We start from the raw sequence: 242,287 nt of genomic DNA, 5'->3' as shown, positions 1-242,287 counted from the left end.
TTTCCCCACTGATCCCCCTTTTTCCAATGCTCCCCCTTTCTGGACGGAACCCCCTTTCCCCAATGCTCCCCCTTTCCCCAATGCTCCCCCTTTTTCTGCAGTGATCCCCCTTTCTCCAATGCTCCCCCTTTTTCCAATGCTCCCCCTTTCTGGACGGAACCCCCTTTCCCCAATGCTCCCCCTTTCCCCAATGCTCCCCCTTTCCCCAATGATCCCCCTTTTTCCAATGCTCCCCCTTTCTGGACGGAACCCCCTTTGATCAATGCTCCCCCTTTCCCCAATGCTCCCCCTTTCCCCACTGATCCCCCTTTCCCCAATGCTCCCCCTTTCTGGATGGAACCCCCTTTCCCCAATGCTCCCCCTTTTTCCAATGCTCCCCCTTTCTGGACGGAACCCCCTTTCCCCAATGCTCCCCCTTTCCCCAATGCTCCCCCTTTTTCTGCAGTGATCCCCCTTTCTCCAATGCTCCCCCTTTTTCTGCAGTGATCCCCCTTTCTCCAATGCTCCCCCTTTCCCCACTGATCCCCCTTTCCCCAATGATCCCCCTTTCCCCAATGATCCCCCTTTCCCCAATGATCCCCCTTTCCCCACTGATCCCCCTTTCCCCACTGATCCCCCTTTCCCCAATGATCCCCCTTTCCCCAATGATCCCCCTTTCCCCACTGATCCCCCTTTCCCCAATGCTCCCCCTTTCCCCAATGCTCCCCCTTTCTGGACGGAACCCCCTTTCCCCAATGCTCCCCCTTTCCCCACTGATCCCCCTTTTTCTGCAGTGATCCCACTTTCTCCAATGCCCCCCCTTTCTAAAGGATCCCCCCGTTTCTGCAAGGACCCCCCCTCCGTTCCCCCTCCTCCAATTTGGAGAATCTGCAGGCAAAGCCCCCCCCCCACCTGCCCAGCTGCCTCCCTTTGTAGGAGCCCGGAAGGCGCCCGCGGGGCAACGTCGCGAAGGGCGGCGGGCGCCCGCTTGCAAAAGGGGCACTTATACTGTGGTCTCCGGCCGCCCTCTTGGAGGTCCCGCGCTCCAGTTTGACCGCTGGTGGAGAGATGGGGGGGGGAGGGGAAGCGTCCGTTCCTGGGGGGGGGGTGTCTTCCTTCAAGGGTGGAGAGAAACCGAGGCCGGTTTCATTCTGGCTGGCGAAAGAAACCCCCCCCCGCCCCCGTTCACACCACAGCTCGAGCAGCAAACTGTACACGTGAAAGCTACTGCTTTCCCTTTCCAAGCGGTTCCATTCCGGCTTCGGGTTCAACCCGGCCCTGTTCTGAACTCGGCCGACCTCGGGATCTGCGGTTTGCGTACTTGGGTGGTCTTTATTAATAAGGATTTTATTTATTTAACAAACCCGGATTGGGCAGCAGGAAGCCGAGATGTAGATGCGCCCGGTTTACCAGGTGGGGATACGAAGCAGCCAACCAATCGAAAACTGGGTTTCAGGAGCCACAAATGGTTTTTGCAATGCCAGAAATGTGTATCTCCCCCCCCCCCCATCTCTCTTACCCCTCGAATCTGCAAAGATCCCTGGGAAATGGATGTTGCAAATGGGGAAAACCCAAGATGTGAGTTACCTGTATGTAGAATCACGCAGACAATAAGGGGACCTGCGTATTAGTAGATGTTTGCTTAATTAGAAGAAAGCTGAGTTTGCTTCCTGTTTAGTTGGAAGCTGACTGCAGGGAGGGAGGAATTGCTTCAATACCCAGAGAGGTGACATCTTTGTTGTGACCAACACAAACACAACACACACACAAAAGGAGAAGAGCAATCTTGTGATTTTTTTTCCAGAATTCATTCCCATACTGGCTGTTCAGCAAAAGAGGGAGCAAAGGGGGGAGGGGAGGGGCTGCAAAACCACCATTGGGAGGGGACTCCGCTGAAGATTTCCAGGGGGCTGGGGGCAAGGAAAGACCCCCAGCCTGGCCGCCAGACACGTTGGTGTGAAACAGATTACAAATTATCCCTTTGCTGTTCAGAGATGAAACATTTTTTGCGACCGACTAAAATGAAGCTTCAGGGTCTTGAGAACAGGGCCACGAAGGAGGAGGGGCGAATCAATTATTGATTTGATAGGACAGGGGGGGCTGCGAGGGGGCACTTGCCCATAAGTCGCCCAATAGAGCAAAGACGACAACTGGTTCACTGGGCAGGGGGCACCGCAGAGGGTGGGCGTGGCCCACCTGTAGAGCCACAAGGCCCTCTGAAGACTAAAAGGACTACTTGGCAACCTTGAGAATGGCTTTTGGAGACGTCTGGACTTCAACTCCCAGGATTCCCCAGTGTGGCTGGGGAATTCTGGGAGCTGAAGTCCACAAGTCTTCAAAAGTTGCCGAGGTTGAAGACCCCTCTTGTTGTAATATAGTTCCTTGTGTAGGCGTAGTGGTCACCCATGGCCCAGTGGATAACAGGGCATGCAGGGCCACGCTGAACCACACAGGAGAAAACAAACTCCTAAAACTCCATAACATCCTGATAGTGCATAACATAACATCCTGAGATGTGCCCCACCAATGACGCCCAGGATTTGACCATATATAGACAGAACTTCCCTGAGCAGAAGATTAGAAATTGTACTTTTACAGGTTGTTTTTAAGCACATGCTATTGCTCCTCCTGCCTTTGTCCTATCTCAATAAAAGGGGCTCTCAGACCCCCAATCTGGGCCGCTCCATCCCGAGAAAGATCGTGTCCTGTCTTTTCTCCACATTGGCTTCATGGACGAACCACGGGAACGTTACACCCTCTGCTAAAGCCCTGGTGCCCTCTAATAGGTCCCACTGAACCCGGCAAGCGGCCTCCCTCGGGGAGTAAAGCTTGAAAACCGGCATTCTCCGCCTGGCCCAACTCATCCAAGGAAGACCAGCAACCAGGGATGAACAAGGCTCTCCTAGATCCTTCAGCAGCCGAATGGGGTCGAAGGATCCAGCAGAAGCGGCTGTGGGCCGTTTCGCCCTGTGAAACCTACGTGACCAACTGGGGGTGGCCCAATGGGAAAATCTGGCGTCCTCTCCACCACCACCACAAAGGATGGGCCCATGGTTGGAACAGCTGCTGGCTTTCAATGTGTCCTTTGTCCGGTGGCCTCTTTGGCACCCATTGTTTCCGTGCAAGGCCCCCGTCCTCACAAAAGTCACTTTATCGGGAGGGTTAGCGAAGAAACGGGGCAGCAAAAAAAACAGGCGATCTTAACAGGAGGAACTAAACGGATCCCTGCAAACAGATCTCCAATGATTCAGTGACACACACAAACACCCTACAAATGAGGAGGGATCCGAAAAGGTAGCAACACAACCCCGATAATTTTTTGGACTCTTCTTTCCTGGGGTTCATAATTAAGCTAGGAGAGCTTTTTCTCACCGGAAAATACATTTTCTCGTTTTCATTTCTTAAAAAAGGTCATTTTCTTCAGCAGGGAAACTCAGAAAGGAATTGCCTTAGGGAGAGACGGTTAAGTAAGGCTTGTGGGCCTCAATACCGTATATCAGTGGTTCCCAAACTTGGCAACTTTAAGACTTGTGGACTTTAACTCCAAGTTTGGGAACCACTGGTTTAGGAGGATGTGTCACTCAACTAGAGAAGGTCTCAACTTCTGGCCAACTCTCTTTCTTCTTGCTAGTTGGGGGATTCTGGGAGTTGAAGTCCACAAGTCTTAAAGTTGCCAAGTTTGGGAACCACTGCCGTATATCAACTACAAAGTAGTATCAACTACAAAGTAGTATCAATTACAAAGACCTGGATTCTGCCCATCAACTGCAATGAGGCAGACTTTCAGCTGGGCGCAAGAGAGAACTTGGCGACGGCTGCATCCTTACAACCAAATCATGCACAAGTATCACAGGTTGGATTTTTTAAAATTCCGTTTTAATATACTCTCGCTGCCGATGTTACAATCCAGATTTTTAAAACCAAGGGCTGTTTTGAGCGCCAGTCAAGCTACATGCTACCCCTGGATAAGACCGGCTCTTCTCAAAATGAGATCCGTTGGGAGGATTTTTTTATTTTTTCCCCATTGCTCTGCCTCAGTTGCCTTAAGTTTGGGGTTTCCCAGTTGCAGACCAGAACCGAAAACGCCTCTAAAAAACTGCCTGCGTCTTGATCCGTTGGGGAGAGGAGGCTCTCAGCTGAAGCAGGAACTATACGGGTTCACACACACACACACACACACCCTTCCAATGGTTGACTAATGAGAAACCTGTTAGTAAAGACACAGTTATGCTTTTTCTTCTGTCCCTTCTGGACTCATCCCGTCTTCCTTTCTCGTCCTCTGTCAGAAATCCGTTTCCCCCGCCCCACGCCGGATGGTGTGGCTATGCACTCACTTCCTCCTCTCGTTTCAAGGGAAATCGATGAGGAAGCCAAAAAACAGAAAGAGCACAGCAATGCAAAAGAAGAGAAATAAATGAATCCCAGGATCCTTCAAAAATAATAATAACAACAACAACAACCTCGGTGGGTGCTGTGTGGCGGAAATCATGGCTCTTGCATTCTCCGAGATAGCCCTTCCTGTGCAATTTTAAAATGCATTTGTCCCTTGCTTGTATCTTAGGAAAAAAAACAAGACCTCGAGAGGCTCAGAAATCAGGGAGTGGGAAGATCGGGGAGCTGCGTGCTAATGTCGCACGCACAAGTTCCTCCTCATCGCATAGCCTTCTCCCCCCCCCCACCCCCACCCCACCCAGACTTCTGCTGAGGCCACATTAGCTCAGAATGAGGGGTTTGATGACCCTGGAGGGTTTGCCAAGGTGTTGGGTTGGCTTACTATGCCCAAAAACTCAGAATCCTGGCTTGTTACTGAAAAAGAAGGCAAGGTTCGTAAGCCAAGAACAAGCCCTGGATTTTTTTGGCTCTGGCTTATAAAAGGAAAACAAGAAGCCAGGATCTTTGGCCAGATGCTAAGCAAACCATGATCCCTGCATGCCATTGCCGGGATGAAGGCATTTCATAGACCGAAGCCTCTTGGAGCTGGCTTGACCCCTGGCCGAGACCGGCAGCCCCGGGGGCCTGGGTGGGAGGCCCCCCGCGACAGAGACTCAGCAAGGCCCTCCTTCTCTTGGGGGGCTCTGGACTGGCCAATAACTTACTACTTCTCTCACACGCTGAAGGAGCAAAAACACCACGGGCACCAGCTGGCACTAGAGGACCAGGGTGCCACGCGAGCTCCTGTGCAAACGAAGCTTTCTTAAAAAACTGAGCTGGTTCTGCATCTGATGCTTGCTCTTAAGTCTGAGGCTGCTACGAAGGAAATCCAAAGTCTGGTCCAGCTGGGAATCGGGTGTTTTTGACAAATAAAATCCCAAACCCCCAGCCTGGGCGAGGACTTTGCCAGCCACCAGGCCCATGCCCAGGGCCCTGCGCCCTTCCTTCCTGCACCAAAGTGGGCAGAATGGACCTCTGAGGTGCCCATTTCCTCCTCCTCCTCTTCAGAAAAGGGGGCTTGGAGCAGAGGCTGGGGGATGGGGGAGTTTTACACCTTGCCTCGGGAGTTTCCCAGCGGCCTCGGTAGTGCAGAGTGCCAGGCCTGGAATTCTGCCACGGGCATGCAGGGGACCGAGCGGAAGCGACCCAACGGGCACCGAGGCAAACGTGTACAAAGACACCTCGCTGTAAATCCCCCCCTAAAGGGCAAAGGTGGGAATCGAGACGGGAGAAGACCCCCACACACAAAAGGCACGGCCAGGGATCAACCAGGGCAGGAGAAAAGGTTTAGCTGCAAAGAAAGGAGAGGGGAAGAGGAAGGGGAGGGGAAAGGAAAAGAAAGAGAAGGGAGGGAAGGAGAGGGAGGGAGGGAGGGAAGGAAGAAAAGAAGGGAGGGAGGGAGGGGAAGAAGGGAAGGAAGAAAGGGAGGGAAGAAGAGGGAAGAAAAGGGAAGGAAAGAAGGGAGGGAAGGAAAGAAGGAAGGAAGAAAAGAGAAGGGAGGGAGGGAAGGAAAGAAGGGAGGGAGGGAAGGAAAGAAGGGAGGGAGGGAAGAAAGGGAGGAAGGGAAGGAAGAAAGGGAGGGAAGAAAAGGGAAGGAAAGAAGGGAAGGAAGGAAGAAAAGAGAAGGGAGGGAGGGAAGAAAAGAGAAGGGAGGGAGGGAAGGAAAGAAGGGAGGGAGGAAAGAAAGGGAGGGAAGGAAGAAGAGAAGGGAGGGAGGGAAGGAAAGAAGAAAAGGAAGGGAGGGAAGGAAGGAAGAAGAGAAGAGAGGGAAGGAAGAAAAGAAGGGAAGGAAGAAAAGAGGGAAGGAAGGAAGGAAAAGGGACCACATAAGGACAAAAAAGAGAGAGGCACCATTCCCTGGCAGACACCCCAATCAAAGGACTTCAGCCCCCATATTCTCCAGCCCCTTTTCCGCTTTCCAGCTGAGCCGAGCCCCCATCCTCCCAAGGCCACTAACTCCCCCCCCCCCTCCCACTCCTCCTGGGGAGGGAAGCCTACATTCAGGCAGGACTTCCAGCCTCGGCCGGACGTCAAGCGAACTGCAGTTCCTGCTTGCTGCTTCCGAAATTAAAACCTGGCTCAGCCGGACTTTCGGTCCCTGAGCTTCTTTTCAAGGTGAGAAAAAGTCTCGGACAAAACCCCTGGAGCCGAAAGACGGCGGGGAGGGGAGGGAGGGAGGGAGGGGAGGCCGCTTGGGGTGTCACTACAGAGAGCCTAAGGCAAGCTAGCTAGCAGGGGGAAAGGCCCCCGCAGGGCCGTCGGTGGCCCCGAGGGTTTAGTGCAAAGGATCCAGAAACCGGACAGGCGTCCCTGGCTAGTTTTCCCAGCCTATTTTGGCCCAAACAGACAACGCCCTTCCTGCGCCCGATGACGGCCACCACCTCCGCCGCCCTCCGCGCCCGCTCGTCACTTGCCCCTCTTGCTCCTCCCCTTGCGGGAGGGCGGCTTCCCGCTGCCCCCCGCGGAGGAACCCGCCGAGGCGGCCACGGGGATGTTGATCTGCCCGTCCTGGATCTCCTGGCGGGCCTCGGCGGGCAGGTGGTTGATCTTCTGCTGGGCCTCCAGGTAGAACATGACGTCGCGCAGCTGCTCCTGGGCCTCGGCGATCTGGAGGTCCTTCCGCTCGCAGGTCTCCCTCAGCAGCTTCTCCTCGTCCTTCAGCTGGCTCTGGAGGAGGAGCTGGTTTGCCCGCAGGCACCTGTTCATCTCCTGCTCTTCCTTCAGCTCGTTGGTCAGCTTGGAGACCTTGGTGCTCAGCTGGCTGCACCTGGAAGGGGAGGGGAAGGGGGCAGTGAGACAGGAGGACCCCTCCTCCTGGGATGAAAAAAAAAGGGGGAGGCAGCCTGACAAGCACACTGCCCCGGAGGTTACTGCACCCCTCTAGGGCTTCCTGCTGGCAGTCCTCAACTTGAGACTGTTTGAAGTTGCGACAAATAAAGGAGAATTAGGTTTGAAACTTGCTGCCCCTCCCCAATCTCTGAATTCCTACGAGTGGAACTGAAGCCCCGAGGCATCTGAGGGCCTTTGAGGGTGGGCCTGAAGGAGGGCCTTCTCTGTAGCTGCTCCGACCCTGTGGAACGACCTACCCGTAGAGATCCGGACCCTCCCCACTCTCTCGGCCTTCCGAAAAGGCACTAAAACCTGGCTGTTCCGGCAGGCCTGGGGCTGTTGACTTCATGAATGAGGTCCAGCCCCTCTCAGATTGAGTGTATGGTGCATCGTTTTTTAAATTGTTTCTTTTTAAATTGTTTCTTTATTTTAACTCCTTATTTTAATCTTGTTTCTGTAAGCCGCCCGGAAGTCCTACAGGATTGGGCGGCATATAAATTTATTAAAAAGAGGAATGGGAAGAAGAGGGGAAGGGTAAAGGGGAGGAAGGGGAAGGAGAGAAGGGAAAGGAGAGGAGGAAAGGAGAGGAGGAAGGAAGGAAGGAGAGAAGAAAGAGAAGAAAGGGGGGTAGGAAGGAGGGAGGGAAGGAGGGAGGGAAGCAAGGAGGGAAGGAAGGAGAGAAGGAGAGAAGAAAGGAGGGAAGGAAGGAGGGAAGAAAGGAGAGAAGAAAGAGAAGAAAGGGGGGTAGGAAGGAGGGAGGGAAGGAGGGAGGGAAGCAAGGAGGGAAGGAAGGAGGGAAGGAAGGAGAGAAGGAGAGAAGAAAGGAGGGAAGGAAGGAGGGAAGGAAGGAAGGAGGGAATGTAGGAGAGAAGGAAGGGGGGAAGGAAGGAGGAAAGGAAGGGGGAAAGGAAGGAGAGGAGAAAAGAAAGGAGGGAAGGAGGGAGGGAAGGAGGGAGGGAAGGAAGGGGAGTAGGAGAGAAGAAACGAGGGAAGGAAAGAGGGAGGGAGGGAAGAAGAAGTAGGACCGTTGTAAGATAAGATGGATCTTCAAGTATATTGTCAGCAGTAGGGAAAAATTGTTATAAATACATATTATTAATAACAGTTATGAGATCATATAATTGTGAATGTATATATGAAATTGATAAAATAAAATAAATTATTAAATTTTTTTTTATTAAAAGTTAAAGTTGAGGCTGTAATGCCAGAAAATGTCACTTTAATGCATGCCGATTCAAATCAACCACGAAGTTATTCTAAGCCTGAGCATGGCTTCCTTTACAGCTGTTTTGCAGCACTTCGCGACGGCATTTTACGACGTTTTCGCCAAAAGTTGCCCTTCCACTTGTCAGCAAAACCTTGATTGGTTTTTTAAAATTATGGCATTTGCTTAATGACTGTTGCCAATATATATAACAAAAACCACCCCACCAACTTCAGGTCACGCCGTTGTTTTATGGCCGTAATGGATGGTCTCCCATCATAGTTGTGTTGTATTTCACTCCTAAGAGGAAGTTACAGGGGTGCTCGGGTGGAGGATTGCAGCCCAACATCACAAATGAGGTGTCAGGCCTGCAGCCCTCTTTTCTTATGGATCTTTGGCCTGCCACACTTTCTATTATTCCACTACGCATTTTCTATGGTGGGAAAACGGGATTGTATGGAGTTAGATGCTATGTAGCCATAACAACATTCTTTCTAAAAACCCAAGGTCATCCTTTGTCTCTGCGTCTCTGCACCTGACCGGAATTGGATGGGTGGAAGCTGCCAGCATGGCATTGGGAGATCAGACCATGTGATGGGCTTGTGGGTGTGGGGGGCAAGATCTTGAACTTTCAACTTGGGGGGGGGGAACGACCGGGAAGTTTTCAGATTCGGGCTTTCCCAGATGTGTCAACATGGCTCTCTTCATAAATTGGAACTTTTGAGGAATCCTTTGCCTCGGACTCCGATTTAGTTTTGGATGCTGTTTGGAACTCTGACATGAGATGCCTTTGGCCCCCAGACCACTAATTTTAGGAATGTCCAGTTCTAAATTCCAAAAGTTACCCACTTCCTTTCCACCGACTGCCTCTCCTTCAGTAGGTCGTTCAGCCTGTGCTCCAGCGAGTCGCACTTCTCAATAGTCTCTTTAAATTTGGCCTTCATGTTGTTGATCTGTAAATGATAATTTTTTTAAAGAAAAAAAAAGTTGTTTTAAGGTCCAGGTGCATGGCTCAAAATCTGATTCAGGATCAATCTTCCTCAGGAATTTTTCACTTTGTTACACTTTGGGTTGGGAAAGGATCGTCTTGTTTACCAATTCCTTGGAAGAATATTCCTGAGCTCCCTTTGATAAGGTTGCCTTGGCTTTGGCAGAGGAAACACAGACGGAGCAAAGAAAGCAGCCTATGAAATGGCTTCCTTAGTCCAAGTGGAGTGGCTTCCCAACCTCCAGGCTCTGAGACCCCAAGACCTTCTTCAAGGGGTCCCTTGGATGGACTTAGGCCCCAAGAGCAAAGCATTCAGGAATGGAAGGAGCTCAATCTGGCCCTGAGATCTGGTCCCTGCTGTCCACAGGGGCGAAGGAGCTTTCAGGAGGAACTTACTTCTTCGGCCGTATCTTTTTCTATTCGGACGATCTTGTTCTCCCAGTAGATGCGCTGGGACTCCAACTGGCTGGTTAGCAAGTAGGAATACTGCATTCAGAGAGAGAGAGAGAGATAAAGTGGACAAGTCATCCTTACGTTCTCTACAGCATGTGTCTTCAACCGTGGCAACTGTAAGCGTTGTGGACTTCAACTCCCAGAGTTCCTCTGAGGAGGAACTCTGGGAGTTGAAGTCCACAACTCTTAAAGTTGCCAAGGTTGGAGACCCCTGTTCTAGAGGACAGCTGGAATCCCATCCCAGGAGTCTCCTCAACGCCAAATTACATTCAAGAAAGACGACCCCAAGCTATGGAATCCCACATCCGTTGAGTTAGCCGTGGAAAAACTCCCCCAACGAACCATCTGGGAAGGGCAGTGATGCGCCACTTACTTCTAATTGTAAGGCATCGATTTTCTCTTCCTGACAGACGTCCCCTTCGCATTCGTACTGAACCAGTTTGCCGTCTGTCTTGCTGGCCACTAGGCGGTGGACGTAATTGTCTATGGAAAAGACAAGGGCCAACCGGTCATCCTGAATCAAGATCCGAATCAAAGCAGCTCAGGTGGCCCCCTCCAACTGCGTGGCCCGCCTTCAGGTGTGCGTTCAGGGAGAAGGTTCACCTGGATGAGGACTTGGAAAGGTGAGCCCCTTGGCTACCGTTGAGGTACAGAAGTGACCTTGATGGCCCTCAACTTCTCCCCACCTGAGGACTCCCAAGACTTGCTCTCAAGAAGAGATTGCTCTCTGAGTAGAGCAAAATGGGGTAGGTCCACTCAGGGGTGGGGTGGCCCGGTGGTGGGCGGAACAGGGCTTACCCCCGGCGTAGTCCCAGACCCTGTGATTGGTCAGCTGCATGGCGTAGGTATGTTGGGTCTCCTCAAAGTGCTTGTAGGCGTGCCGACTGACGTAACGGCCGCACCCGATGTGCCCGCAGATGAGGCATATCCAAAGGTTCTGCAGGAGCCACACAGGTGACGTTGGGGGGGGGGGGAAGGAAATCAACCACCCAAATTCTACTCCCCAAGAAGCAGCACTGCTGACTTCTGAACAGAGGTGGGTCCCGACTCACTCACCTCTTGGACTCCGCATTCAAAGCATTTGTTTTCTTCCACAGGTTCCGGAGTCTGGCAGTACCTGCAGACGGGGCACCTGGAGGAGGGAGAAAAGAGGAGGCCTGGAGGACTCCAAACCAGGTCGCCCCTCTTGGATCTCCACCGCTGCCCTGATCCACCTGTCCGCCCTCGGGAAGGTCTTACGTGGTGTCCTCCCACCGCTGCAAACACTGACTGTGGAAGCTGTGGTTGCAGACTGTGGTCAGGATCCCGTTGACCGATTCGTCCATCCTCTCCAAGCAGACGGTGCATTTGGGGAGCTCGGTCAGGTCCATGACGGGAAGGCTGGCCCCCTGCAGGAGGAGGAGGAGACACCTGAGCTCAGTCTTTCCCACCCCTGGCCACTCGAAAGCGTATGGACTCCAACTCCCAGGATTCCCCAGCCAGCAGGTTGGAAAACCCTGCCTTAGCCAGTCCCAACTTCCACTTTCAATGAACAGCAACCGGAAATCTCTACAAACAGATCTGTAAGGTATCATAGGACATCAGCGAATTTCCTCTGGGCTGTCAGAAAAGGCTGGGGGGGGGGGCTTATCACTGTATTATCCCCCCCTGTGCCGCTCCCCCATCTGGCCCCATAGAGCCGCGGTGGCACTTTGGTTAAATGCAGCACTGCAGGCTACTTCAGCTGACTGCTAGTTCGGCTGTTCAAATCTCACCGGCTCAGGGTTGACTCAGCCTTCCATCCTTCCGAGGTGGGTAAAATGAGGACCCGGATTGTTGTTGGGGACAATATGCTGACTCTGTAAACCGCTTAGAGAGGGCTGAAAGCCCTATGAAGCGGTATATGTCTAACTGCTATTGCTATCTATCTATCTATCTATCTATCTATCTATCTATTTATCTATCTATCTATCTATCTATCTATCTATCTATATCTATATCTATCTCTCCCTCCCTCCCTCCCTCCCTCCATATCTATCTCTCCCTCTCTCTATATATATCTATCATCTATCTATCTATCTATCTATCTATCTATATCTATCTCTCCCTCCCTCCCTCCCTCTATATCTATCTATCTATCTATCTATCTATCTATCTATCTATCTATCTATCTATCTATCATCTATCTATCTATCTATCTATTCTATCTATATCTATCTCTCCCTCCCTCCCTCTCTCTATATCTATCTCTCCCTCTCTCTATATCTATCTATCTATCTATCTATCAATCAATCAATCAATCAATCAATCAATCATCTATCTATCTATCTATCTGGGTGAAATGAGGACCCAGACTGTGGGGGCGATATGCTGACTCTGTAAACCGCTTAGAGAGGGCTGAAAGCCCTATGAAGCGGTATATAACTGCTATTGCTATTGCTATCTATCATCTATCTATCTATCTATCTATCTATCTATCTATCTATCTATCTATCTATCTATCTATCTATCTATCTATGGATTGTTGGGGGCCATATGCTCACTCTGTAAACTGCTTAGAGAGGGCTGAAAGTCCCATGAAGCGGTATATAAGTCTAGCTGCTATTGCTATTGGCCTCACTTCAGCTGCACCTTACGCCAGAAGATGGCTAACTGGGGAGAGATCTCCCCCTCCCCAGAAGGGAAACGGAGAGTAAGAGACGCCTTACATCTTCCGACTTGAAGACCTCTGCTCTTTCCACGTAAACAAGCTGGCAAACGTCCTCTTCTATGGAGTTAAACTGCCGACCGTTGCAAGCCATGTAGAAGCTGTCCGCATCTCCCTGCACAGGAGCCAGTGGAGAAGTGTGGAGGGACACAAATCGTTGCAAATGATCAGAGGCCTCTTTCCCTTCTCACCCCACCTCCTCCAAACATAAATAATAGAAGAAGAACAAGCCAGCGGCACTTGCTCACACAGCCCCTTCCTCTCTCCGATTCAGGACTTTCTAATGCAGCAACTAATAACATCCCATTTCCTCCGAGTTCCAAGAGCACCGTACACGTTTCTGGATCTCAACCAGACAGGAAGAGGCATGGAAGGAGCCCTCAGCCCACAGCTGAAGTCTCTCTTTCTTCTTACCTGGGTGCGGAATTTGATGAGGACCATGTACTGGTTTGGGGTGGAATCTCGGATGATTTTCATGTGTTCGATGGCATCATAAAAAGACGCCACAAACCTCATGAGGTCGTGGCTGGTCATTGTGGCCGGGACGGTGAGAATACACAGCATGGCGCTACGCCGCACCTCTTCTTTTAAGGAGGTCATTTTGCTGCACAAGGGGAGAATTAAGACCAGTCGGCAAGCCCATTCTTTTTGCTTCAACTCTATAATGCAGCATTCACCAATCTTCATAAAGACTGTTTTATTTCATTTTCATTTTATACAATCACTTATATACTGTGCAATTAAGAAAACAATAAACACAACTCATCTTATATTCCATAGAAAACCAACATAACACTTCAACCCTCCATACACCCTTTCTTCTCCCCCTCCAATTTCCATTTCTCCCCTCCAGCATTCCCCTCTTCTACTCCCCCTCCCCCTCAAACGTTCCTTTCTCCCCTTCCCTCCATCTCACCCTCCTTACATTCCCCTCTCACTCCCTCTCTACTCCTCCCTCTTCTTTCCCTCTACTCCTCACTTCGGTGTATTTCTACTATTAATCTATTCGATTTGTATTTTATACTAAGATTAGCATTCACCAATCTTAACTACTTCTAAGACACCTGGGCTTCACCTCCAAGAATTCTCCTTCGGCCGCAGCCCTTCCTTCTCAGAGGAAGAGGAATTTCATCGCAATGGCAGCTTTCCAGATCCTTTAAAGAAGAAAGGTCTCCAAACTTGACAACTTTGAAGACTTGTGAACTTCCAACTCCCAGAGGTGGGGAATCTTAGGAATTGAAGTCCCCAAGTCTTAAAGTTGCCAAGTTTGGAGAGCCCTGCCTTAAAGCATTTAAGGTGAGTCCTGCTTTCTTACTTTGTCTTGTAGAGGTGCATAATGCCGTGAGCTATTTCAACCGAAGGATTCCCACTGAAGAAGGAAATCTGGTCAGGGAGCTGCTTTGATGGAGAATCCGGTGTGGTCCCACTGCTTCCACTTTGGCCATCCCGATTATGGTGATCCTCAGTGGAGGACGCCTCGGCCGCGCCAACTTTGTCCATCATCTCTTTCACCTCATCTTTTTCGGAAATCCAAAAACAGATTTTAAGTTAGAAAACCTGAACACTTCCAAACTGCGATCCGTACTTCCTTAAGACCTTTTCTCATAAAAAGATACAGCACTGCTTAGAGACAATGGGCAAAAGAAGGGCAGAGGCTTTCTTAGAAATGCTTTATCAGTATAAAAATAGGCCATTAAAGATCTTGAATCCAGAAAGGCTGCTCAGCTCGTATTTCTGAGCAATGCTGTACCAGAAGGCTAATCATTGCCAGTAACAATCCAGAGCGAAGTACTAATTTCTGGTCATTGGTCTTATTGAGTCATAAGCTCATAAAAAATTAATAAGCAGACTTCGAGAATCCCTTGAAATGGTGCCTTGCGAACAAGCTCCCCAAAAGTTGCTTGCAAGTGAATCTGATTAACAGCCTGCCTGCCCAGCTGCAATTCTCTGCATTTTTGTGGGGGGGGGAAAGGAGCCTTAAATTTCTTGTTTAAGCAGCTAGATGCCAAGCTGAGAAGGTAGGTTTTGTCTGGCTTTCGCTGCTTATTAACCAGGGAAGTTGGCTGGATGGACACAGACAGACATATACACAGACATATGTACAAATACGGTATATACCATGAAATAGACATAATTCCAATCAAATAGTTCTCCATTTGTACCAATCATTCTCTCTACACCCTAGAGAAATGCATTGCTCATCCTTCTGCTCGGGGCACAAAACGATGCGTCAACGGGTACCTGGATCGGGTTTTATCGTCTCAATGATCACATCTGTCATCTCCCGCCGGCCGAGGTGTTGGTGGATGATGGTCGCCCTCTCCACGGGCACCTTGCCCTCCAAGGTCACCGCAGAGGCGGCCAGCGACGTCTCCGGCCTCACCTCATCAGACATCTCAGTAGCTGAAAAGCATGAGTCACACAGCTTCCGCATAACACGACCGCGGCAGCCACACCGGACCAGCTAAACCTGAACCAGCCCCGTGCACGGAGGGCAGTTAGGCTGTTTGGACGCCTCCCTTCCTCCCCTGGGCCAGCGTCCGTCCTCTGCCCTACAAAGAGGCCGGGAGCCTCGTTCCTCCCCTCTGGTTGCCAAAGAGATAAACAGAGCCACAAAGAGAGAGAGAGAGAGAGAGAGAAATAAAGGAGGCCTGGCGAACGTAGCTCTAAATCAGGTTGTTTTTCAACCTTGGGGGGCGTTATAAAGACGGGAGGACTTCGACTCCCAGAATTCCCCAGGCAGCTTCAGAGCGTTAAGGCGGGTGGACTCCAAGTCCCAGAATCCTGCTGGGCGGGGGATTATGGGACTTGGAGTCCACCCGTTTTAAGCCTAGAAAACACCGATTTAGATAGCAGGACCTAAATATTTCGTCTTTCCCGGCCTTTTTGCTTCCTCTGACGGCTCCCCTGCTCCCTTTAGCCGCCCCCTCATCCCCCTGCCCCATTCCCCGCAGCCTCTCTAAAGCCAGCCGCCACCACCACCAACCACCCGGTCCTCACCGGCAGCGCTGTAAGAGAAGCCGCCCGGCACGGGCGAAGACTCGGCCAGCTCCAAGCGAAGGACCACCAGGGACACACTCATAAGGGCCGCTCCGCGGAGGGTCCCGGGCCTGCGGGGTCCGGGAGGGAAACGGGAAAGGAACCGGAGGCCTCCGCCGCCTCGGAATGCCCAGCGCTTCCGCTTCTCCGCCCCCCTGACCTTTGACACGGGGGGCAGGAGGGGCGGCGCGCAGGCGCAGGGCGCGCGGCCGTGAGGTCACGCGGGGGCAGTGGGCGGTGCTGGAGTGGGCGTGGCCAGAGACTCCTCCCCTGCTTCCGAACCCGGAAGGGCTCCGCTGCAGCCTCGCTTCGGTCCAAGGTCTCCCAGGAGGGGGGGAGACGGGGGTGGGTGGGAGTGGAGCATGGGACCTCTTGGCTGTGGAGGATGGGCGGTGTAGCCGCCCCAGGGCTTTTCTTTTGCTTTAAAGAACCCCTGGTTGATTCTGGAGGGGGAGGAACCTTCCAGGGGTTGGCTGGTTGGGGACAATGGGAGTTGGGGACTAGTGCATCTGTCGGGGGGGATAGGAAGGCTGAGGCCGGGCGGGGAACCCCTTCCTGGAGGTCGACGGGCAGGAGAAGCCAAGTGGGATCTGCCTCCAGGCTCCTCCTGTGTTTTGGGGTGAGGGGCTTGCCTGCCCCCTCCCTCCCTCCATGGGGGGGGGGAGATCTCTGATCCCTGCTCTTCTGCAGTTCGCTGGAAGGCCACCAACATGATTTACTGGACAATTACTTAAGTGAAATGTTTTTAATGTAAAAAAAATATATATGATTTTGATGGTGTAAGTTGCCTATAGCAAAACAGACCCAACAGATGAAATGTGAAATCTGGTCTAATTTTGAAGACCATTTAAATCAAGAGATAAATGAGACGTTAAAAAAGTGGGACGGGGAATTTGAGAAACATATTTAGTGATGGAGCTGGCGTTATTGCAAGAGATTAGGGCGACTGGAGAGATGGTTTATGTACTAAGAAGGAAATAAGTTTAAGATTAAAAAAAAAATAGGGAAAGAGAATAAACATGGCTGAAATTAGAAACAGAGATATGATGTAAAATGGATTATGTATATGAGAGAAACATAAAAGAAAAGATCCGGACAACACTTTGTTCATAATAATAATGTTAAAATTTGCAATAATTTTTTAAAAAAAATAGAAATGATGCTGCTATAACAGGGTCTCTCAGCCTTGGCCACTTAAAAGATGGGTCGGCGTCAACTCCCGGAATTCCAGGCTGGGGACTTCTGGGGGTTGATGTCTAAGTCAGTGTTTCTCAACCTTGGCAACTTGAAGATGTCTGGACTTCAACTCCCAGAATTCCCCAGCCAGCGAATGCTGGCTGGGGAATTCTGGGAGTTGAAGTTCGGACATCTTCAGGTTGCCAAGGTTGAGAAACACTGGTCTAAGTGACAGGGTTTTAAAAGAAATCTACACTATCATTTGCACTGTTTCAAAAAATATATCCCCGGTATTACTAAGAGAGTACATTCCATGTAAATATGCTCCGATATTCTCTCTTGCACTGAAAAGCCCTTCCTTCTCCTTTGACATGCACAGTCCCAGAGCATGGGCTTCGGGAGAGTTTTCCGAGCCTTTTGCGGCTGCCCTGCAAGAAGGAGGGCACCGATCCTTCGGCCTTCCTGGCACAAAGCCTCAGATGTGGCCCGGTGGAGGAATTACGCATCCTGTCCCTACAGAGCAGTCATCTTTGACATGGGTGGCGTTCTCCTTCCTTCTCCATACAAACTGGCCACGGGTAGGTGACTTTCCCAGAGTTTATACCATCACCTCCTCTTCCCTCGGCTGGCTCTGTCTGCTTTCAGCTGCTGAATTTCTCCCACCAGTGGATCTGGGTACTTGAGAGACCGCCTACTGCCAATCACCTCCACGCGACCAATTAGATCCCATAGATTAGGCCTCCTCCGAGTTCCATCTGCCGGTCAATGCCGACTGGCAACTACGCGGAGGAGAGCCTTCTCGGTGGCAGCTCCGACCCTATGGAACGATCTCCCCGTGGAGATTCGTACCCTCACCACCCTCCAGACTTTCCGCACAGCCCTTAAATCTGGCTATCCCGTCAGGCCTGGGGCTAAAGACTGTAACCCACCCGAATGGTATGAATGTTGTGCTTTTAATTATGTACTGTTTTACGTGTTAAATGTTTGTTTCCCCCCCCCCCCCTTTGAGTTGTAAGCCGCCCTGAGTCCCCCCAGGGAAAAGGGCGGCATATAAATAAACTCTCAAATCTCTCAAAAAATCAAATCACCTTCTGGAGCAGCAGGAGTGAAGCATCGTTTTGAAACCGAAAACTGTTTCAGTGGCTGAGCACCAGCTCAGACTAATTCCTGAAGCTTCCCCGGTGATGGTTTTCACTCCTGTGCTGCTGAATTGCACCACACGCTACATTATTCTTAAGATATTTTTGTGTCCCAAGAGTGGAAACCAGACTTCCTCAACCGGACTGCCTGCCTTTCTTTAGATTGGGAGATTCGGAATCGCGTCCCCACCGGCACCATCAAAGAAGCCTTACGATCCGGGGGTGAGGACAGGCCCTGGATGCGATTCATGAGAGGCGAGCTGAAGTGGGCCAAATTTCTGCACGAGTTCAGACAACAGTGCTCCAGCATTGTAAGCCAGTTTTTCCCCCTTTGATTCCTGTGGGGCGAGTAAGGGAGAAGGGGAGCCTTAAGCTGAATCTACGGGGAAGCACTTTGAGAGAGTCCCATGGAAAAAAACCAATCACTGTGTTGGGAGAATAAAACTCTTCACAGCTACCAGGCCACCTCAGAAATTAGGCTAGTTTTCTTCTGAATTTATAAACTATGTAAGATAATCGATGTTTACTTTTTTGCTGGAAAAGACCCCACCCTGTTCTACGGTTCTTTTTCCCTCCCCAGGCAAATGCTGATGTTCCAGTGGACTCTTTCCTTTTTGAATTAACCAGAATAGAAATGTCAGACCAGCTCCATGCTATGACCGAGGCCGTAAAGTGCATCAGAGGCAGCGGTCTCAAGACGGCTGTTTTGACCAACAACTTTTATTTGGAAAATGGAGAGAGTTTTCTCCCTCTAGACAGAAAGCAATTTGATGTGGTAAGTTCGGAAACAGAAACTCCCATTCCTTGGGGCTGTTACTTCATTACGATGGCTGTAGTTTAATAATTATGCTTGCCTAAACTTGCATAAGAGTACGCAGGGCTGGTGAAGGGAAACGAATTATATTTTTCTCTACCTAGCTCCCGTAATGGAATAACTTGGAAGAAGGACTCCGTATTTTGGCTGTTTGAACCCCTCAGAGCTCCTTGTTCAAGTGATGAGGATCTAACTGCCTTTACTAAAAAATAATCTTTTAAAAAAAGATGAATGGGGAGCATCTGGCTAGCCACATTCCTTACTTGATGGAATCAGCTGCATTAAAAAGTACATTCTGTTCTTGCTTGGTTAATATCTTTAAGGCCATAAATCAAACCTGGAAGGAAGAACATATAAACCCTAAACCCTCACGTGAAACATAAGACGCCATTGGCTTTTTCTGTTTTATATTTATTTTATTTCCAAATCCTCTTCCCCACCCCCTCCCTCCCTGATTGTCTCTCAGATTGTGGAATCGTGTCGGGAAGGGGTGTGCAAACCCAACCCTCAGATCTACCAGCTGTGCTTGGAGCGCCTGGGTGTCCTGGCCAAGGAGTCCATCTTTCTAGACGACGTCGGGCAGAACCTCAAAGCTGCCAGCCAACTTGGCATTAAGACCCTGAAGGTGAAAAAGTGGCGCAGGAAGGAAGACACTTTTCAAACGTGTCTTCCCAGAGCTGAGCCAACCTCATTCCGTTAGACTTTTTTCGAAGCTATTCTCTAGATCAGTGTTTCTCAACCTTGGCAACTTTAAGTCCTGTGGACTTCAACTCCCAGAATCCCCCAGCCAGCACAGCTGGCTGGGGAATTCTGGAAGTTGAAGTCCACAGGACTTAAAAGTCGTCAAGGTTGAGAAACACTGCTCTAGATATAAATATCCAGCCCCACTTTTTTGCCATTTCTTCCCAGCTGAGATATTTGCAGATACGCTTCCTTCGTGCATGGAAACTCTTGTTTTAAACACGGGGTTCTTCTAAGCCTCTTTGCTGCTTCAGCTCCTCCATTCCTTCCTCTGCTCAGGTCGATGAGGCGGACTCAGCAGTTGAAGAGTTAGAGACCTACCTCGGTTTCCCCTTGCGCTGCGTGGTTCCTTATGCCTCTTCTGTGAGGCCGGCCATGGAAATCCCCACAGCGCCTCTTCAAGAGTATCTTGGAAACCTCTTGGGGGCCCAAGCGAAAGGTACAGGAGTTGACGTTCCCATTTTGCATGGAAAGGGGTGGGTGGGCAGTTGTTGTCTTTATCTGGAGTATTCAGGGGTGCTCCTCTTAGCAGGTCAGGCGACCAGGGAACCTTAATGGAAGGAGGGTGCTGATTAGAGCCGAACGTCTTCTGCAGACTCTCTCCACCCGGCAGGGTTGCAGAGATAGAATGGAGGGAGCCCCGAATTCTGTGCAGGGTCTCCTGGGGCCTCCCGGTTGACCTGTGCTCTTCCTGACCGTCCTTCTTTTGCCGCGACTTTGCAGGTTCTCTGGAGCTGCGCCAGTTCAGTCACGGGCAGTCCAACCCGACTTACTACGTCAGATTTGGGGACCATCGTTTGGTTCTAAGGAAGAAGCCGCCAGGGAAGCTCTTGCCCTCCGCTCACGCGGTAGAGAGAGAATACAGGTAAAAAAATGTAGTGATCAATAGACACCCCGTTTGCCCATTATTTATTTATTAGACTTATATACCGCTTCATACCGCTTTCAGCCCTCTCTAAGCGGTTTACAGATTTTTTTAGCAAATTGAGTCAGCAACTTGCCCCCACAGTCTGGGTCCTCATTTCACCCACCTCGTAAGGATGGAAGGCTGAGTCGACCTTGAGCCGGTGAGATTAGAACCGCTGAACTGCAAATAGCAGTCAGCTGAAGTGGCCTGCAGTACTGCACCCTAACCACTGCGCCACCTCGGCTAACAAGCAAAGCTCCCAGCCTTCTTTGTTGCGGATGTTAGTTGGCAGCAAGAGACATCAAAAGATCTGAAGGGCACCACATCTATTATTATGATTATTTCTTCTTCTTTTTCTCCTCCTCCTACAGCACTTCTTTCCCCTCTTAATTCTCTTCTCTTTGTTGGGTAGGGTTCTGAAGGCCCTCAGGGATACTGGCATCCCTGTTCCAAAAGTCCTGGCCTTATGCGAAGATTCAAGGTGAGTTGTGGGCCCAATTATGCCTGGGATGGTATTTTGGGGGGGGGGGGGCAAAAACATCCTGATCCCCTACTAACATCCCGACGTGGCTCTAGTGTCATCGGGACCCCCTTCTACCTGATGGAGTACAGCCCCGGCCGGATCTTCAAGGACCCTTCTCTTCCAGAGCTGGAGCCCCACCAGCGGAAGGAGGTTTACAGGGCCATGAATGGCGTCCTCTGTCAAATCCACAGCGTGGGCATCAAAGCTGTTGGCCTGGAGGATTATGGGAAACACGGTAGGTCAAGCGCCTCTCCGCTGCTCCCTGGCAGGAACTCTCGTCTTTGGGGTTCCGCTAAAATGAACGGCGGAAAGGAAGCTTCAGCTTGGCGCAGGGACATTTCTGGAAGAAAGAGCCCTTCGGGTGATGAGAGAGGAAAATTAAACTCGGAAACGTTTTTTTTGTTCTTCTGAGATTGTAAACCTGCACCCGTTTAAAACTGATTTTTCCAGGATTTTTTTTTTAAAAAAGAAAGAACGGGATAAAGGTTACTTAACGGAGATCTTAATGCTGTAGGCAATTACGTCCAGCGGCAGATCCAGACCTGGAGCAAGCAGTACCGAGCCACGGAGACTCACACAATCCCAGCCATGGAGAGGCTCTTCAAATGGTTCCCCTCCCACCTTCCAGCCAGCGAGCAGCTGTCGGTTGTTCATGGAGATTTCAGGTACTGGCTCACCTGTCCTGTTTCTACCGGTATTACAGAAGCCTTCTTAGAAGAAGGAAAGTGTGTGTGTGTGGGGAGAAATATATATATATGTGTATACTGTATTTTTCAGAGTATAAGATGCACCTTTTCCCCCCCAAACAAAGGGAGAAAATCTGGCTGTGTCTTATACACGGAATACAGCATTTCTGGCCTCCCGAAACCCTGCTCCCTTCACAAAAATGGACATGCAGAGGGTTTGGGAGGCCTAAGGGCTGGGGTGGGCAAAAATGAGTGAAAAAACTGCCATTTTTGCCCCCCTCCCCAGCTCCCAGGAGCGCTCTACAAGCCTTCCAAAGCTCTGCATGCCCCCCCCCCTCTTTTTTTCTTTTTTTTTTTGCAAATAATGTGGCATGCAGAGGGTTTGGGAGGCCTGCAAAGTGCAAAAACTTCTTTTACCTGTTCAAAATCATTGTGTGACTTATACTCTGGTGTGTCTTATAGTCCAAAAAATACTATATATATATCTTGTGACGAGCCGATTGACAGAGAATGGAAGCAGTTAGCTTCCTCCCATAATTGGGGCATACCAGAGGTTGTGACTTTAAATATATACCTTTCTCCCTGGCTCAGCTGATAACGGATCAGAGCCTGTGGCTTAATGGCTAAGACGTCTGCCTAATATGTAATATAGCCCAGGTTCGAATCCCAGTAAGGGTATGGCTAGCTGATGAGAGCTAAATAGCTTGAAATAGATCTATACTAGTCTCCCTTTATTTATTTATCAGCACAAATAAAAAAACAAACACACACACACACACACATATATAGTATGTTGCATTTGTGCTGATAAATAAATAAAGGGAGACTAGTATAGATCTATTTCAAGCTATTTAGCTCTCATCAGCTAGCCATACCCTTACTGGGAATATATATAGTACTGTAGTATATATATATATATATACACACACACACACACATACATACATACATACATACATACATACACGTATACGTATACATATACATATACATATATACATACATACATACATATATATGCAAACCCCCTTCCAGCCTGGGAAACCAACCTGCCTTTGGTTCTCAGCTGATGCAGGAGCTTTAATTTTCTCTGCTGAATGGGCACCAATTGGAAAATGGGGAGGAGGGAGCAGTGTCCTCGTCCTCCCTCCCCCCCCCCCAAGACAATTGGCTCTGCAGTTCATTAAGATTAGGGAGACCCTGGAGCTCAGCCCCCAGCAGCCCCCAGAAACCTCCAAACCAGAAAAAAAAGACTTCATTTAGTTTTCTTAAGAAGAAGAAGAAAGAAACTTCCTGCCAAGCCAGACATGTTTCGGGACCCCTCCCCAACTCAGAGGACCCTTCCGTTTGCAGCCTCCGCCTGCTGGGTTGGTGTTGCAGTTCCAATGTGTGACCGACGGGGCTTCTGTGGGGTGGCGGCTCTTCCCTTTGTAGGCTGGACAATCTTATCTTCCACCCTGAGAAACTGGAAGTGGTGGCTGTCCTTGACTGGGAGCTCTCCACCTTGGGGGACCCGCTCTGCGACGTGGCCTATAATTGCCTGCCGTATTTCCTGCCTTCGGATTGCAGTATCGTAAAAGGTGCCAAGCGTCGGGTGTGTGTGTGTGTGTGTAAACAGAGGTGTCGCAATCAAACAGCACAAATGCCAGAGTGGGAAAGGACCTTAGAGGTCTTCTAGTCCAACCCCTGCTCAGGCAGGAGACTCCGTGCCATTCCAGGCGAGCGGTCAGCCAGTCTCTGGAGCTGACAGGGAAGAAGGGCCTCTTTGGGGGGACCACAAGGGCCTTTACCCCATGAGTTGGTGGGATGCTGGAGACTCTCCTGCACCAGCTGGCTTAGAAGACCCGGATTGGCAGCTCAGTCAGGTGGGAAGAGGTGGATTTCCTGCCGCGGGTATTCATAGAGCAGTGTTTCTCAACCTTGGCCACTTGAAGATGTCCGGACTTCAACTCCCAGAATTCCCCAGCCAGCGGATGCTGGCTGGGGAATTCTGGGAGTTGAAGTCCGGACATCTTCAAGTGGCCAAGGTTGAGAAACACTGTCATAGAGGCTCCATGGGGAAGGAAGAGGGTAGCGAGACCGCGATCCCTTGGGCCAGGCCTAACCCAGCGTGCCTCTCCCCAGGGTTGAGCGACTCTGACCTCAACCAGCTGGCCATCCCCACGGCACAGGACTACCTGCAGATGTACTGCCGTCACCGAGGCCTCCCTCCGGTCGACAACTGGAACTTCTACATGGCCTTTTCCTTTTTCAGAGTGGCGGCCATCCTCCAGGGGGTTTACAAGCGCTTCCTGGCAGGTGAGGCTGTTCTGGGGGTTTGCAGGGGGGGGGGCAGAAAAAGTGCTGGGAGCAGCCCAAGGGGAAACCCCCCCAAAGGCACGGAGCCCCGAGCCACTGAGCTCCTTTTCCCACCCAGGCCAGGCCAGTTCAGCAACCGCGGAAAGCGCCGGGAAGCTGGCGGAGTCCATGGCGGGCCTGGCCTGGGATTTTGCCACGAAGGAAGGCTTCCGGATCTTCAAGGGACTCCCGAGCTCTGGACCAGCCATCAGGAAGTTCGGGACTTGGGCCGGCCCAAGGTTGCTCCCAAAGAGAGACTACGCCACGCGGAGCCCTGCGTCCCACCTGGTCCTCTCCGCTGAGGGCCTGCCCAGCCGCGTCCAGGAGCTGCACCGCAAGCTGAAGCGGTTCATGGAGACCCACATTTACCCGTCAGAGCAGCTCCTGCGAGATCACCAGTCTTCCCCGAGTAGGTGGACCCCACATTCTCTGGTAGAAGAGCTGAAGGCAAGTCCTCGTCCTTGAGAAACCTGGACTTCTTCGTGGTTGGTGGCCACAGGGACACGGCTTTATCAAGGGATGTGGCGCTTGGCAAAAGGGTGAAATGGGGGGAGAGGGGTTTACCCTCCTGCCCCAAGAAGCTTGCAAGCTCACGTTTCATCAGTCATGGGAGGAGGAATAAGAGGGGGCAAGAGAAAAGGGCAGCGGATCTCAAGACGATCCGATTTCAGTTGGAGGGCTGAAGGCAAGGAGTTAAGGCCTTACGATGCGTGGGCTTCAACTCCCAGAATTCCCCCCGTGCTCCTCACTTCTCTCTCGCCTCTCTTCCTTCTCGTCCTGCAGGAGAAGGCGAAATCCGAGGGGCTCTGGAACCTTTTCTTGCCCTTGGAGAGCGATCCAGAGGCGAAATACGGAGCAGGCTTGACCAACGTGGAATTTGCCCACTTAAGTGAACTGATGGGGACTTCGGTCTACGCCCCTGAGGTACCCAGGAGAAAAATCCCCCACGGGGACAAGCTTCGGCGGAAGGAGACTGAGGCCACGTCCTCCGTGCGCCGCCTCTGTCCTGGAAGGGCCGTCCATCCCTCCAGACCCAGAGAGCCACAGATCAGACCCCAAAGCCCTGCTAGCTTCACTGGTGCAGCCGTGCTTGGTCTACTGCTCCTCTTGGCCTTCTTCCCTTCTGCAAAGGGTTAAGGGCCGTCTCTGCTCCCACCCAAGAATGACCTAGCCTAGGGGCCAGCAATCTGCGGCTCTGGAGCCGCATGTGGCTCTTTTATCCCTCTGCTGCAGCTCCCTGTTGTTCAAAATACGTGTTACACCCGCCAATGGGCGACACCCGCTGGAATGTGGTTTCTTAAGCTTTTCAACCCCCAGTAGGGCAGCCATGGTGAAATCCAAGACAAGTTTCAGAGGAAAAAAGAACGTTTAATTCAACCACATAGGCTAGTTTTGTGGCTGCTCAGGAAATAGTCGGGCACGGGAAGGGTTTCTGTGGCTCCCGGTGTTTTCTGTGGGAAACGGGTCGCAATGGCTCTTTGGGTGTTTTAAGGTTGCCGATCTCTGCTCTAGCCTATCATTTCCAGATGCAGGGACTGCTTCCCCCTCTCTTTGACTAACCCCCCCCCCCAGCTAATCGTGGTTTGCCTTCTCCAGGTCTTCAATTGCTCTGCTCCAGACACTGGCAACATGGAAGTGTTGGTCCGCTACGGCACAGATGCCCAGAAGGAACGCTGGCTGCGGTCTTTGCTGGAAGGCAAGATCCGCTCCTGCTTTGCTATGACCGAACCCCAGGTCGGTGCCCCCAAATCCTCCCTTTTTTCCCTTCCTCCTTGGATCCACGGAGCTCCAGCCCGGCCCAGAAGAGGCACGGAGGGGCTGGCGTACTGTCCTCTGCAAGGAAGTGTGTCTTTCCTTAAGGTCGCTTCCTCGGACGCCACCAACATTGAGGCTTCTGTGACCAAAGAGCAAGGCACTTACGTTCTGAATGGGCACAAGTGGTGGATTTCAGGTATGTTCTGAGGTGCCCCTGGGTTTCCATGCTACAAAGGGCAGACTTCTTCCTGCCTTTGATGGACACTCACAGAGGTTCTCCTGGAGCCTGCAGAAAGCCAAAGCGGGCATCTTCCCTGGAGATCAAAGTTTTGGGCACATTGGCCCAAATCAACAGCCTGGTTCCACCACCAGTCAGCTTTCCCTGCTCGACAGTGGAGAAGGAAGGAGAGGCGGATTCAGGGAGTGTTTTATCTCAACGTAGAAGGCCTCTCATCCATTCCGGCAGGCTCCCTGGACCCTCGTTGCCAGCTCTGCATTTTCATGGGCAAGACCAACCCTGAAGCCCCGAGACACCAGCAGCAATCCATGCTGCTGGTCCCCATGGACACCCCTGGCATCACCGTCACCCGGCCGCTCAGCGTCTTCGGCTTGGAAGACGCCCCAGGTAAAGGCGAGGGTTTAGCTGGGGAGGTTTCTCTCGGAGCCTCTTAGCTGTTAAGGGATTTTGTGGGGAGAGGTGTTGGCCTTTAGCCCATTTGCGGTCACTTCAGACAAAGCCCCTTTGGGGTGGGGGGGCTCCAAGTGGTGGACAGCCTGGGCGTAAAACGGACCCTTCTCACATCCCTCCCTTTCCAGCTGGCCACGGAGAGATGACCTTTGAAAACGTCCGCGTCCCCCAAGAGAACCTCCTGCTTGGTCCTGGCCGCGGGTTCGAAATTGCCCAGGGGCGGCTGGGCCCCGGAAGGATCCACCACTGCATGAGACTGATCGGCCTGGCGGAAAGAGCGCTAGCCCTCATGAAGGAGCGGGTGAGTGGCGCTACAAAGGCAGCTTGGCGTCCCTTGGACCAGCTGCTTCCTCTGGCTCTTTGCCAGCTCTTACTCCGGGGGTCTTGGGAAGGGGACACAGAGGCTTAGTGGGATCACCCCTTCCGCCTGCTGCCTTGGTTGCCAGGTGACCACTCGCGTGGCCTTTGGAAAGCCGCTGGCGGAGCAGGGCACCATTCGGGCGGATCTGGCCGAGTCTCGCCTGGAGATCGAGCAGGCCCGGCTCCTTGTCCTCAAGGCGGCCCATCTCATGGACACTGTGGGAAACAAGGTAAGCGGGGGGAACCCTAAGATGGGAACGCTGTCAACCCCAAGCTCTCCTTTCGGCTGGAGGCAGGCCACAGCAGCAGAAGGCACCGCCTACTGCCTCTCGTGCCCTGGGAAGCGGAGGGGGGGGGGCTTCTTGCGAAGGGCAGGGGGGGTCCGGTGGGATGCTTTCTCTTGGCCTGGAAGGCCTCCCAAAGGGGGTTCTTGCCCCACTGGGCTCCTCTCTCCATCCGTCTAGGGAGCCGCTCTGGAGATTGCCTTGATCAAAGTCGTGGCTCCGAGGGTGGCTCTCCGGGTGATTGACCGGGCGATCCAGGTGAGAGCCAGGGCAGCTATCGGACACTTGCCTAACTCCTCTCCTTCCATTTAGGGCAGGGGTGGCCCAACCTTGGCAGCTCTTAAGACTTGTGGACTTCAACTCCCAGAATTCTTCAGCCAGCCATAGGCAATTCTGGGAGTTGAAGTCCACAAATCATTATATATATATATAAACATATATATATATATACATATATATATACACACACACACACATATATATATATATATTTAGTGTCACAACCCCTGAGTCGTGATGGACTCTTGTGACGAGCCGATTGACAGATAATGGAAGCAGTTAGCTTCCTCCCATAATTGGGGCATACCAGGGGTTGTGGCACTAAATATATACCTTCCTCCCTGGCTTCTGCTGATAAGGAGGAGAACCTGTGGCTTAATGGCTAAGACGTTTGCCTAAGATGTAATATAGCACAGGTTCGAATCCCAGTAAGGGTATGGCTAGCTGATGAGAGCTAAATAGCTTGAAATAGATCTATACTAGTCTCCCTTTATTTATTTATCAGCACAAATATAACATACATACATACATACATACATACATATATATATATATATCTTTTTATTTATTTTTCAATTTTAAAAATATAAACATTCCATCTTTCCATAAGCAGTGTGTCATCTGGGTACAAGTATTTCTGTGCAACATCCTTCCATAAATTAGAATACATTGAACAGTTAAACATTGTAAAGCTTTTCATTTCCTTCTTAACGTATCTTCTAATAAAAATGCAATATACATTAATAACACTAAACCTAGTTATTCTCATAATAGTAGTACTAACAATTGCCATTCTATTCTTATCTCTATCTTCATATAAGTCCTCAAGTCTTAAAGTCGCAGAGGTTGGACCACCCCAGATCTAGGGATTCCCTGGGGGGGGGGGGGGGGTTGTTCCTCCACCCTGCAAATTCTTGCAAACCTTTAAAACTTCCCCTTGGCTTCCTACTTCCCCCCCCCAGGCCTTTGGCGCAGCCGGCCTCGGCAGTGATCTGCCCCTGGCCCAGGCCTTCGTTTGGGCACGAGTCCTGCGCTTGGCCGACGGCCCTGATGAAGTCCACCAGGCGGCCATCGCGAAAATGGAACTGAAACGCCAACGGAGCCTTGGGGGAGTCTGAGCGGACAGGCAGGCCACGTTTTTAAGGCCACGTTTCCCAGCAAGGCTCAACGGCTTCTGGAGCAGAAATATTCTACAGGAGCAACGAGGCAGAATCGCTCAGCCGGACTCCTCTGGATTTTGAGCACCAGGACGTACTTTCTTGATCTCAGGGAACTTGGTTCATCTTTGCTTTTCTTTAGGAAGCAGGGAGGAGAGAGAAAGCGGGGACGACCTTCCAGTGGTCTCTTGCAAAGAGTCCATTAATGCAAGGACTGTGATTTGGGGGGGGGGGGATTTAATATTTTTAAATAATGCAGGGGGTGAAATCATGATGGGGTGAATAAAACACTGTGGAAGGTTTCTACGGAATGCAGCCTTAGAAAAACCAGCAATAAATGTACTATTTGCTTTTCTCGGATGACAAATTCTCCAGCTTGGTTTGTTTTATCCAGAAACTGATAAAAGGGGCAGAGGGAGGGACACTTGTTCTGAAAGCCAGTTCAAGGTCCCTCTGACGTGGACAGCGGGCTTTCTGGAGGAGAAGGCTCCAGACTGGCGAAGCCCTCTAATAATCCAAGCCCTGGGTTCAAAAGCCAACCCCTCCCAATGATCTGAAATGAACAGAAGTCAACCTGTTACACCTGGGTTTATTCAGCTTTCATCAAAGGGAGCTTGAGTGGAGGAAAAGTCTCCATTGGGGACTCGGTGTCGAGCCAAGAGGCCCAGAGAAAGCAATGCAAGCAAGGGGAACCGGAGGGGATGGGGCTCAAGCCCCCCACCCTCCCTTCTCACTGCCTGGTGTGGGTGGGAATCCCAGAAGACAGCAGCTCTCCCGGGGAGTTCACGGGCGAGCGCCCCTTCCCAGCGTAAGGCGAACTAGGCAGAAGGGCAATGCGGGGGCCGGGCTGGGCGAGAGGCTCTGCGCCCGCCTGGCTCGGCTGCCACTGGCTGTCGGGAGGCGGAGGGTCGGGCCCGGGCCCCTCCCCGGCCAAGAACGGGGATGAAAAGGCAGCGGAGGAGGGCCTCCTTCCCTCCCTCTCTCCGCCCGAGAAAATGCTGCGCCTGGCCCTGCGGAGCTCTGCCCGGCTGCGCCCCGGGCCGCTGCGCCACCTGGGCTGCCAGCCCCTCTCCAGCGCCGCCGTGCCCGCGCCCAACCCACAGCCCGACATCGCCTACAACAAGGTGAGGGGGCTCCGGGGGGCCCCCGGCCCGACCTTCCCGCAGCGGGACCTGCGCGCGATCAGCAGGGCAAGAGGAGCCGCGAGCATGTGCAGAGCGCTCCGATTCGCCTTCTCCCCCGCCCCACTGGCCGACTGGAGGGGGCGTGGGGGGGGTCAGGACAGCGCGGGCATCCTCGCACGCCTCCGCCTGCACCTCCTGGCTGGTGGGCGGGGGTCCTCCTCCGTCGCGGGGACCCCCTGCGGGCGCTTGCTTTGAGCCGCGGCTTCCTCATCGCAGGCATCCGCTGCCAACTTACCTGCCGCCCAGGTGGGCACAGTCGGGGATGCCGCAAAACCATCCCACACTAAGTGGGGCGAGCGGAATCGGTGCAGACCTGGCCAAGGCTTCTCGACCCAACTCCCCGCGCGTTATCCTATTGCAAAATAGGCGCTGGACAAGCCGCAGTCATCTCTTAACCTGCGCAACAAAATCCTAGTGAGCTTTCACTCGTTCCGGCTCCTCTCCTTTGGCCTCCTTCGGTTCATTATTGCCCTTGGTCCTAACAGAAGCCCCTGACTGGTATTATTAGATCTCTCCATTGCCAGATTAATTTCCCCTAAATTTGCCTTGTGGGAAGAAGGCTTGGTAGGGAGTCAGAGTAGAGCTGTGTTTCTCAACCGTGGCAACTTGAAGATGTCCGGACTTCAACTCCCAGAATCCCCCAGCCAGCGTTCGCTGGCTGGGGGATTCTGGGAGTTGAAGTCCGGACATCTTCAAGTTGCCAAGGTTGAGAAACACTGGAGTAGAGTATCTCCCCTCTGACAAATATTTCTCACGTTTTTTCAATGATTGCAAGCAATGGGCAATTGCTGTGGACAACTGCTGGAGATGGTGACTTCACAGGTGTGCTGCCACTGGATGTGGAGGTTCTGCAAAATGGCCCTGCATTCATTGGCTGCGAAAGCAAAGCAGTTCCCGTGTATGGTTTACTGCCCATTGTTCCAAAACAGTCACTGAAGATTCCTCTCTTAACCCTGACGGGTTCTTTGTTCTTCTGAATTGGCAGATTTTCATTAACAACGAATGGCAGGATGCGGTCAGCAAGAAAACCTTCCCCACCATCAACCCCTCCACGGGGGAGGTCATCTGCCAGGTGGCAGAGGGCGACAAGGTACGATGTATCGCACACAAGAACCCTGTTCATCCGCAAGAGAACTCAGTGCCATCTGCAGGTTTTGTTTCTGAGAGCTTAAGCAGTTGAATTGCCCTTCCGAATTGGTTGCAATCCTGACAGGCATCACTTGTCGAAAGCTGCCGTGAGACCCTCAAGGCAATACATTTCTCCGTGGCTTTGAGTTCTCTGGAAGGAGACTACCTAGTCCAGGTTGTGTCCGAGGGTGTGTTGCGACATAGAACCTGCCCGCTTTGCTCTTGCCAAAGGACTGTAAAGCAATCCATCCTCCCGTTGCTTTAAGGCAACTTGCCCAAAGCAGGGTAAACTTTCCTCAATCCGGCCAGGCAGCAGGCTGTACATGGCCACAGGCCTGTTTTCACTCTTTCGTAAGCGACGATAGGGGAAGCTGAGGCAGCAATAACTCCACTCGCCAGCGGGGATGACACAGCAGAAATTGCGCGGAATCTCAGAAGCAATTGTGTGCAGGAGGCTTGGAAGGGGTGGGTGGGTGAGGAACAACTCCTTCGTGGAGATTAGAAATACGGAACAGTGGAGAAGTGCAGCCGTTGCTGTGTAGAAAATAATTAACCAGGTTGATATTTAAGTGCCCGGACTCCACCGTTGGTCTGGGTATTCAGTACTGGCAACGTATAGTAACTTTGCAAATGCAGACAAAGCAATTGGCAAAAGGCGGCCCAGATTGAAACCTCTCTTCCGTTTGAGGCTCACAGGGTTTGGGGCAGGGTTGCTCTGATTAGGCCAGGCGTTGCTGGCTGGGGAATTCTGGGAATTGAAGTCCACAAGTCTTAAAAGTTGTCAAGGATTAGAGAGTTCTGGGTTTGTTCTGCAGCTCGAACCTCTGACCTGCTAACAATGCAGCTGCCATTTTCCTCGCAACCTCACAAAGGGTGGTCTGCTCATGCTAGCCTCCCCCCCCGGTTCCTTTGCAGGCCGATGTGGACAAGGCTGTGAAGGCAGCCAGAGATGCCTTCAAGTTTGGGTCACCTTGGAGAAGGATGGATGCTTCCCACAGGGGCAAATTACTGAACCGACTGGCTGACCTGATTGAAAGAGACCGGACCTATCTGGCCGTATGTATGGGGCGGCTGGGGAGAGGAGTCGCTCTCCTGCAGGGCTCTGCCCTCTTCTCAGAATCCTCCTGCAGAACCTGGCTGATCAATGCTGGTTTCCCATTTCTTCCCAGGCTCTGGAAACGTTGGACAACGGCAAGCCATACGCCATCTCCTACTTGGTAGACTTAGATATGGTTGTCAAGCAAATCCGGTAAGAATGGATATAAATAGATTCTCAACTTGCCAAGCCCAATTTAGGATGGCTTTTTTTTTGCAGAGTTCTTGATTTGCAGGGAAAGTCATTTTAGTGAAGTACAAACATCCTGCTGTTATTTTCTGGCAGTTAATAATACAAGATTCCCCCCCCCCCCCCCCACTCAAGTAAACCTGAAATGTAAACTGGAAGGAAGGAATCTTTCTTTCTAGAACTGGAACCAAGGTAACAAATCACATGATTGGTTCAGCTGCAGAGATCACTCAGCCTATTTGAAAATGAGTGTCTGAAAGGATTAAAATAAAAGTTGAAAGATTTCCTGAACTTTTGGTAGAGGACAAATGGTTCTCTTCCCATTTCAAAAGCTGAGCATAAACAAGCATTAAGCAGGAATTGGATAAACTAAATTGTATCTACTACATATCGAATAATATTTATGGGACCTTGGAATATTGCAACACTTTTAGATATTTGCTTGCATAATAATCACTTTGCAATGACCCTTCTTCCCCACTAGTTTTTTTTCATATTTGCCGTATTTTTTGGAGTATAAGACGCACGTTTTTCCTCAAAAAAGAGGCTGAAAATCTATGTGCATCTTATACATCGAATACAGCATTTTTTTGCCTCCCAAAGCTCCGCCCCTTCACCAAAATGGCCGTGCATAGCTTGTAGGAGGCTTTCAGAGAGCTCCTGGGGGTTGGGGAGGGCAGAAATCAACCCCCCCCCCCCGCCCTCAGGAGCACTCTATAAACCTCCATAAGGCTATTCATGCAATTTTCTTGACAAAAAACAGGCCTATTTTCGCAAAAAACGCCCCCCCCCCCCCCCCCCCCAAGCACTCTGCAAATCCCCCAAAGGCTATTCATGCCTTTAAAAAAAAATACACCCGTTTCCCAAAAAACGAGCCATTTTTGGGAGGTTTGTAGAGTGCAAAAACTCCCCCCCTTTCTGGAAAGCTCTTTAGTTAGAGTGATTGATGAGAATTAGATTGATCAAGTGCTGTGCCAGCAGAAACAAAGTCTTAGGTGATGCAGATTGTCAGTGATTTCCCTCTCCAGCACATGGATAAATACACCTGGAAACATCTACCTACCTACTTTCTCTCTCTCTCTCTCTCTACCTATCTACTGTATTTCTCTCTCTTTCTCCCCCACCTACCTACTGTATTTCTCTATCTCTACACACTGTATTTCTCTCTCTCTCTCTCTCCCCCCCTCTCTCTCTATCCCTCTATCTAGGTATCTAGTTTTTTTTTTAAATCCTCTTCAAAACCTTGGTGCATCTTATACTCCGAAAAATATGTTCTCCTGGGAATTGGAACCGAAAAAGGTTGGATGATGAGTATTGAATTTATAAACTTCAATTGCAAATCAAACAAAATCACAACTGGCTTGTATCTTCACTTCCAATCCTGTTTCAGGAGTGAATTTTCACCAATAATTTCTGTATATTTGTGTTGGAACTTCTGTGGTTCCACGAACACCTGTAATACTTGATGGCTTTGCTCCAGGTACTATGCAGGTTGGGCTGACAAATTGCACGGGAAAACCATCCCCCTGGACGGAGACTTTTTCACTTACACAAGACATGAGCCCGTGGGCGTTTGTGGACAGATCATTCCGGTAAGTCAAGCTACCCGCAGCAGATCACAGGGCCTCTCTCTGCTATGAGGGTAGAAATGGGGAGGTTTTAATGTGATCATTGGACGGAATAGAAATAAAGGTAACGTGTGGTTAGTATTGTCCTCTTCTCTGACCTATACAAGTCTTGTTTAAGTAACCCAGATTTTTAAAAGGATCCCGAGCTAATACCTCTCCCAAATAGGTTGGCTTCCATTTCCGTTGCTCAGTGCCATTATCTGATCTCCCATCGACCGCTGCGTTCCTTTTGGGATTGTGGTCTGACAGATTTCCTGGTTGTTGGGAAGAGAAGGGAAGGCCAGATCTGTTGAGAAACGAATAGTGCAACCTAACGCAATGTTCTCAAGAAGGTAGCTGACTACCTTCCTTGATAACATTCTTATGTTGAGTATCTACACCTTTCTTTGCCTTGTAGTGGAACTTCCCATTGCTGATGCAGGCGTGGAAGCTTGGTCCCGCTCTGGCCACGGGGAACGTGGTGGTGATGAAACTGGCTGAACAAACCCCCTTGACCGGCTTGTACGTGGCCAGCCTGATCAAAGAGGTGAGAGAGGGGCTCCTGCACTTGGTCAGGTGACCTACCCATAAATCTTGATCCGTCCACTTAGGAAATGATCATCTTCTCTCCTGTCTTAACAGGCTGGATTCCCACCAGGCGTGGTGAACATTATTCCTGGTTATGGAGCTACAGCTGGGGCTGCTATTTCTTCCCACATGGAAGTGGATAAAGTTGCATTCACTGGTTCCACCTCGGTGAGGAACTAAATACTTATAGCCTCTCGTTCTCTTTTCAGCATTTGGGGGCTGAAATTAACAGGATAAATCAGAATAATAAGCCTTTGCAGGGAGTCTCAAAGTGGGTTTTTGGTTGCCCAGATCGTGGAATCATCCATGGCCTTGAACAGGTACAGGAATGCTTGGTCTACCTTGGTCCAATAGAGTGACCTTCACCTTACATCCTTTGCTACTTCTCAGGGTTTGGGGAATTGCCCCGGGAACAAAATCACACACACTGCAGGTTTCAAGAATCACCTTGATCCCCTTAACCAGCCATTAGATGCCAGTCTTAAAAAAGGATGGAGTGATGTCTTGTTGCTTTGGGAAACAAGCCAATTCCCTTGCTGGTCTTACCCTTAAATATAGCTTGTTCTGCAGAATTATAGGGGAGGAGATGAATTAAAGGGCAATTGAAATGTAAAGGTAAGATACAAATAGATTAAAAATGATGGAACTGTTAAATACGATGACACAAAGATTGTACCCAGATGACACACTGTAAGATTAATATACTGACCCACAGAAACATCTTAATTGTACAGGTTGGGCACCTGATCCAGAAGGCTGCAGCAGACAGCAATATGAAGAGAGTGACCCTTGAGCTTGGTGGGAAGAGCCCAAACATCATCATGTCCGATGCTGAAAGTAAGACCTTCTTCTTCCTGGGGGCAGATAGGAGATGGAGTTGCATCTGGAGGGGGATTAGCAGCTGCACACTCAGCCCAGCAATTTGGATAAGCTCGTCACTGAAATGCATGTCGTGTACCCCGTCGGTGAAGATGACAATGTCCCGGTCCGTTTACCCAGTTTAGAAAAGGGCAAAGGCATTTTGGGTCAGCCTTCTTCAGTCTTGATCAGCTTTCTTCAGTCCTGGCTGTGTTGGACTGATGAGGAAAATGGGAGTTGTGACATGCTGAGATCTGAAACCAGTCCAGATAAAGGCTGGTCTGCTGAGGCAAGAAGTTAAACAGCATCTAATTTTCAGAAGGAAGAGAAATTAAATCCACTGATTACGGTTGCTACTCTCACTGCAGTAATTAAAGGGATCATTTGGAGGACTTTCCATCTTGTTCCAAATGGCCTCATCTGGATGCTTTCTATTCCCCCCCCCCTTGCTTTTTTTTTCTAGTGGACTGGGCTGTAGAGCAATCTCATTCCGCGTTGTTCTTCAATCAAGGCCAGTGCTGTTGTGCTGGATCTCGGACCTTTGTCCAAGAAGATATCTATCATGAGTTTGTGGAGAGGAGCGTGGAGAGAGCCAAGTCCAGGATAGTTGGGAACCCATTTGACTTCCAAACTGAACAGGGGCCTCAGGTAGGAACAAAACCATTCCAGTCCGCCGCCATCCGCTCTTTCGGGAGCGCCTTTAAAATAATATCTTGGATTATAGAAAAATGGAGCCATTGTTCTAGAGAGGGGAAAAAAAATCCTCTCGAACACTGTACATTACACAAAACAATCTCTTCATTAACTTAAAATGTTAAGCTTTCCGTCCTCCTGGGTTAAAAAACAAAGTTAAAACTCACAGATAGAAATTATAATTATTTCCCCAGGGCTACTGGCTTTAATAACTGTCATTGTTGCAAACTTCAGCATATTAAATGCTTGGTGAATTTTTGTTCATACAAGCGGATTTGCTCCTTTATGGTAACAGCATTTAGATGAAACTGATGTGCTGACTTTTTGTTGTTCCTTAAGGTGGATGAAGCACAGTATAAGAAGATCCTTGGATACATTGACAGTGGGAAAAAGGAAGGAGCCAAATTACTTTGTGGTGGGAGTCCAGCAGCAGATAAGGGCTACTTTATCCAGCCAACCATCTTTGGAGATGTGCAGGACAACATGAAAATAGCCAGAGAGGAAGTAAGAATCATGCCATAGTACATTTCTAATTTATGCCATTGTGTTTATATTGAGTCACATTACGTAACCAGGTTGCTGAATTCCATGCCTCTTTCTTAAATATGTGCCCTTATATGTGAGGCTAGGCAGCACTATGAATATGGGAGAGATTCCTGTTATATAAACACGTATTAATCTTGCAGATGTTTTTCTTTTACAGATTTTTGGGCCTGTTATGCAGATCTTGAAATTCAAAACCATTGAGGAAGTCATCCAGAGAGCAAATGAAACCAAATATGGGCTGGCAGCTGCTGTTTTCACAAAGGATATTGATAAAGCAAACTATATTTCCCAGGGCTTGCGAGCTGGAACTGTTTGGTAAGCCCTAAACATCAGAATGGAACTCAGAAGTAAAAAGCAGAGGCTCAATGGTCCATGCTGCAGTCCCCAACATCTTGGAAGTATTAAAAAAATATATTCTTTTGGTCACCCTTCCCACCCCCACCCCCTTTTAAATGAATACAAACTGGAAGCTTGTATTCAAGAGTTCCCACATCACCAAGGAGTACTTGCCCTCCATTGTATTGTATTTGTATTTGGTTTATTTGTATGCCGCCCTTCTCCAGGAGGGACTCAGGGCGGCGAACAACTCAAAGGGGAAAGGGAACATAAACAACAGTACACATAATTAAAATTGTCAATGTATGCATTCAGTGCAGCTTTTAAGTTTGCGGTTCTAATGTTAAATTTGTTAAATCCTTGTATAGCAAAGGAAATGCAATCAATAACATTTCTAATGCAAAGTGTCTTTTGCAGGATCAATTGCTACAATGTCTTTGGGGCACAGACCCCATTCGGAGGGTTCAAAGAATCTGGCCAAGGGCGTGAGGGCGGAGAATATGGCCTGAACCCATACATGGAAGTAAAAACAGTTAAGTATTGTCACTCCTCCTTCCTTTGAACTAACATCTTCAGATCCTGTTGGGTCAAATACCAGGAAGCATTTATTTTAACCTTGATCCTAATCAGTGACCATTGGTGCTTTGCAGAGTTCCGACAGAATGAGGACCCAGCGCGTCCTCCTACCTTGCAACCTGAGTAACAGAACATCTTGTTACTTAAATAATAATAATGTGTTTATTTCCTTTTCCCTCCCGAGGATGGCAACTTTCAGTTAGCTCCCATATAGTTTACCAGATAGATGTTCAACAATTCTAACCCAATTTAATGGATAGTTATTTTTTGAACCGTAAGAACATTAAACCAAGCTTGTACAGCTTATTTGCCCTTACAATACAAGGCTGGTTGATTGTTATGACTACAATTGAGCCCAAAATTTATGTTGCGAACAAGATAGTTAAAGTGAATTTTGCCCCATTTTACGACCTTTCTTGCCACAGTTAAGTGAATCATTATCCTTAATAATACAGTTGTTAAGTGACTCTTGCTTGTCAAGTTGCAAAAGGGGATCACATAACCCTGGGACGCTGCTGCAACCGTCATAAATGAGAGCCAGCTACCAAGTGTTGGGATTTTGATCACATGACCATAGGGATGCCGCAAGCTCCCCACAGTTGTTAAGTGTGAAAAAAACGGTCATAAGTCACATTTTTCAATGCTGCTGTTACTTTTGAGTAGTCGCAAAATGAACTGTTGTAAGTCGGTAACTACCTGTAGGTTAGATTTCATGTTTTCCACTCTCTCTTCTTGCTAGGTCACCATCAAAGTCCCACAAAAGAATTCTTGAAGAGGAAATACCTGAAACCGTCCATCTATTTCACCCCATGCTTGGTAGCAAAACTTAATGGGGAATTGAAGAATTCTACGTTAGGAAAGAAAATCTGGTTCCTTATAAGCGTCTCACAGAATGTACATGTAACCAATGATTAAGAAGTCTTTATGTCTCTGCTTAAACCATCCTTGGCTCTTTTTCCCAAGGCCAAACGCTGTAATAAGAGCAAAAAAAAAAATTCCAATGTTCTTCTCTCCAATGTAACCTGAAGAGAAAAATCTACAGAAGCAGGCTACTTTTGAGTAACGAATGTTGTAAGACACCTCTTCTACAATCCTTTTTTTTTTTTTAACTTTTTCTAATACATACAAGATTTTATGCTTAACCTGTCTTTGTATTGCATCGGTCGGGAGCCATTTGGGATAGTGAGATGGGAGGCATATAAATTTAAGGAATAAATATGTTTGCTTCACGAGGCGAGGGCTCCAGATGGCCAAGGACCAGGATTTGGGGAAGAACAGGGAGGGGATGTGGATCCCTAAGTGTCAAATTTGTTTGGCTGGTAGTGTAGCCACAAAAGCTCAAATGAAATTCACAGGGAGACTCCTTTAGAAAACGTTTCCCAACCTTTTTAAGATGTCTGGATTTCGGCTCCCACAATCCCCCAGCCTGCTATGAATTCTGGGAAGGGGAAGGCCAAACATCTTGAACTCCACAAGGTTTGGAGAAGCTGCCCCCTGCCCTGATTTACCCAAATCGAGTTTTAATCGTTTTGCTTCCTCGGATGGTGCTTGTTAAAACAAAAAATAATAACCGGTTGCACAAGAGCAGGGATACAACACAAAGTATATAACGTAACTATAGTATATATTTACGTTTTAATATTGATACACTGTATTAAATAACATAACCCAGCATCAAAGTCTTAAGGGCCGAAGAGTGAAATTCTCACCCGCTCCCTTCAGAAACTGGCAGGTTTAAAAAAAAAAAAGAATTATATATATATAGTATTTGTGCTGATAAATGAATAAAGGGAGACTAGTATAGATCTATTTCAAGCTATTTAGCTCTCATCAGCTAGCTATACCCTTACTGGGATTCGAACCTGGGCTGTATTGCATCTTAGGCAGATGTTTTAACCACTAAGCCACAGGCTCTGATCCGTTATCAGCTGAGCCAGGGAGAAAGGTATATATTTAAAGTCACAACCCCTGGTATGCCCCAATGATGGGAGGAAGCTAACTGCTTCCATTCTCTGTCCATCGGCTCGTCACAAGAGACCATCCAGACAGAAACCCAATATTTTTACTGTTGACTTTCTTACATTTGTGTAGTATTTTGTGTACTGTCTTGTGTGTTTAATCTGTTTGTCCTCCCTTCCTTCTGAACTGTGAGCCGCCCTGAGTCCCCCCAGGGAAAAGGGCAGCATATAAATAAACTACCTATACCTATTTGTGCTGATAAATAAAGGGAGACTAGCATAGATCTATTTCAAGCTATTTAGCTCTCATCAGCTAGCCATACCCTTACTGGGATTCGAACTGGGCTGTATTGCATATGCCACAGGCTTAGTGGTTAAAACATCTGCCTAACATGTAAAAACAGCCCAGATTCGAATCCCAGTAAGGGTATGGCTAGCTGATGAGAGCTAAATAGCTTGAAATAGATCTATACTAGTCTCCCTTTATTTATTTATCAGCACAAATGCAAAACAAATGTAACAAAGGCAACAGTAAAAATATTGGGTTTCTGTCTGGATGGTCTCTTGTGACGAGCCGAATGACAGAGAATGGAAGTAGTGATCTTCCTCCCATATTTGGGCATACCGGGGGTTGTAAAATCTAAATAGATACCTTTCACCCTGGCTTGGCTGATAACGGATAAGAGCCTGTGGCCTAATGGCTAAGATGTCTACCTAGTATGTAATATAGCCCAGGGTTCAAATCCCAGTAAGGGTGTGGCTAGCTGATGAGAGCTAAATAGCTTGAAATAGATCTATACTAGTCTCCCTTCATTTATTTATCAGCACAAATGCAACACAAATGTAACAAAGGCAACAGTAAAAATATTGGGTTTCTGTCTGGATGGTCTCTTGTGACGAGCCGAATGACAGAGAATGGAAGTAGTGATCTTCCTCCCATATTTGGGCATACCGGGGGTTGTAAAATCTAAATAGATACCTTTCACCCTGGCTTGGCTGATAACGGATAAGAGCCTGTGGCCTAATGGCTAAGATGTCTACCTAGTATGTAATATAGCCCAGGGTTCAAATCCCAGTAAGGGTGTGGCTAGCTGATGAGAGCTAAATAGCTTGAAATAGATCTATACTAGTCTCCCTTCATTTATTTATCAGCACAAATGCAACACAAATGTAACAAAAAGGCAACAGTAAAAATATTGGGTTTCTGTCTGGATGGCCTCTTGTGACGAGCCGATAGAGAAAGGAAGCAGTCTGCTTCCTCCCATATTTGGGGCATACCAGGGGTTGTGACTTTATATATATATGATAGATCGATATAGATAATAGATAAATAGATTAGATTATAGATAGATGCATGCATACATACATACATACATACAGATACACACACACATATATATATATGCAAACAAATGCAAATTATAAACTTTCCAGATGTTCCTAATAGGGACAACCACTCTGAGGGGAAATTAGGGCGGTGCTTTTGATACACTTCTCGGGGTTATTATTTGGCGGGCGTTCGCCTCTGTTGGTTGTTGGCGAGGAAGGCTATTATTAATTAATTAATTCATCCTACCTGGAAAAAAAACATTCTACCTGAAATCAAGGCCTCGCCTGTCAGTCGCGCCTCTCCCCAAAATGGCGGCCAGCCTCCCAGCGGCTCCCCCTTCGTCCTGCCTGCCACGCTCGAGATCTCGCGAGACGCCCCGCGCGACACCTCGCGGGCGGTGGACAAAACGCAGGCGCGGGGGGGGGGGAAAGGAGACCCGCCGCTCCCCTAACCACGACAGCGAAGGGGCGTGTCCTCTGGTTTTCCCCGCCCTCCCCTCGGACGAGGCAAGGGCTGTCTCCTTCCCTCAGATAACCCCGTCCGTGACGTCATCCCGAGGCGCCGCCCCGGAGAAGAAAGACCCGGCGGCCCCGGGGGAGCCTTAACTGGAGAAAGAGAAGAAAAGAGGGAGGGGCCTCCGAGGCAGGGCGTCGCGCGTAGGCACGGGGCTGCCCCGGCCACCCGCCTGACTGCTTCCTTCCCCGAGAGCCTCGGCAGCGGCCAAGCTCCACTCGGTGTTCGACCCCGCGCGGCTTGCCCGTCAAGGCGGCGCGGAAGCTAAGGGATCCGGGCAGGCGGCGGCTGCGGGGAGCGCGGCGGACGCCCCTCCTGAGTCAGGCGGGGGTGCCCGTGGAGGAGGAGGAGGGGGGGTGCGAAGCGGTGGCCATGGCCGGCGGCTGCCCCGCGTCAGTCGAGCCCCGGCGGCCGGGCTGAGTCGGCTGCGGCGCTTCCCTCCCGCCGCCCGCGGCCTCGCTCTTCCCCGCCGCCAGGAGAGGGCTCCCCCCGGGCCTCCGCTTCCCCGACGTCCCGCTCCCTTCCCTCGGCTGCTGGGCGGGGATGAGGCGGCAGCCCGGCGGAGGCGGTGGTGGTGGCGGCGGCGGTGGCGGCAGCAGCAGCAGCAGCGGCGGAGGAGGCGGCGAAGGGGGAGGCGGCAGCGGCGACGGTAGTGGAGGCAGCGGGGACAACGACGCCGACGACTCCGACTTGGAGGGGCGGCCCCCCGCCTAGCCCCCCCGGCGCGCCCCCCGAGCCCCCCGAGCCCCCGGGCCTGAGGCGGCGGCGGAGGAGGAGGAGGAGGATGTCGGAGGAGCCCGACGCGGAGAGGATGATCAAGGTAAGCGAGGGGCCCTCTGAGCATGTGCAGAATTCACACAGGAGGTAGATTACCCCCCCACCCCACGCACCCCGTCCCATCATCCCGTCTTGCCTCTCTTGAGTTGGACTACTGCTCCCATCATCCGCTGCTGGAGGAATGGCTGGCCTCTCGGTTAAGTTGAAGTACAGCTCCCATCATCCCCAGCCCCGGTCGTGGACTACGCTTCCCCTCATCCTCGGCTGGCAGCTGGACCCCAATTCCTGTAAGCAATAGCAATAGCAGTTAGACTTATATACCGCTTCATAGGGCTTTCAGCCCTCTCTAAGCAGTTTACAGAGTCAGCATATCGCCCCCAACAATCTGATAGATGATAGATAGATAGATAGATAGATAGATAGATAGATAGACAGACAGACAGACAGACAGACAGACAGACAGACAGACAGACATATAGAGATAGATAGATAGATAGATAGATAGATGATAGATAGATAGATAGATAGATAGATAGAAATAGCAATAGCAGTTAGACTTATATACCGCTTCATAGGGCTTTCAGCCCTCTCTAAGTGGTTTACAGAGTCAGCATATCGCCCCCAACAATCTGATAGATGATAGATAGATAGATAGATAGATAGATAGATGATAGATAGATAGATAGATAGATAGATAGATAGATAGATAGATAGATAGATAGATAGATAGATAGATAGATAGATAGACAGACAGACAGACAGACAGACAGACAGACAGACATATAGAGATAGATAGATAGATAGATAGATAGATGATAGATAGATAGATAGATAGATAGATAGATAGATAGATTGCAATAGCAATAGCAGTTAGACTTATATACCACTTCATAGGGCTTTCAGCCCTCTCTAAGCGGTTTACAGAGTCAGCATATCGCCCCCAACAATCCATAGATAGATAGATAGATAGATAGATAGAGTAGATAGATAGACAGATAGACAGACAGACAGACACAGACTTATAGAGATAGATAGATAGATAGAGATAGATAGATAGATAGATAGATAGATAGATAGATAGATAGCCATAGCAGTTAGACTTATATACCGCTTCATAGGGCTTTCAGCCCTCTCTAAGCCGTTTACAGAGTCAGCATATTGCCCCCAACAACAATCCGGGTCCTCATTTCACCCACCTCGGAAGGATGGAAGGCTGAGTCAACCCTGAGCCGGTGAGATTTGAACAGCCGAACTGCAGAACTAGCAGTCAGCTGAAGTAGCCTGCAGTGCTGCATTTAACCACTGCACCACCTCGGTAAGACCGGTGGAGGGACCGGACTGGCCCCCCAAAAAATGACTTGTGGGGGGGTTTGCTGTTTTAATTTAACGTGTGACCCCCCCCCCCTTGGAGCTGTGGATGATGAGGGTTGCGATCCAGCAGCCCAGACCCGCGGTGCGCAGAACTCCACCTTGCTGTCAGCCTCTCGGTTTTATCTTCAACTACTGCAGGTGGGACCGTCGGCCTTTCACCTTTCTCCTCTCCTTTGCAAAACCAACAGGAAACCTCTATTTTGGAAGACTACCACATCAACTGGACTCAGAAGCTGGGAGCTGGAATCAGTGGCCCAGTAAGGTAAAAAAAAGATCTTTATGTATTGCTCGGGGATTTGCACTTGGGGGAGAGCTGTGAAATCGGGGATTCTTCAATTCAATTCAATTTATTAAATTTATATGCCGCCCTTTTCCCCTGAAGGGGACTCAGGGCGGCGCACAACTCGAACCGGGGAGGGGAATACAGACAAAAAGATTTAAAAGCAACAAGATAACAATATATAATTTAAAAACACACAACAGTCATACCAATTCGAGACGGGGGCAACAGCTCTTTAGCCCCAGGCCTGTCGGAACAACCAGGTTTTGAGGGCTTTGCGGAAGGCCTGGAGGGTGGTGAGGGTTCGAATCCACGGGGAGTTCGTTCCAGAGGGTCGGAGCAGCCACAGAGAAGGCTCTCCTCCGGGTAGTCGCCAGTCGACACTGGCCGGCCGATGGGATTCGGAGGAGGCCTAATCTGTGGGATCTAATCGGTCTAGTGGAGGTAATTGGCAGCAGGCGGTCTCTCTTGAATTAAACTGCGAATGGAAATCAAAGGTCAGATTGGGACACACTTTCCTTCGTGTTCATTAGCAGACAATAAATGCAGCTGTCAAAGTCTTCCACAGACTCCCGTTAACCAAATGCTTTTTTACTGCACAGAGTCTGCATCAAAAAATCGTCTCAAGAACGGTTTGCACTGAAAATCCTTCTGGATCGCCCCAAAGCGAGAAATGAGGTACAGTACTTCTTCTGTAGGGAAACGTTTTGGAACTTTGGCTGCCTGGGGAATTCTGGGAGTTGAAGTCCACAAGGTTGGACACTCCTGAGCCTAGAAAAAGCGACTGACCGTTTTAAACCAATGAAACCTAATATTCCAAATACTAAAATGTTGTTGCAAAGCATAAAGTGATTGTCTGACAATATCCTCATAGCACAATGCCTTCTAATGAATCCTGGCATTGCCCTTGAGTTATTAAATTGGATCTGAATAGATAAAAAGATACAGGAGGATACCTGGAAGAATTTGCTTAGAAAAGCCTCACTGTAAAATTGAGCCCAGAAAGATGCTGGTAGCTTGGCTTTTATTTATTTATTGAAGATGTTGATACAGCGCCAAGCGGATTGTGACTCTGCTTGGACAAAAGTATTAATTTCCTGTCAAGAATTTGCTTCCTTGAGCCTGGTCCTGGTCCAGTTCCAAAGCAGGCTCTTTCAGTCAATGCCAGAAGCCTCCCGGGATTCCCCTTAAGGCCAGCCCGATTCCACACAGGATGGGACAGAGTGATCCTAAGAACCAACTTTGAGATCTGCTCCTGTTGCATTTGTCATCCGTTGCTGGCCTATGAATGAGTTTGTGGGTTTTGATGATGCCATCCAGAGTAGCTCCTCCTCCTCCTTTCTTCTTCTCCTTCTCTTTCTCCTTTCTCCTCCTTCTCCTCCTCCTCCTCCCTCCTCCTTTCTTCTTCTCCTCTTTCTCTTTCTTTTTCCTCTCTCTTCTTCTCCTCCTCCTCCTTTCTTCTCCTTCTCCTTCTTTCTCCTTCTTTCTCCTTCTCCTCTCTCTTCTTCTTCTTCTCCTCCTCTTCCTCCTCCCTCCTCCTCCTTTCTTCTTCTCCTTCTCTTTCTCCTTCTTTCTCTTTCTCCTTTCTCTTCCTCTCTTCTTCTTCTTCTTCTTTCTTCTTCTTCTCCTTCTCTTTCTCCTTCTCCTCCTCTCTTCTTCTTCTCCTCTTCCTCCTCCTTTCTTCTTCTCCTTTTCTTTTTCCTTCTTTCTCCTTCTTTCTCCTTTCTCCTCCTCTCTTCTACTACTACTACTACTACTTCCCTCCTCCTCCTTCTTCTTCTTCTTCTTCGCATTATTAGAAAGGCCATTTTGCCCCGTTGGCCTTCAGTGTAGTGGAGCTGGAAAGATCTGGCCTTCTCCAGTTCTGCTGAATTTGGTTTGTGAAAAGGGTAAAGGAGAGGCTCCTCCTGGCAAACCGGTTAGTTTCCTGCCGTGGATCCGTGGGGTTTCAGTGGGTTTTCTCCCGTTTTGCACCAGGTCCGGCTTCACATGATGTGCGCGGCACACCCCAACATCGTCCAGATAATTGAAGTCTACGCGAACAGTGTACAGTTCCCCCATGAGTCCAGTCCCAGGTAAGGTGGCACAGCAGGATCGCAAAAGAGAACTTCCGTTTTGGGTGTAAGGCACATCTCTTCCTCCCCGCCCCAACCTCAAAAGGGTTACTGCCTGGAAGGAAAAGTGAGGGAGGAAGACACAGAAATAAATATGGGGGGGGGGGGGAGGACTATGGTTTGCATGCTTGACCACAAAGAGTATGACAAGCCAATGTTGGGTGGGGGTGGAGGGTTGTGGGAGAGGGAGAATGGTGGCTTTTTTCTTTTCTTTTTGGAGATGGTATTGTTTCAGTGGCATATTTGTGGCCCTTCCTTTTAAAATTGCAAATCCACTGCGTTGCTCTTCCTTTAAGCTGCCCTGAGCAGTAGAATTTCTGCAGAATATCTTCCTGGGTCTGGTTCCATTACCAGAAAGGGGGGCTAGGGGGGAAGAGGTTTTTTTTCTGAATGCCTTGATTTTCTTTTTTTTTTTAACCCATGTAACAAAACGGGATCCTTTGAAACCCAGGTCTCGGCTGCTCATTGTTATGGAGATGATGGAAGGGGGTGAACTGTTCCACAGAATCAGCCAACACCGCCACTTCACTGAGAAGCAAGCAAGCGAAGTAACAAAGCAGGCAAGTTTTAACCCTCCCGAAAAAACCCTCCCTATTCCACCCTGGCATAAGCAAACAATATGGAAGAAAAGAACTGTAAAAAAGAAAAAAAGATTTCCAGCAGACGGATTGGAAAGAGGCAAGCTTTAAAACAAAATTAAAAAAAAAGCAATGTTTGGCCCCCTCGAAAGATTACCTGCTTTGCTATAATCTCAACATCTGTTTCCCAGGTTTTGATGGCTGGGGTGGGTGGGTGGGGGGCTCTTTTCCTTTCTCAATGTGTGGGTGGGCGGGGGTGGGATGGTTGAGGGTGCTGGCATGCCTCCTCAGGAGGGAATTGATTGAATTGCCCAGGAAAAAAACCCCATTTTGTTCAGCTGTGCAAGCTCTTTGCCCTGCAGAATGAAAAAGGAAAGATTGATTGATTTGATTTGATTGATTTAATAAATTTATAGGCCGCCCAATCCCGAAGGACTCCGGGTGGCTTACAGAAAATAAATTTTAAAAAAGCGAAGAGTTGAAAAACGGAGGAAAACAGATTTAAAAAACCACATCATGCACCCAGGAAGCCGCCTTGAGTTGAGATTGTGGGATTGTGTCTTATTGTTTCGTGTTCGGTTCTGTACACGCCCGTCTTCCCTTCCCTCGAGCTGCGTTCTGGAACATTCCACAGTTGCAGGTGTCATCGCTCGGCTCCTGTGAGGATCGTGTGGCTTAGCCCAAGGCGGGGAGCCGTCAAGCACAACCCCGTTTCCCTCCTTGTTGAAGAGGCCAACTTTTCTTCCATGGGTTTCCTCCCTACTCCAGGATTGCTAAAACTCCGCCGGCTTAAAATCCCAGCTGAGCCTCCTTGGCAAGAGAATCCCCTTCCCCTCAAAGGGAGCTTTTCCCCCAGTTTACGCTCACTTCCTGCCTTCTCTGCCGCAATGAAATCAAGCTAGCAGGAGCCCGTGGCAGAGCCAGGAAGGGACAGAATATCCCTTCTGGAGGCTAATCACGGGTTGGATTTGGAATGAGCCTGGAGACCCCCGTAGAAGCAGCTGGCCTTGAGTGTGGGGGGGGGGGGGACTATCCACGTCTCAGGAGGGGATCTGTGACCACCTTCTGATCCCTTGTGGCTTTTTTCTCCCCCTTTTCAGATCGCTTTGGCTTTGCAACACTGTCATTCGTTAAACATTGCCCATCGAGACCTTAAACCTGAAAATCTTCTTTTCAAAGATAATTCTTTGGTAAGGTGGACGTTGATCGGCCTGGATGTTGTGTTGTTGTTGTTTTACTATTCGATCAGTGTGAGCCATGCAGCTTCCTTTCCTCTGGTTTTTCTCCCAGCCGTTGGCCTGCAGGAGAGGCGGGTCTCCTCCCTCCAGCGGTTCCTTCTGGCTCCTCCTCCTCCTCTTTCCTTGCCGCTTCATGTCAGGATCCCCATCCTTCGGCCCCGTGCCATTCATTCATCCCCCCCGTCCCCACCCTGACCTCCCTCTGTCTTGATTCTCTCGGCTCTGGTATCTCTTTCCCTTCCTTCAGCAGCCCCAGAAACATTTCTGAGAGAGCGTGTGCTCCGTGTCCTGAGGCTGACACGTTTCACCTAAGCGGCTTGCTTGCTTGCTTTAGGATGCTCCCGTGAAGCTCTGCGACTTCGGGTTCGCCAAGATCGACCAAGGTGACTTGATGACACCACAGTTCACTCCTTATTACGTAGCACCTCAGGTAAGGGCCTCCTCCCTGGGGCTCATCAGGGTCTTTCCGCGGATCAGGAACACACACACACCCTCCCGCGGGCCATGAGATCTGGATAGCAATAGCAGTTAGATTAAGATTAAGATTTAGTTTATTTGTATGCCGCCCTTCTCCGGGAGGGACTCAGGGCGGCGAACAACTCAAAGGGGGAAAAAGGGAACATAAAAACACAATAGACGTAATTAAAATAAACAAGAATCATACAACCATACAGGTCGAGAGGGGAGGGGAACTCATCAACCCCAGGCCTGCCGGCACAGCCAGGTTTTGACAGCTTTCCGGAAGGCCTGGAGAGAGGTGAGGGTCCGAATCTCCGCGGGGAGTTCGTTCCAAAAGGCTGGAGCTGCCAGTGGACTTATGGACTTATATACCGCTTCATAGGGCTTTCAGCCCTCTCTAAGTGGTTTACAGAGTCAGCATATCGCCCCCAATAACAACCTGGGTCCTCATTTCACCTACCTCGGAAGGATGGAAGGCTGAGTCAACCCTGAGCCGGTGAGATTAGAACCGCTGAACTGCAGATAGCAGTCAGCTGAAGTGGCCTGCAGTACTGCACCCTAACCACTGCGCCACCTCGGCTCGGATGATTGCAGGTTATCTCCTCTTTACCAAACAGGTTCTGGAGGCACAGAGGCGACATCAGAAAGAGAAGTGTGGTATTATCCCTACCTCACCAACCCCATACACTTACAACAAGGTAAGGCGTTTGCCCCCCCCCCCCCCCCCCCCAGTGCCTTTGGCTGACTCTGTCTCAGTTATGCGGGGAGGACTTTTCTCCCGGGGGAAGGTGAGGGGGAGAGACAACGTCCATCAGATATCAACGTTTGTATTTTTTTCTCCCCCTCTTCCTATCAGAGCTGTGACTTGTGGTCCCTGGGCGTCATCATTTACGTGATGCTGTGTGGCTACCCACCCTTCTACTCGAAGCATCACAGCCGGACGATTCCGAAGGACATGAGGAAAAAAATCATGACGGGAAGCTTTGAGTTCCCGGAGGAAGAGTGGAGCCAGATCTCAGAAATGGCGAAAGACATTGTGCGCAAGTAAGCGCGGCCTCTTCTTGCCCGCTCTGCCTCCTTCCTGCCAGCCGAGGTTGGGCCGATGGCCAGCAGGGCTTTCGCCCTCCGTTTTGCTGGTTTTAGGAGCGTCCACCAAACGATTTCAGTCCATTGAAAAACCGCCTGGGAAGCTTCAAGTAGGAGTCGTCAACCTTGGCAGCTTTTAAGAGCTGTGGATTTCAAGTTCCAGCACGACTGACGGGGGAATTCTGGGAGTTGAAGTCCACAGGTCTTAAAAGTGGCCGGGGGTTGGACACCCCTGCCTTCAAGGGTCAACTGAGTGATGGGCCCGTTTCCTTAAAAAACCCACAGGCTGCTGAAGGTTAAGCCGGAAGAGAGACTGACCACGGAAGGCGTTCTGGATCACCCTTGGCTCAACTCGACCGAGGCTCTCGACAACATACTGCCTTCTGCCCAGCTGATGATGGACAAGGTTCTTGACGGCTTATTTGTAAAGGAATTGTCTGTTTAGCACGCAGGGCAGTCGATGGCCCAGTCTTTCCTCCCTGGGGGGGGGGGGGGGTCTAGAGGGTCCAGCAAGGCAGCCCCTCCCTCCTCAAACCTCAGGTGATGCTTTTTTAAGTCGAGGCCTCAGGAGTGGGAACCTTTGGAGGGAGGGAGTTGCTGTCGGAGATGGTTACTCCGGGATTGGGTGGCCTATAAATAAAATTAAACTCAAACTCAATCCTCTGCCTTTCCTGTTGATGCTCTTTCCTTTGGGGTTCTACTCTTCCCAAGATGTCCTTGGCCCCCGTGGAGCTCCCTGTCTTGTGCTCCAGCCCATCTTCCCACCTGCTGCTGTAAGGTATTGTGGACCGGAAGACTGAAAGGGTTAACGGATTCTCTCCAATCCTTAACAGGCCATGGTTGCCGGGATCCAGCAGGCCCACGCAGAGCAACTGGCTAACATGAGGATACAGGATCTCAAAGTGAGCCTCAAGCCGCTGCACTCGGTCAACAACCCGATTCTGCGCAAAAGGAAACTTCTGGGGTGAGTGTTTTGAGAAGCTTCTCCTGACGCTAGGAGGGAAGAATGAAAAATAAAGGCGGGTGGAGGAAATATTTAGCCAGGCCAGGACATGCCCCAACCCTTCCCTGCTGCTTCTTTTTTTAGCCCAGGCTAATGTTGTTCAGACTAATTGGGAGGAGGAGGGTGTCCCTTGTTACTTGCTCTAGCACAACTCACGTTTCTCTCGATCCTTGCAGAACGAAACCAAAGGAAAGCGTGTACATCCACGACCCTGAGAACAGCGGCAAGGACTCCAACGTTGCCCTGGAGAAGCTACGGGATGTGATTGCTCAGTGCATCCTGCCACAGGCTGGTAAAGGTGGCAGATCCTAAGACGAAATGCTTTTTTTTGGGGGGGGGGGCATGGCGGGTGGGGAGATGCTGCGCTGCTTTCCCAGCCTTTTCTCCAGCAAAAGAGCTTGGAAGTGATCTGGAAATCAAAGCTCCCACTCTTGATCTTAACAGATCAAGATTACTCTGGGTTTTTTTTTTAACTTAAAATAATGTACTGCTGCTTTTTGCTCCTGCTAGAGCTTGAGTCAGGGGAAAGGATGAAATTATATCTCGCAAGCAACCTGAGTAACAGCCAAGACTTTTTTTTTTTAATGTCCAGTTTGAAGTTTTGTGCCCAGTTCCTTGGTTCAAAGAAGAATTTTAAGATGCCTGGGAGGAAAAAAACATTTCTAGATATGGAAGCAGAAACATTACAGGGTCCAGGCAGAGAGACCTCAGAGAGAGGGTGGTAGCCCCCATTGGAAACAACCATTGGCTGGGACTTTGAAGTCACGGGTTCTTCGTTTTCCAGCGTCCTTTCTCTCCGATCCCTCATCCGGTCCTCCCTCTTTCTGACCACTTCTGGTTGTTCACTTCCACAGCCTCTCAAGAGTGTTGGAAAGAGCAGCAGGAAAATAATTGCATCCATCCAAACACCTTGTCTTTCTTTTCTTCAACTTTCCTTCAACGTTGATTATTTTTCCCCTTGTAAATATGTTTTATTTTCATTTCATTTCGTACAGTCACATATATACTGTGCATAACCGGGGCATATAACATTGAACAATAAACACAGCCCTCCCTCTTGTCAACAATACCCCCCAAAATACAAACCCAATATACCACTTCGACCCTCCATACACCCTTTCTTTCGCCCCCCCCTCCAACTTTCGTTCTTCCCTCCAACATTCCCCTCTACTTCCTACTTCCCCTCCCCCTCTATCACTCCTCTCTCCCAGTACACTCCCTCCCTTCCTTCTCACCCTCCCTCCATTCCTCTCTCCCACCCTCTCTACCCCTCTTTCTTCTTTCCCTCTACTCCTCCCTTCGGTGTATTTCTACTATCTATCAATATATTCAGCTTGTCCTATTTTTACACTAGAATTAAAGAGCAACAGTATACAAGTGCAATCGTGTTACCCTTCAACGTTGATTTTTGACAGCTGCTTCTGTTGGATCCCACAGATTAAAAGTTTCAACTTTTAATTATGTCGAAATTACTCCCCAAGTTGTCAATAAAAAAGTCTTAGAATGCTCAGGAGAGTTTTCTTTCTTTTTTCTTTTCCCCCTGTTCCTGGACCAGGAGAAAATGAAGATGAGAAACTGAACGAAGTTATGCAGGAAGCCTGGAAGTATAACCGGGAATGTAAATTACTCAGAGACACTCTGCAGACCTTTAGCTGGAATGGTGAGTCTCCCAAATCTGTTGAAGGGTCAAGTGCTTAGGTCACAAGGGGATATGAAGACTGACAGCAGTCAAGAGGGTTTTTTTTTTTTTTTTTTTAAAAGGAAATCTAATTTAGTTGTAATTGTTACAGTATTCTAGAATTGCCCAGGTATTGGAGGAAGGGGTTTCAGAGCAACTTTAGATTTGTAACCTGGAGCAAGCACCTCTTGTTAAGTCTTGTCTCTTTCTAAAGCTCTGCCAGCTTTGATTGTAGATTCTGAAAGGTCCCCGTTCAGACCCAGCTCCCCAAACACGACAAACCCTCTCAAGAGATTCCTTGATTAGGACCGCCGGAAGCCCCAGCAAAAACTCTCTCACCACAGGCTGACAATTCTGTCCGGCCGGGAGATGAGAAGTCATCTGCCACATCTATTCATCTCCACCCTCTGCCTTTTACCCCCAGGGCTCGGGTGGGGCTTTGCTAGCAGCGGTGACTCTTCCATCCCAAGGACCGGCCCATAGATTTCCACTGCTCTCCTCTCCTCTGCCACATCTATTTATCTCCACTTCCTGCCTTTTATCCCCAGAACTAGAGTGGGACTTTGCTAGCAGCGGTGGCTCTTACATCCCAAGGACCGGCCCATAGATTTCCACTGCTCTCCTCTCCTCTGCCTTCTGTGCATCTGTGCATCAGGCACTGGGCCCAGCTGTTCCTCTATTCTATTTATTAAATTTATAGGCGGCCCAATCCTGAAGGACTCCGGGCGGCTTCTCCTCCTCCTCTTCCTCATCAGCCACTCCAGACCGGGGGGGGGGGGGGGCTGTTGACTCTCTGATGGAGAGAGGTCTGGTGAGGGCTGACGGATTCTGTGCCTCTCTCTCTCTGTCAGCTCTATTCCCTCTTCCCCTCAGAGCTCTCAGGATGCTGCCCCTAACTCCCACGCCTCCTCCTCCGATTCGGCTGCTGGAGGGGCCCGTCAGCCAACAGGCCACAGCAGTCCCTCGCCCTCCAGAGCTCCACTTGGGATCACCATGCCTCTCTTCCCTGCCTCCTTGTCCTGATCAAGAAATGTGTTCGACAGGCTCATGCCCTCGTCACCTCTAGTCTCGATTACTGTAATGCGCTTTACCTGGGGCTGCCCCTGAAAAGTGTTCGGAGACTACAGATGGTCCAGAACGCAGCCGCGCGAGCGATATCGGGTGTACCTAGATACACCCATGTTACACCTATCCTCCGCGAGCTGCGCTGGCTTCCGATCGGTCTCCGAATGCGCTTCAAGGTGCTGGTCATCACCTTTAAAGCCCTACATGGCTTAGGACCTGGATATCTGAGAGACCACCTCCTGCCACATACCTCCCAACGGCCGATAAGAACTCACAGGCTGGGCCTTCTCCGGGTGCCGTCGACCGGACAATGCCGGCTGGCGGCCCCTCGGAGGAGGGCCTTCTCTGTAGCTGCTCCGGCCCTGTGGAACGATCTACCCGCAGAGATCCGGACCCTCCCCACTCTCTCGGCCTTCCGAAAAGCCACTAAAACCTGGCTATTCCGGCAGGCCTGGGGCTGTTGACCCATGAATGAGGTCCAGCCCCTCTCAGATTGAGTGTATGGTGCGTTCTTCTTTTAAAATTCTTTTTCTTTTTCTATTTTTAACTTCTTATTTTAATCTTGTTCCTGTAAGCCGCCCGGAGTCCTACGGGATTGGGCGGCATATAAATTGTTAAAGTTAATTTAAAGGCTCTTTTCTCCTGGCCGTGTGTCTATTTTCCACTTGCTTGCCGGGCGTTAACCCAAGTTCACCTCTTCCACTTTTTAGGTAGAGGATTTACCGACAAAGTGGACCGGCTAAAACTGGCAGAAATAGTGAAGCAAGTGATTGAAGAGCAGACCGCCGCTCACGAGTCGCAGTAGTTGGAGCTGCTTGTTCTTATCAAAACACACATATTCTCACCCGTTTTTATTTTAGTTTTTTTAAAGACCATTTTGTGAATTATCTGTTCAAGCAGCCTTGCCCAGCCGGGCGCCTTCCCAGATGTTCCGGTTTGGGATGATAAGGGCGGAAAGCACCCAGCTGTGCAAGGCCGCTGCAAACTGTAAAAAGTATTTTTTATGTAAATTAATAAGTCATAATTATTTCATTAAATTTCCACGCAGCTTGAGAAACGCTGTATAGATGTAGATAATGAGAATCATTGGTACTGTAATATTTTTTTAAGAAACTCGGTTCCTCAAAAAATTATATATATACATATATATATATATATATTATATATTACATGATTTTTACCTAGCCCTTCATTCATGATTTTAAATGGGGCAAATGATTGTATTCTCCCGAGTATCCAGACGAGGCAATATCTCTCCAGCTGCCTGGCACCACCAGTGGTGCGCCAGCTCAGTCCTGGGGGGTCTCCCTTGGCCTTCAGCTCCATCCATTACTTGAAGAAACCGGCCAGAGATGTATGGGCTACTCAGCTGCCTGGCGATCCAAGACAGCCCTGTAAAAAGCGGTGACTGATTAAAAAAAAAACACAGCGCTGTGTTTCCCGGTCTGGAGGCCCATTTTCTTGAGCCGAGAATTACATTTTTCCTCTGTTTTGAGACGCGAAGCATTGGGGGACAGAAACGGGAGCTGGTGGGTTTGTACCAGTTCAGAGGGAACTGTGATCTCTCGGACAAGAGATTTGCTTTTGATCTCTCGGACAAGAGATTTGCTTTTGAAGCCTGGTGGGGACAGCCCCACCATACCACTCTGGCACCATTGCCCCGCGGCCGCTGAAATGCCGATCCCAGGTTATATGCGGGCTCTGGGGTTTGCTATTTCTGGGGTAATGGTGTTTTGTTGTTTTTAAAATCCTTCCTGAGTCCTATCATCCTTGCCCGGCTTCTTTTTTTCTGCTTTCTGGGCTCATCCTTCAAATGTTTTCCTTGTGGGCTTTTTGTCTGTGACAGCTGCTGGTTGCAGTCTTGCAATTTTTATCCAGAGCCATTTGATGGGAAGGAAGGCCCGCGAGCGCCTGGCTTTAGTCTTGGTTTTTTAGAATAGAATTTTATTAATTTGTATGTAGTCTTGGTTTTTAGTTCTTTAGTTTTTAACGGGAAGGTTTTGCTGCTAGCAGGGGCAAAATGTTAGGGCTAAACATCTGGAAAGCTGGAGTCTCTTTTTGTCTATAGCGCCAGTTCAGTTGATAATCTCAGGACTTTTCGCCCGCTCTGCAAACATAACGAAGAGAATGCGCTGAGAAACAGGACGGGGAAACGTCCTTTGGAGATGCCCACGAGGATAAATGATGCCATGCCAGAGAAGGAGCCTTTGAAACAGGGGGAAACTGAGTCCTCGGCCAGGAAAAAAAACCCTCAAACCCTGCAGAAATAGGATAATGTTTCCCACGCTCTGCAGAAGCCCAAACGTGAGTTGAAGTTCAGCGCCAGCTTGTCAATCATTTTCTGCTGCAATTAATTTCTTCAGCCGCTCGGAAACAAGAGAGTCTGATCCTTGGGTGTTTTCTCGCCAAGGATGCCCGCAAGGTGGCATTCCGTTTTTCTGTGGCAAACGGCGTTCACGGCTTGGAAAATATTTAACAAGCCTTTCCTTTGAGACTTCCCTTTCTCCCGTTTCCTCTGGCTCGTGAGACTTTTTCAAGAGTTGGACGGTGGCTGATGGGCGTGGCTGACCACAGCCGAGGGGTTCCCCTTTTTGTAGACGTACGTAAGACATACTTGTCCTTGCCTCAGCCTCACCCAGCCTGTCGTCCTCCGGCTGAGGAAGGGTCAGAAATCCCAAGAATTCCCTGGTGGTCTCTGCTCTCCATGGGAAGGGGCTGGATCCTCAAATAGCTGCTCCCAGAAGACACCCCCCCCCTCCTCCAAGATCCGTTTCATCTTTTGGAAGTCGAGACTGCTGCCAGAAAATGAGGCGGGAGATTAAATACTTACTTAGTTTTGTTTAATTTTTTGTTCGACTATTCTGGGGAATTTTTGGAGATTATTTTTTACTTTTTACTCTTTGCCTGCCACTATTACTCATTTGAATGTGGCTCAGGGTCTGGGTTCTTCGGATCAATTATCCTTTGCATCTGTTGTTATGTACTACTAACTCTCCAATGAAAGTAGGAGAATCTTTCTCTCGCCCAGCAACTCCACGATCGGCTTCCGGGAAAGGCCCGTCTCAGTTCTTGCCGTCTCTGCCGAGTGGCGTAAAGAGAAACCTTTACGCAGGACAGGAATTTATCTGCCATGGTGGCTCCTTGGTGAGATACGGCAGGAAGCGAATGGATGGAAGTCTTGTTCCCTCCCCGAACGATGCATCGATCCCGACGTTCCACCCTTCTGACTTGGGTGCCTCTGGATGGGTTGGGGCTACAGCTCTCACCATTGGGGTTTGGGCCCCGTAGTCCAGCATGTCTACTTTGGGAAGGCTGCTGTAGGAATATCTGTGGTCATCGGAAACCACTTTTCCTTGCAAGTGGGGGGAGGGAGGGAAGGCATCTTTCGTAAAAGCACGACGGAATGCCTTGATGCTCCTGGGTTTAATTGGGCTTCCCTGGCAAAGCTTTTGGTGTCCCTCTCCATCTCAAATTTCTTTCTTGCACCTGTGGAAGGTGCTTTTGATGGGCGGAGCCCCTGGTGGCGATTGTTGATTCCCGAGAGACCGAATCCGTGAGAAAAAGGTTTTGAGAGCGGGAATGGCGTTGCGCATGTACGTTCTCGGCCGCAGCGTATCCGACCTCAGCCGTAAGGATCCGTCATGCCTTCATCATCCTCCTTTCACTTCCCTCCCCGCTTTTAGGCATTTTGCTGTATCACGGTTTTTGTTTTTCGAATCAGTATTATACGAATGTAAATATTATGCATTGGTGTACATAAAATAATTTTAGTAAAATTTATCAAAGTTTCTGTCTCAATTTTTTTTTTTTAAAAAAAAGTCTTTTTCAACTAGCCTGGGGTTGTTGGTTTTTTAAAGGTAACATCAATTGACAGGGAACCCGGTTCTGTCTTTGCCGCCTTACACCATCGATTTTTCCGGAGAGAAAGCGCAAGCTGAAATCGATTTTGCATTGCTTGAGGCCCGTGGCCTGCCTGCATAAACATTTCTGCCCTTGAGCTACCGTGCATCTAAGCCAAAAAAGACTGGTGGACATACGTAGTAGCTGTTCCTTCCTGGGCAAGCTCAGCTGATCCTTGTGGGTCTTTTGGGGTCAATTCTATACCTATTATGGGGGGGCATGAAACAGATTTCCTGTGCCAGGCGAATAACAAAGGCTGTGAAATAGCTGTAAGGGGTTGACTAGATCCTCAAAGAAAGAACTGGAAATCCGAAAAATAGCCAGGATACCAAAAGAGGAAATCCAGGTATAGCTTGTTCTACACACTCAGTCCTGAAATTTGCTGTTCAGTCACTCTGGGAAGCCCCTGGTGGGAGGGAGGGAGGGAGGGAGGTTAAGTGGAATATTCATATTTAAAGAGGCTGGATAAACAGTTGCCTTCTGGAATCTTCCACTGGAGAAGACCCGTAAGAGAGAAGCAGTGGTTGGATCAGTGGCAAATTCATTCTTGGCCACCGTGATCTTTACAAGATTCATCCAGAACAAGTGGGAAGAGGAAGGGTCCGGAGGTCTTGAGATGTCCCCCCATTCCCTAGTGCCCTCTCCGTTTTGGCTCTCTTGTTAAACAAAGACGACCACCAAGCCAGACAGTTGGACGTGCCTGAAGAATCTTGATGACTCAAGCGAAGTGATGGCGACGGCCATTGCTTTTTGAGACGTCGATGATCTGAAGTAGGTTCTCACAAGATTAACTGACTCGCCCAAACCAAACCAACCTTTGACTCCCCCCCTCCCCTTTGGACACCCACATCAATCTCTCCTCCAGGAAAAGCACGTGTGAAACTCAACACAGTTGAGTCATGACACGCGCGGGTAGACCTCTTGGGAGCTGGTTTTTCCTCCCGCTAGTGGTCTTCACCCTTTCCACCATTCACTGCAGCTGGTTGCTTCCTCCGGCCTATTCCTCTTACGAGGTGATCATCCCAAGGCAGTTAGCAGCCCGAGGAGGGAAGGCAAAAAAGGATGAGTTATCTTACCTCATCAAGGCAGCAGGAAGGGATTACATCATCCGGCTCAACCCCGCAAAGCACTTGCTAGCTAAAAACCTCCCCGTCTTCACATATGATTCGAAGGGAGAGCGCATGGAGAGCCATCCCTACATGCCGATTGAGTGCTACCGTCAAGGCCACGTGGAAGGCGTGGTTGATTCGCTGGCAGTTCTCAGGACCTGCCTCGGTCTCACTGGTTTGTTGAAAATTGGAGCAAGGATTTACGGTATTGAGCCTCTGCTGAATTCCTCTGCCTTTCAACACCTCCTCTATCTCTCCGGAGAATCCCAGCCTATTTTTTCACCATACATGGCAGGGGTAGTAGGGAGAACAAAGCGGCAAGCAAATGATCCGCGGCCCAGACAAGCCAGAAGATTGTACAATTATCTCCAGTCCGAAGTCGTCCCCAAATATATTGAACTGTATATTGTGGTCGACAAAAATGTGTTTGACGAAGAAGGCGCTAGTATCAGCCGAGTGCAAACGACAGTGCTGGACGTGGCGAACATCGCGGACGCTACCTTTCAGATCCTGAACACCCACGTCGTCCTGGTTGGACTCGAGATCTGGACTGAAAAGAACCTAATAGACATGCCTGCAGACCTCACGGAAATTCTTCATAATTTCAACAAGTGGAGACAAACCGGCATGCAAAACGGCACCGCGTACGACACGGCCTTCTTGTTCCTTCAACAGCCTTACAAGAATGCCTTCGGACACTCCTACCAGTCGGGTATTTGCGAGCCAGATTTTGCGGCAGGGCTCCAGGTCTACCGGAAGGAGCTGGCCCTCTTCGCAAGGGGGTTTTCTCACGAGTTGGCCTCTCATATTGGGATGGAGCATGACGACACCTACTGCGTCTGTGGCAAACACACCAGCTGCCTTATGCGCACGTACTACGCCTCGGTTAACCTGTTCAGTAACTGCAGCATTCTGAATTTCCTAGACCTTTCCGAACAGGGCCTCTTGAGATGCTTGCAAAACGTTCCCGAGATACCTTCCAGATTCGAGCATTGTGGGAACGGGGTTTTGGATGTGGGCGAACAATGTGATTGTGGGGAACCACACGCATGCCTGCACGATCCTTGCTGCACTTCTGAGTGTCTTTTGAGGGAAAATGCCATTTGCGGGTCAGGGAAGTGTTGCCGAAAATGTGAGTACATCCCCAAAGGAGAAATCTGCCGGGCTAAAGCCAACGAATGTGATCTCCCCGAATACTGTGATGGAAAATCGGCCGAGTGCCCCAAGGACTATTACTTGCAAGACGGGACACCCTGCAGCAAATATTCTTCTTACTGTTACAAAAAGAGGTGCTGGAATCACGATTCCTTGTGCCGCAGAATCTTTAGGGGAGAGTCCAGATCAGCTGGCGAGAGTTGCTACCTGGGTCTGAACATCCTCGGGACTCCCTATGGCAACTGCGGCATTGACCACGGCGGGAAGAAATATGTGAAATGCCATCCTGCGCACAGCATGTGTGGAAAAGTTCAGTGTGTCAATGTGAAAAAGGTGCCCGACCTGCAAGACATATTGGTCCACGTGAACGTTGTGCGAGGGACGAAGTGCTGGACTGTTTCTCACCCTGCCGAAACCCATCACCCACACATCGGGTCTGTCCCCAACGGCATCGTGTGTGACCCGTACAAAGTGTGCATCGATCGCCAATGCCTCCCCAAAACCACACTGAATTTGACCTGCGAGCCGCGGAAAACCTGCCGAGGAAGGGGTGTCTGCAACAACCTTCACAAGTGCCACTGCAACAGCGGATGGGCCCCTCCGAACTGCAAGTATTGGGGTGCAGGAGGGAGCATTGATGGAGGTTGCCCCGTGATTGCCTGGGGTAACTCCTTGGCGAAATACATCCTGGGAACCATGATCCCTTTCTGCATGCTGATCATCGCCGCTGTTCTCGTGATCTTTCCAAAACTGGGGGAACTCCTGGGACCGTTTCTGAGGTGGTGGAAAAACCAGACACCCAGATAAGGATGCCGGTTGAGGCTCCCTATTAGGCCCACAGAAATTCACTCAGAAAATTATCTTCTCTTGCAACAAGCGCGTCTAATGATCATAAAAGTTAGCAGCCTAATGTTCAAGATTATTCAGACAAAACACGTGGAAAAGAGCGTTGAGAGCAAAATCCAAACGGCTGTGCTAAAATACCAAATCCAATGCAATACTTTTCCTCTATTGGAAAAGGGGGAAGGAAAAGGGGTGGGGCGGGGCGGGGTGGGGGTGAGGAGCAGGTAATAAAACCACTTACAAATCAAACTTGTGAAGGTGCCTGCTCAACAACGCCTCTTTCTTAAACTTCTCAGAGTGTCCGGAAGTGCACAACAGTGGGAATTTATTCTGTATGACTCCAGGGATCCACAAAAGATCATTTGCTTCTTGGCTAGGAAAGCTACAAGATCAGAACGCTACGAGATCTTGAACCAGCCTCTCCCGGGCGCTGAGATAACTTTAGGAGCAATCCCACATAGGGCCCCATAGAGCAGTGTTTCTCAACCTTGGCAACTTGAAGATGTCCGGACTTCAACTCCCAGAATTCCCCAGCCAGCATTCGCTGGCTGGGGAATTCTGGGAGTTGAAGTCCAGACATCTTCAAATTGACAAGGTTGAGAAACACTGTCCTAACCACTGCTGGGGAATTCTGGGAGTCAACTCCCAGCATTCCCCAGTTGAAGTCCGCAAGCCTTAAAAAGTTCCAAAGTTTGGACACCCCCTGCTTTAAAGTGTGCAAGCGACACTTGTGAACCCCACAACCTTTCTAATGCTGCATTTAGGCCAGTGTTTCTCAACCTTGTCAACTTGAAGATGTCCGGACTTCAACTTCCAGAATTCCCCAGCCAGCATTCGCTGGCTGGGGAATTCTGGGAGTTGAAGTCCGGACATCTTCAAGTTGACAAGGTTGAGAAACACTGCCATAGAGTACTAAGACAAATTAATCAGGCAGTATCTATTCGCCAGCACTCAGATTTATCTTTTAAGTACCCCGCGGCCCTTAAGTCAAGACACATTGCTTGCAACGCAACAACGTTTGTGTAAATGAAATTAGAAGGAACTTTAAAATGTTACGGTGAAAGAGAGGAGGAGGAGGAGGTATAAACCCAGTTCCTTTCCCCTCTCGTACCTTGCCAGTGTCCACAGCCAGAGGAACCCCAACTTTAGGAATACCAACCCCAAAGGCCTGGAGTGAAGAGGAGATTGGTTAGAGGAGCTCCAGATCCAGAAGGAAAGAGAGCGACCGATCCTCTTTCCCCTGGCATCTCATATCTGGCTTCAATCTTAACCGCCCTACATCTTCGCCCTCATTTTTTAGACCACTGAAAACTCTGCCCTGACTTTTTTACAAGAGCAGACATGGGTTGAGAGAGGCCAGTCACGAGAAAGACGGGGGGGGGGGGGAGAAAGAGAGGAAAACAACTGATTTGTAAACAACAACAGAAAAAGGAATGAGACGGCCTCCGGCAAGATGTTGAGACTCCCCAAGATTCCCTGAAATAAGATCTCGTCTAAGAATGCTGGTTAAGATCATCCGCTCAGCGTAGCCATCTCTGCAAGGAGGGTGAAGGGATCTTAGGGCGGATTGAAAAGGATTCCTGGGAGATAAAACTGTTTTTTCAGTTTTGACGGGAGTTTTGGAGGGTGGGGGAGCCATGACATTGGGATCCGCTGGGATCCCATTAGAATTTTTTTGGGAGGTGTTAAAACAGTAGTAAGATAAGGAAGGTGTGCTTTCTGGCCATCCTGGAATCAAAAGGAACAGAAATCCATCCACACCCTTGTACGTTTTACTGTTTGGCAGGAAGTTGTAAAATATTCCACCAGCAGGACTGAAATGAAAGGGTAATTCCCAAGGTGGTGGCACCACACATTCCAAGTTCTCAGTGATGCTGTATCCCTGGGGAAACTGTCTCTCATGGGGGGGGGGGGAATGCGATGCAGTCTAAAAATGCAGTCCTCTCCACCCTCCCCAATGTTTGATTTCCCTCAAATAAATAGTGACTATTTAAATCTAAGGAGTCCTTCGGTTTCTTCCCGTCCAATGGCACTTGAATTCTCTTGTAGCCCTTCTAAGGCAGCTCTTTAATGTCACACATCTGCCTTCGATCTGTTTTGATGGGCGCACTTCTCAATGTGAGCAAGAAGAGAGTTTCACACGCTCCGTGTCTCCCGTTCATAACACGGTGGTTGTGGCGGGAGAGGAGGGCTTAGCCACCGCCTGAGAACGGGCCGGGAGGGTGCTGGCGTAGAACCTCTTCTGGGAACGCAGGAGAGGCGTCTGGGTGTTGACATCACGGCAAGCCTTGCGTTTCACACAGTGGAACATGTGCTGGGTCCAGCCGTAAACCACGCAGTTCAGGAACCCCTGGGAAGACGCGGTCAGGGCCTGAGTGGAGAAGGGAAGTTGCCCACAGTGAGGGGGCTGGAATCAGGAGTTGCCTGGGGCAGCCAGGAAGAAGCCAAAATTCCCAGCCCCCTAACCAGCACTGACCTCTGCGCATGGAGAGAAGGTGCCCCGTGGGCTCTTCTGGGTGCGCATGGCTAAAGAGATGCTTACCTCTAGAACATAAAGGGCCATGTAAACACTGGCATTGTCCATACGTGCCAGCTTGACGATGCCGAGGATAAAGGCTGCGGATGGAAGAAACGGGAGGAGATCAGTAACAACACATATAATAAGGACGGTAGGACTAGCAGCTACATCTCTGCATATATTAATTTTTTAAGATTAACTTTTGATGGATCCTGCCCTCAAACAGGCTGAGAACTGGAAGGGCCCACTTCCAAACACAGGGGCAGAGGGCTGTCTCTGTTCTGACCCAGGATTCCCAAGAGCAGGAAGCAAACTCCTGGTCCCTTTTATCAATTTGCTGTGAATTCCACTCATTCACATCTAGCAAAGTCTTTCAAAGGAGGATTTACAGACACAGACCTTATCTGGCTTGGAGAGCTGCCAAGCCGATCTCTGCAGAACTTGGCAAGGGGCCTCGGAGAGTCACGAGCCAATGAAACGAACTAATGGTCTCCTGCAAACTCCACTCCCCTGTCGCTCCTCTTTTATTTCCTCTGGGAGGGGCCATTCACCGTCCACCTGTGGCCTTACTCCCAAGTCGACCCCTGTTCTTTAGCTGTTCCCTTCGTCTGGCAACACACTGGGAACAGGCTCCAGCTGTTCTTCTGCCTCACTGATATCTGACTCCGAAGGCAGCTGATAACTGTCGGACGGCCCTGGCCCCCTCTCTGCCTCCGACACAGAGCCCTCCTCAGAGCCTTCCCCAGACTCCAGGACTGGCCCAGGTTCCTCCCCAACCCTCCTCACTCTCCGAATCTGCTGCCACAACAGTCTCTTTCACCGTCCACCACATCCCTGGGTCTTTCCATACCTGGCCCCCAGCAGCAGAAAAACACCACGGGGTACAGGACCACAGCCTGCTCGACCACCTTCAACATCTCCCACTGTTGATCGCCGACGTAACCCATAGAGTTCACAAACCGCTTGTACAGCATCCTGGCTCGGATGAGCAGGGTCTAAAGAAGGAGCAAGATCTAAGTAAGGACTCGGTTGATGCTGGAAGGAAGAGAGGGTGGAAAGGAGGCGGCTGGATCCAGATTCCTGCTTCACTTTGAAGCCTTGGGAGGAATTGAATCTAGGCACATGCCTGGTCTGGGTTCACTGGTTCCTCCAGGCCATGGTTTACTTAACCATGGTTTGTTGGTTAGACGGCACCTGACTGAGCCTGCGCCAGACAATAAGGCCTTAAACCATGGCTTCTAAGCCACAAGAGGCAGTTTCCACATTGCTTTAAGCCAAAACGAAGTCACATATTACAACAGCTTAAAGGGTTGGTGGGAATCAGGCCACCGACAGCCTCTCTCGGTCTAATTTATCTCAGAGTCCTCGCGTAAATAAAATCGGCAGCCAGACCATCTAAGATGTGCCCAGTTAGCAGTTCAAGGGTTCCTATTGTTTGAATTTCCCCACCCTAAGAACCTCTGCTTACTCTGAAGTCCATCTGCTTACCATTAGGGAGACCAAAACAAGCTCAGATTTATTCAGGAAGCTGGGCTCCGGGACGGGGAAACTTAGTTCCATGTGCGATGCATTAAATCAGCGTTAGGAAATGCTTTTGCTCTAACTGAGGAGGAACGCAGCAGCGGTTGGAAGACATCGAAGGTGGAGAAAGGAGCATGACTTGTGGGCTTCACAACTCAAAGCACTGCACGCCCCTCCTGAATCCCCCCCCTCCCATTAAGTGCCGAAAGGTTTTCAACCACAGGAGGAAGCACAGCCCTTTGCGCGCCTCTCACCAGAATTGCCAGGAAGCTGAGCATAAACGAGACCAGGAACACTCCGGTGCTGTACAAACACAAAACGGCACAGGTGACGTGCTGGGATGATCCGGTGCTGAGCATGTTTCCCGTGTGCAACAGGAGGCATCTATGGACCAGACAGAAGCGCAGGGGTTTGCCTGGGAGGCAAGGGGGTGGGAGTTACCGGGGGGGGGGTGTCCAGACCTCCTCTGGGAAAGTCCGAAAAGCAAGGGTGAGGACCCCTTAAGAGACCTTTGGGAGTTGGGGGCCGTTGGGGGACAAAGTCTCAGTTCCACCCCCTGACCCTCTGGGATGGGCACAACGAGCTGTGTTCAGATTGTCCTACCCATGTTCTGTGGTGACGTTCTGAGGACACTGGAAGTGGTTGCCCAGCCCCAAAACAGGAGCCATCAGGAAGATGGGGATGAGGCTGGAAGATAAAAGGTATATCCATCTCTTCTTCAAGATCTTTAGGTGACCTCTAGGCTGGAATACTGCAATGTGCTCTACATGGGGCTGCCCTTGAAGAGCATTCGGTGACTTCAGCTAGTCCAGAATGCGGCTGCGCGAGCGATTGTGGGTGCACCTCGCTTCACCCACGTTACACCTATCCTCTGCGAGCTGCACTGGCTACCTGTTGATCTCCGGGTGCGCTTCAAGGTGCTACTTATCACCTATAAAGCCCTTCATGGTAGTGGGCCTGGTATTTGAGAGACCGCCTACTGCCAATTACCTCCACTAGACCGATACGATCGCATCGATTAGGCCTCCTCCGAATTCCATCAGCCAGCCAGTGTAGACTGGCAACTACCCGGAGGAGAGCCTTCTCGGTGGCTGCTCCGACCCTCTGGAACGAACTCCCCGTGGAGATTCGGACCCTCACCACCCTCCAATCCTTCCACGCCGCTTTGAAGATCTGGCTGTCCCGGCTGGCCTGGGGTTAAGATTCCAACCCCACCCGAATTGTGTGACTGTTGTGCTCTCTTTTAATATGTTGTATTGTTTCCATATTGGAATACTGTTTGTCTTTCCCCCCCTCCCTTTTTGAATTGTGAGCCGCCCTGAGTCCCCCCAGGGAAAAGGGCAGCATACAAATAAAGGAAATGATAAAATGATAAATGATCTTGACACACACACGAGAAAAAAACCAGCTCTCCTTCCAGAGAGCTGCTTTTACTGACCTAAATAGCCAGATCAAGCTGGGCGGGCAGCTCACCCAGATTTCCCCAAGTAAGGGTGGTAAGTTCCACTGCCTCCCTGCTCCCCCCCCCATCCCTCTGAATCCAGCGGCATTTGAGAGATCCGTCTTACCTAGAGAAGAGAATCACTATTCGGCCAAGGCGATTTGAATAGCCCGTCATCTACGAAAGGGGGAAAGAGGAGACACCAGCGATTTAGCTCCAGAAATTGAGAAGCTTTCTGGCAAAGATTCAGAAGTCGGAATGAATTTTTTTTTTTAAAGTGGAGAAATAAAATGTGTACAGAAACGCCTTCCCTGAAATTGTTTTGGGGGAGGGAAACTCTTCAAAATTCAGCATTTAAGCATGGGGTGGGGTGGGGGTGGGGGGGTCTGTTGATGTGTTAGTTTCAGGTGAGACTTTTCTCACAACAATGAAGCAATGATAAAGCCACTTTATCATCAGGAAAGTTATTGTTTTAAAAACCTGAAGGTGAATCAAAGTTTGGAGCAATCAAGGTTTCGTTCTATACCTGGTATCTCCTGCACAATGCATGATTTATTTCAGTAGCATGTATGGATGCTTGCTTGTGCATTTACACAGAGGGGGGGGAGGGAGGGCGGGAAAGAGAGAGAGAGAGAGAGAGAGAGAGAGAGAGAGAGAGAGATCATTTCCCCCCCCCCCCCCCGCAAAGTGACCCAGCCATTGTCCTACCCCTATGACGCATTTCTTCCAGCCCTCAAAGCATGGAGTTTTCAAAGAATGCTGGAATTGACCAAATTGTTGAAGTGATCTCACAATGTTTGCCTGGGGACAGGATGTCCCCTTCCTCAGGTCGAGTTCCATCCTTCTGGTGAAGTGGACGCCCATAGAGACTAGACTAACATAGTTACCGTGTTTTCTCTTCAAATTCATAAGGGCTTCCTGGAACACGCATGATTACAAGGAAATATTAGCCATTAGCCAGGGATTTCAAAGGGCGTGACCAGATTTGAAAACGTTCTCGAAAGAATAATAATATTTTTAAAAGCCCAATGGAGAGGCCATCCTGTCTGGGACACCTGCATTTCTCTCTGGTTCTGTTGTCCCCTTTATCAAGCAAGCGTTAACAAAGGTCTCACAGAACCTGTTCTTCCTGTCCAGGTAGGAGCCAAAGTTGAAGCAGAAAGGGTGTGGCCTTCTCTGGAGGAAGTCCAAGGCCCTCCAGTTCTCAGTGGCCTCCGCACAGGAGTCATCGCTGCAACTGGATTCGATTCCTTTGACTCCCATGCCGTTCAGCCAACATGGCTTTGGTGCTGCCCTTGTTGGCTTCTGCCTGGTCCAGTCTCATTGGAGTCTGGCCTCCAGCAGCAAGGTGGGAAGATCTCAAGCACTTCCTTCCCACCATCTCAAACATGCTTTTGTGGTCCTCTTATGCCTTTGAACGATGGTGCTGGAGAAGAAGACTCCTGCATTGAGTCCCTTTGGACTGCAAGGCCATCCAACTGGTCAGTCCTAGAGGAGATCAACCCTGGCTGCTCTTTAGAAGGCCAGATCCTGGAGAGGAAACTCAAAAGACTTTGGCCACCTAATGAGAAGGAGGAAGGACTCCCTGGAGAGGAGCCTCATGCTGGGAACAATGGAGGGCAGAAGAAGAAGAAGGGGACAGCAGAGAAGGAGGTGACTGGATGGAGTCATCGAGCTTCAATGGACTCCAGAGGATGGTAGAGGACAGGAAGGCCTGGGGGAACATTGTCCATGGGGTCGCAATGGGTAGGACACAACTTCGCAACTAACAACAACAAGAAGTTATTTTCTTAAGAGGCATCTTCCCTCCTTAAACCTTATCAGGATCTTCTTCCCTCTTCTGGAATGAGCTGCGTTCTTCTACCCTAGAGCCTCCAGACCTGCGTTGAGTAGAAGGAACTCTTCCAAACTCAACAGTAAAGGCCCTGCTGGAAAGGTGGTCAGTTGTTACCTCTTCAGCTGGCGAAGTAGAGTTGAGAAACGCCTGGTGCCCACCCAATTCCCTGTCCCTGTGACCCATGGGATTTTAAGTGTAACAACAGAGCTTGAACCAAGGGTGTTCAACTATGTCCCCCGGTCTTTATTTTCCAGATTCAACCACCAACATCTGGCTGTGATGCTCACATGTGGAAAACCCCAAGTTCTACCCTGCTTGACGGTCCGTGGCCTTCAGATCTCACTCAGAGGCCAACACAATGTTTCTCTCTCGAGAGAATTATAGCATGGGGCTACCTGCCCCTGAATTATATTTCCAAGTATGCAACCACAAGAACCAGTTTTTTTAATTCAACCCATCTGGGAATCTTGCTCTTCTCTAGATAGCAAATAATAACTGCTATTTTGCTTCGTTTGTAATGCAACCGGGGTCCAAATCATGCCTGGGTTTTTAAGCAGAGACAGGACTCAAAGATATTCAAGTCATCACCACGAAAACACCGTTTTACCTGCGGCATCTGGCTATGTAAGTGCTGGTTGAATTTCCCTCTCAAATCCGTGTAGAGCTGCCAGGTATAATTAACGGTGTACAGAAAAGAGGCGACGTAGAAGATCTAGAGAGGCAAAACGAAGAAGGCAGAGCAAAGGCTATTAGTCCTCCGGATCCGCCTTTGGAAATCTGGAATCGTTTGAGAACTGAACAGGGCCGTGGGTTGAAGGGGAGGGGGGGAAGTAGTGGATGGCAAGGGGAAGCTCCCGTGTGCCTGTAAACCCACCCCCCAATAACTTCCTCTCTAACCTCCTCTCTATTTCCACTGTTGAAAGTAACCTTTTGCAAAAACCTTTGATTTTTGTCACGGAGTTGAGAACCAGAAAGAAGAACCATCACTGCACTCAGAGAGCACGGAATGTGCTGTGCGTGCCATTCTGTCCTTTTTATATAATTTGTATGTAGGGCTGCAGTTTTCTGTCACCAAGCATAAACAGCTCCAGAAGGAGCCGATTCCCCCCACAAAAGAGGTTTGGTTTTTCCATTTCACATGGGAAGACTCACAGAAACAGGAAGACGAAATTTCCTGGCATGGCAGATGACACATCGAATACAGCCGTCCAAAATTAACAAAGCAAAATCACGACTTTTGCACCTTCATTCTCCCACTGTCCTACTTCTTCTTCCCTCCCTCCCTCTTTCCTTCCCTCATTTCTTCTCTCCTACTCCCCTTCCTTTCCTCCCTCCTTCCCCTTCCCTCCTTCTCTCCTTCCCTCCTTCCTTCCTTCCCTCCTTTCTTTTCTCCTTCTCTCCTTCGCCCCTCCCGAATGTTGAATGAATGTTGTGTTTTTACCGCTAATTATTTTTACTCACATTTTCTTTTTGTGTTTTGTCCTGCACTCCCCTCCCCTATTATTGTAAGCCGCCCTGAGTCCCCTCAGGGAAAAGGGCGGCCTATAAATGTTTAATAAAAACATAAAACAGAAAACATAAAACACTGTAAAGATAGTTTCTGGATTGGCTTGTTTTTGTAAAGGACTCCTAATTCAGGAAAGCCATCCCAACGCCTAGGTGGTCTTTTCTGAAAAGGACCCCACAACGAACAAAGTCCGAAGATCTCACTGCAGTTTACCCTTCAGTTTCCACTCTGTTTCAAGGTGGAAAATGTTGGATTTACTTGTCCGATCAAAGTTAGCTAGATAAATCATATTCTATAAGGTTGATGAAGGAGGAAAGGAAGGGGGAAAGGAAGGAGAGAAGGAGAAAAGAAAGGGAAGGAAGGAAGGAGGGAAGGAAGGAGGGAAGGAGAGAAGGAGGGAAGGGGAAGGAGGGAAGGAAGGGGAGTAGGAGAGAAGAAACGAGGGAAGGAAAGAGGGAGGGAGGGAAGAAGAAGTAGGACCGTTGTAAGATAAGATGGATCTATGGGATGGTAAGAAAGCAATCTTCAAGTATATTGTCAACAGTAGGGAAAAATTGTTATAAATACATATTATTAATAACAGTTATGAGATCATATAATTGTGAATGTATATATGAAATTGATAAAATTAAAATAAATAATAATAATAATAATAATAATAATAATAATAATAATTAAAAAAAAAAAAAAAGGTTGATGAAACAAAATCTAATCCAGAAAAGCAAACATCATCTGCTGGAATATCATATAAATAAATATCCTTAAAAATACATCGTAAGGTAAAAGTAAAGGTTCCCCTCGCACATATGTGCTAGTTGTTCCCGACTCTAGGGGGCAGTGCTCATCTCCGTTTCAAAGCCGAAGAGCCAGCGCTGTCCGAAGACGTCTCCGTGGTCATGTGGCCGGCATGACTAAACACCGAAGGCGCACGGAACGCTGTTCCCTTCCCACCAAAAGTGGTCCCTATTTTTCTACTTGCATTTTTCACCTGCTTTCGAACTGCTAGATTGGCAGAAGCTGGGACAAGTCACAGGGGCTCACTCCGTTATGTGGGGCTGGGGATTTGAACCGCTGAACTGCCAAACTTTCTGATCAACAAGCTCACCATTTTTGAGCCACTGCGTCCCTTTATCTTATAAATAAATATTCTTTAGAATACAGAATAATTAAATTGAATTGAATTGAATTTATTATATTTCTATGCTGCCCTTTTCCCCGAAGGGGACTCAGGGCGGCTCACAACGCAAGTCAAAAGGGGTGGGGTAACAAATAAGGGGAAAAAAAAAAAGAACACGAACAAAACAATACCACAATTTAAAACACACAACAACCATACCATTCGAGGGGGGACAAAATAAAAACATCATAATATTGTCCCTCCGTTATGTGGTGCTAGGGATTTGAACCGCTGAACTGCCAAACCTTCTGGTCAACAAGCTCAGCATCTTAGCCACTGAGCCACCGTGTCCCTTTATCAAATATTCTTTAAAATACAGAATAAAAACATCATAATATTGTCCTTTATCTTCCACGACCTTGTTTTGTGTTTTTGTGTCTCCAAATAGCTGGAAAAACATATTGGAAGAGAGTGAAGTGGGATGAAACTGAATTAAGTCTTTTTGCTGATCTGCCCAGTAGGTTTAGGGGTTTAAGCAGGTCTCTGCGAACTCAGGTGACGGTGTCATTGCCTCCTTGACTGATGATTTATATTTGCAAACGGATTTTGTGCCTCGAGAGCCGGCTGGGCCTTTTCAAGTTCCCAGACGCACCTGCCAAGCCTTGTGAAACAGGCAAACACCACCTGCTCTCAAGAGGGAGCGAAGGTAAACATTCAAAGGGGTCAATAATACGGAGGGTTTTTGCTGTTTGTCACTCTGCTGATTGTGGCCATAACCAATACTCTAAGTAGATTAACGGGGCAGATTATAAAGCCGTTTTGAAAACAGGATCGAAGGGGAAAAGCACTAAATAAAGAAGATTTGTGGGGGTTTGGGATGGCCTTTCCAGGAACAGGAACAAAAATGGCAGCCTGGCCTCAAGAGAACAATCCTGGACCCAAAGCTGCCCCCCACCCAAGCGAAGGAAAATACACAAAAGCGAGGAGAGGGATGCAGAACAGAAGTTGGTAGCTCTGTAAGAAGCATTCCAAGGCTGGGATTCTCACAAGGGAGCCAAGAAAAAAATCTTACTAACAATACAATAGCAATAGCAGTTAGACTTATATACCGCTTCATAGGGCTTTCAGCCCTCTCTAAGTGATTTACAGAGTCAGCCTCTTGCCCCCAACAATTTGGGTCCTCATTTTACCCACCTCGGAAGGATGGAAGGCTGAGTCAACCTGGAGCCTGATGAGGTTCAAACTGCTAACAGTGGGCAGAGTTAGTCTACAATACTGCATTCTAACTACTAGGAAGGAAGGAAGGAAGGAAGGCAGGAAGGAGGGAGGGAGGGAGGGAGGGAGGGCGGGCGGGGGGGGGGGAGGGAGGGAGGGAAGGAAGGAAGGAAGGAAGGAAGGAAGGAAGGAAGAACTGGCAATAGCACTTAGACATATATCACTTCACAGTGCTTTACAGCCCTCTCTAAGCGGTTTACAGAGTCAGCATATCGCCCCCACAGTCTGGGTCCTCATTTCACCCACCTGGGAAGGATGGAAGGCTGAGTCAACCTTGAGCCAGTGAGATTTGAACTGCCGAACTGCAGATAGCAGTCAGCTGAAGTGGCCTGCAGTACTGCACCCTAACCACTGCGCACCTCGGCTCTTATTACAGGGTTATTACTCTTAATACAGGGTTTTTATACATCCAGTACTCAAGTTAAAAGGGAAACACACACGCTCTTATCAAAACAACAGCTTTCTCTAACTGTCCCCAGTTGTGTTTAGACTGCCAATCCCAGAATTTCCCAGGACGTAGCTATATGTTGGCTGAGAATTCTGGAGTCTTAGTCCAACTGGGAAAAGTCATCGAGAATCTTCCAAAGAAATGTTGTCTCTCCGCTCTGTATATACTTGATGCCTCTGATCCCGGATACTTCCCTAAAGCTTTTAGCCACTCAGCGTGGCAGGTTAGGCCCAACACAAAACCCATCAATGAGTACCTTATGACTCTTGACGAATATATCTTGTCTTTTTATGTACACCGAGAGCATCTCCACCAAAGACAAACTCCTTGTGTGTCCAATCACACTTGGCCAATACTTGGGAATTCTATTCTATTCAAGATCAAAGACGCAGTAAAAAGCTATACCATGTACGGGCTCTGGGAAGTCGGGGGGGGGGGAAGGGAGGTGGGGTCTTAGGGGGGAGGGGGGAAATATAGTATGTGTTAGATTTTAAAGTAACACGATTGCACTTGTATACTGTTGCTCTTTAATTCTAGTGTAAAAATAGGACAAGCTGAATATATTGATAGATAGTAGAAATACACCGAAGGGAGGAGTAGAGGGACAGAAGAAAGAGGGGTAGAGAGGGTGGGAGAGAGGATTGGAGGGAGGGTGAGAAGGAAGGGAGGGAATGTATTGGGAGAGAGGAGTGATAGAGGGGGAGGGGAAGTAGGAAGTAGAGGGGAACGTTGGAGGGAAGAAAGAAAGTTGGAGGGGGGCGAAAGAAAGGGTGTATGGTGGGTCGAAGTGGTATATTGGGTTTGTATTTTGGGGGGTATTGTTGACAAGAGGAATGGCTGTGTTTATTGTTCAATGTTTTATGGCCCTGGTTATGCACAGTATATATGTGACTGTACGAAATGAAATGAAAATAAAACGTATTTACACAAGATCAAAGACGCAGCAAGTGGCAGAAGATGGGAGCAGCTGGATTGCCTCTCCCATAGGCGGCTATCCCACCGGTCGCACAGAGACTCTCCTGGAAGCCCACCCCCAAAATAACACACTTTCCATCCCACCAAGGAGCTGAGATCAACAAGAGGTTTCACCTGTCCGGTGACTTGCAAGTTGTAGCAGGTGTTGCCTTCCCCAGTTGGGTGGGAAGCTTCTCGGCTGTACAGGAGGGCCCCCGTGAGCCAGCACAACCCCAGGAAGAGATCGGAGAGGCTCAGGTAGACCAGGGGGCGCACCTGCGGGAAGATCAAAGCAGCCATCACTCTGGTGATCCCCAGCCTTGTGTTAGGACAAAAATCGGGGACCTAAGGATGGGTGGAAACCCTGATCTGACCATCTGAGTTTCTGTTTCACCCTTCAGAGAGAATTGACCACGCATTGTCATCTCTAGAATGGCAAAGCTATTTCTTCCTCAACTGTCTCATATCCAGATATAAGTCATCTCGGTGCAAAGTGTATATTAGTAAAAGAGAGTGATAGGGAAGAAATAAAACTGCTACTCAGGTATCCTAAAGTTGTCAAGGTTCAAAAATATTATAAGAGAGAGAGAGAGAGAGAGAGAGAGAGGGAGGGAGGGAGGGAGGGAGGGAGGGAGGGAGGGAGAGGGAGAGAGAGAGACAGAGAGACACAAAGAGAGAGAGAGACAGAGAGACAGACAGACAGACAGAGACAGAGAGAGACAAAGAGACAGAGAGAGAGAGGTGGATATAGATTAGATTGATAGAAGATGGATATAGATTAGATATAGATAGAAAAAGAAAGATGGATATAAATTAGATAAAGAAAGATGGATATAAATTAGATAGATAGATAGATAGACAGATAGATACAGTAGGTAGATAAAGAAAGAAAGAAAGAAGATGGATATAAATTAGATAGATAGATAGATAGACAGATAGACAGATAGATACAGTAGGTAGATAAAGAAAGAAAGAAAGAAGATGGATATAAGATAGATAGATAGATAGATAGATAGATAGATAGATAGATAGATAGATAGATAGATAGATAGATAGATAGATAGAGGTGGATATAGATTGGATTGATAGAAGATGGATATATATTAGATAGATAGATAGATAGATAGATAGATAGAGAAAGAAAGAAAGAAGGAAAGAAGGAAAGAAGGAAAGGAAAGGAGATGGATATAGATTAGATAGATAAGACAGATGAGAGAGAAGGAGAGATTGATTTGGTTCTGCAAATTTGTTGTTACACTAATTGGGCTGCAGGGCAAGCATAGATGTTTGGTGAAATAAAAAGTAAATTATGGTTCAACCAGCAGTTCCTAAACTTAATATTTGCTTAGCAGCCAAGTGGAGAAGGTACTTGAACATTGCAAACGTTCCTGCTGAAGATCCCTGCTCCTCCCCACTCACTTCAGGAGGCCCCGCCTGGCTTCTTGCCTTCCTCTTCTTCCCCATCAGCAAAGGAATTCCTCTTACCTCGGGGGATCTGGCTGTGTTCTGGAATACGGTGTAGCCGATAATTGAGCTCGACCCCATGATGCTGTGGAAACAAGGGGCGGATTGGCGGAGCTTGACCTGGCTAGCTTTCATAGGTTATGAGAGCTTGTATGACCCTTCCCTTAGCCCTGCAAATTCCCGCCTTCATCAACGCAACACACACATTTTATTCTAACAAATGCAAAGTCAGTTTAGTCCAAGAACGTCTGGCAATTAAAAACAACAAAAGCAAATGCGAGATATACAGCCGCGGCATTTAGGACCCCAGGAAAGGAAGACATGCTTGGTAACCCTTCCTAAAAAATCCCCAGCCAGGTAATTTCCCGGCTGGCCTGCTCCTGGGAGATGCTCTATTAGTCTCAGGGTGTCTTAAGAGAAAAGGCTGCGTGAAATACCTCAAAGTAGCCGTGACAGCTTGGATCCAGTGGATGACAGCGAAAAGCTAGGTGGGGAGGAAAAGAGAGAGATTAGAGAAGGAAAATCCTTGCAAAGCAGGCAGTTTGCGCAAGTTGTTTACCTGAGATATGAGAAGGAAAAGCCCACCTTTAGTTAGACGGGGCCGGTCTCTCCATCCCCTCTGTGCATCTTCCTCTCCCTTTGCTCATCTCTTTTTATTCATTTATTCAGCCTACGCCTGTACCGCCCATCTTCTTTCACCCAAGTGACTATATTTTAACCTGTGATCCTAGCACTCTTCGCAGCCCCCCAGACCTACCACTGACCCAGCTCTTCCCAGGAACGGCTCAAGCCAACCATGAGCAAGGTGGGATACTGTGCAAAAGTCAAGTTAATGAGCCTCAGGGTTGTGTGTGAAGTCTCTACTCCAGAGCTCCTCAAGCTCTCCGACGGTCTCCGATGTGTGTGCACTTCAACTCCCAGAAGGAAAGAAAACTGCCAGGGAAGGAAGGAAGGAAGGAAAGAAGGGAAACCCAGAGCATCTCTGCAGGTTCTTCCTTGACTCACCTGAGCCCTCTCCAAATCTTGGGGGGGCAGAAGCAGCTCCTGAGGGGCAGCCCCGGGGGCAAAGGAGGCCATGCTGGCAAGCTAAGCGAGGAGCTGCAAGCAGCCGCAACGGGGCACCAGCTGTGGAACAGGCAGCTATTCGACTGGCCAGCTGCCTGCCTGCCTGCCAACCTCCCTCTTCGCTCCACCTCATTGGCCCCGCCCGGCTTGCCAGCAGCGGATGGAGGGGGGGGGGAGGCACAGTAGGCAGGACCCGGTGGTCCAGCTGCCTTCCTGTTCCCAAGGGGGAAAGAGGAGAGGAAGGACAGACAAAGATAAAAGTGGAGATGAGGGAGGGAGAGAGAGCCAAGATCAGGATGCAGAAGGAAATAAAAACAGAAGGCATCGTCCCAGTTGCTCCAATTTGCTCTTTGCTCCAATTATTTCGACAGAATTCGTTGGAAACGCAGCCAGGGAAGAGGTTTCCCGACAATCACGTTTCTTTCCTTTAGAGTAAGATCCAAAGGAGAGGGGGGAGGGAGGGCTTCCCCACCCCAATTTTAATCCTAGCTTACTTTAACACCCCTCCAGGGACTGCAGCTCTCTCACGAAGCAGACGCCTTTGAATAAAACCTGCGAGTCCCAAGAGCTGCTACCAAATTTTCGATTTGGGGGGCTACTCAGCGGCCCTGCGGGTTTCCACCGGGAGAGCAAAACAGGAGCTCCATCTACTGATGGACAGAGGAAGCTCCCCACCAGTTTGAGTGCCCTGCAAAGAAGTGTGTGTGTGGGTGTATATGTGTAAGTGCGTGCGAATTGAAAAGCTGGGTCTCTTCTCCTCTACTGATCCGAATCCACAGGAGGAGGAAAGACCACCGGAAACAACACACACAACTTCCAAATTGGGTGCATGGGATGAAGTCTCTTGGGTCTTGCTGGCTGGGGGGGATTCTGGGGGAGTTGAAAGTTCCACAAGCCTTAAAAGTTGGACAGGCCCCTGGTCTAAACCATGGAGAAGCCACCCAGGTTAAGACGAGCCGTGTTTCCCTGAGCCTTGGACCGCCTAGCTTGCTTGAGCCTAGAGTGGAAGGGTTACCCTTAATGACCTCCTGTGCCAGCTTTACCGAGGAGGCGCTGAGCTGGATAACCAGACCAATCATCCCCAGCCAGCATGGGAGTTACCGTCCAAGGCATCTGGAAGGCACAAGGTGAGGAAATGCTTGGTTAAGACCGGCCGCTCTGCAGGGCAGGGGGCAAGAGAGAGAAGGGCAGCCGCTAAACTGGCTTCTCCCAGGATTGCCCCGTGGTCATCTGGGTTGGTTCCTGGGGAGCAAACCATTGAAACGCCTCCTCTGAAATGATCCGAGGCTTCCCTTGGGAGGAATTTAGGCTGTCAGTCCAAGAAGCGGCTGCTTTGAAGAGCGGCCTTTGGCTGCTTTGAAGTGGGGGAGAGAGAGAGAGAGATGCACAGAAAGGGCCCTTTGTCCCATTCTAGAACACCGCACACCAGGGGTATCATTATCCGAGATCTCTGCTGGTTTGCGTCTTAACTGTGGGGTTCTCCTCCCAATTCACTGGAGCATTTGTTTGAAAACCTACAATAAAGGGTCCTATAGACCAGTTTCCCCCCCTAACTCAGCATGCCCTGAATTCTAAAGGGGAGAGCAGAAAGGTGTTTTTTTTTTTTTAAAATTAATTTTAATTAAAAACGGGCCAAAATTGTTTGGCGGGTAAAATGTTTCGGACATTATTGGACAATAGAACACCCATTTATTAAAAAAAAATACCGCAAGAGGGTTTAATACAAAGCCAACATTCATCTAAACCAGTGTTTCTCAACCTTGGCAACTTGAAGATGTCCGGACTTCAACTCCCAGAATTCCCCAGCCAGCATTCGCTGGCTGGGGAATTCTGGGAGTTGAAGTCCAGACATCTTCAAGTTGCCAAGGTTGAGAAACACTGATCTAAACAATGTACAAGCGGGCTCATCTAATATTTCCCAGGCCAATGCCGGGGGAAATAGCTTGCTCTTTGGAACGTCTGAAACTGAGGGAGGAATGGTGCTTCCTAGACAGCCCCACTGTATTGTTTAATAATGCAGAAAAATGAAATAGCCGTGCGTAAAACATTTCCCTGCTCCCAATTCCAGCTGGTAGCGACAATTCTTTCCTTTCCAGTTTTAAGACCCCCAAGAAGCTTGAATTGTAGATGGAAATGCCCCGGAAGTTCTTAGTTCTTAATTCCAGATAGCCTATGCTTAAGATTAGGAATAATTTAAACTGCTTAAAATTTGTGCAACAGCAAGAAGCTGAGTTCAACGCAGAGATCTTATTGACTTTCTTTTTTTTAAAATCTCCTTTGTTTTAATATATTTTAGACTGTGTTTGTTAAAAAGCTATACCGTGTACGGGCTCTGGGAAGTCAAGGGGGGGGAGGGAGGTGGGGTCTTAGGGGGGAAATATAGTATGTGTTAGATTTTAAAGTAACGCGACGGCACTTGTATACTGTTGCTCTTTAATTCTAGTGTAAAAATAGGACAAGCTGAATATATTGATAGATAGTAGAAATACACCGAAGGGAGGAGTAGAGGGATAGAAGAAAGAGGGGTAGAGAGGGTGGGAGAGAGGACTGGAGGGAGGGGGAGAAGGAAGTGAGGGAGTGTACTGGGAGAGAGGAGTGGTAGAGGCGGAGGGGAAGTAGGATAGAGGGGAACGTTGGAGGGAAGAACGAAAGTTGGAGGGGGGCGAAAGAAAGGGTGTATGGAGGGTCGAAGAGGTACATTGGGTTTCTGTTTTGGGGGGTATTATTGACAAGAGGGAGGGCTGTGTTTATTGTTTAATGTTATATGGCCCCGGTTATGCACAGTATATATGTGACTGTACGAAATGAAAATGGAAAATAATACACATTTACATGGCAAGGAAATGCCCCGGAAGACTTCAAGTCATTGGAGAGAGCGAAGAATGGAACTGGGCACAGAAATAAGGTGGTTTTTTTTTTTTAGAACCTGAGCTGTGATAGAAGCTCCTAAATTTTGTGATGATGAAGCAAAGACTGTCAAGTGTCTAGTTGGTAGAACTAGATGTCCTTGGAAGAATGAAGTCTGAGAGTTTGAGGTGCCCAGGTTTGGCTCAGCACGTTCTGTGAATTCAGGCTCTTGCAAAGTACTCAATAAACCAAGGCAAATCGTATTATGATTTGTCTCGGCTGTCAGAAGGAGGGCAAGCTGATCTTCCTGATCAAAAACACCTTGTGGTTTTTCCTCATAGATGTTGTGCGTTTCCAAGTAAATGAGATGAGGAGTGTGAAGTAGAGGAGAGAGGTAAGGGAAGAAGAGAGGGATAGGAGAGGGGTGGGGAAGAGGAGGAGAGAAAGGAGGAGTGGAAAGTGGAGAGGAGAAGGAGAGAGGAAGGGGAAGTAGAGAAGAGAAAGGTGACAGAAGGAAGAAAGGAGGTAAGGAAGGAGAGGAGAAAGAGAGAAGAAAGTGATGGATAAGGTACAAATATGGTGTATGGAGAGCAGAAGAGCCAATAATTGTTTTTTGGGAGTTGACGGTAAGGTGAATTGATGTAAACATTTAATAATACAATATGATGTTGGCTATGTAATAGTTTACATGTGATTTATATGTTATGAAAATGGAAAAAGCCGAGGTGGCGCAGTGGTTAAATGCAGCACTGCAGGCTACTTCAGCTGACTGCAGTTCAGCAGTTCGGCTGTTCAAATCTCACCAGGCTCAGGGTTGACTCAGCCTTCCATCCTTCCGAGGTGGGTGAAATGAGGACCCAGATTGTTGTTGGGGGCAATATGCTGACTCTGTAAACCGCTTAGAGAGGGCTGAAAGCCCTATGAAGCGGTATATAAGTCTAACTGCTATTGCTATTGCTAAAAATAAAATAAAAACTTTAAAAAAAGGTATGTGTTTGTGTGAGTGCAGGCTTGTGTATGAACAAAGACTGAATGAAGGGTCGAAAGATATAAACCCCCACATTGACAATCTCAAGTGCAACTTTTAAACGTCAAACGAAATCTCAGTTCTTCGAAGCTCAACCAGGAAGATTCATTTTATTCAGGAAGTTGTGATAAAAGAGAAAAATGATGCCTTTGTGTCTTCGTTTCCCCAGTAACCTTTATAATTATTATCAAATTAAGTACCCTTCCCATAAAACTGATTTCGGTGAATACTGGTCAGTAAGAGACAGGCGTAGCTTGGGCTAACACATTTCCCCTGGACCAAATGGTGCTCCATCACACACAGACACACCTAGAGGACTAGCCCCATTCTTAGGATGTTCAAATTCCAATCAACAAGGAGGGAGGAGGAGGGGAACCAACCCAGCTTGCTAAGGCTCCGAGTTAAGTCAAGTTCTAAATCTCACGATCTTGAAAAACGCCTTGTTTATTAGGTTTTATGGTGTAATGTCTGAATGTCCCCTTAGTGAAGCTGGGTGTTCTCTGCCCCCCAGGAGCGGGATGGGTAGGGGGGGGGGCTATTAAAAGGGCTTTGCGACCTCTTTGAAACAGCAAGGGGAGGTTTTTTTGCCTGCTTCAAGGAGCGCCAGTTGGGACCTCACCCCGAGCCGTGTACCCTCTTCACCTGCCCTGTTAGAGTTCTTCCTTCTCGTTGCTCGACTTCTTTTGGAAGGAAGACAGGATGTTCAAGCGTTTGGAGAGCTCCTCTTTCTTCCCGTCGCTCATCTTGGTCTCCTCGATCAGCTTGGTGATCCGGGAGATCTCGCTGGGGATGAATGGGTCCCCCTGGGCAAGGATTTTGCCCATGATTTTGATGTATTGCTCGGCGAATTTGCGCTCGCTCTCTTTGGCCTCGGACAAACGCTCTCGGCCCTTTTCCAAGAGGGCCTGGCGGAGCTCGGGTTCTTGGGCGGCACTTACGAATTGGCTGGCCAAGGCGTCAAATATTTTCAGGCAACCTGGCATTCCCATGTAGATCCCTCGGAGTTTCAGCCAGCGCTGGAGAGCGCTGGCCTTCACCTGCCCGTCGTAAGGCAAAGGGTTCTCCAGGTCTCCATCTTGGAACAAGTAGAAAACTGGATAAGAGTCTTTATCCAGTTTATATTTTTCTCCCAACTCCATGTTCTGCTTGTCCCCGTAATCTGTGAAGAAAAGCAAAAGGAACTCAGGTGGGAGACTTGCCCCCGTTTCGAATGGTATGACTGTTGTGAGTTTTAAATTCTACATTGTTATGCTTGTTTTTTAAAAAATTTTTGTCTGTATCCCCCTTCCCCGGTTCGAGTTGTGAGCCGCCCTGAGTCCCCTTCAGGGGAAAAGGGCGGCATATAAATATAATAAACTGAACTGAACTGAACTGAGACTTGGGGAACAATGAGTTAGTGGGTTGGCAGGACACCGATCACCTAACGTGGGATCAACCAAGACACACTTTTCCAGAGAGAGAATGGGCAGCGTATACATTTAATAAATCAATAAAAAATAAGTGTGTATGTGGCTTTCACAAAGTTTCTAAACAGAAATTTTAAAGTTACATTTGAATGGCTGGATTAAACTATTACAATAACGCTCTCAAGGGACACGCTGGCTCAGTGGCTAAGATGCTGAGCTTGTCAATCAGGTCGGCAGTTTGACGGTTCGAATCCCTAGAGCTGCATAACAGGATGAGTTCCTTTCCCGTTACTTCTCCCAGCTTCTGCCAACCTAGCAGTTTGAAAGCACGTAAAAATGCAAGTAGAAAAATAGGGACCACCTTTGGTGGGAAAGTAACAGCGTTCCGTGCGCCTTTAGCGTTTAGTCATGACCACATGACCACGGAGATGTCTTTGGACAGCGCTGGCTCACGGAGATGAGCACCGCCCCCTAGAGTTGGGAACGACTAGCACACATGTCCGAGGGGAACCTTTACCTACAATTTTCTCAATACAAAGGGACAGTCAATTAATTTGAAGGACGAGAATATGCAGCTGATAGAACCCCAACATTTGGAAGCCTTGAGGTCTAGCAGCTTGCAAAGCTCACCCCGGCTGAAGCGCAAGGCCAAAAATGGTGTAAACCTTGGGAGTGAATTCAAACCCTCCGCGCAATTCAGCCTATTGTTTTGATCCTCCCCCGGGTGGAAAGAAAGAGCAGGTGTCATTTTAAAACTGGGACGGGAGGGGAATTTCCACTTCTAAAACGGTAGCAGAGAGAGAGAGAGGACTGTTTTAGAAATGAAGATCGAAAGCTGAACATTCGGAAACTCTTGGGTTTCCACTGAGAATGAGACCCAGGTCACAGATGGGCCAGGAGGAAATAGGGCAGTGGATCTGTGAGGGCATCTGAAACCCTGCACCCAAAACCTTATAACGCCCGAAAGCTCAGTGGTTAGAGCTGGTGCAGGGGCTACATCTGGAAAGTACCAGACTGAGCACGTGACAATTAAGTAAAACCAGATAGTTTTGTTTACATGAGAGCCAGTTAGATCCAGTGGTTAAGGCACAAGGCTAAAATATGGGGGGCTCTGAATTTTAGTGCTGCCTTATCCATGAAAGGCAGCTGGGTAACCCTTACGCATCACCGGCATTGCTGTTATGTGGAATATAGGAGGAAGATATGTTGGACGTGTTCACCCCCTTGAGTTATTTGTCAAGATAAATATCAAGGTATGATACAAATAAAATAAATAATTTTTTAAAAAAAATCCTGCCTTTATTATTTTGATAAATAAGTCAAGGCAACTGACATACCCAATACGGCACCAAAATATAGCATGGACAAGACCGAGTGGCTATTGATGCTCCCTCCCAAAAATGGCCTAGCTATTCCATCCCTTAGCCTGGGGGGTGAAACCATACGCCCCTCAGAGAGGGTTCGCAATTTGGGATCCACAGCTGACGTTAGAACATCATTTGTCGGCTGTGACCAGGGCGACCTTTGCCCCGGTCCGCCTGGTGCACCAATTGCGACCCTACCTGGACCGGGAGGCCCTTCGGATAGTCACTCACGCCCTCGTGACCTCAAGACTGGATTACTGTAACGCGCTCTACATGGGGCTGCCCTTGAAGTGTGTCCGAAGACTTCAGTTAGTCCAGAACGCAGCCGCGCGAGCGATTGTGGGAGCACCTTGGTACACCCACGTTACACCTATCCTCCGCGAGCTGCACTGGCTGCACATTGGTCTCCGGACACGCTTCAAGGGGCTAGTCGTTACTTATAAAGCCCTGCATGGCATTAGACCTGGTTACCTGAGAGACCGCCTCCTGCCAATTACCTCCCAAAGACCGATTCGATCGCACAGACTAGGCCTTCTCCGGATTCCATCTGCCGGCCAATGCTGGCTGGCGACCCCCCGGGGCAGAGCCTTCTCTGTTGCAGCTCCGGCCCTCTGGAACGAGCTCCCCGTGGAGATCCATACCCTTACGACCCTCCAGGCCTTCCGTAAAGCCACTAAGTCCTGGCTGCTCCAGCAGGCCGGGGGGGTTGTGAAATATCCAGCCCCACAGTAACTATGAATGTTGTTGTATTTTAAACTGTTGTTTGTCTTATTTATTCCCTTCCCCTTTGTATTGGAGTCCTCCGGGAGTGGGCGGTATACAAGACTAATAAACTATAACTATAAATATTTTATTTCTTAGAACTGCACAACAATTTTAAGAAATAAAGAGACCTTCATCTTCTTCATCAACATCCCAAATCCAACTTTCTGGACCTCAGGTGTGCCCAGGTGGGGATCACCCACTTGGGCAGAGCCCCATCTCACCTGAGATGCCCACTTCGGCCACCAGCAAGTCGCTGCTGGATTCTGAACTCTCGGCCACCTTTTTGAACTCATCCTGCTTCTCCCCGTAAGGGTACTGGGTGTCGAATTTCACCAGGACGTATCTGTGCTTTGGGATTACCTGTGGGAAGAGCAACACACACAAGGCTTTACAATAGAATAGCAGAGTTGGAAGGGGCCTTGGAGGTCTTCTAGTCCAACCCCCTGTTCAGGCAGGAAACCCTACACCACTTCAGACATGAGCCGAGGTGGCGCAGTGGTTAAATGCAGCACTGCAGGCTACTTCAGCTGACTGCAGTTCTGCAGTTCGGCTGTTCAAATCTCACTGGCTCAGGGTTGACTCAGCCTTCCATCCTTCCGAGGTGGGTAAAATGAGGACCCAGATTGTTGTTGGGGGCGATATGCTGACTCTGTAAACCGCTTAGAGAGGGCTGAAAGCCCTATGAAGCGGTAGATAAGTCTAACTGCTATTGCTATAAATGGATATCCAACATCTTCTTTAAAACTTCCAGTGTTGAGGCATTCACAACTTCTGGAGAAAAGCTCTTCCACTGGTTAATTGTTCTAACTGTCAGGGAATTTCTCCTCCGTTCTAAGTTGCTTCTCTCCTTGTTTAGTTTCCACCCACTGCTTGGGAAGGACTGTGAAAACCCACAAGGATTGTCCCGTAACGTATTTTCTCCACCGATTTTTCTAGCAATGGGTTGAAAACCTGCCATGTTCCCTAGTATTTCAAGCCATTTTTCTTGGGTCCTCCTGAACCCACATATTGCAGCAAATTATGGAGTGTCCTCCCCCCCCCCCCCCACACACACCAGGGTTCACTGAATAAAGCACACACAGTTGTGAGGGAACACACCACACATTAAGCCAGGGCATTTTGCCCCTTCAGAAAAAGTCTTCAACCTGGCCCTTGTCCTATCACCAGGGAGACCCCTGTGTCCTGCTCAAGGTTTCCGAATCCAGACCCACCCAAACAATGGCTAATTTTAACGTCTTTTTTGGCCCTCATGTTTCTGTCACAGTGGAGAATTTTTCCCCTCAGATTTCAAGGGAGGAGAATATCTCCATTTCCAAAATGCTGAGGTGTTGGGTCCATCTCTACTGTTGCTGAGGTAAAAAAACAACAGCCAATGGGAACCTAGGAAACGGAGGCCGTGTGGGCATTGGTCACTCATTGGCTTGGATGGGCGAAGGGCCAATGAAACAGCGGAGACCCAAAGCCGGGCTACCAATCAGATGCTTTGGAGGGGGGGGGGGGAACGGCTATAAAAGGAGCAGCACAAGAGCATCAGTCAGAGAGCTGAAGAGAAGCGGGTGGAAGAGCAGTGAAGGAGCTGGAGTCACTTGCTGCCTCAGAGTTGGCTGGTTTGGAGTCCTGGAAAAGCCAGAAGAGGCTAAAACGGCAGCCTTGAAGCCACACTGAGCCTCTGGGGCAGCCAAGCCCCACTAGGCTGAAGTCCTAGAAGGGCCCTGAAGAACCGAAGAGGCCAGAGCGGCCGTCTGATGGGCCATAGAGCTGAAGCCTCCTCAGAGAAGCTGGAGACTGAAGAGGCCAGAGCAGCAGCCTAAAGGGGTGGAAGTTACTCCCCACTAAGCCCACTGACATCATCCAGACTGAAGGACGGGGGGGGTGGGGGTGGCGGCTTCTCTGAATGGCCAGAGAGCTGGAAGGCCAGAAGGGCCAAACAAGCAGCCCCCCCCCCCGCCTTAAGGAGGCGCCTCCCGAGCCACCTGGGCTTGAGGAGGAGGAGGGGGATCTGAGGAGCAAAGGAGCTGGACACACCCCCCCCTCTGCAGAAGGGCCAGCTGGAAGTCTGCCACTATCTCCATCATCCTTCCAAAGTGGGAGAGCCGGTTCTTCGGGAGAGCCTCCCGGAAGGAGTCACTTCCGATGCTTCACTAGCTCACTGGAGGCTTGGGGAAACAGGCCAAGCAGCTTCCAGGCGGGGCTGCCTGGGGCCCTCCTGGCTCTGGTTCCCACGCCTCCCTGGCGACGGTGGCCCCAGATCCAGAGCTGAGATGGGCAGCGTTCACTTTGCTATCTTCAGGTTGTCTGAATGATTCTTGGGCATCCCCGTGCTCTACATGGGGCAGCCCTTGAAGAGCATTCGGAGACTTCAGCTTGTCCAGAATGCAGCCGCGCGAGCGATCGTGGGTGCACCTCGGTACACCCACGTTACACCTATCCTCCGCGAGCTGCACTGGCTGCCTATCGGTCTCTGGATACGCTTCAAGGCGCTAGTCATCACTTATAAAGCCCTTCATGGTATTGGACCTGGGTACTTGAGAGATCGCCTGCTGCCAATTACCTCCAATAGACCGATTAGATCCCACAGATTAGGCCTCCTCCGAGTCCCATCCACTGGCCAATGCCGATTGATGACCACCCAGAGGAGGGCCTTCTCTGTGGCTGCTCCGACCCTCTGGAACGAACTCCCCGTGGAGATTCGAACCCTCACCACCCTCCAGACCTTCCGCATAGCCCTTAAAACCTGGCTGTTCCGACAGGCCTGGGGCTGATGAGTTCTTGTCCCCGCTGGAATGGTGTGTCTGTTGAGTTGTTTTTAAAATTGTGGTATTGTTTTGTCTATGTCCTTTTTTTCCTTTTTGTAACCCCCCCCCCCACTTGGTTTGTGAGCCGCCCTGAGTCCCTCCTGGGAATAGGGCGGCATAGAAATATAATCAATTCAATTCCTCCCACCCTCCTCCCAAAGGCCTGGCTGGGCTTCCTCCTTAGAAGCGGCTGGGGGGGAAATGCACTCTGCGCCTGGTCAGAGGCACCGCTGCCCTCTTTTTTCCCAGGGGAGGAGGGGAGGTCCGTAGAGCCCCCCCCCCCCGCTGTCCACTTGGACTCCCCGGATTGGCGAGTGGTGGGAAGCGGCCCGCTTTCTGCCCGCCCCTTCGGCTTATCCAAGGGAGGAGCGCTGGGGAAGGAAGGGGGAAAAAGGGAAGGGGCGAGCCGGGCGCCCTCCGCGGGGTTGCCCGTGCCTTGGAAGCCGCCCTGCAGAGGGAAGGCGGCAGCCCCAGGTGGGCGGGTGGGCTGGGCTCCGTGCAACGTCCCGGTTGGCGTCCCTTCCCCGCTTAGTCCCCGAGATGCCTCCCTCTCCGGAGGGTCCCTTGCAAGGCAGGAGGGTGCCAGGCCCGGGTTGCGCCCCGCCAGCTGCCTCTTCCCTGGGCAGCAGCGCCGGGCCGGCTCGGGCACCGGGCTGGGGGGCGCGCGGGCTTACCTTGTAGAAGGTGACGGTGTCCAGCGGGAGCGCGCCCTTGGTGTGCAGCGCGCCGCTCCTCTCCGGCCCCGCGCAAAGCAGAAGCAGCAGCGCCGGGAGCAGCAGCAGGAGGCGAGAGGCGCGGCGCCCGGGACTCGCCATGGCGACCAAGGCGGCTGCTGGGCGAGCGGGCGGAAGCTTCCTCGGCGAGGGAGGGAGGCGCTTGCGGGGGCGGTCCCGCCGTGCCTCGCCCGCGCCCCCCGCAGGCCAAGCCGGGCAGAGGCTGCCGGGCTCCTTCCCAGCCTTTTCCCTCCTGCAGCGGGGAGACCCCCCGAATACGCGGGGAAGCCCTCCAAGATCTCTGGGCTCCCGGCAGGCCAAGGAGAGGATGCTGGGAGTTGGAGTCCAGGCGCTTCGGGATAGGATGGGGGGGGGGGGAGGCCGAGCCTTCTGCTGCAGAGATAGCAATAGCAGTTAGACTTATATACCGCTTCATAGGGCTTCCAGCCCTCTCTAAGCGGTTTACAGAGTCAGCATATCGCCCCCAACAACAATCCGATAGATAGATGATAGATAGATAGATGATAGACAGACAGACAGACATATAGAGATAGATAGATGATTGATAGATAGATAGATAGATAGATAGCAATAGCAGTTAGACTTATATACCGCTTCATAGGGCTTTCAGCCCTCTCTAAGCGGTTTACAGAGTCAGCATATCGCCCCCAACAACAATCCGATAGATAGATAGATGATAGATAGATAGATGATAGACAGACAGACAGACATATAGAGATAGATAGATGATTGATAGATAGATAGATAGATAGCAATAGCAGTTAGACTTATATACCGCTTCATAGGGCTTTCAGCCCTCTCTAAGCGGTTTACAGAGTCAGCATATCGCCCCCACAGTCTGGGTCCTCATTTCACCCACCTCGGAAGGATGGAAGGCTGAGTCAACCCTGAGCCGGTGAGATTTGAACCGCCGAACTGCAGATAGCAGTCAGCTGAAGTGGCCTGCAGTACTGCACCCCTAACCACTGCGCCAGACACTCCAGCCCTGCTAGAAGAGGAATGGCGGGGGGGGGGAGACTGGGGGTGTCTTGAGCGCCCCAGCCGAACCTCCACCTGCCCTCTCCACCGCGCCGCCTCGTTAAATGCCCCCACCCCAAGGGAGGCCAAACACCTGGAACAAGCCGAGCCGGGCGCATCCCTTGTAGGGGTCCCAGCGAAGCCTCCTTGGGGGGTCAGCGAGGAGCCCCGGCGCTCCCCGGACCGTCTGCACCCAGGGGGCGCCTCGGGGGACTGTTTGCAGGACTTCAGAGGTCTAGGAATAACCAATCTCCGCAAAGCCCCATTTCCCCCCTTTAAATCAGGGCTATCCCACCACGGCTGCTTTAAGACCCCCAGATATACTGGCTGGGGAATTCTGGGAGTTGAAGTCCAGCACAGCTGGGATACCCCTGCTCTAACCTCCAGCTGCTATTTTGGAAACGCTGGCCTGGCCTACCAGGATCTCCGTATGGTCCTTCTTTCTCCTCTCCCTCCCCCCCTTCTGCTCTTGAGATTTCAGGGGTCACCAAACGTTTGGACCTCAGGGAACCACTGAGTTCATAATTTTAAATCCCACAGATCACCAATATTTTTTTTTTTTTAAAAAGATAGTATTTAGTGCAATATAAAAAAATGCAAATAATTTTTTCTGCGCGCCGCCAAAAGTTTCTCACAGACCACCGGTTGGTGACAAAATGCACTAGACAACTTTTTAAAAGTCCAAGCTTTGCGAATGTCCGTTTAAAGCAGTGGGGTGTCCAAACTTGGGAACTTTTTTAAGACTTGTGGACTTCAACTCCCAGCATTCCCCAGTTGAAGTCCACAAGCCTTAAAAAGTTCCAAAGTTTGGACACGCCCCTGCTTTAAAGTGTGCAAGCGCTGAACTGCACCACCCTTCTAATGCTGCATTTAGGACAGTGTTTCTCAACCTTGTCAACTTGAAGACGTCTGGACTTCAACTCCCAGAATTCCCCAGCCAGCAAATGCTGCCTGGGGAATTCTGGGAGTTGAAGTCCGGACATCTTCAAGTTGCCAAGGTTGAGAAACACTGTCCTAGACACTTCCCCATCTTCAAGTTGACAAGGTTGAGAAACACTGATTTAGGCTGCAGAGAACAGGACTTCAATTGCACCAAGCCAGCCTCGACTTCAGGCAGCTGTCCCAGATTGAGACCTCCAACATCTGTCCGTCCCCCCCCCGACCCCCAACGCTTAAAAGACCCTTTAAACGTTGCATTTTGTATCACGGCTAACCTCTTAGCATTAAAAGCAAAAAACCCTGAAGACCATGAAACCTTCAGAGAGAGGCGAACGCTTCCCGGTCCGAAAGAAACAAAAAAAGGCACAGAAAAAGTTGGTTATAAAGAAACTTGAGGTTTTTTGTTTTTTTTTTATAAATTATAAACCCATTCAGTTTATACAGCAGATTGTTAATAAGCAGTTTTTATCCTTTTAGGTTTCTGTTGGTGGGTTGAGGTGTTATACATTAAGTCACAAATTAAAAAATACAGCAAATCAAAATAAGCGCGATTAGAATCGGCAGCCGGATACCTCTCTCCTTTTATAGCTCAAAAAAAGAGGCAAAACAAACCCCCGTGATTCAATTATCAGAATTTCAAATATAAATTCAATTTCTAAATAGTAAGAAAATGATTTTAAAAAAAATAAAATGATAAACCCTAAACTTCCAAAGCTGGAAGGGTGATGAACACAGTTTGCACGGATGTCCTTCTTCCTCGAAAGGAGCTTACAGAAAATACAACCCAAAGGTTTTCACTCCTAGAAGTTGCCACAGAAGGAGCCCTGAGTCAAGCATTATTCTCAAGCTTTTAGCTCTTTTTAAATATCTCCCCCCCCCCCCCCCCGCCAAGTGCGTTGACCCACTTCCACAAGCCTTGGACAAAATCATCATGTCACAAATTTGGAATTCCACACAATTTTGTGCAAAAGGGAAAAACACCAGCACTTTTGTTTCTCTGCAACAAAAGGAAATCCTAAGAAAACAAAGCTCTGGTTAAAAGGTTTTAACAATTGAAACACACACACAAGTAATTTGCGTAACTCTTTTTGAGATTACGGCATCCCCTACTACTTGATCAAATGAGAAACGTCGTTTAAAAAGGCGATCTCAAGAGTGAAGGATTTCTTAGAGGATGGCATGAACAGTCAATATTCTTTGGAATACTTTTCGGGTGGAAAAAAAAATGGTTTGGGGAGGGGAAAAAAACCTTAAAACCCCAAGAATCGTGAGCTGCTCTGAAGGCTTTCGCAAGGCTATTTTAGCCACCATTACGTTTTCAAAACGGGCATTTTGAACCAAGCTGCCTACCAGAAAAAACTTATATGCAGAACTGACGGTGGAGATTCCCATCCTTCCTTAAACCATCCTTTAAAAATCTTTTTAAGTTGCTTCTCAACAGAAGCTCCGAAATATCTTTCTAGAAATTATTGCATTGGAAAAAATAGTGCTTCTACATATTTCTTCCGCCCTTCTTTTTCCCAAGACGATATAACAAGCCTGCAGGAGTCATGTTTTTGTACAGAAATCACCTTTGCTGCGTGGTATCTCTTGGCAGGATACGTCCACAGCAGGTTCAGGTAAAGCTCCATATTTCTCACGGGGCAGGTAGGGCTGCCTCTAGAACAGGTGAGACCCTCTCCGGGGGCAAGTGAGGGTGGGCATGGAGAAGACACCAACAAGCTGGATGTGCTGGCAGACAGCAATAAACCAGGCTGAACACCCACCAAAGCCGCTCCTTCGAAATCTGGATCCTGGCTAATGAGAAAGTAATCCATACGGTTGGGTTACTTTGCTTACCTGACTGATGCTACCTGCTTATCTTCCTGGGCATAAAGTCTACATTCAAGAGGCTTCCTTCCTTTCAATCTGGCAATTGATCATTGTTTAGGAAGAAACAGGAGCACATCCCCTGGTTTTTTAGTCCCCACTGATTTTTTAAAAAAAATACAATGGTAACCAACCAATCCTCTGAAGTAACTCAGAAAACGGCGTCTTAATGATCTCACAGAACAGTGAAACCTGCTAATATGTGCACAGCCACAGGCCAATTTCTTGTCAGTAACCAAGACTGGCCGTGCAGGAGTGCAAGTCCTTTTTATTTTTTCATCCAACAGCTCTGAATGTCAAAATGCTGAAAAAAAACCCGTGGCTCAACAGGTATTTTGGAAGTCGCTCCCAAATTCTGTTCCCAATGCGAGGAGGGTGGGAGGATTTGAAAGCGGTTAAGAGTTTCTTATCCTCCATTCTTGGGTCCCATCCAAAATCCACTTCGTACGCATCAGAAGGGATTCGGCAGCGCTTTGAAATGAAGAGAAATACGAAAAAAACTGGGGTTCAGCTCAACTAAGCCAGCCTGTTTTGACATGCAACTTTGAAAGTGGAAGAAACATCAAGGCACCACCGCACACAGCTCCAGACTTTAAAATAACAACAACTGAGTCCCCTTCGGGGAAAAGGGCGGCATAGAAATATAATAAATTCAATTCAATTAAGGTGGTGGTGTTGTTTTTTTGCTACCACTTACATCGATAATCTTCTACCTGATTCCTATGGAATTCTAGCTCCAGTTGCATTTCTAAACCCATTTTCTTGTAAACAACTGGAGGAGGAGGAGGAGGCTTTAACTGAGAGCACTGTTCTCCGACACCTACGAGAAAAGGAGGTTTGATGCTGGAACCGACGCTGGTCCTCTTTCCAACCAATTCGAACGGCTGAAAGGGAAGTTGCATACATAAAAGGAGAATAAAAGATCCTATTGCAGCCTAAATCGTTCAACAGTCAGATTTACTTGCCTGTGGCAGGAGGAGGAAGAGCCTAAGCAATGCTTAGGACAGTGTTTCTCAACCTTGGCCACTTGAAGATGTCCGGACTTCAACTCCCAGAATTCCCCAGCCAGCATTCGCTGTATAAAAAGTGGTCTAACCCTGTCCGTGGAGGGTCCCTGTTTCCATTCTTTTAATGTACAATAATTTAATCGGCTTGAATATATCTTTTTTTTAATACATAAAAAAAAGTTTGTGATCAAAGTCCTTCATGCATTTATGAGGAAGTTCCAGATTTTAACACAGAAGGGATGTCAGATGTTGCTCACTGGAGGCCAACGCCTTCCCTCTGGCTTTCCGCCCCAAGGAGGCAGGTCATCAAACCTTTAGGCTTTTTATTGAATCGAGTCTCTTTTTCAGCAGCTCCCCAATTTCTTGAACCGCGTGCTGGTAACTACTCTGGACTTTCCCTAGCGCAGTCTTTGTAAACTTCTTTTCTTCCTGGGTGAAAGAAAAAGGCAGGTAAGACAATCAGAACCGGGGAGTTCTGGTATTCATGGTATTGGACCTGGAGAGACCGCCTGCTGCCAATTACCTCCAACAGACCGATTAGATCCCACAGATTAGGCCTCCTCCGAATTCCATCCGCCGGCCAATACCAACTGGCGACTACCCGGAGGAGAGCCTTCTCTGTGGCTGCTCCGACCCTCTGGAACGAGCTCCCCGTGGAGATTCGAACCCTCACCACCCTCCAGGCCTTCCGCAAAGCCCTTAAAACCTGGCTGTTCCGACAGGCCTGGGGCTAAAAAGCTTTTGTCCCCCCTTGAATGGTATGGTTGTTGTGTGCTTTTAATTGTGGTATTGTTCTGTTCGTCTTTTTTATTCCTTATTTGTACCCCCCACCCCTTGACTTGGGTTGTGAGCTGCCCTGAGTCCCCTTTGGGGAAAAGGGCGGCATAGAAATATAATAAATTCAATTCAATTCAATTCAACCCGATCGGACGGACTCGTGACTTATTCTAAGTAATGATAAATTTACATTACAGCGCCTTTTGAGTTTCTAAGAAGAGAAACGAAGAAAACAGCTTAAGGGTGTACGGAGTTGGACCAGCCGAAGTATTTGAGCTAGTCGTCTTCTAGGGACTTCAGACCTGGAATGCCAGCTGCGAGTTTCTCCACGTACAAGAAACATTTTGAGCAAAAAGGCAGGGTTGAGAAATGAACAGAAAGAACAAGACAAATTCCGGCTACAAGAGAGCGGAGAGCACTCATTTAAAAGCTGCGTACTATTTCTTACCTGCAAGAGTGAATTATTGTCTATGTACAGCTCTTCAAGTTTAAGTGCAGTTAAATTAATTTCAAGCCCTCTGAGGTGATCTATCACGTTGGAAGTGAGGGTCTGGAGTCCAGAGACGTAATCTTGGAAGCTGGTGAAGACTGGAGGCTACAGAGATGGGCGAGAGGGGGAAATGTAAAAGGCCATCCTTGGCCTGTCCTCCGTTGTTTAATGAACCATATAAAGGAGTTGCTCTCAATAATCAGGAATCAGGAGTCAAGCTGTGGCTTTGGGGGGGAGAGGGAGGAAGAGGAAGGGGCATCATAGCCTGGCCTACCATGGCTACACTGCTCTCTTTTTTCTTCTTTTTCTTCTTCTGCAGGCTTGACTTCCAGGGCCGGAGGACGGCATCTGAGTAACTGCAGACCCACAAGACGATAGAGATGGTCTGCGGGGAGAAGCAGGGTGGGGGAGGTGCTTTAGGGGCATGGCTGCCTTTTGCAGTCAAGGCAGGCTGGGTGGCTCCGACCGCCCACACTCACCTCCACAAAGAAGACCAGGTTTTCTAAAATATGTGGATGGGTTTTGAAGCTGCCCTCCCGGATTTCCAACAAATCACCTTTGCATTTATTGACCTGATCTTAAGGAAAGAAGGAGGGAGAGAAATAGGGGAGAAAAACGGCTTGTGAATATTTAAGTCTTTTGCAAAGCCACACCCATCCCTTCTCTTCGCACCCCAAAGCAAGCCCACAAGTAAGGAAGCAGGTTTGTCAGGTCTGAAGCAAGTCAGAATTCTTGGGGACTTATTGGCAAAGCGGGCATACCTGTTAGTTGCTCCAGTAATGATTTGAAACAGTTTCCTATCCGCTCTTGAATCGCCGTGGAATCTTCTGCAAATAAATAAGGGATCCAATCGTTTATCCAATCGGAAGAGGCTTATCGTTAAATACACAGATGAAGGCGGGGGGGGGGGAAGCAAAAGGAAAATGCAACTGTGGCACAACTCCGTTGTAAAAGTTGTGGGACTTCAACTCCCAGAATTCCCCAGCCAGCCAGGTTAAAGTTGCCAAAGGTTGGCTACTATGGGGACTAATCCTTATTTCCCACTCTCTCCCTTCAGCCCCAAATTGAAGGAAGTTGGAGGGCTTACCTAAGCCATTGGTATCTAATTCATAAATTTCACTAACTAGATAAAACAAGCTGATTTGGGACTGGCAGCTCCCACTGTCAAAGAAGCTGGCCATCCGTGAAGGAGGGGGGCCGAGGACCGGATACTGTGGAAAGGAAGACACGGCATGTCACGTACTTTCCACACAAACAAAAAAGACAATCTTATTTGTGATCTAACCCAATTCGTGTTATTGCAATCGGTCTATTTAAAAAAAATAAAAAATCAGCATTCTTTCCCTGACTTGTACCTGAATATTTTTCTGTAGGAACCACTTCCCCGATCTCACTGTATCGTCCAGCTGCCGCAGGAGAGTCCGGACCGTGTCGATCTTGGAGGAAACGCCATTCTCGGTGGTTTTTTCTGAGTTCTTTGGCTGGCTGCTGTGGCCAAGAGCTGGCAGCCCGCTTATTAACCGTAATGTCAGGGACCGAATCCGCAACCAGGTGGTCTCTTCCTCCAAGGAGTATTTTCTGTGCTCTTCTGAAATATTCCTGAGAGAGAGGGAGAATTTAGATCCAGAAACCTATAGGCACAAAGCTGCCTATTTTTATTTTTTTTACCCCTATCTCCAGAAACTTGGAAATCTAACTCAGCAACATTTGTGAAGGGAGGGGTCGTCCCTTCCATCCACAAACTACAGTAGAATCTTATTTTAACAGATCCTTTGTTAAAATCTGGGGGAGGAAAATTAAATTGAATCCAATCGGATGTAATGTATACCATTTGCATTCTTGCGTTTGTCAATTCTTTTGGCTCATTATGCAAATGATCCAGAGCAGACTTTGTCTGGACTGTTCTGGAAATAGCAATAGCAGTTAGACTTATATACTGCTTCATAGGGCTTTCAGCCCTCTCTAAGCGGTTTACAGAGTCAGCATATCGCCTCCAACAACAATCCGGGTCCTCATTTTACCCACCTCGGAAGGATGGAAGGCTGAGTCAACCCTGAGCCGGTGAGATTTGAACCGCCAAACTGCAGCTAGCAGTCAGCTGAAGTGGCCTGCAGTACTGCACTCTACCCACTGCCCCACCTCGGCTCTTACACCCTAATAGGTTCCTGGGTGAAATCTGAAGTAAAGAACTGCCTTCTGAATGAGGCTCTGGATCTTATACTTAACTGGATCTATTATAATCCAGGGTGATCTATTTATTCCAGGTGGCAGAATAAAAACCAACATACTGCCCCTGGATATATTCCCGTCTCCCTTCAGATCATATAAAACTTCTACCGTCCTACGTAAACTTTTCTGCTTACTTCTCTTTCGGGTCCCAGTTGAATAGGACGGTGAGGTCTCTGTTATCCCGCAGGTCTTTCCAGGGAATGTCGTCCTCTTCCAGACTTAGGCCCATGGATTTAATACTTTCTTCCAAACTTGTTGATCTGGTTCATGAGGAACCGAACAGAAATATGCTGGGTTAGGCACTTACAAGGGTTGGCTCAGCTTTGTTCAGGGTTTTGGGGTTTTGTTTTCAATGGGGCCACTGAAAGTCCCCCAACTGCAAGGAAAAACACGTCAGGTGACGGGTTTTGTTTTCATCAAAAGCTTTGCTCTCTCTGCCAATACGCCACACGCCCCCAGTGAGGCATGCAGAACTGGTCAGAGGACCATTTTCAGGGTGCTGTCGGCTCCCTAGATAGAGAAAGGGAACCCTGCTTGGCCTTGACTCAAGGTTATTAAAAGCGCTGCTAGGAATCCTCCTCCCGTTTTTACGCAGCGTCTATCGCTGCTACTCACACCCGACACCAGTTTCCCAGGAAAAGCCCCGGCAGAGTTTCAGATGTTTCTCTGGACTCACATATTGGCTTCCAGGAGGAGATCTAGCAACATCCGTTCTGTGCGGACTTGTGCAAAATGAAGGGAGGCGTTCAGCCTGTTCCGGAAAGCAATGAACTCTGGGATCTTCTCAAACGCACCGTATTTATAGGCCTGAATGATGTATTCTGAGGTCTGCAAAGACAACGCAGGAGGGCCTCAAGGCTTGACGACAGCCCAAGGGGGGTTGATTTCTGTATAATGTCTGACTAGTGGGGGGGTGTTCAAAAGGCTCGTCCCAATCCTCGCGGGAGGGGAAGCAACACTTGTGCAGCCTTCACTCTTGAGATTTGCACAAACTTTCACGAGTTTGGGTTTAGGTTCAGCCTTGGAAGCTGCTTTCACGAGCAATTGTGGGGAGGGGGGGAGGAGGAAGGAAGCACTGCTACCATCCCTGAACTGAACCTCGTGGGGCTGACAGAAGAGCAGCTGAGGAAGTCTGGCCAAGGGCTTGGAGGTTCAGAAATCATTGGTTAACTCATGCCGATATCGACCCAACCCAAGTCCATTCCTCCTCCCCCTCCTTTCTGCTTCTCCTACGGGGCTCTGAGTATCTACGGGAGGCCGGGCAAAGGGAGAGGGACGGTGGGAAGAGCTGGCTCTGCTTCGAAGGGCTTTGCACACGGTCTCTGAAGAGGAGGAGAAGTGGAGACTTCCTCTCCTGTTCCCACACTTACATCTTTCTGGTTGGAGTGGAAAAACCTGAGGGCAAAGTTGCAGGATTGAGAGGCAGCAGCATAGTGGCCAAAAGCTGTGGCATAGCGGGTCAGCAGGTATCTGCAATGCAGAAGCAAAGCAAACCAACAAATCAACAAACGATACTCACAAAGCATGAAAAAACCAGCTCAGCTTTCCCAGCTGAGTGAGTTTAGCTTTGGGTACTTCCCATTATTACCCCAAGCGAAACCCAGGCCACTGCTGTTGTTGGTTTCTGGGGGGTGGGTGGGTGGGTGGGGGGAATGCCCTGCAATCGGTATGCCAAGAGAGCTAGTACATTTCAACGGCTCTCTGACTCCGTTTTATGCCTGACCAAGATTTTCCTTTTGACTGAAGAAGTTACGAATCGTCTCGGTTTAATAAACTTTGGTCCAGTTGCCAAAATGGACCCTTTTTTAAAGATACTTTTTGCCTGGATGATGAAGTCTTTATTTATATCTAGAAACACTCAAGGAAGGAGCTAAAATCGGAGGTTGCTCCAGGAACTTCATAAAAGTCCATCCTGCAAATGGGCACAGCGACCCCTCTCCTTGCCCCGAGACACCCCCACCCCCAGGACCCTTTCCCAACCTCTGGCGAATGGAGGAGGGGCCAGGCAGACGGCCCCCTTCTCTGCCCAAGACAGCAGCTCCACAAAGGCCCCCCCCACCCCCAGGAAGGGAGGCCAGTTACCCACCCAATGGTATCGTGTTGAATGTGCTTGGCATCCAGGCTAGAGTAGAGCTCCACCACCGGCTCAAAGGCCCCCAGCATGCAGTAGATTCGGATGAGCAGCAGTTTGAACTGGGCGTTGGAAGGGCTGGCGGTCAGGCCTTCCTCGAGCAGAGTCAAGCACTGCCAGACGGCCGATTCCTCACCTGGAGGGGGAGGGGGGGAAAGAAAGAGGGCAAAAACATAGGTGTGAAGCCGCACGCGAGGCGAGAAGGCAAGGAAGGGGCTCTGGAGGTACGTGAAGCGAACTCGTCTGTCGGACAAATTTGCCTCGTCCCCCTTCAAAGCTGCATTGCGTTCATAATGGGGGAAGAAATGCCAAGATCCAGCGTGTAAAGGAGACCCCAAACTCCGATCCTTCTGCTGCTTTAGCAGGTAACAGGTTCGATCTAGTCTCACGTGAAGAACAGAACGTTTTTCTAACTTTTCCATGCCACGCATCACCGTAGCAACTTCTTGACCCACCAAATTTTATTGCTGTTAATAAACGAAGCAAGCCATGCCCCCCCCCTTCCAAGGTCATTTCTGATCACAGACAGGTGTCGCAATGACATACCTGCTTCCAGCCAGAGGTCAAGCAGCAAATGGACAGCAAGCAAGCAGTAGTAATCTGAAAACTGTAGCTCCGTTTTCAAACAGGATTTTCCTGGGGGGGAGAGGGGGGGAGGATAAAGCCAGAAAACAGAACATTTTTCTCTACATGGGGCAGCCCTTGAAGAGCATTCGGAGACTTCAACTCGTCCAGAACGCGGCCGCGCGAGCGATTGTGGGTACACCTCGGTTCACCCACGTAACACCTATCCTCCGCGAGCTGCACTGGTTACCAATCGGTCTCCGGATACGCTTCAAGGTGCTAGTCGTAACTTATAAAGCCCTTCATGGTATTGGATCTGGGTACTTGAGAGACCGCCTGCTGCCAATTACCTCCCACAGACCCATTAGATCTCACAGGGTCGGCCTTCTCCGGGTTCCGGCGACCAGCCAATGCCATCTGGCTACTACCCGGGGGAGGGCCTTCTCTGTGGCAGCTCCGGCCCTCTGGAATGAACTCCCCGCAGGGATTCGGACCCTCACCTCTCTCCAGGCCTTCCGAAAAGCCGTCAAAACCTGGCTTTGCCGGCAGGCCTGGGGGTGATGAGTTCCCTCCCCTCTCGACATGCATGGTTGTGCGACTGTTGCTTATTTTTATTATTTGTATTTCGTTTTTATGTTCCCCTTTTCCTCCGTTTGAATTGTTCGCCGCCCTGAGTCCTCCCGGAGAAGGGTGGCATACAAATAATAAAATTCTATTCTATTCTATTTTACGCTTTCAAACATGAGCTAGTTTGATGAAATGCTATTTAACATTTCTTGCAGGTTTTACTTAAAATGCTAACTTTCTAATTCTCCAAAGTCGAAACGTTAACAGTGACCAGATTTAACCAGCAGGGCTAAAGAACTCGCCAAGGGGCTCAGTGATGCTCCAGGCCTCCTCAGACGAAGGTTTAAACCCGACCGGCCAAGGCAGGTGGGCGAGGACAGACTCCGCGAATGGCCAAGAGGCCCCGACGGTCTCCTCACCAAAATCCAATCCATGCCGATAACGCAGCATCAAGTCCTGGACGGCTGCCAGTTTCTGAGCCGTCTCGTCCATGGTGTGGAAGAGTCCAAGCAACCGTGTCAGCTGCATCACGCACAGGTGTTGTTGCAAAGCTTTGATATTAGCTGGGAGCGCAAGCCTGCCTTCCGACGGGACAGAAAGCGGGATGACCCCCAATAACTGGTTGATGAACTGCCAAGGAAAGGAGAGGGACCCGTCAAACACGGCCGGTCAGGAGTTCCAGGCTGCAGGAGGCGGGAGTTGCCAGCGAGGGCTACCTTTGTGTATTGCGTTGGCGGGAGGAGGTCGACGAACACCTTGAGATCTGTAAAGCAGCAAGGTTTGTCCCCAAACATCTTGAAATACTGGAACATGAGTTCTTCCGGGTTGCCTGAGAAAGGAAGAATCGGCTACTGAAAAGTGGCAGAGTCGGGTTTTGGATTGTAAAAGTGTCCTAAAATTCATGAGCGTGGCACGACAAAACCGCGCCCGACTAAAGCGCGCCCGATTACACCGCGTCGCTGACGTCATCAGCAGGGCGACAACAGCCAGCGCGGAGAAAGAAGGGCGCTTTAAATAGCGCTTTGAAAGCAAGCCAATTCAACTTAAGGTAAGGGTTAGGGTTAGGTTAAGGGTTAGGGCTAGGTTAAGGATTAGGTTTACGTTTAGGATTAGGTTTAGGGTTAGGTTAAGGGTTAGGATTAGGTTTAGGGTTAGGTTAAGGGTTAGGTTTAGGGGGGTTAGGTTTAGGGGTTAATTTTAGGTTTAGCGTTTACAGCGTGCTTCTGTCTCCGCGCTGTTGTCGCCCTGTGATGACGTCAGCTACGCGGTTTCGTCGAGCGCGCTTTAGTCGAACGCGGTTTTGTGGTGGAACCATTCATGAGGTCTCTTGATATGGGAAATAGCCAGTAAAGGCCGAGAAAATCGCTCAGAAGTCGAGTTATTCACCAAACTGGCTGGGGGATTCTGGGACTTGAAGTCCACCCATCTTAAAGTTGCCAAGTTTGAAGAAGGCCAGTTTAGGATCTACCTACTGAAGGAACCCTTCCCTTGCAAAACCAACCAACCACCTGAAAGAAGAAAAATGGGCGGCGAGGAAGAACAACGCAAGCACCTTCACATACGTGGCATTAAAGGTACAGCCCAGGAACTCCCTCACCCTGGCTCAATCATTCCTCTCCTTAAAACAAACAGTCAAGCTACAGAAGCAAGCCGTGATTCATTCAGGTTTTATTCTCCTTTTGAGCACCGAGGAGCTGCACAGGGAATGCGATAGCACGCCTTGCCCCCCCCCCCCCCCCGCAACTCAGCCTTTACATGTTTATCCACCTCTAGGAAAACTCCCAAGGTTTACAACAGTCTCCCCAGTGACCAGTGGATGCCTGCAATTCTTGTGCAGGGTTTACATCAGCTGCTGCAATCCCCTGACCCCCGTCTCCCCCCCTTGCGCCCCCCCCCCCACCCCCAAGAGGCTCATTCCGGCATCCCTGCAGCCGCCCTTACCCAGTTTCTGTTCTTCAGGGCAGCCTCTGTGCCGCAGACGGCTGATCAGCTCCAGCTGGGCCAGGTATGGTCCCCGAAGCGGGCGGGCGCTGTTGGACTCGTGGATCAGCCTCTGTTCTATGAAGGCGACTGCCTGCTCTGTGCTGTGATGGACGTCTCCTTCCAGAGAGCTGAGCACAAGGAGGGCCGTGAGATTCAGCACCTCCGCTCCATTTCTCACGCCCCCCCTCCCCAATCTCCTGCCATGCGTTAGTTCCAGGGATGAATTTGTTTCCTCCTTTCCCTTTATATTGAAGATTCTCAAAGCCCCCCCAAGAGGAGAGTACTCACTGCTCTCCTTCAGCTGGGGGCGTCCAAGCCATGCCGATCAGTTGAAAGAGGGAATCGAAGTAGATCATGTAGAACTGCCAGTCATCTGGGCTGAAACAGGAAAAAGCCAAGGAAAGAAAGAAAAAAAAAGCTGAAGGGCAGTGGAGGACCCCTCCTCTCTAGCTGTCTCTTTTGGGAGCAATCAGGGAAGGAAATCGAAACCGTTCCCTGGAAGGGAGACCAAAGTGTCTCCCCCACCTTCAATTGGCCGCGGAGAACGCAGCGTTACGGCTCGTCTGAATGTCACAAAAATAAAAATGTGCGGATTAATGATGCGTGCAGGTGAGGGAGCCTTTGAAATGGCGAAGGTAAGTTAGGGAAAAGGTTGGTTGTGAACAAGGCCCTGGATTGGGTGGCGGTTCAAAGAACAAGAAAGGTGAAGCTAAGCAGTTCTGGATAATAAAAACAGACGCCTCCACGTGGAATTGAAAAGGGGGGGGGGGATGGAAATGTCCCAAGTGAAGAGCAAAAAGGAAAGATTCCTCTTGGGGGGCCATCTAATGTTTTTACTAGCCTGGCAAACACCACGGCAGCCCAAAGGATGCCAAGGGGCTGCCCAAGGTAGGGCCCAGAGGCCAAGCCTACATTTCCTTCTTACTTTTTCAGCAGAAGTTTTCTGGAGAGCGCGTTGCACTCTGGCCACTTGCCCAGCTTCCTGTACATCTCCATGCACTTGTTTTCTCTGCTCTGGAGCGCGCTGGTTAACTTGTCTAAATATAATACACACACAGACACACACACCCCAAAATGAAAATTCACATTAAGGAACATGTCGATTTCGGAAACAAAGTCCCCCTTTCATCCCGCAACAATTGGACCGTAGGGAGCCAGGGAAAAGTTTCCTGGGGTTTAATTTCAAAACCGCCTTGTATTATATAACCAGAGATGCAAAATATCTGGCACAGAGAGGAGACACGTTTGTAGATGAGGCCATGATAAAAGCACATCGCTTTGCAAATCGAGGCAACACTGAACTGCAGGCAACCCTTTGTGCGTGTCAGATTACATCTCTTTCACAAAGGCACCGGAAAATCTTACCTCCCAATTTTCCTCTCACAACATCCAGAGCTTCTTGGTATTTTTCCAAGCGTTCTAGGATCATGTAGTAAAGTTCCACCTAGTGAAGTGGACAGCAAGAGGAAGAGATACGTCAAGAGGAGAGAGAGAGAATAACTTGCCACCATTAACTCCACTAATTTATCTTTAAGAAGCGGAGAGATATTTCTTGGACTAATAAATTGTGCCATAAACCGAAATCATTTTATGGCCACGGATGTTGAGCTTAAATAGATAGATAGATAGATAGATAGATAGATAGATAGATAGATAGATAGATAGATAGATAGATAGATAGATAGATAATTTTATTTGTATGCCGCCCTTTTCCCTGGGGGGACTCAGGGCGGCTCACAGTTCAGGGGGAGGGAGGACAAACCATGTTAAACACATAAAACAATACATCGTTAAAAGCACAACATTCATACAATTCGGGTGGGGTCAATATCTTTAACCCCAGGCCTGTCGGGACAGCCAGGTTCTAAGGGCTGTGCGGAAGGTCTGGAGGGTGGTGAGGGTACGAATCTCCATGGGGAGATCGTTCCATAGGGTCGGGGCTACCACCGAGAAGGCCCTCCTCCTAGAATTGGGGGGAAAAAAGTCTTACTTCTGCTTCAGCTTCGATTTTATCTTCTTTCACCATTTTTTCTACCATCCTTTCAGCTAGGGGTAAAAACATGGTTTTTGAGAGCTTTTCATCCTGCGCAGATATTGACTGCAAGAAAAAAACACATAGAACTGCCATATAGAGAACCAGCCCGCCGTCTGGCTAACATAAACACCGCTGGTCCCTAAGTTTTCTCTAGAGGAGCCAAAGCAAGCAAGGCGAATCGCACCCCTCTTTCCAATTCACCACAGGCCCAATGCAAAACATTAGTTTTGGGTGAAACCCTCCGACCCAATGAGAAGAATGATCAGACAACCGGCTGCGGTTTTATGCTCATTATTCCAGAAGAGCAGTGACAGGCACCAGATAGATCCACTGAGGCTGAGCAGCAACTTGGTAAGAAGAAATGGGCCACCCTGTGTATGGCAGTGCGCATGGCCATTCGGCTGTCCTGACTGCTTCACGCAACAGCCAATTGTCAGATTTCACCCCTTTCTCAAAGGATTCCTTGTAAATCCTCAACTAACATATGAATCCCAAACACCAGTTCCAGAATTCAGATGTTCAAAGGGAGGGAGGGAAGGAGGGAGAGGAAAGCATAATGAAGTTTTTTTTCCCTTTTCTTTACCCCAGAACGGGCTGCAGGTAGCACTCACCATCTCTGCTTCTGTATGACTCAAATGAGAATTTAGGAGTCTGCAGGAGACCCTTGCATTTCCCAGTAGAGAAATGTTATCATTTCACAGCATGTTCTCATCTAATTTGTTGATCAAATTGCACTATGAAGACAGGATTTAACGTAGCCCACTCTTAACCTACAACCCTAACCACATGCTCCCTGTATATCTGGAAGACACCAAGTTAAGAAAGGCTGTGCCGCTGTATTACAGCCTGTGCTTGCGACATATAGAATCTATGTCTAGCGTCTCCCTAGCATTTCCCCATATTTCAATTGGAAAGCGAACCAATTCCAAAGACAATTTACTCTCCCCCTGAAAGGTGGACACCTACCTGCATTATTAAACTCATCACGGACCAAAAATAGTATGGGTTTTTAGGGACAATCTTGTAAAGGGCCATTCCAGCCTGGAAAAGAAGAAAACACAAATCCAGATGACAAGAGACTGTCACAAAAGCTAGAATGGCCTCTAAGGAGAGCCTTTGCACAGTTCCAAAGTGTTTGCTGACAGGAAGGGAAGGAATGACAAGAGGCTCCCTTCTGTTAATGTTCTGGACTGGAGGATCACAACCTAGATGGGCAGGAGCTGCCACCACCACTCTCTTCTGTCTTTCTCCGGCCTGGCCCTAACTGCCACTTTAGGCACTTGCTTTGAGAGGGAACAGGAAACAGCAACCAAAACTCTCCCGTAACCTGACACTCCCTGATGTCAAATAAATTCCCTTCCAAAGGTCTGCTCAGCAATTCCCTCCGGCTGAAAGAGGTGAAATTTGGCATTTCATGAGGGACGTGTGAAGAAGTCGCCTGGGTCTCCTTGGAGGAGGGAAGCCTCTTCCTTCCCTGAGGAAGAAACCTGCCTATGATGTGGGCAAGTACCTGCTGCATCTTCTTATATTCTCCGACTCTCGCGTAAGCCATGAAGAGATGGGAATGATATTCCTCACTGCTGGGAACTTTCTTCACAGCCGCCTCGTAGAGTTTCGTGACCAGCTCGGCTGAAAGCAGATATTCTAAGCATTAAAAGTAGGCGGGTGAAGACTTAAGAGCCCCCCCTTCCTTATTGGAACAGGGCTGAAAGATCTGGCACCTTGAGACAAGTCTCTTCTTGGGGAGGGGGGCACCGGGGCTTGGCATCCGTGACCCCCAACCACCCCCCGGAGGACTGCAATACCTACTCTCAGCTGGCAGTTTGAGGGATCATGTTTAACCACACTTTAATTCCCCAGAATATTTTGGAGCCATAAAATGGTTCCCTGGCTTTTAGACGTTTGGCATTATGATAAATATTAGGAAATCCTGCCACAAGCGAGCAAAACAACAACTTAATTCAGAAATTAGTTCTGCTTGCAAATATTCAAATATTTCTTTTCAAATATTTCTTTGAATGAAGAGTTATTACTAAAATCTTGGCAAAACAGGATCTGGGGTGATTTCTGAGACGACCCTTTCTTCAATATATTGAAGAAGGGCTGATGAGATGCAAGTGGATCAGAACCCAGAGACAGAGTGGTTTGAAATGGAAATAAAAACCCCCACAGGGCTCAGGGTAGCTGGGAAACGTACGCCGGTGCATTTCTCGATACAGGATTGTCAACGCCTGCAAGGAATTGTCGTCCGTGGGTTCAAGGGCTGTTACTTCTTGGGCCAAAGTAAACGCTTCCTCTTGCCTCCCAGTTCTTTGCAGGCCAATTGCTTTCAGAACCTGCGTCCAGATGAAAGAACATTTTAAGAGGTAACTGTCAGTGAGGAGGATGCTCATGGAAAATCCCATCTCGAGAATAATCAGCAAAGAAGGTTCGAGGTTCATTTTATTTATATTCTTATTTATTTATAAGAAATGGTCCTGGTGGGTCAAACGTTAAATCTCAGAAGATGGACACCAACTCCGATTTGCCTTAGGATGCTAAGCCATGCGGAGGAGGAGGACAAATACGTTGAAGAAGAATTACTTTGACAAACCAGAGCTTATGACCAACATCACTGGAGAGGGGGAAAAACAGGAGCGACAAAGGCAATGTTGCAGAGGGGGGAAAAACTGCCCCACAAAGGAGGACTTCAAAGCTTAGCTTTAAAGTCTGCAGCTCTGGCTGCCCCACCCAGCCCAACCCTTTCTAGGGAGGCGGCAGACAGAAAGCAGACTCTGGCCCTTGCTTATTCAAGATTTAAGACAAAGACAACTCAACAAAATAAACTCACGGTGAGCTCACCTTAGCACAGTGGAGATCTCTGTGTTTTTTTAGCAGTTTGTCTGCCTGCTGGATTGCCATTTTATTATTGCCGTTATCAAGATAATCTAAAGAAAAGAAGGGAGAGGGGAATTACCACAGGCTGTAAAGTTGAGAATCAGCTCTCCCCCCCACATGGCAAGGGTTTCCAGGTTAGCTGGACTACAATTCCCATCCCTGTTGTAATGGGCAAAGTAACCGCAATGGGCTCCCTCTAATACATCAGTAGGGCATCCTTCTGAGAACAGCTTATTCTCCGTGGAGAAGTTTTCTTGTTTGGATTAGAAGAGAGTGGCAGCTCTTGGTTTCTGGTGAAAAATGAGTGACTTCCTCTAATATTTGGCGACTCTTCGGTGGTTGCTTAACATGAGGGTCAACATCTTTAAACCTAACTCATTCTTTCACAAGCCACAGATGGAAGGTGTTTAATGTCCAGCTTCCAATCTGACTTGCTGGAAGAGAACTCCTAGTTATGAGGGGTCCTTGATGCTCTGTTGAGCGTGGCTGATTTCTCCTTTATTGATAACTTCTCATCAATCTATCATACTGAACAAACCCACGGGAGAAGCTCCTATGGACTAACCAAGAGGAACCAAGGCGGCCTTTTTTCATGACCTAGCATGAAGCATAAACAATATGAATCCCATCTATGACAGATGCAAAAAGAGATTCTTAATAAGGGAACTTTGTGGATATTTTGTCACCATATCAAAGGAGCAGAGAATTAAAAAGATGTGAGTCAGCCGCAACAAATTACTTCAAAACTGTGAATTCAAGTCCTTGATTATTAAGTATGATTCCCAGACTGGATTTGAGAAAGTTAACAAAGTTTAATTAAGCTTCTATACCACAAATTAAAACAAAAAGCAAACTAACGCCAAGGGAAAATCTCTTAGCTCTCATTAAAGAAGGTATTAAATGAGATGAAATCAGAACTTGCCGGGACATTACATTACATTAAATGTAAATGTAGTTATATAAAAAAAAACATGTGTTTTCATGACACGTACCAATTAACACTAACATTGTTTTGAAATATTATTCAAAATACTACTAAATTGCTTCCAATCTCTTTCAGCATTGCCTTTCAATAGAAGAATTTGTCCAACACTGTGGTGTTCATATCTCCAATTTAGAAACGTATCTGATATGTACATATGATGTTACGCATTTTAAAAAATGGCTGAGAAACCTACTTTCCCGTTAGAGAGACTGAGTGCTCAAATATTATTTTTAGGAAGCACAGGCAGTTTTTTCAAATGTAACATTAAGCAGTTCTGACCTAATTCTTGTGGAAAAGAACCGAGTAGAGACAAAACTCTGAAAATACAGACTTTCAGGAGAAAGGCAGAAACAGCCAGGATAGCTGGGCCTGTAAATATGTACCTTGAAAGTTTGCATTATCAGAAAAAAAAATCCCAGATCTGCCCCAAAGCAATGCTTCTCGCCCCTCCCAACTAGCCTTTTTCTGTAACTGACAAGTTAGGCAACACTGATTTTAGGCTAGGCTCTCTCTTTGTTGAGCCTCTCCTGCCAATACTACCTTTTTTTATCTCATTCATCGATCGATGCAAAACTGTAAATCACCCTGTCCATTTTTAGTCAATACAAAGCTAGAAAAGTGGCATTGTGCAATACTGTACAAAGCCATTTTCTTAAGCAAGGAAAGTCATGTACTGGGGAGAGACAAATTAACCCGGCTGCTGCCTCTGAATGAAAGAAACCACTCCTCATGAGCTTTCGGCTTATTGGGAGAAGCAGCGACAGAGGCTCGCGCAACAGAAGTGAAATATGAAGCAATCAAGTCGAACAGCGTGAGGGATATACATAACCTAAAGCAAAATAATAATTAATACTTGGACTGGATTGGAAGATCACACGTGTAAGAAAAGAGGCCTTCAGGAGGCATGGTGAAAACAGCTCCAGCATCTCACCAAACTATCCCCAATCAAGAGATATATCAGAAATCTTGTATTTATAGGTCAGTCTTTAAAATCAGTTCTTTGGGAAAGGCACTTAGGAGAACCAGGCACCAAATTACGTGTCCTCTAGAGCAGTGGTCTCCAACCTTGGCAACTTTAAGACCTGTGGACTTCAACTCCCAGAGTTCCTCAGCCAGCAAAGCTGGCTGAGGAACTCTGGGAGTTGAAGTCCACAAGTCTTAAAGTTGCAAAGGTTGAAGACCACTGCTCTAGAGAGCCTGAATTGTTTTCACTCTTCCGTTTCTTGTGGAGCAAAATAAACACATATTTAAAAAATACTTTTCACCTTGTATTTACTTCTTTGTCACCATCTAACTTATAAAGTTATGTTTTAAAGCTATCTAACCCCCAGGGTGCTCAATGCAGGTTCTCACAAGAGGAAGTCCTGCAAGAAGCTAAACTTCAGACCAATTCCTGTTTCTGCAAATTTAATATAAGTTCCCGGAGGTCCCTATTTCAATTTCTGTAGGACTCCTTCATCAGCCCCCCCGGGTGATTTTCTGCCTTTTTCCCTCCCCACTCCAACTCCAACAACTCTGTACTTGGCCAGCAACCCCTGAAAAAGGTGGGAAGGATGTGTGTTTGTGTGTGTGTGTGTGTACAAATACATAAACATGCCTATAAAAAAAAGAGAAGGCAAACATTTTACGGTGGTATCAGACTCCTTCTTTCTAAATCATAGCTGGCTGAAAAGGTACAATAAACCACATTCTTTGGAGAGCGGCTACAAAACTGTGGAAAAGCAAAAAAAAAAAAAAAAAAAAAAAAACACCTTTAAGCACGCTGCATATTAATAGGACTAAAATCAGCACTTTTGGTAGCCTGGGCTCAGAAGGAGCCTTTGCACCCCCTACTTCATGAGGACATGAGGTCCATCACAAAAAAAAGGGGTGGGGGGGTCTGCTCCCCAAAGGCTTGGAATAGATAGATAGATAGATAGATAGATAGATAGATAGATAGATAGATAGATAGATAGATATAGATAGATATAGATAGATAAGTAGGTAGATAGAATGGATAGATAGATAGATGATATATAGATAGATTATATAATGTGTGTATGTGTGTTGCATTTGACACTAAATACATACATACATACATACACACACACACACACACACAATTATAGATAGATAAATAGATAAGTAGGTAGATAGAATGGATATATAGATAGATAGATGATATATAGGTAGATAGATTATATATATGTGTGTGTGTGTGTGTGTGTGTGTGTGTGTGTGTGTGTTGCATTTGACACTAAATACATACATACATACATACCTACATACATACCCACATACATACCCAGACACACACACACAATGATAGATAGATAGATAGATGATAGATAGATAAGAAGGTAGACAGAATGGATGGATAGATAGATAGATGATATATATGTATATAGGTATATATGTTGCATTTGACACTAAATACATACACACACACACATACACAATGATAGATAGATAGGTAGGTAGGTAGGTAGGTAGATAGAATGGATAGATAGATAGATGATAGATGATATGTTGCATTTGACACTAAATACATACATACATACATACATACATACACACACACACAATTATAGATAGATAAATAGATAAGTAGGTAGATAGAATGGATATATAGATAGATAGATGATATATAGGTAGATAGATTATATATATGTGTGTGTGTGTGTGTGTGTGTGTGTGTTGCATTTGACACTAAATACATACATACATACATACCTACATACATACCCACATACATACCCAGACACACACACACAATGATAGATAGATAGATAGATGATAGATAGATAAGAAGGTAGACAGAATGGATGGATAGATAGATAGATGATATATATGTATATAGGTATATATGTTGCATTTGACACTAAATACATACACACACACACATACACAATGATAGATAGATAGGTAGGTAGGTAGGTAGGTAGGTAGATAGAATGGATAGATAGATAGATGATAGATGATATGTTGCATTTGACACTAAATACATACATACATACATACATACATACACACACAATTATAGATAGATAAATAGATAAGTAGGTAGATAGAATGGATATATAGATAGATAGATGATATATAGGTAGATAGATTATATATATATATATATGTGTGTGTGTGTGTGTGTGTGTGTGTGTGTGTTGCATTTGACACTAAATACATACATACCCACATACATACCCAGACACACACACACAATGATAGATAGATAGATAGATGATAGATAGATAAGAAGGTAGACAGAATGGATGGATAGATAGATAGATGATAGATAGATGATAGATAGATGATATATATGTATATAGGTATATATGTTGCATTTGACACTAAATACATACACACACACACACATACACAATGATAGATAGATAGGTAGGTAGGTAGGTAGATAGAATGGATAGATAGATAGATGATAGATGATATGTTGCATTTGACACTAAATACATACATACATACATACATACATACATACATACATACATACACACACACAATTATATTTATATTACAATTATTTATAGAATTGTGTTGCTGGACCTTCAACCCTCTTCCCTTCTTTTTGGGGGGGGGGGAGTTTCTCCATGATTGTCCCAGGTAAAACTTTACCGAGCTTTCCAGGTTCTCCCCTCCACCCAAAATCTTTCCCAATAAAGACACTGGGGATTTTTTGGGGGAAGGGGTTTTTCCTCTCTCCTTCCCCTCCAGAATCAAGGCTTTTTTGCTCACCCCCGCCGATTTAAGGCCACTGAGGGTGGGGAGGGGAGGATGAGGCCTCCCCAAAGCCCTTTAAAGGCGCCTCCATCCCCCGCACTCGTGCAAAACAAAGCCCTAAAAGGGGGGCCCCCATCCCGCGGGGGTCGCAGGGGAGGAGGCCCCTCTAGATGGCACCCCGATGCCCCCTCAACCCCCCCTCAGGAAAAGCCCCCCCTCCCACCACGAGAGAGGCCTGCTCTTCCCCCCACCCCCCCACCCCCCCAGAGGAGACCGGGGAGGGGAACGTCCCGGGAAAGGTCCCGGCTCCAGGCGCGGCCCTCGGAGCGGCGTCCACGGGGCCTTCCCCTCCTCCCCCCCACCCCCGAGCAGGCCCGGCGTGAGGGGAAAGGCGGGAAGCGCGCGCGCGGAGGGGCCTACCGTAGATGGGCCGCAGGCGCCGGTCGTTCGGGTCCTGCACATGGCCCCGCGCACCCGCTGCCGCCGCCGCCGCCATGATGAGAGCGCAGAACCGCAGCGCGCAGCCGCCGCCGCCGCCGCCGCCACCGCCGGGCCTGCTCTCCCCTCTCGCTCTCTCTCCCGCACGGACGCCTGGCGGGGTGGGCCGAGGGCGGGCGGGAGGCGGCGCGCCGCCCGGCGAAAGAGAGAGAAAAAGAGAGAGGCAAAGCGGCCCGGCACAACGGCCCCGCGAGGTGGGCCTGCTCTGGCCCGCCAGCCTCGCGTAGTAGTCGCCCCCCCTCAGGCTTTTGCGGCCTTCGAGGCCTCCGTTGGAGTCTTTGGGGAGGAGGAGAAGGAATCCCCTCAGCTGTGGGGTCGTTGAAGGCCCCAGACTCCGGGGAGGGGGGGTGGATCTCTTTTGGGGGGGGGGAATCGCCTCAGCTTTGATTTCCGTGATATGATTAATATTATTTATTAAAGTAACAGCCGTGTCTATGACAACCATCAATTCCCAAATTTGGATGGGGTGTGTGTGGGGGGGGGTGGGGGGGTTTGTCCCCTCAACTCTGATTAAAATTATAACTAACAGTCACCAATAAAGCCCACCGGCTCTTAGATTTGATTGTGAGGCGTTCAACTTATTATTATTATTAAAATAATAATATTTATGAAAGCCATCAATTCCCAAATTTGGATGGTAAAATTTGTGTGTGGGGGGGGGGATTTGTCCCCTCAACTCTGATTATTATAACTAACAATCATCAATAAAGCCCACCGACTCTAAAATTTGATTGTGAGGCGTTCAACTTATTATTATTATTATTAAAGTAATAATATTTATGAAAGCCATCAATTCCCAAATTTGGATGGTGTGTGTGTGTGGGGGGGGGGGGAATTTGTCCCCTCAACTTTGATTAAAATTATAACTAACAGTCACCAATAAAACCCACCGGCTCTTAAATTAGATTGTGGGGCATTCAACTTATTATTATTAAAGTAATAATATTTATAAAAGCCATTATTCCCCCAATGTGGCTGTGGGGTAGGGGGGGTTGTCCCCTCAAAACTCTTTTGAGTATTATAATATTATAAGTGTTCAACCAACAGGGATCAGTGAAGGTCACCGACTCTTAAATTTGGGTCTGTGAGGAGTGATCCCTTCAACTTTGGAATATTATTATTATTATTAATATTCAACTAATAGCAATATTTACCAAATATTTACGGAGTCCTTCGGGATTGGGGGGGGCATATAAATTTTGATAATAAATAAAGCCACTAACTCCTAATTTGGAAATGTGAAGTGTTATCCGTTCAGCTTTGACAATAATTACTATTATTTATGAAAGTTATTGATTTGAGGATGCATCTCCTCAGCTCTGGTTCTCCTTCCAATACTTAAAACCCAAAGGTTCTTAATTGAAGATCTGTGATACCCTCAACTCTATTATTTATATCCAAACAATAGCAATATTTATGAAAACCACCCACTCCTAAATTTTCAACTCTTAATTTGGATCTGCAATGGATTATCCCAAATTGTCAGGTTGGGCCAATAGTGGGCTCAATGGACAGAATATAGAACAGCCTGATGAGAAATGGGCCCTGATCAATACTTCCAAAGTGATAACTAAAAGATGGCTAAAATATCTGCATATCTTAAGCACCACTCAAACGAGAGATATAAACGAGACTGGGGAAAAAATGGATTGATTATATACAAAATAAATACAGGACTAAGAAATTCCAGATAGCTTACGATTAAGATAAAGAATATGATGAGGGGTGTTAGATTTTAATGTATTATGATTGCACATGTATACTGTTTTCTCTTATTTTTTCTTTAAAACTAGGATATGTTAAGTATATTGATATGGAAGCATAAATACCATCAACATAGAATGGAGTTTGCTCAGAAGCTGAAATACACCAATAAAAGGAAGAGTGGGAAACAGAAGGGAGAAGAAAGATGGGAAGAGAGGGACAGGAGAGAGGATAAGGGGGGGAGATGAGGATAAGGAGGAGTGGAATGAAGAGAGAGGAGAAGGAGAAAGGAAGGGGAAGTAGAGTAGGAAAGGATGATGGAGGGAAGAAAGGAGGTAGGAGAGAGGTAGAAGAAAGAGGTGTATGGAGAGCAGAAGAGCCAATAATGGGTTTCTATCTTTCTGGGTGTTGATGACAAGAGGAACTGATGTAATTACTACTTAATACAATAGGATACTGGCTATGTAATAGTATACATGTGATTGTATGTTATGAAAATGGAAAATAAAAAAGTATTTGACAAAGTGATAACTTTTGACAACTGAATTCAGCAGGAGATTCAGAGATGCCGCGTGGTCATTCAGATTTCTGTAGGGTGGATGCAGATGCTACTCTAGTGTTTCATGTTGCATGTTGAAAACTGTTCCCGTAAGAGGAGATCCAGCTGTTGGGGGTATGTGAGCCCCACCTTTCATATTCACACCTGGATCCCAGGTCACGACAGTGAAAGAAAAATCCTTTATTAGGATAAATCTGCCAAGCAAAATGACTTTCTTTAGCTCTCTTTTGACATTTGCACAGTTTCTTTTTATTTCTTACATATTACATATACAAATTACATATAATCAGCTGATTCTTTTTTTTTTTTTTTGCTTTAGTTTTCTTTCAAGTTAAAGAACTATGTTGTTTGAGTGGAAAACAAATTACAGAAATACTGAATTAAACTTGCTACCTGGTTAGGAACTGGAAGGTAACACTAATTTGAGTTTGCTTTTTCATTTTTTTCAGAATCTGTTTCAGTTGCATCTCGGTAAGGTCCAAGCTAAGATTTCTCCTGTGCAGCAAGACAGGTAAGATGATCTGCCAGCCCAGATAAAACGGCCATGTGAATTTAATAATTTGCATGTTTCTCAGCCTTAAACTCTGGGAATTAAAGTCCGTGCAGTTTAAAGTGCCCAAGGTTGAGAAACAGGGCTGAGATCTTATCTGGTCTCCAAAGGTTAATTCCAAGTAGTATAATTCTGAGTAAGGTGGCATCATATAGACTGGAGCTTCTGATACAGCAGGAAAATTTTCACCAAAGTATAATATACAGCCTTTAAATGTGCAGGCAGGTCATCTTTTGTACCCAAACCTTTAAAAAATGCGTTCAGAAGGTTAAAAAGTAAAGGATACGAGTCTCTGTTCCTGCTGCCTAGCAACTCAGACAGCAGACAAAGCAAGGCTAAATGGGCAGGTATATATGCAGATGAGCTGCAACATAGCATTGTGGTAGCAAACCTGGGAGGAGTGAGAGGATGGGGGCAGAAGACAAATTTCCTTCTTGGATCCCAAACAGCAAGTCTGCCCTATGATTACATTATGATTATGTCTGTTCTGGAGGACTGGAAGGTGCTGAGCTATAGTCACCGTGGGCTTGAGGGCAGAGGCGAGGAGGGGCAGCGAGGCAGCCGTGCAACCCCAACTCATACTTACCTGGCAGGGGAGATGCCATGATTATGGTGCCTGTGTTGCTAGAGGCAGTAGCCAGGTTGGTGGTCGAGTTCCCCAGGTTATTGGTATTGGGGGACTTTAATTTGCCGTCTCCTGGTGAACACTCAGATGGGGCACAGGAGTTCATGGCCTGCATGACAACCATGGACTTGACCCAAGTAGTTCAGGGTCTAACTCACATGCTCGGCCTTGTATTTCTCTCGCGGCAGTGGAGATGTGATCTTGAGTTAAGGGGAATAGAGACCTTGCCCTTGTCATGGTCAGATCACTCCTTGCTAAGGCTTGACTTCAGGATGTTACTCCCCCATTGCAGGGAGGTGCAGCCGATTAAGTGGTTGCGCCTGATGGACCCGGTGGGATTTCAGAGGGAGCTTGTCCACAATCTTTGGTCGCTGCCTGGAATGTTGCGGCGGCTAAGGCACTGGATCGGATTGCGCCTTTGAGGCCTCTCCGCGGCACTGGATCCAGGAGGGCACCTTGGTTTACTGAGGAACTCCGGGAGATGAAGCACCAAAAGAGACGCCTAGAGCGACGCTGGAATCTGATCGAGCACTATTAAGAGCCTTTTATCAGGACTTACCTAGTTGCGATACGGGCGGCAAAATGTACACATTTTTCCGCTCTTATTGCATCCACGGAATTCGTTCAGTTTCTGTCGGATAAAATCACTCAGATTCGGACAGACCTGGACTCCGCTTGGGCAGTAGCAGCCGAGATGCCGAGGGTTAGTCTTAGTCGGATTTTCTGGGATGAGTTCGAATTTGTCACCCCTGAGGAAGTGGACAAGGCCATGGGAGCGATGAGTGCCTCCATCTGTTTACTGGACCCATGCCCCTTCTGGCTGGTTTCGACCAGCAGAGAGGTGACACGAGGCTGGCTCCAGACGATTACTAACGCATCTTTGCAGGAGGGGTCTTTCCCGCAACCATTAAAGGAAGCAGTGGTAAGACCCCTCCTCAAGAAGCCTTCCCTGGACCCAGGTATTTTGAAAAACTATTGTCCTGTCTCCAACCTTCCTTTTCTGGGGAAGGTTGTTGAGAAGGTGGTGGCGCTTCAACTCCGACGGACCTTGAATGAAGCAGATTATCTAGATTCCTTTCAGTCCGGTTTCAGGCCTGGGTACAGCACGGAAACCGGTTTGGTCGCCCTGACCGATGATCTCTGGCGGGCCAGGGATAGAGGACATTCCTCTATCCTGGTGCTTCTTGACCTCTCAGCGGCCTTCGATACCATCGACCACGGTATCCTTCTGCGACGCCTGGAGGAGGTAGGAGTGAGAGGCACCGTTTTGAGGTGGTTCTCCTCCTACCTCTCGGACAGGTCGCAGTCGGTGTTGGTCGGGGGGCAAAGGTCGACCTCTGGGCCCCTCAAATGTGGTGTGCCACAGGGTTCGGTCTTGTCCCCCCTCCTATTTAACACCTACATGAAGCCGCTGGGTGAGATCTTGCGACAGCATGGGATAAAGTACCACCAATACGCAGATGATATACAACTGTATCTGCCCTGTGCCAGCTCAGTGTAGCAGCGGACGTGATGTGCCGATGCCTGGAAGCTGTTAGGATCTGGATGGGGGTGAACAAACTTGTGCTCAATCCCAATAAGACTGAGTGGCTTTGGATGTTGCCCCCGAAGGGCAGCCTAGACAGTCCATCCTTAAACCTGAGGGGTGAAAATTTACACCCCTCAGAGGGGGTCCGCAATTTGGGGGTCCTCCTGGATTCGCAGCTGACACTAGAAAATCATCTGTCTGCTGTGACCAGGGGGGCCTTTGCCCAGGTTCGTCTGGTGCACCAATTGCGGCCCTATTTGGATCGGGAGGCACTTCAAACGGTCACTCACGCCCTCGTTACCTCAAGTCTGGATTATTGCAACGCGCTCTACATGGGGCTACCCTTGAAAAGCGTTCGGAGACTGCAGCTAGTCCAGAATGCGGCCGCACGAATAATATTAGGTGTACTGAGGTACACCCATGTTACACCTGTCCTACGCGAGCTGCACTGGCTGCCAATTGGTCTCCGAACGCAATTCAAGGTGTTGGTTATTACCTTCAAAGCCCTACATGGCTCAGGGCCAATGTACCTTCGAGACCGCCTACTGCCACATACCTCCCAGCGGCCAATAAGATCCCACAGATTGGGCCTCCTTCAGATGCCATCAGCCAGACAATGTCGGCTGGCGGGCCCCCGAAGGAGAGCCTTCTCTGTGGCTGCTCCGACTCTATGGAATCAGCTACCCCCGGAGATCCGGACCTAACCCACTCTCATGGCCTTCAGGAAAGCTGTAAAAACCTGGCTGTTCCGGCAGGCCTGGGGGCTGTTGACCTCACTGTTGAGGTCCAGCCCCGATTAGAATGAATGCAACTGGTTTTGTGATTTTAAACTGTCTTTTTTTTCTTATTTATTTTTCCTTCTCTTTTTTTTTTTCCTTCTTTTTTGTAAGCTGCCCGGAGTCCTTCGGGATTGGGCAGCATATAAATTTTAATAATAAATAAATAAATAAATAAATAATGAAGGTGGTTTTCCCAGGGTGAGGCTCATCCATTGCACTCCGGGTGTGCTGACCCCTGCGATTTCCCCAAATGCGGGAAACTCGACTGCATAATTTGTGGTAGTGGGGGACTGCGTTCACGCTTTCCCCTGATTCTCCTGGTTCAAAAGACAGAAAAGTTCTTTTTATAATTTCTTCTTTGTTGGGGCTTTTGTGATAGCGATATCCTTCTCTGATACGGAGCTACATGGGAAAGTGACACGGAGCTTAAGATGGCGATAGTGTTTCTTCATTTCTTTTCTTTTTTTTTTGAGAATATTTTATTTCCATTTTCATTTTCATAACACACACTCACATGTATACTATACATAGCCAACACCATACAGCATTAAACAATAATTACATCAGTTCCTCTTGTCAACAATGCCCCAGAAAATAGAAACCCATTATAGCTCTTCCGCTCTCCATACACCTCTTTCTTCCACCACCCTCCAACTTTCTACCTTCCCTCCATCATCCCCCCTCTACCCTACTTCCCCTCCCCCTCTACCACTCCTCTCTCCACCTCCACTCCCCTCCTTCCTTCTCACCTTTCCCTCCCACCCTCTCTCCCATCCCTCTCTGCCCATCTTTCTTCTTTCCCACTCCTCCTCTCCTTGGTGTATTTCCGCTACATGTCAATATACTTGGCCTATCCTATTTTTAAAGAAAGAGTAAAAAAAAAACAGTATACATGTGGAGTCAAATTACATTGAAATCTAACACATCTTACCTAACCTGATATATATACCTCCCTCCCCCCGACCCCCCACAACCTCCCCCCCCCCCCGACTTCCCAGAACCCGTACACGGTATAGATTTTTAACAAACACAGTCTAAGATATATTGAGAAAAAAAGAATAAAAGATTAATAACATCTTTACATTGAACTTAGCTCCTCCTTGCTAAACTAACTTTAAACAATTTAAATCATTCCTGATCTTAAGCATAGGCTATCTGGAATTTCTTAGTCCCGTATTTATTTTGTATATAATCGATCCATTTTTTCCAGTCTCGTTTATATCTCTCATTTGAGTGGTCTTTAAGATATGCAGATATTTTAGCCATCTCAGCTAAATTTGTGACTTTCAATGTCCATTCTTGAATTGTAGGCAAGTCTTCCTTCTTCATTTCTTATCAACAGTATCTGCCTGGCTTTCAATTGATGTCTTTTTCCTAAAGATTTGCGAAGGAGCCCCTCTTGAATTTCACGTCTCAAGAATCTTTGTATTGCATAAATGGTCAGCAGATGGGAAATTAGGAGAAAATAAACAGAATAAAAAGGTGTGGATATATTTTCATCACTTTTTGGTACATTCAGTGTGAAGTTAAAAAAAAAAGAATAGAAAATCAAGCAAAGGGAACAATCCAACAATGGAAATCACCAATAATAGCAGTTTCTTTTTAAAGAAGAACGCAAGGAAGAAAATTATTGTGCACAATATTATTGTGTGGATGCAAAGATGAATAATAAAACACATGAAAAGTGACATTTGTTGAAGTAAACTCTTGTTCAATAATAAAGAGGAGGGGGAGCTCGGCTCCATCTCAGCTCAACGGAGCCACATGAAGGGATTTTGGTGGTCCCTCCCTCCCCTCCTGTGGCACCAATAGAAAGTCTACTTACCCGCCAGAGGCGTGGCGATTGCAAAAGGACGCAGAGAGGCATGCAAATGATTGCATGCGAAGGCATTGTGGGATCAAAACCGGGGTGCAACTCCGAGCTGGCAAAGCACCCCAACACTCTGTGCGAGCAAACTGGGCAGAGTCAGGATCTCGGCTGAGCCTTCTCAAGCCGGCTGGGAATCCTTGGGCAAAGTCGCCGTGGGCTGGAGGGCAGAGGCGAGGAGGGGCAGGGGGGCAGCCGTGCGGCCCCAACTCATACTTACCTGGCAGGGGAGACACCATGATCAGGAAGGTGGTTTTCCCAGGGTGAGGCTCATCCATTGCACTCCGGGTGTGCTGACCCCTGCGATTTCCCCAAATGCGGGAAACTCGACTGCATAATTTGTGGTAGTGGGGGACTGCGTTCGCGCTTTCCCCTGATTCTCCTGGTTCAAAAGACAGAAAAGAGAATTTGATTTTTTTGTGCTTGTTGTTTCATTTGTTATTCCAGCACAGAATATTTTTTTTTACTAGTGTTTGTTTATTGATTTTATAAGCTGTCCTTATCAACTAGGATTTCCACTGGGAGTTGAAAGTGGAAGATACATTTATGCTCAGTTGGGAAGTGAAATAATAAATGCAGGCAGACTTCTTAGCATCTTTATCATCCAAGGGGAAGAAATGCGTCTTGATTAGATTATCTATTGTTCTTTTTCAGTTCTTTAGTTTATCCTGATGCTTTATTCCTTCTTTGCATGGCTGTAGGAGAATTCTATTTAACCTATATGCAGAGCACATCCTGAGAGAGGTGGGGCTAGATGAATCAAAAGTTGGAATTAAGATTGCCGGGAGAGAAATATCAACAACCTCAGATATGCAGATGATACCACTCTAAGGGCAGAAAGTGAAGAGGAACTAAAGAGCCTCTTGATGCGGGTGAAGGAGGAGTGCGCAAAACTCAGCCTTAAGAAAACTAAGATCCTGGCATCCGGCCCTCTCAATCCCTGGCAAATAAATGGGGGAGAAATGGAAGTAGTGACATACTTTATTTTCCTGGGCTCCAAGATCACCGCAGATGGGGACTGCAGCCAAGAAATAAAAAGACGCTTGCTCCTGGGGAGGAAAGCGATGGCAAATATAGACAGCATACTAAAAAGCAGAGACATCCCCCTGCCATAGCCCGGCCCCAACAGTCTGAGGGACCATTATCCCTCCTTAATTCATCATTGGAGGGTGTCCGTCTGTTTCCAAAAAATTTGAGGATCCCTGGCCTGGAGGAACATTGTCCATGGGGTTGTGATGGGGTTGTGACTTCGCGACTAACAATAGGAGAATTCTACAGGAGAGGTGGCATAAATATTAAAAGATAAATTGCACTAGGCCTCTTAATATTTTTAGCTAGAGATAAAAGAAATCCAAAAGCCTGTAAAAAGGGAGAGCAGACGTGTGTGTGTGTGTGTGTCTGTGTGTTCTGTTTCTGAACATTTTGGAGAGCAGAAATTCTCCTCGCCTGATAAATGGAGCTGCATTTTTGGGGGGGATCTCCTGGGCCTCTGTTGGATCCTCTGAAAAAGAACGCATATTGATAAGGGTGAAGGTTGACTCTCTGAAGTGAAAGTTCTTTGAAGATGAAAGAGAAATGCTAGTTTTGTTTCCATTCGCTTTCCTCCTCCGGTGAGCAATCCTGGGCTGAGATCTAGGGACAGAGCTGCCTCTGGGAGAAAGCATGACAGCCCAAAGGAACTGAGTTGTTTAAGAGTGAGCAGGTTACCCACTAATGGGATCAAAAAGTAGCAGGCGCCCAGTTGCTAAGGTTGATGCTGCCAGTCAGAATGCGGAGCAGATTCCCTGCAGGCTACAAAGGGAAAGAATCCTAATGACTCCCCTCCCCGCTGCTTTATTGTGCCTTAGCGGATACAGTCCCCTGCGTAACTGAGTGATGCAAGCACACATGCAAATATATATATTGCAAGGCATTGTGGGATCAAAAACGGGGTGCAAATCCGAGCTGGCAAAGCACCCCAACACTCTGTGCGAGCAAACTGGGCAGAGGCAGGATCTCGGCTGAGCCTTCTCAAGCCGGCTGGGAATCTTTGGGCAAAGTCGCCGTGGGCTGGAGGGCAGAGGCGAGGAGGGGCAGGGGGGCAGCCGTGCAGCCCCAACTCATACTTACCTGGCAGGGGAGACACCATGATCACGAAGGTGGTTTTCCCAGGGTGAGGCTCATCCATTGCACTCCGGGTGTGCTGACCCCTGCGATTTCCCCAAATGCGGGAAACTCGACTGCATAATTTGTGGTAGTGGGGGACTGCGTTCGCGCTTTCCCCTGATTCTCCTGGTTCAAAAGACAGAAAAGGGGTTTTTATACTTTCTTCTTTGTTGGGGCTTTTGTGATAGCAATGTCCTTCTCTGATACTGAGCTACATGGGAAAGTGACATGGAGCTTAAGATGGTGATAGTGTTTCTTCATTTCTTATCAACAATATCTGCCTGGCTTTCAATTGATGCCTTTGCCGTCTCTTTAATTTCAAATCTCAAGAACCTTTGTAGAAAGGGAAAATAAGGTGGTGTTACAATAGGCGGAAGGGAAATAAAGCAACCCAAACTGTATATTGTAACCTATTAAATGAAATAAGAAATGCATAAGAATGACAAACGTAAATAAGAATAACAATTATGGGAATGTATACTTAAAATGGTCTCTAAGAGAATAAAAAGTTAAAACTTTTGGAGAAAAAAAGGATCTTTGTATTGCATAAATGGTCAGCAGATAGGAAAATAGGAGAAAATAAACAAAATAAAAAGGTGTGGATATATTTTCATCACTTTTTGGTACATTCAGTGTGAAGTTAAAAAAAAAAGAATAGAAAATCAAGCAAAGGGAACAATCCAACAATGGAATTCACCAATAGTAGCAGTTTCTTCTTAAAGAAGAACGCAAGGAAGAAAATTATTATGCACAATATTATTGTGTGGATGCAAAGGTGAATAATAAAACACATGAAAAGTGACATTTGTTGAAGTAAACTCTTGTTCAATAATAAAGAGGAGGGGGAGCTCGGCTCCATCTCAGCTCAACTGAGCCACATGAAGGGATTTCGGTGGTCCCTCCCTCCCCTCCTGTGGCACCAATAGAAAGTCTACTTACACGCCAGAGGCGTGGCGATTGCAAAAGGACGCAGAGAGGCATGCAAATGATTGCATGCGAAGGCATTGTGGGATCAGAAACGGGGTGCAACTCCGAGCTGGCAAAGCACCCCAACGCTCTGTGCGAGCAAACTGGGCAGAGTCAGGATCTCGGCTGAGCCTTTCTCAAGCCGGCTGGGAATCTTTGGGCAAAGTCGCCGTGGGCTGGAGGGGAGAGGCGAGGAGGGGCAGGGAGGCAGCCGTGCAGCCCCAACTCATACTTACCTGGCAGGGGAGACACCATGATCATGAAGGTGGTTTTCCCAGGGTGAGGCTCATCCATTGCACTCCGGGTGTGCTGACCCCTGCGATTTCCCCAAATGCGGGAAACTCGACTGCATAATTTGTGGTAGTGGGGGACTGCGTTCGCGCTTTCCCCTGATTCTCCTGGTTCAAAAGACAGAAAAGTTGTTTTTATACTTTCTTCTTTGTTGGGGCTTTTGTGATAGCAATGTCCTTCTCTGATACTGAGCTACATGGGAAAGTGACACGGAGCTTAAGATGGTGATATTGTTTCTTCATTTCTTCTCCAGTGCGCTGCTTGGGGTTAACACAGCCTATCTGCCCTTGGATTGAGTATTGTTTTTCTTGACCACGCCTCCCTTTGCCTCTCCATGTTCAGTTTAAAAACTCAGTCCGCCCGTAGGGAGTGTTTTGGGTGTGATCCAGTCCAGGGGTAGATAGACTGGGTTTCCCAACTTAAATTTGACCACTTCAAGCTAATTTCCATCCGTCGACATCTTACCAAGTCTAAAGGGCTGCGTCTGAAGGCTTAATTTATGCTGAGAGGAGCCGGGCCGTCCTTTCCGCTCCCGCTGATTGCAAGCGGAGTGGTGCATGTGTGTTGCCCGTCCAGCATCAGGTGGCAGGCGGAGGGACAGGAGCGGGCAGATTCCCTGCCACGTATTGCTTCATATCGCTGGTTTCTCTGCTTACGAGACGTTCCTAGCTGTCTGAGGAAATCTCGTTTTTTCTGCCCAGCAACAGCGGCGGCCATATTGACTGGTTTCGCGCGCTTTATCCTCATTGGCCAGCAAATTGGCACGTGGCAGCTGCGCGTGCAGAGGGCGCCATTTTGTGCGATACTTCTCGCTGCATGGGCTCATTTTGGCTTGCGAGCTATCGAGTGTAGCAGCAGTTGGAATTCGGTGCGAACGGAGCCAGGAGAAGAGCAAATTACCCAGTGTTGCCTCTCAGCCGCAGAATATCGCCAGGCAGGGTGGACCTAGTCCGGGGCGCCAGCTAGGCCTGCCTTTTTACCCTCTTCAAGGCCAGTGCATTCGGAGTGCGGTGGGGAGGAGGATTCCGACCTCTCGGCGTCCCTTTCCTCCCTCGAAGTTCTGCGGACGTGCTTGAGCCATCAGGCCAGCGTCAGGTGCCCTAGTACTGCGCACAGCGTGGCAGCTATTACCTTCAGTCAGAAAGCAATTGAGGCTGTAACATTGCACCCTCTTGCTCCTGTGTTTGAGGGCAGCATGGCTGACGACAGTGTGGGGCCACGGGAGGAGCAGGCAGGGCCCTCCAGCAAGCGCAGTAGGGCTGACCCTGTCTCTATTGGGGGAAAAGGGGGTAAGGGTGCCCATAGAAAACCCTCCCCGGGACCCTCTGAACCCAGTGACAAGGCCAGACAGGGCCCCCGCCACCACAAACAGGCGGAGGGTTCCGGCCTTCAGCCCCAAGGGGTTCGGCCTCCCTCAGAACAGGGCAGGAATTCTCCGGAAGCACCATCTGTCAGGAGCTGGGTTGGAGACTCCCCTTCGATCAGGGACAGTGGGTCCCCATCTCTGGGCCAAGGATCTTCCAGGGATCCATCCCCTGATGCATCCTGGGGATACCCAGATTCCCCCAGTTCATCTCTTAGGGAGGAATTGGGACCTTTTCAGGGCATGTTGCCTGCAGATGGGGAGAGTATCACTGGCAAACACAAGCGCCCTACCCTTTCCAGTAGGCATTGCCCCAGGGAGGATGGGCTCAGCTCTGTCAGCAGAGATGACGGAGGTAATCTCCATCGCCATCTCCCAGGGCATAAAGCTTAAGGGTTCTAGTAAGTCAAAGCCTTCCAAGTCCAAGCAGTCTAGTTCATCCTCCACCTCTAAGGACCTGGCCTCCCTGGCCACCTCTGCTTCCTCGGAGGAGTCCGGCTCGGAGGAGGAGGAGGAGGCCGAGGGCTTCGTCCTCTCGGAAGATGAAGACCTCCCCCCCCCCGACAAGCCGGCCTTCACTGGCCTTTTCAAACCAACATTATTCAAATCTATTCTTCACAAGGCCAAGGTGGCCACTGAATTGGGCTCTAATCCCAAACCAGACTCCCCCCAGGCCTCCTCTTCTAAGGATCACAAACAGGGTCTGTTTAAGGAACCTCCTTCCACCCAGGAGTTCATTCCAGTCCCTGATCTCTTTCTGGACGTAGTCCAACGACAATGGGTCCAGCCTGGTACCCTGACCAATCCCAGGCCCACATAAACAGGCAGGGTGGCACACACTCCAAGACACTTATGAGGGAGGCGGAAGACCTGGGCAGGTGGGCGGAACGACGTCTGGCTTCTCTCAGAGCAGATCACATCTTCAGGACCAGCAATCGAGAGGCAGGCTGGCTAAGCCGGCAGCGCATCGATCACTCAGAGTGGCGTCTACATCCGGATCTGTTCCAGCAGAGGAGATTCGGCAAGCCGCAAGTAGACCTATTTGCCACACACTCCAACGTACAACTGCCATGATTCTTCACCCGCTACCATTCACCGTTGGCGGAGGGGACAAACGCACTGAGGTGTGGGTGGCCCCCGAGAACTCTTATATGCATTCCCTCCTCTTCCCCTCATCCCTCAGGTAGTAGCAAAGATCCTGCGGGAGCGGGCAGAAGTCATTCTGGTGGCACCGTTCTGGCCCAGGAGGTCCTGGTACGCAGACCTTGTCAGTCTATCCGTTCAGAGACCGTGGAGAATTCCTCAGGATCAAATCTCCCTCAGCCAAGGGGACATCAATCATCCGGAACCCCAGTGGCTGCAACTAGCCGTTTGGCACTTGAGGGGGACCTCCTGAGGAAACAAAACATCTCTGACAAGGTCATCCGAACTATTCAGGCGTCCGGGAGACCTTCTACGACCAGGATCTACGGTGCGACCTGGGCCGCCTTCTCCTCTTGGTGTAAGGATAGAGGCACTGTAATTTATAATTGTAATTTTGTAATTTTAATAGATTTGTATGCCGCCCAATCCCGAAGGACTCCAGGCGGCTTACATAAAAGCAATTTAAAAAATATTTAAAAAGATTAAAACACAAGACAGTACAACTTAAAAACAGAAAACACAACATGCACTCAGTTATAATGGGGCTGAAGGTTGTAGATTTCTCCGCCTCAGTCCCTCAGACTTTGGACTTCCTACAGGAGGGACTGGACAATGGACTGGCACCTGGCACGCTTAGACGTCAGGTAGCTGCTTTATCCACCATCCTGGCCAGGAGTTCTTCTCGCTCTCTGAGCCAACACCCACAAATCAAAAGTTTTCTGAAGGGTGCAGCGAACATCAGTCCGACTACAATTCATCGTTACCCGTCCTGGGACCTTCCCTTTGTCTTGAGGGCTCTAACGGGCCCACCGTTCGAGCCCCTTCGTACGACGAGCTTACGCCATCTATTAAGACTGCGTTTCTGGTGGCTATTACATCCGCACGCAGGGTCTCCGAACTGGCGGCTCTCTCTGTCAGGGAGGGTCTGTGTGGGGTCCATCCCGACAGGGTTATATTAAGGCTTGACCGTTTATCCCTAAAATCAATTCTACCTTCCAGAGGTCTCAAGAAATTATATTGCCTAATTTTTGTCCCAGACCTTCTCATCCTAGGGAGCGCGAATGGCATAAGTTGGAGTCGTGAGGCATGCCATCCACATTTATGTGAAGAGAACCAGAGACTTCCGTCGTTCGGAGGCATTCTTCGTCTCGTTCCTTCCTGGGTCGCTCGGCCACAAGGCATCATCTCACACTGTTGGTCGTTGGCTGCGTGCTTGCATCAAGCTGGCGTATGCGCATCAGGGCAAGCCGGTTCCGGGCAAGATTACCGCGCATTCTACCAGGAGCGCAGCCACTTCTGCGGCACGGGCGACCCAGGCATCGATTTTGGACATTTGCAGGGCAGCCACGTGGGCTTCTCCCACCGTCTTCATAAAAAACTATAAGAGAGACTCCTTTGCCAAAGCTGAAGCCTCCTTCGGAAGAAGAATTTTGCAAAGACTCCGGAGGCTCCGGTCCCTTCCCACCCTGGGACTCAATAGGTTGGGCATGTCCCACGCTTGGACTCTCCAAGCAGTGCACTGGAGAAAGACCGTTGGCTTACCTGAACGGTCGTTCTCAGGGCACCGCGAGGAGAGTCCAAACCCACCCAGGGGGTCCTTTTCTAACGAACTGTGACTGTATTATTGACTGTGAACTCTGGCCTTACTTTTGTCCTTTCGTTTTTAAACTGAACATGGAGAGGCAAAGGGAGGCGTGGTCAAGAAAATCATTACTCAATAAGCTGAATCAATAAATAACTTCTGGGGAAATCCTGCAGGTAATTAAACAATTAAGATTAGGAACAATGTAAACTGCTTAAAGTTTGTGTAATGGTAAGAAGCTGAGTTCAATGCAGAGATTTCACTGACTTTTCCTTTTTTTTTTCTTTATTAACTTTTTTTCCCCCCTAACTTTCTTGGTTTTAATACATCTTAGACTGTGTTTGATAAAAAGTTATACCGGGTACGGGCTCTGGGAAGTCGGGAGGGGGGAAGGGAGGTGGGTTCACAGGGGGGAGAGGGGGAGGGGGGAAATATAGTATGTGCCAGATTTTAAAGTAACATGATTGCACTTGTATACTGTTGCTTTTTTTAAATTTTAGTATAAAAATAAGAAGCTGAATATATCGATAGATAGTAGAAATACACCGAAGTGAGGAGCAGAGGGAAAGAAGAGGGAGGGGTAGAGAGGGTGGGAGAGAGGATCGGAAGGAGGGTGAGATGGAGGGGAGGGGGAGAAAGGAGTGATAGAGGGGGAGGGGAAGTAGGAGAGGGGAGTGTTGGAGGGGAGAAAGGAAAGTTGGAGGGGGGAGAAAGAAAGAGTGTATGGAGGGCTGAAGTGGTATATTGGTTTTGTATTTTGGGGAGTACAAGGATGGCTGTGTTTATTGCCCAACGTTATATGGCCCCAATCATGCACAGTATATATGTGACTGTATGAAATGAAAATGAAAAATGAAATAAAACAAGAGTGTAGAAAAAAAAACCAAAAAACTTTAACTGTCACAAGAAAATCATTACTCAGTCCCAGGGCAGATAGGCTGTGTTAACCCCACTCGGACTCTCCTCGCAGCGCCCTGAGAACAACCGTTCAGGTACGCCAAACGGTCTTTATCAACAATATCTGCCTGGCTTTCAATTGATGCCTTTGCCGTCTCTTTAATTTCAAATCTCAAGAATCTTTGTAGAAAGAGAAAAGAAGGTGGTGTTACAATAGGCAGAAGGGATGGGAAATAAAGCAACCCAAACTGTATATTGTAACCTATTAAATGAAATAACAAATGTATAAGAATGACAAAGGTAAAGAAGAATAACAATTATGGGAATGTATACTTAAAATGGTCTCTAAGAGAATAAAGAGTTGAAACTTTTGGAGAAAAAAAGAATTTTGTATTGCATAAATGGTCAGCAGATGGGAAATTAGGAGAAAATAAACAGAATGAAAAGGTGTGGATACATTTTCATCACTTTTTGGTGCATTCAGTGTGAAGTTAAAAAAAAAAGAATAGAAAATCAAGCAAAGGGAACAATCCAACAATGGAAATCACCAATAGTAGCAGTTTCTTCTTAAAGAAGAACGCAAGGAAGAAAATTATTATGCACAATATTATTGTGTGGATGCAAAGATGAATAATAAAACACATGAAAAGTGACATTTGTGGAAGTAAACTCTTGTTCAATAATAAAGAGGAGGGGGAGCTCGGATCAATCTCTGCTCAACGGAGCCACATGAAGGGGTTTCGGTGGTCCCTCCCTCCCCTCCTGTGGCACCAATAGAAAGTCTACTTACCCGCCAGAGGCGTGGCGATTGCAAAAGGACGCAGAGAGGCATGCAAATGATTGCATGCGAAGGCATTGTGGGATCAGAAACGGGGTGCAAATGCGAGCTGGCAAAGCACCCCAACGCTCTGTGCGAGCAAACTGGGCAGAGTCAGGATCTCGGCTGAGCCTTTCTCAAGCCAGCTGGGAATCTTTGGGCAAAGTCGCCGTGGGCTGGAGGGCAGAGGCGAGGAGGGGCAGGGGGGCAGCCGTGCAGCCCCAACTCATACTTACCTGGCAGGGGAGACACCATGATCAGGAAGGTGGTTTTCCCAGGGTGAGGCTCATCCATTGCACTCCGGGTGTGCTGACCCCTGCGATTTCCCCAAATGCGGGAAACTCGACTGCATAATTTGTGGTAGTGGGGGACTGCGTTCGCGCTTTCCCCTGATTCTCCTGGTTCAAAAGACAGAAAAAGCTATTTGTTTGTTTTCATTGTTGATTGTTAGGTAACTGATCCTTTTTTTGGAATAGTTGCATTTCTGCTGTGGGTTATCCATTACGTCGTCCTCACCCTGGAGAGGGAGTGGGGTTTCATTCCTTTCTGTGCTGTCACAGAGACAGTTGAAGTGTCAGAACTGCTAATAGGTTGATGTCAGAAGACAATTTCTGCATGCTTATATATAGTCTCAGAGACAGGTAATGAGGCGTATTTTCAGCACATGAGTTGTGGGGGCATTTTGTTTGCTGTCCTGAAATGGCCGGATTGAGCATGACGGGAGAGGCTGTTTCAGTAAGATGGGGGGGGGGATAATAGAAGGGGAGAGTAGCCTCAGCCATACCTGTGCCAGCTGCAACAGCCCTCGCTCGCCATAAGCACAATAAAGCCAGGTTGCCCCGTGGGCCAGAGAGGCCCCCGCCCGTAGCCCAGTTTTACCCCACCCCTGAGCTCTTCCCTGCCAGCGGGATGACTCATCTGGGAGCTATTTTAGCAGCCTGACGCTGCCCACATCTGCCCCTTCTAGGGAGCCAAGGGCGGACCCGTTCTCACCCTTGGCCTCCTGCCCCTTGCCCCCCCCCCGAGGGAATGGGGCATTGGATGCGTCATGGATTTATGAATGGAGGGTCTTGACTCCGGTGGGCTCAGCAGCTGCTACGTAGGGGCATTGCTTGAAGGGCTGAAAGGAGACCCTCCTTCCGGGGGCCTGGCGTTCGGGGCCTTTGCAGAGGGAGAGGAGGGGGCTGGGCGTCTGGGGGGTGTCGGTGGGCTGTGGGAAGGCAGAGAAGGGGCTCCGTGGCCCAACTGGGGAGGGACCCCAAAGCCCCCGAGATACTGAGAAGGAAGAAGCAACAAGGGATGATGGGAGCTGCAATCCGACTAGGGCTGGCTGGGGATTCAGGGACTTGGAGTCCAGCCCTCTTTCAATCGCCCCCCGGTGGGGGGGGGGACACACACAAATACAGGCGGTCCTCGACTTACGACCACCATCGAGACCAACCTTTCCCTTGTTGAGCTCTACCTCGTTTTACGACCTTTAAGCAAATCCCTGCAGCTGATGAGTTAGGAACACAGTTGCGGGCGGGGTCTGTCAGCGGGGGGGGGGGTGTGTGTCCCTGGAGGCCCCTTGGACTGGCTGGGGGAAGGTGGGGGGGCGAGGGGGGGTCCCTGGAGGCCCCTTGGACTGGCTGGGGGAAGGTGGGGGGCGAGGGGGGGTCCCTGGAGGCCCCTTGGACTGGCTGGGGGAAGGTGGGGGGCGAGGGGGGGGTCCCGGGAGGCCCCTTGGACTGGCTGGGGGAAGGTGGGGGGGCGGGGGGGGGGTCCCTGGAGGCCCCTTGGACTGGCTGGGGGAAGGTGGGGGGCGAGGGGGGGGTCCCTGGAGGCCCCTTGGACTGGCTGGGGGAAGGTGGGGGGCGAGGGGGGGGTCCCTGGAAGCCCCTTGGACTGGCTGGGGGAAGGTGGGGGGCGAGGGGGGGGTCCCTGGAGGCCCCTTGGACTGGCGGGGGGAAGGTGGGGGGGCGAGGGGGGGGTCCCTGGAGGCCCCTTGGACTGGCTGGGGGAAGGTGGGGGGCGAGGGGGGGGTCCCTGGAGGCCCCTTGGACTGGCTGGGGGAAGGTGGGGGGCGAGGGGGGGGTCCCTGGAAGCCCCTTGGACTGGCTGGGGGAAGGTGGGGGGCGAGGGGGGGGGTCCCTGGAAGCCCCTTGGACTGGCTGGGGGAAGGTGGGGGGGCGAGGGGGGGTCCCTGGAGGCCCCTTGGACTGGCTGGGGGAAGGTGGGGGGGCGAGGGGGGGGTCCCTGGAGGCCCCTTGGACTGGCTGGGGGAAGGTGGGGGGGCGAGGGGGGGGTCCCTGGAGGCCCCTTGGACTGGCTGGGGGAAGGTGGGGGGGCGAGGGGGGGTCCCTGGAGGCCCCTTGGACTGGCTGGGGGAAGGTGGGGGGCGAGGGGGGGTCCCTGGAGGCCCCTTGGACTGGCTGGGGGAAGGTGGGGGGCGAGGGGGGGGTCCCTGGAGGCCCCTTGGACTGGCTGGGGGAAGGTGGGGGGGCGAGGGGGGGGTCCCTGGAGGCCCCTTGGACTGGCTGGGGGAAGGTGGGGGGCGAGGGGGGGGGTCCCTGGAGGCCCCTTGGACTGGCTGGGGGAAGGTGGGGGGGGCGAGGGGGGGGTCCCTGGAAGCCCCTTGGACTGGCTGGGGGAAGGTGGGGGGGCGAGGGGGGGTCCCTGGAGGCCCCTTGGACTGGCTGGGGGAAGGTGGGGGGGCGAGGGGGGGGGTCCCTGGAAGCCCCTTGGACTGGCTGGGGGAAGGTGGGGGGCGAGGGGGGGGTCCCTGGAAGCCCCTTGGACTGGCTGGGGGAAGGTGGGGGGCGAGGGGGGGGGTCCCTGGAGGCCCCTTGGACTGGCTGGGGGAAGGTGGGGGGGCGAGGGGGGGGTCCCTGGAAGCCCCTTGGACTGGCTGGGGGAAGGTGGGGGGGCGAGGGGGGGGTCCCTGGAAGCCCCTTGGACTGGCTGGGGGAAGGTGGGGGGGCGAGGGGGGGGTCCCTGGAAGCCCCTTGGACTGGCTGGGGGAAGGTGGGGGGGCGAGGGGGGGGCCTGGAGGAGGAGGAGGCGGAGGGAATGGCTGGGGCGGTGGGCGTGGCCTGCGCGCGTGACGTCGCGCGCGGAGGCCGGTGACCCGAAGGGGAAGGGGGCGTGGTGAAGGGAAGGGGAAGGGGGGCGGGCGGGCAGGCCATCCGGCCAGTCGGAGCCGGGGCGGCCTCAACGGCGGACCAATCGCCGGGCGCGGGGCGGGGCTGGGGAGGGCCGGGTGGCGTCGCGGCTGCCAGAGGCGGAGGAGGAGGAGAGCGAGGCGAGGCCGGCGGGTGAGCGGCGGGAGGGAGCTTTGGGGGGGGGGGGCGATTGGGGGGGGGGAGAAGCCGAGGCCCTTCGCGGGGTGGGGGCGCTCAAGGCGGGGGGCACAACAGCCCTGCGGGGAAGGCCCCCCTCCAGCCCCCGCCGACGGTTTCCCCAGGGAGGGGGGAGGGGGCTGCGCTGGGGGGGGGGCAGCCGGGGGGGGGGCTCCCTGGGGCCGTTGGTTCCCATCAACGGGGCCTCCGACGGCTTCTTCCTTAGGGAAGGCGGCCCAGGAAGAGCCTCCCGGGTGCCTGGAGCGGAGAGACTTCCCTTCCCACGCCTTTGGGCCTTTTGGGGAAGGGGCCTCCGTCTTCCTGGGCGGAGGAAGGGACCCGCGGACGCCGGGGAGCAAGGAGGGAGCGGGCGAGGGGCGTCCGCACAAGCCCCCTCCAGGGCCAGAAGGACTGCCTGGATTCTAGAACCGCCGGACAATGGGCAGCGGCCGTGCAGAGGGGCGGCTCCGGGGGGGGGGATCCCCCGACTTCTGGCCCCCGGTGGGAGCACAGATTGGCAGCGCTCCAGGCCTGCCCCGGGGGTGCAAACTGGCTGCCTCCTTCCACCCCACCCACCCCCAAAAAAGCCCCTGCCCGGCTCTCTTGATATTCAGTAGGGCAGTGTTGGCTGGGGAACTCTGGGAGTTGAAGTCCGGACATCTTCAAGTTGACAAGGTTGAGAAACACTGTCCTAACCACTGCTGGGGAATTCTGGGAGTTGAAGTCCGGGCATCTTCAAGTTGACAAGGTTGAGAAACACTGTCCTAACCACTGCTGGGGAATTCTGGGAGTTGAAGTCCGGGCATCTTCAAGTTGACAAGGTTGAGAAACACTGTCCTAACCACTGCTGGGGAATTCTGGGAGTTGAAGTCCAGACATCTTCAAGTTGACAAGGTTGAGAAACACTGCAGTAGGGTGCCCTGCTGTCAGAAGGGGCCGGGGGGGGGGGCTCTCAAGAGGCAGGAAGGGGGCTGGGGAAGGGGAGAAACTCCTGGGAGCAGCAGGAGGAGTAAAGTCTGCCAGGGGGAAAACCCATCTCTCTCCTTTTCTTCATAGGTTCCTGGAACGGCAGAGAAATGGCTGCAGTGGCAGGGCAGGAAAGCGAAACTCAACTCTGCAACAATTGGTGAGGGTTTTTGTTCTCTGCTATCAGAGAGTGTGTTTGTGTGTGTGTGTGTGTTTGTGTGTGTGTTGAGCCACCCAAGCCCTTAAAACCTGGCTGTTCCGACAGGCCTGGGGCTGATGAGTTTTTGCCCCCCTTCTCAAATGGTATGGTTGTTGTGTGTTTTTAAATTTTACTTTACTTTACTTTACTTTCACTTTATTTGTATGCCGCCCTTTTCCCTGGGGGGACTCAGGGCGGCTCACAGTTCAAAAGGGGGGGGGGGGAAGGACAAACAATTTACAACATAAAGACACAACATCATTTAAGAACTCAACAGTCATACAATTTGAGTAGGGGTTAGAGTCTTTAACCCCAGGCCTGCCGGGATAGCCAGATTTTAAGGGCGGTGCGGAAGGTCTGGAGGGTGGTGACAATACAAATTTTGTATTGTTATGTCTCGTCTTTTTATCCCCCCTGTTTGTATCTCCTTCCCTGATTGAATTGTGAGCCGCCCTGAGTCCCCTTCGGGGGGGGGGGGAAGGGTGGCATATAAATGTAATCAATCAATCAATCAATCAAGCTCTGGGCTCTTCCGGATAGCAGAAGGGAGTTGGGTTTAAAAAAAGGGATGACTAGATTTTGTAAGAGTTTTCCGATTGTCCCTTTAAAAACAAAAAAAAAGAGAGAGTTTGGCATTGCAACGTGCCCTGGGCCTCTTTTAACAGCCGAAAAGATATTCCTCTGGCAAACTTCACCATCCACGAGATCCACTGCAGCCGGAACATCGGCGTCTGCCCCCTCTGCAAGGAGTCCTTCCCGAAAGCAGAGCTGAGGGCTCACCAGGAGCAAGAGCACGCGCAGGTGATCCAGCCTCCCCCTCCTCCAACCGCGCCCTCGTCTCCCCCCTAGAGGAGACAGGCCTCACTCTGCAACCTTGACTCTGATCCGCCTTTCTTTCGGACCCTAGATTGTCTGTAAATGCAGCATGAGAATGGACAGGGGGCTCTTACAGGACCATGTAGTGAGTAAGCTAATTGTTGCCTGATTTTGGGGGACGGAAGATTTGCTGTAGGACGATGGGATGTACCTCCTGGAACAGGTGCATAGAATATGACCTTCCCAGCCTACTTTTGGCGGGTGACGGGCCGTTTCTGCCTTCCTCCCTCGCAGGCTTTCGAGTGTCCCTTGCGGCCTGTCGCGTGCCAGCACTGTGACATTGAGCTGGCTTTCTGCAAGCTCCAGGACCACGAGGATTATTGCGGGGCCCGGACCGAGCGATGCGGCCGCTGCAACCGCAACATCATGCTGCGCGAACTGAAGACGCATCCCATCGACTGCGGGAAGAAGGCTGGGGCGGGGGAGCCGGGCGGCCAGGCGAAGCCGCCTTTCAACCCTGAGGCCCCCTGGCGCAACGTCCAGACCATCAGGAACGTCCTGCGGCCGGATTCTGCCGGAGAGTCGCCACTGAGGGGCAGCAGGTTCCTGGAGAGCCAGCTGCACAGTTGGGTCTCGGGGGATCAGCTGCCCGGGGAACCCGGCTGGAGGAACCGAGGCGCATCCCAGCCAGATCACAATCGAGGTAAAGGCCCGGAGAGGAAACGGCCCCCAGGGCAGAACGATCCCCCTTTTGCTCCGTGATGCCCCTCCCATCCCTGGGCTCTCTTCGAAACACGCTCTCAGGGTCCCCGATAGCATCCAAAATAAAATAAGAATCCGAGGCAAGAGATCCCTCAAAAGTTCCCATTTATTAAAATTAGATTGAAGTCCCAAAAGAAAAGACGGCTTGCAGGCACAACATTCGCCTCCTGAATTAAGGAGGTGGGCCGCTTCTAAGAGCCGAGGTGGCGCAGTGGTTAGGGTGCAGTACTGCAGGCCACTTCAGCTGACTGTATCTGCAGTTCAGCGGTTCTAATCTCACCGGCTCAAGGTTGACTCAGCCTTCCATCCTTCCGAGGTGGGTAAAATGAGGACCCGGATTGTTGTTGGGGGCAATCTGCTGACTCTGTAAACCGCTTAGAGAGGGCTGAAAGCCCTATGAAGCGGTAGATAAGTCTAACTGCTATTGCTATATTGCTATTGCTATTCTCTCTCCGGAGGCTTCGAAAGCCGCTCTCGGCCTCCTTGTGTTGTGTTGGGTTGCCTGGGATGAAGGGGGGCAGGTTTACTTCTCACGCTCTTTGGTGTTTCTTCCCTGAAGCCTGTCCGGAAAAGGCCGCCCCACCGCTCTCGCCTGGGGACGGAGAGTCCGACTACAACTTGGATTACCTTCTGGCGCTCAGCTTGCAGCAGGAAAACAGCTTCGGCCAACGCAGCGTGGCGGAGCTCCAGAGAGAACTCTGGAAGAACATCTGCCCCCCGCAGGCCGGGCCAGCTGATCACTGTGGCAAAGCGAAGAACTCCAGGGACCCCTCCCAAGATTTGCTGCGAGCTGCCAACAACCTGAACAGGCCCAAAAGTACGCCGGTGTTCCTGGTTGCTTACCCAGATATTGCGGGGAGAGGAAGGGGCATGCTGTGTAGAAAGAAGCCCAAGGGCCCTACTCCTAAGTTCCTCCGGGCTTGGTTTCTTCCTTTGGCGCTCTGAAGAGCAGAGCAAACTGCTCTTGGGTGGTTCCTCGTCCTTGGCGGAGGAGGAGGAGTCGTCGCCTGTGGGAGGGAGGAGAATTTTGGAGGAGGAGGAGGCAGCAGCTGGATGGTTGTAACCCAGTTTGGAGTTGTGCGACTGTCTCTCTCATCCTTCAGCGGAGACCCTGCTGCCTTGCGAATTCTGCGAGGAGCTGTACCCCGAGGGAGACCTCATCCTTCACCAGGTGGGCCTGAGGGAGAGGAGGAGGGGGAAGCTGACCAAGGCAGAGGAGAGGCTCTGGGAAGATATTTCCCCCCCCTTCCTCGTTGCCTCCTTAATTTTCCCGCTGCCGTCCGGGGCAGTTTGAGCCGAACGCTTTGCTTTCTTTCTCTGCTGACGACAGACGGGCTGCAACCCCGCGAGTGCCTTGGCTTCCTTCAGCAAGAGGAGCAGCCTGGTGCCACCAGCGGAATCCCGGAGCAGCCTGTGGGGGGAGCTGCCCGGCAGCCGCTCTGCGGGCACCGGGGAGACCCTTCCCCCCCAGCACGGCATGCAGGACAGCCTCCTGCTCCCTTGCGAGTTCTGTGGGCTCCAGCTGGAGGAGGAGATCCTCTTCCACCACCAGGTACGGAGAGCCGTGAAGCCCCCTGGGCTGAGTGATGGGAGGGCTGGCAAGGGGGGGGGAGCGGGGCAGCGACCGCAGCGCTTTCTCTCAACCCAGGACCAGTGTGACTTGCGCCCAGCCACCGCCCCCTCGAGCGGAGGAACGCCTGCGCTGTCAGGGTCTCCGGTCCCGGAAAGCTCTCTGAGGACCGAGTCTCCGGATCTCCTCAGAAGACCCATCCGGCACCAAGGTACGCTGTTTGGAGCCCAAACTGCAGGCCCTACAGAGCAGACGCGGCTCCTCCGGGCACCCACCAAGGAGGAGAGTCCTGGGCAAAGGGTTGCCTGCCTCATCAGAACTGGGCTGGGGGGGGGTGACAATTGGGGTCTTCCGGCCCTCCTGGTGGAGTCCAGGCCTGGCGCGTCCTCCCTTTCCCCCGTGGTCCCCGCGAAGTCTTCCCTCTCTCCCTTCTGCCCCAGGTGAGCTCCCTCCTCACTACCTGGAGCAGCTTCAGCAGAAGCCGCCTTTCCAGCCTGCTCCAAGGAGCTACTCGCAGGTGGCAGCCAGGCGCATCCAGCTGGCCACTCCCAACAACCTCCGGGAGGATCCGGTCGCTCTTTCCAGGGCCAGGAAGCCCCAGAACCTGGGAGACGGCGAAGGGAGGAGCCCAGGCCGAAGCCCGAGTGACCCTGTGGCCGCTCCTCTGCCTGCCCGATATCCCTCCTCGGACTTTGCTCCCAGCACCTATATCCCAAGCTTCCCTCTGGCACTCCCGACTCGCCCAAGGTAGGGCTTCCAGTATGGGTTCCAATCTCCTGGATGGGGAGGACGGCTGCGAATCTGGGCTGCTCCTCGTTAAGGTGGGTGGGTGGGACCTTCTACTCTTCGCGCACCTGCAACAGGCGGCTGTTGAAGGGGGGTAGAGTTTTAAAACAACCTATTTTTAAACCCACCCTCCGTTTCTCTCCCCCAGCATAAGACAGGAAGGAGGACCGCGTGCTGCGTCTCCGCCCCGTTTCAATAACGCCGCCAAGGTAAGAGGCTTCCTTTGGCCAATGGCCTCTTGGGCGAGGAAGGTGTTAAAAAAGCCAATTCCGCCACAGGAGCATTGCAGAATCTGGATCCCTTCGTGAAACGTCCTGCATTTCATAGCTAAATCTGCCTTTAGAGGTTGTGCTGTAGGTCTCGGCTGCTGCCCCCTTCATGCCTTGGAGGCCGAGGGTTCTTGCTGCCCATGGTTTTACTCCACGGTGTAGGTGCCTTTCTCCATCGGCCTCCTTGAGCTCTTCCGCTCTCAAGTCACGAGGTGGAGGAGAAACGCAGCGTCTTCTCTCTGAAAAACCTTCTGCCCTCTTCAGGGTCCGGAAGCTCCCCTCTCCGGCGTCCGAGTCTCTCCGGGCAGGAGACCAATACTTTCATTTTCCAAAGTGCCCCATTCACAGCTGCTCAGATTGGGGTCTGGCCCCTCTCCCCCCCCCTTGCCCCCTTCCTGAGCAGAGCCTCCGGCGTTTTCTCCCCTCCAGGCCAAACCCTGGCAGGTGAAGTCGGCCGATCCCGACAGAGAATGAGGAGGAAATCTCCGGGGCCGCCTTTTCCTGCCTTCCCGGCACCAAGACTCGGTTTCGTGACGCGATTTCCGCAGGAGTTGCGCGACCGGCACTCTGCAGCTCACAGGCGCGGTGGCGGCCAGTTCCCCCGATTGTCAGTTGTGCCATGTTTTGTTGCTGTTCGGGTGGGGGGGGGGGGAGACGGGGCTGGGTGTGTGTGTGTGTGTGTGTGTCTCGGCCCTGTTGCTTTCCGCTTGAGGGCCGAGTCCTTCCGGGGCTCAAAACCTTTTGCTTGAGCAGATGTTTCCTCTTTGCAAGCGCAGAGAAACGACTCCCCACCCCCAACTCAACCTCTCCCCCCCCCTTTCCAAAGGCCTAAGGAGTAGAAAGGCTGGTTAGTAGTGGCTGAGTTTGAACTCGGTGCTTTTGCTGCTAGGAGTGTCCCTCCCCGCCCGCGGCCGCCTCTTCCTTCTCCTCAGCCCAGTTTTCCAGTCAGTGGGAAGAGAGGGGACTCCCTCCCCCCCAGGGGAGGGGGCTCCTTGTTCAGTCGCACGGCCTTAAAAGCTGGAACTGGGCCTCCGGGTGCGAGTAGCCGGAGGGCGCGCGCGTTTTGTGTGTTTGAGACTTTTAAATTTCTTACAATAAAGTTTGTATCTCTTGGTCCCCCTTGTCTTGATCTTTCGGCCACCGTGTGCATTAAAACCGGGCTACTCAAATGAGGGCTTTGGGTGCGGATCCACCCACCCTGAAGCAGAAACCAAGAGGGTGACTGCTGCGATTGGTGGCTCTAACCTCCTTCCCGGTTAGCTCCCTGGGCTGGTTTCTTTCCCTCCGGGTCCCACCGCCCTGACACCACCGCCCCCCGCCCCCAAAGACCAGGCCAAGAACAGAGCTGCTTCACGGAGGCTTCCACCAAATGTAAGCATTTATTAAATACCAGAAAAGCCAAAAGAATTCTTAAAAACAAGTGGAACCAACCCCGCCGTCGTCTTCCCAAGGGCAGAGGGGCCGTGGGCCGTTTTTACAAGCTGTGGTGGTGGTGGTTTTTTTCCTTAAATATTCTTGAGAAGGGGGGGGGAAGAGTTCTTGGGACCACCGGGGGTTTGGGGGGGGGGAGAATCGAGGTGTGTGTGTGGAAAGCGGAGAATAAATTAACGAAAGAAAATGGCAAACGAGCCTCGTCAGCTGGGCAGCTGGACTTCCCTGGGCCGGAGGAAGCGCCGAGTCCTCCTGGCCCGAGAAAGGGGCAGCCCTCGGCTCACGTTTCCTCTTTTATACAAAATATTTACACGTTTGCTTTAAGTCAATATAAATTAAAAATAAAGGAAAACGAAACAGTGCAGTAAACCCATCCCGAAGTGAGCTCCGGAGCAGGGCGGCCGGTGGGTCTTGGCCCGAAGGAGCGTCTCCCAGCCGGACGCTTGGAAGCCCCTCCAGAAGGCAAGAGTTCCACTCCGGCCCAGAGACTGCGGGCCTGACCGCCCCCCACCTGCCCCCCAAGCCCTTCCACGGGTGGATGGTGGGCAATAAATAGGGAAAACGGATAGTGAAACGTAAAAGCTTCAACTGAAATGCCTCCGGGGGTCTCCGCTGCCTTTTTTTACATTCAGAACAACCATTCAAGTCAAAAGGAAGGAAAGTCCCATGTTGTGGAGCAAGGGACAGATTCGTACTTTGGACCGTTGGAGCAGCCGCCGCAGAGCGAGGCACAATGGGCCTAGGCAGAGTCCGGAAGCCCCCAGCCCTCCCCCCCCCAGGCCCATTGCCTTGATTCACAGTTTGCTCCCTCCCACTGAGCAGCTTCCTTCAGCTTGGCCCCCTGATCTGCTCTTGCCAAGGGACCCACCGGGCAGAGGGAGGGAGGGGTAAGACCTGGGCACACAAGTCCTTCGACCCCCTTTCCCCCCTCCGAAGCTCCACTGACAGTAAGTGGGGTGTAAACACTGTAGAAGACCATTTCTCTCCCCCCCCCCTTTAAATGCAACCATAAATAATTGGAATAAATATACATCAAGTCACTGGTACAGCACACACACTTGGGGCCCAGAATGAGCGTCACTCCGGACTCCCTGCCGGCCTCGGGGAGGGGGAGGGAGCATCCGCCGAGGGGGCCACTGGAAGGTATCTGTGAGGTATTTGAACAAGAAGCCCCCTGAGGAGAAAAGGGGGGGGGTTCCGATCCATAAGCCCCCTCCCCCAAATCTCTGGAAAACAGGCTGATCTTTTGTGGATTAGAACCTGTGTTCTAACTGGGATTCTCTAGGAGGAGCTAATAGGTGCCCCCCCACCTCTCCTTCGGGGGGGGAGGCTCAAAGGGGTGACTGCGCAAGGGGGGGGGCTTTCCACCTCGACTCCCCACCCTAGCAACCGCCACCCCGCATCTTCCCCATCGTCGCCAACCTCCATCCGCACGTCACTCAGGCCAAAGAAGGAAGAGTATTCACAGAAATATACACTAGATACAGCTCCCCCCGTGCCCACCGACAAGCGGGACGAGGGAGGGGCTCCGGGGTTGCCTTTGGAGAGGACAGCGTGCAACATCCTGGCTTCGGGGGGGGGGCAGAGGGGGGCAGAAGGAAGCCAGCTGTTGAGTGCCGCGTCTCCCAGATAGCACAGGGGCCCTCGGAGTCTCGAGCTCGAAAGCGACCCCAAAACGGCTCGTTCCGGCACTCTTTCCGCTAGAGGTTTGACGGCGGTGCCTTGGCGGGTCCTTCAAAATCAAGACGCGCCTGGCGAGGGCACCGGAGCTCCCTGGGCACCCGTCCGGGGAGTTCCCTCGTAAACTCCCGGCTGAACTAAGAGCCAGAAAGCCAAGTGGATTTTTTCTGTCTTTGTTTGCCAAGGAAGAACCGGGGATCCTCCTCTCTAAAGGCAACAGGCAAATGGGGAGCTTGGAAGGGCCATTTCTGAGCGCAAGGCGGAACCAAGTGGATCGGAGCCAATTAAGCGGGTGATCCCTTCCCCCCCTTCTCCCTCCCCTTTCTTTAGACCCTCACAATTTAGGCTTCAGGCAGACAGGGAGGGATCGTCCTTTATCGCCCTACAGTGGAATGTGTGAAGTTGCCACCTCTGCTTCCAACCAACCCTGGCCAAAAAAAGTGTGTGTGGGGGGGGGGGAATGCGACTTCTGCTCTACTGAGTTACGTTAAGCCCCAATTCCCCCCCGCCAAAAACAAAACGAAGTGTGGTTGCTTCACCGATGCACTCAGAAACGGTGGTGGAAGGTCTCCCCCTTACACGGCCGATCCCCGAGTCTCCCTTCCGATGAGGACAAAATGGGGGGGGGGGGATCCCCCAGGATTGCAAACCTTGTTCCCCAGACTAAGTTTCCTATAAGGCAGCAGCAGCAGCAGCAACAGCGTCAGACGGTTCCATCCACCCCAGAGGTCTACAGGGAGGAGGTCTTCCACGCAGGCCGTCGCAAGAGGACCAGATTCACCTGCCGCTCTTGCCTGGCCATCGCTTGGCTTCTCCGGCGCGTCCTCCGAAGGGCCGACCCCCGGAGGGGAGGGGGAGCAGGTCAACCGCTGAGAGGGTCCTCGCGATAGTGGATGGCGTACCGGAGCTTCTCCAGCATGGTCTCCAACGAGGAATACTGAGGGAGTTTGATCATAAACATGCAGGTCTCCACGCGGATGTGGCGGGAATCCGGGGAGCCTGTGGGGGTCACAGGAAGGGGAGAGGCTCAGCGCCTGCTATTGTAGGAGGGGGCTTTCTCCCTCGGTTCCACCACAAATGCGCGCACAACAAAAGCGCGCCTGACTAAACCGCGGTGTCTAAAGCGCGGTGACAAAACCGCGCGACAAATGAGCAACTAATTAGCCCTAAAGCACGCCGACAAAAGCGCGCCGACAGAAGCGCGCTGTAACGTAACCCTAAACCTAAACCTAACCCTAAACCTAACCCTGAACCTAACCCTAAACCTAAATGTAAATCTTACCTTAAAGTAAATTGCGCTTCTGTCGGCGCGCTGTTGACATCGCGGTTTTAGCGCCGCGGTGTTGTCGGCGCGCTTATGACGTTCGCGCTTTTCTCGGGTCACGTTCTCCCTCGCACACAGATCTCTTCCTCCTCCTTCTCCTCCTCCTCTCCCAGCTATCTGATTTCAGGCACCGTATTTTCCGGAGTATAAGACGCACCAAGATTTTGAAGAGGCAAATTTTTGATAAAAAGGTTTTGCACTATGCAGAACTCCCAAAAATGGACCCTTTTTCATCAAAAAAGGGAATCCATAGCCTTTAGGAGGCTTCCAGAGTGCTCCTGGGGGCTGGGGGGGGGGGAATGGCCTGTTTTTCATTTATTTCTGCCCTCCCCAGCCCCCAGGAGCACTCTGGCAGCCTCCTAAAGGCTCTGCACGGCCATTTTGGTGAAGGGGGTGGGGTTTCGGGAGGCATAAAATGCTGTATTCAGTGTATAAGACGCCCCCAGATTTTCAGCCTCTTTTTTGAGGGAGAAAGGTGCGTCTTATACTCCAAAAAATACGGTAACAGCTGGCCCATGTTGTTGCGTTTCAAATGACAAGGAAGGACAAAAGTCACGCTGGCGTTCTACTCCAAGCAGGCGTTAAGCCCCGCTTAATTGTTACAAGGGCCAAACCGACATCCGGGCCCTCCGTCTTCTCGAGATAACCCCGTGGTTGGGCTCAGCCTCCTCCAATTTCCCTTTCTGCTGAGAGACCCCTGTGCGCCAGGGAAACAAGGGTACCTGAAGTGCCATCCGGGGGCGCGATTTTCATGGGGTAGGGCGGCACGTGGGCTGTGTCCGGACCCCCGTCCTTGCAGGGACAGGTGAAGGGGATGCGCTCCTGGTTGCAGGCGAACTTGATGAATTTGCACAGCTCCTCCTGGGTGAACATCTCCAAGGCCCCCCAGAAAAATTCGATATGCTGGTCGGTCTCCATCAGCCCAACTTGGTACATGGTGTGTGCCTGCGGGCGGCCAAGGGGGAAAGACGGGAGGAGGGAAGGAAGGGAAGCTGGTTAAGGGACCGGGAAACACTCTGAACCCGGCCCTGTCTCCTCTCTTGGCCACTTGGAGACTCCCAGAGTTGAAGCCCACAAGTCTCAAAGGCGCCAAGGTTGGAGACCCTCCTCAAGACCACCCTGGAGCTCCTAAGCCTCACTTTTCTGTTTCTGTTTCAACCTCAGTGTGAGTTTTCTCCGCTGTGGCCTACATCTAAGCCGGCTCTTGTTTCGGTCTCGGCTCTCCTGCGAAAATCTTTCCGTGAGGGAAGACGGATGGCAGGAAAGGAGGATGAGCAGCTGCTGTCTTCTTGGGGCCCTTAAAGGTCTTCTTGGACCCTCCCTGCTCCCCTCAAATTACCTTGAGGAATTCCAGGTTGATGTAGGGGAGCCCACAAGTCCTCAGCTCCAACTCCAGGGGGGTCAGCAAGGTCAAAATCTGCAGCGGGATGATGGTGGCCAAGCCGGCCCGCACGGCCATCACGCACTCAGCAGTCTGCAGCTCGTGAAGCCTCAGGTTGCGAATGGCCGCGGCGTAGACGTCCTTGTTCTCCCACCTGGGAAGGAAGGAAGGATGGGTTCAGGGGTGGGAAGCCCCGTGCGGCTTGTCTCCCGCGTAACGCTTGGCCTTCTCCCTCCCCTTCGGGTTCCTTCAAAGGGAGGGGGCTCCTCCTGAGCCTTGCAAGGCTTAGCCGCGAAGGAGAGGCTAAGGGTGTCAAGACTCTTAAGGCTGGGCCACGTCAGCACTCGGCTGCCTTCAGAGGGGCTTCAAAGGGACCTCGGCTGACAGGACGAGAACCTTTAGAGTCGGTTTAATGTCTGGTTCCAAGTAATGCACCCATAGCCAGCAAAACTCCTAGGCAGGTAGATTCCTCAAAGAATAACGGGGTTTTCCCCCCCTCTTTTATAAAGAGTTTTATTATTTTTCAATTGCAGAAATAAACACTCCATCTTTCCTTACGCAGGGTGTCGTCTGGGTGCAAACATCTCTGTGCGACATTGTTCCTCTTTTGCCACGTCTTTCACATCCATATTAACATTATTTCCCTAAGCTTAGTATTATAATGCATTGAGCATTTAAACGTTATAAAACTCTCCGTTTTTCTTCTTACTATCTTCCAGTAATAATATATCAACACCGATAAACATCATTATTCTCATCATACCCATACTAACAGTTTCCATCTTATTTATATCTCTAAGTGTATTGTCTACTTATTTTTAAACTGTCTTCATTTCCAAACTCCTTTTTTATTCTCCAACCATTGGTAAAAATACTTCCCAAATCATATTTAATTTAATTTATTTTTTTATTTTTTGTTTGTTTTTCTTTTCTTGTTCTGTGTAAGCCGCCCAGAGTCTTTCGGGATTGGGCGGCCTATAAATCTAATAAATTAAATCAAATCAAATCATATAAGTGTATTATTCATTATTATTATGTATAATATTCAGTTTGCTCTTTCTCCTTAATGGCTAACGTTAGTCTGTTCATTTCCGCACATTCTAATATTTTCCTATTCACCTTCTCATCCATAGGGATCTCTACAGAATGGTTTTATTGGGTATATCCTATTGGCATGGTTCTGGTGAAACCCGACTCTGAAGGTCCCCTCCATTTTCACCTAATTGAAAGTAAAGGTTTTCCCTCCTTCCCCAAACCATCAGTCACATGGTCCAATCACGGTGCCATCTGGTTGCCTGGTAACTTCGCTCCTCCTCTTCCCGGCCACCTGTGAGAATGTCCTTGGTTCCCAGGGGAAACGATTTTGTTTTGGCTACGAACCCCCGGCTATCCCTATCCCTCGACTCAAGTGTGGCAAGACTGAAGCCTCAAAACGGCCTTGGTCAGGCCAGCTTCAGGGTCGACACCGGCTGCGGCTACTCACACCACAGGGATGTGTCTGCCTCGGGCGCACAGCTCCACTTCTTCCCCGGTCATAGTTACATAGGTGAACTTGCAGCTGGGCTTGTTGGGGCTGTCCGGGCTCTCCATGGGCAGGTGCTGGGAGGCGATCTCCGCACACAGGGCCTCCAGCTCGGTTTCATCGTTCAGCTAAGCCAAAATGAAACGAAAAGGGCCCTTTAATTTACTTATCTGCTTTGCTCCTGAAGATGGACAGGCCTTTCAGTTTATGACTGTGGATTGGCTAAATGGGTCGTTAACACAAGAAGACTCCTACATGGATTTAAATTTTATTTACAACCCCCCCTATCAAGGCTGGGAAAGAGGACACGGCAGCACGAGAGACTCACGTTTTCAAATTTTTTGACGTAATTGTAGGTTAGAACGTCAGCCTCCTGGAGGTCCACATCTGGCTCCAGTGGTTCTCCCACCAAGATCTTCCAGAAGGAGGGCAGGAGATCCAGAGGCAGGGGGACATCAGCCCGAATGGCAATGCCCAGGAGCTGCCCGAAGAAGTGCAGCAGCTGCTCCTCCCCATAGCTGATGGGGCTGGGGGTCAAGATGTATTTGCCCTGGGGATGGGAAAAAACAGCAGGGGTTTGGAAGCCCAGCTCTTCCGGGGAACGGTGCTTTGCTCGGTTAGTTGGCAAGACCACTCAACGCTCCTCTGCTACAAGGAGCCTCCCCACTGATGCCAATGGGCCGCAGCTTCACAATCAACCACAGGGCTCCTCTGGATGCCCTGGGCACCCGCTGGCATACCTTGTTCTTGTTGACCGATGAGCTTGGACAGAGCAAAAGGAGGGACAGCAGCGTACTCTGGAGCTCCTTACAGACCTGCCAAAGAAAGTGACGGAAAGATCCACCTGGAAGACACATGGATGACACTGGTCACAAAACGTGTTTTTTTAGCCAGATTTTTTTTATCCAATGGCCAAGATGAATCAAGAAGTAAGAGGTGAGTACAATAATTCCTTCCCCAATGGTCAAACAAGCAAATAAACAAACAAACATCCAATCGACCATCCATCCATCCATCCATCCATCCCTCCATCCATCCATCCATCCATCTGACCGACCGACCATCCATCCATCCATCCCTCCATCCATCTAACCATCCATCCATCCGACCGACCATCCATCCATCCCATCCATCCATCCATCCATCCATCCATCCATCCATCCATAGCCTCAGCCTTCTGAAGAACTCTACTCAACTTATCCACCTGCCATTTTTTTACAACCCGGTTGAAACGTTCCAGCAGTTACTCCCAACATTTTGAGCAGCCAGCCACCTCCCAGCCGGCGGCTTACTTGTGCCGTGGACCTCCTCGCCAGTGAAGCGAATGTTGAAGGCGTAAGTGGGGTCTCCTCCACTGGCCAACTTCACACAGAGCTGCGAGGACGGGATGCAAGCCAGTTGCCGGGCGGCCTGGCAGAAGTAGGAATTTTCTGAAGAGCGAATCTCTCCTGCGGGAGAAGAGCGGAAAGAGAAGGCTGGTTGAGAACGGCCGTCGGCGGCTGGGAAGTTCTGACGACCCCCACCCGGCCCAGGAGAAAGAGAGCAGAAGGGGGGGGCTTCCCCTGAAGTACCCACCTCCCACTATTTCGAGGGGGTCCAGGGTGATCTCTGGGGCTGCATGGTCAGCCGTCCTCTGCACTGTGGCATTGAGCACGCGGTTCAAGACCGTCACTTTCGTGTCGTAAAAAATCAGCCCTGAAGGAAGAGAGCAAAGATCGGAGTCCTTCCGGGAGGGACCCCCCTCCCCACCCGGAAGACACAAGCCGTTTGCCCCCAGACAACCCTTCCCCCTCCGCACGGCTGAGACTATTTCGACCCCTCGGATTCTGTGTTGGGGGGCCTGTAGATTAGCCAACCCGGAGAGAACGGAAAGCAAAGGAAGTTTGTTATTTTTCATTTGCTTCCCTTGACCCCTCCATAAAATTATTCTGCCGTTTTGCAACGTTGGCTTCCTTCATAAAAGGGAATATTCCCATCCTCTGCTTCTTTTCCAGAATCCACATCGTAGCAGGTGGGTAAAAACTAAACCCAAACTTCATCTCTGTCTAAAGGCAACTAAAATGAAATTAAACTAATCTAATTCTCCTGTCCAGCGTTATAAATTTGGCCTTGAGGCACAGCCTGATAAGAAAGCCACCAAGTGGGTTCTCCACCGGCTTTATCCCCACCCACCCCCTCATCCGGCCAAGCCCTGACCTTTGGCCTCTTGCAGAAGGGCGGCGATGCTGTTGGGGTACACCTTGGTCTGCCGGAGCTCCACCAGCGGAAGGAAGAAGGTCTCCAGGGTGGTGTTAAGGGACTGGAGCAAGGCGAAGCGCAGGCGGAGGCTTTCGATGGGGGTGTCTGCAACAGAGCAGAGCGGTCAGGAGTTGCCGAAAAACGGGGGGGGGAGGGAAGAGAGTGATCCCCCCCATGGATGAGGATGAGGAGGAATGGGGGGGTCCTGGACGTACTCAAGAGGCAGGAGACCTGGGGATCGGCAGCATCGGCGGAGTCCAGGTACACTTCGTGGGGGTGCAGCCGTGCAGGGGTTATGGCCAGGTGGCGGCACAGCCGGTTGATGTACCGGACGAGGGCCACGTCCATCTCCAAGGACCACTTGCGGCAGGCTTTCTGGGCGTTCCTGGCGTCGAGGCAGGAGCACCTGGGGGAAAGAGGAGGAGGAGGAGGAGGAGAGGGCTCGGAGGAAGAAGACCACCCTCTACGCGGCTGCAAGTGACCCCGACAGCTGCGCGTCCCCCCTACCTTTCAAAATGGAGGTCGTAGCCGCAGGAGAGAATGGCTCGCCAGACGCTCCGGATGTCCTGCTTTGCTCGGTCAATGACGAATCTGTGAAACCCCTCCAGGGTCAAATACTTCTCTTCGGGAGCTGAAAGCGTCGGCCGAAGGGAAGAGAAGGAAACGGTCAGCAGGGATATTTGCAGGGAAGGAGATAACCCCCCCCCCCCGGAAGGCCGAGTTTGCCTTCTCCGTTACAGGCGCTTCCTCAGATGCCGAAGACATGCAACTCAAGGACGACTTCTACTCATTTTGGATGGAAGACCCTCAGGACGGGGGCCTCACAGCTGCCGCCAACTGGCCAACCTGACTGCAGTTGCGGAAGGCGGCCGTCCCCGGACCCCCCTAGGCCAACCCAGAGCCCCCTCCCCAGCGTCAAGCTCTACCCTCTTGCTTCTTGGTGGGGGACTTGTCGGGGTCCTTCTCCTCAGGCTTCCCCTTCTCCGGAGACCTGGCCTTCACCGTGGGCTTCTTCTCGCTCAGTGCGGTCCTGCTAAAGGAGGAGGAGAAGGAGGAAGAAGCAGCGTCTGGGTCAACGGCCCTTCGGGGGGGGGGAACTCAACACACCGCCACGTTTTGTGCTTTGGGTCACAGCGCCCAGGCGGTTCCCCGGAGGACAGGAGGCATTTATTAGGAGCATCATAGGCAAGATCTTTCCACAGTCAGGTCTAAACTTTGTTTGATTTATGGCTGAACTTTACCCGTTCCTTCCCTCCCCTCAGTCTGTGTCATAAATCACATTTCCCTATGAGATGCACGCCTCCCAAGCCTGCTGCAGTAATCTGAGCTCCGACTTCAGACAACAGTATGCATGGAATGCACTCCACCCACCACCACCCTTCTCTTACTATGACAATGCTGGGAGTTGACAAGAGGCATATTAAATTCAGGAAGGGGAACCATGTTTGCAAATGTCCAGAATTTAAGATTGAGCCTTCGTGGGGTTGCCCCGTTTCCTCCTGGGGAGGTGGGGGGTGTTCCAGGAAGCCAACGCGTCTCACCTGACGCTGTTCAGCACAGCCTTCTCCTTGGCCGGAGGTTTGGTGGCCGGCCGCTTGGTGCTGACCACCTTCACTGGGTGCTGCTCTTTGCCCCCCTTGCTGTATTTGCTCTTGTCGAACTTCGGCTTGGGGACCCCGTATTTTCTGAGAATCTTGGGAGGGAGGAAGGGGAGAAGGGCAGCGTTTTAGGCCGGGAGGAGCCCGGGAAGGGCAGCTCTTCCGGGTGGACGGAGGCCAGAGCCAAGGCCGCCTCCGAAGGGCCGGGCGGAAGGCCCACCTGAGTCAGCTGGTCCTCCAGGGCCTTCTTTGGGGGGCGGACGTGGGTGAAGAAGGTGTGCAGGAGGTTGCCGGGCGCCTGGGTGTTGATCTGCTCTTTGCTCAGGTAAATCTCCATCACTTTGGTGGGCTTCGCCGGCAGCAGGCTGAGCATTTGCTCGGAATGGAGGCAGCTTTTGAATATGTCCGTCAGGACTTCGCGAGCTCCTGGCACCAGCTTGTCCCCTGGAGAGGGAGGGAGGAACACCCCCGTCACAACCAGGAAGCATGTCCCGCTCTCTGACGTCGGAAGCCACCTGGGTTTCAACTCTCACCGGAAGAAAGTTGGGTCTTGGCTTTGCTTGCACCAGAGTTCCCCTTTGCGGAAGCGTCCGGCCGGAGCAGATCCAGCTTTTGGGGCTGGAGAACTCCAGGAACCCACCAGATCTTCGACTCGCTGGTCCTCCCCCCTCCTGCATGCCCCGTGGGCACAAGGCAGCCGTGAAGGTGGAGGAAACCCACCGAGGACAGGACAGCACAGGCCCACCTTTGAGGGTCTTGTCGCTGAAGTAGTCCTCCAGGGCGGGGCTCCCTTGCGTGTCGAACAGGCTCTGATTGACGGTCGAGACGGTCAGAATCTCCTCCGAGGACATTTCCATCAGCTCCTCTTCTCCATCCAGGGCCGACAAGCCAATCAGATCGCTGCTGTTAAACAAGCTGGCCCGGATCTTCTCGATCTTGGCCCGGGATCTGATCTGCGTGGAAGGAAAACCAAGGCGGGAGGCGATTTGGGAGACCGGCTGGGCAAGTCAAGCAGGGACGTTGGCTCTTCGGTCTGAAATAGCCGCCATGTTTGATTTGGACCCCCCACCCAAAGTCCTCAGATGTTCCCCTTCCTTCTTTCCATTCCTCCCTACGTTCCTTCTTTCCTTTTCTTCCTTCCTTCTTTCATTTCCTTCCTTCCTCCCTTCCCTTCCTTCCTTTCCTCCCCTCCTTCCTCCCTTCCTTTTCTTCCATTCCTCCCTACGTTCCTTTCTTCCTTTCCTTCTTTCCTTTTCTTCCTTCCCTTTCCTTCCTCCCTTCCTTTCCTTCTTCCATTCCTCCCTTCCTCCCTTCTTTCCTTCCATTCCTCCCTACGTTCCTTTCCTTTTCTTCCTTCCCTTCCTTCTTTCTTTTCCTTCCTCCATCCCTTCCCTTCATTCCTTCCCTTCCTCCCTTCCTTCTTTCCTTCCATTCCTCCCTACGTTCCTTTCTTCCTTTCCTTCCTCCCTTCCTTTCCTTCTTCCCTTCCCTTCCTCCCTTCCCCCTGCAATGCAGAGAGAGGAAAGTGGCCCCAGAGCCGCAGAAAAGGCACCCTCCGCTCCTCGCTGCCCGTTCTTCCCACTTCAGAAGGGCTGCTTTCTGTCTGGGCTGCCCTTCCCCCGCTCCCCCCCCCCCACGGCCCTTACCTCCACCACCGCAAAGCCCTTGATGGGCCTGGACAGGACGGTCTGGCTGTCCAGGGACGTGACGGTGTAGAGAGAGCCCACGTCGGAGGCCGAGGCCGTCTCCCCGTTGTCCAGCTGCTCCCCGAGGCTCCCCAGGCTGCCCAGACTCCCGGTGCTGCACAGCGACAAGTCCAAGCTCTCCTGGCTGGAGACCCCGTGTGGCTCCAGCAAGCCGGGCGGGACGGCCACCTCCAGGCCGCCTTGGAACTGGTCCACGGAGATGTCGCTGACCGTCCGGGAGATGCCCTGCGAGCTGCAGAGCGAGGCCTGGCTGGTGGAGGCGGAAGCGCTGACGCTCATGGCCGGCGTGACGCTGCTGGAGCTGCTGATGTCCAGGCTGTCCACGCTGCTGGAGACCGCCGGCTTCTCCAGCTCGGTCCGGCACTCCCCGCCCTCCGCTTTGTCCTTGGCCTTCTTGGGCTGCTCCTCCTGCACCGGGATGTAGATCTCGTCTCTGAAGACGCCGCCGTGAGCGTTGCAGGCCTTGCGGATGGCGCTCCGCACCACCCCTTCCTCCAGGTGGGTGGGGATGCCCGAAATCACCAGCAGGCGGCTGTGGGCCGTCGCCCCCACCAGGGCCTGGCAGGCATCCGCCACCGCGTCGTTGGTCACCCCCAGCCCCTGGGGGTCCTTCCTGGTGAGGTGCCGAAGGATGATGAGCAAGGTGAGGGCCCGGTGGAACCACAGCATGTCCTCCGGCTTGCTGCCCCCCATGCTGAGCAGGGCCGGGTCCGTGTCGGCCGCGCGGGAGGAAGACCGCTTCCCCGAGGGCGTGGCCTTCTCCCGTTTCATCTTCACCTTCTTCCTCTTGGAGAGAAGGCTGGGGCTCTGCGGGGTCTGCCCGGGGGAGGAGGAGGAGGAGGAGGAGGAGTCGCTCAGGTTGGGGCCGCTGGTGGAAGACATGACGTTGGCGGTGATGCCCATGTTGACCGGCAGCGTCACTTCGGCCACCGCCAGGCAGGCCTCCATCAGGGCGTGGAAGTAGGTGGAGAACCTGCCTTGGTCGGCTCCGCCCACCCCAGCCCCGCCACAGGCGTTCCCCCCGGAGACCCAGCTCTGGGTCTCCTCGTCGTAGAGCTTGTGCAGCTCCGACTGCAGCGCCATCAGCATGGCCAGGCAGGGGTTGAGCTGCAGGGCGATGGAGGAGGAGAGGCCGGCCGGGCTCTTGCGCTGCTCCAGGCGGTGGACTTTGCGCAGCAGCTCAGCCAGGAGGTGGAAGAGCAGCTCCTTCACGCAGGGGGCCATGCTGGTGGTCCACAGGAAGTTCCCTGCAAGGGTTGGAAGGGGAGCCGGGGGGGTGGGGAGAAGAGACTTTCAGCTGGAGGGAGACGTCCTTCAGCAGCTCTTCCAGCCATCCATGTCTACATCCAGCTTTTTGTTTGCAAAAATATTTTTAATTTTGGTCTCACCCGTCCATTCACAAGTAGACATTCTCCTAGGTATTGTTAATATTATATATTATCCTTTAACATTTATAATTCCATTCTTCCTCTACAGGTTTAATAGCTTAATGGAGATTTGGTTTCCTGCCATCCACCTTATATTACAAGAACCTTACTTCTTCCCTCTCCTTTTCTCCTACCTTCCCTTCTTCTCTTTTTTCTTTCCTCCTCTCCTTCCTTCTTCCCCTTCCTCTCCCCCACTCTTCCTCCCCTTCCTGCCTTCTCTCCCACTCTTACTTCCCCTCCATGTCTTCCTCCCTTTTATCCTTTCTTCTCTTCCCTCTCCTTTCTTCTCTTCCCCTCTCCTCCTCTTTCCCTTCCCTCCTTCTGTTATGGTATGTACATATTTTCCTCTTCCATCTGATGTATATATGTCCAGCTTTTCCCCAGCATCAGCCTGATCCCTGAAATGGGCGTTATGCGAGACTCCGGACTGGGAAGCTTCCATTCCGCTCTTACCTGGAACCCAACTATGCTAAGCTCCAGCACCTGAGAGGTGGCCGAGTCCTTGAACTTCACGGGAGCCCCAAGGGGGTTGCGGAAGAGGCCACGGCCACCCCTGGGCCTTCTGGGACTCTTTTATCACGCAGATTCCTTGGACAGCAGCTGGTGGATCCCTCTGCCAACACTGGCCAGGTGCCAATCCCTTTTCCCCCCCAGGACCTGCACCTTCCATGCTGCAAATGCCTCGTGCACGAGGCATTTGCTTAGAGCAATGGACTCGTTCCATCACTGCCATTTTTCTCTTTTTAATTTTTTTAAAAAGTGATTGAATTTTCCAGCATTTAAAAGACAAAACACAAATTTACACTTATAACAGCTTTTCCATATCGGTATCCATATCTTTCGTAACAATCCTATTTACAAAAAATTCTATCTCTATATCACTATCCTAATTTATATCCTTATTTAAATACACTCTCTATATTATACTTTTACCATTTATACTTTAAGTTTTACATTTGCTCTCAAGCCAGGAATCCCATCTATTCCAGATTTGATAATACTTGGTTCTTCTTCCCTCTCCTTCATTTCCATAGAGTCTCTATCCATTTCTGCACATTCATTTTTCAAGGGACGCAATATCTCCCCAAACCCCGTTCCCCGACCTCTCCTGGCTGTCCGATGCATCACCAGCCACTTCTCTCTCACCTAGAATTTCCACCACTTGCAGGAAGACGGAGGCAGGGATGGCGTCCGGCTCATCGTCGGATCTCCCCTCGCCCTCCTCCTGCTTCCAGGTAAGCAGCTGCTCTGCAAAGGCCACGGCCAGAGGGAACTCGAGCGGGAGGGAGTGCAGGACCAGCACAGCACCCGGAGGAGGGGACACGCCTGGAATGGAGACCCACAAAAGCAGAAGAGCCGATGGGCAGAATTTAGACTCGGGACGGGGCTTCTGCGCGTGTCATTTCCATAAAAGATGGCTTACCCAGAGCCAAAATATCTGACACACACCAAAAGTAAAACACTGGCTCCTGGCATCTTTCCTCCCGCCCAAGAACAGGGCATCTCTTCCTCCACAACGCGACTGAAAAATCTCAGCCCAGGGAACTGCTGTATTTTTCGGACTATAAGACGCACCAGAGTATAGGACGCACAAAAATTTCGAAGAGGTAAATAAGGGGGGAAGAAAAGGGTTTTGACCTCCCCGGCCCCCAGGAGCACTCTGCAGACTTCAGCAGGGCTGGGGCCAGGCAAAAACGCCCCCATTTTTGCGAAAAATGGGATGCGGGGGCGGGGCTTCGGCAGGCCAAAAATGGCTGTATTCGGTGTATAAGATGCACCAACATTTTCACGCTCTTTTGGGGTGTGTGTGCATCTTATACTCCAAAAATACGGTACTTGGCATCTGAGCTCCAGCTGCGTCCAGGAGCCTCTCCAGGCACCAGGCTCAACTCTAAGGGGTCAGAACCAGAATTCCTGGCCAGCTTTGCAACTGTGATTCTAAGCATCTGCTTCCCAATCGTACCCAGTTTGATGTGGACCTTGTCGGTGGAGATGATGACCGAAGGATACTGGTTGGTGGTTGGTGGTGGCGTCAGGCCCGTGTTGGTCGGGGAAGCGTCCCGAGGGTAGCACACGGCCTCGATGAGGTTCAGCTGCCCGTTCTTCTTGACCTTGTGGCCCAGGCCGTAGAGCAGGATCCGGGCCCAGGGGGCCTTGTAGAGGGACGAGCTGCAAAAGACAAGGACGGGTTAGCCAGCCAGCGCCCAGCTCCCCTTCCTGGAATCCCTACACAGTTGAAGGGGATCAGCTGGGGAAAGAGGAGGAGTCGGTCTATTCCGGGAGGCTCAGCCGCAATTCCTTGCTCTCCGCCAGGGTCTCTTACTCTTTACGGAATCCGGACTGGCTTTCCTTGCAGGAGACGATGACGAAGGCAGCCCCGGGAAAATGGACGTCCATGTTGACTTTGGATTCCGAGATGGGGAACTCTTCGGAGGGGAACTGGTCCGGAGCGTTCTGAAACCAGAAAGCAGAGATTTCCAAAACCACGATACCAGGCAGGCCGAGAGGAAGCCAGGCGAGGCTTCTGCTGGGGGCAGGCGGCTTCCCTTCCGACTTGCCTGCAGGAAGTAGCAGGCCTGCCTGGTCAGTTCGAGCAGGCTCTCCTCCCCCTGGTGCAGGGTGCGGGCGATGGCGATGGTGAGCCACTCCTGCACCGTCTGGGCGTTGCCCTGGTAGAAGAGCTCGGTGGCCGAGCAGCTCTGGGAGTGGATGGAGTGCTGGAGGGACTGGGCCAGGAGGATGGACGTGGAGCTGATGGTGCCATCTGGGGGGGAAGAAGAGAAAAATGGCCCCTTCCACTCGCTTCTCGCTCAGTCACCAACTTCCCCCTTACGGAAACAAACTGGGTGGGCGCCCGCAGCGCAGACAGGACAGAGGACAGCCTCTTCCCATATTTTTCGGACTATAAGACGCACTTTTGTGTCTCCCAAAAGGGGCTGGAAATGTCTGTGCGTCTTATAGATGGAATATTGCCAAAGCCCTGCCCACCTGCGGGACATTTTTGGCCTCCACACAACCCCTTTTCAGGCCTTCTTTCGACCCATTTTTGAGGCTTTTTTCACCTGATTTGGGGGTTTTTTCAGCCCCATTTTCGAGGCTTTTTTGGCCCAAACTGAAAAAACCCTAAAAAATGTGGCAAAAAAGCCCCCCCTCCCCCCGTAAAGGGCCAAAAATGAGGCTCAGAGAGGCCAAAAATCTTTTATTTGTTTCTTTTCCTCTTCTAAATTTAGGTGCGTTTTATAGTCGGGTGTGTCTTACAATCCGAGACACGCGGTAATTATGGGGAAAATCCGCAGAGCCCCCTTCGCTGACTCGGAAGAGTCCCTTCCCCCCTCCGAGGGCTGGGTGGGGGGCTACCTGGGAGGGGCGGTGCCAAGAGCTGGTTGGAGAGCAGCTGCAGGTGCTCCAGAGTGATGTCCCGCACGCTGAAGAGCTGAGTGAACAGGTGGGGCGTTTTGGGGGCGAAGATGTTGAGCAGGGCCATCCGGCAGTACAGGCAGGCCAGCATGGCTTCGCAGCGCAGGAGTTCCCTGCAAGAGACCAAGGACACATGGAAGGGGGTTCAAGGCCTTTCTTAAGTGACGTTCCACCCGTTTTACGGCCTAACTTGCCACGGTTGTTAAGTTAGTAACATGAAAAGGTCTCAAAAAGGGATTTTATTTTGTCTTTTTTTAAAAAAAAAATAGGGGGGGGGGATCTCGTGACCCTGGGATGTCGCGACCGTCATAAATATGAAGCAGCGGTCTATAACAAAGACTTAAAATATCTGATTGTAAAAGTGTTAACAGCAGCCAGAATTGTATTTGTAAAAAACTGGAAAAATGAAACAATACCAAAACAGGAAGAAGTTATTCGGAAAATAATGGACTGGGCTGAAATGAGTAAATTGACACTTGAAATTAAGAGAACAAGAGGACGAGCAATTTTATAAGATATGGGACTCTTTTTATCAGTGGCTGGGGGGAAAAACTTGGAAATGAAAAATGTTTTACTCGTGTTTTAACTGAAGGAGTTAAATGATAACACAATCATGCTGTGAAATAGATTAACGATGATACAATGAAAAGCTGATCTATCTATGAATTGAATACTTTAGAATTTCTTGCTTTAAAAAGGATAAAGATAACAGCGATTTTATGTATACTTGATAGAGGATTGGTGATGTATAACCTTAAGAACATATTACAATGATATCTTGTGGTTGATAAATAATTTTAATAAGGGAATAATTGAAAATTGGTATATATATGTAGCGACTATTTAGAATATTTTGTTGAAAAATGAAGGAATAAGATTTCTGTTTGAATGCATGATGTACAAGGATAATAATGAACATAAGCATACCTGATAGTTGATTGGTGGAATTATGCATAATGGAAAATAGTGATATATAAATATAAATGGTTGGTTAAAAAAAAATCTTTTCTTTCACATGGGGATTATATAAAGGTATACTGTTACCAAATAGATAATCAAGAATGTAAGGGAACTATGATTTATTGGGGGAAAAAAATAATACTAATCGTAATTGAACATATACTGTACAATGAAAGTGAGGCATTTAGTTATACTAGATGAAAAATCTGAGATGGTAAATGTTATTCGAGAATATGGATGTTAAAACACCTGTAACCAAACGACAGGCTGTATGCGATGATGTGTTGTTGTTTTTTATTGTTGTGTGCATGTGTTGTCTGTGTAATAAAAATAAAAATTTATAAAAAATAAATAAATAAACATGAAGCAGCAGCCGAGAGTCTGAATTTTGCTCCTGAGACCATGACGATGCTGCCAAGGTTGTAACTCTGAGAAATGGTCGTAAGTCCCATTTTTAGTGCCGTCATGACTGTGAAAGGTCACTAAGCGAAGTGTCGTTAAGTCGGGGACTCCCTGCAATTCAGTCAGCCTTGGTTAGGAGCGGCTGGGCCTGGAAGCAAAGGCTCCTCCTGCCGGCCGTCACCTCCGCTCACCTGTGAATCTGGATGTTGGAGTTGTCCAGGGAAACCAGCCCGTTGGTGGCCGTCCTCCTGTAGCCCGAAGGTGGCCGCTCCAGCATGTCGATCGGGTACCAGTACCTGACCAGGACCCCCTCGCTCCGCAGGTACGTCTCCACCTGCACCAGCTCGTTCACCTGGGGGGGAGGACAAAGTCCGCCGTTGCCCAAGGCGTTTGGCCCGGGAGTGTCATCCCAGCTGCCCCGACCTTCCCTCCCGGCTTCCATGGTGACGCTCTACTTGCCGAATCGACATCCAGGACCACGCCGTGCAGCCCGAAGGTCTTCAGCATCCCGCGGATGGCAAACTTGGGCAGGGCGGTGGCCACAGCGTTGGTGGCCACATTGTTGCTCTCTGGGCAGCGAGTCACGACCGTCAGACCTGAAAGGAGGAGGAGGAGGAGGAGGAGGAGAGGTTTAGCGCCAGGGCCTCGGAACTCTCCCTGCTGGGTCCTTGGTATGCAGGCGGGCACGAGTACTAGTGACCCCCGGTCTATGGGCATATCAAGCCTTCAAGGCTGGCAGACCCAAGAGATAAAAAAGCCCTTCGACCTCTGGCACAATCTTTGTTTCTGACGGCGGGGGTCCGGCATCCAAGTCTTGGGAGAGTGTCAAGGAATTCTACAATCAACTTACACTTACAACTTACAGCGGAGTTACTCAGAAGTCACACATTCCGCTCATCCCCCGACTAGGAAATTTTTTCTCTCCGATTCCTGCTCCTCCTCCTTCTCCCCACCTGTTAAGCTTTCCGTCTACCAGGTGTACCTGGTCCCACCCCCCCACTGGGCTCTGGCTGTTCCTTCATTCGTCCTTTGTGGCGGGGGAGGAGAGGGAGGAGCCAGGAACGGTTGCAGGACATAAAGAGAGCTGGGGTTTTCCTTGCGTGGGGCAGGCTAATGGCATCACAACTTGCCACCTCAAAGGTCCACTCCTCCCTCTCCGTGAGTCCCCAGGTGGCCAGAGAGGGCTGGATCCTTCCCTTCCCAATCAGTAAGCAGGCAGCCGTACCTTTCCGGACTTTATCGATGGTGAACTTGTTGGCCTCGTCTTTGATGTCCTCGATGGTGGGGAGATACAGGTCGCGAGGGATGCCCCCATTTTCCTCGTAGAGGAACTCCACGGTCTGCCGCGCTATGTCGACCATCCCTGAAAGGCAAACCAGCCTCTGGATTGGCCTCCGGTCAAGGATGGGTAAGGGATGGAGGGGGGGGGGGGGCGAGGGGAGGGTCTCCCTGCCCAGAATTGCCAGCAGACGCACCGAAACCTCTCGTGAAACTCCGTGAACCGCCACGAGAAAGGAGGAAGGGGCAGCAGGGGAGCCGAGGAAGGGACTGGGGTCGAAGTTCAAAGGGAAAATGTTCTACATTTACCTAACTGCAAAGCTCCCTTAATTTGATCCAGGCCGGATTTCCTCTCAGCTTCGTTGCGGAAACGCCTCCTAATGGTGGGGAAGACTTTGGTCTCCCAGGCCTTCACCAGCAGGGCGTAGTGGTCCTCCTGCAGGGGAAGGCGGGGGTTGCTGAGGGGGCAGGAGGAGGAGGAGGAGGGGGAAAGGCACCTGCCCCGCCTCGGAAGTGCTGCCCAGCCACGGGGACGGGACGGGGGGTCCTTCTTCTCCTTCACCCCCAAAGCCACCGCATGGCTGCTCCAGCACGGGGCGGCTCCCTCTGCTCACCCGGGGGACATCGTCGTCGTCGTCATCGTCGCTCTCGTCGTCCGCGATGGGCGGAGGGTGAAGATCTGGGCCAGAGATGATGAAGTTCTCGTAGCTGCGCTCCGTCTTGTAATGGCAGGAGGAGTCGCTGTCGTACTCTGGAAAGAGAGAGAGAGAGAGTGGCGGGCAGAGCATCAAGAGAGGGAGGGCGGACAGGCTCAGCAAGGGGCGCTTCTCTTCCCCCCCGTTACCCATCCCTTGAGCCTCTTAAGACGGCCGCCTTGGTCTTTGTAACTTGCGATCTGATGATGATGAGCGCGATTTATCACTTCTTGCTTGTATTTACACTGAGACCTTCTGCACCCGAGACAAATTCCTTGTGCGCCCAATCACATTTAGCAGTAGCAATAGGAGTTAAGACTTATATACCGCTTCATAGGGCTTTCAGCCCTCTCTAAGCAGTTTACAGAGTCAGCCTCTTGCCCCCAACAACAATCCGGGTCCTCATTTTACCCACCTCGGAAGGATGGAAGGCTGAGTCAACCTGGAGCCTGATGAGGTTCAAACTGCTAACAGTGGGCAGAGTTAGTCTATAATACTGCATTCTAACTACTAGGAAGGAAGGAAGGAAGGAAGGAAGGAGGGAGGGAGGGAGGGAGGGAGGGAGGGAGGGAGGGAAGGAAGGAGGGAGGGAGGGAGGGAGGGAAGGAAGGAAGGAAGGAAGGAAGGAAGGAACTGGCAATAGCACTTAGACATATATCACTTCACAGTGCTTTACAGCCCTCTCTAAGCGGTTTACAGAGTCAGCATATCGCCCCCAACAACAATCCGGGTCCTCATTTCAGCCACCTCGGAAGGATGGAAGGCTGAGTCAACCCTGAGCTGGTGAGATTTGAACCGCCGAGCTGCAGAACTAGCAGTCAGCTGAAGTGGCCTGCAGTACTGCACCCTAACCACTGCGCCACCTCAGCTCCTTTGGCCAATAAAGGATTCTGTTCTATTCCTATTTCGTGTTCTGTTCTAATCCTAATCCTATTATTCCCATTTCTATCCTATCCTTATCCCTAATTCCAGTCTCTGTTTCCGTTTCTATTCCGATTCCATCCTGTCCTGTCCTACTTTTTGGTCAGGCTGCTTAGCAGGTATTAGATATAATGTTGATGACTCATTGATAAAGTGGGATACCTTGTCTTCAAATTTTGCGTGGAAGCAGAAGGAAACAACGCCGCGTCCTTTCATAAAAGCCCAGGTATGTCTGTTGGGACAACCCTTCTACTCTTTCCAGACTTTCCCCAGAATGCTACCAACTAAGCAAGTCCTCCTTGCGCTGTTCTGACTTTCCCAGGGAGGGGAGGGAGCGGCGGGAGACACAGCGGGCCCAGGGGAGCCTCACGTTGCTGAGCGGTGGCCACAGCTGCGATCCTACAGGGAGGCCCGTGAGGCCCAGGATCGGAGGCGCTGCTGGTGCCGGCGTCATTGTCGCTGTCGGAGGCCATGGCGAAAGGCAGCACTTCGAAGTTGGCACTGATCTCCTCCGCCAGGTCGATACAGAGGTCCGCGGCGTTCCGGTGCGCTTGCCCTTCGACGTAGGCAAACTGATGGGAGCCAAAGTTGGCCCGGACTTTGGTGTTCTAGAAGGAAACCACGACAAGAAAGAGCTCAGCCCTTGTAGACCCTTTGGAGTGTCCTTGCTCTCTACGAGGAAACATTTCAGGATGATCTTGTTTTACAAAGGAATGGTATTTGTTGTATTAGAGAAAGGGGAAAAGGCTTGTTATGTATGTATGTATGTATGTATGTATGTATGTATGTATGTATGTATGTATAGATAGATAGACAGACAGACACATAGACAGATAGATAGCAATAGCAGTTGGACTTATATACCGCTTCATAGGGCTTTCAGCCCTCTCTAAGCGGTTTACAGAGTCAGCATATTGCCCCCAACAACAATCCAGGTCCTCATTTCACCCACTTCGGAAGGATGGAAGGCTGAGTCAACCCTGAGCCGGTGAGATTAGAACCGCCGAACTGCAGATAACAGTCAGCTGAAGTGGCCTGCAGTACTGCACCCTAACCACTGCGCCACCTCGGCTCTTTTAAGATAGATAGATAGATAGATAGATAGATAGATAGATAGATAGATAGATAGATAGATAGATAGATAGATAGATAGATAGATAGATAGATATAGATGATAGATAGATAGATAGATAGATAGATAGATAGATAGATAGATAGATAGATAGATAGATATAGATGATAGATAGATAGATAGATAGATAGATAGATAGATAGATAGATGCTGTAGATAGATAGATAGATAAATAGATGGCTCTGCGTATGTGTGTGTTGCAGCATAACTCTGGAATACCTCGAGCAATTTCAACCAAACTTGGCCCATAGATGACTTACTCTCTGGAAAGAATTATTGTGGGGGTAAGACACCCCTAAAACCCCTCGGGAGTGTGTGTTCTGTTAAGATACAGCCTGTTGTGCCTAAAGCGGCTTCTACTGCCGTAAAACGGCTTCTACTGTGCAGCTCAGTGGACTTCCCATGGTAACGGCTTCACCACAAGGGGGCTCCCTCTGGTAAGGGGGGGAAATGCAACATTAGAAATTATGTTTGGTCCAGACATTTTTCCCCTTTAAATAAATATCCGGGCAATGCAGGGTTATTGGCCAGTCGCAAATAAACGCTGGATGACGTCACTCTCAGACCTGCGTCCCCCTTTTGTCAAGATTTTCAGAGCAAGACCAAAGAGTCTTCCATCCGTTCAGGGTTCTTGTGACTGCACAGCAGGGAGAGAGGGCGGCACACCACCCGAGTTTCACATGCAGGAGGTGGAAACCAAGGGCCAGGACTCGGCCCTGGTGCAGCTGGACAGGAAGAGAGGGTTGAGGCTTAACCTGCCTTCTTCTGGATATGGACCACCGGCCACATTCCTCCCGACACGTCTTCCAGATACGGCCCCAGCCGCTGTCCGCAGTAGGTGAAGTAGACCCTGCCTTTGGCCGGCTGCCCCGGAGGAGGAGGGGTCCCTTCCGTCCGCTCCCAGCCAATGCCTGCCACGTCACCTGGGGAGACGGCCGAGGGACCAGAGAGGGACTGAGTGGGGTCTTCCACCGCTCCCCCCCCCCCAGCCCCCGAAGGACGCTTTCTGCCTAACAACAGGCCGGAGTGGGCTTACCAGGCGAGAGGGTCACATCCAGGCGCACGCTCTTCCACTGCAGCAAACTGGAACCGTTATAATGGACCGCTCGTCCGTTGCTGGAAAGGCAGGAAGAAAGGGAGAAATTCACAGCGGGAGAAGCCCAGGCTCTCTCCTAGACTGTCCCAGGCTTAGCAGCTACACTTGGCCATGGCAGGTGAGCAAATGTGTGCGTTGGTTATCGGGACAAGGATAAAGCAGCGTCCGAATGAACCGATTCTAGGCACAGCCTCTGAAAGTTGGTTTATCTTGTTTAGGGAATCCCTGCTGTCAACCCAGAGCTGCCCTGTTCCCCTTTTATTCAATGCAAGAGACACCCCCCCCCCGCTCCCTCCCCCGTTTTTGCTCTCACATCTCCAATACCTACTTGTGGAAGAGGCAGGTGCCCACGGGGTTGGTCCACGCCCCGTCGCGTTTCTCAGCTTCCGTGGCAAAGCCGAAGGAGACGATCGGCCCCGTGTCGTCATCTGCATCTCCGTAGGAGACGATTTCGATCTCCCAGTAGAAAGAGGGGGCCTGGGAAAGGAGCGTCCGCGGGTGAGCCAAGCGCTTCGCGGTGGCCTTCCGGAACGGTCGCGGTGCCCTCTGTGAATGCTCACCTGCACAGGAACTGCCGAGGTGGCGTAAATGAAGGTGCCCCGAGGAAGCCCTCCCCCTGCGCTGGGGTCCGCCAGGAAGGTCACCGCAGTGAGGTGGGAGGAGAACATGCAGGCCCGCACAGGTGGGAAGACCCTCGAAGGGCTCCAGGTGATTTCTTTAGGCTGAACCAAGAAGACACGGAGCTGCGTTTAATCATAACGGTCAAGATTATACGATCTGCTGACCGCAACACCCGGGGAACCGTATCCTTGACCAGGGGGCAGTCTTGAATCCAGTGCATGTGATGGTTTATGGCTGGGGGGGGCGAGTGGGCGTGACTTTGCCGTGGTCCAGAGAAGGCATTAACCCAACCTCCTTGCTCTGCATTTACCTGTCTTCGGTCTGCCTGGAGGGGGGGTGGAGGGGGGCGAGCGCTATCACGGTAGAGCATCCGTAACCTTTCGCACTGCGCTTCGACCACAAGGAGCCGCTCGCCTGGAAGGTTGCAAAGAAAGCCAGAAGGAGCCTCTTCAGACTCTCTCCTGCCAGGAGGTCTCTAAAGCCACATTTCTAGTATCACCTGCTATCAATACACCAACTGCTTCTTCTGAGGGGCCAATGCTGGTCAACCCACAGAGGCAAGTGATTCCTAGCTGCTTTTTTTTCCTGCGTGTCCTTGAAGTAACTATGGAGAGGACCAAGGTTTTGTCTCAGCCTCCTTGCTACTCTTTATAATCACCAAGGAAACTAGGTAAGGTTGAGGATGACAAATCGGTAGTCTTCAAATCCAGGAGGGATTTGAATTGGGATCACGACAGTCTGGTCCTGTCCTTTTAATCCACAATATTTTCCAAGTGGCCTCTCCTTTACTCCCATCAGAATAATATTTGTTTCTGTCACAATAATCCAGCCTAAACGCCTGAGAAGACTTGGCTCTTTGAAAATATACTTTTTTTATTTTCCATTTTCGTAAAATATAATCCACATGTATACTATTCCATAGCCAATATCCTATTGTATTAAGTAGTAATTATATCAGTTCCTCTTGTCATCAACGCCCAGAAAGATAAAACCCCATTATTAGCTCTTCTGCTCTCCATACACCTCTTTCTTCTGCCTCTCCCCTACCTCCTTCCTTCCCTCCATCATCTTTTCCTACTCTACTTCCCCTTCCTTTCTCCTTCTCCTCTCTCTACATTCCACTCCTCCTTATCCTCTTCATCTTCCCCCTTTACCCACTCTCCTATCCCTCTCTTCCCATCTTTCTTCTCTCCTCTGCTTCCCACTCTTCCTCTCATTGGTGTATTTCCGCTTCTGAGCAAACTCCATTCTATGTTGATGGTATTTATGCTCTTACCAGGGCTGCATTCTTGGGCTACAAGGTTGAGAACCTCCACAGCAGCTGGGCACTGTTGGATGAATTCTTCACAGAAGGAGGTGTCCTCCAAGAGTTGGGCCATCACCAGACATGACCTTGGGGGTGGGTATCAGAGAGAGAGAGAGGGAGAGGGAGAGGGAGAGAGAGAGAGAGAGAGAGAAAGAGAGAAAGCGAGAGAGAGAGAGAAAGGAAAAGAGTGTCTTTAGGAGTTCTTGGGGAAGGTCAATGATTCCTAGAGACCCCCATGCTGATAAAACAAGCAATTAGGAAACAGAACAGAGCCGAGGTGGCGCAGTGGTTAGGGTGCAGCACTGCAGGCCACTTCAGCTGACTGCTAACTGCAGTTCGGCTGTTCAAATCCCACCAGGCTCAAGGTTGACTCGGCCTTCCATCCTTCCGAGGTGGGTAAAATGAGGACCCGGATTGTTGTTGGGGGCAAATATGCTGACTCTGTAAACCGCTTAGAGAGGGCTGAAAGCCCTATGAAGCGGTATATAAGTCTAACTGCTATTGCTATTGCTAACTCTGGCTCCAATGTTCCTCATTTCTGTTGCCTTGAAGGAAAACATTGGGTCATTTTGCTTGCTTAAAGATCACCCAGAAGAAGGGACTTTTCTCAACTCCCCAGGCAAACAGGCACAGGGAACAACGGCCTTCTGGGAAGAAAACCAGAATGGCTGGCCCACAACTCCACTTTGATCTGGGTTGATCCAAGACATGGGATCCGTCTCTACTCACCTGGTTCGGATTTCAGCCAGGAGCCGGACCACTGCCATGACCGGCGTCGAGCCGTCTCCCGTGGCAGGAAGCGAGGTGTGGATGGACAGGCTGCCCTCCTGAGGAAGCAACATGGACTGGACGGCTTGCACGACCTTCTCGGTGATGGACAGCTTCTGCAGAGGCAGGGCCTGAGGAGCACGGGAAAAGGCGGAAGGGGTCAGTTTCTGGAAAAACAAGGGAAGGACCTGCTCTCATTACAACACAGGCGTCTTCCGATCCGGAAGCGAATGGCTGCCAACCAACAAGAAGGATCAAGCTGGGCTCTTTCGGGGGTTTTGATTTTTTTTTTTTATAATTTTTATTTTATTTTATCAATTTCATATATACATTCACAATTATATGATCTCATAACTGTTATTAATAATATGTATTTATAACAATTTTTTCCCTACAGTTGACAATATACTTGAAGATTGCTTTCATAACATCCCATAGATCCATCTTATCTTACAATGGTCCTACTTCTTCTTCCCTCCCTCCCTCTTTCCTTCCCTCGTTTCTTCTCTCCTACTCCCCTTCCTTCCCTCCTTCCTTCCCTCCCTCCTTCCCCTTCCCTCCTTCTCTCCTTCCTTCCTTCCTTCCTTCCCTCCTTTCTTTTCTCTCCTTCCTTTCCCCCTTCCTTTCCTCCTTCCTTCCCCCCTTCCTTCTCTCCTACATTCCCTCCTTCCTTCCCTCCTTTCTTCCCTCCCTCCCTCCTTCCTTCCCTCCCTCCTTCCCTCCCTCCTTCCTACCCCCCTTTCTTCTCTTTCTTCTCTCCTTCCTTCCTTCCTCTCCTTTCCCTTCTCTCCTTCCCCTTTCTTTCGGGGTTTTTACTGCGGTTGACTTTCTAAATGGCTTCTTGGATATAGAAAATTTACACTTCTCCCCTCCACATTATTTTTGGAATTGGCCTTTTTAAGGATCTAAACTCCGGAGCTAACGGTTTAGCCTGAAGATAGAATTCTTTATTGGCCAAATGTGATTAGACACATAAGGAATCCGTTTCCGGTGCGTAATCCCTCCGTGTTCTGTCTTTCCCCCGAAAAGAACACAGGGCCTTATTTTCAGGGAGGGCTTATTATTTAGACACATGTACACCTGCTCTGTTCTGGGTGTTAGAACGGACTCACCTCCGACCGTGGAATGCAGAGTCGCGATAACGGAATGGTCAAAATGTCTGAGGCCTGGGAGGTCTTCCTAGAGTCTATATTCACAGGGGGAAATCTGACGGTGGCGATCCCTTCCTGTTCGTTAATGGAGGCCACCACACCAACACTCCTGGCAATTCCTCGACCCAACACCTATTTAAGAGGAGAAAGGGGACGTTGAGGAATGCATTTAAGATCCACCCAGTTGCAGGGACAACGCAAGGGCCAGAAGACACGGTGTCCAAAAATGTAAGCCTCTTCCGGATTTGATGGGTTACAAGAGGTCCTGCGCCCACCTGAACCTCTGAGCCGATTTTGATGGTCTCCTTGAAGCCCCCCAGGGCACACAGGGCAGCCACTGCTTGGCGAGCGATCCTCTGGAGCTTGGCAAGCTTCCTTCCGTTGCTGCTGCCGTTCTCCAAGATGCTCTCGGCGTATTTTCCCAGCTGGGGAATGTACATCAGAGCCCGAGACAAGACCTAGGAACAGAGAGAGGCTCAAGCGGGCGGGGAGGTTGGAGCCCACATATGGGGGTTTATGAAGCAAATCAGGATCAGGCGAAAAACCGTGGCCTCATGTAATGCATTAGGCATCGCCTCTTCATTCATTCATCCCGAGGGGGCTTTTTGTGGCAATGCTGCTATTTCAGGCTCCAAACATTTAAAACTTTCTCACCAACATGAGGTGCTAAGAGGCTTTATGCCAGTTGCCTGCAGAGAATGAAGAAGCTCTGCCCCCCCCCCCCCCAATCCCATCCTGAGTCACGCAGCCCTGGGGAGGCAAAGGAAGGAGCTTCTGTTGCCCACCAAATGCTGGGCACCCCTCTCAGCCCAAACCAGCAGAGGCAGGAAGCGTTCTTACAACCAGGGAGAGCCAGATGCCCTTGTTCGTTTGCAGAAACCCCAGAACGACAAGCTTGGGGAAAATTTATTTAAAAAAAAAAACCCAGGACAGGGCGAAAGGGAGGAGCGAGATTGTGAGTCCTCCCCCCGCTTACTTTCTCAGCGGTGGTCGTCCATATCTGAGCTGCGTTCGACTCGGGCGCCATGAGCAAGCTGTGAAGCAGAGCGATCACCTCTGCCGCCATGCTGTTGGCCACGTGCCCGCTGATGAAGGGCCGCACGGGGTCAGTCCTGATTTGAGGGGAGGGGAGTCAGGCGATATACCCAAGTCAGCCCTGCCCGGGGGACTCCACCGGCCCCCTGCCCACCACCTTCGGGGCTTCGAAGTGGAGCCGAGAGCGAGGGGTCATTCTGCACAGCCGCTTCCCAGATCCAGCAGCCCCCCCACCCCACCCCCCAAGGCTAGCTTTTCGGAAGGTCAGAGGTCAGCCTACCTGGCCAGCTCCGAATTCCGCTCCCTGCAGATGGAGGTCTGGGCCGTCTTCTTCTTGTCCCCAGTGGAGAGGCCGCTGGTGCTTTCGGGACTGACCGTTTCCACCGGGGGCCCCACGCTCACAATCAGCCCGGACTGGGCCCACTTGGTGGCCTTCCGCAAAGCTGCAGCCGCCTCCTCCGTGATCACCTCACAGCAGCCGCTCTGGGGAAGAAACTCCTGTGTTGCCATGGGCCCGTCCCACGTCCTCCGCGCGGATCACCCTGGGAGGTTCCTGGCTTGGAAGGCAGCATGTGACATCCCTGGGGGGGCCCTCAAGGTTTGGGGAGCGCGATGGAGCCGTTTACAAAACCCTCCCAGAGGTTCCTCTTACCTTGGTCATGTCTCGGTCCATCTTCACCACCTTCTCCATGTTGGCGCCTGTGCCGAGGCGAAAGGGCCGACCTTCTGAGCTACTGCGAGGAGAAGGACCACAGAGGGTGGGAACATGGCAGGGCAACAGGTGGCTCTTCAAGGCGCCTCCCTCCTCCGGCCCCCAGTTACCTTAAGAGCGGCTGGAGGACCTCGTGAGACGACTGATCTTCCCGCTTGTGGATAAATATGGAAAGCTTGCCGTCCACGGCCTCGCTCTCTTCTCCTGGGTCTTTGTCCCCCTTGAGGGAACTTTTGGGGTTCGCTTTCGTGAGGGACGTATCTGGCTCCGAAGCGGTTGGAGAGAGAACCGTCTGGCATCCTGTTGGGGTGGGGGAGAATGGAGTTCAACGAGGAAATGTGCCCTACCAGCTTAACTTAACCTGCAGCTACTACTGCAATGCGCTCTACATGGGGCAGCCCTTGAAGAGTATTCGGAGACTTCAACTCGTCCAGAACACAGCCGCGCGAGCGATTGTGGGTGCACCTCGGTACACCCACGTTACACCTATCCTCCGCGAGCTGCACTGGTTACCAATCAGTCTCCAGATACGCTTCAAAGTGCTAGTCATAACTTATAAAGCCCTTCATGGTATTGGATCTGGGTACTTGAGACACCGCCTGCTGCCAATTACCTCCCAAAGACCCATTAGATCTCACAGGGTTGGCCTCCTCCGGGTGCCATCTACCAGCCAATGCCACCTGGCTATTACCCGGGGGAGGGCCTTCTCTGTGGCAGCTCCGGCCCTCTGGAATGAACTCCCCGCAGCGATTCGGACCCTCACCTCTCTCCAGGCCTTCCGAAAAGCCCTCAAAACCTGGCTTTGCCGGCAGGCCTGGGGGTGATGAGTTCCCTCCCCTCTCGACATGCATGGCTGTGCGACTGTTGCCTACTTTTATTATTCGTATTTCGTCTTTTATGTTCCCCCTTTTTTTCCCCCTTGAATTGTTCGCCGCCCTGAGTCCTCCCGGAGAAGGGCGGCATACAAATAATAAAATACAAATACAAATACAGCTCATTCGCCCGTAGATTATGGGGCAGAGTCATCAAACACAGAACTTGAAATAACTCCGCGAGCCCGAGATGCTGGCCGGGGAATTCTGGGAGTTGGGAGTCCACGCATCTCGCAGCTGCCAAGGTGAACAAGGGACTATTTCGCGGATGCCTTAGAAAGGGAACGCCGCTTTCTGAATCCTCCATATTGATCCAGAGGAATCTCGGCCAATGGCTACCTGGAACGACGTAATCCGCCAGCTTGGCCAAGAGCAGGGAGGCGATCTTGGAGGCCGGGTCGCTGGGATCGTCCTGCTCACTGTTCAGGGAAGGCACGGAGTAGCTCCAGGGGGGCAGCTCCACGTTCCCGCAGTCCTCCACGCTCATGAGGGGAAGGGCGGCGCGGCAGAGCTGAAGGATGATGAGGACCAGCTTGGGGGAGGGGCGCTGGTCCAGGAGCAGAGAGAGGAGTTTGGACACGCAGGCCGGCTGGCTGAGGATGGCTTTGCCAATGTGGCTCCTGGAGGGGAAGGAAGGAAGGAAGGAAGGAAGGGAGGGAGGGAGGGAGGGAGGGAATGGATGGATGGATGGATGGAAGGAAGGATCCCATATCATGATATGCTCAGTAACACGCCGGTCACAGCAGGATTTGACCCGGCTGTAAATCAGGCCCTCAAACCAGAGACTGGCTAGCAAACCATCGTTTCTCAACCTTGGTAACTTGAAGATGCCTGGACCTCAACTGTCAGAATTCCCCAGGAGAATTCTGGGAGTCCAGGCATCTTTCCACTTGCCACGGGTGGGGGAGACACCGGTCTGCTAGTAGCTCAGCTGGGGGTTGAAGTCCAGGCGCCACGGCTGAGGAATGCCCTACCTGGAAAGATCGTTCAGAAGGCTGAGGACGTCTTGCAGGGCGTCGTTGCCGGCCGCCTGGTTGCCGCAGCACTCGGTGGCCCGGGCCAGGTGATTGGTTAAGAGGCTGGAGACCTGGCGAGCGAGGCCCGAATGCACCGCCTCCGTGGATCCCCCTGCGAAAGGGTCGGCTCCGATGAGAGCGGCAAAAGGTGGCCGTGGGCCCTCCTGCATCTGGGTGACCCTCTCCCCCCCCCCCCCAGCCTCTGACAAGCACCAGCATCTCACCAAGGAGGAAGGAAGACCCCAGGTGAGAAGCTGGGAAGCCATGCAGTTTCTGGCCTTCTAGTACATGGATTAATTTTTGCACAAAGGACTGGACAGAAGGGGGCTCTACACACACACACCCTCAAACCCCCCCCTGCTCCCATTGGACTCGCCATCCAGCCTGGCTCTTCCTGCAGGGACAGCAAACCTCCTACTGTTGTGGCCGGCCAGCAGAGCTGGCAGCCGATTCGGAGAGTGAGGAGGGTTGGGGAGGAACCTGGGCCAGTCCTGGAGTCTGGGGAAGGCTCGGACGAGGGCTCTGTGTCGGAGGCAGAGAGGGGGCCAGGGCCGTCCGACAGTTATCAGCTGCCTTCAGAGTCAGACATCAGTGAGGCACAGCTGGAGCCTGTTCCCAGTGTGCGCATGCGCAGAGTTGCCAGACGAAGGGAAGAGCTAAAGAACAGGGGTCGACTTGGGAGTAAGGCCACAGGTGGACGATGAATGGCCCCTCCCAGAAGGAATAAAAGAGGAGCGAAAGGGGAGTGGAGTTTGCAGGAGACCATTAGTTCACTTAATTGGTTTGTGACTCGCTGAGACTCTTTCTCAAGTTCTGCAAATCTCAGCCTGGCAGCTCTCCAAGCCAGATAAGTTCTGTGATTTTAAATCCTCCCTCGAAAGACTTGGCTGGAGGTGAAGGAGCAGAATTCACCGCCAACTAATAAAAGGGGATTTTTGTTGGGAAAAGGAGTTGGCTTCCTGCTCTCGGGAAGCCTCAGCCAGAGCCCCTACCTTCCTCCTTCTCCCACTCGACACAACGGTTGGCCAGCACTTGGAAAGCGGCCCAAGCCATGATGGCCACCTTCTGCTTCTTGGTCTGCTTCTCGCTGGAGCTGGATTCGGTCTGGCTGCTCAAGCTGCAGAGGCGGTCCATCAGCTGCACCAGGCCGCTCCTCACCAGGCACTTCTCTTCGCTCCTGGGGAGGGGGGGGGAAGCAGCAGCAGCCGGTCACATTTGGGTCTGGGGGGGAGACTGGAGGGGGCAAAGGCTAAGGGAAGACCCTGAGGCCGGGCAAGGCAAGGGCAGCTCCGGCCCTCTCCGACTCACCTGGTGTATGGGATGGTGCACAGGAGGCCGATGCTGTTGGCGCAAGCAATGGGGTAGCGCGCGCACAGGGCCACCACCGAAGTCATGGTCTCCCCAAAGGCCTCCTGCACTTGCTCCACCATCCCTCCGCAGGTGAGCTCTTCGATTCTGTGGAGAGAGGAAAAACTCAGAGGCTCCCAAGCACCAGACGCCCATTGGAGGCTGTGAGATTGTTAAGTGTGGACTCAAATCATCCCAGAAAGTGGGAAATCCTCCCGCTAGGATTTTTCAAAGAAGCTTTTCTCAACGCTGGCTGGGGAATTCTGGGAGTTGAAGTCCACCATTCTTCAAGCTTCCAAAGTTACGAAGAACCAATTTAGAGACTCGCTTCAGGAACTTTGCTAACAAAAACAGCGCGATGGCCTGGGAACCTTATCCTGCAGGAATTCCCAGCCACAGCCTCCCTTCTAAACCACCCCCGCCCCCCCCCCCCAGTCCTCTCTGCGGGAACTGACCGTGGGCCTCCCTGGAGCACCATCGTGACGGGGCCCACCAGGTGCGTCACTCCGCCCACACGAACCGCCGCCGTCAGCAGCTCCCTCATGTGCACCAGAGCCTGCTTCCGGGTGTTTCCACGCCGCCATCGCGTCTGAGCGGCCAACAGGAAGTTGCTGCTGGACACCTAGGAGAAAAGGGGGGGAGGGGGGAAGGAGATGAGTGGACTGCGGAGTCCACTGACCCATTTGCTGGAGCAAGATTACATTAATTTTAATGTAAATCAAAATCAAATTATATATGTATATGTATTGATCTTGTGGTTTTTTAAAATTTCCACCTTCAAAATCCCAAAAATATTTCATTTCTGTAAGCCGCCCGGAGTCCTTCGGGATTGGGCGGCCTAGAAATTCAACAAATGAATGTATGAATGAATGAATCGGGGTGTAATTTTTCCCCTGCCGGGAGCCCGTCAAACTAAAGAATAAAAGAGAGGGACTCCCATTGTGGCCAGAACAAAAACAAATTTTAGAACATTTTTAGATGTTCCAACCTCCTGAATGACAAGTTATTTAAATAATTAAAAATTATACCAAAGCTGTTAGATTTATATACCTCTTCACAGTGCTTTTACAGCCCTCTCTCAGTGGTTTACAGAGTCAGCCTCTTGTCCCCCCAACAATCTGGCTCCTCATTTTACCCACCTCAGAAGGAGGGAAGGCTGAGTCAACCTGGATCCTGGTGAGATTCGAACTGCCAAACTGCAGGGAGCCAGCAGAAGTAGCCTGCAGTACTGCACTCCAACCACTGCGCCACCATAGCTCTTATTATTTATTTGAATTAGTTATGTACATCACTGAAATAACTCAAATGAGCTTTTAACAGCCTGGTGGATTTTAAATATTCATAGGTAACTGGGGTGGGCAATTTTTCCCGCTGGTTCCTGGAGAATTCAGCAGCGTGTGGACAGGTGAAGCGGTTGCCTTGGATTGGGCAAGCCCAAGAGGCGGGACTTACTGCTTGCTCAGGATTGGTTCCGATGAAGGCAAAGAGCTGTCCCAGGAGGACACTGTAGGTGGGCTTGTCCCGGCTGTCTTCGATGGCCAGCGACTGCAGGAGGGTGAAGGAGCTGCTCCTGTGGCTCGGAACATGGCGCCGCCTGCATGGAGATGGGGGGGGGGGGGGGGGGCTGTGGGGTTATCCCGAAAGGCTAAGACAGCCCGAACTTTAATTCCAGGGAGGTGGATGCTGACCTCTGGCTCGACCTGGTGAACTCCAGGTCTTCGTTTGCGATCATTTCCAGATCAGAGGGAGCCGACATGCTGCGCAGGAAAACTGGCTGGCGAACAGCGTGGGAGATGACCTTGGTTTCCGAGGCAGATTTGCACGCTGAGCGTTAAGGAGCAGAAAGAGGGAGGATGACCCTTCGTGGCCCCTCTTCAGAAAACCCACAAAGGACCAGGGGACGGGGGGGAGCTTCTCGATCTCGGTTGCCCAGAAAGACGCTCAAAGGAGACCGCATCTGAGAAGGGCAGACCGGCCCCTCCCCTCCCTCCTTACCTGGCGTCTCTGCCGGGGTGCCGGAGATGCTCCGGGTGAGTCCCGACTGGGCAGCGATGGTGACGTGCAGGAGCAACTCTGCTCGGTTCATCAGGCTCTTGACCAGGATTTTGGTCTTGGCCATGGGGTGCGAAGGCTTCTGGATCACCGAGTTGACCTCCTGGAAGAATTTCTCCCTAGAGAGCCAGGAAGCGGGAAGCCCAGGTTGGTAGCTCCAGAAAGAGGCAAAGGGTCAGACAGACTCAGCTTCCGAAGCTGGGGATCACACACACACACACACACACACACACACACACACAGGAAGGAGCGGAGGTGGCCAAACAGGCTTCCCATCCCAAAGCTCGCCACCGTGGCACCAACCTCAGTGAAAGGACCAAGTTCTCGAGATCTCCTCCATCGAAAGAAATCTCCTTCATTGAGCATAGCAGTTCCAACTCTTTCATTTTGCTCTGAAAGGAAGGGAAGCAACTATGTGGGAAAAAGGGGGGGGGGGCAGAGAAGTTCGTTTCTCCATCTGAAAGAACGACCCGTGCAAGAGCGGATTCTCCATGGGGTGAAACCTGGGTGTCTGCATTCAGAAGCGGTCTATCCCCAAGGATCATGTGTCCAAAGACAACCTTTGAAGCAGGTGAGCTTCTCAGAGGCTTCCTGGGAAACACCTGGATCCAAGACACCCATCTCTCTCTCTCTCCCTCTCTATCATCTATCTATCTATCTATCTATCTATCTATCTATCTATCTATCTATCTATCATCTATCTATCTATCTATCTATCTATCATCTATCTATCTATCTATCTATCTATCTATCCATCTATCTATCTATCCATCTATCTATCATCTCTATATATCTACATCTCTCTCTCTCTCTCTCTCTCTCTCTCTCTCTATGTATCTATCTATCTATCTATCTATCTATCTATCTATCTATCTATCTATGTATCTATCATCTATCTATCTATCTATCTATCTATCTATCTATCTATCTATCTATCTATCATCTATCTATCTTATATTTGTGCTGATAAATAAATAAAGGGAGACTAGTATAGATCTATTTCAAGCTATTTAGCTCTCATCAGCTAGCCATACCCTTGTTGGGAATTGAACCTGTGCTCTATTGCCTCTTAGGCAGATGTGTTAACCATTGAGCTACAGGGCTCGACTCCTTATCAGCCAGGCCAGGATGAAACGTATATATTTAAAGTGGCTGACAAGGAGTCGAGCCCTGTAGCTCAATGGTTAACACATCTGCCTGAGAGGCAATAGAGCACAGGTTCGATTCCCAACAAGGGTATGGCTAGCTGATGAGAGCTAAATAGCTTGAAATAGATCTATACTAGTCTCCCTTTATTTATTTATCAGCACAAATATAACAAATGTAACAAAAAGGCAACAGTAAACAATATTGGGTTTCTGTCTGGATGGTCTCTTGTGACGAGCCGAAGGACAGAGAATGGAAGTGTGATCTTCCTCCCATATTTGGGCATACCAGGGGTTGTGACTTTAAATATATATATATATATGCTTGATTTCATTTAGATGCTTCTATGGACTCTTCTTTGCAAGAACTCCTAAGGTTTCTGCCAAAGGAAGGATTCTATTTCCGCACAAGACCCTTCCCCAGATATCTGGAAGAGCCGAAACACCGAGAGACGCTATTTGCGACATTCTGCTTTATAACCCCCAAGACCCCTTTCCTGGCAAACACGCCTGGAGAAACCAGCCGTTCCCAGGGCCACCGGCAGAGATCTCATTTCCAGCAGAGAACCAGGCCGTCAGTTTCAAAGCTGCATGTGGCTCGTCCAGGCCAAAGACAGCTCAGCATCTTATGGGGATGGGGAGAAAGGGAAGACGAATTCGGGAAGCAGCCGACACAAAGCCAGCCCAGCGTAACGGGAGATTCTTGGCCTTTTACCTCATTGAAGTGATAATCGTAAAAGAAGGGCACATTATTCTCCAGTTTTCCATGCAGGGCGTCTTCCACCTCGCTCTGCCATTTCTGCTCCAGTTCAGCCACACACTGCCCAAAAAGGGGGGAAAGCAGCGTGAGAAAGCTGGACCCCTCCCTCCCTCCCTCCCTCCCTCAGCAGGCGGCGTTCAGGAGAAATGTATTTGTATTTGTATTGTATTATTTGTATGCCGCCCTTCTCCGGGAGGACTCAGGGCGGCGAACAATTCAAAAGGGGGAAAAGGGGAACATAAAAACGAAATACAAATAGTAAAAATAAGCAAGAGTCGCACAACCATACATGTCGAGAGGGGAGGGAACTCATCAACTCCAGGCCTGCCGGCAAAGCCAGGTTTTGACGGCTTTTCGGAAGGCCTGGAGAGAGGTGAGGGTCCGAATCGCTGCGGGGAGTTCGTTCCAGAGGGCCGGAGCTGCCACCGAGAAGGCCCTCCCCCGGGTAGTAGCCAGGTGGCATTGGCTGGTAGATGGCACCCGGAGGGGGCCGACCCTGTGTGATCTAATGGGTCTTTGGGAGGTAATTGGCAGCAGGCGGTCTCTCAAGTAATTCACGTTCAGCCCACCGTGAGCTTCCCGGGACAGACATCCGAAAGCAGATGCCAGGTTCTCCTTTACCTGCAGTTGCCTTTCCATGGCGTTCAGTTTCTTGAAGGTCTCCCCCATAATTTTGCAGAGCAGGTCGTACTCCTCCGCGTGCTCCTCCTGGTACTGGAAGTTGATGAGAGACTGGAGCGCATCGACCAGGTTCAAGTGCTTGATCACGCACGAAACCACCATTTCTTCCATCACATCTGGCTGGATCACCTCTCTGTTGAGGGCGGGACCCCCCCCCCAAAAAAAAACTCAGAGGGGATCAACGTTGGACAAACGGACCCCCTGACAAATATCTGAGCAACGTTCTTTTTTTTTTTTTTTTGAACATTTTTGAAGAAGAAAAAAACACAAACTTTTACAAATGTTTAGTTCCCACCCCCCAACCTCCCCCCGCCAACCTTCCCCCTCCCCCCGACTTCCCAGAACCAATACAGGGTATAAGTCTTTAACAAAGAGAATCTAAGGTACAGTTAAAAGAAAAAAAAACCTAAAAAGATAGTTATTTCCATTGAACTCTAGCTCCTCCTTGCTGGACTAACTCTAGATAATTTATAATTCCTGATCTCTAATCATAAGCTATCTGGAGTTTCCTAGTCCCATATTTCTTTTGAGTATAATCAATCCATCTTTTCCACTCTGAGCAATGTTGTGACTGAGGCTTCCCGAGAGCATGAAGCCAACTCCTGGTCCCAACAAAAGACCCTTTTATTAATTGACTGTGAATTCTGCTCATTCCCATCCACCAAAGTCTTTCAAGGGAGGATTTATGGTCACAGACCTTATCTGGCTTGGAGAGCTGCCAGGCCGATCTCTGCAGAACTTGGCAAGGAGCCTCGGAGAGTCATGAATCAATGAAGCGAACTCCTGCAAACTCCACTCCCCTTTCGCTCCTCTTTTATTCCCTCTGGGAGGGGCCATTCACCATCCACCTGTGGCCTCACTCCCAAGTCGACCCCTGTTCTTTAGCTGTTCCCTTTGTCTGGCAACTCTGCGCATGCGCACACTGGGAACAGGCTCCAGCTGTTCTTCTGCCTCACTGATGTCTGACTCCGAAGGCAGCTGATAACTGTCGGACGTCCCTGGCCCCCTCTCTGCCTCCGACACAGAGCCCTCCTCAGAGCCTTCCCCAGACTCCAGGACTGGCCCATCTTCCTCTCCAACCTCCTAACTGTCCAGATTTGCTGCCAGCTCCGCTGGTGGGCCACAACAAGCGAGGAAAGAGTTTTCTCCAGCTGCAGATCTGGAGAAAGCAAAGGTGACCAAAAGAAGTTCACACACAGACACACACCCCTACCTTATGCTGGGTCGAAACTGAGGCCGAGCCCGGCCAGATATTTCCCTGAGCTTGATCATGATTCCGGGTGGGAGTCGGATGCGGGGCAGGTCAAAATAGTGACCCACAGGTGGGACGAGGACGTCTGATGGGTAAGTGAACTCCTGGTCCTCCTCAATGGTGAGAGGCAGTGGGGAAGGGCTGGGCGTGAGGGCTGGGGAGATCACACCGTTGGCTTCCACTTGCCACTGGCATCTGAAACAACAAAGCCACACAAAGGGCCGCTTGGCGTTTTGCCTCAGGAAGGGTTGTAGGCTCTCCTTCACACTGCAGCGAACAGGAGGCTTCGCTTCTGGCGGGGGGGGGGGGGAGTCTGTGGGGCTGGCCTCCCCCTTCCCACCCCCTCCCGCTTTGGGCTGCCCACCTCTGCAAAAGTTTGGACCGCAGGAGCTCTTGGCACGTTTCCTCGTCCTTGGTGATCTCCGGCCCGTTGTACAGGATCCTCAGCATCGAGCAGGCCAAGACGGACAAGCCCAAGGCCAGGTCGACCAGGAAGGGCAATCCGCCCGAGACGTCTTCCGAGGATTCCTGAGTCCACCGAGGGGAAGCAGAGAGAACGCAGAGAGAGTTACGGCCTCGGCGTCTGGTCTGTACCCAGGTGACTGTCCAACGCGAGTGAAAATAAAAACCACAAGCACCAAGAGAGCCAACGCAGCAGAATACAAACCCGTAAAAAGCCGGCTCTAATGCAAGGAAGTTGGAAGGAGTTGTGCCTACATTCACTAGGCGAATACTTCAAACTTCTTTCCGTTCGGGAGCCGTGGATTAAGGGTGACCTGTCTCCTTAAGCACACCCTGTGCTCAGCCTCCCCACCATCCCCCTGCCACCCCCTTGTAACTGGAAGGAGGATGAAGCCGTGTTGGGACGCTGCCGGGATGGACTTGAGTTACTCCCCTACCTGCGCCCGGACCGTGCAGGCGAAGCCCCACATGGCTTTATCTGGGGTGTTGTGTTCTCGGCCACTCCGCATTTCGAAAGAGAAGGTGACGGTGTCTCCCTCCACCTGACGGTTTGGGTGAGAAGAGAGCCCATGAAACAGGCGAGCGAAAGGCAAGGCTCCGCGGGTCATTATCCCAAGATACAGAAGGAAATCCGGAGACGGCCTTCTGCTCCTCTGCGGATTCTGCCCGTCATCTAGGAAATCTTTTTTTTTTTTTCCTCTACAGTTTGAGAGTTAAGTGGCTGAGTTGAAATTCCATCAGCAGGGACGGGAAAGGGCTATTCGGTACCTTGACCAAATCTTTAGGCCACCCTGTCCCCAAGACGCTGCGGCTGCCGTATCCCAAGGTGTTGCCTCCGTATTCAGCAACCTTCCGACTGTTTGTGTTGGGCCCGGCGTAGATGACCAGCTGCAGCGGAAACACAACAGGCACAGGGGGTTGGCACGGGGGCAGATCAAATCCGCAGGAGCGTTTCTTAAGAGCTCCTCAGAAGGGAGCAAGCAAATGAATGGCACCATATGGGATCTTCCGACCACGCAGACATCCTAAGTGGTAAGAGAGCACCAAGGGAAGCTTCTCCCAAGCCACCGCTTCAAATTTTTATTTTTATTCTCTTATATATAGTTACAGCTACACCGTCACGTACTTATTATTCTTGGTTCCACCACAAAACCGCGTTCGACTAAAGCGCGCTCGACGAAACCGCATAGCTGACGTCATCACAGGGCGACAACAGGGCGGAGACAGAAGCACGCTGTAAACGCTAAACCTAAAATTAACCCCTAAACCTAAACCTAACCCCCCTAAACCTAATCCTAAACCTAACCCTAAAGCTAAACCTAACCCTAAACCTAACCCTTAACCTAAACCTAACCCTAAAGCTAACCCTAAACCTAACCCTTACCTTAAGTTGAATCGGCTTGCTTTCAAAGCGCTATTTAAAGCGCCCTTCTTTCTCCGCGCTCGCTGTTGTCGCCCTGCTGATGACGTCAGCGACGCGGTTTAGTCGGGCGCGCTTTAGTCGAGTGCGGTTTTGTCGTGCCACGATTATTCTTATTTATCTTTTACATATTTGTTTTTCCATATAAAAGGTTAAAATATACATTCTGGGTTGCTTTGCTTACCATTCCGTACATTTATTTTGTCTTATCACCATCCTATTTTTTTTCTTTTCACCCTCCCTCCCTTCTCTCCTTTCCCTTTCCTTACCTCTTCCCTCCTCCTCCTCTCTTCCTCTTCCTTCTCCTGCCCGCCCTCCTTCTCTTTCTACCCCTTCCCCCCTTCCTCTTCTTTCCTCTTTCTTCCTTCTCTCCCCTTCCTTCTCCTCTCCTCTCCTCCTTTCCTTTTCTGTTATTGTGGTTATCTCTTTTCAACTCTGGTGTATTTCCAGGATGGTATTCCCGCAAACCCTGTTATAATTTTATGCTTATCCTTTCCTAGTCCCTTTTCTTCACTATCGTGTCCTATTTTTTCCCCTCTATACGTCATTCTTGAACATATACTTATATATTAATACTTTCTTTTCTCTTCCCCCCCCCCTTCGCCCCCTTTTCCATTTAATCGTGCCTTGTATGGGTTCCATCTCTCTCTCTTGCTTTCTTTTCTGGATTCCTTTCTCTAACCCATCATCAAAACCGAAGCCACCACTTCGGAAGGGGCTTCGAGGCGGCTCCATCTTTTCTCCCAGGCCCCCCCAGGCTGGAGTTGAACTGGCCCCGACTGACCTTGTCATAATCGTACTGGGAAGAGCACCGGCTGTCGAACCTCAGGTACAAGCAGCGGGCGCCAGGAATGTGCACCGTCTCCTTAAATTTGTAGTTATCCCTGACGGGATGAACGGTCTCCACCGTCTTGCCGGCGGCCCAAGGAGCTGGGATTTTCAAGCCAGTGAGGAACCCCGGCTCTTCTCTCTCTTCCAGCATCCTGGCATGAAATGGTAGAAAAGGAAAAAAGGAAAAAAAAAAGGTTACCGAAGGAGTAATTTTTGTAGGACAGATTAAGCTTCACCCAAAAGAATTGTGGAAGCCAAATACTGGCATTGCTACCCCGTGCGACAATAGCAATAGCAGTTAGATTTATATACCGCTTCATAGGGCTTTCAGCCCTCTCGTGGTTTACAGAGTCAGCATACCGTCCCCAACAATCCGATAGATAGATAGATAGACAGATAGACAGATAGATGATAGATAGATAGATAGATAGATAGCAATAGCAATAGCAGTTAGACTTATATACCGCTTCCTAGGGCTTTCAGCCCTCTCTAAGCGGTTTACAGAGTCAGCATATCGCCCCCAACAACAATCCGGGTCCTCATTTCACCCACCTCGGAAGGATGGAAGGCTGAGTCAACCCTGAGCCGGTGAGATTTGAACAGCCGAACTGCAGCCAGCTGAAGTAGTCTGCAGTGCTGCATTTAACCACTGCGGCTCAATGGGCGCAAACTATCCCCATGCCCACATGTGGGTTTAAAGATGTCACTTTTGGGATTTATTCATTCATTCATTTGCCGATATGGGCCTTAAGGTTGCTAAATTCATGGAGACAAGGAAAACTTTGGTTCCTTCACTAAGGGCCGTCCCTCCTTGGCGGCTTTAAGACGTGTGGACTTCAAGTCCACAGGTTTTAAAGTTGTTAAGGTTGGATACTCCTGGCTTAGAGTTGAGGTGGCGCAGTGGTTAGAGCAGAGTACTGCAGGCTACTTCAGCTGACTGCAGTTTGACAGTTCGAATCTCACCAGGATCAAGGTTGACTCAGCCTTCCATCCTTCTGAGGTGGGGAAAATGAGGACCCAGATTGTTGGGAGGGGGGGGTAAAGGCTGACTCTGTAAAACCGCTTAGAGAGGGCTGTGAAGCACTAAGAAGCGGTATATAAGTCTAAGTGCTAACGCCCTTCCTTCCTCCCTGTTAGAGGCTAATTCTGCCGACTGTCAGCAGTTCGATCCTGACTGTCTCAAGGTTGACTCAGCCTTCCGTCCTTCCGAGGTCTGTAAATGAGGGCCCGGATTGTTGGGGGCAAAAGGTTGACTCTGTAAACTGCTTAGAGAGGGCTGTGAAAGCACTGTAAAGCAGTATATATAAGTCCAAGTGCTATTGCTAGGGCTGTTACACTTCCAGCTCTTCACAAGTTGACAAATTGCTTTTCCATATAAGCCTGTCTTTCGATGATCCCCTAAAAGCAATCACTCCAGGCACAAAATCTCCAGGGAGTGAATGAGAGAGAGAGAGAGAGAGAGAGAGAGAGGGAGGGAGGGAGGGAGGGAGGGAGGGAGAGAGAGAGAGAGAGAGGGAAAGAAAGAAAGAACTCAGGGAAGATAAACAGAGGGGACGCTCTGCTGCTTAGGCCACTCACCTCTCATCAGGGAAGAGCTTGCTCCTCGCTTCAGAGGCCCCTGCAGGAGAACCGTTGACGTCCGAGAAAATCGGAGACTGGGTTTTCAGCAACAAGGCCGTCTGCAACACAACACCAGACCAATGGGTCACAAGGCATGGGGGGGGGGTGTCTAGGGGAGGATTGGGGGGGGGGGGAATTGAGAAGCCCAAAGGGGGAGGGAGGGGAGGCAGGAAGTACCTGGCTGGTGTAGAGGACCAGCTGCACCAGCTGAGGCATGAGTGGATCGGCCACCATCAACGTCTGGAGGTTCGGATGCATCAGGGAGGTCAGCAACACGGGAAGCAGATGGCCCAGGATAGTTGCTTTGGTCACCTGCTCCAGGCCTTTCAACCTGCATGGAGAGTTCCCCACCATTTGGCTTCAGGAGGGAGAGACCTTCTCCAGAAAAGCCCCCTCAGCTCCCTTCTTGAGTTGGACCCCTTGGACCGGGGTCTTCTGAAATGGCCTGCCCAATGATTGCTCACTTGGGAACGTCCAAGCTTGGCCGCTTGAAGCCCTGTGGACTTCAACTCCCAGAAGACCACAGGTCTTCGAGCGGCCGAGCTTGGCCACCTCTGTGCCAGCTGCTGTTTGATGCGTCCCCGGAAATACTGCAACACAGCAGTAGCCATGAAGCTCACTGCCTCCTGCACCTCAAAATAAGAAGGCCAATTTAGTGTAACAGGAAGAAGTTGAGTTCAATGCAGAGAAGTTATTAACTTCCTTTTTTTAAAATTTCCTTTGTCTTAATATATTTTAGACTGTGTTTGTTAAAAATCTATACCATGTACGGGCTCTGGGAAGTCTGGGGGGGGGGGGGAAGGGAGGTGGGGTGTTAGGGGGGAGGGGGGATATATAGTATGTGTTAGATTTTAAAGTAACGTGACTGCACTTGTATACTGTTACTCTTTAATTCCACTGTAAAAATAGGATAAGCTGAATAGGCAGTTGTGGCTTGCCTATCCCAAAGTTACAATGGCACTGAAAAACACGATTTATGATGGTTTTTCACACTTAAAAAAAATTAAAATAAATAAAAATAAGAAGGCCAAGTGCTTATTTCGGGGCTCAAAAGAAAATAAGTCCCTGTCTTATTTTGGGGGGAAAGACGACGTTGACCCTTTGCTCCAGCCTTCTGTTATACTACCTAATAGAAATAATTCTGGCTTGAATTCTATACGTTGCCCAAGCATTTTTTTCCTAGCCACATTTGAATCTGTAACCAAAATTTCCTAGTTGGAGGCATTTTCACCTTCTGGAAGCAGCTTTGACAGAGGGGGCCTTACCTCTGCTCTCTGTCTGGGACGTCGCTGTTGATCAGGGCAGTGGTGACCTGCTGCAGCTTCTCCAGGACTTCGTCGCACCCCGTGAGGATCTGCATGGCCAGAGCCAAGATGCTGGTCTTGAGCTCCTGCAAGGTGACAAACCGAGTTCCAGAGCTGCGTTTTCGACGGGCCCCCACAGAACAATTCGCTTCTAAACCCAACACAGAGGCTCATGCAAAAGAAAAGACGGGCTTCCAAAGTCAATGGGATGAGCGTGATAACAAGCCAGGCGAGGTTTGAGGAGCAGCAGGACCTGTGGGGGAGCTACCAGCCCATCCCCTCCCCACTCAGGGCTCTCGTGCCATGGGTCAACAACCCAGGAGTGGCAGGACAGGTTTAACAAAAGAAACACCCCTATGTGCCTATCACTCCACCTCTGTCTGTAAAATCAATAGCAATCGCACTTAAGACTTATATACCGTTTCACAGTGCTAAGTGGTTTACAGAGTCAGCCTCTTGCCCCCAACCATCTGGGTCCTCGTTTTACCGACCTTGGAAGGACGGAAGGCTGAGTCGACCTGCAGCCTGTCAGGATCGAACCGCAGTCGGCAGAATCAGCCTGCAGTGCCGCATTCTGACCACTGCACCACTGAGGCCTTTTGTATGTAATGAAAGCTCCTTGTTAAACTACTCCAGCACTGCACTGATTCCGGAGGCCACTTAATTCAAAGGCCACGTTTCTCACCAGGCCACAGATGAACCTTCCTAAATCCGTCCAATTGAGGCGGAGAGGCTGGGGGGAAAGCGCTCAGCCACATTTGGCCCAGGGGGGTCAACGTGGGTTTCCCGACCATGCCTGGAAGGCACTAGGCTTGGGGAAGCCGAATTAAACGCACTTTTCGCGGGAGACTCACTTAGTGGTTCTCTAAACCACAAGATCCCAACACGAAGGTTCTTCGGACCGACCTTTCCCTGAAAAGCCTGCTCTAGAATCTAAAGAGACCGTCTACTGCCACATACCTCCCAGCGGCCGGTGAGATCCCACAGATTGGGCCTCCTTCAGATGCCGTCATCCAGACAATGTCGGCTGGCGGCTCCCCGGAGGAGGGCCTTCTCTGTGGCTGCTCCAACCCTTTGGAACAAGCTACCCCCAGAGATCCAGACCTTACCCACTCTCATGGCCTTTAGAAAAGCCCTTAAAACCTGGCTATTCCGGCAGGCCTGAGGCTGTTGACCTCATCGTTGAGGTCCAGCCCCGATCAGAACGTATGCGTGTGTTGTGATTTTAAATCTATCTTTTTTTAATTTGTATTATTTCTTTCCTCTTCTTTTTGTAAGCCGCCCGGAGTCCTCCGGGATTGGGCGGCCTATAAATTTTATTAATAAATAATAATAAATAAATGGGTTCCTTCTGTTCAACTCTTCGCATTTCCCCCAATTCCCAGCATGAGAAAAGCTACTTTTTTCCCTTGGCTGCCCAGAAGGGTTTGCTTTTTGGGGAAACCGGAAGGGGCAAAGCCAACACAGGGGATTCCAACCAGGGATGCTAAGCAGGCTGGGACCCAACTCTGCCGGTACTTATCGGAACGATTAATCCAGCCCGCTTGTTGGGCCGGACAAGGAGCGAAACCGTCCTAGGAGGGAAGAAAGGAGCAACTGCAGAGAGAAACGGAAGGAAGGAAACAAGAAACGGAATAATGGGGGGGTGGCTGGATGAGACGTGGCGTGGAAACATTCAGCATCTACTCCAGACGGTGACGGACATATCCGAGGGAGGACAAAGGATGAGCCACAAGGAGCTTCCTGAACAGCAAGACGGAAACGGACAGAAATCATCCCGGGCCCATTGGGGGGCTCAGCCAAGCAGAGGGCACGACGGACCAAGCCACACCCCTCCCTCATCTTGAAACAGCTCAGACAACAGAGACAGAGCCAACCAGGGTCAGGGTGGTGTTGGTGGAAATCACCCCATTCCTTTGGAGAGCCTTCCCTGATGTGTACGGAAGGAATTCGGGAACTCTTACTTTTTATACTGGCTGGATTTGACAGGAAACAGGTGAAGCACCTGAGGGAGCCAGCCAGGGATATGGGAGCTCCTTGATGGGGAGATTTTCCAGACAAGGCAGAGAGGAGCTAGCAAAGGTGAGCACAGGACTCTTCTGAAGGGAGGGGGGAGCGCATTCATCCCCCCCCAGGTGTAAACTGCAAAGCATTTCCTTCCCGTCCCCCCCAGCTTTGCCCCGGGGTGAGTTTTCTAAGCTGAAGGAGGAGCTGGGGGAGGCTGGAAACCCCACTTGGCCCGATGCAAGGATTCTGCCCGGAGTAGCTTTTAGCCAGCAGAGTGCAGAGACTCTTTGGGGGGGGGGGGGGGATTCCAGCTGAAGCACCACGACCACAGGCGGTGAGCACGGAGGAGGGGGCCATACCCGTTGGCTGAAGAGGCGGCAACACCAGGGTCAGGAGGAAGCGAGGGCAGTGGCGCTTCAGACTTGGTGTTTACCTGTACCTTCAAGGTCTCTCCCTGCAAGGAGCTGTCACTGTCATCGCTTTCGTCAGGTTTAATCAAAACGGTATTACTCAGAAGGTGGTTCTGTACAGCCATCAGGTACCGCAGGCAGGCAGAGGCGGCCTTGAAGACAAACGGTTCCCTCTCACAAAGCAGCAAAGAACGGCGATTGCCGAGGCCCCAGGGAAACTCACACACAGGGGAGCACGGAGAGGCTCCGTCCTTTCTTCTCCTCCTGCTGCGGAGGTCACAGCGTGGCCAAGAAGAGCCAGGAAATGTGGACACATTCATTCAAGCTAAAACTGGGCAAGTTCCTGGACCTCACCAAACTGAAAGACACGCTAGCCTGAAGTGATCCCATTTATACTAAAAGCAATGATGAACTTGAGAGCCTCAAAGGTTAACCTGCTGGGCCAGGAACAAGAGGAGGAGGAGGAGGAGGAGGGCCAGGTTGACAGAGATCTCTGCCACCAATCCCAAGGAGGGGCTTCTCGATTCCCCAAAAGGAGAAACTGTCCCCCCCCCTCCCTTCATTCTCCCCCTGCAGCCCCCGAAGAGAGCCAAAGAGGGGTGGTGAGGCTGGTTACTCACAGGCACAGTGGAGAGAAGCCTCTGAAATTCATCCCGAGAGACGATTTGGCACTTGGTGATTAAGATGCAAGATTCCCGGACCACGATCTTGAGAATGTAGTGCAAAAGCTCATCGTTCAGCCTTCAGAGGCAGAAGAGACAGGGGCAAAGGAGGAAGGGTTAGGAGGGAAGATTCAAGTACAAACCGCAATGCATCCTGTCAGTCGGTCGTGAGAGCTGCCTTAGCCTCCGCTTACCGATCTTCGCTGCCCGGGAGGCAAACGCCCGGATTCATTCAATCAGTGTGCACAGCCCCTGCTCTGTGTGTGTGTGTTGTTTACCTGCAGTGCTCATCATCTTCACTTCCAAATCTGTTGTTCTGGAGTTGCTCAGCCATGTTGGTCAGGATCACATCTCGAAGCTGGGCCAGGCCGCTGTTCCTCTCTCCTAGAACGGGCCAATTCAAGGGAGAAGGTACCGTATTTTTCGGAGTATAAGACGCACCAAGATTTTGAAGAGGCAAATTAAAAAAAAAAAAAAAGGTTTTGCACTCTGCAGAACTCCCAAAAACCAGTTTTTCGCAAAAACGGGCCCGTTTTTTTTTGTCAAAAAAGGGCATGCATAGCCTTTAGGAGGCTTATAGAGTGCTCCTGGGGGCTGGGGTGGGGTGGGGTAAAAAAACACCCTGTTTTTCCTCATTCCTGCCCTCCTCAGCCTCCAGGAACACTCTGGAAGCCTCCTAAAGGCTCTGCACAGCCATTTTTGCAAAGGGGGTGGGGTTTCGGGGGACAAAAAATGCTGCATTCAGTGTATAAGACGCACCCAGGTTTTCAGCCTCTTTTTTGAGGAAAAACGGTGCGGCTCATACTCTGAAAAATACGGTAAGAAAAGAGGCCTGGGATTGGGCTGCAAAACTCTCATTGACACCACCTTCACCTGACGCATGCAGCAAAGTGTACATTCTGATTTTGTTTTTAATGTACGAATTAATTTGCACTCCAGCTCCTTGAAAACTCTTACCTTCTGTTAAGACCAGTTTCAGTAGGTTATTAATTTCTGTTTCTCCAGGGTACAGGATGCTTAGACCAGAACTTGAAAAGGCAAAGAAAGGCAACGCTTAGCATTTGTGCAAAAACATATAAAAAAAGAGCACTGCGTTCTGAGGATAATTCTGATTTTACTCCAGCATATGCGTTGGGAACTGTTGGTGATATTATTTCATATGACGTAATTTATGGATCCCCGTCTGGAAATCTGTAGCACTTGTTTGGTTAGTGTATTTTGTTTTTTAATGTGCTGAAGCAAATTCGCTTTTTTTTATTTTTATTTTTTTTATTATAGATTTTATTGGTAAAAAGAAAATACAACATCCATAACTTGTAACAAAACAATACAACTACATTTCGAGATATTCCCATACTATCAAATCATTATAAACATCAAAGGTTAGGTATCTTTCCCTCCCTCTTTTCTTCCCTCCCCCCTTACTTCCTTCTCCCCTGCCTTTCCTCCTTTCTTTTCTCCTTTCCTCCTTTCCTTCCCCCTCCTTTCCCTCCCTCGCTCCCCCCCTCCTTCACACATACCTTCCCTCCTTCCCTGCCTCTTTCCCTCCTCCTTCCTTTTCTCTTAATCTCCCTCCTTTCCTCCCTCCTTCCCTCCTTCCTTTCAACTCACCTTCTCTCTTTCTTTCCCTCCCTCTTTCCCTCTTTACTACCCTCTCTTCTTCCCTCCCTCCTTCCTCCCCCAGTTTCTTCTCTTTCTTCTCTCCTTCTTTCTTCCCACCTTCTTTCCCTTCTCTTCTTTCTCTTCCTCCTCTTTCTTCCCCCCTTCTTCTGCCTTTCCTATTCCTCTCCTTTCTCCTCTCCATCCAGACTTCCCTACTATCCTCCTTCCCTCCCTTCTAACCTTTGTTACATTTGTGTATTTTCCTCTGCTGAGGACAATCTGGTTCTCTTTCCCTTTCCTTGCTTGAAGAGGCAAGGATTATACGTCTTCTCGCCTCATCTAAAATGAAGTTTGATCACTAATTTCATGCAGGTAATTATAGCGAATTTCCTATCAGCTTTTTAAAGTTTTCCCAGCATTGTAGCGTGACAAAATTGCTCGACGGTGGGTTCTCGCCCCTGATACATTTCTCCTTTCGTTTATCTCTCAGTTGTTGTATATTGTTCATTTGAGTTATTGGTTTAATCGTGATAGGTTAGTTAGCTATCTCTTTTTATGTCTAGGTCTTCACTGACTCATCAAGCCATTTGTATAGCTTCTCCCAGACTGTATAAAAGTCTGTGTCTTCTTTGTCATTAATTCGCATCGTCAGTCTGTTCATTTCTGCTAGTTCTAAAATTTTATTCATCACCATAGTGTTGGTAGGGGCATTTTCACTCTTCCAGCACTGTGCGTAAACAATCCTTGACGCTGTCAGAATATGGACTAGGAGGTATTGGTCAGATTTGCAAATTTTTTGATCTATTATTCCTAATAAGAAAGTTTCCGGCTTAAAGCATAGTTTAATTGACAGGATTCCATTCAGCCATCCTAGTATTTGCTTCCAATATGCTTTGGCTACCGGACACGTCCACCACATATGGTAGTACGTGCCCAGCACCGTTTTACATTTCCAGCATATGGCTGAAACTTTTGAAGACATTTTCGCCAGTCTTGTCGGTGGAAGATGCCAGCGGTAGAACATTTTATATATATTTTCTTTATAGGCCGTCGACTTTGTCAATTTTAGATTCCATTCCCAGACTCTTTCCCAGTCGTCTAGATCTATTGAGTGGCCGATGTTTTGGGCCCAGGTTACCATGACTTCTTTTACTCTTTCTGCTTCCGTTTTTCGAATCAGTAAGCAGTTGTATATTTTTGAAATTAATTTCTCATCTGGTCCAATTAAAATTTTATCTAATTCCTGGTTCTTGTTCTGGAAGCCAGGTTGTGCTAGATCGAATTTATGTTTGTTTTGAATTTGAAGATATGGCCACCAATCGATGTTTATTCCCTTATCAGCCAAATTTTCCCTGGGGTTTAGTTTGTTTTGGTCGTCTAGCAACTGTTGGTAGGTAACAATTTTATCCAAGTTTATCAAATTCGGGTATATCAGGGCTTCCGTCGGAGATATCCATTTAGGTAGTTGCGTATAGTATCTCCTTCTAATTTCGAGCCAGTCCTTAATCAATACCCCCCTTAAATGGTGACTACTAAAATAGTTGTGGATTTTATTTCCCTCGCACCATAAGTAGTTGTGCCACCCGTATTGCAGGTCGTGGCCCTCTATTGTTAAGATTCTTTTATTAGCTAACATTACCCATTCTTTTATCCACATAGTTGTTGCTGCTTGATGATATGTTTTCCATTCCGGTAATCCCATTCCCCCTTGAGTTCTTTTATCCTGCAGGTGCATATATTTTATTCTGGGCTTTTTACCATTCCATATAAAGTTACGAATCATTTTGTCCAAATCATTATAAAATTTTTCCCCTAGCTTAACCGGTGCCGTTTGAAATAGGTAGAGGATTTTTGGGAGAACATTCATTTTAATTACTGCGACTCTTCCCATCAGTGATAGTTGTAGTTTTGACCAGGTTTTTAAGTCCTTTTGGGTATTCTGTAACAACTTATCATAGTTATCTTCTTTTATGGAAGAGCACTTCGCAGACAGCCAGATCCCTAAATACTTAATTTTTTTAGTTACCTTTAATTCCATTGTTTCCTCTAGTTCTCCAATCTGGTTTTTGGGGAAATTTTTTATAATCATTTTTGTTTTTTCCTTGTTTATTTTTAAACCGGCCACACACCCAAAGTTCTCAATGTCCTTCATCAAATTCGGTCCTGAAAGTAAGGGGTCTTCCACGATAAAGACCATGTCATCCGCGAAGGCCTGTACTTTATATTGTTCTTTTTTTATGGTCAGGCCCCTAATTTCCTGATTTGATCTTATCCGATTTAAAAGGACCTCTAGAGACGTAATAAATAGTAGTGGGGAGAGCGGGCACCCTTGTCTAACACCCTTTCCAATTTGTATCCTCTCCGTTAGTTCCCCATTGACTATAATATTTGCAGATTGCCGTGAATATATAGATTCTATAATCTTAATAAATTTATCGCCAAATTTCATCATTTTTAGTTGAGTGATTAGAAAGTTCCAATCTAGGTTATCAAAGGCTTTCTGAGCGTCGACAAAGATTAATGCGAGTTGTTTCTCGGATCTTGTTTGATAGAATTCCAGGGTGTCCATTATTATTCTTGTATTGTTTCTAATATGTCTTTTTGGGAGAAAGCCGTTTTGATCCGAATGGATACTTTGATTTAATATTATTTTTAGTCTTTCCGCCAATATTGATACAAAGATTTTGTAATCTGCATTTAACAGGGATATGGGTCTATAATTTTGGACCTTGCTACTGTCCGCCTCTTCCTTTGGTATTAGGGTAATGTAGGCTTCCCCCCATGATTTTGGGATCCTACCATTTTGCAATGTATCATTACATAGTTCTAATAATTTGTCTTCTATGGTATTTTGAAGTTTTTTATATATTTCCGACGGGAGCCCATCCGGCCCAGGTGTTTTATTGTTTTTTTGTTTTTGAATGGCCTTTTTCAGTTCTTCTTGTGTAATTTCTTTATCGAGCATCTCTCTCATCTCCTCCGACAAGACTGGAAGCTTCTGCTTTATAAGGTATTTTCTAATGTCCTGTTCATTGTCTACCAGGACGCAAATTCACACGTCCTGGTAGACAAAGCAAAGAGCAGCTGCTTTGTGATTTTTATGTCCTCAGTTTCATGAGAAATGAACTTTCCCATCAGTGATTTCGTGAGGTGAGGCCAGGTGACCTACCTGATGGCCAAGCAGACCTCCTTCTGAATTTCAGGGCTGATCTGGTCAACGGGGGCCATCAGGAGCTGCCAGAGCAAAAGGCCCGATCGCCGGACGATCTCCCGGTTCTTCTCCGTTTGGGGGCTGAAGAAAAATTTGAAAACCACCTGCAAGACAAGCGTCGCAATGCGAGATGGGAGGAAGAAATAGAGGCTTCGCTTCTCCGCCTTCTGTCTGGATTGACTGAAATAACCAGGCTGCTTCGTATTACTGAGACTGGGGAAGGAGAGTTGAGGAAAACGGGGCAAGAGGTCGATATGTTCAAATGCTCTGATTTCGTTTTTTTATGAACCTCCAGAAAATAGGCCAAATTACCCCACAGAACACGAGACGTTTTTTCAAACTTGGCAACTTTACGATGGGTGGGCTCCCCCAGCCCGTCATGAACTCTGGGAGTATGAGTTCTCCTATCTGAAGGTTTGCCAATATTTGAGAAATATTGCCACAGATGATCAGGCTTGGGTTTCGTTCAATTTCTGGTTTTTTTTTTTAGTCTTTGTTTTGATCTCCCTCCCGATACACTCCCTCCCTTCCTTCTCCCCCTCCCTCCAGTCCTCTCTCCCACCCTCTCTACCCCTCTTTCTTCTTTCCCTCTACTCCTCCCTTCGGTGTATTTCTACAATCTATTAATATATTCAGCTTGTCCTATTTTTACAGTGGAATTAAAGAGCAAGATTTCATTCAATTTCTGGTGGACAAGAACGACATTCAGCCTAGAGCCCCTAAACTGTTGCCTTCTTTTTGATCCAGAGCACATGTCGGATCAATCAAGGACTCAGAATCGCCCACGGAGTGGCAGCCAATGAGAACTCTCCAGTGGGCTGCCCCATTTCTCTCCAAAATACAACACAGGCTGTGCACTGATGACGTTACCTAGTTCGGGTAATGAAATGTCTGCAAGAAAACAACCAAGTGCACAACGGAGACACACCAAGGTAATTGTAATTGAAGAGCCGAGGGGGCGCAGTGGTTAGGGTGCAGTACTGCAGGCCACTTCAGCTGACTGTTATCTGCAGTTCGGCTGCTCTAATCTCACCAGGCTCAAGGTTGACTCAGCCTTCCATCCTTCCGAGGTGGGTGAAATGAGGACCCAGACTGTGGGGGCGATATGCTGACTCTGTAAACCGCTTAGAGTGGGCTGAAAGCCCTATGAAGCGGTATATAAGTCTGCTATTGCTATCTATCTATCTATCTATCTATCTATCTATCTATCTATCTATCTATCTATCTTTCTATCTATCTATCTATCTATCTATCTATCTATCTATCTATCTATCTTTCTATCTATCTATCTATCTATCTATCTATCTATCTATCTATCTATCTTCTATATCTATCTATCTATCTATCTATCTATCTATCTATCTATCTATCTATCTATCTATCTATCTATCTATCTATCTATCTATGGATTGTTGGGGGCAATATGCTGACTCTGTAAACTGCTTAGAGAGGGCTGAAAGCCCGATGAAGCGGTATATAAGTCTAACTGCTATTGCTATTGTCTCCTCCTCCTCCTCCTCCTCCTCCTGCTCAACACATTAGGGCCTGAGCTGTCGGGGTAACCTCATGTGACCAAAGGTGTGCCTCGATCAGGTAGAGATACCTGGAAAACCACCAGGATGCAGCGAATGATGCAGGTGTCCCCGTTGACCATGGCTTTCTCCATGATGTCGCAGATGCTGCTGAGGTGATGGGCTTCGATCGGGTGCTGCTTGGCCAGGAAGTTTGTGACTGGCATATTGTTACTGGCGGCCAGCAGGTTGAGCTGGTGGATGCACATGGCGCCCACGTGGTGCAGCAACTGATTGATGACCTCGTTTGTGGCTGTGGCATCTCCTGGGGGGGGGGGGGAATCATCATGCCGTTTTTAAATTTGCCTGGCCAAGACCATCAGCCGCTTCCGACAACGGAGAGAGGGGAGGCCGATGATTGTTCAGAAACAAGCTCAAATCAGGGGGCCCCGGGGATTTCAGGTTATTCCCAGTGCTGATGGCACCTCTGGCCTCTCCTACCTTGTGGCTCCAAGATGACGTGGCTGACTCCCAGCCTCTGGCAGATGTAATGGAAGGCCTGGTTCCCAGGATTGCACCACTGATCAATGTAGTCGTTGGAGCAGGTCCAGATCATGTTGTTCATGGCATCGTAGCAGGCGCCTGGACAGAAACATGGGGAGCCCCCTTCATCAGAAGGGGACCGGGACGCAAAGCGAGCAGAAATCCAGAGATACCGGGTGTTAAAACATCTCAGCCTCTTCATGGAACAACTGGCCTCCAGAGGCCATGGATGGTCCAACCCTGGAGGGTTTGAAGAAGGGACTGGACAACCATTTATCTGGTATGGCACAGGGTCTCCTGTACTTGAGAGACCGCCTACTGCCAATTACCTCCACGCGGCCTATTAGATCTCATCGATTAGGCCTCCTCCGAGTTCCATCTGCCGGTCAATGCCGACTGGCAACCACGCGTAGGAGAGCCTTCTCGGTGGTAGCTCCGACCCTCTGGAACGATCTCCCCGTGGAGATTCGTACCCTCACCACCCTCCAGACCTTCCGCACAGCCCTCAAGATCTGGCTATCCCGTCAGGCCTGGGGCTAAGACTGTAACCCGCCCGAATGGTATGAATGTTGTGTTTTTTAAATTATGTATTGTCTTATATGTTAAAAAGTTTGTCTCCCCCTCCCCCTTGGATTGTGAGCCGCCCTGAGTCCCCCCAGGGAAAAGGGCGGCATATAAATAAACTTCTATCTATCTATCTATCTATCTATCTATCTATCTATCTATCTATCTATCTATCTATCATCTATCTATCTATCTCCTGCTTGAGCAGGGCGGGAGGTTGGACTGGATTTGTAGATTTGTAGATTTAGATTTATTATAATTTATAGGCCGCCCTTTTCCCTGAGGGGACTCAGGGCGGCTTACAAAAACACGGGAAAGGGGGTACAAAGACAAAAAGCATAAGACAGTACATAATATTAAAAAATAGAGCACAACATTCATTCATCATTCGGGAGGGGACGAACTAAGATTTTTATCCCCAGGCCTGACGGGATAGCCAGTTCTTGAGGGCTGTGCGGAAGGCCTGGGCGGTGGTGAGGGTGCGGATCTCCACGGGGAGGTTGTTCCATAGCGTCGGAGCTGCAACTGAGAAGGCTCTCCTCCGCGTAGTCGCCAGTCGGCACTGACTGGCGGATGGAATTCGGAGGAGGCCTACCCTGTGCGATCTGATGGGACGCAGGGAGGTAATTGGCAGAAGGCGGTCTCTCAAATAGCCAGATCCACTACCATGGAGCGCTTTGTGAGTGGTAAGTAGGACCTTGAAGTGCACCCGGAGACCAACAGGTAGCCAGCGCAGCTCACGGAGGATCGGTGTTATGTGGGCGAACCGTGGTGCGCCCACTATCACTCGCGCGGCCGCATTCTGGACTAGCTGAAGTCGCCGGATGCTCTTCAAGGGCAGCCCCATGTAGAGCACGTTGCAGTATTCCAGCCTAGAGATCACAAGGGCTCGAGTGACTGTTGTGAGGGCCTCCCTGTTCAGGTAGGGCCGCAACTGGCGCATCAGGCGAACCTGAGCAAATGCCCCCCTGGTCACAGCTGACAAATGATGGTCGAAACTCAGCTGTGGGTCCAGGAGGACTCCCAAGTTGCGGACCCTGTCTGAGGGGTATAAATTTTGTCCCCCCAGCCTGATTGATGGAACGCTAGCCGAATTTTTGGGAGGAAAACACAACAGCCACTCGGTCTTTTCCGGGTTGAGCACCAGTTTGTTAGCTCTCATCCAGTCTTTAACAGCCTCAAGGCCCCGGTTCATCACGTCCGCCGCTTCATTGAGTTGGCACGGGGCGGACAGATACAACTGTGTATCGTCCGCATACTGGTGGTATTTTATCCCGTGCCTCCGAATGATCTCGCCCAGCGGTTTCATGTATATGTTAAATAGTAGGGGGGATAAGACCGAACCCTGCGGCACCCCACAAGTAAGGGGCCTCGGGGACGATCTCTGCCCCCCCACCAACACCGACTGCGACCTGTCCGAGAGGTAGGAGGAGAACCACTGCAGAACAGTGCCGCCCACCCCCACCTCCCGCAGTCGTTGCAGAAGGATACCATGGTCGATGGTATCGAAAGCCGCTGAGAGGTCAAGGAGAACCAGGATGGACGCATGGCCTCCATCTCTGGCTCTCCAGAGATCATCGGTCAATGCGACCAAAGCGGTTTCTGTGCTGTAACCGGGCCTGAAGCCAGACTGGAAGGGGTCAAGATAGTTAGCTTCCTCCAAGGTACGCTGAAACTGGAGAGCCACCACCTTCTCAACAACCTTCCCCACAAAGGGGAGGTTGGAGACTGGACGGTGGTTGTTAAGAATTGCTGGATCCAAGGACGGTTTCTTCAGGAGGGGTCTCACCACCGCCGCCTTCAGCACGGTGGGGAGATGCCCCTCCCGAAGAGAGGTGGTAACAACCGCCTGGATCCAGCCTCGTGTCACCTCACTGCTGCTGGCAACCAGCCAGGAGGGACACGGGTCCAGAATACAGGTGGAGGCGCTCACAGCTCGCATAGCCTTGTCCACATCCCTTCCAGCTGTTCCACTGTTGTGTGTGTCCACACACACACACAGCCTGGTGATAAATTTGTCTTCTTTCTCTGCATCCATTCCCACCCACAGCAGAATGTTGCTGTTCTTGTTTTTTTTGAACTATTCAGGAGTTATTTGCTCTTAAGAAATTTGCACCCAAGCGTTCTGTCAAAGCCACCCTTGTGGGGTTTAATTCAGGAGGTGCCGGGAGCAGCCTGCAGCTAAGGCAGGGCTTCAGGGCTTACCTAGGCCAGGGACGAGGGCACCTCGCCCAAGGGAGCTCCCAGCAGCGTCAATCAGGTCTGCTCGGCTTGCAAACTGCCCGTCTGAGAGGTTGTACACCAAACTGGAAGCTAGGACTTTAAAGAAGGAATCTGCCATCAATCCCTCGGGGGATTCTAAGGACAAGCCGCGCTTAAGGCAGACCGGCCAACGCTTAACCTCCTGGGGCCAAAACCACCTCTTGCAACAGTCCAACCGGCCTCTCCGCCTTTCGTGGAAAAGTGCCCGTCAACAGAGCCTCTTTCCCTCCCCCAGGCCTGCAGCTAAGGCCAAGGGGGGGGGGGGGAGAGGACTTACTTTTCAAGGATGACAAACCGCTGCTTCCCCCAAAGAGAGACCGCGTGGCAGAACTGCCGGAGCCTCCCGGAGGCGGGATCAGCATCACCAGGTACGTCCCGCAGGTGTAGATCGGGGTCTTCCGGAGCATTTTGAGAGGTAGACCACAACTCGTGTTAGCGGCTGGGGGGCGGGGAGGTGGGGAGCAGAGGAAGAAGAGGAGGAGGAGGAGGGGAATTGTGAGAAGCAGAAGGAGATCTTTAGGCCCAGCAACCTCAAGCAGAAGACGACGTGAAGAGGAACCTGGTCCAATGCAGGACCATAAGAGGCGGCACTGCCCCCCCACCCGCCAGGGAATCCCTTCACGAGGCGCCTCAGACAAGCAGGTGTCGTACCTGCTTTCTGACGTGTTTCGCCCTGTTCAACAAGGCGGCTCAGCTGCCCCCTTGGGCAAGGAAGCCACCGAAGCAGGGGTGGGGGGGAGATTCCTGGGCACAATTTGCCCCTTACCTGCCTGGTCCTCTTTCAGGGTATTGGAGATGGTGGAGCCCGTCAGCGCAGCCAGAGTGGCCGAGGGGGAGGCTCTGTACCTGGAGAGCCGGCTGAGCAGCATCTCGTTAATGCTCTTGGCCGAGTCCCCCTCTTTCCTCATCAGGATGATGCGCTCCTGGAGGGGCCGGGCGATGCAGAGGCCGTTGTCCATCTGGGCCAAACACAAGGAGAGAAGCTTTCAATGCTGCAGGGAGGACACCTGGCACCCCAGTTTGTACCCACCTTCTTGGCACGAGACCCACCTTGAGCTCAAAGACGTCCATGAAGACGGAGTGGCCCTTGGGGGTTTTTTCATTCAAGCTCGCGGGAGACCAGATCCAGTAGAAGTAGGTCCCGTCCGAAGAGAGGTGGACGGTGGTCATGGTGCTGCCTATGGGGAAGTGATCGGGGGGCATTGGGAGAAGCTGGCACACCTGTGCGGAGAAATGGGGCAGGGGACAGAAGGGAGAAGAAGTCCGGTTTTACTGGCATTTATGACGACACGCTGATCCCAAAAGTATCAAGACACTAAGTGGTTCTGCCTACTGATATGCTGGCCTGACATTTGCAATTAAAATCAATATTTATATTTCAAACAGGCGCCACGAAGAGATGGAGCTGCTTCTTCTTCTTCTTCTTCTGTTGTTTTAAGAGAGAAGAGCGCTGGAAACAAAACAAAAGTTGTTCTCATCGTGGCAAAACAAAAGCATCACAACTTGCAAGGTCACACTTGCCGAACAAGCACTTTGGAAAGTGAATGAGATGGGGGGGGGGGGGGGGGAATGGCTTCTGTCGATAGCCACACCGTGGAAGGACTTCCTGCCCTCCCAGCCACTGGTCGTTTCCCCCAAGGTTGAATTCTTCTCGAAATTGGAAGAAGCTTTTCTCTCCCCTGGTATTTCCCCATCAGAAACACTGAAGTACCCTATTACCATATTAAGACGCATCGGAGTATAAGACGCACCAAGATTTTGAAGAGGCAAATTAAAAAAAAAAAGTTTTTGCACTCTGCAGACCTTTTTTCAAAAAAAAAAAAGGGCATGCATAGCCTTTAGGAGGCTTATAGAGTGCCTCTGGGGGCTGGGGGAGGCAAAATTGAGCAAAAAAAGGCCCATTTTTCTCTCATTTCTGCCCTCCCCAGCACCCAGGAGCTCTCTGAAAACCTCTTAAAGGCTATGCATGGCCATTTTGGTGAAGGGGGCGGGGTTTCAGGAGGCAAAAAATGCTGTATTCAGTGTATAAGACGCACCCAGATTTTCAGCCTCTTTTTTGAGGGAAAAAGGTGTGTCTTATACTCCGAAAAATACAATAAGTCCTCATGTGTGGACAGGATGGGAGAAAGGGCTTCCCCAACATGTTCCAATAGGAAGACATGAGTTCTAATTGGGACTCTGTGGTTTCCTTCATCCTGCCCGCCGTTACTAGCAGATCCATTGGCTAAATCGTCCTAAGATTCCTTCGTATAACGACCGGGCTGCGACGCTAAAGAGCTCGAGGTTTGCCTGCTGCTGTCTCAGCTCTTGGCCGCCGTCTCAGATGCCGCCAGCAGAAAATATTGTGCTCATCCTCGGACATTCTCAGTAATGGATTCCTAGCTTTCCAAGGGAGACCGAGAGCCCGAGTCACCTGGGAAGCATCCAGGGCAGAGTTTCATGTCTTCAGTTGGCTGGCACAGAGCTCAGATCCTAAGATCTCAGGCTGAGCATTTGGGGACTGAGGACAAAGTTGCCCAGGGAAAGACAGCAGGCGCACAAGGGACTTTTCTGATCTTGTTTTCTGAAAGACCACCGGGGTTCCCAAGAGACAAGGACAATTAATGACGACGGAAGGTCGGGGGGGCGGGGGGGACGACCTGGAACACTTGGCTGAATCGCAAACCAGGCCTCGGAACAGACAGTCAATCTAAACCCAGCTCTGATTGTACCTGAAGCGTGTTCTGATCGATGACCTGGAAAAGGGAGTGAGGTTTACTGTCGAAAGAGACCGGCCTGTGGAGCAGCCGGCCATTGCCGAAGGCCACCCAGCCGGATTCCAGCTCCTCGTTGCGGGAATACACAAAGCCCCTGGAAGGAAGAGCAGGAGAGCTCGGACTCAGGCGCCCCCATCCCTCCTGAAAGCCCCCCACCCTCCCCCAGGATGGTCTTTCTCTCCCTTGTCCTTCCTCTCCCGGAGGCCTGGCTTTGGTGCGGGGGCTTACCGTAAAGTACCGTGTAATCCGGAGCCCAATTTGCTGATTCCCCGGCCAACCGAGTTGGTGGTATAAAGATAAAGCCCATCCACTGCCAGGCAGCGTCCTAAGTCCGCATCTGCAAGAGGGGTTCAGCGGGAGGAAGCCACGGAATTTGGGGGGAAATGTTTCTTTGAGCCGCCACCAACTGCCACCTGCCTACTAGGGAGGACTTTCCCCATGGCTGCCACCCGGGTTAATTCTGCCAAAGGCCAACGGATTTCTTTCCGTCAGGGGCCAAAAAAGCTTGATGTGTTAGTTTCCCTGGTCAGTCCAGTCTTTTACTATGTCCAGTTCTGGGCACTGAGCAGCCTTTGATCTGTCCCTCACTCTGAAGGAGGCGAATTCCCGTGGAATAAAACCTCCCGGCTGCCTCTACCTGCCTATCATTTTCACCGCGGCTTCTGCCTGCCGTGAAAGTATCCAAGCTCAGGTGTTCTAAGGGATGCAGGGATGTGCAGCCTTCCGGCGTTCTTACCTTTATTTTCCGAGCCAGAGCCAGGGCTGGCCTCAGGTGCCGGCAACATGTCCTCAAACCCCCAGGACACCATGTGTTTGCCCCCAAGCAGGCAGGAGGGCGATCCGGGTCCGCCTTCTAAAAGCAGCAACCTTCAGGGAACAGATGTGGACACACACAAACATAAATACAGACTTCTGGGACATAGAAACAATGAACTACAGAAAAATGCAGAGTTAAGGGGCTTTATGGGCTTTTAAGGGAAGAGGGCTGATGCATGTTGACGTAAATTTATTAAATTACAATTACTTTGGCTTTGGACTATCGGGAGGAAACGATGAAAATGGCACGGCTGAAGGGATGCGTGTGGTTTAGAGCAATAGGGGGGGTCTCCCCATCCACTCCCCCACCCACCCACCTTCCTCCTCACCTGTACAACACGTCAGCCACGGGCAGGGATCCCAAGTCAGTCTGTTTTTGTAGGAGATGGACGGTGTGGACAAAGGTTTTGAGGGACCCCCTGGGAAAGAGAGGAGAAGGCAGTGGTCACTCTTCAGGTGCTGTGAGAGGCCAATGGAGGCCACGGAGCTCTCTCGACAGAGAAGGACCCGACACTAATGCCCAGATAAATCCATCCATCAAAAGACTTGGGGACTGATGCCCATATATTACATATTGTTCCGTTTCCAATCAGCGGACATGAAGTAGTGAGTGAAAGACTGTTTAAACCCAGTGGAGAGGAAGCAGCCCAGGTGGGAAAAGCAGAAAAATCTAGCTAGGTGAGGCTCAAGAGCATTCTTCAACTGTTCTGCACGGGGGTCAGAATGCAAAAGGAGGACCCCAAAGAGAAGGTCCCAGCCGGCTCTGCTTTGCGAGGTCCATCCCCAAACTCAGGGGGCATGAGGAGCCCCACCACTTCAACAGGAAGGAGACGGACACACGCCCTGATCCTTTCCCTTGGCAGAACCTTCCCTCAATGCCCACTCAGGACATGGAGCTGCAGAGACCCTTCATGAGTGGGAAGGAGCTTGCCTTCTCTCTTCAGGGATCAACTCATAAAGCCATCAGGCCACTGGGACAGGGACAAGCCCCCACCCCACCCCCCTTGGCAGTTTGCTCTCCTGCAGACACCCCTGAAGTAAGCCAAACACATTTAAACAGGGATGGGAAGACGCCAACAGGGCCTCCTACAAGGAACAGGTTTGGTTTGGTTTATTTGATTTATATGCCGCCCTTCTGCCAAGGACTCAGGGCGGCGGACAACATTAAAAGAAACACATAATACAAAAGTTAGTCTTCAACATGCCACCACATTGGAGCCCAAAGTTTACGTTGCTAAGTGAAACATTTGTTGCTCACTTTGCCCCGTTTGATGGCCTTTCTTGCCACAGTTCTTCACTGAATCAATGCAGCTGTTGAGTTAGGAAGACGGTTGTTAAGTGAATCTGGCTTCCCCATGGACTTTTGCAAAAGGGTCGCAAAAGGGATCACGTGACCTGGGACGCTGTGACCGCCAGTTGCCAAGCGGCAGGATTTTGATCACATGACTATTAGGGTCGTAAGCGAGAGAAACACTCCCAAGTCACTTTTTTCAGTGCTGTTGTAAGTTGAGGACTACCTGTGTGGCTTTTTATATATATGCAATGTGTGTGTATATATGTATGTGTGTGTGTGTGTATATTGTGACGAGCCGATAGACAGAAAATGGAGACAGTGTGTTTCCTCCCATATTTGGGCATACCAGGGGTTGTGACACTAAATACATACCTATTTCCCTGGCTCAGCTGATAAAGGAGGAAAACCTTGTGGCTTAGTGGTTAACACAACTACTTAATATGTAATACAGCACAGGTTCAAATCCCAGTAAGGGTATGGCTAGCTGATGAGAGCTAAATAGCTTGAAATAGATCTATACTAGTCTCCCTTTATTTATTTATCAGCACAAATGCAACATATATATATATATATATATATATATATATATGTATGTACGTACGTACGTACGTACGTACGTATGTACATACATACATACATACATATATATTTAGTGTCACAACCCCTGGTAAGCCCCAATTATGGGAGGAAGCTAACTGCTTCCATTATCTGTCAATCGGCTCGTCACAAGAGTCAATCATGACAGAAACCCAATATTTTTACTGTTGTCTTTGTTATATTTGTGTTTTATTTGTGCTGTTAAATAAATAAAGGGAGACTAGTATAGATCTATTTCAAGCTATTTAGCTCTCATCAACTAGCCATACCCTTCAAATGGGTTCAAATCCCAGTAAGGGTATGGCTAGCTGATGAGAGCTAAATAGCTTGAAATAGATCTATACTAGTCTCCCTTTATTTATTTATCAGCACAAATAAAACATATATATATATGTATGTATGTATGTATGTACATACATACATACATACATACATACATATTTAGTGTCACAACCCCTGGTAAGCCCCAATTATGGGAGGAAGCTAACTGCTTCCATTATCTGTCAATCGGCTCGTCACAAGAGTCAATCATGACAGAAACCCAATATTTTTACTGTTGTCTTTGTTATATTTGTGTTTTATTTGTGCTGTTAAATAAATAAAGGGAGACTAGTATAGATCTATTTCAAGCTATTTAGCTCTCATCAACTAGCCATACCCTTCAAATGGGTTCAAATCCCAGTAAGGGTATGGCTAGCTGATGAGAGCTAAATAGCTTGAAATAGATCTATACTAGTCTCCCTTTATTTATTTATCAGCACAAATAAAACATATATATATATGTATGTATGTATGTACATACATACATACATACATATTTAGTGTCACAACCCCTGGTAAGCCCCAATTATGGGAGGAAGCTAACTGCTTCCATTATCTGTCAATCGGCTCGTCACAAGAGTCAATCATGACAGAAACCCAATATTTTTACTGTTGTCTTTGTTATATTTGTGTTTTATTTGTGCTGATAAATAAATAAAGGGAGACTAGTATAGATCTATTTCAAGCTATTTAGCTCTCATCAACTAGCCATACCCTTCAAATGGGTTCAAATCCCAGTAAGGGTATGGCTAGCTGATGAGAGCTAAATAGCTTGAAATAGATCTATACTAGTCTCCCTTTATTTATTTATCAGCACAAATAAAACATATATATATATATGTATGTATGTATGTACATACATACATACATACATATTTAGTGTCACAACCCCTGGTAAGCCCCAATTATGGGAGGAAGCTAACTGCTTCCATTATCTGTCAATCGGCTCGTCACAAGAGTCAATCATGACAGAAACCCAATATTTTACTGTTGTCTTTGTTATATTTGTGTTTTATTTGTGCTGATAAATAAATAAAGGGAGACTAGTATAGATCTATTTCAAGCTATTTAGCTCTCATCAGCTAGCCGTACCCTTACTGGGATTCGAACCTGTGCTGTATTGCATCTTAGGCAAATGGCTAAGATGTTTGCCTAAGATGCAATACAGCACAGGTTCGAATCCCAGTAAGGGTACGGCTAGCTGATGAGAGCTAAATAGCTTGAAATAGATCTATACTAGTCTCCCTTTATTTATTTATCAGCACAAACACACACACACACACACATATACACACACACACACACAGTGTGGGCTTTTCTTGGCATGGCAAAGGCGAGGGGAGCCGGGAGCCAAGCAGAGGCTTCCTGCCCTGGGTGCCAGCCCTGCTCCGAAGGACACCAGAAGACCCCATTCCCCTGCCCTTCCTCTACCTGGCGCAGGCCAAGGCCACCAGGGCGGCGGCGGCGTTCTCCTTCTGCCGGTGGGGGATCTGCTGGCCGCAGGGCGAGGTCTCCTCCAGCCAGGAGCAGAGCAGAGCCTCGATGCCGTTCAGGCAGTCGGCAGGCTCCTTGGTCAGGCTCAGAGGCTGGCAGTCCCGGAGGCACGTCAGGAGCACCTCGGCGGTGACGTTACCCAAGGAAGGGTCTGTCCTGCTCTGGGACTCGATCAGGGGGAAGACCAGGAGCAGCCCCATGCGGGAGGTGAAGGGCGCCTGCTCCGAGTGCTGTAGGAGGCCCTGCCGCTTGAGCAGAGCCAGGGCCTCCTCGTCGCCCGAGCTCTCCCGCTCGTGCTGCTCCTCCAAGGCCAGCTGGCGCTGGGCGTTCCAGAGGCCCCGCAGCGCGTTCAGGCGGTACTCCAGCAGGCGGGCGTAGGCGTTGCTCTGGTTGCCGCAGATGGCGCGCAGGCGCTCCGACAGCTCCGTGGGGTTCTTGGTCTCGAAGGTTAAGATCTGGAGGGGACAGAAAGGAGACCTTCAGGCTCAGACAGAAACGCCACCCACCCACCCAACCGCGACTCTTAGATGACCTTCTCCATATCCCTTCAATGGGGAAAGCCCGAAGCCGTGCAGGAGAGGATGGACTCCAAATCCATCATTCAAACGGGGTAGAATAACCGCAGCTCTGCGAGCTTTAGAACAGGGATTCTCAACCATGGCTGCTTTAAAATGGGGGGACTTCAATTCCCAGAATTCCCCAGCCAGCCCCCCCCCCCCATCTTAAAAGTGGCCATGATTGAGAATATACAGAGTTTTCCATAAAGGCCGACAGGAACCAATACCCAAGTCTTTTCCCCTTATAAAATCCATGCTGGCATTAATTCACCTCTGGTCCGAATCCTGCTGCTATTTAATGGCTACCCTAAGAAAAAACACAAAATCTTGATTCACATCTGAGTTTCGTCACTGCCATAACTGCTTAAAAGCCTGAGCTTTTAAGCGGGGGAAGAAATACTATCGATTCCCTCATTTTACCCCATCTTGCAAGAGCATGCATATCTCTCCTCTCTCTCTCTCTCTCTCTCTCTCTCTCTCTCTCTCACACACACACACACACACACACACACACACACTCTCACACACACACTCACACACACACACACACACACACACACAAAGTGGTTTGAATAACGACCCGATTGTCAAATTTGTGTTGTGCCAAGGCACCATTAAAGCAAAATCGCTATCCAGACGGACTTTAAAATTTCGGATAATGTTACAAAATTCGCTTTATGATCGGTATCAGATATTTATGAATTCAGAACCTTTTCTTGGTCGCTTTATATGGCTTGTAGGTGATGTTAGATGACACATAAAACCAGGGCTTTTGTCTTTTGAGCAACTTTTAACGGCAAAGAGCAAGAAATGGGATTACCGGGAAAGGATTCCAAGGCCAGTTAGCCAAATAAATACAAGCTGACATACGCAGTTAGCTAAATGGCGCAAACATTGATTTAACGGGGTCCAAACTCACAATGGTTTTTTTTTCAAAAAAAAAATCCATTCGGTTTTCCAGCATTACAAATTCACCGTGGCATCCCACGACTAAGACCGTGCAAAATTTAACAGTGGCAGTTTCTGCATTTTCCTAGGGAAAAGGATGTGATTTCACGCAAGGGAATAAGCACTAGCAATACACTTAAAAGTGAACGCACTTCCACTCCCAGAATTCCCCGGCCAGTATGGAGTTGAAACCCACTGATTTTAAAAGTCGCCAAGGCTGAGAACAGGGTTCTTCTTCTAAGGATGCTGATCCCAAGAGAATAACAAAGAGTCCCAGATTTGGGTCGAACCTTTCAGAGAACTTGCACCCATGTCTCCTTCTTCTCCTGCGTCTATGATTTCTCTGCTGACTCAGGATGACTGAGGATAGGAATCCCTTGTTATTTGGGGTTCATTCCCCTTGTTTTTAAGAATAGAAAAATAATGGAAGTCCACAGCCAGTCCGGAGGCTTCTCGGGAATAAAGGAGAGCTGGTGCACGCCACCCCCCCCCCACCCCATAAATAAATAAATGACTAGAGCAGCTCTTGCTGTATTGGCAAAATCTACATCCAGGTAAGCAAAGCCGAAATACGGAAGTCTGAGAATACGCCAGTCACGGGCCCGAGTGGCTCTTTCCCATTGTGCGGCCAGCAAAGTGGCCTCTCGAGAACGGGGGCTTCTAGATTCCCACCAGTCAACAGAAAGCCTGCTAGAACAATCAGCTTCAGTCATGGAAACGGCCAGGCTGCACACAAAGCAAGGGCAGGACAATCACAACTGTTTGTGTAACCCCGATAATGGGCGGCCACACCCTGAGCCTCCGAGAAGGGTCGGGGGGATTGGGTGGGAAGGCACCTTTGGGGGTGGCTTCCCTGCCTCTGGTCTTTTGGTCCTCTGAATGGCAAGTACTCCTGTAAGTCCTGTCACTGTGTCCCCTCCTGCGCTACATTCTTCAGGCAGTTCTCGACTTACGACAGTTCATTTACAACGTGACTGGATAAGCCACAGTGTTTCTCTACCTTGGCAACTTGAAGACGTCTGGACTTCAACTCCCAGAATTCCCCAGCCAGCATTCGCTGGCTGGGGAATTCTGGGAGTTGAAGTCCGGACGTCTTCAAGTTGCCAAGGTAGAGAAACACTGGGATAAGGGGACTTTGGAGCGGTCTTTTTCACAGTTACCCCCTCTGCAGCACATGGCCCGTCACGTGACCAAAATCCAGATGCTGGGCAACCGGTTCCTATTTATGACGGTTGCTGGGTCTCCCTTCTGTTCGCTTAACAACCGGATTGGATTACTAACTTATCACCTGCAGTGATTTGTTTAACAGCCATGGCGATAATGGGGGGGGGGGGAGGGAGGCAAACCTCGCTTAGCAAATATTTCACTTAGTGGTAGTTGAGGACTACCGGTATAATCACTGCCCTGATTTTGTTATGAACATCCCACTTTCTGGGGGTCGTATGAGGGTTTTTCCCCACCAGAATTCCTAACTCTTTGGGAGAATGATTCCGACAGACTCGCATCACCACCAAGCAGGACAATTCGATGACACACCGCATCCATTTACACTTTGCCAACATCTGGGTTGTTTATCCCGGCCACCACATGTGCGAAAGAGAGGAAAAAAGGCCAGTTCCTGAATCAGCTCTACCAACACGATATCCTCCTTTGCTGGAATGAATTTCTCATCCCACTGAAATCATTTTTATACTGAAATTGCTGGGCAGCCTGCAAAGAGCTCTCATTTAACCATCATCTCTCTAGGACTGGGGTCAGCAACGCGGGTCTTTCATCCCTCTGCCGCGGCTCCTTGTCACTCAAAATATGCGCCGCCACCGCCAATGGGTGACACCTGCCAGCGCACGATTTATTGAGCTTTCCCGCCCAACCATGGTTAACTCGAAGAAAAGAAGAGTTTCAGAGGAAAAAAGAACGTTTAATTCAACCACATAGGATAGTTTTTTGCCCCCTCAAGAAATAGTCGGGCACGGGAAGGGTTTCTGTGGCTCCCGGTGTTTTCTCTTCTGTGGGAAACGGGTCCCAATGGCTCTTTGGGTGTTTTAAGGTTGCCGATCCCTGCTCTAGGAAAAGCAGTGCCCTAACTCTTCTTTAACTGGGTTTGTTGAGCAATGGGACCTAAAATTCTGCAGAAACGGCAAAGAGGCTGCCTATCAAAGAAGTTGGAATGGTCAGTGCTTGCTTTTTTATTTTAAATAAACACTCGGAAGTCAAAGGGTTGGGAGTGATTTCCAGGCTGGTCTTGAACAGCGGGAAAAAGGTCAGAGTTGGTTAGCACCAGGATGGGAGACCACGAGGAAATCCCAGGGCTGTCGAATAAACTGGGGAGTCCATCCCAGAAGAACTCAATAAGAAATCATCTCCGTACAGATGACGGTGCAGTTGAAAAGAAGGCTGCCAACAATGGGAAGCTCTTATTGCAGATCTATACAGCATGGAATAGTATGCTCGGTTTTAGTCATCAGATTTGAAAAGGATATGAAGAACTTGGGGAGGGGGGGGGGAAATGCAGACAAGGGCAACCAAAACTATCAAGAGCTGAGAAAAAGCTGGAACAACTGGGAGGGACGGGAACAAAATGCAGAAAGGTAAAAAAAAAAAAAATAGAATAATGCCCTGGGTGGAGAAAAGAGGGCCGGGGGCTGCTGCTTTCTCCCCCCCCCCCTCCATCCCTAGCCGCAGGGGCCATTCAGGGAAGCTGGTGAGAGAGAGAAAAAAAGAAGCGGAAACAAAAGAAAGCTCCTTCACACTGCGGCCAATTAATCTGCGGAATTCATTACCGCAAGGTATGAGGAGGATGTGATATGAAGACGACCAGGGACCGGATGAATTGAATTGAATTTTATTATTTGTATGCCGCCCTTCTCCGGGAGGGACTCAGGGCGGCGAACAACTCAAAAGGGGAAAAGGGGAACATAGAACAGAATAAGTAATTAAAATAGCCAAGAATCATACAACCACACAAGTCGAGAGGGGAGGGGAACTCATCAATCCCAGGCCTGCCGGCACAGCCAGGTTTTGACGGCTTTCCGGAAGGCCTGGAGAGAGGTGAGGGTCCGAATCCCTGCGGGGAGTTCGTTCCAGAGGGCCGGAGCTGCCACAGAGAAGGCCCTCCCCCGGGTCAAGGGAGGACAGCCGGACGGAGGGAGGTTGGTCTCAAAAGGCCCAGGGCCGCCTCTGTGTGGGGACAACCAGTTGCAGGGACCCACAGGAGGAGAGAACACTGGGTCCCCACCTCTCTTGGGAACCCCAGAAGCCTCCAACTGGATGCTAGGAGAGGAACACCTGGACCCAGGTGAATGTTGGCCTTCGGGAGTCAAACGGGAACTCAAGAAACTTTACTCATTTTGAGCTCAACGGGCAAAGCTGCCACATGTAATCTGGGGGGGTACCTCACCCCACCGAAAGCATCTGGGAGGATAGTCTGTAGAGATTCTCAGCCATCCAGGTCCTGGTTGTCCCAAAAGTGTTTTTTTTTCCCCAAAAGGCAACAGGACTTCCTTGTTTTAATCTTTTGAAGGCGTTTCGCTTCTCATCCAAGAAGCTTCTTCAGCTCTGACCGGATGGTTAGGATGAGAAGCGAAATGTCTCGGAAAAAAACAGTTGCCTCCAGTTGCCTCCTCCTGAAAAAAAAAGCACCTCTGGGACGTTTGAGATGATCCACTGCATTTTTACATGGGAGAAATGTATGCTTAGAGTCACTCGATCGTGAGATGGGCAGCATATCAATTTAATAAGTCAGTTCGATCCTGACCAGCTGAAGGTTGGCTCAGCCTTCCACCTTTCTGAGAGGTGGGTAAAATGAGGACCCAGATTGTTAGGCTGACTCCGTAAACCGCTTAAAGAAAACTGCAAAGCCCTGTGAAGAGGCATATAAGTCTAAGTCAGTGTTTCTCAACCTTGTCAACTTGAAGATGTCTGGACTTCAACTCCCAGAATTCCCCAGCCAGCATTCGCTGGCTAGGGAATTCTGGGAGTTGAAATCCAGACATCTTCAAGTTGACAAGGTTGAGAAACACTGGTCTGCTATGAATAAGTAAACAGTACAAATATTAATGGGAGCAGCAGCTTTTCCACCTTTGGAACTGCACCTGTCTCCTGCCCGGCTCCTGGGCCCTTGTGGGCTCTGCCGGCTGGTTGTGGTGCTGGCCTTTGGCCTCCCGTTTCTATGTTGAACATGGTTTGGGGAGAGCCGAGGGAGAGCAAAGGCTTATCAGTTGCTATTTACATTTCAGGAACCCCAAACATCCACATTGTCAGCTTCCATTCCACGACATGTTTTCTAAACAATTGTAGAGATCGTACAATTACCTTGAAAGTACAGCATGCTCTCCGAGCAATTACCGCACGGGGCTGTCATGTGATTAATCATCATTTAAAGCAGGCTTGCAGAACTAATGGGCTCAATTCTATTTCTATTCTATGCAAACTATATTGATGCCAAAAAAAAAAAGCCTCACCCCCCCCAAAAGGATCACTGCCTTCTGGACCACAAGACCCACAAACCGTTCCACGTTCTTCGACAGATCACAACAAAAACAAATAAAAACGGCCGTCAGCATTTATTTTAACAAAAGACTTACGATGCGCGGGCCAGTGGCATTTCCACCCTCCACCCCCTTAGGAAATACTCCATTCCTTGTCCCCACGAAGCCCAAAGAATTGAGGGCAGCCTGGGCTCTTTCCCGGCAACACAATAGCCTCCCTTCAAGCTCCTGACACAAACGCAGGTGACCGAGCATAAGCCTCCAATGCGGTGCCTGCTGAACCGTCCCCCGTTTGGTTCACACCACCCAGCTTCTGACAAAGAACCTGTGTCACCGAGAGCCACCCGGCTGGGGAAGAGGGCGGAGTGACGGAGGGAGGCGCATCAGAGGAGCCTTGGCAGAAAAGACATTGGCGGCCCTGGGCTCGGCTGCCCCTATTTTTAGGGAGGAAGAAGCCGAGGTTGGCAAGCATCATGGTTCCTCTCCCTCGGCTCCTGGGCCATAAACCGGAGTAAACCACACAGGCGCATGTCAGAACCAGGTTTTCCGCAGAAAAACCGGGATGAGAGGATCCCCCTGGGTTGGGGGAAAGGGCTCCCCAGGAGGAAAAGAGAGGAGAGATGCCCAACCACAGCTGCTTCCTTACTGCTGAATCACCTTTGCGACAGGGAGCCTATGGAGCAACGTGGAGGTAGCCAGAGCTGCCCCAATGTTTACATGCTCCTTCCGGTTCTCGGATGGGCTTCGGACTTCCTGCCCGCATCTTCATCCTCCTGGGATCCCTCCAACACGCCAGGAGAGAAAGCAGAAAGCAGCTCTCTTGCCCCCGCCCCCCGACAGTCACTCCTCATTGCCCACCCCCATCTGCCATCTCCCAGTACCCATCTTCCCCTCCTTCATCTTCTGGCCTTTCAGAGGTTGTCCTTCAAGCTCGGCCCTCCTCTTCCTCCCCCCACCTGTTTCTCCTCACTTGGGAGGCCAGGCATCTCTCCAAGGGCAGCAGCTTCCCCCCTCCTGTCCCCAGGCCACTTTCTCCCCTTGACCTTCCTCACCCCCCCCCCCCAGTTCTTCTTCCTTGGCGGTTATCCCACACCTTCCACTGGCCTTCCCACCCTTCCCCCTCCCCTCCCCTTTATTTCAGTAGCTTCCATTTGAAGGCTTCTGATGACCCCCCCATTTCCAGTGGGAGGGTTCCCCATGTGGACAGCCTCCCTTCATTCAACCCCTGAGCCGGGTGCCTCTCGTTCCCCACCCACCCCCAAACAGATGTAAGTGGGGAGGGGATCCTTACTTCTCTCATCTCTTCCTTCCATTCCTCCCCTCCTCTGTAGTCATTCCTTCCTTCTCTCACCAATCTACCTTGCAGCTTTCTCCTTCCTTCCTTCCTTCCTTCCTTCCCCTCTAATCCTTCTTTCCTCCTCTCACCAATCTACCTTGCACCTTTCTCCTTCCTTCCTTCCTCTCTAATCCTTCTTTCCTTCTCTCACCTATAACCTTCCCCCTCTCCCTTCCTTCTCTCACCTATCCAGCTTCCTTCCATCCTCTCTATTCCTGCTTTCCTTCTCTCACCAATCTACCTTGCAGCTTTCTCCTTCCTTCCTTCCTTCCTTCCTCTCTAATCCCTTTCCTTCTCTCACCTCTCTACCTTGCACCTTTCTCCTTCCTTCCTTCCTCTCTAATCCTTCTTTCCTTCTCTCACCTATAACCTTCCTTCTCTAATCTTTCCTCCCTTCCCCCTCTCCCTTCCTTCTCTCACCTATCCAGCTTCCTTCCATCCTCTCTATTCCTTCTTTCCTTCTCTCACCTCTCTACCTTGCACCTTTCTCCTTCCTTCCTTCCTTCCTTCCTTCCTTCCTTCCATCCTCTCTATTCCTTCTTTCCTTCTCTCACCTCTCTACCTTGCACCTTTCTCCTTCCTTCCTTCCTCTCTAATCCTTCTTTCCTCCTCTCACCAATCTACCTTGCACCTTTCTCCTTCCTTCCTTCCTCTCTAATCCTTCTTTCCTTCTCTCACCAATCTACCTTGCACCTTTCTCCTTCCTTCCTTCCTTCCTTCTTCTCTAATCCTTCTTTCCTCCTCTCACCTATAACCTTCCTTCTCTAATCTTTCCTCCCTTCCCCCTCTCCCTTCCTTCTCTCACCTATCCAGCCACCTTCCATCCTCCCCATCCTCTCTTATTCCTTCCCCCCTTCTCTCCTTCCTTCCCCCTCTAACCTTTCCCTGCCTCAGTGGGACCCCCAGGGTCCCTTGGGGGGGGGGGGAGAAGCCAAGGTCCAGCCCCCCCTTCAGCCTCTCCCCTTATCAGCCCCCTCCCCCAACCGGCCTAGCGAGGGGGGCGATGCTGGGGGGCCAGGCCGGGGCCTTCGACTCCCCTCAGGTAAAGGCCTGGCGACCCCCCCCCCTCACCCGCCATTGTCCGAGCCCCCCCCCCCCCGCTTTCTTCCCCCTCCCCCCTCACCTCCAGCTCGGTGTCTCCGGGCTCGGCCACGCCGATGATCTCGCTGGGCAGCTCGGCCAGGTCGGTGACCCGGATCAGCCCGTCGTGGAGGAAGATGGTCTCCTCCTTCACCGACAGCCACTGCGCCGAGTCGGCGGCGGCGGCGGCAGCGGCGGCCGCCGCGGAGCCCGAGGCGCCCGCCGGGGAGCCCATCCAGGAGGCCGGGCGGGGACGGCTGAGGGGAAGCCGGGATGCTCCGGCAGGCAGGCCGGGCGAGGCGGGCGGGGGAGGAGGAGGAGCGGCGGAGGCGGCGCCCTCAACCCCCCGCCATGATGGGCGGGGCCCGGCGGGAGGCGGGAGGCGGGGCCTCCTCACGCGCCCGGCTGACGGCGCCACGCCATCTTGGAGGCGCGCGAGCCGAGCGCCTCAGGCGGGCGTGCGGGGGGGGGGGGGGGAGGAGGGGGGCCCGGCATGCCCCGCGCCGCCGAGGAGGAGGAGGGGGGGGAGGAGCGCGCGCGCCGCCCCGCCCCGCCGCCGCTCATTGGCTGGCGCACCAATGGGAGTCACCCGCCCGCCCGCCTTGGATCGCCTCTCAGAGCGGCGGTTGTTCGCCGCCGGGGAAGGGAGGTGAGGGGGTTCGCCGGCCCTTAAAAGGGCGGGGAAGCGCAAAGGAGAGCGCGAGGGGGGCAAGTGAAGTGGGAGTCCATTCTGCCTCGGTGGTGGCGCTTCTTACCCGTTTCTCAACCGTGGTCGCTTTAAACAGAGGTGGACTTCAATTCCCAGAATTCCTTCACTTAAAACAGGTGGACTTCAATTCTGGGGAATTCTGGGAGTTGAAGTCCACAAGCCGTAACAGTGGCTAAGGTCGACAAACAGTAAACAGCACCAGGCTCAAAACCAGGAGACTGGGAGTTCTAGTCCCACCTTAGGCATGGAAGGCAGCCTTAGAGTGACCCTTTTTTTTAACAGTAAGAGTTGGAAGGGCCCTTGGAGGTCATCTAGTCCAACCCCCTGCTGAACCAGGAAACTAGGGATTCGAACTGCTGAACCTTTCCGATCAACAAGCTCAGCTGGTCTTTGGGCTACTCCATCCCTCCCATTCATGCCTACCTCACAGGGTTGTTGTGGGGGAGGGAGGACCGCTGCGCCTATTCCCCACCTTGATTTATTTATAAAAATAAGATTTTTTTTAAAAACAAGCATAGAATGGGTTTTTGTGTGTGTTTGTGTAGCAATATTATTATTTTTTTATTGGAAAAATACTGCTGATACTATAATGGAAAGAAAACTATTGATATTCCCCCTATGTCTTGTTTTTAAAAATGCTCAGGATGGTGGCTAGGAATATAAAACCGTTTGGGAGCAGGGAAAAAACACGATTTTATTAATTTTGCGCTGTTTTTTTGGTTCCATGCAGCTAATGGGTTTGCAGTGGTTCCCAAACTTTTTTTTGGGGGGGGGGGCATGTCCCACCTAAGCATCTTTAAAATCCTGATGCCCCCAACATACAATTCTTATTTTACTCAAAAAGTGAACTCACGTGGAGGAAGCCTAAAAGGCCATTAACTTGGTTTAAACAAGGTTCAAACTGCCCCCATTAAAAATCAAATTGCCCTCCTGTGGGGCCTGGGTCCCACATTGGGAACCACAGGATTAAGGTGATCTGTGACCTCCACTGCGTATCATATAATATCCAACTGATGTTTTATCAGAGTCCTTCATTTGCAGCAGGATAAACTGGAAAAACAAACCTTGCTTAAAAGTGGAGGCCGGTGTGGTCCCTTCATTTTCATGGCCATGCCATCCATGTCTTCAGAGAATGGACATTTTATCAAGAAGGTCAGAGGCATGCAAGACTATTGGATTTGGATTGGATTTATTAAATTTATAGGCCGCCCAATCCCAAAGGACTCTGGGCGGCTTATAGAAAATGAATTTTAAAAAGGGTTAAAAACGGAAGCCGTTGAAAATTGTTTTAAATAGTGCAACAGGGTCAGATCCCTGGTTCAACCCAGCATTGTCATCTCTTTCAACTCTGACACAGAGATGTCAAAGCAGATATTGTTCAAACTGGTAAATCAGTCCGTCCCCGCCCAAGGATGAACAATAGCAACAGCCACGCAAGGCAGATTCAGGAACCGTCGTTTGAAGTAAAGCGATGAACTGACAGCTGAAATGAAGGTGTTGCTGTCCACTTCTGGAAGATACTATCAATGGGATGGCTGCAAAGCAAAGGGTTAAAAGCAGACACGAAGAATCCTGCCCTTTGAAAACTTTTTGTTATAAATTATGCGAGGGCAGGACCTCTCTGGAATCAGTTTCCCAGTAAAGATCTGGAAGAGCAGCCGTTGAAATTGTTTTAAATAACCACAGGGGGGGTTCTAAATGGACTTTGTGGTACTTTTAGGGTATTATTTAGGAAATAATTCTGGATGTTTGATAAAGCTATGTATTATTTGTCTTACCAGCTAATTTGGGCAGTTCTGGTGGGACAGCGCTCAAAAGTCCTGGCCACAGAAGCTACAGTGAGTAAATTTGGTAAGCTTTATCTTGCAATTTAATTTCGCATAACTTAAGGAACATTGGGGGCTCTCAAAATGCGGTGTTCAAAATAGCATAATGAGTATGCAGGCTTCCCACTAAATCAACACTTATCTTATAACTCAAAGCCTTAAACAATAATTTAAACAATCAACAGGGCCTGCTGGAATATGCAAATTTCCCTGAGAGGATTGGGCTGGTGGAACAATACAAGAGAACATCTGGTCAGCTGTAGTGTATTTTTATTTCAGCGGTTAAAATAAAACTCAGCTGCATGAGTCTAACACACCACCCAATTAATTTTTTTTATAAAGTTTAATGCTACTTAATTAGCATAGGAAAAATATCAATTTACATGCTAGCAACTGTTTTGTTTGTAATGTTCATTATGATCAGAAGTGGGGGGGGGAAGGGAAGCACATAATGCTGGGGCTGGGGAATTCTGGGACTTGAAGTCCACAAGTATTAAAGTTGCCAAGGTTGGACATCCCTGGTTTACACCATATCATATGTTGCCCCCAGAAAACAGGAAAGGGCGCTTGTGAATATACAAGAGACAATCCTCCTCTAAGGTGGTATTGATTTTCTTTGATTTAGAATGGTACTCAAGAATTTGTTTTCCAATTTAAATTGTTTTGCCAATCACTTTCTGCTTGTTTCCCTTCTGATTTTTAGCTCGGCTTCACACACATTTTAGCTGCTTTAATCCCTGAACCGTATTGTTAGTGGAAAGCTATGTAGATTGATCCTAAATTAAAATACATTTACATAGGGTGAAATATCATTGTACAATGGAATCAAGGATGCTTTCAGGGATGTGTATTTGGGGCTGATCTCAGCTGATAAAATTGGGCAGGGCTGAAGCCTCATCATCCATACTCCTTTAACTATGACTCTACCCTTGATTACCCTGAAATTACAGGATATAACCTCCCTCTAAAGATCATCTCAACATAAAGGGTGATACAACACATCAACATTTAGTAACACCAGTCTAGGGAGGAAGTAGTTCACAACCTTGTGATCTTGATTAGTCCTACCTAGGACACCCAAAAGAAAACAATATATACTGGAAGACTACAATGTGTGTTTTAGCCGTGAGAAGCTAGCATAATATTGATCTAACGTTCCTGCAATACCTGTAACTCATTTAAAAACAAACATTTAATCATCCCTAAACAATCTTGGCTTGAAAAACTTAATATCTGCCTCTTATTTGGCTTCTGAAGAGTTTGGCCCAAGTGCCCCCCCCCCAAAGATCATATAATTCCATCCTGTTTGATTAATACAAGACCACCAATTATGAGATTTTTAAAAGGGCATCTCTTTGTCCCAAGCCTCTCACAAATTCACATGAATCATGCTTTGGGCTACGTAACTTGACAGTGTGACTCCTTATTCTGGCAATTGGCTCTGTTGCCATTCTACCTGTTTGCGCCAATAGACAGGTAATGACTCAATCCTCCATTCATAGAGCCAAGGTGGCGCAGTGGTTAAATGCAGCACTGCAGGCTACTGCTAGATCAGCAGTTCAGCGGTTCAAATCTCACCGGCTCAGGGTTGACTCAGCCTTCCATCCTTCCGAGGTGGGTGAAATGAGGACCCAGATTGTTGGGGGCAATATGCTGACTCTGTAAACCGCTTAGAGAGGGCTGAAAGCACTATGAAGCGGTATATAAGTCTATTGCTATTGCTATTCATAGGCCTTGGAAGAGACCCAACAAATCCAAAGAACTTCCTAAGTATGTAAACATACATGGTTTTTCCAAAACGACCTAATATAGCAAATAATATGAAATAATATGAATTTATTTGATGGGAACTAAGTTAGATGTAAATTCCCCTTTATTTTTGGTTTTAGGGATTACACTCATGTTTATTTTGTATCCGTTCACACTGCACTAATCCTTAAGTTGTGATCTACTAACTAACCACTGGGTTCAGACAACACAGCACAGGAATCCTGAATCAAGGATTATCTTTTTTTTCATCCTGTTTTGACCTAAAACGCTTTACTAATGCCTCAGCACTACCCGATATATGGCAAAACCCTGTCTGTGGTGATAAATGCTACCTTTCTTTGGCCTTTGCTTAAAGCCGAAATAATATACACAGTTCTTTATATATATTTCAAAGATACATTCAATACAAAAATAAATAAGCACTAAATAACCTTGCTTCCTCTGTCCTTGATTTCCTCTACAATAAATCAATAAATCAAGCTTGGTTATTATGACAAATACTTCCCAAGAGTCTCTGGTTTAGGTCAGTTCTTTGGGGATACCAAAAAAAACCCCAACCCTCCCATAAACCCTGATTCTCTTTTACTGCAATCCAGCCATTTTCCATTCCAGGATAATTCCCAAAATATAGGAACCAAGATATTTTCAATTAGTGTTCATTACTTTAACATAGCCGAGGTGGCTGTGAACCACTTGTATTAATTACTGAACATCTCACGTACTTTAATGAAGCTCCTCACTTCCAGTTTAATCAAAGAGAAATGTTTAAATTGCCTCGGGATACATTTTTCCCTACCGTTTGTGCTTTGGGAGTGAAGGGGAAATGTGAGTGAACCCCAAAATTAATGGAAAATATATTGCTTTCCCCTAGAGACATTTTAGGGGACATGATGACGTGCTTTTTCAAACCAAGTACTAGAGGGTAATTCCAAAGGTGCTTTTCCAAGAGGCTGAAGAAGCTTCTTGGATGAGAAGCGAAACCTCTTCAAAGAAAAACCAGAAAGTCCAGTTGCCTCTTGAAAAAAAGCACCTTTAGGACCTGGATGGCTGGGAATCTCCATAGACAACTAGAGTGTAACATCACTGAGTCAATTTTGTTGACACCAGGCGCATTCATCCTACTCGTCTAACCTCATGCCAGTGGAGCAATTAGCACTGCCAACAGCCAACCACACAGGGCTTGGTCCCATTCATCCTGTGTCCTTCCTCCTCACCGCTGACCTGCTTCCAGGATGCCGACGGGTGATTTCCTTCCAAATTGTTTTGCTCGGCATTCCTCCGCACAAAGCAGCCAAACGGGCTCTGCTATCTGGGGAGGCAGCTTGCCGGGTGCAGCCTTCAGAACGAAGGTGCCCGTGGCTTTCTTCCAAGCACTTTTGCAGGTGTCTCCGCAAGGACTGAACGGCTAACTTTAGCATCTCCCTCCACCTGCCTTTTGTAACTTTGCTGTATCCCACCAGTGCAGCAAATGTGCACTGCCAGCCCTAAAGAAGCAGCTGTTTGAACCACGCTGCTCATTTTAACCCAGTTTATCCCGACCGGAGACTTGAGCAAGGAGGAGCCTCGGCCTCTGTGGAACCCCAGCCTGATTTAAAGCCCAAACTGCCCACCTTTACCTGGCGCACCTGACTTGATGGGGACCCAAACTGGGTCAAACTCCTTGCAGCCTCTTCTTCACCCTTCCCAAAAGGAATCACGGGTCGTTTGCTTGGCAAGCCTCCCACCCTCCACAGGCTCTTCTGCAGAACCAGAGGGGGAGCTGCCCGGAGCTTGGCATAAAATGGGCGGTTATAGAAACGCTCTGAACAAAAGAGAAACACGCTCAAAGATTGCCGTGGTCCTGAGGCTTTGTGAAACTGACAGCTAGCTGGAGGGGTCATCAGCCCCACATTCTTTTATCTGCGCGAACCATCATGATGGCTACCACCAGAACGGCTGGTCCTGCCACACACCCGTCTTCTAAATGGTGGCCTGTTCATCAACTGGATTCACACAACCTCCTAAATCACAATCTAATAAAAACACACTGCAGCCTGGCGTGATACATGAAATGAGCTAGAGATCCAGACAACTGAGAGCCCCAGAAAGTGAGATTCAGACCCGGCCTCTGTCGAGGGGACACCTAGCTGGGGAAAGCTGGATTAGATGCTTCTTAATGCTTGTGGTGTTGTGGCTTTTCTCAAACCACAAAATTTTTAATTAATAAAATTGCCTAAAACTTAAGTGCCTTTGTAAGGCTGTGATTCAAACCCTGCACACCAGCGCCCTCTCCTGGCCAAAAGGGGGAAAAAACCCACCACACCATTTATTTACAAAGCTAACGTTCCAGTTGAACATGGACCCAGGAATACGCAGGTGGTCCAAGGCTGGGCTCAGGTCTTCAGCACAGCGATAGCTTTGCCCCACTGGCACTGAAGGCCACGCAGGCCAGCAGCTGGCGGAGCCTAGGGACGAGCTCTGAAGCAGGCGCCTGCAGTTTCCTCCCATTAACTAAACTGAGTAGATGCAACATTTGGCTTCAAACGGATGAGTAGAAGGAACCTCCACGCAGAGTGATGGCAAATTCTCATCCCATCTCTGCAAGATTGACAGGAGAAAATCTGCAAAGGTCCCATTGCGTCTGGGTAGACCGAAATCACTACTCAGCTGAGGACACAGATAGACACCCCCCCTCCCCCAAGTGGCCTTAAGGATTCCCTAAAAAGGATGCAAATGACCAGCTGTCTGCGAGGAGTATCAACCCTTCTGTTCCCATCTCAAGAAAGGAAGCTACGGATCAGACGCAGAACTTTGGCAAATGCCCCCGCTTGTTTTCAGCCATCGAAGATCCTGCCTGCACGCAGACAAACCAACATACAACACTAGAAAATAAAACCAGCAGAGCTCTTAGTACTTTTTTTCTCCCAAAACTTTTACTGCGGAATTTCCAGACTATTTAGAAGACCAATTTGTGAGGATAAACTCCATTGGAGAGTGAAAAGGTCGAACGCAGGTAGCCCCGGAGCTGAGGAACCTTCTTGATGACGGGCAGAAGCTGAGAGTCCACAGTCTTCTGGTCTGCCTTGCGCTGATCCGCAATCTCGTATTTCTGAAAAAAAACAACGGATATGCTACTTCAGGCATTTATTCCTTTCCCCACGTTCTGTCGTAGTCGGGCCAGCGGTTCCTTCCCCGTTGCCATTTCTCTTTTTTTATAATATACTTTTTATTTTCCATTTTCATAACATACAATCACATGTATACTATTACATAGCCATTTCTTAACAGCAAACCTTGCCAACATTATTTTCCAAAGTGGATCTATTTCGTGACCCGTCAAAACCGCGGAGGACAAAATCGCGCTCGACGAAAGCGCGCATTTGACATCATCACAGCGCGACGAAAAAAATTAAAAATTGAAATAACAATAAAATTAAAGCAAGCCGATTCACATAAAGGTAAGGGTTAGGTTAAGGGTTAGGGTTAGGGTTAGAGCGTTAGGGTTACGTTTAGCGTTACGTTAAAGGTTAGCGTTAGGTTAAGGGTTAGGTTTAGGGTTAGATTTAGGCTTAGGTTTAGGGTTAGGTTTAGGGTTAGGTTTGGGGGGGTTAGGGTAAGGTTTTCGCTTTATTTTTACATTTTTCGATCACAGCGCGATGTTTTCGTCGCACTGTGATGACGCCAAATGCGCGCTTTCGTTGACCGCGATTTTGTCGTCCGCGGTTTTGTGGTGGAACCGATCTATTTTGCTTTCCTAACACCCTCTTGGAAGAGGCTCTTTGACCTGTGACTCTATCACCTACACATCATTTTGCAGATTCTGACGGAAAACGTCAGGAAAAAGGTCAAGACAGGTATGATGCCATTCACGTTTCTACAGAAACATGAAATACATAAAAGTTTCCATGTAATCTGCTTTCTTAAACGAAAAGATACTGAAATGGCCTTGAAAATCTGTCCACAGATTCATAAACCAGGACGGGCTTCAGTTACCAGCCTGCCCCCTTCCTCGCTGGCTTTTGAGTTTACGCAGAAAAGCCGTCACAGAAGCCCCCGGAGGGCTAGAAGCTCCATACGTACCGCTTTCTCGGTATCAAAAATTTCGCCCTCTTGATGTTTGGGTTTACGCAGCTTCTTCTTCTTGAAGTAAACGTCACTGAGATGCTTTGGAACTTTGACCCCCGAGATATCAACCTTAGTCGAAGTGGCAATGACAAACTTTTGGTGAGCTCTGCGCAGAGGGACACGGTTGATAGCCAAGGGCCCTGAAAAGAGAAGACCGATGAATGCACACGGAGACCTCAGACAGCCAAAAAGCACTGACTTCTTCTAACTTATGAGGATCCTCCACCTCTGGGAGACTATTTTACTATTATTTGCTACCTTTTTTTGCTTTTTATACCAGGACTCGTTATACGCAACGGTATACAATGAAAAAAAGGAACGTTAACAAGGATCACAGAAAAGAAAGAGGCTATGAATCTACGAGACCGTCTTCTGCCGCACACCTCCCTAAGACCGATAAGATCGCACAGGGTGGGCCTTCTCCAGGTGCCATCAGCTGGACAATGCCGGCTGGCGACGCCTCGGAGTAGGGCCTTCTCTGTTGCTGCCCCGGCCCTATGGAACGAGCTACCCCCAGAGATCCGGACCCTACCCACTCTCATGGCCTTCCGTAAAGCTATCAAAACCTGGCTTTTCCGGCAGGCCTGGGGCTGTTGACCTCTTGACTGAGGTCCAGCCCCGCTTAGACTGGGTGCACGTTGTGTTTCTTTTTTAATCCGTTGTGTCTTATTTGTTTTAATCCTTTTTAATATTCCTTATTTCTGTAAGCCGCCCGGAGTCCTCCGGGATTGGGCGGCCTATAAATTCAATAAATGGAAATGGAATGGAGAGGAGCTTACCTGTCACAAGCAACAGTCCACTTCCAAGCTGCTTCAAGAAAACCACCCGCTGGGAACACAAAGACAGAGGGGAGAGGGTCAGTCGTTGGGATCTCCGCCTGCCTCCTGAACGCCCCTAACGAGAGGAGCCCCCAAGGTCCCCCTTACCTTGCCCCTGTGGCGGCCAGTGAGGAGGATCACCACTGTTCCTGGGGAGATCGAAGCCCGCAGCCGCCTCTTGTGGAGGGCAAAAGTTTTTTTGCCGTGGCTCAGGAGTTTGCGGGGAACGTCCTCCGTGGGGTAGTATCTGGGCTGCAAGGAAGAAATGAATTAAGAATCTTTGCTAAGAATCAGAGCAGCCTCTGGAATGCAGAGGACAGCAGCTCCCCTCGGCCACATCGTTTTGGCCACAGGCTCTTACCATCTTGCGGAGTTTGACCACCCGGTTGCCTCCGTTCTTATCACCCCCGACAGGCTTTGTGACAGTGGCTCGCTCCTTCTCTTTCTTCTTTTTTTCTATCTAGGGTAAAAAAAAAAAAACACACCAAAATTGTACCCCGCCATTCCTTCACCAATTTGACTCCCCCATCGCAGCCCTGGTGGATAGCCTGGGCAGGATTGACCGGCCCCAAATCCCCCCACCCCTCAGTGAGGTCCCTGGTGTCCCCAACGCCAGTCTCTTAACCATTAACAGCCCAGTCTCTCTCGCTCTCTCCCTCTGTTTGACTTTGGTGAGTCAAACTTGCAATCAATGGAAAAAAACCACCCTAATTTGTGGCTGGAGCAATTCTGCAATCTGCATCAGGCCACCTTAATGTCCTCCATGTTTTAACAAGGAGCGTTATCTCGTTTATCCCCAGTAGGATTAAGGCAGATCAAGAAAGGTTTGTCCATGAATTATGGCAGATTAAGACCAATTGCTTTTTGAAACACTCATCTTCCATAGATTGTTTCTCAACCATAGCAGCTTGAAGATGGGTGGACTTCAACTCCCAGAATCCCCCAGCCAGCATGGCTGGACGGGGAATTGTGGGAAATCCTCAGGCTGCCAAATGGTTTATACCAATCCATACCCCCCCAATCCACTGTGCCAATTATTATCCAGCCTCAACACTAAGAATTGCAAAGTCTCCCCCTTCTCCTACCTTTGTCTCCGGCGCGTTGTATTTCCGCTTGTACATGGCCTTCCGGGCGTACATGGCCGACCGGGAATATTTCCCGATCCCTCGGGCCAGTACTGGATTGCGGCTGGCATGGACCTTCCGGACCCTCCTGGTTTTCTTCTCGCCGGCCATCTTCTCGCCTGCCATCTAACCCAAAATTTAAAAAAGCAGAAATCCATCCATTTGCAATTCGTAACCCAAGAAAAGCCACAGAGGGCTCCGAGACCCTGCATCTCAGACACAATTCCCCTCTTCCAAAACGTTGCAAACCGGTTGCACAGCTACACCAGATACATCCCTTTTTTGCAAACATATAGTTTGCAAGGAAAAGCAACTAAGGTAGTAACTAGTTAGGAAGCATCAAGGAATTATTGGGACCTCGAGCTACGTTTCAGTGAGTAAAACCTTGCAATTTGTAGAAGTCCCTCAATGGAGGCAAACCTGCATTCCGATTAACGGCTTGAACATCCCAAGGTTTTTGGACACTATAGAAAACGTCTCCGCCCCGGGTTCAGAAGCCACCCGATGCACGAGGCTTCCAGGGAATCTGCCACTCGGGGCGGGCAGGGGAGGCTGGATCCGCTTCCCCGGCCAGGGAAGGAGGCTACTCCAAAGGCCGAGGAGTCGTTCCAGGCCAAAAAACCTTCCTCTTTGGAATGGGCGTCCCTGGGGCGCCCCCTCCTCGCTTGCAGGGGCCTAGGCGGAGCGGCTCCGGTTCGGCGTGATACGGCAGCCCGGGGAGAGCCGGCCGGCCTTCTCGCCGGCCTAATCTTTCGCTCGGCCCTAGCAGAAGCAGCCCGGCGCCGCCCGCCCAAAGCCCCCGGAGCATCCCCGCCCGGCCTATGCCCGGCCCGGCGGTTCTCCGAGGCGGATGGCGATGGATGCGAAGGCCGGGCCCCAGGAGGACAGCGCCGCGGCCGCACCATCCTTACCTTGGGCAGAAGGCAAAAGAGGCAATATCCGGCGCCTCGGCGCTGAAGAGCAGGCGCGTGACGTCACCGGACGTGCCCCCAAAGCCCTCTGGGAGAGGTAGTTCGCTTCGTACTCTCCCCCCCCCCCCCGAGAGCTAAACTCAGAATTCCAAGCGGTTTTCCTCCGTCATTCGCGCCATTCACGATTTGTCCCCTACAGGCCTTATTAAGGGTTCATCGATTCCTGTGCTGGCTGGAGAATTCTGGGAATTGAAGTCCACAAACCTTAGAAAGTTTGAGAAACACTAATTTAAAGCTTATCATAATGGAAAAGCTTTCCCCTATCTTGGTAAAATAGTTACGATTCCTGCGGTGCAATAATAATAATGATGAAGAAGAAGAATACATATTATACTTTATTTCTTTCCTGACAAAGGCCGCCCAGGACAGGGCAACGGACTGGAGAAGACGAGGTTCATTGGGCACCGAAAGGGTGCTTATTACAGAGGCGCCGCAGCCTAGAGCGGAAAGCGCGTTCCCACCGTGTCGGCCGTTCTAGGCAGCTCCTGCCTCTATGCCCAGGACGACTGGCGAGCCTGCCCCTTCCTCGCCATCCCGAGGGGGAGGGGTTAGCTGGTCGCGCGGCGATGACGTCTTAGGCATCGCGACGGATCGCTCCTCGGGGCTCTTTCTGCCTTCCCCTCTCCCGGGCCTGGATGCGGCCGGGCCCGGGCCGACTTCGGTTCGCCTCCAACCGGGCCGGGCTCCCCGCGAGACCCAGGGGCCCCATGTGAGGAAGACGGAGGCGGGAAGATGACCTCGAGGAGGTGAGAAGTGGGGGGGGGGGAAAGGGAAGGAAGGCTCAGGCCCCGCCCCTTCGGGGGGAGGGGTGCCCAGCTTGTCTCCCTCCCCAGTGCCGTTGCCATGGGAACGAGGTGGGCGCGGGGCCCCGAGGAGGGTCTGGCGCTGACCTCCCGGTTCCAGGTGTGCGGGGACTACAGTTCCCATCCTCCCCTCCCAGAGGAGCCTTTCCAGCCTGCTTTGGCTCCTCCTCAGAGCAGCCGCCTACTGCAAAGCGATCACAGCTGCCATCCTCCCCAGCCAGCAGGTCCCAACGCGGTCCCCCCCCCCCCCTGGTGTGGCAGCCTGTAGCTTCCCAAACCCTGCTGGCTGGGGACAATGGGGGCTGGGATCCAAAGGGACCAGCTTGTGGTGGGGGAGAGTCTGAGACCACAAGGAAGTAGAGGATGGAGGCCGCTGCCTCCAGTTCAGGCCAGAGGGAGAGAAAGGGCCGCTCGCCTCGGACACGGCAGCTGCAGGACGGAGGTTCCAGAGGGGATAAAAACTTCCAGCCTTAGTTGCTGAGCCTGGGGTGGGAGGGGGCTGCAGCCCTTTCAGAAACACAGCCAAGCCAAAACCTTCGCTTCAGTGTCCCCAGATGTGGCCGGGTAGTGATTAAGGGGGGGGGGGGAGACAGCTGACCGAAGCCACTCACGGGGGTTCAAAAGAGGAGCAGAAGAGGATGGCCGAGATACGGTACAATGAGACTCCTTCTCTGTTACCTTTAAGCCTGGGATGGGTAATTTCTGACCCCGGCTGCCAAAACCTGATGTTGAATTTTGAGCTAAGATTATCCCCTAAATTATTTTGCAGTAGGAAGCAGGAAAAGTGCAAATCTAAAACAGCCACATCGCAGTGGGGAAGAAAAAACCCCTCAAAGCTTCCCTATAAACCTGGTGCAAAGTAAACAAATTTAAGAAACTGGATGTGGCTACTATAAAACAATAAATAGAGCCGAGGTGGTGCAGTGGTTAAATGCAGCACTGCAGGTTACTTCAGCTGACTGCAGTTCAGCAGTTCGGCTGTTCAAATCCCACCAGGCTCAAGGGTTGACTCAGCCTTCCATCCTTCCGAGGTGGGTAAAATGAGGACCCGGATTGTTGTTGGGGGCGATATGCTGACTCTGTAAACCGCTTAGAGAGGGCTGAAAGCCCTATGAAGCGGTATATAAGTCTAACTATTGCTATTGTTGCTAGATTATAAAATAAACAATTTTGGGGACACGATAAGCAAAACTGAAGCCCTGCACAGAAGGACTCTGATGCTGAGGGGATGGGGTGCAGCAGTGTCCTTTTTTAACTGCACAAGACGAGTCAAGAAATCAGAAATAATTTTTCAGCAGTGTTCCAATTATGAGAAAACACACTTCCCAACCAAATAAGATCAGAGCATTCTACTCCATTCTAATTGCGTACCAATTAGGAGAAAAAAACGACTTAAAGTAACACATCTTTTCAAGAACAGCCCAATTATTTTTCTTTTCAAAAAATGTACAGTGAACTCACCTCTTTCATTACTTCATTAAGAGGCTTTCAGTAGAGTAATTGCAGGAGATTTCCCTTTATAAAATCCCATCCAGACTGTCAAAAGTAGGATCCCCCTTTTTTTCTGGAAAAAGACGTTTCCTGCATTTTCTGCGCCTAATTATCCTGTACCAGTTTTGCTAGTTTAGTGTTAGAGTTCATCTATTAGCACAAGGGAGTGCTCGTCATATATTCTGAGATGCAACTGTTTCAGTGTGACTTAACATAAGTTCTGATCTATGAATAATTAATGCTGGATCCTGTTTCCTTTTTTTATTAATAGCCTCCTTTATATTTTGCTAAACGTCCAAATACTGGCTCTCGGAAAAGCTAGCCCTACCGTTCTTTTAACACGTTTCTCTTGAAACATTTTTAATTTGCCGGAATCCCAGCACCGTCTTTCTCTCCTAGGGTTGAAAAAAAGACTTCAGCCGCCCCCAACTATAGAATTGGATAGACTTGTCAGCCTAAAATGTGCACGTTGCATTTTGTCGGCTGCTTTGATCCTCTCTCCGGAAGCACTTGGCATAACTGGCCGGCCTACAGCTGACTTGAGACACCCCCGGAGCCTTCTATTTCCAACTGGTGACAAAATGCTGCTTCACCCACTTGGTGACAAATATACCCAGAGCGCCAGGGAGCCTTGCCACCCGTGCTGGAAATAGAATTCTCTCCTGGGCCGGCCATCCCCGGAAGTTGCTCTCTGCCCCTGCGCTCTGCCGAAAGGTCACAGGACGGTGCTTTCTCTGCCCCCCCCCCTTCGCCCTTCCGCAGAGGCTCTGCTCATCCCGAACTCCCTTCGGAATTCTGGGCTGGTCATCAGTGGGTAACCTGAAGAATTCTGATTTTGGGTGATCCCTAAAAGTTGTTAATTGTTGTTAACTCAGTTGGTCCTTATTTTACAACTGCGGTTGAGGCTGAAGTTTCCATTATTAAGCAAGACGGTTGAGATTGTTAAGCGAGGCGCTGCCCTCGGTAAGGGAATCGTGCGGTCGTTAAGCGAATCTAGCTTTCTCCCATTGTCGGAAGGTGGTTGGAAAGGTCACGAGTGGCGATCCCATGACCCTGGGACCCTGCAATTGTCACAAGTACCTGCCAGTTGCCAAAAGCCCAGAGTTTGATCCCATGATCCTGCCCAGCACTGTCCTGTCCCTCTGTCAACCGCGTGTCTTGATGGAAGAATATAAATATGCCCATTACCCGTCCTAGTTGGCTCCCTGGGCCTTTGGAAAACGTCAGGCTTTTCCCCCCTCAAGTGGGAGAGTACAGATTTAGCCAAAATGTTGGCTTAGTTAACCAGATTTCTAAAAATAAGCCAGATCGGGTTGATGGGAGAGGAGGCGAACGAAGGTTCGGCCCCTTGGGACACCTTCAACCAGCAAGGTGCTGGCTTAATTGCCAAGGAGGGTTGTGGCTGGGGGTGGCTGGGTCCGAGAAGATATATGGAGCCAGTTTTCACCGGAGTGAAGAGAGGGGCCAGGCTCGGCTAACAACCCCCGGCCGCCTCTCCTCCTGCTCACCCTCCAGCAGAATCCAGCATCGGATCAGTTTCCAGGAGGGGAGCAGATTCCTGGTTCCAAGGCAACCATGAGGTGGTAGCCGCCTTCTCAGTTTCTCTTGCTGGTTATGTGGGAGCAACTGGGGGTCTTTATCAGCTTTCCAGGGACGAGGAGATGTCTCTCCGTTCGGATTGTTTCATCCCACTTTGATCCCGGTTTGCAAGCGGCCGGTTCTTACTCCCTTCTGCTTTTCCCTGCTCCCTGAAAGGGGGGAGGAATCATGGCAGGACAGCAGGAAGCCCACCTTGTTCTGCTACGAAAGGTCTCCGGGCCAAATGAAACGGTCTGAATCCTCGGGGGCTCCTTCATGGCCGTTATCCACATAGTAGACCTGTAGCATCCTTGTAGTGATGTTTTATGGGCAAGGTGTACGTTTTGCACTGGGTTCCCTTCTATGGGGATAGCTTCCCACGTTCTTTTTCTGTCTTCTTTTTTCCCTTTTTTCTAACCTGTTTTTTTCCTGTCTATCTGCACTAATTTTTTTCTTGGCTCTTCTTTATGTGTTTTCATGTTTATCTTTTACTTCTGGAAAAGCTTTCAATCAAAACGATGTCTTTTTTTCTTTTAAAGGAAACCCTTTTCTCTTCTCTTTTGAAAGTGGTCTTTCAAAACCCCCTCCTCCTTTTCTCTTCCCCCAGATGGTTTCACCCCAACATTACCGGAGTGGAAGCAGAGAACCTGCTCCTGACGAGAGGAGTTGATGGCAGCTTTCTGGCTCGGCCTAGTAAAAGCAACCCTGGGGACTTCACACTTTCGGTCCGGTAAGCCCACCGAGGGGAACCTGAGAGCTGCCTTGGCGGTTCTGAAAATTTAATGTAATTCTACAGAAAGGTCTTAAAAAGCAAAAAGTAAATGGTTTAACTAGCTAAGTCTCTCTTTTGGGGGAGGCTGCCTTAACAGCAAGCGAGAGCAGTAAATGACATCCATCTTTGCAAGCGGTTCTTAGCTAAGACCTCCCTTCCTCTGTCCCTTTTTCCTTCCTTCCCTCCTTCCTTCCTCTCTCCTTCACTCCCTCCCTCTCTTATCCTTCCTTCTCTCCTCCCTTCCTTCTTCCCTCCCGATTCAAGAATGTTCCTTCCTCTCCTTCACTCACCCCTCCCTTATCCTTCCTTCCTCCCTTCCCTCCTTCCTCTCTTCTTCACTTGCCCCTCCATTTTTCCTCCCCTCCTTCCTCTCTTCTTCACTTCCCCCTCCCTTATCCTCCCTTTTTCCTCCCTTCCCTCCTTCCTCTCTTCTTCACTTCCCCCTCCCTTATCCTCCCTTTTTCCTCCCTTCCCTCCTTCCTCTCTTCTTCACTTCCCCCTCCCTTTTTCCTCCCTTCCCTCCTTCCTCTCTTCTTCACTTCCCCCTCCCTTATCCTCCCTTTTTCCTCCCTTCCCTCCTTCCTCTCTTCTTCACTTCCCCCTCCCTTTTTCCTCCCTTCCCTCCTTCCTCTCTTCTTCACTTCCCCCTCCCTTATCCTCCCTTTTTCCTCCCTTCCCTCCTTCCTCTCTTCTTCACTTCCCCCTCCCTTATCCTCCCTTTTTCCTCCCTTCCCTCCTTCCTCTCTTCTTCACTTCCCCCTCTCTTATCCTCCCTTTTTCCTCCCTTCCCTCCTTCCTCTCTTCTTCACTGCCCCCTCCCTTATTCTCCCCTCCCTTCTGATCCAAGAATGTTAAATAGGGAAGTTTGGAGTCAGCCCTGCTCTCCGTCCCCAGGCGGTTACCAGTAGAAGGCAGTTTTCTCTTCATTGCCCTCCGCTCTCTTTTCCCTTCTCTCTTCCTCTTGACCGTCTGGACCGGCCAGGCGCAATGGGGCGGTCACTCACATCAAGATCCAGAACACGGGCGACTACTATGACCTCTACGGGGGGGAGAAGTTTGCCACCTTGGCGGAGCTGGTCCAGTACTACATGGAGCACCACGGGCAGCTCAAGGAGAAGAACGGGGACGTGATCGAGTTGAAGTACCCCCTCAACTGTGCAGACCCCACTTCAGAAAGGTGAGCGAGGGGGCGGCATCAGGGAGCCCAGCTTGGGTGAGGTCCATCCTGGGCGGAAGGGCCTGGAGGCAATCCGGAAGCTGTGGCGTTCCTTCCCTCCACTCGGTCTCCAGCCGGCTGCCATTCAGGGCCAGCTGAGGCCTTACCGGCTGTTTGGTACAGGAATTTCTCAACTTAAAACCATTTAGTGTCTATTTGAAGTTACTTATCCTTGAAACAAGTGACTGATGACCGTTTTTCACACTTACGACCACAGTAGCATGGCCCTGGCCACTGATCAACGTTCGGGGGCTGGGCAACTGGCATGTATTTATGACGGTCGCCGTATCTCACGGTCAAGCAATGGGGAATCCCGATTCACTTAACCCTGTTACTAACTTAATAACTGCCGTGGCTCACTTCATAACTGTGGCAGGAAATGTCGTAAAATGGGGCAAAACAACAGAAATGTTAGGCTCAATTGTGGCCGTAAGTCAAGGACCAAATTTTCTGGACTCCTGCAGTTCCCAGCCTCTGGAAGGAAAGGGGCTTGGGGGCAGAGCAGCAGCTCCTACCTTAATTGCCTTAATAGGAGCTCCTTTTGAAAATAGGTCCCTTTTCCTCTTAATTAATGTGCCCTCAACAGCTTCCTCTGCCGCGGGAGCGAGGGAACTTTCGCTCTTCCAAAGTCCCCACCAGAAAGCTTCCCAAGGCAGCCCTGGTTTTTGGGGAGCCTCCCTCCCTTCTCGCGAAAGGCCAGGGAAGCAACTCGGGGCGTCCTAACTCTTCGCTGCATACCCCCCCCCCACACACAGGTGGTTCCATGGTCACCTGTCAGGAAAGGAAGCAGAAAAGTTGCTGACGGAGAAAGGGAAACATGGCAGCTTTTTAGTCCGCGAGAGCCAAAGCCACCCGGGAGACTTCGTGCTTTCCGTCCGCACGGGGGACGACAAAGGCGAGAGCAACGATGGGAAGTCCAAAGTCACACACGTCATGATCCGTTGCCAGGTAACAGCACCAGGGTGGAGGTGCAATAAGGCCGGTGGGTCGGAAGCCTTTGTGGTGGTGGTGGGGTTTCTGCGTCGGTCCAGAGCGGGGAAAGGAGAGGGCCCGTTCTCCTGATGGCTGGCCTTGCTTGGGAGACAGCTTATTTACTTATTAATTAATTAGTTTGTTTGTTTATTTATTTATTTATTTATAAAATTAATAAGCTTGCTAAAGGCCAGGGCCTCATTTATTTATTTATTTATTTATAAATAAAATTAATAAGCTTGCTAAAGGCCAGGGCCTCATTAAATCAGAACCCGATGATTGATTGTGTCCTTCGTTGAATGAAAAGCTGCCCAATTCATCACCCAGACGGCGGGCTTTTCCTTATGAAGGAGAGGTGTCCAACACAAAACTTTAGGACTCGTGGGCTTCAATCCCCAGAATTCCCCAGCCAGCATGAGGAGTTTTTCCCCCCAGCTGGGGAATTCTGGGAGTTGAAGTCCACAGGCCTTAAAAAAGTTGCCAAGATTGCACACCCCTGGCTTAAGGAAACAGCAGCCACAAGATCTGCCTGGTACCTCTGCAGCAGGTGGGAAAGTGAATTGAACGAATGAATGAATGCCCCAGGTAAGTTGGAATTGTGTATCCACCATCTCAAAAGTGAGGGTGGCATTTACTTTGGCCAAGACTGTTTTTTTTAGTTTTTTTTTAAATTAAACAGTTTAAAAAAAAAGACAAAGAAAAAATACTTTTTGGGAATTTCCTTCTGTACACCGTTTCCACCTAGGTATACATCCATTGTAAATGTACTTCTCCCCCCTTATTTCAGTTTCTCTATGTCTATACATATGATGCTATTATATACAGTCCTTAATTTACAATCCATTTATATATGCTTGTTCATCTCTGCCTATACATTGTTAATTTCTAACTCCAAGACTGTTTCTAATCACTGCCATGGTGATGTAACTCAGTTAGCCAGGGGATGAAGAATAAATGAGAGAAATTCAGGCTCTTCAGAAAGATAGATCTTAGCATCCTGGAGGGGAAACTCCAAAGTGGCTCAAAAAAACCACCCTGCCGTGAATCTCACTATCCCCCTTTCCCTCCCTCCCTCCTTAGGATATGAAGTATGACGTTGGAGGAGGGGAGAAGTTTGACTCCTTGACAGACCTGGTGGAGCATTACAAGAAGAACCCGATGGTGGAGACCCTGGGCACCGTCCTTCAGCTGAAGCAGGTGAGGGAGCCCAGCCACGGTTGACTTTTGCTCCTGCAGCTCAGACACCAGCTGCGGTCTCTGCTGAGGGTTAGGTTCCGTTCAGGTGAAGAACACAAAACAAGACCACTAAACTACTAGTTCATGAGCCGAGGTGGCGCAGAGGCTACTTCAGCTGACTGCAGTTCTGCAGTTCGGCGGTTCAAATCTCACCAGCTCAGGGTTGACTCAGCCTTCCATCCTTCCGAGGTGGGTAAAATGAGGACCCGGATTGTTGTTGGGGGCGATATGCTGACTCTGTAAACCGCTTAGAGAGGGCTGAAAGCCCTATGAAGCGGTATATAAGTCTAACTGCTATTGCTATGATAAGTATAATCTTTATAGGTCTCTTCCGGTACTTCTAACCATCATACAATGTACCGTGTTTTTCGGCGTATAAGACGCACCAAGATTTTGAAGAGGCAAATTAATAAAAAAGATTTTGCACTCTGCAGACCTCCCAAAAACGCCCCATTTTCGTGAAAACAGACCCGTTTTTTGTCAAAAAAAGGGCATGCATAGCCTTTAGGAGGCTTCCAGAGTGCTCCTAGGGGCTGGGGGGGGGGATGGCCTGTTTTTCATTTATTTCTGCCCTCCCCAGCCCCCAGGAGCACTCTAGAAGCCTCCTAAAGGCTCTGCACGGCCATTTGGGTGAAGGGGGGGGGGTTCAGGAGGCCAAACATGCTGTATTCAGTGTATAAGACAAACCCAGATTTTCAGCCTCTCTTTTGAAGGAGAAAGGTGCGTCTTATACTCTGAAAAATACGAGTGAAATAAAGGCAAGCCTGTAATTCCGTACTTAAAACCCTCCGGTGCCCCCCCTCCCCCTCCCACATGCAATACACCTCATGTCCTCCAATGACGTGACAGACCACGCTGGTTTCCATTGCCATGCATGCGCTGGTGCCGCTCCGTATGAAAGGCCTTGCAGGGTCCCTGCGCATACACCTGGGAGACGCCACCAACATGGCGCTCACAGCCAAGGATCTAGCGGGGAGAGATCCGAAGGTCCTTCAAGCTCTTGGCGTGGCAGGGGAACAAGCACGGCACAGCAGTGGTCCAAGTCACGAAACACCCCATTCGCGAATCTCCCCACCAGCGGGATGGCAGCCCCGAGCCTCTGAGAGCCCCCCAGGGCTGACACCAGTGGTCATAACACCCGGGAATTCGTGTTGTCCTTGCTCCCCGCTTTCCCCCACTGCCCTGCTGGTGGGAATCGCTTGAGGTTCACTGCCACCTGCCTTAGGCTGAGCATGGCAGCATCTCTGCCGTAGTTGACGGGGAATCCGCTTTGCAAGCCGGATAATGCGCAGCCTTCCTGGAAAGCCTGCAGCTGGATGTGGTCCCATTCGGAGGCTTTAGATCCCAGTTTGAACCTGGGATGGATTCCGTGCTTGGGGCCTGTCTCAGCTCTTCCTCCCAGTGTCTGGTGCCGAGGTGCAGGAGGGAGAGGCTCCCCCAAGGAGCTCAAAGGCAGATCCGCCTCCGGTCCTTGATTTGGAGGAAGGGGACTGGAAGGGATCCTCCCTAGAGCTTCACAGGCATCGTGTGAGAGTCACGCAGAGTGTGTGCTTTACTCTGGCAAGATTCCTATCCACGGCAACAAACTACTGTGAGCAACCCGTCCAGGGGTGGGTTTCAACCGGTTCGCGGCAGTCCCTGCGAACCGGTTGGTCGGCGAACCCGGAAGTAAGTAACTTCCGGGAACGGTGAAGGGCCCACCCGCTCGCCCGCGCTCCTTACCCGGTTTTGACGAGTTCTGCGCTTCCACGCATTCGCAGGATGCATACAGCGCCTGCGCGATCCTCCAGGAGCAGCTGGAGCATCGCACAGACGCTAGTACGTGCGCTGCGCGCGTGCACGAGGACGCCGCCGGTCCCGTTCCAACCGAACCGGTTGGAACGGGGCGAGAAACCCACCCCTGAACCCATCGTATCGTTCTTGATTCCTCGTGCCTGATGTGCGTGCATTATTTGGCCCCTCTCTTGTCTCCCCCTCTTTCCCACCCCACCCCCGCCAGCCCCTCAACACCACACGCATCAACGCCGCTGAGATTGAGAGCCGGGTGCGAGAACTGAGCAAGTTGGCCGAAACAACCGACAAAGTGAAGCAAGGCTTTTGGGAAGAATTTGAGGTACTTTCGGGAGAGGATCTGTTGTGCTGTCCTCATCCAGGCCTTCGGTGGGATCGAGAAGTATGAATGTCCCTTTGGCAGCTGGGGAGGGGGCCAAAGGCATCTAGGTGCCCCCCCCCCGGGGGGGGAGTGGGGTTTAACAGAATGTGAGTTCTTTGGGAAATCTTGGGAGCAGGTGGTGAGCCAAGATAATAGTGTCCTTCGGAGTCCTTCGGGATTGGGTGGCATATAAATTTTAATAATAAATAAATAATAAATAGTGAACAGATAAGACCCTTTGGGGTTGCAGGGAAAGCACTGGGCGTAGGTCTCCTACTCCCAGCATTCCCCAGTTGAAAGACACCTAGTGGGAGGAGCTGGGTGAATCCATATGGAAATGTCCATGCGCTCAGCATTAGGGATTGATTTGGCTTGTGAATTTGGCTGCTGGCAGTCTGGGTCTCGGAACCTTTTGATTTCTGGGACCCAGAATGAGCTGCTCTTGGGCAGAAAAGGGGAGGAGACTGGCAACGTTTTCTCTCTCTGGGGCGCAGCCGAATTCCCCTTGCTTTCCCCACGGAGGGCCTGAGCGGCTCTCTGTGTTATACTGGCAGAGGAACACTAGGGGAGCCCCAGTTCCATTGGGTCAACTCGCGAAGCTCACCTGTTTTAACCTGGCGGGCCAGAAGCGATGAGCATTGTAATGAGAGGAAGAGTGGGAAACAGAAGGGAGAAGAAAGATGGGAAGAGAGGGATAGGAGAGAGGGTAAGGGGGGGGGAGATGAGGAGGATAAGGAGGAGTGGAATGAAGAGAGAGGAGAAGGAGAAAGGAAGGGGAAGTAGGAAAGGATGATGGAGGGAAGAAAGGAGGTAGGAGAGAGGCAGAAGAAAGAGGTGTATGGAGAGCAGAAGAGCCAATAATGGGTTTTTATCTTTCTGGGCGTTGATGACAAGAGGAACTGATGTAATTACTACTTAATGCAATAGGATACTGGCTATGTAATAGAATACATGTGATTGTTATGAAAATGGAAAATAAAAAGTATAGCACAAAAAATGAGCATTGAAATCCAGGTGGGGAAGAGGCTTCTGGGTGGGAAGGGGGGTGGGGGATGCCTTCTGGCTCTCTTCCCCTGGTTGAGGAGGGGGGGTCAGAAGGCGGTTCCCGGAGCCTCTTCCTTGTTTTTTCCAGACTCTCCAGCAGCAGGAATGTAAGCTCCTCTACAGCCGGAAAGAAGGACAGCGGCAGGAAAATAAGAACAAGAACCGATACAAAAACATTTTGCCTTGTGAGCACGGATCTCTTTCCCAATTTTAACCCCCAGCAGGGGGGGGGGAGAGGGGAATGACCCACTAGCAAGTAGACACTTGGGGTGGTGGGCAGTAAAGTTTTCCCTCCAACTGCTCTCCCCATTTTTAAAGGCGCAGTATCGTGTTTTTTTTTCTCGGCCTTTATGCAAATGGCAGAGGGATATCCTGCTTCTGCATTGCTGGGATTTGACCAGAAAAATCCCTGAAAACTTTGAGGCAACCGGGTCTGATGGGGGGAAGGAGGCCCAGGGAGGTCTCTGTAGCCTGCTGGTTGCACGAACCTTTCCTAAAAGGTGGAATTTTGCTGGAATCTTTGTTTCCTGCAACTGAATTCTCTCTTAGTAATGTGGAGCTGCTGGCATCTGCTGTGGGGCAGTTTCGGACCCCCGGCAGAGGCCCGAGGTGATGGGGGTGGGGTGGGGACAGATATTTGCAGCCTGATTGAGCTGCAGGGAATCGATGGCTTTGCAGAAATTTGCAGGCTCCATTTTAGCATCTGCAGTTCAAGCATCTCCGCGGCTGCCAAGGACTCTTAATTCCTGCCATCCTCCCAGCAGCTGCCTGAGTGGCTGCTGGCAAGTCAAGAGTTTGCGGTTGCCGCTTGACAACAACCGTTCCCTGGATCAGGAGTGTGTCTTTGTTCTCGCTTTCTAGTTGACCACACCCGGGTCGTCCTTCACGATGGGGATCCCAACGAGCCGGTTTCCGATTACATCAACGCCAACATCATCATGGTAGGGAGGGCGTCCCTCTCTCGGTCTCCCACTGCAGGAGTTTAATGGACCACCACTCTCTCCTCTGGTGGGGCAGGAGGACTTCGCTCGGAATTCCCCCCAAACAGAGAGGGAGGGACCCCCAGAGCTTTTCCTCCAGACGGGAGGGGGGGATTGGGCCTTAAGAGCGTCCCATGGACCCCTGCCTCCCTCCGCGAGCGAGTCTCGCCCACTGACCCTCCCGTTGTTCCACAGCCTGAATTTGAAACCAAGTGCAACAACGCCAAGGCCAAGAAGAGCTACATCGCCACCCAGGGCTGCCTGCAGAACACGGTGAACGACTTCTGGCGGATGGTCTTCCAGGAGAACTCCCGCGTGATCGTCATGACCACAAAGGAAGTGGAGAGGGGGAAGGTAAGGCCGGGGGAGAGGATCCCCCATGATTGAGGGGAGAATGGCAGCCCAGCCTGGGAATTTGAATCCAAGGCCTTATTGGGCCCGGTGTGATTGGACACCCAAGGGATTTTCCTCGGGGGCATAAGCTCTCCGTGGGCATTCGAAGCAGCAACAGAATAATGATAACAATCGCTCTCAGTCCAAATTTGCCACTTGAATTAAACCTGAGCTCCCATAAGCCTTTGCTCCCCTCCTTCCCTTGCTAGCTCAAGATCAGGTGAGGTTCCAATACCACTCTATAAAGCCTTAGTAAGACCACACCTAGAATGCTGCATCCAGTTTTGGTCACCACACTGTAAAAAAGATGTTAAGACATATTAAGAGTGCAGAGAAGAGCAACCAAGATGATTAGGGGACTGGAGGCTAAAAGATATGAAGAACGGTTGCAGGAACTGGGCATGGCCAGTCTAGGGAAAAGAAGGACCAGAGGAGGCAGGATAGCAGTCTCCCAATATTTGAGGGGCTGCCACAAAGAAGAAAAGGTCAAGCTATTTTCCAAGGCACCCGAAGGCCAGACATCCAGGAATAATGGATGGAAACTGACCAAGGAGAGATTCAACCTGGAAATAAGGAGGAATTTTCTAACAGTGAGAGCAATCAACCCATGGAAGAGAAGTTGCCTTTAGAAGTTGTGGGAGCTTCATCACTTGAGGCTTTCAAAAATACACTAGACTGCCATCTAATGGTGTAGGGTTTCCTGCTTTGAGGGGGGAGGGGGGAGTTTGGACTAGATGACCTCCAAGGTCCCTTCCAACTCTATTAATCTGTTAATCCCATCCAACCCCCTTCCTGGTCTTCCAGAGCAAATGCGTGAAGTACTGGCCGGATGAGCATGCCCTGAAGGAATACGGGGTGATGCGCGTCCGTAACGTCAAAGAGAGCACGGCTCACGACTACACACTACGAGAACTCAAGCTCTCCAAAGTTGGGCAGGTACGTTTCCGGGAGATGCCGAGTGACCATCGGACGGGCATCTCGGCCATGTGGTGCACGGGGGGGGGGGGGGGGGGGGAGCTGACCTGATAGCCATTGTGTTAGGACTCTGGAGAGGAAGCTTGGATTGAGGGTGGAAGGAGGACTCAGGGAAACCTCCTCGCCCTTGGGTCGTCTTCTGCTGTGCTTTCTCCCACACCGCTGCTGAGTTTTGCGATGGGCCTGTGGGTCTTCCCCACTTCTGCTGATTTTGGAGGCGAAGGCAGCTCCTCCAACCTCTGAGAGACTCATCAAAGCATCTCTGGGGGGTCTCTCTTCCAGGGCAACACTGAGCGGACAGTGTGGCAGTATCACTTCCGGGCTTGGCCTGACCACGGGGTGCCCAGCGATCCTGGCGGCGTCCTGGATTTCCTAGAGGAGGTGCACCACAAGCAGGAGAACATCGCAGAGGCTGGTCCGGTTGTTGTCCATTGCAGGTATCAGAAGAACGGTCTTTCTCAACCGTGGCAACTTTTAAGAACTGTGGACTTTAATTCCCAGAATTCCCCGGCCAGCTTTCCTGGTTGGAGTTGAAATCCACCCAGCTTCAGGTGGCCAAAGGTGGAGAAACGCTGCAGGAAAAAAACTGAAAGCATCTGTGGCGATGGCAAGGATGCTCAGCTTGAGAAGGAGCAGTGGGACTCGAGCCCATGTGACTCACTCTCTCTCTCTCCTCCCACCCCACAGTGCCGGAATCGGTCGGACTGGGACGTTCATTGTGATCGACATTCTCATTGACGTCATCCGTGAGAAAGGTGAGTCCCAGCAGACGGACATTGGACAATGTGATTAATGACACACTCTGGGAGGAGCGGGGAAACAGGGTCAACAGTTGAACCATAAATCCACATGCTGCAGAGTTGACTTCACTGGGGATCAGCGCTGACATGTTGCGCCTAATAAATAACTGGATTTCTTTTGAAATTTGGCTTGAGGCTCATGAGTTACCATATTTTTCGGAGTATAAGGCGCACCAAGATTTTGAAGAGGTAATTTTAAAAAGGGGGGGGGTTGCATTCTGTGGGCCTCCCAAACCCTCTGCGTGCCTCATTTTTTGTGAAAAACGGGGCATGCAGAGAGTTTGAGAGGCCTGCAAAGTGCTCTTGGGGGCTGTGGGGGGGAGGGGGCAAAAACGAGCAAAAAAACAGCCCATTTTTCATGAAAATGGGCCCATGTTTTGCCAAAAACAGGGCATGGATAGGCTTTTGGAGGCTTGTAGAGTGGTCTTGGGGGCTGGGGGGGGGCAAAAATGAGTAATAAAGGCCCATGTTTTGCTCTTTTCTGCCCTCGGTCCCCAGGAGCACTTTCAGGCCTCCCAAACCTTCTGCACATCCATTTTTGCAAAGGGGGCGGGGTTTTGGGAGGCCAAAATGCTGTATTCGGTGTATATGACGCACCCAGATTTTCTCCCTCTTACACTCCACAAAATACAGTAATTGGGGCGTCCGTGGGAGCCTGATGCTAGGTTTCCTGGGAGTTGCAATCTCACCCCCCAGTGGAGGAGCCCAGGGCTGATGGGGGCAGTGTCCCTATTGCCCTGAGCACGATCGGGGCTTTTGAACGTCGGGCATTAAGTGAGGCCAGCCGTGATGCTTTCTGGATCACCCTTTATGGGATGGACAGGCCACAAGTCAAACTGATGCTTGTGATTGCCCCAAAGGGACTTTTTCCCAGAAGGCAGCTGGAGTTTCTTGGTGTTTTTTTTTCCTTTGAGAACTGAAGAAGCTTCTTGGGTGAGAAAAGCGAAAGGTTTTCAAAGGAAAATCCAAGAAACCTCAGTTGCCTTTTGGGGGGGAACCAGAAGCTGGGTGAGTGAGAAGCACCATAGACAAATCCCTGTGGAAATTTGAGTGAGCATGCCTGTCCTCCGAAGGGGCCCTTCCTCATGCTCCCCGGCTGAGCCCGTCTCCCTCCCTCTCTTCTCCCCCTCCAGGGGTGGACTGCGACATTGACGTCCCAAAGACCATCCAGATGGTGAGGTCACAGCGGTCAGGGATGGTGCAGACCGAGGCCCAGTACCGCTTTATTTACATGGCCGTCCAGCACTACATCGAGACATTGCAACGCCGGATTGAGGAGGAGCAGGTACCAGAGAAGGAAAACCTTTCTAACTCAGGGACGACACGAGGGGTTCCTTGGCTCCCTCTGACCTCGGTGGTTTTCATGCAGACTTTTCATTACCCAACTAGATAACACCATCAGCGCTAGAAAGGAATGAGTTTTGTGGGAAGGGGGAGGGAGGGAGGAGGAGGAGAATTGTGGGGTCCTTGGCTCTCTCTTTTCTTGCAGGCGTTTCACGACCCTACTAGGGAACAGCATCAGTGCTAGAAGGGAGGGTTTTTTGCTAGACTGGAAGAGGAGGAGAAGGAGGAAGTAAAAGAGGAGGAAGAAGAGGACTGTGGGGTCCTTGGCTCTCTCTGAGCTTGGTGGTTTTCTTGCAGACGTTTCATGAGCCTACTAGGGAACAGCATCAGTGCTAGTGAAGTTTAGTTACCAGCACCGGTGATCGGACCGTGCTTGCAAGAAAACCACCCAGCTCGGAGCACAAAGGACCCCTCAGGAACAGGGACCTCTGGCCTACCTAGCAGGGAAGGTGGTCTCTTTGGCTCTAAAAGCTGGGGCCAAGAGTCAGAGGAGCTTCGGCCAAGAAAAGTTGCCAGTTCGAGAAAGGCGGAGAAACACACACAAACGTGGATTTGCTGCCTTCTCATCTCTTAGGGTCCCCTAGGAGAGACGGCAGCTTTGTCACCAAGTGGCTACCCTACTAAAGCGTTTGACCGGGGATTGACCATGATCTAACCCGGGATAAGCCAAATTCAAAAAGAGGGGGGCTGGCTAGTCTCGGTTAACCAGGTTTCCCCATCTTGGGAATCCTGAACCAACCAAGCCTCCTTATATTGGAGGGGGGGATGGAGGTGGAATTAAGGGAGGGGGGGACTCTTTGAGAAGACCCAAGAGCGCATTGCTTGCCGGGAGGATGTGACTATGATTCCCTCCCTCCCTCCCTTTCAGAAGAGCAAGCGGAAAGGACACGAATACACCAACATCAAATACTCCTTAGCGGATCAGGCCAGCGGAGACCAAAGTCCTCTCCCGCCGTGTACCCCCACCCCGGCCTGTCCCGAGTGAGTAGTGAGCGGGCCGCCCGCCCGCCCGTCCGTCCCCTCCTCCGATGGCTGGAACTCCTCTCCCAGATCCAAAAGGACGGCAGGGAGAACCTTGGCCGCACGCGGGCTCGGGGTTCTGAATCTCTCGCCCCACTTTGCAGGCTGAGGGAGGACAACGCCATGCGAGTCTACGAGAACGTCGGTCTGATGCACCAGCAGAAAAGCTTCAGATGAGACGGCGGCCAGGGTTTCCGCGTGAGGAAGGCAAGTCTAGATGGCCGGGTTCCTGCGTGGCTCATCTGAAGCGGCCAGGGAGGGTAGCTCAGCGGCAAGGGGATAGTTTTCGCCATCTCCAAGGGAAATAAAATCCCAGGAAGAGGAAAGTGTAATAAACCCAAGCTGCTAGTCCTCAGGAAAGGGAAATATTAATCTGGTGTGAGATCTTATCTGAGGGCGGGGCTTAATAAACCCAAGCTGCTAGTCCTCAGGAAAGGGAAATATTAATCTGGTCTGAGGGTGATCATCTTAAATCTCCCCAATGAGTGTCGTGTGTCAAGAGATCTCAAGATTCTCTCTAAAATTGGAGGGAGAGGAGATTTTAGGAAGGTTTCCACCATCTGGTAAATTTTTCCCTTTTGGGCCTCTGCCGAACACAGTCCTCTTTATTCCTTTACTTCATTTATTTATCACATTTAAGGACCTCCCTCCAGAGCAGAGGGACAAAATAAGTCATTAAAATGGTAGTTGAGACCCGAACTGGAGGCCGGAATAAAAAGTAGGGCGCTTGGGGAAACCCAGCCGTCCAAGGATTGTGACTTAAGCTTCCGTCCCCGGCGGCTACTCGCTCTGGCCGGCTTGGAAGGCAGCGGGTCAGGCCCGCAGCCCTCTTTCCTCTTGGGTCTTTGGCCCGCCACGCCTTCTTATAATTCTACTATGCGTTTTCTATGGTGGGAAAAACGGGAAAGGGGATTAGACGCTACGTAGCCATAACGACATTCTTCCTTGGAAGCCAAGGTCATCTTTTGTCTCTCCACCCTCTGCACATGACCGGAACTGGATGGGTGGAAGCTGCCAGCGTGGCAGTGGGAGATTGGACCACGGGATGGACGTGTGGATGTGGGGGGGGGGGCAAGACCCGTTTGGGGGAGCGTCTCGCCTAAAAGGCCCTTCTCTTCCTGTCCCCTCTGCAGAATGGAAAGGCCGCTCGCTCTCTCTCTCTCCCTCGTTTGTTTTTTTAAAAAAACCCACAAGGAAGCGAAACGAGCTGGGGGGTCCGTCCCGCGAAGACCGCTGCCCAGAGCCTCCTTTTTATTTATGACGTTTTTAAACCCTTCGGATAATAAGCGGAACTTAAGATCTCTTTTCAAAAAGAAACTCCTAATTCGTTTTTCTTTTTTTTTATAAAAAAAAAAAAAGTCTCGTTTTTACAACCGATTTTCGTTTTCCGTCGATGCCGTTTTTCCCTTCTTGAAGTTACGATTATTATTTTTATTTTTTGCCTCCAATGCAGACCAATACTTTGTTGTACTTGAACGTTGTTGTTGTTGTTGGTTTTTTTCCCCCCTTTCCCCTTTTCTTTTCTGTCCTGGATTTAAGAGGCTTTTTCTGTGTTTTGTTTTTAATTGTTCCAGATTTGTTTTTGTTTTTTTTTTCAAAGCGATCTCTTTCCCTTAAGAAAAAAAAAATAATACATCGATCAGAAAAATAAGTTGTGGGAAAACTGATACTTTGGGGGGGGAAGAAACCAGTTGTGTTAATCAGGAGGAATCCAGGGCCAGTTTCCAAGCCAACCGACTCTCTCGAACGAGGTGTGGCTGCCCACAGATTTGATCAAGTTTCTAGTCCTCATGAAATTCCACTCTTGGTGGGGGGCTTGGTTTTTTCCCCCCTTGAAACGATAAATTCTAGAACTTCCAATGATGCGTTTTTGCACCAGTTTAAACCGGTTTTGTTTAGAGCCTGTTCCGTCAGCTGGCTCTTTCCTGTCGGGGAGGGGCAGGGGGTGGGGAAACATGGGGGCGAGGGGGGATTTCAGCCAGGAGGGATCTCCTGACACCACCCCCCCCCTTCCTCCCTTCCCCTCGGATGCTTAGTGACTTATCCAAAGGGTCATCGCCTCTCCACGAATCCCTTGTGAGCGTCCCTGGATGCATCCCAGGCCTCCGCCATATTAAGAAGATGAAGAAGGATGAAGATGATTATTTTTTTTTTGAGGGTGGGGGGATGTCTGAATGAAGCTCCGGAACGAACCACCGTGGCTGCTTTTCCAGTTTCCACCACAGCAGCTTCTGAGGACAGATGGGGCGGGGAGGGGGGGGGGAATCCAGCTTTTGAAAGAGAACCAGGGTAGGAAGAGTGGGGGGGGGGCTTAAACTATGTCTCCTTCAACCCTTGGTGGGTCTTTTTCCGTCTGCTCCCCACGCCACATCTGGCTGGTGTAGCAATGGACGGCGGGGGGGGGGGAAGGGGATTTGAAATGGCTGGAGAAGTCTTGGCTGGCTGGGTCGGTGGGCTGTGGGGCTGTTGAAAGAGCAGGAAGCCACAATCTCTTGAGGGGTTTTGGGGGAGGGGGGTCCGCAGGGGGTTGCTTTTCCCTTGGCGCCTGGACATCCTGATAAGGTGGAACCGGCCTCGGTTCTGATTTAAGGCAGGGGCCCACAACTTTGGCCACTTTTAAGACTTCGGCTCCCACAAGCCTCCATGCTGGCTGGGGGATTCTGGGAGTTGAAGTCCACAATCCTTAAAAGGAGCCACAGTTCAGGGGGAAGCCCTGCTTGCGGGGATGCGCGCTTTTGAAGCCAACGCTGCTTCAATCGGCTGCTGGTCTGGGCTGCGTGGTCCTTGCGCTCCCCACAATAGCCACAAACCTCCCTTTGGCACTCGAGCGGGGTTGTGGGGGGGGGGGGAGCCTCAAAGGGCATCTGTGTTTCTTGCTTCTGCTCTAACTGCCCTGCAGAACGGGGGCATTTCCCCCCTTCTTTTGTTCCAGCTTCTGTAATCTAATCACGGGAGGGCCGAGCCCCAATCATGGCTCTTTTCTTCTGGTTCTTTCCTAAGGCGTTGCTCCTCCTCTTCTGTGGCCTTTCCAAGTGGTCCCCTTTCCTTCCTTTTTAATTTATGAATACCCTCCGTGACTTAGAAAGAAAAAAGGAAGCGGGCGCAGAGGCCTCCTTTTAACCTGGCTAGAAGTAGCTCTTCCCCTTCTCTCCTCCTTTCCGAGCAGCGTATGAAGTATTCTACCCAGAGTATTACCTGAAATGTAAAAGTAATTTTTTTATAAAGAGAGAGAGAAAGAGATCTACGACTCTTTTCCTTGAAAAGGACCTGCCTGTAAAGACCTTCGGGGACAGGGAGGGTTTCCCAGCTGATGGGAGACCTGCTGCAATGGGTGTCTCGGCATAAGGAGTTGGCGGGGTCTCCCGGGCTGTGCCCCCCCCTCCCCCCCGTAGTCCCCCTCCCCGCTGCCTTCCGACCGCCGGTTCCCTCGGCCGTTCCATGGCGCGTGGCGTTGACCAGAAGACCGACCGGCCGATCACGTCCACACACACACACAAATTGCGAGATGTCTCTCTGGGGACTCTGTTTAGACTCGAGTGTGGCTGCGTTGCTGGCTGTGCTGAGAAATTTTTCTTTACAAAAAAACAAAACTGCGCCAAGGCTTCTCGGGAGTAAAACAAAAAAGCGCTGTTTGTAAAACACCAGAACTTAAGAAATGAATGAATAAATACATTTTTCTTAACCCCCCTGCTTCCTGAATGCTTTTCTCCTGCGCGGCTGGCTGTCATCGGGACCGGGGAATAACCAGGGCTCAGATTTGGCTTTGATTAAACTTCACCAGTCCTGATGATGCAGGGGGGGGAGAGATCAAGGATGCCAGGCTGGGCCGCTGGGGTGTCTCCTTCACCAGCCCTGGTTGTTTTCCCCCCCACCGCTGCCGGCCTTCTGCTCAAACAGAGTTCTGCGCCTTTGCACCAGAAACGGCAGGGGAAGCCGGAAAGCGAGGCCTTTCTCGAAAGACACCCATCCATCTGGAGAAGAACATAATGGGAGAGGATCCCGGAAGCCCATTGGCTGGGCTTTCCAATCAATGAGGACCAGAGCATTGCAAGAGTCAAACTGTTTCATTTGATCAATCCGTCTTTGGATCCAAGGTGGCTTAGTAGCGTTGTGTTCTTAATTTTTTGGGGGGAAGAAGAAGGAGGAGAAGTTGGTTGGACCAACTTCTGAAAGACTCTTAGATCTTGACGTCCAGAAGGATGAGCAATCTGATTTTTCAGAGAGAGAGAAAGAGGCGGAAACAAGCGGATGGTTTTCAAGGCAATGAAGAGTGGGGGGGTTATCGGAACCCGTGGCACGACAAAACCGCGAAGCCCTTATCCGCGGAGACATAAGCGCGTCGCTAAAGCCGCGACGTCATCATCGCGCGTCATCACCGCCGCGGCAACAGAAGGGCGCTTTAAAACGGCGCTGCGGCAGAAAGCCGATTTCCATTAAGGTAAGGGTTAGGATTAGGTTTAGGGGTTTGCTTTAGGGTTAGGGTTAGGGTACTGAGTGCTTGGGAATGCGCGGATTTGCCCTCTGCGATTATATCGCGGTAGGGTCGCGTTTTTTCCTTAGCGCTTTGAACGGCGCGAATTAGTCTTCACGCTTATGTCTCCGCAGATAAGGGCTTCGCGGATTTGTGGTGGAACCATCGGAACCTCCCCCCCCCCCAACCTTAGGAGTTGAGGCCACTAGCTGAGCCCCCAGATCTAGTTCCCTGGACTCCTGGCCTTCTTCCTCTCTCTTTACTACTCTGGTCCCTGAGCTGCTTCCCTTTGTATCTGAAGAGTAATTCTAGTTGGGCACATTTTGTGCCCTTCGCCTCCCCTCGGCCTGACACATCCGAGCATCAGCTAGGACCAGTGGCAGCCCAGCCCAGTCTCACGGTTACCATGGCGATGCTCCTGTTTCTGCTCTGCCTCTCCCCCCCCATCTTGACCCCCATTTCTCATCTGGGCTGCTTAACCTGGAACCGATGCCCCCCTCCCCATTTATCTAGAAGACAGGCAGGGCATCGTAAGACACACACACACCCCGCGTATCCTCCAGCCGGGCAGGGCAAGCGGAGCAGGATCCTCGGATGCCAGGCCCACATGGGTTGATGCATCGTGGCAGGCTTCCACCCCTGCAGTCCTGCACCAGTGGATGCATCTGTCTTTCCAGCGAGCGAGGGAGTCTCGTCCACGCTCCCTGCCTGCGTCCGTCCGTCTGTTCCCCTTGTCAAGAAATTGCAAATTCGCTGGGATGCAGATCAGGCTCCCCCCCACCAATCCCCAAGCAGGAAGGAAACTGAGTTAGCAAAAAAAGAGAGACTGCGTTGCAATTAGCTAGCCATCCTTCTGCTCTTCCCTCCGCCACTCTCGCTTGGCACTCGCTTGGAAGGCTGAGGGGGGGGGGGAGATTACTTAACGCCCCCCCCACTGCCCTGTCTTCTGCACCAGGTTGGCTCTCCCTCTCTTTGCCCCTTCCACTCCGTGCCCTGCAAACGGAATCAGCAGGGTAACCTCGGCTCATGATGGGCCTTTGAATCTCTTCGCCTTGCTGGCCTGGGTGGAGGAGGAAGGGGCGCTCCCATGGTTTACAGCACCCACTCAAGGAACCGATGCTTCATACCAACGTGCGACTCCCCGCAGAAGAGGCTAAGGAGATGGTCGTTCTGCCCACCCACCAGCCAGGACACCCACAAGATGCCTCCACGATTGGTGGCATCTCCTTAGAGCAACGGGGATCCCACTAACTTCCTTTGAGTTTTCCTAAGACCTCAGGCGGCTCAGGGGCTAACACGCTGAGCTTGTCGATCAGAAAGGTCGGCAGTCCGGCGGTTCGAATCCCCAGCATCGCGTAACGGAGTGAGCTCCCGTGACTTGTCCCGGCTTCTGCCAACCTAGCAGTTCGAAAGCAGGTAAAAAAATGCAAGTAGAAAAATAGGAACCACCTTTGGTGGGAAGGGAAGAGCGTTCCGTGCGCCTTCGGCGTTGAGTCATGCCGGCCACATGACCACGGAGAGACGTCTTCGTACAGCGCTGGCTCTTCGGCTTTGAAACGGAGATGAGAACCGCCCCCTAGAGTCGGGAATGACTAGTACAGATGTATGAGGGGAACCTTTACCTTTAGACCTCAGGAGGGAATTCTGCCCAGAAACCTGATCTTGAGTAGGTTTGCTTCCCCATAGCAGCAGCTTAAAATCCGTCTAGTAGCATTCAGA

At 50.3% G+C, this 242,287-nt stretch overlaps 12 protein-coding genes, 4 non-coding genes and 1 pseudogene across 28 annotated transcripts; 11 read left to right on the top strand and 6 right to left on the bottom strand.

Moving 5' to 3' along the window:
• Positions 1-6,716: 6,716 nt before the first annotated feature.
• Positions 6,717-15,756, bottom strand: BRAP (BRCA1 associated protein). The gene is made up of 12 exons (XM_032229783.1): positions 15,571-15,756; positions 14,812-14,973; positions 13,886-14,087; positions 12,985-13,174; positions 12,572-12,685; positions 11,124-11,272; positions 10,941-11,016; positions 10,683-10,821; positions 10,258-10,367; positions 9,828-9,917; positions 9,293-9,396; positions 6,717-7,177 (listed from the first exon to the last, which is right to left on the bottom strand). The coding sequence occupies exons 1-12, from the start codon at positions 15,650-15,652 to the stop codon at positions 6,817-6,819; spliced, it is 1,779 nt and encodes a 592-aa protein (XP_032085674.1). The 5' UTR covers positions 15,653-15,756; the 3' UTR covers positions 6,717-6,816.
• Positions 15,757-15,839: 83 nt separating this feature from the next.
• ACAD10 (acyl-CoA dehydrogenase family member 10) lies at positions 15,840-28,815 on the top strand. Of its 2 annotated transcripts, XM_032229781.1 has the most exons (21): positions 15,840-15,928; positions 17,165-17,363; positions 18,087-18,235; positions 18,505-18,699; positions 19,205-19,363; positions 19,759-19,918; positions 20,203-20,344; positions 20,799-20,867; positions 20,963-21,144; positions 21,424-21,574; positions 23,030-23,175; positions 23,720-23,893; positions 24,012-24,379; positions 24,716-24,856; positions 25,529-25,666; positions 25,793-25,883; positions 26,154-26,312; positions 26,504-26,676; positions 26,822-26,965; positions 27,200-27,277; positions 28,261-28,815. In XM_032229781.1, exons 2-21 carry the CDS (start codon positions 17,174-17,176, stop codon positions 28,414-28,416), a joined length of 3,165 nt encoding a protein of 1,054 aa, XP_032085672.1. In that variant the 5' UTR covers positions 15,840-15,928; positions 17,165-17,173; the 3' UTR covers positions 28,417-28,815. The 2 variants fall into 2 exon arrangements, with proteins under 2 accessions (XP_032085672.1, XP_032085673.1); XM_032229782.1 differs by lacking the exon at positions 23,030-23,175 and having other exon boundaries at positions 23,850-23,893.
• Positions 28,816-29,416: 601 nt separating this feature from the next.
• ALDH2 (aldehyde dehydrogenase 2 family member) lies at positions 29,417-38,398 on the top strand. Its single transcript, XM_032229784.1, has 13 exons — positions 29,417-29,579; positions 30,625-30,729; positions 31,683-31,823; positions 31,937-32,016; positions 33,533-33,644; positions 34,078-34,206; positions 34,302-34,415; positions 34,982-35,084; positions 35,569-35,753; positions 36,138-36,302; positions 36,502-36,659; positions 37,098-37,212; positions 37,996-38,398. The coding sequence occupies exons 1-13, from the start codon at positions 29,451-29,453 to the stop codon at positions 38,026-38,028; spliced, it is 1,569 nt and encodes a 522-aa protein (XP_032085675.1). The 5' UTR covers positions 29,417-29,450; the 3' UTR covers positions 38,029-38,398.
• Positions 38,399-41,180: 2,782 nt separating this feature from the next.
• On the top strand, positions 41,181-55,004 carry MAPKAPK5 (MAPK activated protein kinase 5). 2 transcript variants are annotated; one of them, XM_032229240.1, is made up of 14 exons: positions 41,181-41,877; positions 43,394-43,467; positions 44,088-44,163; positions 45,463-45,560; positions 46,051-46,159; positions 47,278-47,367; positions 47,750-47,845; positions 48,492-48,572; positions 48,731-48,918; positions 49,246-49,366; positions 49,794-49,924; positions 50,140-50,255; positions 51,519-51,623; positions 53,417-55,004. In XM_032229240.1, exons 1-14 carry the CDS (start codon positions 41,842-41,844, stop codon positions 53,509-53,511), a joined length of 1,416 nt encoding a protein of 471 aa, XP_032085131.1. In that variant the 5' UTR covers positions 41,181-41,841; the 3' UTR covers positions 53,512-55,004. The 2 variants fall into 2 exon arrangements, with proteins under 2 accessions (XP_032085131.1, XP_032085130.1); XM_032229239.1 differs by having other exon boundaries at positions 50,140-50,261.
• A 1,281-nt stretch (positions 55,005-56,285) lies between these two features.
• Positions 56,286-59,677, top strand: LOC116516688 (disintegrin and metalloproteinase domain-containing protein 21-like). The gene is made up of 2 exons (XM_032229334.1): positions 56,286-56,334; positions 57,555-59,677. The coding sequence occupies exons 1-2, from the start codon at positions 56,286-56,288 to the stop codon at positions 59,675-59,677; spliced, it is 2,172 nt and encodes a 723-aa protein (XP_032085225.1).
• Positions 59,678-61,131: 1,454 nt separating this feature from the next.
• TMEM116 (transmembrane protein 116) lies at positions 61,132-76,079 on the bottom strand. 3 transcript variants are annotated; one of them, XM_032230020.1, is made up of 11 exons: positions 75,355-76,079; positions 74,233-74,279; positions 73,817-73,880; positions 72,467-72,607; positions 67,638-67,742; positions 65,321-65,370; positions 64,356-64,439; positions 64,007-64,136; positions 63,082-63,226; positions 62,256-62,329; positions 61,133-62,084 (listed from the first exon to the last, which is right to left on the bottom strand). In XM_032230020.1, exons 3-11 carry the CDS (start codon positions 73,874-73,876, stop codon positions 61,872-61,874), a joined length of 1,002 nt encoding a protein of 333 aa, XP_032085911.1. In that variant the 5' UTR covers positions 73,877-73,880; positions 74,233-74,279; positions 75,355-76,079; the 3' UTR covers positions 61,133-61,871. The 3 variants fall into 3 exon arrangements, with proteins under 3 accessions (XP_032085910.1, XP_032085911.1, XP_032085909.1); XM_032230018.1 differs by lacking the exon at positions 75,355-76,079 and adding an exon at positions 74,801-75,347; XM_032230019.1 differs by lacking the exons at positions 67,638-67,742; positions 75,355-76,079 and adding an exon at positions 74,801-75,347 and having other exon boundaries at positions 61,132-62,084.
• A 2,746-nt stretch (positions 76,080-78,825) lies between these two features.
• On the bottom strand, positions 78,826-85,946 carry ERP29 (endoplasmic reticulum protein 29). The gene is made up of 3 exons (XM_032229962.1): positions 85,739-85,946; positions 82,491-82,629; positions 78,826-79,893 (listed from the first exon to the last, which is right to left on the bottom strand). Exons 1-3 carry the CDS (start codon positions 85,877-85,879, stop codon positions 79,385-79,387), a joined length of 789 nt encoding a protein of 262 aa, XP_032085853.1. The 5' UTR covers positions 85,880-85,946; the 3' UTR covers positions 78,826-79,384.
• A 2,665-nt stretch (positions 85,947-88,611) lies between these two features.
• Positions 88,612-109,533, bottom strand: NAA25 (N-alpha-acetyltransferase 25, NatB auxiliary subunit). 2 transcript variants are annotated; one of them, XM_032229293.1, is made up of 24 exons: positions 109,400-109,533; positions 104,248-104,333; positions 103,604-103,742; positions 102,917-103,035; positions 102,373-102,447; positions 101,362-101,469; positions 100,737-100,815; positions 100,297-100,408; positions 99,660-99,749; positions 99,330-99,499; positions 98,105-98,217; positions 97,808-98,018; positions 96,804-96,893; positions 96,213-96,393; positions 95,497-95,596; positions 94,803-94,954; positions 94,261-94,386; positions 93,253-93,496; positions 92,985-93,108; positions 92,659-92,724; positions 92,377-92,474; positions 92,172-92,282; positions 91,856-92,002; positions 88,612-91,059 (listed from the first exon to the last, which is right to left on the bottom strand). In XM_032229293.1, exons 1-24 carry the CDS (start codon positions 109,473-109,475, stop codon positions 90,937-90,939), a joined length of 2,940 nt encoding a protein of 979 aa, XP_032085184.1. In that variant the 5' UTR covers positions 109,476-109,533; the 3' UTR covers positions 88,612-90,936. The 2 variants fall into 2 exon arrangements, with proteins under 2 accessions (XP_032085184.1, XP_032085185.1); XM_032229294.1 differs by lacking the exons at positions 102,917-103,035; positions 103,604-103,742; positions 104,248-104,333; positions 109,400-109,533 and having other exon boundaries at positions 101,362-101,417; positions 102,373-102,450.
• A 5,864-nt stretch (positions 109,534-115,397) lies between these two features.
• Positions 115,398-115,533, top strand: LOC116517271 (annotated as a pseudogene).
• Positions 115,534-117,301: 1,768 nt separating this feature from the next.
• Positions 117,302-117,465, top strand: LOC116517270. The gene has a single exon (XR_004256441.1). It is a non-coding gene; the product is annotated as a U1 spliceosomal RNA (small nuclear RNA).
• Positions 117,466-119,190: 1,725 nt separating this feature from the next.
• Positions 119,191-119,354, top strand: LOC116517267. The gene has a single exon (XR_004256438.1). It is a non-coding gene; the product is annotated as a U1 spliceosomal RNA (small nuclear RNA).
• Positions 119,355-120,428: 1,074 nt separating this feature from the next.
• LOC116517254 lies at positions 120,429-120,592 on the top strand. The gene has a single exon (XR_004256430.1). It is a non-coding gene; the product is annotated as a U1 spliceosomal RNA (small nuclear RNA).
• A 5,929-nt stretch (positions 120,593-126,521) lies between these two features.
• Positions 126,522-126,685, top strand: LOC116517269. Its single transcript, XR_004256440.1, has one exon. It is a non-coding gene; the product is annotated as a U1 spliceosomal RNA (small nuclear RNA).
• Positions 126,686-127,338: 653 nt separating this feature from the next.
• Positions 127,339-136,094, top strand: TRAFD1 (TRAF-type zinc finger domain containing 1). Of its 3 annotated transcripts, none has more exons than XM_032229695.1 (12): positions 127,339-127,372; positions 130,667-130,736; positions 131,441-131,576; positions 131,683-131,736; positions 131,886-132,294; positions 132,913-133,170; positions 133,457-133,524; positions 133,684-133,905; positions 134,002-134,134; positions 134,364-134,670; positions 134,858-134,918; positions 135,408-136,094. In XM_032229695.1, the coding sequence occupies exons 1-12, from the start codon at positions 127,354-127,356 to the stop codon at positions 135,450-135,452; spliced, it is 1,782 nt and encodes a 593-aa protein (XP_032085586.1). In that variant the 5' UTR covers positions 127,339-127,353; the 3' UTR covers positions 135,453-136,094. The 3 variants fall into 3 exon arrangements, with proteins under 3 accessions (XP_032085586.1, XP_032085587.1, XP_032085588.1); XM_032229696.1 differs by lacking the exon at positions 127,339-127,372 and adding an exon at positions 129,507-129,586; XM_032229697.1 differs by lacking the exon at positions 127,339-127,372 and adding an exon at positions 130,485-130,504.
• Positions 136,095-136,343: 249 nt separating this feature from the next.
• Positions 136,344-208,295, bottom strand: HECTD4 (HECT domain E3 ubiquitin protein ligase 4). Of its 5 annotated transcripts, none has more exons than XM_032229166.1 (76): positions 208,043-208,295; positions 199,529-200,046; positions 196,215-196,304; positions 195,806-195,936; positions 195,298-195,406; positions 195,025-195,163; positions 193,364-193,534; positions 193,080-193,272; positions 192,591-192,752; positions 192,257-192,370; positions 189,446-189,586; positions 189,037-189,269; positions 187,392-187,537; positions 183,578-183,648; positions 182,899-183,004; positions 182,579-182,699; positions 181,982-182,110; positions 179,503-179,627; positions 178,415-178,568; positions 178,196-178,296; positions 176,571-176,769; positions 175,135-175,254; positions 174,804-174,908; positions 174,269-174,432; positions 173,866-174,099; positions 172,593-172,785; positions 171,927-172,031; positions 170,370-170,458; positions 170,010-170,185; positions 169,703-169,838; positions 169,467-169,608; positions 168,470-168,636; positions 167,976-168,122; positions 167,660-167,844; positions 166,626-166,779; positions 165,991-166,271; positions 164,890-165,079; positions 164,720-164,801; positions 164,348-164,550; positions 164,009-164,144; positions 163,308-163,490; positions 162,994-163,164; positions 161,843-162,012; positions 161,084-161,199; positions 160,118-160,221; positions 159,747-159,929; positions 159,515-159,663; positions 159,127-159,206; positions 158,850-159,013; positions 157,329-157,566; positions 155,957-156,093; positions 155,652-155,778; positions 155,290-155,427; positions 154,524-154,660; positions 154,256-154,416; positions 152,643-152,815; positions 151,844-152,049; positions 151,609-151,739; positions 151,249-151,454; positions 150,432-150,611; positions 147,799-149,105; positions 146,898-147,105; positions 146,373-146,596; positions 146,096-146,247; positions 145,481-145,587; positions 145,062-145,185; positions 144,770-144,960; positions 144,513-144,659; positions 143,892-144,011; positions 143,609-143,764; positions 143,057-143,160; positions 142,645-142,866; positions 142,278-142,444; positions 140,753-140,948; positions 140,136-140,358; positions 136,344-139,088 (listed from the first exon to the last, which is right to left on the bottom strand). In XM_032229166.1, the coding sequence occupies exons 1-76, from the start codon at positions 208,232-208,234 to the stop codon at positions 138,952-138,954; spliced, it is 13,293 nt and encodes a 4,430-aa protein (XP_032085057.1). In that variant the 5' UTR covers positions 208,235-208,295; the 3' UTR covers positions 136,344-138,951. The 5 variants fall into 5 exon arrangements, with proteins under 5 accessions (XP_032085057.1, XP_032085058.1, XP_032085060.1 ...); XM_032229167.1 differs by having other exon boundaries at positions 145,481-145,584; XM_032229169.1 differs by having other exon boundaries at positions 159,747-159,908.
• Positions 208,296-215,194: 6,899 nt separating this feature from the next.
• RPL6 (ribosomal protein L6) lies at positions 215,195-219,318 on the bottom strand. Of its 2 annotated transcripts, none has more exons than XM_032229908.1 (7): positions 219,262-219,318; positions 218,312-218,476; positions 217,588-217,686; positions 217,335-217,478; positions 217,188-217,236; positions 216,364-216,548; positions 215,195-215,392 (listed from the first exon to the last, which is right to left on the bottom strand). In XM_032229908.1, exons 2-7 carry the CDS (start codon positions 218,474-218,476, stop codon positions 215,240-215,242), a joined length of 795 nt encoding a protein of 264 aa, XP_032085799.1. In that variant the 5' UTR covers positions 219,262-219,318; the 3' UTR covers positions 215,195-215,239. The 2 variants fall into 2 exon arrangements, with proteins under 2 accessions (XP_032085799.1, XP_032085798.1); XM_032229907.1 differs by lacking the exon at positions 219,262-219,318 and adding an exon at positions 218,771-218,792.
• Positions 219,319-219,885: 567 nt separating this feature from the next.
• PTPN11 (protein tyrosine phosphatase non-receptor type 11) lies at positions 219,886-237,573 on the top strand. Its single transcript, XM_032229313.1, has 16 exons — positions 219,886-220,067; positions 223,801-223,923; positions 224,948-225,142; positions 225,937-226,129; positions 227,234-227,350; positions 229,389-229,502; positions 230,674-230,770; positions 231,447-231,526; positions 231,761-231,919; positions 232,763-232,894; positions 233,216-233,370; positions 233,621-233,688; positions 234,867-235,018; positions 235,946-236,058; positions 236,202-236,304; positions 237,231-237,573. Exons 1-15 carry the CDS (start codon positions 220,054-220,056, stop codon positions 236,272-236,274), a joined length of 1,785 nt encoding a protein of 594 aa, XP_032085204.1. The 5' UTR covers positions 219,886-220,053; the 3' UTR covers positions 236,275-236,304; positions 237,231-237,573.
• The last annotated feature ends 4,714 nt before the right edge of the window (positions 237,574-242,287 follow it).

The sequence above is a fragment of the Thamnophis elegans genome, chromosome 13, assembly GCF_009769535.1.
Source record: "Thamnophis elegans isolate rThaEle1 chromosome 13, rThaEle1.pri, whole genome shotgun sequence".
Lineage (NCBI taxonomy): Eukaryota > Metazoa > Chordata > Lepidosauria > Squamata > Colubridae > Thamnophis > Thamnophis elegans.
The sequence above is the reverse complement of the archived record's forward strand: the minus strand, read 5'-3'. Positions and strand labels throughout refer to the sequence as shown.

What these genes read in the sequence shown, in the direction of transcription:
- TRAFD1 (XM_032229695.1), top strand. An exon ending in GGCTCTTACAGGACCATGTA is followed by an intron (nt 131,737 to 131,885) that starts GTGAGTAAGCTA and finishes CCTCCCTCGCAG; the next exon opens with GCTTTCGAGTGTCCCTTGCG. An exon ending in AAGACCCATCCGGCACCAAG is followed by an intron (nt 134,135 to 134,363) that starts GTACGCTGTTTG and finishes CTTCTGCCCCAG; the next exon opens with GTGAGCTCCCTCCTCACTAC.
- ERP29 (XM_032229962.1), bottom strand. Translation starts at nt 85,879, where the DNA reads ATGGCGAGTCCCGGGCGCCGCGCCTCTCGCCTCCTGCTGCTGCTCCCG. An exon ending in ACACCGTCACCTTCTACAAG is followed by an intron (nt 82,630 to 85,738) that starts GTAAGCCCGCGC and finishes CTCTTCCCACAG; the next exon opens with GTAATCCCAAAGCACAGATA. An exon ending in GGCCGAAGTGGGCATCTCAG is followed by an intron (nt 79,894 to 82,490) that starts GTGAGATGGGGC and finishes TTTTCTTCACAG; the next exon opens with ATTACGGGGACAAGCAGAAC.
- BRAP (XM_032229783.1), bottom strand. Translation starts at nt 15,652, where the DNA reads ATGAGTGTGTCCCTGGTGGTCCTTCGCTTGGAGCTGGCCGAGTCTTCG. An exon ending in CAGCGGTGGGAGGACACCAC is followed by an intron (nt 11,017 to 11,123) that starts GTAAGACCTTCC and finishes TCCCTCCTCCAG; the next exon opens with GTGCCCCGTCTGCAGGTACT. An exon ending in AGGCAGTCGGTGGAAAGGAA is followed by an intron (nt 7,178 to 9,292) that starts GTGGGTAACTTT and finishes CTCCCCTTCCAG; the next exon opens with GTGCAGCCAGCTGAGCACCA.
- PTPN11 (XM_032229313.1), top strand. An exon ending in ACGTCATGATCCGTTGCCAG is followed by an intron (nt 226,130 to 227,233) that starts GTAACAGCACCA and finishes CTCCCTCCTTAG; the next exon opens with GATATGAAGTATGACGTTGG. An exon ending in TGACGTCATCCGTGAGAAAG is followed by an intron (nt 233,689 to 234,866) that starts GTGAGTCCCAGC and finishes CTCCCCCTCCAG; the next exon opens with GGGTGGACTGCGACATTGAC.
- NAA25 (XM_032229293.1), bottom strand. Translation starts at nt 109,475, where the DNA reads ATGGCGGCGGCGGCGGCAGCGGGTGCGCGGGGCCATGTGCAGGACCCG. An exon ending in GAGATCTCCACTGTGCTAAG is followed by an intron (nt 103,743 to 104,247) that starts GTGAGCTCACCG and finishes ATCTGGACGCAG; the next exon opens with GTTCTGAAAGCAATTGGCCT. An exon ending in CCCCCAGCTGAAGGAGAGCA is followed by an intron (nt 99,500 to 99,659) that starts GTGAGTACTCTC and finishes CCTTGTGCTCAG; the next exon opens with CTCTCTGGAAGGAGACGTCC.
- ACAD10 (XM_032229781.1), top strand. Translation starts at nt 17,174, where the DNA reads ATGGGCTTCGGGAGAGTTTTCCGAGCCTTTTGCGGCTGCCCTGCAAGA. An exon ending in CTTGGGGGCCCAAGCGAAAG is followed by an intron (nt 19,919 to 20,202) that starts GTACAGGAGTTG and finishes GCGACTTTGCAG; the next exon opens with GTTCTCTGGAGCTGCGCCAG. An exon ending in GGATTGCAGTATCGTAAAAG is followed by an intron (nt 23,176 to 23,719) that starts GTGCCAAGCGTC and finishes GCCTCTCCCCAG; the next exon opens with GGTTGAGCGACTCTGACCTC.
- TMEM116 (XM_032230018.1), bottom strand. Translation starts at nt 74,872, where the DNA reads ATGGCCTCCTTTGCCCCCGGGGCTGCCCCTCAGGAGCTGCTTCTGCCC. An exon ending in ATAGTGATTCTCTTCTCTAG is followed by an intron (nt 64,440 to 65,320) that starts GTAAGACGGATC and finishes TTTATCTTCCAG; the next exon opens with CCTCATCCCCATCTTCCTGA. An exon ending in TGGCCCTTTATGTTCTAGAG is followed by an intron (nt 62,085 to 62,255) that starts GTAAGCATCTCT and finishes TTCTCCACTCAG; the next exon opens with GCCCTGACCGCGTCTTCCCA.
- MAPKAPK5 (XM_032229239.1), top strand. Translation starts at nt 41,842, where the DNA reads ATGTCGGAGGAGCCCGACGCGGAGAGGATGATCAAG. An exon ending in GGAATCAGTGGCCCAGTAAG is followed by an intron (nt 43,468 to 44,087) that starts GTAAAAAAAAGA and finishes TTTACTGCACAG; the next exon opens with AGTCTGCATCAAAAAATCGT. An exon ending in CCCCATGAGTCCAGTCCCAG is followed by an intron (nt 45,561 to 46,050) that starts GTAAGGTGGCAC and finishes TTTGAAACCCAG; the next exon opens with GTCTCGGCTGCTCATTGTTA.
- ALDH2 (XM_032229784.1), top strand. Translation starts at nt 29,451, where the DNA reads ATGCTGCGCCTGGCCCTGCGGAGCTCTGCCCGGCTGCGCCCCGGGCCG. An exon ending in GAGACCGGACCTATCTGGCC is followed by an intron (nt 31,824 to 31,936) that starts GTATGTATGGGG and finishes ATTTCTTCCCAG; the next exon opens with GCTCTGGAAACGTTGGACAA. An exon ending in CATCATGTCCGATGCTGAAA is followed by an intron (nt 35,085 to 35,568) that starts GTAAGACCTTCT and finishes TTTTTTTTCTAG; the next exon opens with TGGACTGGGCTGTAGAGCAA.
- LOC116516688 (XM_032229334.1), top strand. Translation starts at nt 56,286, where the DNA reads ATGGCGTTGCGCATGTACGTTCTCGGCCGCAGCGTATCCGACCTCAGC. An exon ending in CAGCGTATCCGACCTCAGCC is followed by an intron (nt 56,335 to 57,554) that starts GTAAGGATCCGT and finishes TCCTCCCGCTAG; the next exon opens with TGGTCTTCACCCTTTCCACC.
- RPL6 (XM_032229907.1), bottom strand. An exon ending in ACAACGCGCCGGAGACAAAG is followed by an intron (nt 217,687 to 218,311) that starts GTAGGAGAAGGG and finishes TTTTTACCCTAG; the next exon opens with ATAGAAAAAAAGAAGAAAGA. An exon ending in CTGGCCGCCACAGGGGCAAG is followed by an intron (nt 217,237 to 217,334) that starts GTAAGGGGGACC and finishes TTGTGTTCCCAG; the next exon opens with CGGGTGGTTTTCTTGAAGCA.
- HECTD4 (XM_032229166.1), bottom strand. Translation starts at nt 208,234, where the DNA reads ATGGGCTCCCCGGCGGGCGCCTCGGGCTCCGCGGCGGCCGCCGCTGCC. An exon ending in GGATTACACGGTACTTTACG is followed by an intron (nt 195,164 to 195,297) that starts GTAAGCCCCCGC and finishes TCTTCCTTCCAG; the next exon opens with GGGCTTTGTGTATTCCCGCA. An exon ending in CGAGGAGGTCCACGGCACAA is followed by an intron (nt 143,161 to 143,608) that starts GTAAGCCGCCGG and finishes TGTGTCTTCCAG; the next exon opens with GTGGATCTTTCCGTCACTTT.